This window comes from Leptinotarsa decemlineata, unplaced genomic scaffold (assembly GCF_025532065.1).
Source record: "Leptinotarsa decemlineata unplaced genomic scaffold, Ldec_3_MD MMD2_tig00002082_RagTag_RagTag, whole genome shotgun sequence".
NCBI classification, from domain to species: domain Eukaryota; kingdom Metazoa; phylum Arthropoda; class Insecta; order Coleoptera; family Chrysomelidae; genus Leptinotarsa; species Leptinotarsa decemlineata.
Window position 1 is genome coordinate 5,493,694 of NW_027412573.1, and position 216,579 is coordinate 5,710,272.

At 35.4% G+C, this 216,579-nt stretch overlaps 2 protein-coding genes, 1 long non-coding RNA gene and 1 pseudogene across 6 annotated transcripts; 2 read left to right on the plus strand and 2 right to left on the minus strand.

Annotated features, from left to right (window-relative positions):
• The first annotated feature begins 5,447 nt into the window (after positions 1-5,447).
• LOC111515825 (uncharacterized) lies at positions 5,448-198,295 on the plus strand. 4 transcript variants are annotated; one of them, XM_074176891.1, is made up of 11 exons: positions 5,448-5,829; positions 135,811-135,938; positions 144,269-144,410; positions 153,960-154,027; positions 156,473-156,724; positions 160,281-160,523; positions 168,971-169,190; positions 174,043-174,188; positions 180,762-181,076; positions 188,044-188,253; positions 193,746-198,295. In XM_074176891.1, the coding sequence occupies exons 2-11, from the start codon at positions 135,854-135,856 to the stop codon at positions 193,853-193,855; spliced, it is 1,791 nt and encodes a 596-aa protein (XP_074032992.1). In that variant the 5' UTR covers positions 5,448-5,829; positions 135,811-135,853; the 3' UTR covers positions 193,856-198,295. The 4 variants fall into 4 exon arrangements, with proteins under 4 accessions (XP_074032992.1, XP_074032994.1, XP_074032993.1 ...); XM_074176893.1 differs by lacking the exon at positions 5,448-5,829 and adding an exon at positions 18,856-19,026; XM_074176892.1 differs by lacking the exon at positions 5,448-5,829 and adding an exon at positions 75,527-75,704.
• On the minus strand, positions 89,117-94,342 carry LOC141482852 (uncharacterized). The gene is made up of 3 exons (XM_074176715.1): positions 94,323-94,342; positions 90,233-90,471; positions 89,117-89,715 (listed from the first exon to the last, which is right to left on the minus strand). Exons 1-3 carry the CDS (start codon positions 94,340-94,342, stop codon positions 89,117-89,119), a joined length of 858 nt encoding a protein of 285 aa, XP_074032816.1.
• Positions 138,376-142,453, plus strand: LOC141482904 (ubiquitin carboxyl-terminal hydrolase 2 pseudogene; annotated as a pseudogene).
• A 12,521-nt stretch (positions 198,296-210,816) lies between the features above and the next one.
• LOC141482907 (uncharacterized) lies at positions 210,817-212,405 on the minus strand. The gene is made up of 2 exons (XR_012465798.1): positions 211,497-212,405; positions 210,817-211,290 (listed from the first exon to the last, which is right to left on the minus strand). It is a non-coding gene; the product is annotated as an uncharacterized lncRNA (long non-coding RNA).
• Between the last annotated feature and the right edge of the window lie 4,174 nt (positions 212,406-216,579).

A 216,579-nucleotide genomic window follows, 5' to 3' on the forward strand; every position in this document is an offset into this window, starting at 1 on the left:
ATCTCCGAATGATTATTTTACTGAACTTTAAATGGTGGTCAAAGTGCAGATGATTTTATTAACGACGCGATGATTGGAAACATGAACACAATCGTTTGTTTGAAGGTGATTGACAATGTTTCATGATGAATTTCACTAGTTCAGACTTCCATTGTCTACTATATAAAATGATTTGAAATTCCTGAAACAACTAAAAAAGAAGAATCAAAAATGAATAGCTGAAAATGAGAATTATATTAACCAAAATAAACCTGAAACGGAATAATAGTGAAATGAAATACAAGTAAAAATAGAACAATTGAACAAATAAAAATAAAGAAAAGAAAAAAGAAAATGAAAATAAAAAGTGGAGAGATTCCAAGTCACGTTAGTTCATGACGTTTCGATTGTTAGTATCTACAATCGTCTTCGGTTGATGACTGGACTGATTCCTCCGAGAGATGACTATAGGTCGTTCGAGTACTTTCACTTATCCCCGCTTCCATTTTTCCGCTTCACTGGTTCCGTGGGAGATGACCGTTTTGGCGGGAGTTGGCCATTTTTCGCTTGATGATGGGTTTCCGTATGTTGCGTATTTCTACGCTAGCTTGCCTGAATACGTTGTTGGACAACATGTATGCGGCTTCCTTGAATTTTCTCCTAAGCCAATGTTCCTCTCTGTGCAAGATCTCAGCTTGGGACCACTCGATGTTGTGTTGATGGGTCCAAACATGGTCTGCTATTCCTGATTTGCTGGTTTCCCCTCGCTGTGTGTGTTTCTTGTGTTCGGCAATGCGAACATTCAATGGCCTCTTAGTTTCACCAATATAGGATTTTCCGCACAATTTATGGAAATTGGTATGACACTCACGACACAGTTAAGAAAAGGCGAACTGATGGTTCGAGAATGTGTACGCCTAACATGCCTGCAAACAAAGGATCGCGACTAATCATTGTGCATTGCGGGGGAAGTAAAGGATGGGTTTCGAATTCTTTGAAATTATGTGGAAAAAACTTGAGGACTGCAATGTTGACTATCATAAGAACATGGAAGCGAATATTTTCGAGGAATGGTTTCAAAACACATTGATCCCAAATTTGTATGCGAATAGTGTGATAGTTCTTGACAACGCTTCCTATCTTTCGCGACAGCTCATCAAAATACCGAATAAAAACTCGAGGAAAGATGAAACACAAAGTTTTTTAATGGATAACAATTTGTATTTTGAAGATTACTATACCAAAAATCAACTACTTGAAGTTTTACAGACCAAAAACATTTGAAAAAGTGTATGCCCTTGAGAGTATTGCTGAAAAGTATGGATACACCATACTATTTTAGTGTTTTGAATCCCATCGAGTTGATTTGGGGAAAATTGAAACAAAGCATCACGCGTAAAAATAATTTTCCAGCTATCTCGTTCAACTTCATTTTTCGGTACTTCCCGGACGGTTGCCGAAAAAGTGATTTTGTCTTCATTGTTGATATTTTCAATTGTTTCTGACGCTATATTGATCGAAAAAGGGATTTTCTGAAATGAATTATTTTTGGTATATGAATTGCAGAATAATTCTTATACTCATTATTACATTACATGATACTTATTTAATACAATATTATTTGTGGATGATGTATTGTGGACAATCTTGTCGGACCTCGAAGAAAATGGCCAAACTGTACATCTGAAAAGTAAAGTATCATAATTCAATATGCATCATTTATTGCAACTGGAACAGTGTATTGTTGCTGCACACACTCCAACTAGAATTAATTAGAGAATTGAATTGTATCTCATAATGAAAAATAATGAACATTATTTGCATTTCGAATAATATTCAATTACAGTTGCCAACCGCTTTTTTCCTAAATGTCACTAGTATATAACCATAAAATGTTACCAGAAAACGAATCCATTACTAAATTGAGTTTTTTACCGAAAAAATTTCGATTATCAAACTGAATTGTGTCAAAAAAGGTGAAAAAATATGTGAAGGCAATGTTCCATATTTTTTTATGGTACTTTATCGAATGCCTTTTCTAGGTCTAGGTCTATTATCTTTCTCTTAAAGATGATCACTTGGTGATTGAAACACATGTCGAGGTGTTAAAAATAACGGTTCAGTGTTGAGATTAAGCCTCACTAGTGACTTCTTAGCAGCTACTAGCAATCGTATCCTATCAAGGCAGTGCTGTTTGGTGGTCAGCAGCACGCCTTGGCTTAAAGTGTGATGGATACGTCGTAGATTGGCGGCTATTCGCCGCACTGCGGGCGTGAAAGGCCTATTAAATAAATAAAATAAATAAAATATTTATTAATCCTTTCAACTATTGTTAACAATAGATAGGATAAGTCAAAAACAGTTTCATTAAGTTTTAATTGACAAACAGGACGAAACAAGCACAATGATGACTAACATAGACTATGTAAAATACACTTCGATATCATCTCAAAATTGAAAAGTATAATTCAAATTCCTCAACAGTATAGAAACATTCTCTGATAAGGAGTTCCCTAAGTCTATACTTAAAAACCGCCGGGGATCCCGCGTATTTAATTTCGTTCGGAAGACAGTTAAAAAAAACGGCAGCCTGCATTGATGGGAGATTTTTTGTAATAGGAGTGTTTGGGCTTGTTCAATTTGATATCATTTTTATTTCTGGTGTTGTAAGAATGTGAATCACTATTAATGGGAAATGAATGTTTGTTATTGAAAATATATGTTAATAGTTTCATTAAATAAATTGATGTAACCGTGAGGATCCGTTTAGTTTTGAAAACCTGTCTGCATGATTGGCGACTACTAATGTTAAAGATAAGCCTTATGATTATTTTCTGAGCAACAAAAATTCTTGTTATGTCTGATGCCTGATCCCATACTATAATATTGTAGGAAATTGTGGAATACACAAATGCATAGTACACCTGTAATAATGAATCTGTGTTCAAAATATTTCTTAGTGTTGCCAAAATATAAAAGCTTTTGTTGATTTTTTTACATACTATTTGTATTTGATCCTCCCATGTTAGGTTACAATCTATGAGCGTTCCTAAGAATTTAGATGAAGTGGAGGTTTCAACACTTCTAATTTCACCTTCGAAGGTGAAATTAGAAGGTATTCCATGTTTTGTGTGAAACTCAATTATTACTGTCTTACTTTGATTCATTATTACTGTATTCTGCATACAGTAATCCGCAAAATCTTTCAAAACTGAGTCAGTTTTTTGCTGTAGTCTTTGGCGATTAGTGTCTACCGTCCTTTATGTTATGAGGCAAGTCATTGACATAGGTAAGGAAGATCAAGGGACCCATGACACTTCCCTGCGGTGTTCCAAGATCTAAATCGTATTCCTTTGATTTGGTTTCACCGATTCTCACGATGATCTTCCGATCTTCAAGAAAGGACGTTATCCAGTCGTTCACTGGGCCACGTAGGCCACGTAGGTTGTTGATTTTTTTGGAGACGAAATTACGATTAACTGTGTCGAATGCCCGCGTTAGGTCAAACGATATGACAACTACATACTCATTTCTGTCCATCAGATCATTAATGTGTTGGACAAGTTCTGTTATGGCTATTTCGGTAGATAGGCCAGGGCGGAAACAATGCTGGCAATCAGTAAGTATTTTAAGCTTTGTGAAGAAATCTGTAATTCTTTTGCAAATGATTTTTTTAATGATTTTGGAGAATATGCTCAGGAGAGCAATTGAGCGGTAGTTCTCTATGTTGCTCGTATCACCTTTTTTGAATATGAGAATGATGGCAGCCGATTTCAGAACACTAGGAAAAGTGCCTGAATTCACTGATAGGTTTATAATGTCAGCAAGGTATTGTGATATAATACAAGCACACTTTTTTATTATATCAACCGGGATTTCATCTAATCCAGTGGATTTTTTATTAGGTAAGTTAGCGATAACTTCTTCAACTTCCCCTTTAGTGGCCGATATGAATACAAGAGAATTACTTATGCTGTTGGAGGTTGTGCACAACTTCGATATATTATTTCCGAAATGGCCGCCCTGTAATCCATCACACATTGGATACGAGACGCGTGTTGTCTCGCTGACGTGATCTTAGCCTCCATCTTGTGTACACGCCGTTCAATCTTCCGAACCGCAAGGCCTGGATTTTGTCCTTCCGATTCGGAAAGCGATTGAATGACGTTTATTATCATTATTATTATTTTTTTTTCACCGTAGTGTGCGCTGGTCAGGCCCTATCCCCCGAAGCCCCGATACATTCGGGAGGGCGCGCCAGCATTATCAACCAATGACCACTTCCCTCACCGTGGAGTAAGTGATCATTGGGTCCGAGAATCATGTGCTCTGAGCAAGCGCAGTGAGCTAAGAATGACAGCCTTCTGCATCTGTGCGGCTAAGATTTCTGCCTTAGTGCGGCAAGCCGGTATAATCTTAAGATTCGAGAGTATAGAGGACATCATTTCACCAAGGACTCCAATAATCAGAACAACCATCTTGACAGAGTGATCTGGATAGAGTCTGCAGAGTTCGGAGAGAAAATTTCGATATTTTATCCGTTTTTCCTCCTCTTTTCTGACGATATTCGTCTCGCCAGGAGCTGAAAACTCCACGACAAATATCGTTTTCCTCTGGTGGTCGAGAAACACCACATCAGGCTTATCAGCTTGTATGAGCCTGAGGGTGGGGAACGAATAGTTCCAATAAATTCGGCACTTCTCGTTCCTCACAACACCAGTGTCTCGTCAATACCGTAAGAGTGCAGTAGATGGTAGTATAGCACTCTTAGGGCAGCGTTATGTCGATGGATATAGGCCGAGATCGCATATGCTGGACATGCTGATAGCAAGTGCATTAGGGTCTCATGCGCCTCGCGGCAGGCCCTGCACCTTGTGTCAGGAACACATTATTATTATTATTATTATTATTATTATTATTATTATTATTATAATGAACCGGATACCAAGGTTTGCTTGGAAAAATGAACAGTCCCCACAAAAAAATCTTTTGAGCAATATATAATGTTTCAAAATATAATAGCCTTTAAAAATTTGAAACCAATTTCTAGAATCATCGTTTGCCGTATGTCTAAAGTGAAGGAAAACGAAAAAGTACAGACCTGGAATCTTAATTGAGTCTAATAACCGAAGTCAGCAATGAACCCCAACCCCCTGGCATATCCACCAACTTTTCACCCATCCACCTGCTCATTCCCTTTGTATTTTTCACCGAACGTTTACCTGGCTTTGCTTTCATAGATTGAGATATTAAAATTAAAACAGCCAGTATGTGATGATCAACCCCCGGGAAGGAAATACTTTAGGGTCGGCCCTGAGCGGAGAGAGACCATTCAGGGGTGAACGTTAGCAAAGAAGGGATGAACATAAGCCATACCGACAGAGTAACGACATGCGTAAGGGGCTCTTTTCGATTTTTCGCCGTGGTCCGCGTAGCAGAGCTTGATCAGAGTTATTCCCGACTGAATCGGATGTGTATGTTTCTGCCCGGGCCTCGAAAGTCCACATTCGCTGTCAAATTCTCAGCTTTTAGGCGATTTTATATTCTTGTTGTAATAATATTTGGTTTAGAAATGCGGGATTGAAATGCGGAGTTGATGAACATCTTGGTGAATCATTTTATTCGAAGGGTGACTGAGTGACAGGGCGATTCGTTCTTTCAGTGAATCAAACAGATCGGGGTTGCCTTGTAACTCAATTTTTCTGGAAGATTATTTGTTGCTTTGTGCGGCTTGGACTGTAGTTTTCTGAGTGCAACGAATCCAGACAGATTTTTTGGTTGTTATGGATAGAAGTCAGCCTATACTGAACAATGACATTTCCACTATTCTGTTGAAAGCAGGTTAACCAGGTGAGAAACAATATATTTTCATTTGAGAGGCATCAGCACAATGTTATTGTTCAGATGCAGAATGTTTATTGCATCTAAGTACGAGATTTTACGTAACACAGTAAATTTTCATTGTTTGTTAGATATATTTGACAGAACAAACAATGGTTCTAGATTTTTTTCCTCCCAAAGTGTAGATTGTGGAGAAAAAAAAAACATTATATAGATTTATTGACACATTTATTAAAAGCAGCATGTCAAGGCGGTACAAAAGTGAATTGATCTTCTTCTATCAGAAATTATTTCTACTTTGAAATCATTCTGTAATCATATGTTTTGTTTCAAGTCTTGATCTAAAACATATATTAACCGAAATTATAGTGCAAAGCATTTTTATATGCCTATTCCATACTAATGGTTGACAACTTCATAACCCTAAAAATATACCTAAAGAATACAAAAAACATCACTTTTTATTGATGATTGAAACATGGAGGAATCACAATAGCAACTTCATACTGAATCTATACTTTTACTGTTGTTCATCAGTGTAAATAGAAATAATAATGGAATCTGCTTTTCCCGGGATAGCGTAAACATAGGAGTTCCTCAAGGTTCAATGTTGAGTCCATTGCTTTTCCTGCTGTATAACAACAATATACCAAGGAATATTCCTCAAGCCCCAACAGCAATATTTGCAGATGGCATTAATATCGTTGAGTCAATAGACAAGTTAAACTAAAGCTTATTCTATGTAGTTTCCCAAAAACTCATTGTAATCTTGATTCCATGTCCTTTAATATTTGAGAATGGCAGTAAATGCATCAGCATTATTTTAGATTCCCAGCTGGAATAAAGGCCATATATTTCTCAGAATTGACTAGTTTTTGCTCCTGAAACTCCTAAAGCACAGGACTTAACCGAACCGATTTCAATTTTGTTTCTTGTAAAAGCTGGGACTTGTATAGGGATTTCAGTTTGAAGAAGCATATTTGGTAAAAGTGTTTTCGATATAAACATCTAGATTTTCTGATTTTTTCCATAGGTCAGATCGTAAGCATAGATCTAGTATTTTATTCGGATTCATTTCAAGCCCATGATTCTTGGAAAACTAAAGTGTATTTTCCAAATCCAATTTCATGTTGGTGATACCTTAATAGATTCTATCAAATTGACATTACCGATATAACAGAAAATCTTTGGCAAATAAATTCACGTCGTTACACTGGGATAACACTGCTGAAAAGTTGAGACTGAAATGAGAGAGAATTAATGTGTTAGAATCCTACCCTGTGGTACGCCAGAAGAAGGTTACCTTTCCTCAAACTCAATGTATTTCAGTTTATTCAGCAATAACGTGAGGTTCAGGCTAAGGACCACTGTAGCCGATTCTGATGACACAAAAAAAAATAACTTGAGATTTACTAAATCAAATGCTTCACTTTCATCAAGCATAACCAAAAATGAGACCATTGATTTTTCCCTAGAACTAACGATATCTTTGAAGTATTGTTGTGTCACTATTTTTTCAAAAATTTCTGAGAATGCTAATAAAATATTTATTGGACGTGTTATTGAAACATGGAGTCATTGGATTTTGGATTTGGTATTTGTTCTTCAAAAAACTCTTCCTGCTACGTAGGAATCAATTAATGTGCATCATGGTATTCCCTAAGGTTCTATATTAGGTCCGACAGTTTATGAAGGATTGCACCAAATTCTTTATATGTTCCATTACTTTGTTAAAGTCACGAATAACCAATAGTCGATACAAGTGTGAAATTTATACAAATATGAAAATTTTTCGTCAGTGACATCATTCCGCGTAATGACGACTATTGCTAACTATTTCATTCGCAAATATATTCATATATTCCTATTGTATCTGATATATGTTCGCATTCTGGTAATTTCTTATCATAATGAGGTTATTCAGTGTATTTCAATGTTTTATTCATACAGGGCAGTTACTTAAAAAAAATAAATATTTGTAAATGGAATCTCGAAACATAACACAGCAGTGGTATTAGACAGGGAAGTAGTTGTTTTCCGGCAGCTTTTACCAGAATTTATTGTGTAGGTAAGTTGGAAGAGGTGCATATTTCGGAACTGTCACTTTTTCATTGGATTAGAAGAATCAACCACAAAGGAACTTCATAAAACTTCAATGTTTAGCTTTTACAAACAGTACTTTTTAATAATGTTTTCGATTTACAGTGCATTTCTTCAATGTCCCCCTCTTTCATTTTTTGAATGGGTCAACTAAAAAAATTGAAATTTGGGATAGGTGAAATTGACAGATGAAATTTTCAAGATGGCGACTGGGCGCCATCTGGAAAAAAAAATAAAAGGAAAGGGGGGTCTTGTGATACTTCAAAACCCTAGAATATGAAGTCAAATTTTCCACCTGCTATAAAATTGCGAAACATTACGTAATTTCCTGAAGACAACACATATTAATATCGATATTTTTAGAAATATTCCTTTTTATCTATCATATGGCAATTCCAACAATTCGATAAGGTTTGTTATAAAAACGACAAAAAATGTCAGTACGACAATGAACATCATTGTTTAGTTAGAATTTTCTCATTTAGTTTTCGGTTTTACTAGTAGAAAGGTATCAACAATCTCTGAAATGGTCAATTCTCGTCCATTGGAATAAAAAATTCAAGCAATTTTTATTTACCGTGCGACGCGTAACTTGCACGAGACCGAAAGGATTTTCAATGAACGTTTTCCGAATCGTCCCTATCTGAAGAAAATATTTGAGGGAACTTATATACAAATTCACGACTACCGGTAGTGTACATAACAAAAAGCCCCCAGGTCATCCGTTCATTCTGGAAGAACATCAAGTGCAAATAATTGGTGAGATGGTAGTAAATCCTGAACAGTCTACTTATTCCGTCGCGAATGTTTGTGAGGTGACTCCTTCTACTGTGTGGAGACTTTTGAAGAGGAATACGTATCATCCATACAAAATTAAAATGGTACACCAATTAACTGAAGATGACCCTACCTATCCTACCTATCTCCACAATATTTGTTTTAGTGACGAATGTACATTCTTTTCAAACGGCAATGTTCACAGACAAAGTTGCCGTTATTGGAGTGTCACCAACCCTTACGTTTTCCGGAAAACACATACCTAATATCCAGAAAAAATTAACGTTTGGGCAGGAATATTGGAAAACCGCATTGTAGAACCTCTATTAATGATCAAAATTCAACACGGGACCTTCATTTGAATATGCTGGAAACTACTGTTGACCCTCTCATCACTGAAATCGTCGAAGCGGATCCTAATGAATTTAATATGGATATTGTATTCCAACAAGATGGAGCACCACCATATTACTCCAGACAAGTAAGAAACTATTTAGATACTACTTTTCCAGGTCTTTGGATTGGCCGTCGAGGTCCTACAGAATGGCCAGCCCGCTCGCCAGTTTTGACACCTTTGGATTTTTTTATGGGGCCATTTGAAGCAAAAGGTGTACGAAACTGAACCTGCTTCAATACTGGATATACGACAGAAAATAGTAAATATTTGTAGAGATATTGATGTTACTGTGTTCGAAAATGTTCGGCGTGAAATATCGGATAGGCTGTTGATATGTCAAGAAGTTCAACGCAACCATTTCGAGAATCTTTTGAACTGACCTCAAGCTTATTACCTGATATTATGTAGTTAAATGTCAATGTATTCAGGCAATTATTAAAAGTTCCGCCATTTTGTAATAGTTGAAGATATTGACATTATATTCTAGGGTTATGAAGCATTTGTCCCCCCCTTTCCATTTGAGTTTTTTTCCTTAGTCGCCATCTTGAAAGTTTCATCTGTCACTTTCACTTCAAAATAAAGTATTCATGCATTAATTTCATTATTCCTAATTTCAATTTTTTGAGTTGACCCGTTCAAAAAATAAAAGGGGGGGGGGCATTAAAGAAAAGCACTGTAGATAAAGTAAAATGAGACATTAAACAAATAATTGTATGTAAATTGATGACAAATTTGAATTCACGACTTTTTTCCTGAAAACTAATCAAATTTTGTCGTTGGTTGGTAAAAATGGGGAGGTTCAAAGCCAGAATATGATTTTCCACTTTCATTATACCGCGAGAAGGGCCAAGCTGCAATTTTTCCAAACAAGCACGCCAACGATCACAAGGATCGGAGATCAAAAACCTTCCGTTTTTTTTCCTAGGGTGATTAAGCTGACGAACTATTCAATATTTTTCCATAAATCACGTCCATAAAAAACTAACTAGCGCTTGACAGCGTTCATAAAATCGCCTGTCAGTTACTTGTCGCCGTAATATTCATAAAATAAAAATTAATCATTCACTTTGGATCCCGTTATATCGGACAGGGAGTTGCCGAGAATTATGCGAATTTCAGAAACTTCATTTAATCAAAATGAAGTCTCTGAAAAGCTACAATTCGATTAGACGTAATAGAGTGGAGTTGTGGCTGGAGTTTCTGAAACAATTCCAATATGAAAAAATAGGATAAAGAGGATGCGAACATTGTGAAAAATTCAGGAATGAACGGTTAAATTGAAAAGTCTTGATTTGGTGGGAGAGCTCTCCATTTCAATATCGCAGCTGAGTTAATTGAGATTATCGCGATGGCCATTTGGTATACCGGGTAGCAACAAAATCATCGTACACGACGTCATTCAAGTGTTTCTGGGATATGTCAAACTTGGAATTAGAGTAGACGTTATTGAAGTCGACATTTATATCGGTACTCACTACAGGCCAAATGAAAATATTATATTATGCGCTGATCGAGAGCCATCTCAGTTATGAAATCATTGCTTTGGGTACAGTCAACAAAAATTTTATCAACAACCTGGAAAAAAGGGAAGAAATGATTCTTGAAGTCTCTCTCTCTCTCTCTCTCTATTTTAGATGGTCGTTGCTTCCTATCTTCAGGCGCATATGACCAATGCTGCGGTGGGCGCAGCGGTCTTGCACAAAGCAATGCTGCCACCCATTTTTTTCTAACTTTTTATAATAAAAAACACTAGTTTTTTTAACATAAAAACAATTTGATTTTTTGAAGTCGCCTCCTACTTGGGAGACCTTATGGTGATTTTTCACATATATAGCCGTGGTTATCCGAACCACCCCGGCCTGGATACCGGCGTGAATAAAGGGGGCCACTTATTCATCACTTTTTAGACACTTCACATTTCAATTTTAATACAACACAACACAAAACGGAGCCCCACGATAGCACATGGCATCCGCGTACCTTCTTTGTGTACGGACGTTATCAGCACGTCCGTTCACTACCACGGCCGCCACGGAACTCCCGATTCTTGAAGTCATTTTTGTCAAACCATTTACTCACTCAACTGAACAACTGTTTAGAGAATAAAAAATCTTAGATATCGGAAATAATTTTTTGTGAGCACTGTAGCCTGCCAACATAAATACAAAGCAAATCTAGAAGGCACTGAGTCATCCGTATCTAACACGGCAAGAACACAAAAAAAATTGCATTGAAGTTATTTATTTATTTATTTATTATTATTCATTTATTTATTTATTATTTCATACACTATTCTACAGAATGATTACAGAATAGGAAGAAACAGTGACATTTACAAATGTGAACTCACATAATATAATTTGTGAATCTATATAAAAAAAATGGAAAACAGAACTTCGGTTAGCTAAGAAATGTCTTTTGATTTGTATAATCTGGCAGTTGAATATATTTAGGGCACGACTAACAGAATTAGAGGTATCGCACATTGTATTAATTGGAGATTTTTTCATTTTATTTGTTCGCGGAGTGTTTAGATAAGAGGAGACACTATTTCTAGATGACCGTCTAGGAACCCAAAAATTCCTCATATTATGTAACAATTGAGAGCAGGTAATGATATTGGTTATGACCTTGAATGAAAAAAAAATAAATAACATTTACGCCTTACCTCTATACTACAGAAATTTTGAGTTTCAAGCAATTAATAATAGGGTATTCCTACAGTAGGATACGTTCCTTCAAGTTTGAAAGACATATATTTTAGGAAGCGCCTCTGTAGGGATTCTAGTTGATGTATATGAACATGATAGTAGGGACTCCAGCCTAGATCGAACAAAGGTGAATTGAAGTAATTTCAATGTTGAAGCTTTTTCGAAGTCTTTTGTATTTCTAACTAAGAATCCATACATGCGATAAGCAGCTGTCAGAGTAGTGTCAATATTCTTATTGAAAGAGAGGAATGAATCAAAAGTAACACCTAGATCAGTGAGTGTGTCAGGACGCTTCAGAACTTGATTGTTTATAACGTAGTTGTGTAACATTTTGGATATGTTGAGAGATAGATTATTCTTCCGACACCATGTAGCAACACGATTTAAATTTAGGGCGAGACGTTCGCAATCATTAGAACACGTTATATTATGATAGAGTTTCAAGTCAAATGCGTATAAAAGGAAATTGACATCAATCTCAGCTCCGATATCATTGATGAACCTATTGAACAGTAGGGGTCCTAGGTTTGACCCTTGTGGTACACCAGATGTGGCTACATATTCGACAGTCTTTAGACCATCGAGTTGAACATCGAGTTGAACATGCTACTTACGGTTGTGAAAATACGATTTGAAGAGAGTAATAAGGTCATTGGATAACCCAAAAGTCGAAATCTTGTTGAGCAGGATACTATGGCCAAGTCTGTCGAATGCTTTTGAGATATCAGTGTGGATGATATAAGTCTTTGACTGACAATCAATACCCTCCGCAATACATTGAGTGATTGTGAAAAGATTGGTGATAGTTGAACGTCATTTCATGAAACCGTGTTGATTGTGGCTATAATGTTGCTAACATCAATAGATTGTCTTTTCCAGAAGCATCTCAAACACTCTACAAAAGTTGCATATGAGAGAAATTGGTCTGTAATTGTTTATCTCACTTTTATCCGCTTATTTGAAAATTGGGCAGACTTTCGACATTTTCCATATTGATGGTACTGTTGATGTTTTCAGGCATATATTGATTAGAGTTGTTAGTGGTTCAACCAGAGCTGAGGCACAATCTTTGATGATGAATGCTGGAATATGATCATGTCCCGCAGTAAATTAAGGCTTAAATTTTTTAGGGTATTATAAACATCTTCAATACTAAAGTTTTTGATTACTAGGCTGGAAATATCACTAGTGTTGTTCGCATGGTCATTTGATGCTGACACTATATAAGAACCACTGAAGAAATCTGCAAAACCATCAAGAATATCTGAGGGATTATCGAGTAGCTTGCCTTCATGTAACATTTTATCTCCATTTTTTTTTTAAATTAGGTCCAAAAATATGATAGAAATGACCTAAACTTGATGAAAATTCCTTATAATGTATTAAAAAAACACACTATAATGTGAGATTTTCACTTCAAAGTTTACAAATCGCGACACGTGTTCCGCTACACACGTGTTTTCATCTTCGGGTGTCACAAAATGCCAATGTAGAGCGAAACACGTGTAGCGTGTAGAATTTCAAGTAGAAATCTCACATTGAAGTGTGTTTTTTGAATACGTTAGGTCCAAAACTTCATAATATTTTACCAAACAATTTGAAAAATATTCAGAATTTGAATCTTTCGAAACGAAAAACCAATTTGTGGTTTCTCCAAATCTCCTGCCTCCAAATATATCAATATGTTGATGTGAGAAACATTTATTTGCCCTTAAAAAAATCTTTACTCAGCATTACTTTCTTTACAAAATTTTATATGATGGAATCATGGACACGCCCGAGGAAACCATTGTATGGCGAAACACGTGTTGCGTTTTTGTAAAACTATCTAGTGAAAATCACACAATAAAGTGTTTTTAGAATACGTTACAAAAATTCATTTTATTATTCAATAAAGTGGACTTCCAGGGCAATACTATGATTATAGCGATCATACAATTTTTTATACCATTTTAAAATAGTACTTTATAGTATTTAGCCTCAAAATGGGCCTCAGTTTCGACGATTATCTTATCATCGGCGCTAAACTTATCACCAGCGGGCATTCTGTTGGAGTTTGAAAGCAGGAAAAAGTCGCTGGGTGTTAGATCTGGAAAATACGGTGGATGCGGCAGCAATTTGAAGCCAAATTCATGCCATCGTTTTCACTTATTTGTGACGCGGTGCATTTCTTTCACTTCAAATTGAGCCGTTTTTTCATTTTCTTGAAATTAATAAAAGTTGTTTCACTCAAAATGTTCTATCCCACAAACTGATATTCCGAGAGCTGTGAAATTTGTACACGTGTCTTTTAAAGGTTATGTTTAGCTGAAAATCATATGGATTTAATACTAGTAGCGTCTTTAAATGAACTTTTGCATTTAGTATAGCTTGAAGTTAAGCATGTCAAGCTCAAGGTTCACCTTTTGTGAGTTACCTTAATTTATTTGCAGCACATTACTTTTCATAACATTGTTGTGTCAATAAATTCCTAAAAAAAACAATTGAAAATGTTTAACCAGAAAAAAACTCAAGCTAAGAATTTTGACTTTAACGTTTATATTTTTGAACCGTTTGACAGAATATGAAATTCTCATTTCAACGGCGTAACACAAGTGGCCATTTGTATTGAAAAAGGCGGATTAGGTGTCAATATGACGTCGTCTACAGAAATATTGTCAAAGACTTGATGTATTTGAAAATAAAAGACGATGTTCGATTTGTGGAAACATTCGGGAATTGAAATTTTCCACCAATTCACGTACATTCTATTCACGAATAAATGGATGCCTCTTTGATGTTGAAGTTCACCTTCTATTTCCCACAAAAAATTGTTTTCTATTACCAAAGTATGGTGTACAAACTGAACAAAAAAAGCGATATTCGTGAGATTCATCATTCACAATTGAAAGTAGTTGCTTAGGATGAATATTTGAAAAAAAACTTCTTTGAAAATCATCCACCCTGTATTATCAGTGAAGAAGTAAAAACTCAAAAAAAATGTAAATGGTTGATTCAATTGACAGAACTTCATTTCAATGCAATGAATAAAAATTTTTTGTTCTGTGATTCAATGATTGCTGGATTAAAAACTGTATTTGCTAAAGATATATAGTTATTTCATTTGATTTATCAATTGGAAAATGTTTGTAGGAAGTCACAATACATTAATATACACAATGAAATGGTACAAGAGTGAATCACAATGTTGATGAGGGAAAAAATCAAGGCAATTGCAAATATCAAACATACTGATGATAATCGTTCAAGAAATAAAAATGTATCCGCTACATTTATTTGAAATGATTTTAGCAATTTATTCGCAACTCACCAAAATTGAATTGGATGACTTTGACCACCGGCTCGACCTGGAAAATCTGAATTTCAAATAGTAATACACTCAAATTGGATTACAGAGTGTGTTTTTCCTCAGTGTGAGTTATAGCTGTTCATACCAGTTCAATAGTAATGAAAATGGTGGCTAATGGTTTTCCAAAAATGAAACAGACCATCACAACTATTTATTGCTCAAGAGCAAAAAACTTGATAACACAATTAGTATTCTATTTATATACAAAGAAATTATATGGGGCATATTTTCTAACAGGGACCATAGGCAAAATTGTTAATGAAAAATTGGAAGAGGTTTACTAAGATTAACAACAGATGACTGAAAAAACTCAATTATTGTCATTGAAAATCATTTTAATATATTATAAGGAAAGTTCGCTCATTGATATTACAATAATAATTTTCATAAATGCGTGAAAAAGATGAATAAGTTGAAGGCTTGATAGAGTTTTAAGACCTATGAAACGGAATAACTTTGGAACATAATAGTTCAGAGATATTTCCTGGAATTCAAATTTTGAATCTTTGTTTATGAGATAATTTTTCTGGAACAAAGTGCGTGCAATTCCACAATTTTTGAATTTTGCGTTCAAGCAAACACCAGAATCTTCTAATTTACGATCTAAAAATTTTATTAAATTACTGTACTATCATCATATCTAATAAATAGAGACTAATAAGTAGTTTATGTTCAAAATGCACTTCCTCCAGATTTCCAGTTATATTTTGATTTAGGTACATTTTAACTGCGTAAAAATGGTTGACGCTTTCGCGGCCGAGGTTTTCAGTGTCACTATATTTTAGGTATGAAGACCGTCGATTTTTGAAATTTCTTAAACAAGTTTATACAGAATAATTAATGAAGTGCTGATGAATATTATGAAATTAATCAAAAATCATAACAATGCGTATTTCATAGTGAGGTTACTGGAATACCCAATATACCGAATTTTCTTTTACGGGCAAAAATTATCAGAATCGAATTGGCATTTTTTCAAAGTTCATAAATAGATGGGTAGCGAATTTTTATTAAGAAAAATTCCTACCTCTGATTGACCTATCAACTTACTTCTTTATTTGCATTTTTTGCTAACTGTGAGAATATGTTGGTGTCAAATTGCAGTCTTGAAAATTCGTAAAGTTATGTTCAAAAATACATTTTCCTCGTTATTTGCGAACATTCGCAATATTACGCAAAACATTATTTTGTTTATAAAAACATTTCTTTCGTAAGTAAAGTGGGATTGGAAAACATTCCAGCCAAATTTCAACCTAATGGTGCGATCATTGCGAAATGAAAATTATGTCCAACTTGAAAAGTTTTACAAACTCTGGGAATTTCGTAAAGGTTATCTATTACTATCTTAAAGAAAATAACGCCGTCCGCCACTGGTCGCCATAAACCAATTGTGACGTGGTTAAGAGCGCGCCCAGTTCGTCAGACGCTTTGCGAATGTTTGATGTTCGCTGCCGTTCTAGATATGACGAAAATAACGCTACCGGCTTCGATGATTTCAGAGAAATTTTCTACGGCCTTCGATTGCCAAATATAAAGACGATCAATTCGCATATCGAGACAGTTAAGTGGAAGTGACAGTGCGGTACGCGGAGCGATCTAGTAAGACGATAGAATATTAGTTGAAGTTGTAGTTAAAACGAAAAACGGACGTAAAACTGAAATAACTAGTGGAAATTTGAAGTATTTTCATTCATTTAATTGAAGTTTCAGACACAAACTGCAAGAAAAAGCCCTTTTGAAACAACTACTTTCATATAAATATTGGATTATACGAAAGAAAAAATAATTTAAACACAACTACTTTTATATGAGCATATTCATTTTGGAATTGAATCGAATATCATTCAGAGAATTGCTACACAATATAGTATATGAAAGAGGTAACATTTCACTCACATTCTTTCGACACCGTCGACCCAAAATACTAAATCTTCTGAACGATATGGTAATTAGAGGTATAGCGAATAATCTTTTGAAAAGTTATCTTCACAACAGAGAGCAAAGGGTTAAAGTGGGCAATCATATAAGAGGAGAGGAAATTATTACATGTGGTGTGCCCCAGGGGACGGTATTAGGACCAATCCTATTCAATATTTACTTGAATAACCTTTTCCTACAAGACATCAACTCCAACATTCCGAGTGTAGCCGATGATACTGTGCTGTTTTGCGAAGACGAAAACTGGTTTAATTTGAAACAGAAATTAAAACATGACCTTCATCAAATCAATTTGTGGTTCGACCACAGGCTCTTATTTATTAACTTTGAGAAAACCTATTACATACCATTCAGTAGTTATGACAACTCTCTACCAGAATATGACATCAAAATCTCCAATACGGAAGTCATCAAACCCAATAAGAAAATAAAATGTCTTGCAATAATTTTAGACATAAATCTCAGATGGAACCAGCACATAGACATATTTAAAAAATTACATTGCATACTTTAAAAATTCAAACGGATAGCAAACATACTCAATCAAAAACAGAAATTTATGTTATTTGTTAGTAATATATTAGTAGAGCCCCAGTAGAATAGAGATATGGTATAATTGGTTGGGGCGGAGTGTCGAAAACTCAGCTACATTCCCTTGAGGTTATGCAGAAGAGATTTATCAGATGAATCCTACGGAAAGGTTACGACTACCCTAGCGATCTACTTTATTCAAAATCTGGAATATTTGATCCCAGACAGCTGATTTTTATAAATATTACTGCTGTACAGCATAAAAACAAAAAAGAATTAACTACTTATCACCATAAATATGCTACACGTCGGAATCATAGTATCGTCATACCATTAATGCTCAAATCAGTTGGGCAGAAATCCTTCCGGTATTTAGGACCAAATCTCAAAAAATTTATGACTAAGATTGAATTATTTGTCAAGAATATACCACGAGCAGAGATACAATGACAAATATAAATTCAAATTTTTACTTCCACGATTGTGTATATATTGATCAATATATATATATATATATATATATATATATATATATATATATATATATAATATATATATATATATATGTATATATATATATATATATATATATATATATATATATAATATATATATATATATATATATATATATATATATATATATATATATATATATATATATATATATATATATATATATATATATATTGTGTATTGATTTGTTTGTAGTCTGGAACCCTTATGATTAAAATCTCTATATCCATTGATTGTTTAATTTATTTATATTATGTCCAAATGTGTCCAGTTCAAAGTTATGTTTTTATCCATACTTAGTACCCATTCAATACATTAGTTTATTTTGATTCTTCATATTCTGTTCAAATATGTCCAGTTCAAACTGTATCTAGTACTTATTTCAATAGATTGATTGGTTTTATTTATTTATATATATATATATATATATATATATATATATATATATATATATATATATATATATCTTTCTCAAGCGTAAATTGAGAAAGCTATTGTATAAAACACCGTAGAGCAGTCTGAGTCGATAGATAGCGATGGCTCTGAAGTTTTGACATTTTGTGTTTGAATAAAAGAAAATGAAAAGCGAGGCTTGCTTCTCTCTTATTGAGGGGACTATGGAATCCAAAGTAGGCATTGGATATTTGGCTAAAAGACAACAGTAGCGCATTTGTAACGCTGATTATATTAATAGCGACACGACGTCGAGCGTGGCGTCGCGACGCCAAGAAATCCTGAATGATCGCCGATAAAAAAGGCACAGACTTACCACTAAAAAAGATATCGCACCGAAAGTGGTAAAAAAAAACAAATGCGTCGGTTTAGGAATTGGGGCCGTCGCTTGACGTCGATTCGCCAGTAGAAGATTTTGCGGTATTTTTATAGTGGGTGAGTTATTGAAGAGTTTGGGGTGCTCTCGTAAAATTAAGCATGCCATAAGATATATTCTTACTATCATTGGACGTTTTTGGATGTTTCGTTTCTGTGGGAGATGGCAAATAAAATATTTTATTATCGTCACAGAGTATAAAAGTCATTTTTGTTAATGTAAGGTTTTTTAACAGAAGCAAAGACCCTGTTGTCGTTAGATTTATAAGGAAATTCATGTTGTTTTATCTGTAAAATCACTTTCGCAAACATCATGGAATAACGTGTTGGAGTGTACCGATGTCAATAGCGCTGTTAACCAGTTAGAAAGGAACTTGTTTAGTATTTTTGAAACATCTGTCCCTCATAAAATATTCAATTCATGTAGGTACCCACCATGGTTTACAAATGATACGATAAAGCAAATACAATGCAAAAAAAGTTGCTCGTAAAAACTACAGAAAACATAAAACAAGTTTTTATCAATCTCATCGAAAAAGTCAAGGGATATTTTTAAAAATGGCAATAATTTTTTTTTAGATATTTTAAGGGAAAAAAAGTGATTATTAAACGAATGTAACTTACAACAAAATTTATTAAATGTTCAAAAATACTGAGTGCGCATATAAGCAAAACTAAAAAAAATATGTCTCTTCTTTGGTACCCCGAAAAAAAATAATACAAAAAAAATTGGAATCAGTACAAAGTATGGCCTCCACGCTGGTTTATTACGGCCCTACATCTATCGTGCATCGACAAAATGAGATTGTTAATGTCTTGTTGAGGTACATTTGCCCATTCAGCGATTAAAAGCTCTCTCAATTGAAACGTTGTGTGAATGTTACCCATATGCGGAGTAATTCTTCATTGAAGCATGTCCCACACATGCTCGATGGGATTCAGGTCCGGTGACTGTGTTGGCCATGGCAATACATCAACTCCTTCGTTGGTGAGTCAGTCAGTCACTAGACGCGCGACATGTGGACGAGCATTATCGTGCATTAGGTGGAAGTTTTCACCAACAGCATCAGCAAACGGACGGACGATAGTTAGAAGAATGGTGTCGAGGTACTGTCGAGCTGTGAGGGAGCGATTTGGAAAAACGAGATCGGTTCTGCCGCCGATCATGATTCCGCCCCATAGCATTACTGTATCACCTCTGTATGTGTGGACTTCCTGGACGTGTCTCAAACGTTCATTATTTCCAGGTCATCTCCACAGTCTTACTCGACGAGAATCTGGATGAAATCCAAATCTGGATTCGTCTGTAAACAAAACTGTGGCCCATCCCAGTTTTGATGTTCTTGACACCACTCTAATCTTCTACCGCGATTGCCTCTCGACAAAGGTGGACATCTAAGTGGCCTTCTATTGTGGAGATCTGCTTCATGCAGTCGATTTCTGACAGTATCACGACCAATGGTTACCTGGTGCGTCTGCTGCAACACGTTAACCAACTCAGGTGCTGTGATTGTCGGTTGTCTTCTTGCGGTTAAGACCAAAAATCGGTCTTGAACTGCAGTTGTAGCGCGTCCTCGCCCTAGATGTTGTTCGGCTGGACTGCCAGTTTCACGGAAACGCCGCCACAATCGACTGATAACACTTTGGGAGACCCCCAAATGAAGAGCTACATCATTTTGTCGCATGCCACCTTGAAGAAGCCCTACAGCTCTATTCATCTCAGCCAATGGTAAGTGATGGCATTCCATGTTAAAGCACAATATTTCCAGTTTAATTGCTGAGCAAGAACTGCATAGAATGTAGATATCTAAAGACTATCGTCAATTTATCTCAGAGGCTGAAAATAATATAAGTAACGATCCGAATCAGTTTTGGAATTTTATACGTAATAGAAAGGAAATCAGCAGAATCCCTGGCGTAATGAAGGATGATGACTGTATACCAACAGACACGCAAGATGTTGTAGACGCTTTTGGGAAATATTTCTTCAGTGTATATAGTTTGCCTGATTCCGATTTAGTTGATCGTTTACCAGAAAAATATGCCAATTTGCTCACCATCAGTTTCAATAGCATTACAGAAAATCATGTTATTCAGTCATCCAAACAGCTCAAGAATAAATTGATCGCGGGTCCAGATCAAATACCGAGATTCCTAGTTAAGGATTGTATTATCCCATTATCACAACCTTTGGTATATATTTTCAATTTGATGATCGAAACAAACACATTTCCTAACACGTGGAAAATTGCAAGGATTTCACCATTACTCAAAAAAGGCGATTCGACACAAATTAAAAATTATAGACCAATTTCTGTGTTATGTAATTTTGCGAAACTTTTCGAAATTATTCTCTACAAAAACATATACAATGCAACAAAGGGTATGTTATCTATTGAACAACACGGTTTTGTTAATAAAAAGTCCTGTGTGACAAACCTCTCTTGTATAAATCAATATATCTGCGAAATTTCGGACCAGAGAGGTCAAGTAGATGTTGTTTATATGGATATACAAAAAGCCTTCGATAGAATTGACCTGAAAATTTTACTGCGAAACCTAGGTTTATTAGGATTCTCTTCTAAACTATTGTCTTTATGTGAATCATATCTCTTCGATAGGCGGCAATATGTCAAATTCCAAGAATATCGCTCTTTCATAATAACACCAACTTCCGGAGTACCACAGGGTTCTAATCTTGGGCCTCTTCTATTCCTCCTGTTCATTAATGACCTCACACTGGATCTTCAGTGCTCCACTCTATTATATGCTGATGACTCGAAAATGTATCAAAGTATCTTCACAACTCAAGATTGCATTTCATTACAGCATGATATCAACACAGTACAGGTATGGTGTGCTACAAATCACCTTGAGTTAAATATTAACAAATGTTTAACTGTTACCTTCTCGAAGAAAAAAATGCATTGATGTTTCCATACAATATCAATAATACAATCCTGAATCGTTTGACTCAAATGCGCGACTTAGGCATATTATTTGACCAAAAGATGTCATTCAATCCTCATATTCAAAGTACTGTGTCTTCAGCTAATAAAATGTTAGGCTTCATATTAAAGAATGGTAGGGAATTTGCAGGTCCAGCAACTCTGACATTATTATTCAACTGTTATGTGCGCAGCAAATTAGAATATGGGGTATTAATATGGTATCCCCATCATGTAACCCAAATAAGTTCCAGAGAACGTGTTCAAAGGAAATTTTTAAAATATTTATATTTGAAAAAAATGTGTATTTACCCAGACCGGAACATTGGTTACTCTATACTTCTCATTGAAAGCAATTTCATCTCACGGAATACTAGACGTATCATTCTAACAATAACGTTCCTTTATAATTTACTACATAATAACATAAGCTGTGAATTCCTGCTAGCAAAAATTCCGTTTACTGTACCTCGACTAAATAATAGGTACGCAAAGGTATTTTACTGTGATCGTGCTAGAACAGACATATTAAAGAGATCGTCTGTTTCAATCATTTGCAATAATTTCAATCTGATATGTGGTTCATGTGACATTAATATATCTCCATTACCTATTATAATAAATTGTATTATGACATTTACTTACAATATGTAACTTTTTTTTCTCTTTTGTAGTATCTAATCCTGCTAACACACACATGTGAATGTACATTTCTATCACATTTAAAACATTTTTTGTTTAAATTTACATTTATCCAGTTTATACATTTCCTGTTATTGGGTGTACGTATACCTGTTGGAAATAAAGAACTATCTATCTATCTATATCTATCTATCTATGTATGGTGTTTCTATGTAATATACCCATATTCACGAACCTGAGGAAGCAGAATAAAGTTAGTAATTGGAATTTCGAATATTCATTAATTTGGTGCTAAATCTATGATTTCAATTCTATTTTAAAATTTTATACAGTTTTTAGTTTTTTCGAAAGAAATTCATTATCAACTAAATAAATATTATTACTGAAATTTCCCAAAACAGATCTACTTTTGATTTTTAATAATTCAATTTTTCTGAAAGAATTAATTTACATACATTGATTTACCTTCCAAAAATTATATCATGACCGGTTTTTGAAGTAATCTCTTGGGGAATACGTAAAACAGGCAATCTTTAGGAATCTTTCAAGTTTCTTTTCTTTAGTTATTTGAAATCAAGAACCTTTCAAAGCGAGGATAGAAATATTCATATTTATCAACTAATATCTACCAAAGAACTACTTTAATATAGTAAGGATCGGCTCAGAATAATTACAGGGTTACTAACCGGTCATTGTCCGCTTAGAGGACACCTGAATAAAATGGGGCTGTACAACGGATACCTCAGCTGTAGATTATGCAACGAAGGGATAGAAACAGCTCTACACATCTAATGCGAATGTGAGGCACTGAATTACAGGAGGCAGGCAATATATGGACGTACAAAATTACGTCCAGAAGAATATGACGAACATCCAACACGGAACCTGTACAAACTAGTACAGGGAACGAGACTGATGGAATGGGTGTCATGAGAAGATGGGAGAATAAACGCAATAAGCCCAAGAGGCTGCAGTGTTTTCTGGAAACTTGGGCTAAATGGACAAGTCAGACAGCTCCCAAGGGACCAATAAAAAAAATCTACATATCCAATGCTTTACAGGGTGTGGAAGCCAAATGGAATACATTCATTATTTCGGTTACGGTACACATTTTAACAAAATTCCGATACACGTCAAATATAAATTATAATCTGGCATACTTCAACGGAAAAATGCTACCTCCACCTTCAACCCCGTTGAATGACAGGTACAACCCCCAATTTTTTAAATGGGAAGTATGGGCTTGTGATATATCTTCAGAAAGATCTCTTCATTCTCTTTTTTGATTGTATGTAGTTCTTTCTGCCAAGCCCATTCTTCAATGTTATTTTGCTGAATTCCCTGCCAGAGTTAATGAACTGAGTTGTATGGTATTTTCAGAAATATACAAAATAAAGGAACAAAAACTAGTTATTGTGCCTTTTTTACAGATAAATAATATGGGTCTTCGCTTGAAAATGGTAACAATAATGCATTTCAACTAGTTTTATCATTCAGAATGAAATTGTCAATTCAGTATATCTCTAAAAACACTATTCGCCTCTGTTTCTTGAAGCTAATGCTATGAAACTTTTTTTTAAGGGCAAAACACAAGCACTACAGAAAATCTTTAAGGCGTTCTCAGAGCGGTTATTGAAATTTTTGACAGTTGTGTACATCACATTATGAAAATACAATTGATAAAATCATTAAGAAGTACTGTTCCACGTTGTCTTCTAACCATTGAAGTGTAATCATGAAAGTTTCTACTAAAAATAATTTCATGTGATAATCTGTTGTAATATTAAGATATTTCATTAACATGTTTTGTTAGGCAATACTTTTGACTGAAAAATATTTCTATCATCACTTTCTGCTTCCAATCAATCGATATTATTTTCGACGAAATTTTACAGAAGACACCTATTTTTGGGAAAGAAAGTTTTTGGCTTTCTACTACTCCATCTTGATACAAAAAAAAGGGATGAGGGAATGTTCCAAAGAAAGGAAGGAAGTAATTAATTTGAAAATAAGTAACTCTATACATGGATGTGTAGATCATGCAAAGAAGCAACTTTCAGACACAAACTGAAAGAAAGCCCTCCTGAAACAGCTACTTTCATATAAACATTGAATTACACGAAAGAAAAAAATTCTTCGAAACAAATACTTCTATATGAACACTGAATTATACTGAAGATACTTTTCTCTACTCAGTTTGTATCAAACATTCGTTGTGGAATAAAAATCAGATATAATTAACATGAGTTCTACTTTGAATGAATGGTAATGAATTGCACTTACATGGAACACTGTCACCCTCACTGGTATACACCGATGTTTCGCCTTAAGACACTTGCCCCAAGGCTCTTCAGTACCAAATTTGATAACATTATAGAAAATACACACAATTCATTCATGAATTACGATTTTTCAATGTCACGGAACAAGCTTGATCTGCTTATGTCATCGATGACATCGTAATGACATTCATTCACCTATTAATTCCAGCCAAGAGGAATCTTATTTGAATTGAAGAGGTTACATAAAAAATATAAAAATATAACCCCTTCAATTCAAACACCTATTTTTATTCTTGTTGTTTCCTAAAATACTCCTTCAGTTGAATTTAGAAGCATGTATTTTTCAAATGAATATTCGATTGGGAGTATGAATTATATCTATGAATTATCCCAGAAGCTTTGATTCGATCATTATTATATTCATCAAAAATAAATTGAAAGTTGGTAGCACAGTTTCTACAAAAATATCAAATGGACTTTTGTTATAGTAAAATTATTATTACAAAGAAATTAAATAAAAAAATTATTATTTTCAGATTCAAAAGTTTTCTGATTTCAAAAGATAAAATAAAATAAAAAAAATTAATCGAAATCGGAGATATTTTTGAGAAGCTCCAAGGAAAAGACCATTTTGTTCTAAATAATTTTAAAGACTCAATGAGGAAGTTATGAAAAAACTCTAATGGACAGAGATCAGGTGATTCAGCGAGCCATTCAACTGTTTTCATCCTTCTGATCCACCCATCTGTGAAGATTCTATCGAAATAACATTTGACGCTATTATTTATTGACTATATTGACAATCAATTCATGATTTGAATTGGTGCTCTGTAGGTGAGGTTCACGCGAATGTAAGAGACAACTTTGAGACAAGGCTGTATCTGTGCATGGAAATAAATGTAAAGTGGGAATGTGTTTCAGTTCATTGAAACCACATCCCTCCTTCAATGATTTTTGCATCGGTTTCCACAGCCATAACATCGTTTTTGGAAAGTTCTAGGCAACTCAGCTCGCCATCTATACATATGATATGTCTGAGCATTTTTCATAATTCTACTCCTTTTGGAAATGTTCAAAGTTCAGATGGTGGCCAGTTGATTAATGTGATTGGTTCTTCACACTCGCTGATTCAACCGCTATTGTGAATGTTGGTTTTATCAAAACTCTGGGAAACACCCATTCTTATTTCATCTCAAATGATATTTAACGACTCCATTTTTTACATTTGGATTCATCTAAATTTTCACAATAATATTTCACTTGAGACCTTTCAAATGATGAAAAATGTAACGTTTCCATCTGAAAAAGTGCTAAACCAGAGCACTTCTGCCATTGCCTCATCGCCTTCGATAATATCTACCGCAGTCGTAGACGAAACATAAAATCATTTAGACCACAGCCGCCAACAAACCCAGTATAAAGGTATATTTCTGAGGATATATTTTCAGTTTCATTCCACTATATTTTCAGAAAAATCGTATGAGCTTTTTTCAATTTCGAGAAAGGTGATTTTGATGCAAATATTGTGATTATTCGATATCAAACCATTCTGTGTTTCAACATTGGCCGGTTTTAACGCGCTAATTAACACTGTCGCCGACTTGTTAGCATATTTTTGTATAATTGAACGTTTACCCATAACAAACAGCATAACAGTGGACTGATGAGGTGAGCTGAATAGTTTATTTGTAGAGAAACCCGAGAACGAAATTATACAACACGACGGGAAAATGTTTCTGTATCTCGATTGTTGGTCAACAAGAGCTATTAGAATAGTCTAACAATGATAAATTATTATTCGAACATACTGAGTTCAGATAATGAATGAATGAAACGAATAATATTGGCATGAAAAGTGTATCAAAATATTATTGATTGTTGGAAAAAATAATTTGATACATGGACTTGAATACTCGTTTTTACAGTAACACTATCAAAAACTGGAAAGATTTTTTCAGTCTGTCAAACTTCTAGACCATTTCATTAAGTAGACTACTTCATTTCCTGAAGACACCAACTCGGTTGGTGAAAAACGCGTCGAAAATAGTGTTGCACTTTTGGTGTTCGAGAGCAGTGCTTTTTTTTAAGATATTCCTTCTCTTCGTTGCTCAATCCTCAAATAATAAAAGATACATTCGATTTTCTTATTTTGTTTCTTCTGAATATTAATCAATTATTCACGATCTTTCTCTCTGCCTCTTTCCAATTTTTCCTGAACATTTTGTAGTAATTCACGGGTTACATTTCGGCGTAATCGTTCTTTCTCCCTCCTTCGTTCATTTTCCTTTCTTCCGCGATTCTCATTCCCCGCTTGGCCGGTTTGCTAAGCCTCGAACACTTTAATAAGCTCTTCCATCCCGTCGTAATCGACACCAAAAAACACAATATTTTCAATCAATTATCCCACTTCTAACACCAGATGTTACGTTTTTCCTATGGTTTTGACGATACACTGTACAATTAAACCCAACTTTATACCACTGCTACACTGACAATATAACACAAACACAATAACAGAAATTCCAAACTAATACTCAAATGTCTACGCCTTATTAGATCACTTCGTACCGCACATTCAATTAGACTTCCTAATCTGCCTGTTGGTAGTGTTTATATATCATAATGAAAATCTCTGGGAGCTGATAGGGAAGTATCTGGAATCAGTTATTTGATAACTGTTCCATTTCCGATAACAGTCGTATATTTATACAGTTTAAGGATTGCCGAAAGTCAGTCAACATTACTTAACAAAAATGTAGGAAACATCCAAAGAAAAGAAGGAAGGAAACAACTACAAACTTCACAAAGATGTGTAGAATATGTACAGAAATTTCTTTTAGATACAAACTGGAAGAAAAAGCCTTTTGCAACAAGTACTTTCATATAAACTCTGGATTACACGAAATCCTTTGGAAATAAGAACTTACATATGAACATTAAATCACTCAGTATGGTGTACCCCAGGGTTCTATACTGGGTCCAACATTATTTGTATTATACATAAATGATTGATCAAATAAGCGAATGCATGTCATTACGTACTGTCATCGATGACATGAGTAAATTGAACTCTTTCCGTAATTTTATGAATGAAATAAATGCTATTTCTCATAATGTTATCTAGATTTGGTACTGTAGAGCTGATTAGGCAAGTGTCTCACGGCGAAACATATGATGTCTACCAGTAAGGATGAGAATGTTCCATGTAAGTGAAATTTTACCTCTTTCATTCAGTATATTGTGTAGGAATCCTGTGAATGATATCCGATTCAATTCCACGAACGTTTGGAATACAAACTGAGCAGAGAAAAGTGTTTTTGTAGTGTTCATAGTAAATTAATCTCTAAACTTTTCTCTTTTTTCCATCATCAGAAAACGATAATTATATAGCAATTTCACACACTAACACACTCTGGTATAGACAAAATTGAAGTCGAGACTGGAGAAGATGTACAGTCTAATTTAAGATCTGTCAGGCAAACATCGAACACACACATCAGTTAGGCCCTTTTACGTCGCAGCCCTACATTAGTGGAGCTCAATAAGTTGTGCATTATTTAGTCTGTTCAACAACTTTCCATCAAAGTTAACGAGCCACGAAATTCGGCGAATCTCTGGGCAATGTCGAACGAAGATGTTGATACATTGTTCAAATAAAAAGAGTCGGGACAAGAAATGAGATAGGATTTTAGTTAGATAGGAGTTAGAGTTAGATAGGATAGGGATTTTTCCGAAACTTTGAATTGTGTACCTACTGTGGAAAGTTTGTAATGATTATTTCTTTCGAAGCGATAATTTGATGAAAAAAATTAAAGCTAGGCCACCAAAATAGAGTTTTACGGGTGTCATTATTCATCTAAGTGTCATTATTATTGAATTATACGTGAGTCTCGGGGCCTAATTATGCATTATTCTCACAATTGCAATTACTGGCAATGTCCTTATCAAACTGAACCAATAGCATCATTGAATTCAAATATGATTGTGACTGAATATTATAACTTTGGATAAATGCTTCAATAGAAATTCACAGGTTTGATTTTATGATTATGACAGTGACTATACACTAACTGTAAGAGACAACTCAAATAAATATGTGAATCAAATAAAATTCACCAATATCTGTTCTGTTTAATCTGTTTGAAATCTGTTTTTTCGTCAATCAGCTGTCGCCCCCATACAAACGACAACTCTCAGAAGTTGAGAAACTTGTGCGAGCTAAGGACTAACGAGGTCTTACCTTTTAACGTGTGATTCCTAATACAACAGATACAAGAGACCGAAATGATACACGAAAATAAAACAACAATTTCTTCGACTCAAACTCTACCTTGAATAGCAACAATTGATATACGGTATAAGGAATTCTCAATATCATAATAGAAACTTACTGGTAAGATGAGTAGAGAGGATTGGATTCTCCGGGAGAACGAAATTTTAAGAGCAGATAGTTGTTGGTTCACAATGGATCAAAAACACCTTCGGGCTCTGGTGCAGATGTTTTCAGTTGCAGACCCAGGACAGAGATATTAACCTGCCTAGAGACCTATGTGACTGTATTTTAAGCGGAAATATATGCTATTGAATTGTGTGCGGAGAGATTGGTATATTCCAAACTCACACACAAGTCGCACACACCCGATTTAAAATTTTTTTCAGATAGACATCCATTTTTTTAAATTCGAACTTTGTTATTTTTGAGCAATACTAATCGGCAAACGTCAAACGATAATTCGTTTGTTTTAGAGCAGGCAAGTACATAAATCGAGTGGTTGTCAAGAATGCTGTATCCAAGGTACCACAAAAAAATTGCAGAATCTTTTGAGACTCCAAATGCCAAGCACAGGGCACAGTTTCCTACCAACTTCAGAAACTTTGTCTTTGTCGTTGAACGGTAGTTCAGATATTTTAGCTCTAACATGACACGGCGGTTGGAAATCAACTTATATCGTAGAAGGCAATGTAGAACAACTTATCAAATTCACTTGTTTTCTTACGTAAATATGACATAAAATTAACGGAACATGTTTGTGTAATACACTACGTCAATACTCCATTACATTTCTAAGATGCTTTGACCCCATATTTACATAAATAGTTCATGTAAATACGTCGTAGCTATCACGTAAAAAGTTACGTCAATATGGTATATTATGTTTCACTTAACGTTTGTTTGAAGGTGGTTGACAATGTTTCGTGGTGTATTTCATCAGTTCGGACATCCATTGTCTAATATAATATGAATTGATTTGAAATTCCTGAAAAAATATTAAAAAGATTAACCGAAAATAACAATTTTATTTGAACAAAAAAAATGAAATAACAGACAAACAACATAAAAACAAACAACAAACAACCAAAAAATAAAATAAAAATTGAAATATTAATAAAAGCTAAAAATTAAAAATTATTATTAACAAAAAATGAAAAATTAAAAGTAAAAGATTACAAACCTAATTATGTCACAACGTTTCGATTGTTAGTATCCACAATCGTCTTCGGGTGATAACTGGACTTATTCCTCCGAGATCCGACTAATTATAGGCCATTCGAGTGCTTTCATCTATCCCCTCTTCTCTGTCTCCGCTTCATTGGTTTTAGCGGGAGATGACCGTTTGGCGGGAGTTGGTCGTTTTTCGTTTGATTAGAGGTTTCCATATGTTACGTATCTCTACGCTAGCTTGACTAAATGCGTTTTAGGACAACATATACGCGGCTTCTTTGAATTTTCTCCTAAACCAGTGTTCCTCTTTGTGGATGATTTCAGCTTGAGCCCACGTGATATAATGTTGATGAGCCCAAACATGCTCCGCTATTTCGGATTTGCTGGTTTCTCCTCGCTGTGTGTGTTTTTTGTGCTCAGCAATACGAACTTTCAATGGCCTCTTAGTTTCAACTATGTAGCAGGGTATCCGGTAAATGCAATTCTTAGAATCGCAGTCCGCGTTTGGTGGCCTGCTTTTCGTGAGGCTGCTACGGATAGTAGCGCGATACGTTGGGATTTGTATTTTTGTTGATGAGTATTATTTACAAAAAAAACTGTGGAGGCCGAGTTTGGTCAGGAAGTTTCGGTTTGAAGGATGTTTTTCCAGTTAATGATTCCAAATTTTTCGAAATGTTAACGAAATGTGCATATACGTGTGAAGTGAGTTGGTGTGTTAAAGAAGTCATTTGTGATTATCATAGCATTTTCAAATATATTCAAAATAGTCTCATCAGTTTCATGTCAAAATGAGGTTATATTCATGCTTGATATTTCTACTTAATAGGGATATAAGTTTAGAGAATGTTATGTAATATTAATGTCAGTTTGTTATATTTGTTTATATTTACCCACAAAAATTATATAAAATATATGTAAAATAAAGACATTATTGTTACGTAAAAATCAGGTTGTATTTGTGGCGGACATTTTGTCATAACAGGGATGTGAGTTTTACATAACATAGTTACATGAAACATATTATCAGTTATGTAACATTCATGTCAATTTTCATAATTGTGTTTGCTGTAAATCTAATGCAGAAAAAGAAAACATTCTGATCAAATTATGTGGAATAATTTAGAACCCGAACTTGATCATAATCAGCAAGCACATTTAGAAGTTACCAATCGAAAATATTTCAAATGCCGAGGCTTATATTCAAACAATATCATATAAATGCTGCTCAAACCTGCACATTCAATAATAATACGCCCCCCTTTTTGGAGTGTGCACACTCCAAAAAGGGGGGCGAACCGCGGACACGTGTTTCTGGCTATTGGCCTAATCAGCGCGGTGCAGCCAAGTGTAAAGATGGGCAACACTTGTTTGCCGAAGGCAGGAAACAACACAAACGCACGGAGTCAACAACAGGAGCCAACCGCACTTTCGTGGTTCCAGTTAGAAGACCTAGAATTCCCATGCTACATCTAACATGACCACGTAGGCAGTTATAGCTTCTTGCGTGACATCCGGGTCCAGGATATAAATACAAATAGAGATTTTATCGAGTGTGCATGATACAAATTAAAAATGAAACAATTCGTGGACACAACACTCCAAAAAGGGGGGCAAACCGCGGACACGTGTTTCTGGCTTTTGGCCTCATCAGCGCGGTGCAGCCAAGGGTAAAGATGGGCAACACTTGTTTGCCGAAAGCAGGAAACAACACAAACGCACGATGTCAGCAACAGGAGCCAACCTCACATTTGTGGTTCCTACGTGGTCATGTTAGATGTAGCCTGAGAATTCTAGGTCTTCTAACTGGTCTTATTTCCAAAGGATCTTTTTCTTTCGTGTAATTCAGAGTTCATATATAAACACAGATTTGCACGAAACATTCCTATAGTCGGAGAATCATGGACTGAAAATCAATCCAAATGAAACTTGGCCTTATGCATAGGGTCTCAAAGACAACTAGTAGAAACTCAGTGTAACTTTAGGCTCACTGTCGATAGCGCAGATGTTGACTGGGTAGACAGTGCTAAAAATCTTGGCGTAACCATAGATAGCTCTTTGTCTTTCCATGAACATGTGACAAACATTTTCAAAGTATCAATCCTCAAACTCAAATCGCTATATAAATTCAAGTATCAGTTATCAGAAGAAATAAAACTCAGGTTAGTTAAAACTCTTATTTACCCTCATATCGAGTATTGTTGTTCGGTGTATTACAATTTTTTGCCGCAATATAACAAGCAAAAGTTACAACGTATACAAAATGCTTGCATGCGATTCGTATGCTGTATACCATATGGTAAACATGTCACACCAGTTTTGTTAAAAATGAAGGAGCTGAATGTGAGGTACAGAGTCCAATATTTGATAAAAAATGTTTTGTTTAAGTTGCTTCAATCTAAAACACCTAGTTATTTATATAGTTTATTAGGCAGACATTCCGACATAGATATGGTCAATTTGAGAATTAACTCATTCAACATACCTAGGCACCGTACTTCCAAATTTTAAGAATATTTTTCTCATACAGCCCCTTCTTATTGAGTGATAAATAAATATTTTTTCAAAAAAATAAAAATTCACTGTATTTTTTTCATTAGACATGATATGGATGTTTGCTGCCCAACGCTTCCCATCGGATAGTAAACTACATCCTGCGGGAGGAAAAGTGGAACTTTCCTTCATTGTAATACAAATAGCTATTACCGCGTCATGTATTGATGAGTCATGCAAAATGATCTGCTGTTCCAAATGTAGTTGTTTTAAAAAAAAATTATACTTTATTTTTTTCCGACATGGGCCGGTACACTGACAATTTGTATACAGTATGCTAAGGCCTGTCCTGCTACCCGCGACTTCAGCTCAACCCGAAAAGTGTCCACACTCATTAAAGTAATTCCCGGTATCTGATTATTAATATGTTAAGCTCTTTAAAAATAGATTACAATTCCACTCCGACAAGACGTGGGTGGCTGGCGCATTAGTATTGTCTCCTATGTTGCTTTTGGCAGGAGTCCAGGACTTTTCTTTCTGCGGTTACAGCCACGACGGTTATAAATGGCCGGATCGTAAATTTTCCGCAGAAATAGGATGAGAATGCACTGCACTTGGTTATTATCGAAGGTAATGAGGACACGCAACGAAACGTTTGATAGAAATATGTACATAAATACCAGGGTACATAACTCCACTGCATTTCCTATTGGCAGGACTACAAGAAGAAGTTTTTCATTTTTATTCTGAAGTGCGGTCGTAAAGAGTCTCCTTTTGAATTCTTCAAGGACTAGATACATTTCCTATGGAAATGAATCTATCAATCACCAATTTTTCTGAAAGCATGGCCTTTTCTGGGATGGCTGTTGAAGCATGCTTTTCGAAAATGTGTATTTCTGGATGAATGAGTACGTGAACAAACAAAATTGTCGAATTTGGGACGGTACCAATCCACATGACATCCAACAGCGTCCAATGCATCCTAAAAAAGTCACTGTTTGGTGTGGATTTTGGGCTGAGGACGTCATAGGTCCATATTTCTTTGAGAACGACGTTGGTGAGACCATCACTATCAACGGCGAACCCTGTAGGTCGATGATAACCAACTTCTTTCGGCGTGAATTGGCTTGTTTCATGCTATTGAAAGGAAGTTACTTTCAATGGGGGGGAAACTTCCATGAGCAACTAGATGGCGTTGCGATGGGCAGTTCACTTAGCCCAGTGATAGCAAATTATTTCGTGAAACGGTTTGAAGAAAAAGCGATAGACACTTTTGAATTGAAGCCGACCTTGTGGCTACGTTACGTGGATGACACCTTCGTCATCTGGAAACATGGAAGAGACGCCCTGAACCGTTTCCTAAACCACTTGAACGCCCAACATCCCAGCATAAAATTCACCATGGAGATTGAGCAGAACCAACGGATAGTTTTCCTAGATGTAGTAGTAGAACGATGTGGCTCACCCACAAAGTGTATCGAAAACCCACACATACAGATAGATACTTCGCACTATCGAACCACCATCCTAGCCAAAAGAGAGGAGTCATCTCCACTCTAACGGAACGGGCTCGGAGAATATGTGAACCAGAACATCTGGAGAGGGAACTGTAGTACCTTGAAGTGACCTTGAGATCGAATAGATACAGTACCTCCGAGATCAGGAAAGCCATGAAACTGAAGAGCATCACGGTTCAAAAAGCGAAAAAGGATCAGATGGTTGCACGCGCATGTCTACCGTTTATCCCTAGGGTCACGGACAGAATTGGAAAACTATTGGATAAACACGACATCGAAACAGTCTTAAAACTCACGAGGAAGATACAACAAAGCCTCAGGTCGGCTAAAGACTAAAGAGACTTTTTATCGCATACCGTGCACTTGTGGGAAGGTATATATTGGAACCACCAAACGATCCATGGGAACAAGACTGAAAGAGCACAGAAGAAACTGCAGACTAGGCCAAGAGGACAAGTCAGCTGTGGCAGAACATGCGCTTAGTGAAGGAGACCACATAATTTTGTTTGAAAACACAACCAGGGATACTATAGCCGACTGCTACGGGAGGCAATAGAGATCCACAAACACACGGAGAATTTCAACAGAAAAGAAGAAGCGGTGAACCTCAATCGAATATGGAACCCCATTTTAAGGAATTCGAGAATAACGAACAGAATGACAACAGGCAGCAAGGTTATTAACGTTCCAGATTCAAGTACAGGTACAAGAGCAGGTACAAGTGCAGGTACAAGTACAGGTACAAATCAGGTACTAATACAACTGATTACCTGTCAAGGCATAAATACGCTTCACGAAGCCTAAAAGTTAGTCATCGGACAGCAAGCTATGATGGTTAAACCTCTGAAGAAGCTAGCCACTCGAGCCAGGAAAAAATTCCAAAAATCCACGGCTTTCAAACTCGAAAAACATTGACACTGATACTGGTTTGGTTATAGACTGATCGAGTTAGGGGTATATCATACTTATCAAGCCCAATCGGTCCCAAGATGTATTTATATTTGCAGAAGAAAGAACAATTCGAGAAGCAAGAGTTTAAATTAGCCGCGTGTCTGTTGACCAATAAAATTGATCGTGTCTACAGCGGTGTTGCCAAGAGTATAAGTTTGTAATATCCAATCACAGAACTAAATTATAGCGATCCAATTCGACAGTCGCAATTTTTGTTGTTATTGTTTCAACTCGGTGTGAATACAACCGTTACAATCCGATTTGTTTGTTACAATTTTCTAATTAAAAAACATTTTCATTTGTAAAAGGTAGGTCTCGGCCGGTGTCTACTTCGCTGCATATTCCGTGCCATTACTTTACATTTCGAAAAATATTCATTCAGGTTATTTATCTATTTCATTTATTTATTTTTATTGAATTTTACCATTAGTACCACCAAAATTGTTGAAATATGTTTTATACCTAGTTGTAGAAACAGATAATCCATACCAGACAAAAAGTTTTTCAGTGTTCCAAAAACAAAATTTTAGGAGATCTATGGTTTTGAATTTAGGAGCAATTTTAGGAAGAGGTATGTATGTAGGATGCATGCATGTGTGTGTGCGTGAGTGAGTGAAGACGAGCGCATTGTGCATAAGAGTAATAAATGTTATATCAAATATTGGCAAACAATGAAGTTATTATACCGGGGCCGACATTTGTGTTGGCCAATAAGATATAGTTTTTTTGATAATGAATTGCAGTTGAAAAGATTTAAAATTGTAGAATGAATTGAATAAAATTTGAAATTAATCTTCTTTCTTTTGTATAAACTCATATACTAACTATAAATTTGTAATGAAATCTTTAATCTAGTTTGCCACATTTTTTGATTTTCATAACTGTATATTATTAGGTAATGTATAAAATCATAGTTCAGGTGAATATTTTGTGATCTTTCAGTTTTGTATACTGATTTTAGATACAGAAGTTATTTCCAACCATGGTTTTCGTGTAAATTTTATTTCATGTGGAGAATTTTTTCATTAATTCAAACGTTATCAAAATTTCTGTGATATCAACATGAAAATGTCTATACTGCCTGATATATTTTAAAAATAATATTTTTATTGCTTGTACCATTTGGATCCCATGAATGATTAATTTTCCGTTCCAATGCATTTCTTGCACTTGGTTCTTAGATTTAGTTGTCGAAAGTGACCGTGATTTTACTTTGAATCACGAATGAATCAGAAACTGTTTATACGCTCTGTGAATTATACGATTTGGCAATGTTGATTATTTGCAATGTTCGTATTGGTCAATCGAACAAGAAACATGACTAGGCCGGTGACGTCACGGGCCTAGAAAATTCGATTTTCAATAATTAATTACGGGAAAACAACGGTATTCAGAGGGTTGAAACAAAGTGCACCGTTTTGCAATTTGAAATTACTATCAAATGAACTGTAAGCCAAAAATCATGAAACAAGCCCATTGGATGTTCTGGACACCAACGACATGTCGTTTCAACAGGACAGCGCTACATGCTACACAGCTCATGTCATATTCTGCGTAAGCGATTTGAAGGTATGGTCATCTCAAGTGGAGGTGATGTGAACTGGCTACCGAAGTCCTGCGATTTGACATTGTTACACTTTATCTTGTGGGGTTTTCTCAAGTTGCAGGTGTATGCGAATGAGCCATAAAACCATAGCGGTCCTCAAAGCCAACATAACCCCTGTCATCTGTCGAATTCAGCCTGATTTATGCGCCAAAGTCATGGAAAGTTGGACGTTTCGGATGTGCTGCACCTAGAGAAGCCGTGGCAGATATTTGAACGATGTTATGACATCAATAGATCTTTCAAACGAATACAAAATGTTGACGATATCCCACACACACTTTGTTTCATTCAAATTAATTTAAAAATAGGAAGCGCCTAATGAAAGACCCTGTAGAATGTAAGATGCACCATCATAACTGGAAGATCCAACTCTGAGATCGAACCTTTAGTAAAGCCTACGTTACAAACATAACATTATTCACGAATATCTGAAGTCAAATATAAAATTCCTTCCGTGATTGGTATCCATGTTTATAACGTTAGGAACAGAATTAATTTGGTTTTACATATTGCACGTACAAATAATGTCTTGAATAATTTCTTGAGCAGAGTTCTGCACCTTCTAAATTCTCTTCCCGTTGGTCTCAAATCAAATCAAATCAAATCCTTTATTTTCCTGTTCGACAATTTCATAAGTAATTGTATTAGGAATAGTCAGTAAAGCTAAAATTATAAACTACTACACTAAAACTAGAAGCACACACGAAAACGCATGCACACACCACACATACACTTACGTTAAATAATCATCAACACTGTAATACGCATTCAGAACTAAAAAATTTTTAATCTTTGTTTTGAACATCTCTAATGTTTTGCTTTCTTTTATTTCAGTTGGTAAAATACATTAATAATGAAAATAAATGTTTGTTCGAAGGTGATTGACAATGTTTCATGATTAATTTCATTAGTTCGGACTTCCATTGTCTGATATTATATAAAATGATCCGAAATCCCTGAAATAAACTGATTAAAAAAAAGAATTGAAAAAAATCTGTTTGAAAATCTGTTTTTCCGTTAATCAGCTGCCGCCTCCATACGAACGACAACTCTCAGAAGTTGAGAAACTTGTGCGAGCTAAGTACTAACGAGGTCTTACCTTTCAACGTGTGATTTCTAACAAGTAATTGAAAGAGAATAGCTGAAAATAACAATTATATTAAGCGAAACAACCTGAAATGAAATAATGGTGAAATGAAATACAAGTAAAAATAGAACAATTGAACAAAAGGAACCAGAGAAGAAACTAGACATCATCAAACTATAATGGCTACTCCAAAGCTACTCCTCGCAAGGAAGAGAAGCCGTTACAACCAGTGCTTGCACTTCCCTATATCAGTGAATTATCAGAAAAGATAAGAAGAATTGGGTCCAAGTATAACATCAGAACCTGCTTCAGGTCCGGAAACACTATTCATAGCAGGCCCACGAAACCCAAGCCACCAAACGTGGAGTGCGATTCCAATAATTGCATTTACCTGATACCCTGTGAGTGCAGAAAATCCTGTATCGGTGAAACTAAGGCCATTGAATGTTCGCATTGCCGAGCACAAGAAACACACACCGCGAAGGAAAACCAGCAAATCAGGAATAGCAGAGCATGTTTGGACCCATCAATATAACATCGACTGGTCCCAAGCTGATATCATACACTGGGAGAGATATTGGTTCAGGAGGAAATTCCAAGAAGCTGCATACATGTTGTCCAACAATGTATTCAGGCAAGCTAGCGTAGAGATACGCAACATATGGAAAGCCACAATCAAGTGAAGAATGGCCAACTCCCGCCAAACTGTCATCTCCCACTACACCGGTGAATCGGAAAAAGGAAAGCGAAGATAAGGGAAAGTACTCGAATGACCTATGAGCAGTCATCTCTCGGAGGAATTAGTCTAGTCATCACCCGAAGATGACTGTGGATACTAACAATCGAAACGTCGTGAAGTAATTTGGCTTGGAATCTCTCAACTTTTTAATTTTTTGTTCAATTTTTACATTTTTACTTGTATTTTATTGCACTATTATTTCATTTCAGGTTTTTTTACTTGATATAATTCTTGTTTTCAGCTATTCTTTTTTAATTCTTTTTTTATTAGTTCTTTCAGAGATTTCAAATCATTTTATATAATATCAGACAATGTAAGTCCGAACTAATGAAATTCACAATTGAAATAAATGTATAGAGCAATTATTCAGATTCTTATACAACGATTGAAGTTATAGTTTGTTTTTATATAGATATTAGATGAAATATTATAAGTGAGATCACATTTTGGAACTCCATCTGTGGCGTAGGAGTTGACTTTATTGCAGAATTACTGTACTATAATGATTGTTACATTTTTATGTAAATTTCTGAATGAGTTGACCTAAAAGTTTTGTTGAAAGTATTTTCCTTATTCTCAAGAGACCATCAAAGTTAATTACAGATAACAAAATATACAAGTTCATCATCCGAAAAAACCCGGGCATATACAAAAGATACGTTCGAAGGAAACGAGGCCAAGCTTTCATATAAATCTCCGCGATTGCATCTATGAATTGGCAAACGTATTGGGCATCGGAAGTGACAAAATCTACAACAATAAATTGTTTTGTCGAGGCGGGCTTTACTTCCTACCCGAAGAATGGGATCAATGAGATGAGCTTCCTATTTCGGAATTAAAAAGTTATTGCAATTGATTCCAAGAGGCTGTAACAATGGAATGTGATGCCAGTCTAGAATTTTCGAATCGGTGGTAGTCCCATTGCCAAGATAACTGAGGTCAGTGTGAATATACTTTTAAAAACATTGTGAAGCGTTGTAAATGCATTTCATATAAACATTTGCACATATCCTCACTTCTAGAATCTAGTCTTGAATAAATTGACTGATGTTTTCCTGTAGAGGATGATCACCACCAGATATTTCAACTCGCTATGTTTATGGAGGGGAGTAGTCGAAGCACAATCCACAGTCCACAATGGTGAAGTACTAACTGGAGATTTTCTCGTCCGAAATGAGTGTTTTAAGTTGATTCTCCAGGAAATCGACGAGTTTGTTCAGAAATGCTTATTTTATTTTGATGTTTTGTGATTTGATATTATTGAATATTCAATTCTTGTTACAATACTGTATAATTTTGGGTAATTTTCGGTGTTACCAAAAAATAAAAATAACTTTGCACCAAAAACTTTCACTTTATAAAACAATTGACCGGGGTTAACACTATAGTTGTGTAATTTGTAATATTACAGGCTTTTAAAATGAACCGTCATATACAGGACGTAGTCCCCATTCGAAAGAAAATGGGTAAAAAAATAAAACTTCACTTATATGGCCATAACTTCAAATCTAGAAGTATTTTTCAATGCTGAACAATTTTTTTAAATATTTCCTGAGATTTTTCAAAATAAGAGTACTGTACTCTTGTCACAAAATCAAATATTTGAAGGATCCTCGTACAAGAACAACAGCAACTACTGCTACTCTATGAGATTGCGTTATAGTACAAGAGGAAAGTCAATTTATGAAAGTTATTATACATAATACAATATCCAACCATTTGATTACTTTTTGTGAATTACGGAAATGTTCTAAAGTTGAACAAAATAAAATGGTAACTTATAGAAACTTTAAACAATTTGATGAGGCTGCATTTCACTACGACCTTCTCAATACTCATTTTTTTTATTTATGACCAAGAAAACATTGATGAGAAATTATCTTATTCGGTTAATTGTTTAAATGAATTATTTGATAGACATGCCCCCATCAAAATATCTAGAGTAACGAAAGCTAAAGATCCTTGGTTGACGTTTCCTATTGCACAAATGATGAAAGAGAGAAATAAAGCATTGAAAAAATACAGGAAAACAAAATCTGATATTAATTTGCGAGCATATAGAGAACTTCGCAACTTCACAAGTCAATCTATAAAAAGGGAGAAAAGAGCGTACTTTCTTTATCAATTTAATAATGTCACCTCCAAAGGTATGTGGAAAACACTGAGAGCCAACAAATTCTTGCCTGAAAAAAATTGTAGCATTCCAAATCATCTCAGGGAACCAAGTGAAATTAATGAGTTTTTCATTGAATCCATTTCACTAAGCCAACCCCATCATGCCGTCATGAATTTTTACGCATCACAGACTCTGAATATTCCCACATTTCAATTTGAAGAGGTTAATGACTTCTTTGTTTACAAAATAATTTCTGAGATCAAAACTAATGCCAAGGGATGTGATGGACTCAATGTGGAACTTGAACTGTGCTGTCCTCATATAGTACCATATGTTACTCATATAGTGAATTTCTGTTTAACTGAAAATATTGAAGTTTTACCTAAGCAGACAAAACCAAATGAATTTAAAGATTTAAGAGCAATAAATATATTGCCAACTTCATCGAAAGTTCTAGAGAAAGCTATTGAAACACAAATCAAGTCTCATCTAAGTAGTCACTCTTTATTACCATATTTCAATCCGGTTTCCGTAGGGGTTATGGCTGTACGACAGCACTTCTCCACATCACTGATGATATTTCGAGAGCTACTGATCAAGGTCAGTGCACACTACTAGTTTCAGTCGATTTTAGTCGTGTTTTCGACACAATTAATTACGATTTGTTAGTAAACATGTTAGATTATATAGGTTTTTCAGAAAATTCACGAGTGCTAATAGGCAATTATCTCAAGAATAGGCAGCAAAAAGTGGTTCTCGAAGGTAAGAGCTCTGAATATTTGAAACGCAAGTCAGGTGTCCCGCAAGGATCTATACTGGGGCCTCTTCTGTTCACTATATACTCCTCTAATCTGGTGACTGGAATAATAGCCTGCAATATTCATTTATATGCTGATGATACCCAACTTTACTATAGTTTCCTTCCACATATGGTGGATGATGCATGCAATCTTGGGGCCTTCGCAAAAGCTGCCAAAGACCATTGCCTACTTATTAATCCTGAAAAGTTATGTTGTTTGGAAGTGGACTTCAGCGTAAAAAAGTAGAGGACTCTATTAATATCACGGTAAATAATAAGAAACTGGAAACGGGTAAGGAAAAAATAAAACTAGGAGTAATTATGGACCTGACTTGAGATTTGGAAAACATATAAATGGACAATTACAACAGGCGTACTGTAATCTGAAAATGATATATAATAATAGATATTTGTTACCCATTAAAGTTGAAAAATCATTATGTGAAACGCTAGTTTTATCAGTTTTAAATTATGCTGACTCTCTCTACAACAACACTCTATAAGAAAAAGATAAAGAAACTGCAAAACTCATGTCTGAGATTAATCTACAGTATTAGAAAACGACAAAGAGTTTCTCATAAATTGAAAGAAATTGGGTGGTTGAATATGGATAAAAGGAGAAAACATCATGCTGTTGTTCTCTACTATAAAATAATTAGAAAACAAGTTCCCTCTTACTTACATAGGAAAATAACTTACCGTACAGATGTACATAATCTGAATATTCGAAATACCTCCCTTTAGAACGGAATATTTTAGACGGTCATTTGGCTACCAAATCTATTCTCTGTGCAATCCGGTTCTGAATACTATAAGAACAGAAAATGCTCACAAATTCAGACAATTTCACAAAGAACATCTTCTCGAATCTCAAATTTTATAAAACTATTTTTTTTCTCTATCAGTTTTTAGCGTAATATGTTTTTTTTTCTTGTATCATTACACAGGTTTGTTAGGGTCAAGTGGAAGAATATTCTCTCTCGTGTTTACACAACAGAAAATAAACTTCGCCCTTTATTTCCATATATGAACCTTAATTTCTAATATTGATTGTATTCTTTTGAATGTGGAAATAATAAAGACGATTATTATTATTAATATTATTATTATTATTATTATAATTATTCTTTTTTCACCGTAGTGTGCGCTGGTCAGGCCCTATCCCCCGAAGCCCCGATACATTCGGGAGGGCGCGCCTGCATTATTAACCAATGACCACTTCCCACACCGTGGGGTAAGTGATCATTGGGTCCGAGAATCATGTGCCCTGAGCAAGCGCAGTGAGCCAAGAATGACAGCCTCCTGCATCTGTACGGCTACGATGTCTGCCTTAGTGCGGCAAGCCGGTATGATTTTAAGATTCGAGAGTAGAGAGGACATCATTCCACCAAGGACTCCAATAATCAGAACAACCATCTTGACAGAGTGATCTAGATAGAGTCTGCAGAGTTCAAAGAGAAAATCTCGATATTTCATCCGTTTTTCCTTATCTTTTCTGACGATATTCGTCTCGCCAGGAGCTGAAAACTCCACGACAAATATCGTTTTGCTCTGGTGGTCGAGAAGGACCACATCAGGCTTATTAGCTTGTATGAGCCTGAGGGTGAGGAACGAATAGTTCCAAAAAATTCGGCACCTCTCATTTCCCACAACGGATTTAATATCCCCGGAGGGTAGGGCAACACCGGTGTCTCGTCAATACCGTAAGATCGCCGTAGATGGTAATATAGCACTCTTAAGGCCGCGTTATGTCAATGGATATATGCCAAGACCGCATATGCTGAACATGCTGATAGCAAGTGCATTAGGGTCTCGAGTGCCTCGCGGCAGGCCCTGCACCTTGTTTCAGGAACCTCTTTTATACCCATCACGCGACTGCGGTAGACTAAGGTGTTAAAGACACCATCCTGGCAAACCATGATGAACCCCTCAGTTTCCGACTTCTGCCCACTCGACATGAGAAAAGCGAAGGTCAGGCGCTTTGATAAGTCAAGTTCTCCAATGTTATTGAAGAAGACCCCATGCAGTGGCGTATCCTTGTGTTTCCGCAGAAGCAAGGTGTTCTCTGGGGCTTTTATCTGAGCTTAGGAATTCTTAGGAATCGACAAATCTCCGTTTTTGGGGATAAGAACGGCCCGCCTCTCGACAAACCAATCCGGAATCGGCTGCCGTCCAGCTATGAGTTGAAAACTCTGGCCAGATGGCGGTGGGTGCTTGGTATCGCGGAACCTAAGGTTTTCCGCGATACCTCTCGCTCGTCTCACTAGTGACTTCTTAGCAGCCACTAGCATTCGTATCCTATCAAGGCAGTGCTATTTGGTGGTCAGCAGCACGCCTTGACTCAAACTGCGGGCGTGAAAGGCTTGTTGGCCGCCCTGTAATCCATCACACATTGGATACGAAACGTGTGTTGTCTCGCCGACTTGATCTTAGCCTCCATCTTGTGTACACGCCGTTCAATCTTCCGAACCGCAAGGCCGGAATTTCGTCCTTCCGATTCAGAAAGCGATTGGACGGCGCTATACACGGCGGTGCTGATTTGCCAGATGTCAGCCTTTTCTGTTAGTTTTAGGGGATGCACAAACTTTTATCAAGAATAACATTTTGTCAAAAAAACCTTAATAAATAAATTTCCCATATGGTGCATACTTTGGGGATGACACTGTATGACATTATTGTGAAATTTTCCATTTTTGAAGGGATTTTCAAAGAACGTGATAACTTTTGAAACCTTCTTAACCCATGAAACTGAAACGCACTGAACTAATATCATAAATAGGTATTTTGTGAGCCACGAAAAGCATAACTATTCCACCCCGAAGGGGCATCTACTATCGAAACCCCCATTCACCCCAGCAATATTTGTCCACCTAAGCCTTTGAAATATATAGGGCAGGTTTAAAGCCAGCCACCACATGGCATCAGGCGACCAAATCTGTATGCATTCGCATTCCAATTCCACAACATCTGCGATTTTCCGAACCAATCTAGTAACCGCTTCTTGTTTGCGGAATGATAAGATTATTTGTGGATTCCGTGGATATCTGCAACGCAAAAACTACTTTTATCTAATATCTATTAGTTATAGTACCCTATTGATCGTATCGGCGGGTGTCGTTATTGAAAGTTCGAGGGAAACTATAGGAGGGTTAGATATTCAGCGATTATACGGAAGGTTTTCTGTGGCTTTGTAGTTGTTGCATTACTATACAGGGCGTCTCAACAATGTGTATTTGCTTGAGTAAGTTTGTCAGTTATATTAAGATGGACTTGCGATGCTTGCGACGAGTTTCGTTTTCAAAAACAGAAACAATAAAATTGTTTTAGTTTCAAAAACAAGCTCGAATTCCATCAAACAAACGAAAATTAATCTGGGTCGCATGTTTTGTTGTGAAATGCTTTCTATCGTTTTCACTAGACGAACAGCTTTTATTATGCCTTCTCTAGACGATATGCCTAGAGACGATTTTTTCATAATCGAATATACAAGGTGTAATACAAGTACACGTATTCCTGAGACATTAAAAAAAAGTCTTCATAAACTTGTGTCCGGAAATTAGGACGTCTAAACGCGTCAAATGAGTCAGGTGACACAGGTGCCGGTACTGCGGTATCATGTCATGGTACGATAGTTTTTAACAATGAAATACTATTAATATAAAAACGAATTTAGTCATTCACGTACTCTGTTCATATATTCGAACATGGTGTCTCTGATTATTTTATTTTCGAACAAATATTCAGACAATTGATATGTTGTTTTTTACTGACGCATTTCCTTTAAAATGTTTATCAAAAAGTGATTCGTTTTCGAGAAAGAGAATATTAAAATTTTTCAACACATGGTTAGTTTTTGTCATGAGTTTTTTTCAAATTTTAGATATTTGTATCTCGAAAACGAATAATTTTTCGGTAAACATTTTTTATGAAATTGAAGGAACAATGGCATTTACTTTGATTTGGTTTTGTACTCATAGCATAGCAGTTTGTTAAGTGTAAATATTCACTAATGCATGAGTCTACTTATGAAAAAAAACACATACATGTCACTACACACGACTAAGATGCAACTGAGAACCATCTTGTCAATTCAACATCTTCTCTCAACTATAGTTCCACCAGATTCAATATCACTTGTGAGAAGAGTAACTCCACTTCTTGCCTGCTATGATTGCGTCTATATTTTGAGTTCAAACCTTAATATACTTTTCAAAAACTCGGGAATACAAATTTCTATTCAAGAAACAAATTACGGAAAGTTTCAAAATATGGAACCTTTCGCTCACTGGAAATCAGTAGAAGTTTCCCAAGCGACACTGGTTTCTCTTAGTGATAGTGTTTCAACTCGCTCGAGCTAGACTACTTGTTGTTTTGTTAAAATACGTATCGTAACAACACCCCAATCGAGACTTCACCAACTAATTATTTACAACCGCAGGAAAACTTGAGATAGAATGCACTCAACATGACATTATAAATCGAAACCTGTGGAAGCACTACTAATGAATTTTGCCTTCCAATCGATTCAATCAATTCCTGAAAGGGGTATTGTTTGCTGGGAAAGCTACTCTCGAACAGCTTCACGTTCCCATTAATTTGTTTGTAACTGCTGGGAAATAAATTGCAAAAAAAACTTATAAAATGCTTTATCGTGACATTCCAATTTTCTTTATCTTCCAAATGAATCTCCATCGATCAGAGCGAGCACTGGATTGTACATTTTGGGGTCGTTGGAATTTGATAGATTTTAAAACGGTAACGAGTCGAAGGGACGTTATAATATCCACGCCAGTGAGAACATTTTTGATGGAGGTACGGTTTCGAGTAGAATTTTTGTCTACCAAAGATTATTTCTCTAGGGAAAGTTCCTCCACTATTCCTAAATATAGAGAAGATTACCACTCATGAGATTTGCAATTTATTTCAAGAGCAAACTCTACAGGGGCAAATGAGTATTCCAGCTAACTGAAGTGGTATACAGATTGTCGAAACACTATTACAGAAGAACCTGGAGATTACTAATGAATACCAGAAAGCATTTGAAAATTTCGTTTACTCCAACGATTTTTTAAATTTGTAAAAGTTGGTAGGAGCCTGTAGATTCCTTCTTCGTTTTTATTTCTCCAGAGGCAGTTTCCAGCGATCAATGCAACGTAAGATGTCGACCTATCCATTGATAAAGGTCTAGACTCCCATCTGCTCTTCAATCGAAGCTTGAATCAATACGTTTCCTTCTCCTGGTTCTATGCATCGATGGCCAATAAAAACTGTTCATTTCTAGTCGAAAGCTTCATTGTGCTCACTTTGTCGCTGTTGGTAAAAAATGTTCTTAACGAAATATGTGTACTTTTCCAAACTGGGGTTTTTTGTTGACTATGTGGGTTTACTATAATTGGTCCTTTGGCTTGTTAACCTATCAGTCTGATTTTTTGTTCGTTCGTTGATATTGATCACCATACACCTGAACCCCCATCACTGTTTCTTCTTCTGTACTATTGCTTATTCCGTTGTTGTCACAATATCAACATAAACGAAGCTTCCGCCCTGGTGCATATTTGAAATGGACCTGACCTATAAACTGGCATTCTTGTATGATGTTCAGAGTTTTTAACTAGTTCTACTGTGAAGTAATTGTTTGTTCCTCCTAACAGACTACTTGAGTTCAGTCAATACTAAAAGGGGTGTAAGTATACATAGGATTTTAGTGTAGGAGAGCGTCATCTAATCGTACATTAAGGATAATAGTATTTTCGTTTGCAGAAAAGGAACATTCGCCAATTCGTTTTTTTGGAGAGAAAAGTGAAGAATTTACTAACAACAGCACTGATTGAGACGCAAGGGCTTCATCGATAATTAATATTCTACAGGTAATAAAAAACCTAATTGAAGAACTATAAGATTGGATAGAACCAAGACGTCATCCTTTTTCCAGCAAAAATTGAATCTTAGATGTTTGTTTGAAGGTGGTTGACAATGTTTTGGGGTGCATATCATCAATTCGGACTTACATTATCTAATATGATATAAATTGATTTGAAATTTCTTAGACCCTACTGCATCAATTGAAAGGGAGTTGTACCACACTTTGAGAAAACACCAAGTATATTTTTCGGAAAAAGAGAGATTGCTAACACCGCACCACAGTAAGCCCCCTCACTTGTATGGACTACCCAAAATCCACAAGAAGGATATTCCGCTCAGACCGATCATTAGCTCCAGAGATTCAGTCACTCAGAACTTGTCCAGATTTTCATTGTAAATAATTAAATCACCGCAAGGAAAAACATCATCTAGAGAGGAATCATCAAGACTCTACTAGACCGTGCTTTCGGGCTCTGTAATACAAAGTAAGTTCTCGAGAAGGAACTAGACATCATCAAAAATGACCTTCAACGGAATGGTTACTCCAAAGTGATGGTGGAACAGGCTTCAGCTAGAAGAAAGCAAGAGCTTCACAAAGAAGAGAAGCCGCTACAACCAGTACTTGTACTTCCTTACCTCAGAGGATTGTCGGAAAGGATTAAAAGAATTGGGTCCAAGTATAATATCAGAACCTGCTTCAGATCTGGGAACACTATCCGTAGCAGCCTCACGAAAACCAGGCCACCAAACGCGGACTGCGATACCAAGAATTGCTTTTACCGGATACCCTGGGAGTGGGAAGAATCATACATCGGTGAAACTAAGAGGCCATTGAAAGTTCGCATTGCCGACCACAACAAACACACACAGCGTGAAGAAACTAGCAAATCCGTAATAGCAGGGAATGTTTGGACTTGTCAACATAATATCAAGTGGGCTCAAGCTGAAACCATCCACAACACTGATTTAGCAGGAAGCAAAGAAGCCTCGTATGTTGTCCAACAACGCATTTAGTCAAGCTAACGTAGAGATACGTAACATATGGAAACCTCTAATCTAGCGGAACACGACCAACTCCCACCAAACGATCAGCCGCCAAACGGTCAGCCGCCAAACGGTCAGCCGCCAGTCAGCCGCCAAACGGTCAGATCCCGCTAATCGTTTGGCGGGAGTTGGTCGTGTTCCGCTTGATTTCCGCGAGGTTTCCATATGTTACATATATCTTCGTTACGTAAGATACGTAACATATTTTTTTGGTTGTTGCTTGTATGTTATTTCATTGTTATTTTCCAGCTAATCTTTTAAATTTTTCACAGATTCTTTAAGGGATTTCAAATCAATTCATATCATATTAGACAATAAAAGTCCGAACTGATGAAATATATCTCAGATGTGCCTCATTCAATCAGGTAAGCTGTGTATGTATGTGATACATCTTTCATTTTTTAACCGCCTCAATGGAACAGCTACATTGAAATTATTCATTACTTTGCAGCTTGAGGAAATAGACTATAGCTCTATGTCACTACGGCAATTAGCCATTTTCTGTTTTTTGAAACATATAACGCCTTGATTTTCTTCTCCGTTTCCACTCAGTCCCACATCAAATAAGTTATTTCCAAATCGTCGGAAGGAGCATCTCATTTTAAAGTATCAATAAACCATAAACCTCATCCACCGTTTCAGAAGTTATGGGTTGTCAATTCCGAATTGATGTGTACTCAATATTATGGAATGTCTGGGGCCGCACATCCAAGACGTGATACTCAAGTGATTGATTTATTTAGGGCAGCGCCATTTACCATTCACAAATCGCATAACCCCAGATGCACCATCACCGCAATGATGATATGGAAGTGTACCATTCGGAGGGGAATATTCCCATATGTTGCTTGTACATTTTTGATGAGAAAATAACCCTCATGAATATTTCTGTGTTATTTCTAAAAAGATTGCATATGGCTGGCCCTTTCAGAAATATTCAGTTCGTGAACTAGTTTTGCTTTTATTAGCGTATCAAAGATTGAAAATTCTATCGAACTCTAATTTCGAAATTGCATGAAAGTCATAGTCATAGTCATTTATGCAGTCCATCAATCATTACAAATATACTGTATTGTCTCAAAAATATTTTTTTTCTACGGATACTATACAATGTGCCACTTCTCTCATCGCTTTCATACGTTCAAAACGAAAGATTTCTCACGAAGTGAGAAATATCCGCCATTACAGTGAGAAATAATTTCTCACTGTTATCACGATAACTCAAGTCAGTCATGAATTGTTATATGTCAGATTGATATGACACGCTCTCCATGTTGACAACGCTACGCCGACGATTCGCGTGCAATATCCAAGTAGCCCATTGTTGGCGTTTCTATAACAACAAAACCGAAGCACTGCATAATTATTGATGTCAACTAATCCAACGAAAATAGTTTTATTGTTGATTGTTATAGTATAAACAGTTCAGATTTATTAAATATTGAATATAATGGAATACGAACATTTAGAGTTGGAAAATACACCTCCAGAAATTGTTCATAAGTTTTTTCTCAAATTTCAGATATTTGTATATCGAAAACGAATAATTTTTCGGTAAACATTTTATATGAAAAAGTTTTTTATTTTGACAGATCCACCATATAAATACTTAGTTTTTGTAATGTACTCAACGACTTCACTTAGCGCTCTAGGTGCTATCGATATAAAAAATTGTAAATATGTAGAAATTGATTACCTCCAGCGTTGTTGAGGAAGTGTATATTTTTTACTTGGAAAAGGTGTGAAAACTAGATTTTTTCATGAAAAGTATCAAAAGTTTACTCTCAAACAAGTTAGGGAAATTTGAAATAAATAATGGCAGCGTACGCAGCGCCCTCTAGATGAAAATCAATACGAAATTATGATTACCCACGTCATAAAACCCCCGATACCAAATTTTGTGCAAATAACTTCAATTTCAACACCCTGTATATCCGAAACGAATCATTTCCGGACACAAGTTTATAAAGACTTTTTTTCATAAAATTATCACAAGAATACGACACTTGAATATTTCAACGTATTCATGTTACACCCTGTATTGAATGGAAGGAGCGCAAGCGAAAGCAAACTAGATAAGGTAATTGTTAAGAAGACGAATAGATTATGGAATGGATAAAATTATGGCAGATTTGATAAATGATGACAGGAATATCCAATCACGATTTTGAGAACTTGTTGAGTGTACTGGGAACAAACAGATTACCAATATGTTACGCTAGTTGCACACACACCGATTTTGGACGGCCGACTTTGTACCGGTCGTCCAAATTCCAATAGTGAACCACATGTGGGAACGGGACTTTGCACACACGCCGACCGGTGATCGTTGCCGGTAAAATACCGGTGTGCAGCCGTCCACTGCCACTGTATCGCCGGCAGTACCGGGAAGTAGTGGCGTACATGACTGAATACACTCTTGCATACTCACCGGTTTTTTACCGACCATTTCAGTCTCGAATTCTTGGTGAAATTGTAGTTACTACGCATTAACTTCGTTTTGGTAGTGCGTGCTAATTACGACAACAAAGCAACTGATTGTTCTACCGATAAAAATCCGGTGAGTGTGCAAGCACCCGCTACCAATAAAATATCGGCCGATTTTATACTGGTCGTCCAAAATCGATGTGTGTGCAACTAGCGTTACATCTGAATAGTTACTTGTTGTTGTCGCCGGCCGTTTTCACATAGCGAACTCTGTTTACAAAAACACGGACAAAAAACCGAAATCTTTTGAATGATGAATTTGGTTAAAATTAACCAATGGATGGACCTAAACGCAGTGTACAGCATACAATGCTCGGACTGCAATAAATTCTACATCGGCCAAACCAAGAAAAAAGTGATACAAAGGTACGACGACCACTAAAAAGCTTACATAAACCCAAATACATATAAATCAAATCTTGCAACACATGCCATACAAATTAAACATAAATTTCCTCCCACCAGAAAACATCAAACTCATAAAACAAGTCAATAAAGGAAACCTTATGGACATCTGGGAAAACATAAACATCTTTAAATTCAAAAGTCACAATTCATTTCATCGAGGAACAAATAAAGACCTAACATTCAATATACTGTCCAATACAATACACATTCCTAGAGAAACAATGTATCTAGAGCAGTGGTCGCCAATCTCTTCAATGTGTTGAGCTACTTTGTTAATTTTGGAATAAACAGCGAACTACCCACACGTAACGCAACGTAAATGAAATAATCCACAGTAAATTTGTAGATGTTTGTAGATGTTTGTAGATGGTGTTGAAAGAGGGCAGAGGAGGTTTGTTTTGTTCTTATCGAGTTTTTGTGCTCCTGGGTTCTGGCAGATATACGTCTGTTGGTCTGACCGATATATTGTTGTCCACAGTCCTCGCATGTGATGCATTCAAAAGGCCATCGACAGACAAAGAACAACCAACAAAACATCCACTAGATCGACAGAAGACTCTCCACACGACAGACAATCTGTGACACTACCTTATATCAAAGGTGTGACCGACAAAATCGGGAGAATACTAAGACGTAAAAACATTCGGACAACCTACAAACCACACAAAACGATATCCAGTTGGCTGCTCAAACGAAAGAGAGAATTTCCCTAGAAAACCAAGGAGTATATAGCATCACATATATATATATATATATATATATATATATATATATATATATATATATATATATATATATATATCCCATTGATGGCGTTCATGTGAGGAAAGGTGTCATCGCCACATATATTCACCGATAATTAGAGTCGTATCGTTTTATTGTGGACAATTAAATTACAACTTGACCCGTTTCATAATTGTATGTAGTTATTGCAATTTACGGTTTTAGGAAAAATTCAAAAGATGATATGATATATTCGTATTACACTAGTATAAGTATTTTTGAAAAAATCACTGTGTACATAGATCTGCAATCACTTCAAATACAAGTCTACAGGACCCGGAAGAGTTCCTTGCGTAACACCAGCATGTACTGACCGTATACTTCGTTAAAACGCTGTATTTCCTCAAATCGGATTCCAGTACTTCAACATTATGAGTGTTTCCAATCCGCTGACTCATAAACTTTTCCGCTGGATCCTTCCATCACCCATTACGCAATCCGACGAAGATTTGTTCTTCCATCAGTAATCCCATTTGCAAACAATCACCAAAGCTTTTATAGTAGTCGCGTTTGCGGCGTGAACCCTTGCTTACATTTAGTCGATGTTTCATCAGCGGCAGGGTTAAAACATCCCATCCGGGCCGATATTTTCCCAATCAGGTTCGGAACTCTACACAGATGGAATCGGGCCTTTGAAGTTATTCCTTTCATCACTATCTGGGATCATAATACGTAATGGAATGTTTTATCCCCTTCCAGGCCAGTCGAAATGAACTACGGATTTGGAAATTGAAACAGTCTTTGATTCATCATAATATCAACTGAAGGGGAATGCCTCCAGCTCAGTATGTATTCTTCTTTTCAAATAATTATTTCAACAATAATGCAGGTGAAGAAGAAATCGCCCGAGAGGAACGCCGTGTTCGGCGTTGCCACGTCTCATGTTTTGCAGTAGATCACTTGTTTTCAATTGACCTAATCCACCATAACTTGTGTACTTTCTGAATGAGGTAACGTTAAAAAATCAAATTTTTTTGTCTCCTCCATCTTTTACTTCATCTTGATGAATATGCCTGAAGAAATATTCGAAAATAATTAATAACTGACACAAATCGGATCTAGGAAAAGTTTGAAAATCCAATCCATAGAGTTCAAGTGATGAAGTAATAATAATCACCTAATATACAGCACGTTTTTTATAACTGAACCCACTATTGCTATTTCGGAAATGGTAATATTTACAATGTTGGTTAAATTGAAAAAATAAAATGTTTCATATTTTGGAGAACTAGAATAATCTCTTTCCAGATCGAGAATTTCAATGATTGTTTTTGAAATATATATATATATATATATATATATATATATATATATATATATATATATATATATAATAAATATTTCGTGAGTGTGAGGTGAGCGTGAGGTGAGTGGGAAAGTAGGGATTCAAATAACAGGGTGATAATTGAAAATACTTCTGAAATCAATAATGAATTCATTAATATGGAAGTGTCCAATCTCCATATAGTCTTTTTCAACTAAAATTACTTTTTTGATACTGTTCTGCCAGACTTCTTCGGTACTACTTGATACTTCTTCTTCAATTAGCTCCATTACCTTCTTATCAAATTTTTGAAAATTATTTTTATGCCTGATGCTTTGTTTCAATTTTCCCCAAATCAATTCGATGGGATTGAAAACACAAAAATAGAGGGGAAATTTCAGTACGGTGTGTCCATACTTTTCAGCAATACTCTTAAGGACATTTTTATTTCTGATTGATTCGGCTGTTTCTTGATGAAGACCCATAGTGAGGTGTAGTTTTTGAAAAATCGTCTTCGGGTGATAACCAGTTATCACCCGAAGACGATTGTGCATATTAACAATCGAAACGTTGTGTCATAATTTGGTTTGAAATCTTTTAATTTTTATTTTTTCATTTTTTGTTAATATTTTAAATTTTTTCACTTTTTTCAGATTTTATTAATATTTCAATTTTTATTTGTTTGGTTGTTGTATGTTATTTCTTTGTAATTTCAGATTTTGTTTGATGAAATTGTTATTTTCGGTCAATCTTTTTGATTTTTTTCAGGGATTTCAAATCAATTCATATTATATTAGACAATGGAAGTCCGAACTGATGAAATACACATACACTTCATATCAGTTCTCTATTATTAATTCATCCCTGTGTTATTTTCTGTATTTTCGTTTTGTCCATTTCTTTAACAAATGATAGAAGTTGGTTTTTGAATTGTTTTGAAGAAGTTTTATCGATTATTGTTTGTGGTAGTTGTCTGAATAATTTAGGTGCCAAGTGGGAGTAACTTCTTTGACCTATTGTTTTTGAAGTTGTGGGTATACAATATTGATTCTTTGATCTTGTCGTGTATCTATGGCCGATATAAGGAATGCGTGAATCTTATGATCCGTGGATGGATTTTGTCAAGGAATGTATTGCATCATTAGTAGATTTTTTCTCAAAGGCCATATTGGGAAATCGATAGCAGATTATTATTTGACAGACATGGGGTAAATCTTGTGCATATAATTTTTTCTTCAAAATACCTTGATGATAGGAATGAAATAGGTCTATAATTTGAAACTATTTTTGACAATTGGAGTTAAAAGTGACTTTTTCAAAACCGACGGAAATGTGTCTAATTCGAAGCATTATTTAGGTATAATTTTTGTCAAAGGTTCCCGAATTAATTTTGCAATTACCTTTAGAGTTTCGGCTTTGATTCCATCAAGCCTGGAAGTTCCTTCATTTTTAAAATTATTAATTGAATTTTCAACCTCAGTAGTATTTGTTGGTGTGAGTAAATCTCTATTTATAATATATTTTTCACTTCTGTAGCTGGAATTTTGTCTAATGTTCTTTGCCAAATTTTCTACTGTTTCAAATTGTTATAATCTGATATAAACCTATTCGCAATGCAACGTTTCGTTCATCAGATTCCATAATTGACTTATTTTTATTAAATAGGTGCCTGTATTTAATATCACACACAAGCTTCAGTGATTTATCATGTTTATTTTCTGTTCTATTTCTATCTACTATTTCGATACCCGTTGTAAATTGTTGGAAAATAAACATTATCATTATTGTTATTGTGATACATAGCTGAATTTGTTATAGAAGCTATAAAAATCGATGAAAAAACTGGACGTCCGTATTTACAAAAAAATAAGATGATAATTGAACAAAACATCACATTGCGAATTACTTTATACAAGATTATAACAAATATGACACAGTATTGAAAGTTCCTCTGATTTTATTATATCATTCGAAATGGTGGTGGCACATTGACCCATTGTACATCCTCCCAGGCCATCGTCCATCCTGTCCTTTCCAGGAAGGTTGACAGGTCACTGAGAAACATCTCCTCTATATTGGCAGGTGTAGGCCAAGACTCGCTGAACACACACTCTCTTTGGCAACCTTGTCTCACGGTGGCCTCAGCGAAGGTTTTGGATGATGCAGCGACATTTCTGTCGTTGCGCGGCTTCTTCAACCTTCTTGGAGTTTCCTCCGTGGAGGTGCACAAGTGAGTGAGCTTTCCTGCAGGGGCAGCCGGTTCCTTGCCTTTATTCAAGGCGGAGCTCTTGGCGCGCGCCGCAGGAAGTGCCATTGCTGTTGTTGGTGGAGTGTGGGAGGAGGAGGGTGTACTTATAGTTGCTGCCACTCCTGCCTTCTCCGCTCTCTTTCTCCTTTTGGTCTCGGCGTCGCAAATGCGCTTACGTCTTGGCCTTTGTATTACATCACGAGGTTATCTGCTATGTCCAGCCTCATTCCAAGCGGTATATTGGGGTGGACATTTCTGTTCATCCCCAGCCACCGTCTCAGATTGGGGTGAGCCCTTCTGTCCAGCCTCGGGATCAGTTTTTGTTGTTTCTATTTTTGTGTTTGTTTCATAAATGTGTGTTCCCACGAGTAGCAAGGGAAGAATTGGTCACCTCTGGCAGAGCCTCGCAGAGGCTGATTACGATGAGGTTTCTCCCAGTTCCCCAAGGGGATCATTCGTAACCGCATATCACCCTGCGGCCATTCAGCTGTCGGCACGGTTCCTTACACCTCAGCTTGGGTAGGCTGGTCCACGGTGGCAAGTTTTGCAAAGGTTTTTGGGGGGTTTCAGTTCCCCTCACCTCACTTATTTCTGTCACTGACCAGGAGTCCAGCGACCCCGTCCGTAAGGCCACATTGGCTTCCCGGGCAGGGCCTCCAGCCCCCTGGCCGTTCCCCTATCCGCCACCTGAGGGTGTGCCCGATAGATAGCCCAACCCACGGGGCCCCCACGCATTATTTTCCGTTCCCAAATTCGAAAAAATGGCATAGTGGTCAAATATTTTCCAACGATAAATAAGTGATGTCTGCAGTTGATGGCTATTTTGAGGAGAAGGCAGTTCTTATTATAAAAACTGTATTGAATTTATTGAACGTCGCGTCGCTGGGAAAAGTGTAAAGGGATGCAAAAAGATTACGTTGAAAAATAAATGTTTCCAAAATGTTTGTGTTTTCTTTGTTGAACCAGGTACGTCTGCAACTACCTCGTATAAAAAAGTCATAAAATCGTATTATACCATTTATAACTCAAGAACGGCTTTTCCAATTTTCATTTTTGATTTGTTGGATTAGTCTTTGTCCATTAGGGAAAAATACAAACTTGAACAAATTGACTTTTGGTTTGTTAGGTTATGACATTTGTCAAGTTGAGCCCAACGGCAATTGAGTTTATGATATTTATGATTGTGCGCGCATGAATAATGGATGAAGTCAGCAAGCATAATCCATTAAAGTGTTATTTACAAATAAACGAATGAATATCATTACGTACTGTCATTTGTGACATGAAATCGTAATTTCATGAATGGATTGAGTATAATGTTATCCAGACCGGTGCTGAACGGGCAATAAAGCAAGTGTCTTATTCTGAAATATAGAATGTCCGCCACTGAGGATGACAGTGTACCATGTAAGTGAAATGTTTCCTCTTTCATTTACTATATTATATAGGAATTCTATGAATGATATCTGATCTGTAGAGTAGGGAGGGTGAGTGTAAGCTCACAGCACTTAGGTCACATATGACCCATTGTACATCCTCCCGAGGAGTTGTCCTCCTAGGTTATCGTCCATCCTGTCCTTTCCAAGAAGGTGGACAGGTCACTTGGAGACATCTCATTTATATCGGCAGGTGTAGGCCAAGACTCGCCGAACACACACTCTCTTATTGCCGATAACTCCGGGCAATCGCATAGGACATGCCTGACAGTTTCATCTTTCTGTTCACACATCCTGCATAGAGGTGTGTCCACTAGCCCCATATTATAGAGGTGTTTCCTTAGTTGACAGTGGTCAGTCAGATATCCTACTGTTAAGCGTAGATTTTTCCTGGTCATCGCCAGATATTTTTTCAGCGCCAGCTTCCCAGGTTCACCCAGGGTGATCCTGGCAAGATTGCATCTTTTGATTCCGTCCCATCTCTTTAGGGATTTAGCGTGGGTGTAACATTTGGCTAGGTCCGCAATTGTCGAAGTCATCAGGCCGTAGGTGCCACTGGGTCCTAAAATTCTTAGTCCAGCCGCTTCCTTGGCTGAAGAGTCGGCCATGCGATTACCTTCACTCCTGTCGTGCCCTTTAACCCACCTCAAGATAATGTTATTATCTACCGAGGCTTTGGCTGAATCTTGGTGGTATTCTAGTACTAGCCCTGAGGTAATAGGGCTTGTCTGCTGTCAGTGCAGATTGTTATATTTTTGCCAGGAATTCCTTTCCTGGTTATTTCTTTTGTGGCGATTGAGATACCAGCCAGTTCTGTTTGAACCACGTTGGTATTTTTTCTCATTCCCCACTTAATCCTTAGGCTCAGTACACTCCACATCCTGAGCCTTCTTTGGTTTTAGAGCCGTCTGTATATATGCGTATTGCATTTGTAGTATCTGACTCTGTGTTCTGTTCCATTTATATTTTGTAGGGCTAACTGAACACAAACCTGGGTCCAGAGGAGTCAGACCTGTAATATCTGACATGATTCCATAACAAATGTTTGGAGTACAAATTGAAAAGTAAAAAGTGTTTTTTGTTCATATGAAAGTATTCGTTTCGAAAATATTTTTTTTATGTAATTCAATGTATAAATGAAAATAGCTCTTTCAAAAGGGGTTTTTCTTCCAATTTGTGTCTAAAAGTTACTTCTTTGCATGATCTACACATCTTTGAAAAGAGTTAATTTTTTAAATTGATTGATTACTTCATTTCTTTGGAAAATTCTCACATTTTAGTTTTGAAGGTGGAGAAGTGGAAAACCAAAACCTTCCTTTACACTGAAAAAAATTGCACGAGATTCATATTCTAACTCTATGAGCACTAACAATATTTTATCAAAATGAACAGTCTACAATGTTTGGTCTCGTAAGATAATAAGCTATTATAAAACCTTCAAAATAGAAACTGTCAATATTCGAACTACTGCACACTTAATATCTACTTTCTCGTCTTCAAAAAACCTCTGGGAATTGGCATGTATAATTAAAAAAAATTGTGATGAATTCACCAGCTATTAGTAGTCTATTAGGTAAAATCGCAGTATAAAAACTTAGAAAAACTAGTTTGTGTTATAAAAAGACTCATTAATTCATTCGCTAATATCAGTTGCAGTAGTCCAATTTTGTTCAACTATTGACCGAAATGAATCAGATGGTGAAATTAATAGAAAAGTCATTCACGAAAAGTTGAAAAAAATACTCATAGAAAAAGGTCCTTGGTTCACTAATTGCTGTAGATATAATGGATTTAATCTCCAGCGATTCAAATCCAATGTGAATCTCTACTTTCGCACAGGCACCGCTCTGAGAGCGCCTTCAGGATTTTCCTGTAGTGCTTGTGTTTTGTCCTTAAAAAAGAATTCCAAGAATGCCAACATGCCGGTACATCAAAGAAACCAACATAGTCCTGTCAAGCAATTGGCCCTGCAATTCATCCACAAAGTCACTAAGATATTTCTACCCGCTATGCCGCTATGAGGACGCTGCTAAGGAAAAAAAAAATTCAAAAGAGGCCGCCGACGCTATTTATCATATTGCGTTAAATATAGTATTAATAAGCGTCGGGCTGAAGATATTAATACAAATTTTCCTATGATATATTCTGTATGTTTCAAAAACAATTGAAATATGGTGAACACTAATTTTGTTTAAATATTTTATTTCGAGAAGGACAATTTATATTTGAAATAGTTTTTTTTTGGGATTGTTACCTTCTACAGATCTATAAAATAATCAGAATAATAAATTCAAAAATAAATAAAAATGTAAAAAGGGCAAAAAATTACTGCATTTGATAAATTAGCTTTTTGAAAAAAAATCTAATTTATAAAATTTTACATATTAAAATAAATATGTACCATCTGGTTTGAAGACCACCCATTTTTTTAATCCCACCTATTTAAATCAAAACGATTATTTTATTTGAACTTAAAAAAAAATAATAATTGCACAAAGAAACTTTTCCTCAGTTATCTCAAAGGTGCGATTTTGTTCCACCCTCACAAGCGATTTTGGTGAAATTGGTGAAACGTGTGAATCGTTGTATTTGTGCCACGTGCCAGTATACGGGTGTCTGCTTCCCTTCTTTAACCACTCTTTCAATGGTTCTTATTGAAATACCTAATACAAAATAAAGATTTGTGTTGAAATAGTTATTTTTTAAATTTATTTAATGTTACCTGACACGTATCTGACACACATTTCACACTTAAGTATATTGGAAATAAGTTTGTACTCATTGTATTGGCTTATCAACTGCAATAAACTACCTGGTTCAATTCCATTATGCAGTGTTACCTTACCTTTATTTGATTCGGGTATCACAATTTGAGGGTCTAATTGGTATTATCATAATTGTTTAGCCAATACTTGATACCGTGAAACCTACTATACCCACATCGTCACAGGTAAACAAAATTCAGTTAGGGACCGTCTGTTATTACCTACAGTGGTGTATAAATGTATGAGAGTTAAAATTGTTTATTATTTCAATTTATTGTATTCTTTTGGAAATGTCACTATACGACGAAAGTTCACTAACGTTAGTTACAAGCGATAAAAATCATAGAAAGTTCCATTTTCATTTTTTATGATGATCCCCTACCACGGTTATATAATAATAATGAAAATAATGTTTATTCAAGGAAATAATTCATGAAGAAAAAATTGTAACATTAACTATGGAAGAAATAAATCGAAACAATACGTTGTATTGTTTCGATACTATTTTTGTGAAATAGCTGTTAATATTATTAAATCTCTTCCGAACATATCCAATGACAAGCTCCTTAGTTTCAAGAACTTTCCTGCACCGTGCAGTTCTTTCTATTTGCACCCTGTTACTCATTTTGATGTCTCTTCAACCATAAAGTCTTTCAAAAATGCTGTCTTGATATTCATGAACTAAATAGTCGAATCTTGAAGGAAACCAATTTATTTGCTGTAAAACGTTCCACTGAGTTCATAAATATTATGTTTAATACTGGTATATACCGTAACATTTTTAATTTATCCAAAGTATTACAACTTTTTAAAAAAGGTGATATCTTGGTTATCGAAAATTATCGCCCCATCAGTATTATTTCGATATTCAGTAATGTCATTGAAAAATTAATCAAAAAACAATTGTATGAATATTTTTATTCAAACGGATTCTTTGATAACTCTCAATTTGGCTTCAGAAACTCCCGCTCAGCAGTACAGGCAGTTTTTAATGTTGTCGGTGACGTTGTAGATCTTTCGAAAGCTTTTGACTGTGTGTCACATGACATTCTCTTGGAAAAACTAAACTATTATGGTGTTAGAGGAATTCCCTTAAAACTCATTAGTTCTTATTTTTCCACTAGAAAACAATGCATTTCAGTGAACAGTAAAACATCAATTCAGATTGTTAGTCATAGAGTAACCCAAGGTTCTGTTTTGGGCCACCTCCTTTTTATCATTTATATTAATGACCTCAGCTGCTTTATGTCACCTTATAGGTAAGTTCTCTTTGCAGACGACTCAAAGTTTATTATTTCTGAGAAAGACAACGTAAACTTGGATGCTTCACTGGATTGCGCTACTAACAAGGCAAATGAATGGTTTGCAGCAAACAAATTAAAATTAAATAATAATAAAACACAAATAATGTAAATATCAGCAAATAACCAATCAACTGTTAATCAAGAAACAAAAAGCGTAAAACTGCTTGGATTAGTGCTGGACCACAGACTAAACTGGGAGACACATTGATCAATTAGGTAAAAAATTATCTAGTTTCTTATTTATTATACGACAATTGAAAGCAATAAATAATTTTGCAACTTATAAAACCACGTATTTTTAACTGTTTCACTCTCACATTAGCTATGGCATTACTCTCTGGGGTTATTCCTCCCATGTGATAACAATTTTTAAAATGCAGAAGAAGGCAATAAGAGTACTTGCCGAAGTTGGTTTTAGAGATCACTATCAAGAGTTTTATAAAAAAATAAAAATTATGCCTTTACCATGTTTGTTTTTATTTCACACTTTAATTGAAATTCTTAGAAGTCAGTCGGTGTGGCCGAGAAATTCGAATGTACGCAGCTACAACACTCGCAATGCTCACCTTATCCGAAGCAGCCGTTTTCGATTGTTTGAAGGTGGTTGACAATGTTTCGTGGTGTATTTCATCAGTGCGGACCCTGAAAAACAATTAAAAAACTAATAAGATTAACCGAAAATTACAATTTTATTAAACAAAAAACTGAAATTACAAATAAATAACATACAAGCAACAACCAAACAAAAAAAAATTGAAATATCAATAAAAAAATAAAAATTAAAAATTATTTTTAACAAAAAATGAAAAATAAAAAATTTAAAAATTTCAAACCAAGTTATGTCACGAAGTTTCGATTGTTAGTATCCACAACCGTCTTCGGGTGATAACTGGACTTATTCCTCCGAGATCTGACTATTTATAGGTCGCTCGAGTGCTTTCACCTATCCCCTCTTTACGCGGACTGCGATTCCAAGAATTACATCTACCGGATACCCTGCTAGTGTGGAGAATCATACATCGGTGAAACTAAGAGGCCATTGAAAGTTCGCATTGCTGAGCACAAGAAACACACACAGCGAGGAGAAACCAGCAAATCCGGAATAGCAGAGCATGTTTGGACTCATCAACATAACATCAAGTGGGCTCAAGCTGAAATCATCCACAAAGAGGAACACTGGTTTAGGAGAAAATTCAAAGAAGCCGCGTATATTTTGTCCAACAACGCATTTAGTCAAGCTAGCGTAGAGATACGTAACATATGGAAACCTCTAATCAAGGGAAAGACGACCAATTCCCGCCAAACGGTCATCTCGGTCATATAACCAGCAGAGCCATTCAACAACTGAATAGATTTGTTCCCTCCGTCAACCGGTCGCACCTCTATGAGCAACCTTCAGAAGTCTCATCCATCAATTCATTCGTTTTATTACCTAAAACGAACTTTTTCCCACAGTCATAATGTTTTTTTTTTGGCAAAAAGTTCGTTTTAGGTGAAAGGAAAATTGCCCAGCAGTTCGATATCTTCTGATGTTTTTTCAGACGGGTAAATGTCTGCGGGGGGGTAAAAGGGTACATTTTCAGGGTTGTTTCGTCCAATGGATTTCTATCTTCAGAATTCGTGTCGAGAAATCTTTATATTGAATCTATTCCGAGGCACATTTCTGTTCTCAGCTCCATGGGAATTTTCCCGAAGTTCAATGTCTGTTTTGACTGGATTACTCTCGTCGGCGTTAGGGTCTAATCGGGATATCGAGCCTTCATATGCAACATCGAATATAGGCTCAGGAAGGGACCAAAGCGAAATATCGTGTTCGCCAGAGGTCAAGAGAATTCGGGCGATGCGCCTGCGGTAATTTGCGGTTTTAAAATGGAAATTTTGCTTAACAAGCGTCTGGGGAGCGTCGTCCGCTTTTTTCCATTTCGGTTATGTGATACACTCTCGTCGTGTCATGTAAATGTGCTTCAGAAATTCAATGCGAAAAATGAATGTAATAAAACAGTTGACACAGAAACGAGAGTTGGTTTTTGAGGGTCGCCGTTATGTCTTCTCGGCGGTTCTGCTAGTGGAATATAAACTACTCGCATTACGCTATTGAAAAGTGTTCGCCGCGGAAAATGTATGAAAACGAATAAGAAATGGAGTATCGTGCGGATTTTACACACCCTACTTGGGAATCTGAATTGGTGACGGTTGTGGATAAGGCATGTTGATGTTCTTCATCAAAAACTTCAGCATTACGGAATTAGAGGAGTTGCCCTTGAATGGTGTAATTCCTACCTACCAGGTCGATGCCATATAGTAAAACCAACAATACTCTCTGAAAAAGCATACAGTGTGTCTCATTTTTTATGGAAGCACCCTCGTAACTTCCGTAATTATCAAGGTAGAATGATGAAACTCGCTGGGTTGATGAAAATGCTGAAAACGTAAAGCATGATTTTTCTGAAAATTTCACCTCTCACATTTCCTTAGCTGTTCTACCGATCTAAAATATTTTCAGCAATGCGGCGTTGCCACTTCCATCAAAAAGTCCTAGCAACTTTATTTTTTTAAAATGGAACACCTCGTATATTAATACATTTTTAGAATTGTTCTGGTATTTTAATACTTTTTTGTTAACAGTGTACTATACCTATCTCTATCTGTTTTCGAGATAAAAAATAAATTGTGCTAAATATGGTCCAAAACATAGCCTTAATTGAAATTAAGTACATCAGTACTCTCAATTCATGAAAAGTTGATATTTTGATGATAGTTTGGACAAACTCGAAATATTCAAATAACACCAAAAAATTGACTCCATATCATACAGGGCGTGCAAAAATTACTATTATTTCCATTGTGCATAAAAGTAGTCAAAAGCTCATTTTTTCAAATGAAACCCCCTGTATATTACTCGGTAAATTGAAAGATGGTAAAAAATGCTTCAAGATAATATATCATGTCCCTATACCTAAATCGTCAAGTTTTCTCAATAAAGTCGCTTCTTCTAGAAACATTATTTTTTTTTTAGAATTTGTATTTAGGTAGCAGTGGAATTATCAAGCTTATAGCAGTTCGGTTACCTTCATAAGTAATTGATAAATTGTTATTGACGGTGTTTCAAAAAATCGCCAAAAATGAATGCAAATATTGATTATTCAAACGAAGTTCTTATGAAATTATTTATTATACACGGACAGTGTGATCAAATCATTGCCAGAACTTGTAGAAAATTCAACCAAATGTATCCTGAATCAACACCAATGAACGAGAGGAAGTTTGTAAGATTACAAAATAATTTCCTTAACTATGGCTCCATGTTAAAGGCGCCTTCAACATTACCAAAACCTGTTACTTCAAATGAGGACAATACTGTTAACGTTTTGGCATATTTTTATGAATATCCAGAAGCTTCCATTCGCAGTGCATAAAAAGATTTAGGTGTATCACATGCTTCAGTACCACGAATTTTGAAAAATTCCGGAATGCATCCGTATAAATTTACCAAAGTTCAAGCTCTAAAAGCAGAAGACTTCGAACTTAGAATGCATTTTTGTGAATCCCTTTTGTTTCATACACAGGAAGATCGGGAATTTTTGTCAAAAATAATTTGGAACGACGAATCAAAATTCACGAGGGATGGTATTTTCAATAGAATGAATAAATATTTTTGGGCTGATCATTATCCTCATGTTACAAAAGAAATGGGTTCTCAAGAAAAATTCGACCTGAATGTTTTCTGTATTCTGAAGAACAATAAAATTATCTTTTTTATTCATGTAGACACACTGAATGCAGAGAGATATCTCCAAATATTAAGGATGACTGTAACCGATTTTCTTGAAAATTTGCCTTTAGAGGAATATAATATAGGAATTCGTGGTTTCAACTGGACGGAGTGCCAGCTCATTCCACCCAGGAAGTTTCCAGGAAACTTGACGAACTCTTCGACGATCGTTGGTTTAGGCGTTTAGGGCCGTGAGATTGGCCACCGGATCTCACGCACTTGACTTTTTTTTATGGGGTGTTTTAAAAGAAAGGATATACAGTACTCCAGTGCCTACCAAAGAAGAATTGCGACGGCGAATAGTGCGGAGTATTGTAGATCTGGATCCCCAGGAAATTGAGAAAGCAGCCACAAGTCGCGTACAAAAAAACATTTTAAAGTGTTTAGAATGTAATGGACAACATTTTCAGCATTTATTGTAAAAATGTGATATTTTGTTTACAATTCTGTTATTTTGAATCATCCTATTCTGTTATTGTCTGTACTTTCACATGTTTTAGCCCACAAAATCTTACTTTCTACCTAGAAATAGCTGATTTTTGGTACAGTTGTTCCATACTTAAGGAAATTATTTTGTAACCTTACAAACTTCCTCTCGTTCATTGGTGATAATTCAGGATACATTTGGTTGAATTTTTTATACGTTCTGACAATGATCACTTTGTTCATGTGTATAATAAATAATTTCATAAGAACTTCGTTTTGAATAATCGATATTTGCATTCATTTTGGAAGATTATTCGAAACACCGTCGATAACTCTTTGTAAATCACTTATAAAAGTAACCGAACTGCTATAAGCTTGATTATTCCACTGCTACCTAAATCCAAATTCTAAAAAAAAATAATGTTATAGAAGAAGCGACTTTATTGAGAAAACTTGACGATTTAGGTATAGGGACATGATATATCATCTTGAAGCATTTTTCACCATCTTTCAAGTTACCGAGTAATATACAGGGGGTTTCTTTTGAAAATATGAACTTTTGACTACTTTTATGCACAATGGAAATAATAGTAATTTTAGCACGCCCTGGTGTTATTTGAATATTACGAGTGCGTCCAAACTATCATCAAAATATCAACTTTTCATGTATTGAGAGTACTGATGTACTTTATTTCAATTACGGCTATGTTTTGGACCATATTTATCACAATTTATTTTTTATCTCGAAAACAGATAGAGATAGGTATAAGACATCATTAACAAAAAAAGTATCAAACTACCAGAGCGATTCCAAAAATGTATTAATATACGGGGTGTTCCATTCAAAAAAATAAAGTTGCCAGGACTCTTTGATGGAAGTGGCAACGCCGTAATGCTGAACATATTTTAGATCGATAGAACAGATAAGGAGATGTGAGAGGTGAAATTTTCAGAAAAATCATGCTTCGCGTTTTCCAGAAACGTCTAACCTACCATCGACCGTGAGTCACGCTGTATACATCGACCTTTTCAATGAAACATTTGAACTTCTTTTTGAAGATGATCATTTGGTGGTCGAAACACGTGTCGAGGTGTTGAAAATAACGGTTCGATGTTGGGATGTAGTAATATTCATTACTACATCAAAGGTTACAAACAGTGCATCACAGTCTACAGGTTATAGGTACATCATCAGCTTCAATAGTTGTTATATGTTTTTAATTATTTTCGTGTCAAAAATATAATGTGAAATCCCCGGAGTGGAGTGTCGGAAAGTAACATTTGATTTGTTTAGGGAAAAACTTACTATCGACCATGCCCCAACTCCGAAACCAACCCCGGGCCAACTATTAAAACTATAATTCTTGACTTGCTACAAATGTACGACTTGATTTACGATGTTAATAAAACAATCTCATCTTATCTTCTGTACTATTTCGCATATATGTAAATGGTTGTTCATTTCGTGTCACGGGCACTGGAAATATTGTCGCAAACTGAGATTACACCGAGCGGCAGTTCAGAACAATTTCATTACGAAAAAGCCCTCATTTCTCACCACAATGCAGATTAATTATTTTCAATTCATTTTCTGTATGATAAGTAAGGGTAATTTTCATTTTTCAGGTTTTTCGCTAGTTAAGTTATCAGTTTCCCCTGACATATTCTAACTTTAACAATTTAAGTCTAGAAAATAATAGTATTTGGAAAATAATGTAATAGTACCCATTAATGTAAGGAACAAATGTAATGTTTGAAAGGGTGAAACTTGTTTAATTATTTTTTTCTACTTCAGGGTTCTTCTATTAGTGGCAATAATTAACATTCGATTCTAATTAACTAGACTAAACAATAATCCAACTTAAATTTATTCCACTTTAAATACAACAAACACTTCAACTATTATTCGAATGTCTATCGCCTTCCTAGATCGCTTCACGTACCTCACTGTAACTTCCACTTTGACTGTGTTGATCTGCTCGTAGCAGTTTATATATCGCAATCGAATGCGGTAGAAAATTCACCGGAATTCCATCGATATCGCTACCATTTTTCTGGCTACATCTAGAGCGCTACATCGTACATTGGCGCGCTCTTAGCTACGTCACAATTGGTTTATGGCTACCAGTGGCGGCCGGCGTTATTTTTTTAACGGCAAGATTCACAACAGTACCGACCCACTCAATAACGACACAATACAAAAAAATGACCTCAACTTTCAAATTGATTCAGCGTACAACAGGCCGCTTGAATTTATTAACTCGCGCGTAACTTTCAATTCCGCGATAACTCCTATGATAATAATAAGAATTGTATGGTGTAAATATAAATATAATCTGTATGAAATGAGATAATCAAAATATTCATTTGACATCAGATACGTCCAATAGTTTAGGGCGTTCACTACCAGACATATCTGAAGAAGATTATACAGTGGAACACGTGTCGCACTTTTGTAAACAGTTGAATAAAAATCTCGAAATAATGTGTCATTTGAATGATGTAATAGATTTTCATGAAGTATCGGTTAGTTACATGACATTTAGAATCAGTACTGTGATCAAAATAAAATATACCGAAGGAATGCCGAAAGTATTGATAGTTTCAAAAAACATTTCGAGTTTCTCTAACACTTCCTTTCCAAAATTCCATCAATCGACGAATGAACAGTGGCATTCGGAAAAAGACCTCAAAGATGACCGGAATATGCAGCTAGTCTCAAGCGGGAATGACCGCACTTGAGAAAAGTTTCTTGTATCAAAAGACGTGTCACGGTTTTCATAAAATTCCTTATCGGAATCGCACCGTATATACATAGCCCTTAAGCTATACCTTAGTATAGCTTCTGTATAGCAAAATACGTGTCGAAATTTTTATAAAATCTTTATCGAAATCAACGTTGAAAACGTAGTTAGCCCTAAAGGAGAATAACTTCTCCCAAGATAGCTATTGTAAAGCAAAACACGTGTTGTAGTTTTCGTAAAACACTTTATCGAAATCGTACTGTAAATACGCTGCTAGCTTTTTAGGAGAATAACCTCGCTTGATTTAAATGGATAGCTAGCCCTAAACGATAGAAACCTTGCTTGAGGCAGCTGTTGCATAGCAAATCACATGTCACGGTTTTTAGAACACCCTTCATCAGAATCATACCCTAAATACGTAGCTAGCTTTGAGCGAGAATAACCTTACGGAAGCCTTTGGTCAAAATTATCGTAATTACGTTGTTAGCCCTAAGGTGGAATAATCTCGTTCAAGGCAGCTATTGTATAACAATAGATGTGTCGCGATTCTTATAAAACATTTTATCAGAATCAACGTGAATAGGTAGCACGACCTAAATGAGAATAACCTCGCTTGAGGAAACTATTGTATAGCAATACACGTGTCGAGGTTTTATAAAGCCCTTCATCATCGTAAATACGTAGCTAGCCCTAAGCGAGAATAACTCCGCTGGAGGCCGCTATTGTATAACAAAACAGGTCTCACGGTTTTCATAAAACCCTTTATCAGAATCAACGTAAATACGTAGCTAGCCCTAAACGATAATAACCTCTCTTGATGCTATAGCAAAACAGTGTCGCTGTTTTTGTAATATGCACCTAGCCTGGAGTAAGAATAACGTTACCAAAGAAAGTTATTGTAAAGAAAAACACGTGTCGCAGTTTTTATAAAACTCTTTGTCAGAATCAACGTAAGTAGGTAGCTAGCCCTAAACGATAATAACCTCGCTTGAGGCCGCTATTGTATAATGAAACACGTGTAGGAGTTTTCATAAAAATCCTTCATCAGAATCAACATAAATACGTAGCTAGAAATAAGCTGGCTTGAAGAAACTATTGTGAAGAAAAACAAGTGTCGCAGTTTTTATAAAACCTTTTATCAGAATCAACGTGGATAGGTATAACCTCGCTGGAGGCCGCAATTGTATATCAAAACACGTGTCGCTGCTTTTGTAGAACCTTTTATCAGAATCGTAGCGTAAATACGAAGCTAACATTGAGCGAGATAATCTCTCTGGAGGAGGCTATTGTATAACGAAACACGTGTCGCGGTTTTCATAAAAACCCTTTATTAGAATCAATGTAAATACGTAGCGAGAAGTGAGAAAGAGCTCGCTTGAGAAAGCTATTGTAAAGAAAAACACGTGTTGAAGTTTTTATAAAACCCTTTATCAAAATCAACGTAAATACGCAGCTAGACCTAAACGATAATAACCTCGCTTGGGGTCGCTATTGTATAGCAAAACACGTGTCGTGGTTGTAAAATCCTTTATAGTGAAAATGTAAATGTAGAGTAAATTGTATAAGTCAGAATAAATCGTCAGATTTGTGGCAGTTCGTTCTGAAGCTTCTCGAGTTCCCTTCGGAAGATATTCTTGTCATTATTAATAGCTCAAAACAGCCCAGAATCATCCGACTTGTGAATGGAATTCAACTGTTTCCCACCTAATGCGCACTGTTTCTGGAACTCCTGACCGAAGGTCATTAATACATGACACCCCGAGCCCAGAAGTGTCCGTCCAGACGAATTTTCCTCGACATGAGTATTTCCCAATGGTTCAGACGTCATGCAAAAACTAATTTGGAAGTTTAACACTTGAACACTGCGAGCCGTCCGAGTTGAGAGCTTTTATTGATATAGAAGAAGCTTCAACAAGACGACTTTTGTATAAATATTGAAACAACACTCATCGAATATGGCGTCAGTCCAACAACTCGGAAAGGATGAGTAAGTCGAAACTGAAAAGCAGGATTATTGAGGCGAATAAACATCATGAAAGGAGAGTCGACGAGGGGTTGTTGCAGGGTAGATGAACGCGTAGGAGGGGAGAAAGGTCAAGAGAAGTTTGTTCAGAGAAAATGGAATTTAATTCAGGGTATAAGTAAAACAAACTTCTCAGTAATACTTCATTTCGTGAACAGAAATTTTAGAAGTAACTCCGCTCAATTTTTTGGATTTGGAATAATTAGCTGATCAGGTGGTAGTTCCGAAAAATTAATCTACAATAAAAATAAACTGCTTCGTTTCGTCTACAAGAGACAAATTATTATTGTTGAAAAGTGTAACTGCTGCGAAAATAATGTTAAGGCTCATATTCAGAAATTGTGAAGATTTCAAAAGCGTGGAAAGTTTTATCACTCTCTTCAACTCATTTCTATGATGCCATTCAGAATAAGGCTGTCTTATCTGGTCACCTATACAGGGTGTCCCATATAAAACTCCGCGGGCAAATATCTAAAAATATTCTCTCTCATTTTTCAGATGTTTGCCCGTGGAGTTTTATATGGGACACCCTGTATATACCACATATATTCAATCGCTTGAATCTGTCCAACGATGGTTTATCAAATATGTCATCTTCAAACTAGATAATGTCTACCCCAGACAGGGAATAGATAATATAATGCGTTCCAATGAAAACTTAACCCCCCCTCTAAGCCAGAAATGGACGTTTAATCGAAAATTTCAGAGAACACGTCAATTTTTATTTCTAGGGAGACTAATTCTGATATGGAAATCATACCCAAAACACAACTACGGTCAGCAACTACCGTCCTATTTTTTCATTGGCAGGGGTTCGAGTGATACATCGCTTGAAAGGTCCTCTAATACTTCTGTGATTTTTCTCGAAAATTGTTCATTCTTTATTGAGAAATTAGATGTTGAACGTTTTATTTGAGAAAAAAACAGAAAATTCACTCTCGCTCTTTATTTTATTGAGGAAATCAACAAAATTAATATCAATGGCAACACAAACAACGGATGAAGTGTTCAAAATAACCTCCATCTAGTTCCATACAATAATACAGTTTACTTTCGAAAGCGTTCTATATTTCCCGGAACGACGAACTTGGCGGAAGTTCCAAAAATACCCTCACAATACGACTGGCAATCTGGTAGTGTAGTAATTGATGAGGACAAGATGAGATGGGCCATAGCGGGCGTTCCCCCCCAAGTCACCAGGACCTGACGGTATAAGACCAGCCCTACTTCAATGGGGATTGGATATTCTTATGCCGCACCTGGTTGGAATATTCAGAGCCTCTCTAGCTCTGAGGTATATTTCCAGTAAGTGGAGAAATGTACGAGTGGTATAAATACCCAAATCAGGTAGGATGGACTTTACCTCACCAAAAGCATTTCGACCAATTAGTCTCACATAGTTTATTTTAAAAACTATGGAGAAGCTATGTGAGCGGTACATAAGAGATAAAGTACTAGTTAACAACCCACGTCATCCAAATCAGCATGCATATACTCTGGGAAGGTGTACTGATTGGTCCCTTCATCATGTGTTTGGCAGAATTGAAAGATCATTGGACAACAAAGAATCCACCCTGGGTATATCGAGGGAGCATTTGATAAAACAACCTTTCCAACAATTACCCAGCAACTACACTCCAGGAATGTACCTCTGGTAGTAGGAGAATGGATACTCAATATGCTCTCTAGTAGAGCAATAAGTATGTATGACAACGGTCATCCAAAAATTATATCAAATACGGTGATTGGCTTGTTTAAACATCACAGGAGCCATGATAACAACACCAATCGCGGCAATGGAATTAATTACTGGTTTGACCCCTCTGGGGGTCTGGGGGGTAGCTGAAATTTGATTATTTTAAATGAAATACCCTGTATATTATTGAAAATTCGGAAAGCTGCTGAAATTTGCTTTCTTTCTATGTATATCATACCTATACCTAACTAGTCAAGTTTCGGACTTATGAACATTTATTTGTGAAAATGTCCCTTCAGAATGGTATTTCCATTCGGTATTTGGTAAGCAGGCCATGATTACTATTTGACAGTAGCGTTGTGACATTCTCCTAATAATATCGACATTTTCGTCACTTCAGAAGTTGCAAATACCTTCAAAACGATGGAACAAAACTATTCAAACGAAGTTCTTATGAATTTGTTTATTATTTTTGGACAGTGTGACAAAAAAGTTGCAAATACCTTCAAAACGATGGAACAAAACTATTCAAACGAAGTTCATATGAATTTGTTTATTATTTTTGGACAGTGTGACAAAATTATCAGCAGAACATGTAGAAAGTTCAATGAAATGTATCCGAATCTACCGCCAATGAACCTCAAGAAATTTATACGAATTCAGAACAATTTCAATGCATTTGGATCAACTTTAAAAGCACCAAGAAACTTGCCTCGACCCGTAACTTTCGAAGACAACCAGATTAATGTCTTAGCATATTTTCACGCATTTCCCGAGTCATCGATAAGAAGTGCTGAAGAAGATTTGGGTATAAAATATTCATCGGTTCAAAGAATCTTGCGAAGACATAAAATGCATGATTATAAATTCACCAAAATTCAAGCAATGAAGCCTCAAGATCCTCAACAGAGAGTAGAATTTTGTGAAATGTTGTTGACACGCATTCAAGAAGATCCACATTTTTTAAATAAAATTATTTGGACTGATTAATCGAAATTTTCGAGAGAAGGGATTTTCAATAGAAAAAATCGTCATTATTGGTCCAGTGAAAATCCTCACGTCACAAAAGAAGCCGGATTTCAAGAAAAATTTAGTTTTAATGTCTTCTGCATGTTGATGGACAACAAATTGAGGTACGTGATATACGAGGAGTCATTAACATCCAGAAGCTACCTGAATATTTTGGAGAATACTGTAGACAGTTTCGTGGATAATCTGCCACTCGAAGATTATCGAAACTGTTGGTACCAACTAGACGGAGCTCCTGCACATTGCACAAGAGAAGTGAGCGCAGAACTGGATAGACTATTTGACGATCGGTGGATGAGGCGCTTGGGACCATGGAATTGGCCAGCGAGATCACCCGATCTTAATCCATTAGATTTTTATTTGTGGGGAATGTTTAAAGAAAAAGTTTACAAAATACCCGTGCGTTCGAGAGATGAATTGTTAGAAAGGATTGCCCAAACATTTGAAGATTTGCATCCCAATGAAATCAGATCTGCCACCACGAAAGCAGTCAACACCCGCATTTTAAAGTGCTTGGAAGTGAACGGCCAGCGATTCGAACATATTTTGAAATATTCCACATGATTGTTTTACTTTTTTATAATTATTCATATCAATATTTCCAATTTCAAGTTTCTTGGTGCTTTTTTGAAGTTTATCCAAACATATTGAAATTGTTCTGAATTCGTATAAATTTCTTGAGGTTCATTGGCGGTAGATTCGGATACATTTCATTGAACTTTCTACATGTTCTGCTGATAATTTTGTCACACTGTCCAAAAATAATAAACAAATTCATATGAACTTCGTTTGAATAGTTTTGTTCCATCGTTTTGAAGGTATTTGCAACTTCTGAAGTGACGGAAATGTCGATATTATTAGGAGAATGTCACAACGCTACTGTCAAATAGTAATCATGGCCTGCTTACCAAATACCGAATGAAAATACCATTCTGAAGGGACATTTTCACAAATAAATGTTCATAAGTCCGAAACTTGACTAGTTGGGTATAGGTATGATATACATAGAAAGAAAGTAAATTTCAGCAGCTTTCCGAATTTTCAATAATATACAGGGTGTTCCATTTAAAATAATCAAATTTCAGCTACTTTTTCAAGCAAACGAAAAAACTGTATTTTTTTACCACCCTGTATTGAAGTAACGGAGATTAGGCTGACGTGTAGAAAGTGTCCAAGTATCACCTAACTCCAAACCAAATTTCGATATCATAGTACTTCTTAACTAAAAGATATCGGCATTTTTAGAAGTCATGATTTTCGAAGAAAAAAATTGAAATTAATTTTTATTTCGAAAACGGTAACAGATAGGTATAGGGAAATATCAAGAAAAGTTGTCGGGCAATTGTTGGAGATTCCAAAAATTATATTATATACAGAGTGTTCTATTTGAAAAATCAAAGTTGCTACTGCTTTCTAATAGAAGCGGCAACACCGCATTGTCGAAAATATTTTAGTTGGCTAGAGAATGTCCGAATATGCCCTCCATTAAATTTTCAAAGTGTCTGGTTCACCAGAAACGTCTAATGTGCCATCCACCGTGAATCAGCCTGTATACAGACGGTTCTAAAACCAAAGAAGGCTCATGATGTGGAATGTACTCCATATCACTGAGCCTAAGGATTGAGCGGGGAATGGGAAAAACAGAAGTTGCTGGTATCTCAATCGCCACAAAAGAAATAACCAGAATGTCAGGATTACCCTGAACGACCCTGGGAATTTGGCGCCGAAGAAATATCTGGCGATGACTGTCAACTGAGGAAACACCTCCATAATATGGGGCTAGTGGACACACTCCTATGCAGGATGTGTGAACAAGAAGATGAAACTGTCAGGCATGTCCTATGCGAGTGTCCGGAGTTACCGTCAATAAGAGAGTGTGTGTTCGGCTTGTCTTGACCTACACCTCCCGATATAAAGGAGATGTCTCCTAGTGACCTGTCCACCTTCCTGGAAAGGACAGGAGGATAACTCTTTGGTATAACCGGTAGAACCTCCGTCAATCAGGACCAGACAATAACGGCCTTCGTCGACTTCAGCGTATCCTGAGCACCCATCTATTTTGTTGACGGAATAAGTCGGCATTGGCAAAAGTGCACTGAGATATTGGAAATAGACTTATAAAAACTGAAAAAAAATTACAATAACCTGATAAAACTTTATGAAAAAATATGTTAATTTTCGAAATGATTTTTGAGGCGATTCAAACCAAAATTATAAACAATGTGGTTCCAAGAATAGAGATCCGAAACTTTTTCATTGTAAACTGCATTCTTTAAATTTTTCAGGTATTGATAGTTTTTGAGATATTAAAAAAAAAACTAAATGCCTTCCAAAGTTGCTGTCCTTCATATTTTTAGGGAGGGGATTTATGCCCATTGAATACGAATTCGAGTTTATTTCCCACCCTATCATCGCCTGGAAGTCAAGCTGCAAAAAAGGCGTGTTAATCAAGAAGTTTTGATTTTGTTCCAGAATATACCATCGCTTTTGTTTTTCTGACTCGACGCGAATATCAACGCCTCCTTTATCAAGATAATCTGGAATCATTTCGAAGCGGCTTGTCAGTTTCCGTAAATAGCAGGAAACTGATATGCGGCAGCATCCCGTCTCACGTGAATAACTATTTACTCTGGAAGTCTGGTTAATTCGTGTCGCGTTTTGGGGATATTCGATCCTGGGCTCGTGATACAAACGTTGGCGTCGTCTTCCCGCCCTTGTTGTTCTTGCGGTACGTGAACGATATGTCCAATTACCGGAAGATACCTTTCATTGTGAGGTTGGCCTGGCCGTAACAGTATCTCTGGGCGAGAATTAAAACTAAAAGTAGGTAAGTACATTTTCCGGGATAGCTTGTATTAACTTTCCGGAGACAAACTAATTTCCAACAACAATAAACCCGTTTTACCTGACCAATATCTGGGTGTCGCCACATCAACTTCAAGGGATGTTCAACCGCAACTTCGGAAGTTTTTTTTTTTGAGCAAGGATATTTTTCTCAGCTCTGAAAGTTTTCATTTTATTGTTACCAGTTTGAAATTCCTGTGCAAGGTGGCCGAAACTCACCGCAACAGGGCCGTTGCCATGGGGGGGATGGGGAAAGCCCCCCCTGCTTTTTCGACTTGGGAAAAAGTTGTGAAATTTCGGGCCGTGAAGATAGAAAAATATAATAGTAAAAAAATGAATAAAAATTGAAAAAATTAAAATGAGAGAAAAGAAAGGAAGAGGTAATAAGAAAAGAGAAAGAACCAGGACAAGGTTGGGATTTCCCAACATGCATAACTTGGAGATCCCATACTTTGAAATTCTGAGTTGTTTGAAAACTTCAAAAAAGTTTAATTTCTCCCAAGTAAGAGAACAGTCCTGAACAGTCCACAAATTTTGAAGTGATAATTTTACAAAATTCCCAACTTTTCGCTGTTTATTCGACTTGGAAAAGTTGGGAAATTTCGGGCCGTGAAGATAGAAAAAATAATAAAAGAAAACAATCAGCACAATATTATTTAAGTGTTGTTTCCTTTCATTTGTATTGATTATTCCTATACATGGTGGATATGGTGGGACACAAAAGACCTTGGTCCAAAGTAGAATAATTCCCATAATTATTTTTATAATTACCAACATTTTTTTTTTGTTTGTGCATACCCTAACGGGCATAAGCAGTCAGCCAATCTTTGGATACTTAAGTAAGAAAATTAATACGTTACACTAGTAACTAATCCCTCGGCTTTCATTTTTTCGAAAGTTGGGGAATTTTGCTGGTGGGGTTGGGAAAATTTGGATTCCCTCCACCCTTAGTTTTTCTTTCCGCTACGGCCCTGCCCCGCAAAAGTGTTTATGAGGAGGTGTTTCTGGAGTATTTATAATCTATCACCCATCTACTTAATTATCTACTGGAGATTGAATCTATTTGGAAAAACGCTCAAAGGAAGTTTATCCCACATAAACGCAGTTCTACAAATGAAAGAGTTCTCAAATACTAAAGTTCGAGGTGTACTGAGTTGAACCTCAAAACGATGGGCAGTCACAGTCCGTCGCGTATTCCTGATATGTACCGCTCTTTGTGGAACCAAATGTGCCTGGTCACTTGAACATTTCCTTCGGAGGTATCTATAAAAGAAGGACAATTCTCCAACTTTTCTTCGATGTTCCAGGATATCAAGGTTGCAAGTGATGTTCGCGTCTCCAATCAGGCGGATTGCTCTTTTCTGGATGGAATCCAGCAGCTTTAGACCATGCTTAGGGGCAGAGCTCCTTACATGGGAACAATACTCCAAAAAAGTTTAATCCAAGCTTCAAAAAGCATCAAAAGTTGTTGAGGTGTGTACACTTTTTGATTCGGAACAGTGTTCCAAGCTTTTGGGAAGCAGCCTTTGCAATTTCAGCGACATGATTGTGCCAAGACATATTGGTATCCATTTTAACCCCCAACAAATTAATCGAAGCAGAAAGCGAAATTGTTTGTCCTGACATTATTATTTCCTGTTTGGAGACATTTATCTTCTTGGAGAAAACCGATGCCTGGGTTTTTGTAGCACTGAATCGAACCTGGTTACTTTCACCCCAATTTGAAATCACTTCTAGATCCTCATCAAGATATGCAACCTCCTGCTGCCTGTGAGATGTGCATTCGCGTCCTGGAATCCAAATGAAATGACGAGACAAATGTGCTGTCGTCAGTAAAACAATTCAGTGGATTATTCGTTTTCTCCAATAAGTCGTTGATATACAATAAAAAAAGGGTTAGAGATAATATGGATCCCTGGGGAACACCAGCGTTGATGGTAAAAGTATATGAGAGATATCCATCGACGGCCACTTCAGGAAGCTGAAGAGCCATACACCAAAATGATCCGACCAGTCGTAGCATTGAATTTTGGCCAACAAACCCTCATGCTACACATGATTTGCATCGAAAACGCTATCTAATCTCTTCTAGAAATAACAACAATATTCAGTAGTGTCCTTGTTTTTCAAGTTTGAAAGCCAAGGGTTTTTGGAATGTCTTCCTGCCGTTTTGCGGGCTCGAGTGGCTAGCTTCTTCAGGGGTTTAACCATCATGGCTTGCTGTCCGCCTCAAAGTTAGTCATCGTTCACGATGAGCGTTCGTTAGGAATATATGAAGAACGATTCAAAATAAGAAATTGAAATTTTGTGGCAGTGGGTTTTACTAAATGGCCTTCTCAATTAAAATATTTCCAACTTCCGGTCTTTTTCCGTTATACCGGAAGTTGAGGTCAACTTCCTTATTTCAAATAGAACACCGTGTAATTTATTAAGGAAGTTGAGGGCAACTTCCTTATTTCAACTAGAACACCCTATAATTTATTACATTTTTGAATTTCTCAGCATATTTCAGGACCACTTCGTATAACAATGCCTATTTTTTTCTGAAAAATTTGACAGATACAGCACCACTTCGAAAAAATCATAACTCATAGACAGTAACAGTTGAAAATGTGAAATTTCATAGAATCATACTTTAAGCATCAAGTCATAAACAGGTCCATGAATTTTAGAAAAAAAATTACAGGGTGGTCGAAATTTCCACCTAAAACATAACATCGAGAAAACTGATGAAACACGATTTTTTCAAATGGAAACCATACAATATTCTATTATCTTTGGCTGATACGACAAAAATGATATCAAATTCATGAGGAATGTCCTATACCTAAAATACACCCCTGGCAAGATATATCCGAATTTGGGAAATATTTGAAATGTAAATCATGCGAAACAATACCAAACCAAGAAAGCTTTGAAAACAAATGAACTAATATTAACTCTGTCGTTGGTAAAAGGTAACTCAACATGAAAGTGGATGAATTGAAATAAAATACTATCAGAGAGATAAATTATATCTTTGTTTATTGATATCGAATACAGTAATTTTACTTTGTTTATATTTTTTGAGGTTAAATTATACTTTGATTTTAGAATTTAACTCAATTTCTTGAAATTCAGCTAATATTGTGGTTCATTTCAACAGATGTTCAAAGACATTGCCGTTTTGTTCTAAACAAGAATATATTCTTTATTGCATACCACTATTTGTAGCTTTCTGTATGGAGTCAGGAATCAAATTATTGAAAGCTCTCAGAACCCTTCGTTTCATGTTTTCTTTATCATTCACAGGATCCAAACATCCTCTTTGATATATCCCCAGATGAAGAAGTCCACTGGCGTCAGGTCTGGAGAGCGAGGAGGAAATTTAAATAGCCCACTTATGTTTGATTAAAATCCGGTTTATTGACGAACATGAAATTCTAAGTGACTTTTCTGTATCTTTCAACGAATTTTCTGGATAGGCTGTGAAGTAGGCCAATACTACAATTTCGATGTCCTCATTGTTTACGAGTGGTTTTTTTTTGTTGATGACAGACGAAAAAGATCCGAAATCACAGAAGTTTCTTAGAAGTCTTCTCAGAATATTTTTATTGGGTATGTGTAGATTTGGAAATCTTTTTGCAAAAACACGACAAGTTCTGTCCATTATCTTATTGCATTCACCATGAATGATTATTAAATTCAGGAAATCTTCATTAGCATACTTCAAACGAGACATTTTGCACACAAATAGAGAACTGCTAAATACACGTTAATTATATCGCATCAAATTTTGACATACTTGTTGTAACTTCATTTGTTTTCAAAGCTTTCTTGGTTTGGTATTGCTTCGAATGATTTTCATTTCAAATATTTCCTAAAATCGGATATATCTTGCCAGGGGTGTATTTCAGGTATAGGACATTCTTCATGAATTTGATATCTTCATTTCGTAGTATCCAAAAATAATAGAATAGTGTATGGTTTCCATTTGAAGAAATCGTGTTTCATCAGTTTTCTCGATGTTATGTTTTAGGTGGAAATTTCTACCACCCTGTAAATTATTTTCGAAAATTCGATGGACCTGTTCATGACTTGATGCTTATGGTGTGATACTGTGAAATTTCACATTTTCAACTATTACTGTCTATGAGTTATGATTTTTTCGGAGTGGTACTGTAACTGTAAAATTTTTCAGAAAAAAAATAATATCTCGAAAATTAACAAGTTTGGGTATAGGCATTGTCATACAAAATGGGCCTAAAATGTACTGAGAAATTCAAAAATGTATTGAAAACAGGGTGTTCCATTTGAAATAAGGGAAGTTGCCCTCAAGAGACCGGAAGTTGAAAATATTTCAGTTGAGAAGGCTATTTTGTAAAACCCACTACCACAAAATATCAAGTTGAAAATGAAAACTTGAAAAATAGTTAATTCACCACAGAATCTAAAATGATTTTTATGCGACCGTACCATCATGCCGTAGCTGTCTAACGGATGTCATTCAACACTTCCTTCCATACTTCTTTGATCTTCCAAATCTCCCCTTCTCAAACAGTTTCGAGATTCCTTATCGATTCGAATTGGTTTGTATCATTCATCACTTCCAAGATTCATCGCCAGAACAAATCTTGTGTACTTGCTTTAACGAACCTACTATAAATTCTGTAGGAAGTTTACCATCAATAACAACCTAGAAGAGGAACTAATCCGTTGAACGAATGAATAAGAACGGATTTTTTTAATAGATTCTGAACGATTTGATATGTTTTGAGGCGATTTGTTTCATTCAAATTTGTGGAGTTTATTTTTAAGGACAAAACACAAGCACTACAGGAAAATCCTTAGGGCGCTCCAGAGCGGTGCAAAGTAGCGATTCACATTGAATTTGAATCGCTGGAGATTAAATCCATTTGGAAAAACGTTCTCAGGAAGTTTTTTCCACATAAACGCAATTCTCCAGATGAAAGAGTTCTCAAATCTCATTTTGGAAACAACCTATCTGAAATGTGTACAACTTCCAAGCGCCTAGTAAGCAACTCATTTGTATTTCAATCATTCTCCTCAACCGAAATAGAAGAGATTAAAGCTGCAATGAAAAATAAAAAATCCAACAGGCATAGATGAGGTGCCGGTATCCCTTCTGAAAAAGTGATCCGCTGATATTGCCTCCTTGTTGGCTGAGATACTAAATATATCATTCGAATTAGGTCATTTTCCTTCTAGACTGAAACTGTCTGTAGTCTCACCTATACATAAGAAAAACGACCGGCTCTCAATGCTCAACTACAGATCCATCGTCTTACTCAGTATATTCTCAAAAGTATTGGAGGAGGGTATTTGCAAAAGAATCAATAGTTTTCTTATAAAATACAATATACTGAATCAAAACCAACACGGATTCAGGGAAAACTACTCAACCGAAACGGCAACAACTTCTTTTGTACAACTGATTAATAACAGGATGGATAAAAATGAGTTTATTCTCGGACTGTTTTTTGACCTTCGATAGCCTCAATTTTGATTTTATATTGTCAAAATTATCAGCAGTAGGATTACGAGGTAATATACTCGATTGGATTCAGTCATTCCTACAAGGGCGAAGACTCATTGTGAGGGTGAATGATGAAATTTCAGACGAATACCTGGTTAATTCGGAAATACCTCAAGGAAGTGTGCTCGGTCCTCTGATTTTTCTATAATTCATCAATGATCTACCTGACTACATAAGTTACGGTGAAATCTTTATATATGCAGACGACACATCTATAATCGTATCTAGCATAAACGAAGATGAAGTGGTATTTAAAACATAAAAGGTCCTTCAAGAATTCGATGAATGGTGTCACAAAAATCGCCTAATGATGAACCACTCAAAGACAACACTACTAAAATTCCACAGACCCTGTGTAGATCCCATAATCGCCCAAAATATTCAATTCCAAATGCAATTTTTTAGGCACAGTTCTAGATGAAACTCTCAGCTGGGACGAATACATAAACAGCATTTGCTCTAAACTAGATAAACAATACTTTGCCATAAATAACCTGAAAAGCTGCCTGAACGAAGAAGGGCTAATCGCTGTCTACTATGCCCTATTCTACTCGACCATTAGTTACAACATCTCAGTCTATGGGCTAGCAACTTCCAGTAACAGAGTTTTTCTGGCACAAAAAAGAATAATATGAAATTCACAAGAATAAAAATAACTTTGAACTTAATAGCGACATTCATGGCTACTAAACACGACAAAAAAATCAATTCAGATTGCAAAAGGTGAAATACTCTAGTTATAAAAAATCACCAGATTACGCTGGTATGCAGTACTTCAATATTTTACCAAACGATTTGAAAACTATAACAAGCCTGGCCAGATTCAAACATAGTCTTAAGTCGTTTTTGTTCTCGAATACATTTTATAACATTCAGGAATTTTCCTCTCTCTGCAACTGAGGTGAGCTGATGAACCCTTTTTATTCTGTCAAAATTCATGCACTTCAAACATTTACTATTTATTATAATGCTAACCTGCACTTCTATGTTGTCCTATATGACATATTATTACTGTTGCAATGTTATTTTCCAATTGTATTTTTAAGTTTTATGCCTGTCAACCCGATGTAAATTGGAGATTTTATGATCAATAATAATGTCTGTCTGTCTATCTGTCAAACAGCGTAGTCCGAGGTGTACTGAGTTGAACCTCAAAACGATGAGCTGCCACAGTTCGTCGTGTATTACTGATATGTACAGCTCTTGGTGAAATCAAATGTGCCAAGTCACTTGAACGCCTCCCGTGAAAGTATCTATAAAAGAGAGACAAATTTCCAACCTTTCTTCGATGTTCCAGGCTATCAAGGTTGCACGTGTATTTCGCGTCTCCAATTAGGCGGATGGCTCTTGTTTGTGTAGGTATATATCAGCTCAGAAATGGGTTTCGAAAAATGAACTGTTGGAAAATGTTGGGGTGATATCCGTTATCATTGGTAAGGCATTGGTTATCATTGGTTAGCATTGGTAAGGTACCTTTCTGAGGAGTGGATTCGGGAAGCTCCGTTGAAGGAAATCTTCAATGACGATTACTTCAACATGAGCACCGGAGTTCATTCCGTTGCATACTTAAAGTCGATATATCGGACAAATATGTTTTTTGGTGATACGCTGTTTTTTTTGCCTTTCAGAAGGTCATGAACGTCTCTTTTGGGTGGTACGTTGCTTTAGCCCCTTAATGCTCGATACAGCGCGAAATATTACCAATTGAGCTTTCCCAAACAGCTCTTTTCTGGATGGAATCCAGCAACTTCAGGGCATGTTTGGGGGCAGAGCTCCATGCACGAGAACAATATTCCAAAGAACGTCTGATATGAGTTTTACAAAGCATCAAAAGTTGCTGAGGTGTGTATAGTTTTCTGATTTGAAACAGTGTTCCAAGCTTTTGGGAAGCAGCCTTTGCAATTCCAGCGACATGATTGTGCCAAGACATATTGGTGTTTATTTCAACCCCCAACAAACTTAAAGAGACACATTTCCAACCTTTCTTCGATGTTCCAGGCTATCAAGGTTGCACGTGTAGTTCACGTCTCCAATCAGGCGAATGGCTCTTGTTTGTGTATATATCAGCTCATAAATTGGTTTCGAAAAATGAACTATTGGAAAATATTCTGAGTTGGGGTGATATCCGTTATTCCCAAAAATAATGGCGAAAGAGAAAACGATAGTTAAAATTAGGTCAAAAACGAGAACATTAAGGGATTTACTTTGATTCCTCGTGGTCATCTGCGTGAAGAATATCATTGGAAAGGTACCTCTTTCTTCGCTCTTGATAATGACATTCACAAAACAAAAACACTTTTGATGTCTACGAATATATTTTCAATGACGATTACTTCGACATGAGCACCGGAGTTCATTCCGTTGTATACTTAAAGTCAATATATCGGACAAATATGTTTTTTGGTAATACGTTGTTTTTTTTGCCTTTCAGAAGGTCATGAACGTCTCTTGTGGGTGGAACGTTGCTTTAGCCCTTTAATTCCCCTTTTTCCAATGATTCGTTGATATACAATAATCCCTGGGAAATACCAGCGTTGATGGTGAAAGTATTCAAAAGATATCCATAGACGGCCACTTGCAGGAAACGTACTTCCAGGAAGCTGGAGAGCCATACACAGAAATAATCCGATAAGCCACAGCATAGTTTGGCCAACAAACAAAGGCTTCAGAAATATCAAGCGTAACAGCTCTTTATTCTCCATGTTTCTCTATTGCGTTATTCGAAATATGGGTGACATACGATCTTTTGTTGATCTTTGTTTCCGAAAACCATATTGATGATAGCTCAATATGTTGAAGCCTTCTAAATATTTGAGTGCATGATTGTAAATACGGATCTCAAACTCGAATGATCCTAATTTCGAACCGGTAAAAATTTTTAGGAAAAAAGACTTCCAATCATTAATTTGGGGGTGACTTTCCGATCTAACCCGGTTATGTAGTGTTTACCTCTCTTATTAGTAATCAATTTGCTTGCGAAATCTCATTTGAGAGAATGAGATTGTGTTTTACAAATTTAAATCAACAGTATGTCACATATGCTGAAGAGGGTTTCGGACAAAAAGTCATTTGATATTCCACTCTTGTAATCCGGTCGTATTTCAGAAAATTGGATTATTTTCGTGGTTCATTTTGAATTGGAAATGTAATGAGGTTTGTATAACATACAACTTTGATTATAGAAATAAATATAGCTTACTGAAATTACAGATTCCTTTAAATATCACGTCGTATGAACCATAGAGGTGTAGAAAAATTGACAAATGCAATTAAGAAATAACAAAAAATGTGGCTGTTTCTGTTACATGTACATGAAAAGTACAATATTCATGGGAGAAACATATTTTGGCTTTTTACTTTTCCATCTCCATATAAAAAACTGTGAAAATCTTTTAAGGAATTTATTGTTTTGGTCCTTTCTCTGGAAGATTCCCACATAGTTTTTGTATGAAGATAGAGAAGTAGAAAGTCAAAACCTTTCTTTCAAAAAAAATAGTCCCCCCTAAAAATATACCCCTTTCCATTTATGCAATATTCAATAATAAAAATGGGCAGATTACCTTTATATAAAAAATATAAATTTGAAAGAGTCTTTTTGCAATTCTTTCAGTCTGAATATCCTCAATAGTTGATTGTCTCGTGTATTGATACTGAGATGATTGACAGTATACTCCAGGTGGCTTTTGTTTTGGAGAGTTCCAAATAATACTTCAATATGTAGCATCTGGAGAGTACTGACTTCTGCTGAAGTGTTACTTGAATATAAATATTCACAGTGGATCTCTTTGATAATATGTCGTTTTCTATGAACCAGTGTTCCGTTTTCTCGTGAGCTGAAATTACTCCAACATGTAATTTGCACTTATTCCTACGGGATATAGTAAGAGATGTATCGAGAATAAGAGAAGGCCCACTACGGACCCCTGAGGAACTCCGTATTCTCAACTATGCCAAAATCTGATACATCGTCTGCACTATATATCAAGCACTCTTTTCGCTTTGCCAGATAGAAATCGAAATGATATCGTGAAATAATAATAATAGTATTGAGTATTTGAGTGGTATATTATGCGAAAACAATCCAATCCTTTTGAGGTCGCATAAAGCGACCACACAGTACTTTTCTTCAATTATTTTTTAAAAAAATTACACAAATTTGAAGGGAAGCGGTTCCCAAGTTCAAGGATTGCAATTTCAAATTCTTGTTCTGAGATTGGTTCAAATAAAGAATCAGCCCAAAATTTAACGTTTAGCAACAGCATGATTGACATTTATGAAGGATTGCTTTTCCGTTCTTAAAGCAAAACAAATGCAATGCGCCATGTTGAGATTAGTTCTACTGATGGTATCAAGTGCTAGATTGGTTCATTATTTTATCAAACTAGTTTTTCGTCGAACAAATGATATATCTATCCATGATAATAGTTATATAATTTTCACAATAAATTTTATTTAAGATACGTTTCGCATCTTAAATAAAACTTAGAATTTAGAAGTTGGAAGTTAAACTTCGTCAAATAATGGTTCAGAGTATTTATAAATGATACTCGTATATCGCTGTATTTTTTTTTCAAAATATAAGGAGTTTTTATATGGATTTGTTAAAGGTTTCATTATACTAATGGAAAAATACTTTAGTTTTTCAATTTGAGATTTTAGATTTAGTGATAATTGCGTTAGTTATTGAAAATATTTCATTTTTATTGTGGCTGTCCTTCTCAACAAAAAAGGCTCACTAATATTTTCACCATTTGGCCATATTTCCAAGACCATAGTTTTCCTAAAGTCTCCTCTAAAACTTGTAAGATTTCAATAGTTGGTTAGAAGGTGATTGACCATGTTTCATAATGCATTTCATTAGTTCACACTTCCATTCTATGATATTATATAAAATTATTTCAAATCCCTGAAAAAATTAATAAAAAGAAACCTGGTTGAGATACGTTAACGACACCTTCATAATATGGAACCATGGGAATACTGAACTAGACGCCTTCCTGAAACACATCAACATCGTAAGACCAATGGAGAACGAAGTCCACAACGAATTGCCATTCTTGGACGTATTGGTGAAGAGTACCGACACTAAGTGGGAAACATCTGTATGCCGAAAACCCACTCACATGGGAAAATATCTCAACCACGAATCCAACCACCATCAATCGACTGAAAGAGGATTCATCAAGACTCTATTAGACCGTGCTTTCGGGCTCTGTAATATGAAGGAAGGTCTAGAGAAGGAACTAGACATCATCAAAAATGATCTTCAATGGAATGGCTACTCCAAAGCGATAGTGGAACAGACTTTGGCTGAAAGACGGCAGGAGCCTCGCAAGGAAGAGAAGCCGTAAACACCAGTCCTTGCACTGGTTGTGACGGCACTACATCAGAGGATTATCGGAAAGGATAAGAAGAATTGGGTCCAAATACAACATCAGAACCTGCTTCAGATGTGGGAGCACTATCCTTAGTAGCCTCACGAAAACCAGGCCACCAAACGCGGACTGCGATTTCAAGAATTACATTTACCGGATACCCTGTGAGTGCGGAAAATTCTATATCGGTAAAACTAAAAGGTCATTGAAAGTTCGCATTGCCGAGCACAAGAAACACACAGCGATAGGAAAACAAGCAAATCAGGAATAGCAGAGCATGTTTGGACCCATCAACATAACATCGAGTGGTCCCAAGCTGAGATTATACACAAGGACAAACATTGGGTTAGGAGGAAATTCAAAGAAGCTGCATACTTGTTGTCCAACAATATATACAGCCAAGCTAGCGTAGAGATACGCAACATATGGAAACCCATAATCAAGCGAAAAGTGGCCAACTGCCGCCAAATGGTCATCCCCTGCGGAAGAGGAAAGAGGAGATAAGTGGAAGTACACGAATGACCCATAAATAGTCATCTCTCGGAGGAATCAGTCCAGTCATCACCCGAAGACGATTGTGTATACTAACATTCGAAACGTCGTGAAGTGACTTGGCTTGGAATTTCCTAATTTTTCATTCTTTGTTTAATTGTTTTATTTCACTGTTATTTCATTTCAGGGTTTTTTTGCTTAATATAATTGTTATTTTCAGCTATTCTTTCTCAATTCTTTTTTCTTATTAGTTCTTTCAGGGATTTCGAATCATTTTTTATAATATCAGACAATGGAAGTCCGGACTAATGAAATTCCGATAGTTGTTTAGTAGTTTGAATTGAATTAGTACTTGATTGTTCTCTACTATATCGATCGCTATACTGGTATTCGTTAAAAAAAAAAGCGATTTATTTTCAACAGGAGAGTACACAGTTACTGAAAATGTATATATGAAATAAATAATAAAAATAATGGAATATAGAAATGTATAAAACTAAATGCTAGAACAAAGTGTTTATAAAATATTCGTTTAGAAGAATTTCAAAGAAGGGATGAAAAATTGAGTACATAACACAAAAAGTTACAAATCATGCAATGTAGCAGTACTAACACTAATGTTATTTATAGTATTATTAAAAGTGATTGTGGATACAAAATACCAAGGCTTTCAGAGAGTCGAAATATAGTGAGACTATATTCAAACAAGACTCAACCTCTAACGGAAGCAAGAAACTATTTGGAAGGTTCGAAATAGATGAACATTTCAACCTAGCAGACCACTGTTATAATATTCATACAGTCATTGTTCACTGTGGTTCTGGCGTTGAATGTGGTCATTATTACGCCTTGGTCAAAGAAGAAACGGACTGGTTTAAGTTTGACGATAGTCGTGTCATGAAGTGTTCTGGCGATGCATTGAATTTATTGGAACCTCTGGAGACACCCTACATTTTGTTTTATGAGAGAGAGGACATTGTTAGATCAAGATCTTCAGATGATGTGGTGCTGCAGGTTTTTCCGGGTTTTCCTGCAGCTGAAGAAGCAAATGCGCCACTGGAATCAATGAAGTCGCCCCGGAGCGCCAATTAATTTTTATTGTTGTATTTATTTTATTTTTATCGTTGTTTTAACACATTGTAATAATTATTATATTAATAAATGAGACTCTTAGAAACTGCAGAATTCAACGAAAATTATCGGAACTATAGTGAGAGAGATTATGATGCTTCACAATGATTCAGCTCGCAATCTTTTACAAAACAAATTATTCATAATCAACGGCTCATTATAGATTGTCTATTCCAAATCATCAATTGTGTCTGGTAAAGAGAAAATCAAAGTTTTTTCCCACTATGGACAATATACATACTCCAATATAAAATCAAGTAGGTTCGTGCTAATTGATTTTCACCTAAAAAATTTAAAAAAATTTGAAGGTTGAGTGACGAAAGATCGTGAACACGTTTGGTTGCCTTAATTAACCTTCTTGATGTATGGATATATTCTGGTAGTACAATCTGAAGAAAAGAAATTTGTATTCATGGAGCTGGAAAACTCCCATTCAAGTATACTCGTCGTAAAACAACCCTCTATTTGTTCGGTGCTTTCACGAACGCCTTCGAAATCAAATGGACTATGAATATTAATTATTTTAATGCCACCTTCGAGAATAAAACCTCAGAGATTCGAAGGGTTTCCTAGGGTCATCAGGAAAAACAATAACTATAACAGTTTATTCAAATGCGAAAGCTACGCAATTGGATAGTTAAATACACATAATCTCACCCACAAAATTGGTGTGGATACACATTATAATTTCATTATGATCAGGGCAAACAGATGAGTTGGGTTGAATAATTTGATAATGAAAAGATTAGACATTCTTATAGCCCAAAATCATAGCCATTGATCATAACAATTTAGAATACACGAAACAACTGAAGTACAAATTGAAAAAAAATCAACATAGTGCAACATAATAACCAACATTCATACAATCAAAGACGCTACGATTTGTTTTTTCAACTCTAAATTGTCTTTGTTGCCTTGAATGTCCCTTTCGATGAAGACTGAATCTTTTGTACTGTCAGGAACATAATTTTCAATTGCTATGTATTTGAGGGCATAAAGGCAACCTTCCAAATTCCAGGTAACTTTGGCCTTCTTATCTTCACTCTTAATCAACCCCAAATTCACCAAAATAGCGTTAATCACCAAAGAAATTTTTTCAGTTTTCTGTGCCCATGAAAACAGACCTTTGTATAACGATTCCGAACACTTCAAAGCAGAATCTGCCACTTCGGGTTTCATATTATTACTCAAAGCAGGTACTTTCATGACAATCTTCACAAAATCATCCATGCAAATGTCTTCATTTTTCGTCGCTTCTTTGGTTATCATTTCTATTCTATCATTGCCTAAAGCAATGAAATTATTGGCACTGGGAGATTCCAAGAATTCCGCCACATCAACTTTCTTCGGATTGGTTGTTACAACTTTTATTGATTCGTTTTCTTTTTCGCTTTCCTCATCTTCATCTTCGGCATCACTTTCATCATTTTCTTCATGTGTATCATCAGTTTCGCTGTCTTCAGATTCGTGTGTGTGTATGTGTGAATATGTATGTATGAAATTTTTCCTGGATGCGATTCCCAAATGTTCTGCCAGTTTGACCAATATATACCTTTGCCCCCAAAATATGTAGCATCAATATTTATACTTTCAATCGAACGGTGAAAATATTGTAGTCTGGAAATTCCAAAAACCATTTTTAATCCGGTTCAGAACAAATAATCTGTCCATTATATTTCGAAGATTTATGAGAGTTTTATGGTAGAAAAATTTTCCAGAAATAATGTCACCCAGGCCGTCAAATTACCCCGTTTTAATACTTATTTTTGTTTACCAGAAACATTTTATGAGAAATGAATATCAGTTCGTGTATTGGTCAACAGTCCACTAAAAATCAGAAACAAATTTGTCATTTCATCGAAAAAAAAAATACTGGGAATATTAACAAAATCTAGGAAAAGGATATGAATTCCAAACTGCCCAATATATGAAGTTTGCCTATTTCCTTCAACTTTCTCTTGATCTCCTCCTTACCATCTTCCCCAAACTGATTCCCCTCAAGTATCAAACTTTTCAATTTATTTTTGTTGGCCGTAGATTCTACAATCCTTAAAGCTCCTTGTCTCCTAATTTTGTTAAAACCAAGTGTTAACTCCTCCAAAACTTTCAGTGCCAATAGTTTGCCATATTTTTTGCTGCAGTTGTAACAGTCCGTTAATGCAGAAGCCAATAATTTTCCCCCGGTTATTCCAAGTCCATTATTATTCAATAACCTATATTATAAAAATATTCAACCAAAGAACAATTTGACAAAAAAAATGATAAGAAAAGACGATTTTCATTCAAAAAGTCTGTTTGAAATATTAATTGATGGATGTAGCCGTTACTACGTGGTAGGAAATCATAACGAAGAAAAGATAATTTGAAACTGCAGTAACGTTACAAATAAAAGTGGTAAAAAACATGGAGTTTCAATTCTCTTTTCTGCATTGTTTAAAATATGTTTTTGTAGTAACCTGTTATCACCTTAAGAATGACAGCCATCAGGAGTCTAAACTCGAGTGAGCTGAAGGATAATGAGGTTTTACCCTTAAATATGCGATTCCGTTCATGGGTTAACCGATATGCAGTGGCCTCTGACTTTCGAACGAGCTTAAATCACCGTACCACAAAGCGGTCGACTGAATGAGGATAACGAACCATTCTCTCCCTATCTCTATCATTCATTACCCATAAATATTTCCTTCCTTTATTATTTTCGTAAAATTCAAGTACTTGTATGTTTGTATCTTACTTTTGAAAACAGATCCAGAACAAGCATTTTATTCAATCACCAGAACTTCAATACTCTTCAGTTTTCTTCGCCTTTTCTTAATTTGGTTTCATTACATGCTTTGTTAACAAGATTATTGCTTCAGAAAATAGAGACTATTTATTATTTTTATTACTAATAACTAGTTATCTTTCAGTTACGACTCTAACTGACCTACCTGTAAATTTAGATCAGGAGCGAGAGCTTCTCAACTCTCCAACTCCTGATCCAATAACTGAACCTAAAAAAAAAGGTTTGGTGGTGCAGCTTGGAAACGACTGAGTCGTCTTCTCATGAGCGGAGTACCTTATGAAACCGCCTTGCAAATTCTTGAGCGGCGTACGCAGAATCTGTCTCAGGTGGAGAAACAAACCCCCAAAAGCAGGTTAGCAAACGTTTGCGCTCAAATCATTCACCGAAACCAAACGCGAAAAAGCCCTGCACGGTTGAATTTAAGGCATCGTCAGGTGTAGCTGACGTCCAAAAACCCTCGCGGGTATCAAGGTGGGAATCTTGCACCTTGACTATCCGACTACCCCATTAACGATGAAACAGCAGAGCATATACTTCGTACCTTTAAATATCAGGGAGTGTTTTCAGGCCGAGGTAGTATCCTTGATTTTTTGACATTTTGATCCATATCTTGGACAAGAAAGAGGAAGCTGACAAGCGGTCATACAAATTTTCTATTATCATTTTCATAGTAGGTACTATTTGTTTTTAGCTTCAAAATAGGTATCAGTTTCTATGATGACCTCTTCATCGTAGATTTTTTAAACAGAGAGAGAGAGAGATCGTAGTTAATTTTTTTTCCAGCGAGCATTCTCCTGAAGTCTGAAAACAGAAAAAAGTCGCTGGGGTCAGTTCTGGAGAATACAGTGGATAAGAAAGCGATTCGAAGCCCAATTCATTCAATTTTTCCATCGTTTTCATCGATTACATCGTCTTCACTTAGGCCGTTTTTCCGTGATTTTGTCATTTAAATGCTCCTCTTTCAAAATAGTCGATGAATATTAGATCATGCACATCCCAAAATACTGATACCATAACCTTATCAGCCAACTGTTCGTGTTTACACGTTTTGGAGTCGGTTCATCATGAGCAGTCCACTCAAATGACGATCGTTTTGATTCTGGTGTGTAATGATGAAGCCATGTTTCATCTATTGTCATATATCAGCTTTAAACACTGCTCAGAATCATCAATTCGTTGTTGTTTTCGCATACCCATACACCATACACGTTCTTTTGATATCTTGAGGTTCTCAGCTATCTCGATCAACTTCACTTTGCGGTCAACCAATTATTTTGTGGACATTTGTCTTTTTTAAGACACATACTTATTTTTTATCCATTTTCTTCAAACTAACAAAAGGTGCTTCACTCAAAATGTTCTGTCCCACAAACTGATAGTCCGATAGCTGTTAAAGTTGTACACGTATCTTTTGAAGGTTAGGGTTAACTAAAAATCATATAGATTCAATACCAGTAGCGACATCTGTGTGTTAGCCTAAGAATTTTTCAACCAATCCTACACACTTTGAACATTTCAAAGGATCTGTGGAACACCTAGAAATAAGAGTCTGAACAGAACCATTGGATTTATTTGATGAATGTCAGACCAAATGTATGGATCACTCGTTTGGTGTACAGATACAAACTTGCCTGGTTATCAAAGGTGTCATCAGTACCTACCACACCGTCAGGCCATTAAATCCTTTTTACACCTATCTACTCTCTAAATATTTCTGGATTGAGAGAGTAGATGAGCAGCATACACAATTATGTACAACACTCTAGAAATGACTGCTGAGTCAGTTGAAACATTGTTTAGATAGGTTTGGTTTACTGAATGTTTACTTTGCGAATGCATACTCCCACATTAGTTTCAACATAATGGCTTGGGGATGTGCAAAGGAATTTTCTAGAGTTTTCATCTCTCAAAAACGACTGATAAGATTGATATTCAACCTGGGGTACCAAGAAAGTTGTAGACCCGTTTTCAAAAGAGAACGCTTGTTGACTGCACCCGCAATTTATATAATGAAATGTGTCATTTTTGTGCACCGGAACCTTGACTTGTATATAACGAACTTGAGCATTCACGGTCGTGATACTCGATATGCTACTGCTCTGAGGGTCCCTTCACATAAGAGTGATCATTTCAAAAAATCTCCATTATATAATGCCATAAATTTTTATAACAGACTACCACTTTCTATAAAGAGATTGAATTCTTCAACTTTGTTCAGTAAGAAAGTTAAAAACTTATTACTGGACAAATGTTACTACAGTCATAAGGAATATTTAGAGGATTCTTTCACAGAAGGATAATAAGATATATAATCGTGCTGAATTTTCACTTGCTGTTTTGCTTTAGTTTCAGTGTTCTGACTGGCGATTTTATCGTTTTTTTTTTTAAATATGTGTGTACATGTTTGTAAATATATGTATATATGTAAATATATACATATGTATATTTATTCGACTACGGCAAGGAAAATTGCCACATTTTTTTATTCATTTTTTAATTAGCATTTTATATATCTATATGTACCTATACCTTTGTATATGCAAATATTAATTTTTATTCAAGCTTTGATCCCATAATTTTATTCATAAGTGACATACTGTTTTTTTGTAAATAATCATTGACCTACCATATATACGCTATGTATCACAAATGGTGAATAAATATTATTATTATTATTAGTCGGCCTTTGTTCTTTCGCAGAGGAGTTGCGAGTCGAAAAATTCGTGAGGCGAGAGTGATTTGTATGGTTTCCAATGAAGAACTTCGCATATAGGTTTGGAGATGCTAACGCAGAACGTATGGTTTCAAAAACTGACGCCTTCTGAGGAAGTTTTTACTAAAACTGAGTCGCCGGCCAGAGAGAACGATTCCTCACAGTTTGGAAAAAACTAATCTGGCGTGTATTTACATGTTTACAAGTACCTAATATGGGTTGCAAAGACTCACACTCTATATCGATACAACATCTTTCCTACTGAAAATTTTTCAAAGGATATTGGCGGAAAGTATTTAGCAGGTCGCCTTATGTGTTTCTTCCCTGAACAACCATCAGTAAACCCTAGAATCACTCAACAATAAATAACTAGAAGGAGTATTCTACAATACACATCCTAAATTCCTGAATAAGCTTTAACTTCAAAAGGAATGGAATCGACCACCAGAATCGTCTACACCAGACTTATGAACAGAATAATTGGTACGACTTTTCGAGATGAGGCCATTGTGTACAAAGTCACTAGGGCTTAGGCGAAGCTCTCTAGTGTACAGAGAAAAACTTGCCTGGTTACCAAAGGTGCCATCACTACCACATCTTCAACACCTTCCTACTCTTCACAGCTTTCAAAATCGAGATGATGAACAACAATCACGCACAGCAGTGTAGAAATGACTTCTAACTCAATGTTTTCAACAGACAACTATCGCTAACCTACGTTTCTTATCCCTAGTAGAAAGAACTGGATCCTTTGGGAGCGAAAAATACTGAAAGCAGAAATCTGTTCATTTGCTGATGGCTCAGTATCACCTGCCTTCACCAAGCAATGTCCAAGCTGGGAGTGAATTGCATTAAAAGATTAGCCTCTATATAAAGAGGTAACAAACTGTTTCTAACGTCTCCTTTCCTGAAACAATAGCTGAAAGCATTAGTTTTCAATATTTAATTTTCAAATGTTATCAATCAACTACTCGTTCCCAGGTGATTTCACACAAACCTTGCAAATCACTTCCGAAACAGAACTCTGAGAAGAAACTCTCAATATTAATTATCCTAATGCCACCTTTGAGAAATGAACTATCCAGGCCGAGCACCCTCGGTTTCCTTTCAGGGACTCAAAGGATTTCGCAGGGTAGGGCTATTAGCAAATCTACTGTAACCGAAAGACCATAATTTGTTTGCATTAGCAGAGCTACACAACCGAAATCAATGAATATATTCGGGGCTAAAGCTATTAGTGTTTGATATTAGTGGGTGTACATTCATTTAGCGCGTTAACTCGCTTGGTAGTTTCACGAGAATTAACAGACGTGAAAAACCAGCCAACAAAGGGTAAATGGTTTCATCCTATTAGGCCGAGCTGAACTCGTAATGTGGATGCCACGGTATTCGTACAGATTATTTTGTTACTTCATTATGAGGGATCACTCAAGGTGTAAGGGAGAGATGAAATGCAGAGTGGGTTATCAAAGTCTTATAGCGAGGCAGGATTGCCTGGGGAAAAAATGACTGACTGACTCCAACAGATCTTCAGTTTTTTCAGTACTTCATTTTGAGGTACTCAAATTGAGAGCAACTTTCCAAATAATAAGGTAGAACTGCCAGAGAAGAATTTTTTAGAAAAAACAAAAATACGTGAATGTCTTGGTTTAAGGAGTGCAAATTTTGGCTCAAAAACCAATGCAAGATATTGAGAAGGATTTTCGATCCCTCCTCTATTTCTGCAAGAAACAAAAAGTTACTTGAAAAAGTTGTGTCTACTTTTTGTTAAATTCAGATATGCACTTTTTAATTTTTTTCGAAAAAAAAATTGAATTTGACAAACACTGAACGTCAGTGGGTCGCAGTTGGCCGCATTATTCTAAGTTAAATTTAAAGCAAAAACAAGTGCCGAAGTTGAACTTTATTGAAACTTTTCTAAAAAAAGTTTCCCATATGCACTTTAATGGTGCATGTCTCCAGTACAAGTATCATGATCGTGAAATTCTCTATTATTGATAAATTCATAATGAGGTGAATATATTGATGAAGTCAATAAATAAAATAGGTACAGTCAATATGCTATATTTTTCTGAATTTCGCACTCTTACGCAAAATCGCAACCATTTTTAGTGGGGTGGAAATAGAGCCCAGTAGTGATCGTCATTTTGTTCTTCTCTTTTGTGACAGAATCTTAGCGCATGCGCTTCTTATTTCTACTGGCCACAGACAGTACATCCGTAATAAATGTATTACTTATGAAAGGTAAAATTGAAAATTATGACGAAGAATAAACTCTCCAAGGTGGTCAGCTGCAAAGCCAAGTTTCTACATCGACCACCGATGAGATTTCACCGCAGCTTCCATTGCAAGACAGCTAGTTGTGAACGCGATACCAAATACATTGCCTCATTTATCTCTGATATTCGCATCGTGTCACTATTCAATCAAAACAATGGCAAAATTACATGAATTGAACTTCAAATTGATCCCACGTCCTCCTTATTCGCCTGATTTGGTGCCCAGCGACTACTGGCTGTTTGCAGACCTCAAAATAATGCTCATCGGTAAGAATTTTCGCTCGAATAAAGAGGTTATTGCTGAAAATGAATCCTATTTTGAGGCAAAAGGTGAATCCTTTTACAAAAGTGGTACTGAAATATTAGAGTAGGGCTGGAATGATTGTATGGCTCTTGAGAGAGATTACCTTGATAAATAAAGCCAATTTTGAACGTTTTATTTCTCAGGTCTGGGAAATTTCAGCCCATACGTTATGCTTTAGGCGCATACGAAAAACTGCTCCAGCTAATATTTCTATTTTGGAAATATTGCGGACTCTAAGGATGCTAATGAATGCTCCATGGATAGTGCGAAATGAGATCCACAGAGAGTTGAAGCTGTTGACCAAACAGCAGTCAATCCAGTTGTGGAATATGAAAGTTTTCGAGTCTGCGGAAACTCATAAAAACACATCAGTTGGGGGAGCTTAGCTAAGTACAGGTCCAACCACGTCCGTAAAAACTAGTTTGTTCATCAAACATTCCAGTCAGGAAGGGGTGCACGGGAACGAGGTGGCATAGAGGTGGTGTATGTATCTTCCAACTACGTTTTCTAATGAAACATTTGTCCTCCTGAGGAGAAACCGGCCTTGGAAGCTCTTGGCTCCTACCAAGCAACGTCTAAATTGGTAGCAAATTGCCAAAAACGACTCTCCTCGATAGAAAGATTTAACAGATTGTCTCTGGTCTGGACTCCTGGCCATACTGGCCTGGAAGAAAATGAGGCTGCTGACTCTCTTGCAAAGAAGGGTTCTGCAAGTAGCTTCATCGGACCAGAACCTGTCATTGGCATCGCTTTAGGATCTGCAAGAAGATTTATGAAATTCTGGCAGAACCTTCCAGGATTGGCTCACTCCAAGGCATTTATTCACTTTTCGAAGCTTGATACCAAACAGTTGGGCTGAACTACGGTGTCTAACAGGCCTTCTTAGAGGACTGAATCAGGTTTTTAGAGTTCGGCACAGCCGTACTCTTTCCATCTGATCTGAAAGACCACTCACCATTCAATATAATCGGCTTTGTTAAGAATCTCTTTCTATTTCGTCTACTGTGAATAGGTGTGAGGCACAATAAACTCTTGCGGGTTGCGGTGGAGGGTCAAATGAACTAACATACTTTGGGTGGAATGGGTAAGTAAGCTAGCCTCCAACCTGGTTAACACGAAGATGACTGAATGGCGAAACAGTGATGTCTGGTATTTTGTAGTTCAAAATGCTTTTTTGTCTGAAGATTCATATTTTATTGACAAAGCTTGGTTAAAATAATAAAAAAACAAACAAACAAACAAACTGAACATGCTTGAAGATACAATTGATCCTCTCATAACAGAAATAATTGAAAATGACCAAAATCATAATGATGATCGGCTTTATTTCCAGCAAGATAGAGCACCTCCTCACTATGTTGCTCCGGTAAGAGAGTTTTTAGATGACCGGTTTCCTGGACGGTGGATTGGAAGGAGAGGTCCCATCGAATGGCCTGCCAGGTCACCTGATTTATTGCCTTTAGACTTTTTCCTTTGGGAACACTTGAAAAATAAATGTTTTGGCTATGCAGCCCGAGTCCATAGAAGATCTTCGCCAACGAATTACAGTAGAGTGCAGAAGTATAACACCTGATATGCTACAGAATGTTAGGAATAGATTTGAACAAAATCTGTATTATTGTATGGAAGCAAATGGGTCACATTTTCAGCATTTGCTGAAGTAGGATCCTACTAAGTCAATTACACATTTCAAAGTACTGGGTTGTAGTTATTTTTCTTCATAATACCTACATGTTTGAGTGAAATACAACAAATTAGGTATCATTGGAAAGATAATTTTGTGCCCTTTCAAATGATATATCACTCGACCTCACTTTCCATTTAAAATTTTAGGGTTGTTACTCACCCTCGCTAGGGGGTTGAAGGCACAGGTAGAAAAATACATCTCCCCCTCAAAAACAAAATTGACCTGTCCGAGCATTTTTGCGTTAAGTTACAAAAAAAGGAGAAAAGCAAGGTGCATACTTTTCGTTGGACCACTCTGTATGTAACAAAATAGGACAGAAAATGATAACAGAAACAGTTTGTATTTACTTAACACAATACAACACTTTAGGAAAATAGCCAGTAATAATGTATTTTAAAAAATTCCCATATTGATCACATGAACTGTATTGAGAGTCAGACACAAGTCAATCAATCAGCCATACTTTATTGCCAAGAAATCCTTATTGACAAAACTAGTGAAACTTTATGAAGTCAACAATGTTGAAGTTTAAAAAAAAAATAAAATTATGATGTACAGTGAACAATCATTATAGGGTTAAAAAATTTACATATACGAATAGACATAAATAAAACAATATATAAACCATTACAGATATCAAATAAATAAATAATTACAGATATGTAAGCATCTGAAATGCTAAGAGTTAAAATACAACATCGTAATATTCCTTTAAGTCATAGTAGGTTTTTTGCAGAAGTACTTCTTTAACTAATTTTCTGAAATTTGCTATTGGTCTATAGCACATTGGAAGGTGGTTGGTTGTATATCTTCTCGCTCTCATATATCAAAGGAAATTTTGTAATTGCTGATTTCGGAATTGGCAAGGGTAAATTCCGACTTCCTCTCGTGTGGTAACATCTGTCATTGTTTACTGCTGAGTTGGAGTATTTTTTGTGAATTAGGCAAACGGTTTCTGAAAGGAATAAACAGGGTATAGTAAGAATTTTCTGACTGATGAAAAGTGGTTTGCAGTGGTCTTTTGATTTTGCCCTACATATATATATATATATATATATATATATATATATATATATATATATGACAGCTCTTTTTTGTAGAACGAATACTGAATTTAGTAGTTGCTCATTACAAAAGCCCCAAAAGGCAATTCCATATCTCAATAAGTAAGTCGTCAAAATTGAATTTGAAGCCAACTATGTTTGTTTTATTTTTGTTGAAACATAAGGAGTTTGAATCGCACCACTGTTTAACCTTATAGAGATCCAGAGTTATGATGTCTCTGAGATTATCTTGATTTGTCCCACGCCAAATGATCGTGGTGTCATCTTCAAAAAGTATGAACTTTCCTTTAATGTCAATGGTTACCAGATCATTCAGATAAAACAGAAAAAGAATAGGACCTAGAACCGAACCTGATGAGTGGTAGTAGTTTTTATGTTCGATATTTATTCTTACTTCTATGCAGATTTATAAGTGACTCTACGTCAATTTCCTTTTATGGTAGACCGGATAACTTTAATATTGGAGACTTTCAAGTCATAAATCATATATATAATCATAAATCATATAATCATAAATCATAAATGCGTTGTATTTGGACCTTAGTTGACAAAAATATCTCGGTACAAATGAGATCCATAATTCTTCAGAAATGTCTCATACAAATGTTACTTCAAGAAATAGATATCAAGTTTTTCGCTCTATCTCAGTACGTCTTTTATTTATTCAATAAATTTCACTAAAAGCCGTCTTAGCATGCCAGTTGCGTGCCAGCCTTCAATCCAGCACAAATCAAAATATCATCGGTTGCCAGCTTGTTCGCATGACGACGCTTATGCAACCAAAATCAATGAATACATCAACGAAATCCGAAAATAAAGTCATTAAGCGCCACACGGAGCCAGAAGAGTTACGCACCGCGCGTTTCCCGCGAATACGTTAAAATCAAATTTCTTAAAAGCCAACCGAGAGCGATTATTAATATTAATCATTTTAATGAGGCAATAAAGCGACCTTTGAAAATATTCCGGCGAACTCCAGCATTATCGACCGCCGGGATGTATATGGGAGGGAGAAAACTACCCTCCTTCTCCACTCAACCGAAAGTCTGACACCTTCGGGAAGTCACGCAGCGTCGAAACAACTCTGCTCTCCCCTTCAAGAATTAAAGATTGTCACTTGTTTCCAGCTGGCAGGATTGCATAATTATTATTGTTGGCGATGGAGTCGGCCTTTGTTTGTTCTTTCGCGGAGGAAGTGCGAGTCGAAAAGTTCGCGAAGCGAGAATGATTTGTACGTTTTCCAATAGAGAACTTCGGATAAGGGTTTGGGGATGCCGACGCAAAACGTATGGTTCTGAAATACTGACGCCTTCTATGGCAGTTTTCACTATTACTGAGTCGGCCAAAGAAAATGATTTCTCACAGTTTGGAAAGAAAAATAGCGCTGTCTGGCGCGGAATTACATGTTTGATGGCTGGTGGGTTGTAAAGACTCGCATCCTAAATCGGTACCACAGAAAGATCTTGAAAGTAATTCAGGGGGAATATTGCACAGGTCGCCCTGAAAAACCATCAGTATACCCTGTTTTCAGGCCGGGGTACTATCCATTATTCTTTAGTCACCCTTCATGGACATTTTTCTCAATATCTTGGACAGAAAAGAGGTAGATATGTGTGCTGCAAAATTTCAAGTAGTTGGTTTTTGGTATAGTGATCTTTAAAATACAAATTGTTATCCATTAAAAAAAATTGTATTTAATCCTTCCTCGAATTTTTATTCGGTACTTTTATGAGCTGTCGCGAATAATAGAAAGCGTTGTCAAGAACTATTACACTAATTTTTTTAATCGCTTCTAAGTCTCAACATACAACCAACATACTCATCTGATTACCGTTAATATGCTATATCATGTTGTTCTTTCATGTTTTTAATGTTAATCTTTATGTTGCTCTACTTTTTATCTTAAATTAAATTAAATTATATTATACTCATCCGATCCGAAATTACTTTTGCTGTGCGTAAGCATATGTATCAAATTTGTCATGTATAAAGTGTAATGTGGTTAAATAAACTTCTATTTTATTTTATTCTATTCTATTCTATTCTATTTGAGATCAATGTATGTTCAAACCATTCCTAGAAAATATTATCTTCCATGTTGTTATGATAGTCAACATTGCAGTACTCAAGTTTTTTCTATATACTTTCAAAGAATTCGAGACCCATCCTTTACTTCTTCCGCAATGTAATGATGATTAGTCGCGATCCTTTGTTTGCAAGCATGTTACGCGTACACATTCTCGAACCATCAGTCCACCCTTTCCTAACTGTGTCGTAAGCGTCATACCAAGTTTCGTCCAAATAGAAAATTTGCCGTTGTTCTTATCTATATTTAGTTATTTATTCCAAGTATTTGTCACGCAATTCCACTATTCTTCTGTTTTTCATAAGTGCTTGACGTTTGTCAATCATCTAAATCCCAGTTTCTTTATCCAATTCTGAAGAGTTTTGTCACAGCAGCTCACGTTATGGTCGGAAGTATTCAATTTCTTCCTAATGATTTAGGAATCTCAGTGCTTTTGCTATAGTCGTATATTGTTTTTTTCAATGATTTTAATAGATGGAGACCTAAAGGTTTTCGTATTACTGTAGCACATTGCGTCTTGCGTTCATAACCAAACTTGAGATGTAGATTCTTATATACATTGAAACATACTCTCTTTGTTTCAATATTCAAATGCATCCGAATCTTATTTACTAGTATATCTTTTTCGCATTGTTCACCATCGCTATTCGAATCACTACCTTGGAAAAAGTCTGCGCTGTTATCACACTCGTTAGTACTATTAGTACTTGTCCAAGGACGCCACATTTTAAACAGATAATAAAAATTTCAAGTAATTATAATTGCACGTTGCAAAATATCAAATTTCAACACTCAAATCGCGGTCAGTTCCTGAACACGACAGCGATAACCATCCCCGCATCCCTGATTTTTATTTGTTACCGTAACATGACTTCAAATTCAATTTTATGACTTTTCAGCTTATAAGAGTGTCGCAAACTTTAAAAGTGCACAATATCGTTTACTTCGACTATACTTTCGGGGAGTGTACGGTCATCACGGCTCATTTGAGAAGCACAGTTAAAGTTATTACCAAGTTGCCGGAAAATCCAGACATTTAGTAAACAAAAACCTCTCCGTACCTTCTCTTATCAAAGTCGTGGGGTGAATTCTCGTGGGATAGTTATAGTATATACACTTCTGTCAACCAATTAGTAAAACTCACTTGCAGCCATCACAACTGTAATGATCATTATGCGAATGTGCTGTTGAATTTGTACCATGAGCTCAGCATATTCTCATACTTCTTGCGGGCTCTTGGGAATCGGGTCGGAGTCGGGAAATGGAGATGTAGTTTTGTTAGTTGATGAATTGAACTGGAAGTGGTATAGTCAAGGGAGATTAATGGTAATTTGTGAATGATTATAGGGTTGATTACTGGTCAGTTGTATCCTTCCTGTACTTATCATCAGTGTTTTAGTATGCAAGAAACCCCAGGGTACTCGGAAGAATCCAACCAGGTGAAAAACAATCTTAATACAGTATGAGGTAGTCTGAGAAGTTTCCGACCCCAACATGAAGATAGCAGCACTTTTAAATGAAAGCTAGTGAATTTCGTTGTTCATCTGTTGACAGTTACTCACCAAAGTTCCAGGCATTTTGGACGTGCAGTTGTTATATAACAGTAGTCTGAGTGAGTTGATGGCGAAAATCCACAAACTACGGTTTGAACTGCTTGGCCATCCGCCTCACTCATCAGATCTAGCCCCAAGCGACTTCTTTTTCCTATATTGGAAATGCCACTGTTTTGCAGACTGAATAACGGCAAACGTGCTAGCAGGACAGTATTTTCTCAAAGTATTCTGCCACCTTAACAGTTAATTCTACTGAATCTCTCTGTTGTGACAATCTGTTATGCTCGGAAATACTCAATTAATTCACTTTTTGCACCCTTGTGGACCATACACCATACAGAAAGATCACCCATTCATTTATTATCGTTGATTTTGAACTTCATGTCTGTCTCTGAGAAAACGTATAAAGGTAGTGAAAAAGTACAAGCAAGCTATCGGTATAGATTTCGGTGACAAATGCACAGCTATCCATCTCAGAAAAGGATGATGCGAGAAACACAGAAAATGTAGATAGTTAATAGACGAAATTACACTACATCTGGATGCCGGAACAACAAAAACAAAAAACCTGCAGATCTACTCATCGGAACAAGTGTGGTTGTGCTTCGATCCCACTCTTTTCTTTTGAAATTGTTAAATAGACTCGAGAGGAGCAATACATTGGACGTGAAATTCCGAGAAAGATGCATCTTCCTACAAGTCTACCCTAAATCGCCTGTCCTATGACTTCTGTATCTCTGTATCAGTAGAATAGGGAGAGTAAGTGTGGGCCCACAGCACTTAGGCCATTGTAAATCCTCCCAAGGAGTTGTTCTCCAAGGTCATCATCCATCTTGTCTTTTCCAGGAGGGTGGACAGGTCTCTGGGAGACATCTCCTTCATAATAGCAGGTGTAGGCCAAGACTCGCCGAACACACACTCTCTTATTGACGATAACTCCGCACACTCGCATAGGACATGCCTGACAGTTTCATCTTCCTGTTCACACATCCTGCATAGAGGTGTGTCCTAAGTTGACAGTGGCCAGTCATAAATCCTACTGTTAAGCGTAGGTTTTTCCTGGTCATCGCCAGATATTTTTTCGGCGCCAGCTTACCAGGGTCGCCCAGGGTGATCCTGGTAAGACTACATCCTTTGATTCCATTCTATCTCCTGATTGAGTATTGGTGTGACGTTTGGCTGGTTCCACAATTGTCGAAGTCATCAGGCCGTATGTGTCACTGTGTCCTAAAATCCTTAGTTTAGCTGCTTGTCCTAAGACTTATCTAGAGCCATGAAGGAAACAAGGATTGAAACATATATAAGGTATATGTCCAAGCGGCAGATGAACTTGGCTTAGTTTTCGTCACTGAACCAGGTGACTCTGTCATTGTTTTGGGCTCTGTAACACGCAGCCTTCTTCAAGAAAATGGAGGCGATTGGTTTATTCAGGAAGCTCACCTTTGTCTCAATTATGTCAAGTAAGGAAGATAGATTAGTCATGGCTTCTGAGAAGAGTGACGTCAATGCATGGAGTATAGAGATTTGTAATATTGGATGCAGAACTTACAAAGGCTCCTGAGAACCTTGCATTTGCTGTTCGTTGTCTAGCTTTCAATGTGGAAATGGTCACCTGATTTACGTGAGTTTCCTGAACAGTTAATTAAGAATTGCATTCACAGTTTAGCTAAAGTAGTGCACTGGTTTCTCAATGTATCTCTCGGAATGGAGATGTGAGGAAGTAAGACTTCCCCATTCTAAAATGAAGGGAAAATTCAGTCTGAGTTGCCAAATATGTTAGGCTGCTTGATTACTTGAAAGCTATTGTGGGGTTTTGAGAATGTTGAAACCAGTGAATAATGCCTACATTTCTTGTCGAAAAAAGTATTTTCTCACGAATCTGTTATAGTCTAGTTCACATGTACTTTTTTTGTAACATTTTTCAGCCCTGTCCAAAAATTACGACCAAGATGTCATTCGATTCGTATTTTTGCTAAAGAAGTTTAAGGAGAGGTCCGAAAACGCGCCGATAAAAATTACGAAAGTTATAAACAATTAAGTGAAAATTTTCAAAATTTTGGAAATTTGAAAAAAGATTTGAAAAGATCAATGAATTTGCGTAATAAAAGTCCCGACTCCCGAAACTCTATCTCGATTATTTATAATTTTTACAGAGCCCTGACAATAGAGCCTAAAGCGGGTAGTCTGGCTTCCGCGCGCCTTTCGTCACTCTGACATAAAAACAAAAAAAAATTATTCAAACGTATTAAATGTTAATATCAAGGAATGAAAAAATTCATGTAATGTTGGGATACATCAATAAACAATAATCCGCAGTCAAAAAATTTTTATCCCAATTTTAACGTTGATTATAAATTTGTTAATTGATAACTTTTTCTGAATTGAAAGTCAATATAAAAATCCCTATAATTATTAAACTAAAATCCTGGCATTTTTTTTCCTTTGGTGAAGTTATCCTTAATAGGCAAAAAAATAGATTAGCGTTGCCAAAATAAAAAAATTGTTTTTTATAAATTTTTTATTGTTTCAATGTCTCATGGCTACAAAGTAATATATAATATATTTTTTTATTTTTTACAGCTATTGTTAATAAACAAATACATTGTTTATGATCAATTCGAATTTTTTTTGCATTATGTTAATGTAAAAAAAATCATGATTTTTAGAAAAAAATGGTTTCTTAAAAAAATTTCTTTGTTGCTAAAAAATGCGTTTGTTGATTAACAATCGTTTTTTGCAACTAAATATTAAAATTAGGGAACCGTTTTTTTTCAAATCATAAATTCTATTGTTCTTTAAGATTTTGGAAAAAAATTGTTATAAACAATTTTTTTTCAATACTTTGTTCTATAAAAAAGTAACTATGTGTTTTTTTATTCATTCTATTTTTTATAAAACTTTTAATATTATGATATTGATTTATTTAATTTTTTATAAAACTCCTAATATTGTGATAATAAAATAAACACATAGTTACTTTTATTATAGAACAAAGTATTGAAAAAAAGTAAAATGAAAAAAAATTATTTGTTCATAACAATTTTTTTTTAATAAACATTTAAAAAAAAAGGATAAAAAAAAGTTTTTCCAGAACCTTGAAGAACAATAGAATTTATGAATTAAAATTAAAATTAATTTTAATATTTAATTGCAAAAAACGATTGTTAATTAACAAACGCATTTTTTAAAACAAAGAAATTTTTTAAGAAACCATTTTTTTTCTAAAAATCATGATTTTTTCCATTATCATAATGCAAAAAAAATAATTTCGAATTGCTTATAAACAATGTATTTGTTTATTAACAATAGCTCTAAAAAATAAAAAAAATACATTAATGACTTTTTAGCCATGAGACATTGAAACAATAAAAAATTTATAAAAAATTTTTGTAATGTATTTTTTATAAAATTATAATTTTCAGTTGTTAATAAAAAATTGAAAATAACATTTTTTTTATTTTGGCACCGGTAATCTATTTTTTTGCCTATTAAGGATAACTTCACGAAAGGAAAAAAATGCCAGGGTTTTAGTTTAATAATTATAGAGATTTTCATATTAACTTTCAATTCAGAAAAACTTATTAATTAACAAATTTATAATTAACGTGAAAATTGGGATAAAAATTTTTTGACTGCGAATTATTGTTTATTGATGTATCCCAACATTACATGAATTTTTTCATTCCTTAATATTTACATTTAATATGTTTAAATATTTTTTTTTGTTTTTATGTCAGAGTGACGAAAGGCGCGCGGAAGCCAGACTACCCGCTTTTGGTTCTATTTTCAGAGCTCTGTAAAAATTATAAATAATCGAGATAATCGGGAGTCGAGATTTTTTTTACGCAAATTTATTGATCTTTTCAAGTCTTTTTTCAAATTTCCTAAATTTTGAAAATTTTTCGAGATATTAAGAAAAAACTAAAGCCCCATTTTTTTTCACTTAATTGTTTATAACTTTTGTAATTTTTATCGGCGCGTTTTCGGACCTTTCCTTAAACTCCCTAGGCAAAAATACGAATCGAATGACACCTTGGTCGTAATTTTTGGACAGGCCTGAAAAATGTCACCAAAAAGAGCTAAATCGGGTACATGTGAACCAGACTATTACTTCATAAATATCACATCATAAATGCTATTGATTATGGATTTTTTAGGTCCTTGGATAGAGTCAACTGCAATTCATCAGTTACAAAGCTTGAAGCATTGGAAATATGGAAAAATATTTCATTATGTCGGAAGAATCGAATATAAGTCACTCAAAGTAGCATCAGTTGTACCTCAAGGACTTTATAGGGGTCCCATAGTATCAACTCCCTTTATGCGTAATAATTAATTCTTGTTGTTCGCAAAGTCCGATTTGATAATTTTTAATAATAGTGTGATATCAACTTGCTGAAACCGTATCTTTATAGGTGTTATTATACAATACTCCTACGTCATCTCGTCCGTAATAAAACAACTCGTCACATATCGGACGTAATAACGTAAAATACTGTTAGTCAATAATTAAAATTATTGTCAGCAATGCTTGCTGGGAAAAATGATTTCCTTTATCACAGGAATAAGATGTCTCGTGAATACTATTTTACGCCAGTTTGCAAACAAAAGTACGTATTTCAGAGTAATGAGGTTAATTCTGTCATTTCCAAATTATTTCTCCATTTTACAAAAGAAGCATACCCATCAACTGATTGTCCGTTCAGAGAATGTCTTTCTAAAAAACAATACTTTCCAATTAACGTTGAATTGTTATTATTCAGGTACCCGAACATAAAGAAATTGGGTATTTGCCAAGTTCCTTTGACTCATAATTAAAAAACCTTTCGATAAAAAGTCTTGAATGTTTCCAACCGATATTCGTTTCCTCCACTCGGAAAGATGAGACTTCTAATGGAAAACAATCCAAATTGGCAAACGCACAATTCATTCACGCTCCGTCAGATTTTCACTCACAATGGAAGAACAAATAAAGGCGGACTTCATCGCCAACAATAATAATTATGCAATGCCATCAGCTGGAAACAAGTGACAATTATTTATTTCTGTTGGGGGAGCTAGATTCGTTTCGGTGCAAACAATTCATTGATTATATGCGACGGTTCATTTAGTCTCACTTTCATTTATATAAAAGCGATACTGGCTAATTTCCAAATTAGTTTTGGAAATGTATTATTTGAAAAAATTCCTTACATGAAGAATTATGAATGCACTGACCCATTACTTGATGAAAATTGATAATACTCGTAGTATTTGAAAAATTTTCACAAACTTTTTTTCTGAACTGGCCTGCAATTCTCATACAGGGCGTTTCAACGAAAACTTGACCTCCCCTGTAAGTCAAAAACGGACATGTTATCGAAAAATTTCTAGGGGGACTATAATAATAATAATAATACTTTTATTCCAGTCAGATCACAATTCAAATGATATTGGAACAGTCAAAAAAAGAGAACACAGCACATGTATATATTAAATCTTGAATAATAGTAAAAATTATAAAGTAATATTCTGATAATTATCACCGGTCATATACCTAAGAGTATAAAATACATAGTCACCATACAGGCATCATAGTCACTCAATAAAAAACTCATCTTCTTTATAGTAACATTTACTGATTGGAAGCTTTCTCAATAGCAGGGGAGCCAACGATGCAAAACGGGGATTTACTCGAGCGTCATAGAGACATATTAGGTTGCAAAGCTTAGATGATAAGGAGAAAAAAATGTTATATAATATATACCTTTTCATCGGTGGGGAAGCAGCTATAGATTTTTAAATATGTAAAAAAATACTGTTGCATGGACATAATCGAGCGCGTCAGATATTGATAGCATCAATGTCCTACGTATTTTTTATAATGTTGGTATGCTAATCTGATCGTTTGCATGATGTGGGTGGTTGTACGTAAGGGTTAAAAGCGAAAAAAAAAATTTAATCGAGCGCGTCAGATTTTCTGAGGGGGTGTTAAGTGCAACAAAAAAAAGCTCTCATTCAATAATCTGACGATTTCGATCTGACGCAAACTCGCGGCCATTATTATAATGTGCCAAAAAAATTCGCCATTTTGAAATACTCAAGCGCGTCAGATTAAGATATATATGGTTCATCTTTATGTTGTTTTAGACGTGCTGTCTCATAATCTGACGATTATCTAGAGGAATTCGCTTAATCTGACAAAAACAATATTTTTTTTAATTTTTTTAAATTTTTTGAACCTAATTGATTGAAAAGCTCAGGAAATAGCATGCAAATAAATAAGTGTATGTTTTTTAAGTAAAATACTTGTATTTGTAAGAAAATAATTTTAAGAAAATTCATCCGATGATTGTGTTGCCATTGAAATTACTTTTGTTGCTTTCCTCCATAAAATGAGCGACAGCGAATTTTCTGTTTTTTCTCAAATGAAACGTTCAACATTTAATGTTATCGTCCGTTTTTGAAATTGAAAGTCGACCTAGGCATGGATATTCTTCGATGTGTTCACGCCCTTTTTTTAAACGTTCATACAAGTTGAAACCATGTGTACTTGCCTGTACACTTGTAGACGAGAATAGGTCTCTTACCACAGCTGAGCTAACTAGTATCGTCCAACCGATTGAAATAAAAAGGGAGGAAGTCAGGCGACTCGACAATATGGCACTCTACATTCATGAATATTTTCCCTAGGGAACTGAAAAAAATCAACAATGTTCTTTTAAAAACAAATGTGTAATTCTTATCAGCTGAAAATTCATTTTATTTTCCTGAAGGAATGCAATGTTGCCCGACAATTTTAACCGTGGCGAGTAAAATTGTGCGTACAAAATTGCAGTGTGTGGCGTAGTACTGACAATCTTATTCGGCAATTTGAATTACGGTCGCCACCATAATTTTACACGTACGTGTCAACAGGTTCGTGCAAGTCGACGTGTGTGTGGGCATAGCAATCTTTACCGTCATTCATCGACAGCAAAAATTCGTTTAAAAAGGGTGTGTTTCTTGCAAAAATAATTCAAATATGGATACAAGAACTTGGAGCAAAGATTTTGTAATAGAGTTTATTGAGTTATATAGAAGTCACCCTTGTTTGTGGAATGTAAACTGCAAAGAATATAGCAACAAAATAATGAAAAACAAAGCGTACCAGGAATTAGTGACGAAAGTACAGCAGGTAGACCTTGATGCGACGAAGGAGACTGTTAAAAAAATAGATTCCATGAGAGGATCAGTAAGAAAAGAAAGGAAAAAAGTAATAGATATAAAAAAATCCGGCGTAGGAAGTGACGCAGTATATGAGCCACATTTGTGGTATTTTATACATTTCCAGTTTTTAGAGGACCAAGAAGTTCCGCGTCAGAGCCAATCCAATATTGAAAGTGATCAGCAACTAGCAGAACAGGAACATTCACAACAGGTGATAATAAAAATATATGGGGTATTTTCTATGTTTATGTAAGGAATTGTTCACTTTTTTGGAAAGAAACCAAATATTCATTTGTCAATTGTAATACCAACAAATTGAACAGTTATTTGGGTTTTCACAGTTTGAACATGTTAGAGATAAAAAAAATATATTAATATTTATGTTATAAAAGTACACTCAGAAGAAGTTAACTGTGTTAACTTCTTTTTTCAGATTTTCAACCCGTACTCGGTGAAATTGTTGCACATTTGAAATGGTTAAACTGAAAATAAGGTGATTTTAAAGAAGTATAATGACAAAATTGTTTTTATAGACAAAGAGCGAAGCTAAACAATGTGGTAACGTTGAAACTGATATTGTTTGAAGGTGCTTGGCAATGTTTCTGTATAAGAAGAAATGTTCTGGACTTTCATTGTCTAAAACGGAAAGGCATGAATTCTATGCTAGAACAGATGAAATTAAATTACTGTGAAATTATGAAGTGCTGAAAATGAAAACTGCTGAAATAATTAAACGACATGTTGAAAGTAGAATAACTAAAGTACGTCTTTTTGTAACTTCAATAAAGTTAACAAATTAATATGTGAAAATTGCTGCCTTTTTAGCAGCCAATCTTTGGACCACCTGCGACGTTTTTTACTATTTTGCCGTTTTATCACTAATGCCGCTGCCTCTGCCAGTTTGTATGCTCGTTTCATCGTGTCGCTGTCCAAATTACCTGCGAACTGGCTTTGTGACCTGACAATATATGAACGCTTCGTCCCTACAATTTTGCACGCACAATTTTACTCGCCACGGTTAAAATTGTCGGGTAACATTGCAGTGCATGGCGGCCTTAATAAATAGGTCACAACCGTGCTTCTTTTTATCACGAAATTTGTGTGAATTATTGAACATAAAAAACTTCCTTTTATGGAAATATGCACCATATCATTTTCACTCAAATGGTAATTCAATGCAAATTATTGTAAATACCGTTTCATACATTTTGCACGGTTTCATTAACGACCGTACAAAATTCAAAGTCGACCCGCTCGAGCGTTTTTATAAAAATGCTCCGGGATATTTTTCTTACGCGTGCATTGTGCAAGTATCGATTTTAGCTCGGCGAACAGCCGTCTAGATGTGAATGAACGGTCTTTTCTTTCGGTTATCCGCAGTAGATTTGCTAATAGTCCTACGAAATCCTTTGATCCCTGAAAGAAGGACGAAAGGGCTTTCGGTTCGTTTAATCCTCGAAAGTTACATTAAAATAATTGGTATTGATATAGTCTACGCTGTATCCTTTCGAATGAATTTGTTGCTCGCCTTGAATAACATTTTCTGAACCACCACAAAACCTCATGTTTTTCGCCATCGGATGAAATCAGGTTTTTTTTAAGGACAGAACACATTCACGATGGATTTGAATCGCTAGAGATTAAATTCATTTGAATGAACGTTTTGACATACGCGCGCTATTTGTGTTGTTTACAGTAACTTAAAAGATTCATCTTAGCCCAAAATGGAATTAAATCGTGAACATTTTCGTGCGATTATTTTTTACAACTTTCGACGTGAATCAACTCAGTAACAGTGCATGGATGAACTTTATTCGATTTATGACGATGGAGCTCCATCAAGGACCAGTGTTTATCGATGGTATGGTGAATTCAATCGTAATCGTGGTTCTCTCCAAGACGAATTTCGTGAAGGTCGTCCAAAATCAGTTGTTGTTCCGAAAACCATTGATGCTGTGCGCGAAATGATATTGCAAGATCGTCATGTGACCTGTCGTGAGATTGAGACAACCTTAGACATTAGTGGGACGAGCATACATTTAATATTGCATAAACATTTGACTGTCAAAAAAATTTGTTCGCGTTGGATCCCACACAATTTGTCAATCGCTCAAAAAAAAAGCTCGTGTCGATTGGTCGAAAAATACGATCGCGGTGCTTCGAAACACGTCTATGACATCGTGACAGGTGAATCGTGGATTTACACGTATGAGGCCGAAAGTAAACAGCAGTCGACTGTATGAGTGTTTCAAGAAGAGCCAAATCCAACGAAAGTTTTTCGCGCACGAAGCACTTACATAATACATTTATTTTTCCCAAAGATGATAAAACATATAGGAATAGTCACTTATAATCTAAAGATCTAAAAAATAAAAAATTCACCCAATGTATAAAAAGCATTGTCGAGTAAATATTTCCTCAAGCGAGTTTTAAAAATAGAAATATTGGCGCAACTATTTCTTTAGGCAGTTTATTAAAAACCCTCAGACTCAAATATTCAGAAGATTTCGAAGATACAACATATTTACCGTAGGGAAGGTGGAAATCAAGAAAATGGTCGCCTGTTTTTTCGGAAAAACTGGACATGTCGCAACCGTACCACTAGAACAACGCAGAACAGTCAATTCTGAGTGGTACACAACCATTTTTTTGCCAGTTGTCTTCCAAGAAATCAGGAAAACCAACCGCCGAAGACGGATCACTCTTCACCACGACAATGCGAGCTCTCACACATCGGCTCAAACAACTGCATTTTTGAGCACCCAAAACATCGATTTTATGAGTCATCTGCCGTATAGTACTGACTTGGCACCGAATGACTTCTTTTTTTCCCGCACGTAAAAAACAAACTGAGAGGTCAACGTTTTTCGACACCTGAAGAAGCGGTTGCTGCATTCAGAATGCATGTTTTGGAGATACGTCAATTATAGTGACAAAAGTGCTTCGACAATTGATTTAAACGCATGCAAAAGTGTATAGATCTTCATGGGGAATATTTTGAAAAACAATAAAGTGATTTTCGATTATTAATATTTGTTTTTGTTCTCTAATCCCAAAATATAAAAATCAACCCTCGATTGGATTTTAGTTTTTTTCAATAAGTCGTTGATATACAATAAAAAGAGGATTGGAGACAATATGGATCCCTGGGGAACACCAGCGTTGATGGTGGAAGTATTCGAGAGATATCCATCGACGGCCACTTGCAGGGAACAATTTTTCAGGATGCTGGAGACGCAAACACAGAAATGATCCAACAAGCCATAGCAAGCCATAATCATACATCACGATGAAATGCAATTCAAATTGAGAGACCTGATGGATTAATCATTTTGAATGAACAAGCGGTGATTAGAATAAATGATAAGACAGAGGATAATGGAAAAATAAACATATACAAATGGTAAAAATAACAATGAAACTCAAAAGAACAACCTTGACTGGAAAGTCTCCACTATTGAAGTTATCTGGTCTACGATGAAAAAAAATCTACGTAGAGTCACCTATAAATCTGCATAGAAGTAAGAATAAATATCGAACATAAACACTGCTACCACTCATCAGAACTACAGAAATCATGTAGAAGCACGTTTCACCAAGTTAACGTCATCAGGAGGTAAACTAATCGAGACTCATAACTCTCGTCTTTTCGCATGGCTCTCATATCGCACCAGCAGAAACCTAGGGGCAAGTAATTTCAAACAATGCTCATCATTTTGTGGCTATCTACCACAGCGTTGAGTGACACTGGACTTTTCTAATCCCCGAAATCACTTGAACACCGTGTTCTTTGAAAAAAGTTTCAAGAGATCGTTTAGTCTGCCCAACATAATCTGTGTTATAGTCCTAATGGCTCATTTCAGAAATCCCGGACTTCAGTCGTGCCTTTGCCTTTAGGGCAAAGGGAAGTTTATGTTCAATTAAAAATTCGATCCAACCGACTAGTGTATTTTGGTTTATATGAGACAATAATAAACTCGGGCCCAGTGTATTGCTGACAAGTCTATGACAAAGACACTCACTCACAAAAAAAAGAAGAAAGTGATCAACGTTGTCTGAAATCTTTCGAGTCACGATGAAGAAGAGATTGATCTTTTGAAGACGAACTCTTGATCTTTTGAGTTAGTTAGTATTGGAAGTACAATTAAATAATAACTTGAGACAGTCGAAAAGTTGAAAAAATCAAATTTTTCCTGTACTATATGAGGATGAGCACATGCAAAATGTTTTCTTTAACAACACTGAAGACCTTGGCTCACCTAACATTCTGACCTTTGCTTTTCTTAGATCATGTGAGCTGAAGGCGAATACTGAGGTATTCATTTATGATCTGACAGTATAATGTCTTCAACACCGTGGTCTACCATAGTGATGGGTACAAACTTTCCTGGCACCGGTTGAAGTTACATATGCAGACTCAGTCTACCTATGTAACGGAATAACGGTGCACTCCTACGGTAATGACGAGACAAAAATGTTACCATACGTTTTTGGGTATAGTAAAGCCATTGTGGAGAATAATTTATTGGAACTACTCAGGCCAGAATTGGTCATTTGGAAGCCTATTAATGAAACAGCCGCTATTGTGAATGTGGACTTGCACTAGTACGAATTATTTCATCCTTAGCCTTAGCTAGAAGACAGCAAGAACTCCACAAGGAAGAGAAACCGCCAAAACCAGTTCTTGTACTTCCCTACATCAGAGGATTATCGGAAAAGATAAGACGAATTGGGTTCAAGTATAACATCAGGACCTGCTTCAGATCTGAGAACACCATCCTTAGATGCCTCACGAAAACCAAGCCACCAAACGCGGAATGAGATTCCAAGAATTGCATTTACCGGATACCCTGCGAGTGCGGAGAATCATACATCGGTGAAACTGAGAGACCATTGAAAGTTCACATTGCTGAGCACAAGAAACGCACACAGCGAGGAGAAACCAGCAAATCTGGAATAGCAGAGCATGTTTGGACTCATCAACATAATATCAAGTGGGCTCAAGCTGAAATCATCCACAAAGAGGAACAATGGTTCAGGAGACAATTCAAAGAAGCCGTATATTTCGTACAACAACGCATTCAGTCAAGCTAGCGTAGAGATACGTAACATATGGAAACCTCTAATCAAGCAAAAAACGAACAAATCTCGCCAAACGGTCATCTCCTACCAAAACCAATGAAGCGGAAAGAGGGAAGAGGGGATAGATGAAAGCACTCGAATGACCTATAAATAGTCAGATCTTGGAGGAATAAGTCCAGTTATCACCCGAAGACGATTGTGGATACTAACAATCGAAACGTTGTGAGATAACTTGGTTTGAAATCTTTTAATTTTAATTTTTTTATTTTTTGTTAATATTATTTTTGATTTTTCAATTTTGTCAGCTCTTATTGATATCAATTTTTATTTGTTTGGTTTCTGTATGTTATTTATTTCTTTAATAAAATTGTTATTTTCGGTTAATCTTTTTGATTTTTTTCAGGGTTATCAAATCAATTTATAATATTTTAGATAATGAAATACACCACGAAACATTGTCAACCACCTTCAAACAAACGTAGTACAAATTATTCAAAATATTATGAACAGAAAACTAGATCATCCACTTTCTTTTGTGTTGTGTTTTCTTTGCCGTTACTTCACTCCACTCAGTAACCTGAATATGGCATGAAAATTTATTCCGACAATCTGGAATCATGAATTTTTTACATTTCAAAGTACAATGTATATTTCAGAATTTCATTTCAGTTTTCCCCCCACAAATAACTCTTAGCACATTTGATGAAACCGCTTTTCAGACACGTCAATGCACACAAATAACAGTATTCTGTGAATAATGACTGTTTAATGTTATTTTAATGAATGTAACGCGTACCTCAGATTTTCATGAATACAGTGGACGATTTTTGGAACGCATTTCCATAATCGTTAGTAGATTGGCTGATATAGCTGTTTCAACGCTGGAAAATATAGATTGAATTGAAGGAATAATTTGTGGAAAAATGATTTCCACTTGTAAAACAACTTGTCAAATCTGGATAATATCTGCCAGTATATGAAAGATAATTTATAATCTAGTATGTTTCGGTAACTTGAAACCATATAGAAATCGTTTTAATTATGGATTTTTAGAAAAAGTTGTTCTTCAGAAAAAGTTCTGTAAATACTGAAACCTAATATGCGACCATCGGTTATCGAATTCATTCATTCGTATACGAGGTTTGTCAAAAAATATGAATTTCATTCTGGAGTCAAGTACCTTTATTTTCGACATTATCGAAAATTGTTATCTTAAAAAATTGTTCTTGATCAAAATTAAAAAAAAATCAGGTTTTGTTATTTTTTATATTTTTTCTTTATAAATCACTATTATTTTATGACTCCACTATAATGATTGAATTGAAATCTTATGAAATTGATTTATTATTTTCTAACTGTATATATAATAATTACGGTCAAATTGTCATTACTATTGTAAGGATAAGTTTCGAGAAAAATATGTAAATCGATGCAATTGCATATTCCAACTTGATTTTTATTTCCGATCAATTAACTCCAACAAGTTTTCATTTTTCAAAAATGAAAATAAGTACGTGGCTCTCAAACAAAATTCATATTTTTTGTCAAAAATCGTAAATAATAAAATAATTTTCCATATGGTTCCATTTCACTGAGTGTCATATGGTGTCATCATTTTTAGTGAAATGATCGAATAATTATTCAGTTTAATGAAAATATATGCCAGATATTTCTCCTTCATTGTACAGACGTGCGGTAACTGGTTGGGTTGCCGTGAGTGGTTTGTTTTACTCCTTCGATCGACCGCATTGTGGAACGTGCCTCTATTCAACATAGCGACTCACTCAATCCACTCAACTTACATTGCCATCTATTGGATACTTACTAGATCCAGTCAACGTATACCGCCATCTGTCAGAACCTTATGGAACTAACAGATAATTATGACTCTTCAGATAATGAACAAATAATTTCTGATGAAATAATATTGCCATCATAAATTGATACATAAACTATCCCATCTTTCAAGTTGGATGAAACTGCATACAGTATGCAAAATTTTATTGACATCAGTTCAGTAGTTCAGGAGTCCATAGCGGACAAACAACGTGACATGTAATTTATACATTGAGATTATTCGGTATTCAGGTATAGTATATTCAGTTGCTGTAAAGAAAATTATTGAACCATTAGTTTTTTTGCTTAACCAGTCCTTTTATGGGGGTTTTTTCCCAGATGAATTGAAGAGGACTCTTGTATTTCCGCTGCACAAAAAAGGTCGGATAACAGAAATTGACAATTATAGGCAGATTTCGTTGATTTCATCCTTTTCAAAACTCTTTGAGAAAATAATAGGTAATAGAATTTAGATGTATATTGAACAAAATAACCTATTCTGCAATAATCAACATGGTTTTAGGAAGAGTAAATCAATTGAATCTGCATCTTATCAACTATTGAACTATATTTATGCACAAGTGGATAATAACCTGGTTTTTCAACTTTTTTTAGATCTATCAAAAGCATTCGATACTGTTTCTTCCAAATTTCTATTGAAAAAATTACTAGTAATGGGCTTTCCCAATAATGTGTCGTGTTGGATAGAATCGTACATGGAAAACCGAAGTTTGGTGCTTAAATGTAATGGAATTACATCAGTTCCTTATGATATGAAACTATGTGTTCCACAAGGGTCTGTTCTGGGTCCATTGTTATTCTTGACTTTTATCAATGACTTGCCTGAATTCATATCAGATTGTCACATAACTATGTACGCTGACGATACTACAATCACTGTTTCTGGAAAAAATGAGAATGAATTATCGATGAAAATTAATTTAGTTATTGACAAATTCAGTAGTTGGTGTCAACGTAACAAACTGATTTTAAATAAACCTCAGTCAGTGCTGATGAAAACATTTGTTATGAGGGATTTCTGTTGTAATGTAGTCACTTTGAATGACATAAAAATATCAAAAGAAGTTGATTTTCTTGGAACTATTTTAGATGAGAATCTCACCTGGAGAAGTCACATACAAAAAGTGTGCAGTGTGAAACATAATGGCTTGGGGATGTGCAAAGGAATTTTCTAGAGTTTTCTTCTCTCAAAAACGACTGATAAGATTGATATTCAACCTGGGGTACCAAGAAAGTTGTAGACCCGTTTTCGAAAGAGAACGCTTGTTGACCGCACCCGCAATTTATATAATGAAATGTGTCATTTTTGTGCACTGGAACCTTGACTTGTATATAACGAACTTGAGCATTCACGGTCGTGATACTCGCCATGCTACTGCTCTGAGGGTCCCTTCACATAAGAGTGATCATTTCAAAAAATCACCATTATATAATGCCATAAATTTTTATAACAGACTGCCACTTTCTATAAAGAGGTTGAATTCTTCAACTTTGTTCAGTAAGAAAGTTAAAAACTTATTACAGGACAAATGTTACTACAGTCATAAGGAATATTTAGAGGATTCTTTCACAGAAGAATAATAAGATATATAATCGTTCTAAATTTTCACTTGGTGTTTTGCTTTAGTTTCAGTATTCTGACTGGCGATTTTATCGTTTTTTTTTAAATATGGGTGTACATGTTTGTAAATATATGTATATATGTAAATATATACATATGTATATTTATTTGACTACGGCAAGCAAAAATTGCTACATTTTTTATTCATTTTTTAATTAGCATTTTATATATATCTATATGTACCTATACCCTTGTATATGCAAATATTAATTTTTATTCAAGCTTTTATTCCATAATTTTATTCATAAGTGACGTAATGTTTTTTGTCATTGACCTACCATATATACGCTATGTATCACAAATGGTGAATAAATATTATTATAAACTATATTGTGCACTCTTAAAGTTGACGGCACTCTCAAAGGCAAAAAAAACAATACATAGAAATGAACCGGCAGCGAACTAGTCCACGTGGACTATAGACTTGGCGGTTCGTATTGCATAATTTTTACTAACCGTCTTTTATAATTGGCTGAAGAATCATAAAATTGAATTTGAAGTCATGTTACGGTAACGAATAGAAATCGGGAATGCGGGGATGGTTATCGCTGTCGTGTTCAGTTCAAGAACTGATTGCAATTTGAGTACTGAAATTCGATATTGGTACAGTTATAATTAATTGAAATTTTTGTTATCTGTTTGAAATGTGGCATCCTTGGACAAGCACTAATAGTAATAACGAGTGTGATAATAACGCAGACTTTTTCCAGTGTAATGATTCCAACGGCGATGGTGAACAATACGAAAAACAAATACCAGTGAATAAGATTCGGATGCATTTGAATATTGAAACACAGAGAGTATGTTTCAATGTATATAGGAGTCTACATCACAAGTTTGGTTTCGAGGGAAACAAACTATTACAAGCAACATCAGATTTGACCGAAATTTCTTTCTTCTCAACTGTACGTAAAATAGTTAAAAACAAACCTTATGAACGCAAGACGCGATGTGATACAGGATTAACAAAACCTTTAGATGGGTTCATTTAATAAAATCATTGAAAAAAACAATATACGACTGTTACAGAAGCAATGAGATTCCTACAACTAAAATCCTAAGGAAGAAATTGAATACTTCCGGCCATAACGTGAGCTGCTGTGACAAAACTCTTCAGAATTGGATAAAAAAACTAAGGTTTATATTTACAATAATAAACAAACGTCAAGCAGTTATGTAGAGTAAAAGAATAGTGGAATTGCTTAACAAATACTCAGAACAAATAACTGAATATAGACAAGAACAACGGCAAATTTTTTATTTGGAAGAAACTTGGTATGACACTCACTACACAGTTACGAAAGGGTGGACTGATGGTTCGAGAATGTGTACGCCTATACGCCTAACATGCCTGCAAAACAAAGGATCGCAACTAATCATTGTGCATTGCGTAGGAAGTAAAGGATGGGTTCTGAATTCTTTGAAATTATGTAGAAAAAACTTGAGGACTGAAATGTTGACTTTCATAAGAACATGGAAGTTAATATTTTCAAGAAATGGTTCGAAAACACATTGATCCTAAATTTGGATGCGAATAGTGTAATAGTTTTCGACAACGCTTCCTATCATTCGCGACAGCTTATCAAAGTACCGAATAAAAATTCGAGAAAAGATGAAATTTAAAGTTTTTTAATGGATAACAATTCGTATTTTGAAGATTACTATACCAAAAACCAACTACTTGAAGTTTCACAGACAAAACCATTTGAAAAATTTTATGCCCTTGAGTATAGACATGAGTATGAAAAGTATGGACACACCATACTGGGACTGTCCCCCAATTTTTGTGTTTTCAATCCCATCGAGTTGATTTGGGGAAAATTGAAACAAAGCATCAGGCGTAAAAATAATTTTCCAAAATTTTATAAGAAGAAAAGGATTGAAAAAGTAATTTTAGTTGAAAAAGACTATATGGAGATTAGACAGTTCCATATTATTGGTGGAAATAAATTCATTATTGATTTAAATGACGACAGTGATAGTGAAACAGAGAATATGGAAGAGGACTTATCACAAGCTTTCGAAGAAAGTTAGTGAAGTGTTTTTGAAGCGATCGATTTATGAATGAACGAGAGCCATTGATGAATCTGTTGTAAAGCAAAGCTGAATATTGAATTCAAACGAACTGCTGACAACCCCAAGAGGCCAATATAAACCGATCTTAGCATATTCCCGATCCAAATTCCATTCTGCGACTTGTTACCGACACAAATCGACTGGGTTCGATACAGAATTCTTCCAGTTCCAAAAGCCGGTAGCTTTCACGTACTAATGAACCGAAATATGAGCCTAATTCGAAGAGTGTGTGCGCTCAATCGAGAAAATCGGCTTTGGCGAGGGAAAGAACATCTTTGCGCCGCGGCGAAAGCCAAGAAATATGCAATTGAAATCAATGAATATATTCATGAAAATACGTATGGAGCAGAATCCTTTGTTGACATAATATAATAAAACCAAATCCAGAACTCATTTCAAGAGTTTATGAATCCACTCGGGTATTATAGTCGCGTCAATGTTTACGTTAAACACACAATCTTCAGGAGTTCTCAGAAAAGTTTAGTACAATATTCATCATTAAACACTTTTGAGAACATGTACCTATTATTGTGTTCTTATGTCATGAAATAGTACTTAAAAATATTATGCACAATCACTCACAAGTTTTGTTAATGTAATAATAATAATAATGGTCTTTATTGGGTGAAATACAATATACATCCAAAAGGCGAAATTCTAAACTGCAGTATAGAACACTACAGGTTTGTTCTTCCACATAACCTCAACAGCCAGTTACGAGAACTGGCAACAAAAAAAATAAAACAAATACAAACAAAAAGCAAAAAAATAGAAAAAGTAATACATTATACATCTGATATCAATCAGCATTCCAATAACAACAACAAAAATATACATATCGATAAACTATTGAGTATTCAAGTTTGTTTACCTAGTAGTTCAATTTTTGCCTAAAAATACCTATTTTGAAATGTTTTAAATGAGGGGGAAGTTCATTGTAAACGTTGCATATCTGATACGTAAATTGCATAATACATAAGTGTGTATCGGAGGAGTTAACCCCTCATGCCTCACATTCAAGTTGTGTACGTCATTCCGAAAAGTAAAAAAGAAACACGCTGAGTGTAACGACCTTCGGTTTTCCATATTGAGCCAACAAGTTTCTGACAGCTTTGATGAGATTCTGTTCTTTCTACGCACCCCATGAATAAGGCGAAGGTAGTAGTTTTGAATCTTTTGGAGTCTTTTCTTGTTCCTAATTGTGAAGCTTGGTCCATAGAGTACATCTGCATAGTTCAAAGATGTCACATAGAGTAATTTTTGTGTTTTTAGGGAGGAATTTTTAATAATGGCATACGATCGATATGAAAAGAACAAAAAATTGCTTTAGCGGAGCAGGTATTAGCTCAGGACTCGTCACCTTGTCCATTAAAGAAATATGGCTGTATATAGTGAGTCTATTCGACCCTCCACCACAAGCCGCAAGGATTTATTGCAGCACCCTCCTTTGCAGCACCCTCCTTTGCAAGGGAGTCAGCAGCCTCATGGCAAGTAATCCAGACCAGAGACAATCTGTTAAGTCTTCCTACTGGCAATTTGCTACCAGTTTAGACGTTGCTTGCTAGAAGCCAAGAGCTTTCAACGCCGCTTGACTGTCCGAGAATATTTTTATTGACTTGTGTATGAGGTTGGATTCTTCCAATCTCTTTGGGCGCAATTCAATAGCGTGAATTTCCGCTTGAAACATAGTCGCATAGTTTCCTAGACGAGTTGATATCTCTTTCCTGAGCCTGGGACTGAAAACACCTGCACCAGAACCTGAAGGTTTTTTGGATTCATCTGTGAACCAACAACCATCTGCTCTTAATATTTTCTTCTCCCGGAGGATCCAGTCATCTCTACTTGCGAACAGTACTTTATAAGGCAGTTCGTAGTTGACAGTTGGAGGCATAAAGTCTGTTGCACTCTGCATTAAATTGTGCAATTAGCAATGTGCACAAGTGTATATGCAGTCCATCTAGCCTCTCTCTCTCTCTAGAAAAATGTGGAGAGGAGGTAGATCTAGAAGGATCTCCATGGCCGCAAACAGTGTGGTACTGATGGCACCACTGATAGCCAGACCTGTCTCTGTGAGCTAGAGAGCTTCGCATGAGCCGTTTTCTGTAAAGCCTTCGGCCATCAGGCAATTGCACAATAAGTGATCATTGGTCTGATAATCATCACATAAATCCAATGGATTCATTTAAGACCTGTCCCCAGTCTGTCCACCAGTCTGGGGATTTCCAAGTGAGTGTTCCAGGTGAGTTTTTTATCGAAGAAAATGCCAAGATATTTCACCTACGTTCCAAATGGAATGACCTCACCTTTGAGGGAAAGTGGCACTAAATCTTCCAATTTTCTTCTTCTGGTGCTGGGGTTGACTGGCATCTATCTGCTTCCTCAGGAAGCAGATAGATGTCAACGTCCATCGTGCTTTGGAGGATATTGTAAGCTACCCTTCCCAACGTGGATAAGGTCATCTGCATAAGTTTGCAAATCTACTTATCTTCTGTCGAGGGCATCAAGCAGATTATCCATGGCTGTATAACTGAGACCTTACATGCAGACGTTTAAAAAAATATATCGTCATGTCTCATGTGTCTCATGTCTCAAGCATCCGATACAGGATCCATACAAACTAGTACAGGGTACAAGATTATTGTCTCACGGGTATCATAAGGAACGCAGTAAGCCTATGAGGCTGCAAACTTTCACAGGTAAACATGAAATATCAAGGAAGTTGCATAAATAATATTTATATTCATACTGTCGAATTTGCTCTTCCAGCAGTGTCATCAGCATAACACGTTAAATAACTGTCAAACTAATTTATTTGGTATATATATATATATATATATATATATATATATATATATATATATATATATATATATATAGAAGAAGGATAAGACCAAGTACTGTTCCCTGTACTAATGAAAGACAGTTTGGATGTCTTCCGATAGAAATAGATAGAAGAAGTATTTTCTGTTTCATTGATAGTGGCTATAACAAAGTTTAGATGTTTGCGCAAGTTATGTTGATTTACGGACAGCTGGCTATATGCTCTGTTGGAGACTTGGTCAGTTCATATATGACCTGTGCTGCATCGGGTATCGTGTCTTCAGGTATTTGTGAGAGAATGAAAGTTTGATTGTTGGCCATGAATATTGTTTTTATGTCGTACGTCTTCAGAATTTAGTTTAAATTGTTAAAATTGAATATTCCAAAGAAAAGGATTTGGATTGTCAGTCTGGCCATCGTATTATGCGTTCGTTGGAGTTTGAAGAATTTTAGGATTTGGGAGTCTGTATATTCAATGTAGTGAAGAGCAGATTTGAGTTCGTCTAGTTCCTTGGATTTATTATGATAGTGAGTGAGTCTGATAGATCTGGGTGTGACAGAATTCAGTTGAGCAGGATGATGATGCCTCCGGAACTAGTGAAGTAAATGATGAATAAACCAGCCTTGGAGATGAAGTCCAAAATGGTTGGAATGGATTATTTCAGGTAAACAGTTTCATGAATTACAGTGTAGATTTTCACAGATGACGGAATATCCAAATAAACACTCGGAAAAACAAACCCGCATATATTGAAAGTGCAGTTAGCTTTCATTGTATTGTTTCCTGTAACGAAGTGTCATCTTTGCATATATACTGATGACGCCTAGAAAACAAAAAACACGTGTCTACGGTTTGAATTTTTGAGTGATCTCTCCATGAATTTCCTTCCATTCGATTATCAAAATCTGAGCTATTTCTGAAGACTTTCAAAAAAGTCTTCATTGACGCGACTATTGCGGCTTCCCAAGCCATCGCCGAGGAAGGTCCTTTATCATGATCAAAGTAAAAAATACAGGGCGCGTAACGACGGCGCTCGTCGACGTCTCGGGCAGAGCAATAGCGTACGGATGTTGCCAAATTTGCGGCGGGAGGATTTTTATTTAATTGAAATTATTCGAGTTTCTCCGTATTGTTGTTTGGTTTGGGTTTATTGCGGGTGTGCCGGGATGATAACGGAAAAGCTGATTCGAAGAATGATTTTTCAGCCCTTCTTTGGATACGAATATACAAATTGTAATAATAAAAAATGAGATACGAAAGTAAGAAAACACTCTGTTTTATCTCAGTCTCCAAAGAACTTCCCGGTAAATACTGTATTTGCAGAATATATGTCAGATGATCAAAGACCAAAATAATTCCAAACAATTGTGTTCGTTATGAGATGATCACAAAAAAGATTCATAAATGATGTATTCAAAATCGTCATCTTGATGACGTTTGTTATGCTACATTATATATACATTTTTATCGTTATCAACATATTTGGTAAATCATTGAACATAATAAGTATGTTCCATATTAGATTACTTTTTTAAGGCAATGGAAATACGCATTGTTTCAATCAATGAGAATCCGTGCTGATGAATCAAAAACGGTAGAAAAATAATTTTTTTTCGCATTATCATAAACAGAGAATAAACAAATATTTGAAGATGGAAAAAATCAGTAGTCCAAAATGATGTTATTTTAAATATATATTCAAGAATGTAAAAATATAAACTATTTAGACTCTCTATGAAACGACTCATAAGTTATGTATTTATGACCGTCATATGAAAGATGTTTGTTTCGGGATCTGTTTTACCGTTAACAAGCTATCGCCCCTCCATGAACGAGAACCCTCGGAAGTCGAAACTTATGTGAGGCTGAGGATTAACAAGGTTTTACTTTTTAACGTGCTAGGAAAAGCATGTTATATATATATATATATATATATATATATATATATATATATATATATATATATATATATATATATATATATATATATATATATATATATATATATATATATATTATATGACATATAACAAAGAGTTTTCTTTGTAACAACCCAGCTATTGACTGGGTCGAAAAATCAAAAATCAAAACTCTGCTTTACTTTAAAAGCAAATATTTGAATTTCTAGTCCATCTGAAATGGCTTGTATTATGTTTGTTTATGATTGTCATCGGAAAACGCCATGTACAGATCTCAACAATTTCAGACAGTTTTCTTTTCTACCCTCCATATATATAGGTACATCATGTTCATGCTTCAAATTTTCAGTTATACATATTGCATCACAAACACATCTTATATGAGACCATCTCGTGTGAGTTGAAAAAATATATATTTGACAACATTTCAAGAATAACTCACACACTATACAGTGTGTATTCTGTTGTGTGTGTGCCTTCAAACTTACGTTTTGTTAAATATTCTTAGGAACAGCGCAGTAAAAACCTGGATATCAAGATGTGTAATGATTCCCGTATAGAATGCAAGTTGTGCGAATTGCAGATACAATTAGCAATCAAAAATAAATAGAATGTGGAGTCCCACAAGGTACAGTACTGGGTTCTCTGCTTTTCAATTTATATCTAAATAAATTGATCAATTTGGACAGCGTTGGGAAAATAATTGGATTTGCAGGCGATACTGCAATATTCTATGAGGCAGACACTGGGCTTGATTTGAAAAACAACGCAGAAATAGATTTCCACTTGCTCAAGAAATGGTTTGCCCGAAGGCTCCTGACAGTGAGTCTGAAAAAAACTTAACTTCCTCTTAGCTGCAATATATTCAGTGATCGTCCATTTGAAACTCTTGATGTCGGCAAACAAGAAAAAACACTAAAAATAGATTCCCTGAGAGAAATCAAGTACTTGGGCATTTACATAGATAGAAACTCAAGGTGGGACTCTCATATAAAATATATAATGAAAAAACTGCAAACAATGCTTCACAACTTCCGTTCCTCGATAAATTACTTTTCTCACAAAGAACAATTATATATTTCCCTAGTGGAGAGCCATTTAAGATATGGTATAACAGCATGGGGATCAGCTCTGAGTGAACACCTCAATCCCTTAGAGGTATTACAAAGGAGATTCGTAAGGTTAATCATGTCTAGAAATTCGCGTTTCTCGTCAGATCTGCTGTATGAAGAGTGAGAAATTATGGATATGAGACAATTATATTACTATTGTACAAACGTGAAGTATCATTTCAGCAAAAATAAAGCATCATCACGAAACCACGACTATAACACACAACATCGCGACCAACTGACCTATTCTATCCTAGTCAATTTCACAAAGGGCCTATTCTTTCATGGCAATTAAATTATATAACACTGTACCTGAAAAAATGAAAAATTCCTATTCCAATTTCAAATAATATATTCAAAAAACAAAAAGGGAAACATATTTTCGAAAAAGATAGACATTTTTTAAAAATATGTTAGAGTCTTAGTCAAATTTATACCAAAGTTATGTCATACTGTATTGTATCTTATCCATATTGACTTAGATTTTACCTATTTTTACATTATTATTTTATTCTTATAGACCGTGTAATATCTATTCTATACGTGTTTTATCTATTTTTCTTATTGTTTGTCTAGTATTTAGTCGACCTATTTTACCCCAAGTTGAAATATAATTTGTTCAACTACAACATCAAATTCACAAAATTTAATAAAACGTTTTGTAGTTTCTGCTCCATGAACGTCATGCTTACTTTTTTAGAAATATTTATATACTTACATATCCTTTATAACTTCTTGCGAAACAAGAGCTCTGCTCTTGTGAATGAAGTTATCAATATTTTTTTTCCGAAGTATGTAGTTTTCAGGCCCTATCCCCCGAAGCCCCGATACATTCGGTAGGGCGCGCCAGCTTTATCAACCAACGACCACTCCCTACACCGTGGGGTAAGAGATCATTGGGTCAGGCGCTTTGATAAGCCAAGGTCTCCAATGTTATTGAAGAAGACCCTATGCATTGGCTTATCCTTGTGTTTCCGCAGAAGTGAGGTTATATCTGCTGCTTTTATCTGAGCTTTTTGTTGAACGGGTTCCAACTAGATGACAGAATTGTGGTCACCTCGTTCAATGTCGAAAACTATACCGAGTTCACCAGCTGTTCGGGCAGCTGCCCTAAAGAGAAATTCTCCAATTCCTGCTCTCTCATGGTCGCGGACCATGCAGAGAAGGGGCTCCGAACTCCTGACAGGCTGTATCCAGTACCATTTCGTTATGTAGATACTCCAAACTCAAAAGTCCACGGTCTCCCTGTTGTCGGGGGAAGTACAACCGTGAAACGGACGATTTGAGATGCAAACTCCTATAGAGATCCATCATTTTTCGGGCATTTACATCGAGTTGATACAGCTCCTCCCGAGTCCACTTCACTACATCAAAGGAGTAGAGAGAGTAAGACTGGGACGGCAAGCATATTGGTTGCAGCAACTTTGTTCGGATGATCAGATCTGTCGGAATTTGTGCTGATACTTGCCGTAGAGACAATTCTTCACTGGTGTAACCACTTGTGGGTGGCGTTGTTCCACCCTGAGCTGAGTATAACGTCTCTACGGCATCCAGGATGCTTCCATCTACGAGATGCACATCCTCTCTGTAGTCCCAGCATCGTCCTTTTTTGAGATGGATCATTGCACATTTGTTTATCCCGAATTTCATACCGATAGCATGCGTGTACTCTTTCACCAGCCTCAAGGACTGGTGGATGTCCTTCTTTCCAGAGGCATAAAGTTCAAAATCATCCATTATTATTATTATTTTTTCAATCATAGTGTGCGCTGGTCAGGCCCTATCCCTTGAGGCCCCGATACATTCGGGAGGCCGCGCCAGCATTATCAACCAATGACCACTCCCCCACACCGTGGGGTAAGTGATCATTGGGTCCGAGAATTATGTGCCCTGAGCAAGCGCAGTGAGCCATTGGATGACAGCCTTCTGCATCTGTGCGGCTAAGATTTCTGCCTTAGTGCGGCAAGTCGGTATGATTTTAAGATTCGAGAGTAGAGAGGGCATTATTTCACCAAGGACTCCAACAATCACAACAACCATCTTGACAGAGTGGTCTGGATAGAAGTGGTCGAAGAGAAAATCTCGATATTTCATCCGTTTTTCCTTCTATTTTCGGAGGATATTCGTCTCGCCAAGAGCTGAAAACTCCATGACAAATATCGTTTTGGTCTGGTGGTCGAGAACGACTACATCAGGCTTATTAGCTCGTATGAGCCTGAGTTATTATTATTATCATTATTTCAATTTGGAATCAACCAGTAATACTCTTAAGGGAAATAATTCAAGGGTAAGCAATAAATTTATGTTTGTCGCTATTGATATGCCATTAAAAGTCATTAAAATTATCCGCTACACAAAGACAAGGGACAGACTCACTGTCCCAATATAAACTCATGTAGGGGCGAAAATTGATTCGGTATTACACTATTTCCACACGAAAAACTAACTTATTCACGGAGGGGAGCCCAAGAAACGATTCACCCTCAATCATCGAGAAACCAGCGAAGTTGTCAAAGGCGGTTAGCCCCAGGTTGCATGCTAACTAGAGGGACACTCTGCACGCATAATTAAATTTTCGTGTAACTCATCCCCTCAAACGCAACAACCCTCATTCTAATCTCGAATTGCTTATAATCTTTAGCATACATATATTTCCAATTAGTTTTTGGATGTGGTGTTAAATTTCATCGGCCTCATTTCGTGTCTGCGACGGAAAGTAGTGGGGGATGGTGGTGTGAGATGATATGAGTTCGTAAAAAAATTGAGAAAATATAATAAGGCGTCGATAATAGTGGTAATTCATCCGAGTAACATTTTATTGTGAGATTTTCACTGATGAGTTTAAAAATATGATACATATAGGTATATACATATAATTATTTGTTTGGCTTAGATTATGTAAAAAAAATAACTATAAATAAATGAAAGTCAATTTTATCACATAGTTGTGATATTTTGTCATTAAAATATAAAAAAACAGTTCAAAATTCGTCAAGTTTGTAGCAATTTTTTTCAATAAGTGCCTTTTTCAGTCTTGATTTAAAAATGTTAAGATTTGGTGATACTTTAATTGATTCTTCTAATTTATTGAACATTTTTGGTCCAAGATAAAGAAAACTTTTCTGATAAAGAGTTGTTCTATGAATATTGGGTATCAGTTTGTCTCTAGAACGAGTTGGATAATTATGTTGCTGGAAAGGTGTATTATGCTTGTTTCTATAAACGTATATACACAATTCATAAATATAGAGACCAGCAACAGTTAGTATCTTGAGATTTTTATAAGCATCTCTACATGATTCTCTCCAACCAATACCGGCAATGATTCTTACTGCATTTTTTTGCAAAATAAATATTCTTTCAGCAGCAGATCCGGTACCCCAATTCAAAATTCCATATCTCAAGTGGCAGTTTATGGTCGCATAGTATAAGCTCAGTAAAATCTCTTTACTACAAAAATTAGCCATGAATCTCAGAGCATAGCAGTTTTTTCTCAATTTAATACAGAGAGTCTCAATATGAAGAGTCCATGTGAGTTTGTAGTCCAAGGTGATGCCTAACATTTCTTTAGAAGTACAAGATTCAATTGGCAGATCCCCATTTTCATGGATAACAAAATGTTCGGGCCACTTACTAATTGTGAACTTCATCATCACAGTTTTAGATGTATTGAGTGTTAAGTGATTTTTTTCTGCCCCTATGTTTACTTGTTTATGTACATCCTGGGTTCTTTTCTGTAGGGTCGTTACATCAATTTCCTTCACTATGAAATTCGTGTCATCTGCATACCTCTACTGTGTGAATAGTTGACAATCCTTGAAAATATTTCATCAGGTCATTTGCATATATCAAAAATAGTATAGGTCCAAGGATTGATCCCTGTGGGACACCCTGCCTAATGGTTGCCAACTGACTGATAGTGTTTCCAACATTGATACGTTGCCCTCTATTTTCCAGGTAGGATTTCATTAAATCTAGGGCAACTCCTCTTACACCATATCTTTCCAATTTCCCTAATAGCAGGTCATGATTAACGCAATCGAAAGCTCTAGAGAAGTCTATGAACAATCCGCAAATATGGAATTTACCATCGAGTGCATTAACCACATGCTCATTGAACTCATAAAGTGCTGTTTCTGTACTTTTGCTCTTTGTGAAACCGTGTTGGTTTTCTGAAAAAAGGTTATTTGTTGTGAAGAAAGACATTAATTGATTTTTTAAATTTAGTTCAAAAATCTTGGAAATACTTGAGAGTAAGCCAATTCCCCTTTAGTTTTCATAGAGGTTTCTGTCCCCTTTTTTATAAATTGGTGTTACTTTTGCTAGTTTTAGACTATCCGGAAAAATTCCATTTTCAGTAGTTTATGATATACGTCATTGGGCTGCAAAGTTCATAAGAACATTTTTTCAATAATCTGTTTGATATCTCATTGTTACCACTTGCGTTTGAATGCTTTAAGCTCTTTATCAATTCTATAATTTCGGGTTCCGTTAGTGGACGCAAAAACATTGATTTTTCGCATATTGAGATATTGCTCTTCATGTAATCGAAGTCTACATTTCGCGGCTGTATGAAATTGGAGAACTCATTATTGAAGTTGTTGGCCATGTCTGTGTTTGATACTTCAATACCATCTTGTTGAATTTTTATTTCATTTACCACGTATTCTTTTTTTTTGAATAGTATGTAACATATGCCACATTGATTTGACTTTGTTGCTGGAAATAGACATTTTGTCATTTACGCACTGCTTATAACTGGCTTTTAGTTTTTCCCTATACGTTTGGGTCACTCTCTTATATATCTCCGTATAATTATTATCAACTTTAGCACATTCTGAATAGAGGTTTACTTGGTGTTTCAGCTCGTGAAGTTCCGGAGTGAAAATGTCAAAATTATGCTTTTTTGTCTGCTTTCGGAAGCGTTTTACCGGGAAAATCAATTCAATATAATATTGAAGAATATTGTTGAAACTTTCATAAGCTTTGTTTGGGCATATTTCTTTATAGACGTCATCCCACGACTCCTTCTGTAGGTAATTACCTACCTAATATAATTCAATATTCTTCAGCGGCAAAATTCAAAGAAAGAATATGATAAATACATCTCAATTTGCAGAAAAGTAAAGGAAAACACTACACTATAATACATTACTCCATGCTGGTCAACAAAGTTGATTTCAAATGATGTTTCACTTCATATAAAGATGAATTCAGGAGAGGAATTATCCTGTTCAAAAAAAATGGTGCCAGATAGGAAATGCATCCTTTGTATTTAGATGTGACATGGTTTGGAATGTTGAAATCATTGAACCTGGTGTTGATGCTACGGATATTAGAACAACGTGCTATAAGCTCTAATAAATACAGAGGTATTTTGTTTTTGATGAGTTTAAAAAGAAATATTGTGATCAGATATTCCATTCTACACTTTATGTTTAATTCTCTCAATCCTATCAGAAAAGCAGTAATGTGCTCTCTATAAGGTACACAGCAAACAAAACGCGTTGCATCTTTTGTCGATTATATTCCGGTAGAAAATTATAATACACTGGAGCGCAGTATTCTATGTGTGGATAGATCAGGGATTTGACTAGTTTAAGTTTCATTTCGGTTGATAGTTGATATTTAAATTTTTGAAGTGATTTCAGTTTGAAGAATGCTATTTTAAATAGATTTTGGACATGGTCAATGAAGTTCAAGTTTTGATCGATAATCAATCCGAGATTTTTCGTTGAGTCAACCCATTCAATGTCCGTTTGATTCATTCTGAGAATATGTTGTTTGATCTGATAAATCTGTCTCTGAGGGCCTAAGCAGATTGCAACAGTTTTGTTTGAGTTGATACGAAAGCATGTTTTTCAGAATAAACTTGAGTGTTTTGGAGATCTTCGTTAATAATGCTCACATGGTTTTCTATATCAGTCATATCGCAAGGTGAATAAAACTGAAAATCGTCGGCATATAGGTGAACTTGACAAAAGTTTAAACATGATGGAAAATCAAAAATGAAAATTACAAATAATAAGGGCCCAAGAATACTACCTTGGGGTACTCCAGAAATAGTTTCTTCAAGGGTTGAGCATAGCAGGTTATTATCAAGCGTTACTCTTTGTGATCGACCTCGGATATAGCTATTCATTAATTCCAAAGCTCTTTCTTGAAACCCTATGAATTTTAATTTCGCAAGAAGCTGAAAATTGACAAGATCGAAGGCTTTGCTTTGATCCAGGAGAACTAGGATCGACGGTATAGATTTATCACCATAAGTACATATATCATTTATGACTTTCAATAGAGCCGTATGTGTACCATGTTTCGAACGAAAGCCAGATTGTACTTCTATTGAAATCCAGGTATTGTCTGATCTGTAGAGAAAGTATTTTTTCAAAAAGTTTGGAAAATGTAGGTAAGATGCATATGGGACGAATATCATCAAAACTTTTAGGTGTGGATATTTTAGGTATCGGAATGATATTGGCAATTTTCCACAATTCAGGAAATGTACCTGTTCTCAAGGATTCATTGAAAATGTGTTTTACTTCCTCTATGCAGAAAGGCAACACAATTGTTATCATTTTCAGACTAATATTATCCAAACCCAATGCCTGCGATTTCAGAGATTTCAGAGCATCCCAGACATGATCACTAGTTATTTCAGTAAATGAGAATTTCAAGTTACTTCCCAGAAGGTTATTATTATAGAATGATAGTAGTTCCGCATTTATGGAGAGATCTGTTGAAAAAATAAAGTGAATTTTAATTTTTTTCGAAAAATATTTATTAATTCATCAGTTTCTATTTTGTCCCCTTATACTATTCCCTGTAAAGTAAAGGTCAAGTTTTTGAACGTTTCAGGCTGATAAAAACTTAGATACGGAGGGAGCCAGAAAGCACCTTGAGTTCATAACAAACAGGCGTAATATGCTGGTCGTGGTTTTCCTAAAAGATATACAGAATCACAAGGAAATGAAAAATTAACATGTGATCTGATACAAAGCTTGTCTGCTTTTCATCGTAAGCTGAATATCTCTGAAAAAGATATTGCAAAACAAGAATTTATTAATTTTCCGACAATTCTTGAATCTGTCTGAAGAAGACATTGCAGTGTTTATAAAATTTCTGGCCGATCTTAGGAAGGAATTTGCTACAAGATTCCAAGACTTTGCAGAGATGAGCAAACTATCCCCGTTTCTTTAATCGCCATTTGAAGTTGATGTAGCAGCAGAATGGATAAATGTGTCTGCCAAGTTGTTTAATCTATCAAAGGCATCACTTCAAATAGGAATAATTGATTTTGATTGGCAAGAACATGTGTCTTTGCAAATGTATAAAACGGTATCCACTGAAACCAAACATGTCCCAGGAAAATATGAAAATTGCAAGAAACTAGCTATAAATGACCATTATGTTTGGCTGGACATACGTATGTGAAACATATTTCTCAAAAATGAGTTTTTTGAAAAATAAATATCGTTCGAGATTAACAGACGCTCACCTAGAAGACACACTTCGAATTTGCTGTTCCCCTCGAGAACCAAACTATAAAAAACTGGCTCAAGACCGTCGGTGTAATTTCTCACATTAATTAGGTCTTGTGTTTTATAATTCAGAATTTGATTTGAAACCAAAATAATACATAGGTAGCCCTTAATTTTTATCAGTTGTTTTTTTTGTGGACCTTGTCAAAATGTTCCCACAGTCTCCGGACCCTACCTAAAACTACTTCTGGACCCCTGCTGTAGACCATTATTTATCAGCAAGGGCATTTTAACCCCCACCTGCATAATACAGTTGATACCCCAAAATCAAGCAGTCAACTGAAATATGTTTTACAAGGCAAATATCGGAAAATAAAATACCACTTCCCATTCCGAAATCTACTTTGACAAAATACTCTCTGATTTATGAGAGCAAAAAAAATATATGAGCACGTACCCTCCAAAATCAGAAATGAGAAAATTTATTAAAAATCCAGAAAACAATGAAAGAAGCTATACTCAAAGAAGCATTCCATAATCTCGAGGAATTTTACAGTGAAATTATATTATGATTTTATTATAGATATGATTTCATTCTCAGTATGTATTATTTATACTTTTTTCAAGTTGATTTTTATGTGAAAAATAAAATAAATTTGAATTCCAAACAAAACTAAAATAAATTTGTTTTATAGATCCTTTCAACCATCGATAATAATATATAAGACGATTACGAGGCGCGTGCATTCAGACACCTGCCGATTCCAGTGTAACACGTAAATTTACATAAAAAAGAATCATATTACACATATATCATGAAAAGTGCAATGTAAAATGGAAATTCACATAATTACCTAAACTAATATTCAGAATAAAACCAGAAATATACCTACGCTGTAAGTTGAATGGACTGACGCATATCAGAAAACAACTAATCCACTGGCTAATACCACGAACGGTGTTGGATTATATCCGACAGGCGTCAGTGCAGGATACTTCACAGAAAATTTCCTGCATATGCAATTGGCAATTCAACTGAAAGAGTCTACCTTCAATTTTGGAACGGGCACACTTGCAGACTGATTTCGGGCTCCTTAGCCACTCGTCAGTGCAAGATAGTGACCATCATTGACCTGAAGTCAGAGTATTTCATTCCTCGTCTTGAGTTGGAGCGAACATCAAAAATGTCACGCGGTACTAACCAACTGCATATCCGAAATTTGCCCGATTCCTCTGAATAAGAAAGAAAAACTTTCTTTTTAGTCAATGGTCTATGCTTGAAGACAAATCTATACACATGTATACACATAATTTTTATGCTCGTAATGAAGTACATCAAGTATTAGTGACTATAACATTATGAAATATGTCATTGGTGTATAATTTCAAACCAATTTTTTTCAATGTAGGTTAATGTTCGGGGATGGATTCCATCGTGTTTCAGAAAGGTCGTAAAATGGGTCGTTTGGAGCATGGAGGAGGCACGTAATTTTTTGAATTTTGATCATAGAATAATTTTCAATGACTGACTTAAGTTGTTATGGAAATGTTATAATATTAAGTCGCTCAGATCATTAATATCTGTAAAATGTATGTGACTCAACCACTATGAAAATGATAATTAGACAAGATTCAACCGTGATCAACACAAAAACTCTTTTATCAACCTTGCATTCATTATGAAATTTGATCAGCACCTTGATGTCTTCAAAACGCCACAGTTTCACCCAATTTCATCAAAAGCCAATTTCCAAAAGGATTCTTGACGGGAACTTTTACTTGAATCAATTCATAGAATTTCGAGCGGAAAACATTCAATGACTGGACTATTGACTGGGTTAGATAAATCGTGTTTGACTCAACAGATAAGAATGTTGTCATTATTTATCACAGAATTTGACCTATGATTTTCTTTTGATTGCAGACAACAATCCCGAAGATGTGATCGGCTGCAGCAACGGTTCAATATGGACGTTCCATGGACTTCCTTCATCATTCATCTTACTTTTTTTCTAATCGTCTTAGAATTCACGTCTACATTCAAGCAGCCAGGTGAGTTCAAGCATATTAATTGATGTGTTAATTTCAATACAACAATTAAATAACGAACGCATGCCATAAGTGAACCTGAATTCGAAGTTAGAATAATACAGGGTGAATCAACGAAAACAAGGTTGCGAATCAATGAATTTTTTTATTTTTGAAAAACAATGTTATTTCAATAATGTTCACGATGTGTACAGGGTGAGCGAATCAAAACGGAACAAGGCTGGTTTGTCATTGGTAGCGTTCAGGAATAAATTGCTCGGACCAGTCGTATTTCATCACGGAGAAAAAATCTCTTTTAGCAAATTTACAATTTCACTCCCATTCCTTGGGTCTGCAGCTTTCATGCATGACGTTTTGTCTACTACTGCGGTAGACAGTCCGCGCTAGGTGGCCTGTTTTCGTGAGGGTGCTACATATAGTGTTTCCGGATCTGAAGCAGGTACTGATGTTGTACTTCGACCCAATTCTTTTTATCTTTTCAGTTTCGGCGTGGAAAGCCTTTAAAAGTAAAACTTTCAGGTAATCAACATTTTCGAATCGAAATTTCATCGTCAATATATCAGTATTATCTGTCAGAAAGGTAAATCAAACATTTCTGACGAGTGAATTAGACCTCGGTAATGGTTAATTCAATAGATCCAAAACACACATAATGATCATTACATGCTGATATCCATTAGTTTTTATGTACGAGTACACTGGTTGGGTTTTTATCGTTCATCGGAATATCTAATTGAGCAATTAGAAGGAGATTTTTTGAACAACAACATATTGGAATATACCGACAGTCTGTATGCCCAATAATCACTATAAAAACCAATTGCCGAGAGTCTAGCGATAGAGTGACAATGACGTAATAATTAGAGGCACTGAGAAACAATCGAATCGTATTCAGTGTATGTAGTGATTGCGGAATAATCAGGACAAAATGGAGGCAACATCAGATGTCATTGAAATTTTGAAAACGATGTATGTAAAACATGCCGGGTAATTTAGTAGTACGCGGTACAAATCTGAATTGAACTGAATCCTACTTGACAGGAAGATCACAGTCTATCAAAACTTGAATCAAGAATTTCTTGCTCTAAAACTCGTTATACCAAATCCCATTCCAATATACAGGGTGTTGATTAAGTATGTACCATAAACTCAACAGACGATTCTTTAGGTAATTTTAAGACGAATGGTTCATATAAATATGGGTCCGCAGATCCTTCGTTCCCAAGATACAGGGTCTTAAAATAAAAAAATAAAAATAAAAAAAGTTATTCGTAAATATCCTAAATATCCTTCACCTAATTCTGTTGTAATTTGGCAATTATATTCATAACATTAAGCAGCTAATTTAGCCCGAACGTGATTCAATTTATCAAGTCCAGTGGCGTCTCGAGCGGGATTTGAACGAATATTTTTGACTTGAAAATGTACGCCACTGACTTTTGTGCAATTTCTATTATTTCTTTGGATTGAGCAATTAGAAGTACAACTTTTTTGTCATCTGAATTTTTTTCGTATCTTGCTTAGTTTTTAAGAAAAAAAGTCGACCTAATTGCATATCCCTGGACCTCACAAGGAATAATATGGGGAATTAAATGTTTCTGTTGGAAATTATTATTTTTACAATTTTTCATTAGTAATTATGTAACAATAACAACAAATATTGAATAACATTAACATCTAGACTAACGAATTGCACTAAATTAAGTGTTGGAAATGGCTTCCTTCGGCTTCAATACAACAGTCTAGCCGCTTCATCATTGAATTTTGCACTCCAAAAGAAACATTCAATTCCCCATATTATTCCTTGTGAGGTCCAGGGATATGCAATTAGGTCGACTTTTTTTCTTAAAAACTAAGCAAGATACGAAAAAAATTCAAGAGACAAAAATCCCGCTAGAGACGCCACTGAACTTAATAAATTGAATCAAGTTTGAGCTAAATTAGCTTCTTAATGTTATAAATGTAATTGCCAAATTACAACAAAATTAGGTAAAGGATATTTAAGATATTTAGGAATAACTTATTTTTATTTTAACACCCTGTTTCTTGAGAACGAAGGATTTGCGGACCCATGTTTATATGAATATTTCATTTTAAAATTACCTTAAGAATCGTCTGTTGAATTTATGGTACATACTTAATTAACAACCTGTATATACATGCAAAAAACTTATCGGACTAGTCACATGAACTAGTCTATGCACATTTTGAATTGTGTACCTTTCAATTTTGATTTCTGACACCTACGTTGAATCATAGTGATAAATTTCAAAATGAAGACCAAAAAATCATTGTATCTGGCCACGCACTTGAAAAATTTTTAATCTTTCAGGTCCAAATGAACAATTACGTCAAAAGGACTACATGTCTTGTTAATTAAGTTATATGACAGGTTACCTCTTGATATTAAAAAATCAAATGTGAATGATTCATTGTATGGAACAACATTTCACTCTTCAGATGAAACTTTCTCATCAAATTGGAATCATAGATATTATCGATTTTATATTAGCTGTTCTACTCATCTCACACCTATTTTTACTCATATTTAATCTCATTTGTATAACCTATAGTGATATTTTCAACTGTGTCTTTTCATATTGTGTTTATCTCTATACTTTTATTTAGGTCTCAGGGAAAAAATGATAATATTATTTGTATAGAAATGTAGGCTTTAACGGCTGGCGTCAATGTTTTGTTTGGTTTTCAAACGTTTCAACTGCAACAGCGCAGTCTCTTGACGTATCAACTGAAACTGAAAAGTTTCAGTTTCAACTGTTTCAGTATCAACTGAAACTGAAAAGTTTTAGTTGATATGCATTAGATAATATGCATTATCATTATCATTGTGCAAGAAAACGAAAAGAGAAACGAAAAAAGATAAGAAAGAGGAAAAAATGAAGAGAAAGAGAGGAACGAAAAGACAGAAATTCAAAATAAGACCACAAGATATTACTACAACAACTGCAACAACGAAAAATGATGAAAAAAGAAGAATTGAGAAAGACTTTGTAAAATGAATTCGGCAAATCTAGAATAGTGGAGTATGTTTGGATCCACCAAAATAACATCAAATAATCTGAAACTGAAATCATGCACATGGAGAAACACTGGCAAAAAAAATTAATAAAAGTATGACCTATGAAAACCCACTATCAATCGGGAAAACTGATTTCGAAGCATAAAACCGGTAAAACAATAAACTGAAAGAAGAGATTGGGGCTGAAAAAGTTACTCAAAGATATCTATAAATGCAGCAGAGTAGCTTGTCGGGAAATATTTTTCCTCGTTACACACTAAGTGACAAAGAAAGGTAAATACCTACCCATTCATGTTGAAAATACTTTATTAATTTTTTACTTACATACTTGACAGATAATAACAAACAAACGAGTGAGTTTTCAGAGAAATTGGATGATTGTGAAACCAGTGAAGTTCAGTTAGTCTAAGATCCAGCTGCAGAATCACTACGTCCATAACGTAGTTAACAAAACTCATATTTTTACATACATTTGTGAATGAGGGAATACATTTATGAGAGGGTACCAGGGTGGCCGCAAATATTTTTAATTATTAAAAAAAATAAAGTATAAGAAATCTGAAAACATAATAATTGAGCTGCCGTTTTAGCGCTGGTCGTTTATCTCGCCACTATGCAATTAATGATCTAATCAAAAGGGCTTTAACTTCAGCAAAAATTCCTGAGATTTTAGAACCCATAGGCACAAGTCGAGACGACGGAAAACGGCCGGATGGTATGACACTTGTTCCATGGAAAAATGGTAAATCTATTGTTTGGGACTTTACTTGTGTAGATACATTAGCAACTTGCCATCTTCCTGCTGCTTCTGCGAAAGCCGGTGCTGCTGCTTCTTTAGGAGAAAGTTCCAAACTACGGAAATATCAGAATTTGGGAAATAATTATATCTTTCGCCCAATAGCTATTGAAACGTTTGGTGTTTTTGGCCCTGAAGCCTTATCTTTCATCAATGAAATTGGAAAAAAGGTAACCGATGAAACCCACGAATCAAGAGCCACATCTTTTCTCATTCAGAAAATTAGTATTGCCATCCAAAGAGGAAATGCAGCTTCGTTTTTCGGTACTCTCCCTGATTCCAAAAAACTTGATGAAATTTACTTGATTCCTGAAAACCAATTTTATATAGAAAAGAGAGGTAATAAGAAACCACTTAATGAAATTAAAATAAAAGCAAATGAAAAAAATACTTTATCTCAGCAAAATTCTCAAATGGGTTTCAAAGATATTTCGGATTGTTCAGTGATAAATTCTTCAGTCAAAACCTTTGGGTTAAATGGTTTAAAAAATATTGGTAACACCTGTTTCATGAACAGCGTAATTCAATGTTTATCAAATACGAGATGGTTATTGGAATATTTGAAAAAGGATGAATTCATGAAAGATATCAATACTAGTATTTCTAGTATGAAGGGTGCTTTAATAAAATCGTTTGCAGAAGTCATCAAGGAGTTGTGGTCAGAAGATTCTTTTGATAAAGTAGTAAATACAGCCTCCTTAAAAAATCAGATTCAAAGTTTTGCTCCTCGATTCATGGGTAATTCCCATCAAGATGCCCAGGAGTTTCTCCGTTTTCTTTTACAAGGATTACATGAAGAGGTTAATATAATTAATGAGAAACCTAAACCAATCTTGACGGAGATTGACGAAAAATTGAGCGACAGCGGAAATGCACAAGAGTCATGGCTCACATATTTGAGGATGCATAACTCTAAGATTGTAGATAATTTCGTTGGCCAATTGAAATCCACAATGAAATGCACACACTGTGGATACTCTTCAGTAACATTTGATCCTTTCTGGGATTTGTCTCTCTCCATACCACAAAGAACCGACCAATTGAGTTTGTGGCAATGCTTAGATTATTTTACAAGAGAAGAAACTTTGGATGGAATTGAAAAACCTACGTGTTTGAAATGCAAGGAAAGGAGAAAATGCATAAAGTCCCTATCAATCCACAAGTTCCCCTATATTTTAGTAATACATTTAAAAAGATTCTCTCCAACGGAAAATAGAGGCAAATTGAATGATGTCATCGAATTTCCTCTAGAAGGATTGGATATGGACAATTTTGCAGGAGAAAATGTGGCTACTTGTTATAATTTATATGCACTTTTAAATCACAGTGGGACTACTAACAGAGGACATTATACAGCATACTGCAGACACCCGTATACTAGCGCGTGGCACAAATACAACGATTCACACGTGTCACCAATTTCACCAAAGTCGCTTGTGAGTGGAGAAGCATACGTCCTCTTTTATGTAAAGGATGGAACAAAATCGCGCCTTCAAGATAACCGAGGGAAAGTTTAACTTTTAGTTTCTTCAATTTTGTAATTTTTTTCAACATCTCATTTTTGTAAATAAAACTCATTTATTATTGAAAAAAAAAAATTGAGAAAATATGAAATAAAAAAAATCGAATTAACGGAGAATTATCTTCAAAATCGGGTTTTCATTATCAAACATAACTGAAAAATTTCAGAATTTGTTTTTTTTATTTCATTATTTTAACCAAGCTCTGTCAATAATATATGAATCTTCACACCATAAAGCATATTTTGACTTTGACTTTAACTAGTGTTTCCTAAATTATCCAATCCAATTTTTTTCGCAAGATTTTCAGGACAACTATCTACTGATGAATTAGGGAGAACATGTTTCACTGAATCTGCTTCAGAACCATTTCTCAAGCTGCAATCGATCCTTCCAAATGATGAAGGGTTTCGTAGAGGGATTAACCCGGCTCTTACTCCGTGAAGTATTTCAGTAGCTTGATTTTTCAAATAAAAATATTGGCGGACACTTTTTGACTGTCAACCTGTCATAAATGTATTTTCCTATTCATAAATGTATGTAAAAATTTCAGTTTGATTAACTACGCTATAAACGTAGTGATTTTGCGGCGGGATCTTGTACTAAGTAGTGCGTTGCCGATCCTCGATGTCTTGTACACTCTTGGATACGTCTAAGTGCTGCCAAAGTCTGTGGGGAAATTCAGCAGTCTGCGAACAAAAATATCCCACACATGTTCGATCGGTGAAAGATCGGGCGATCTGGGTGGCCATGGTAAGCGGCTACTGTCATGCTGATCCATGAAGACTAGAGTTACTCTAGCCACATGCGGTCTAGCGTTGTCTTGTTGAAATATGGGGTTCTCGATGGCCTCAAGTCATGGAAGGACATAGGCTCTACTACTTTGTGAATGTAACGAAGAGCTTTCATGGTGCCTCTGATAAAGACTAAAGGTGTCCTGCTACCATAGGCAATGGCGCCCCATACCATCAAACATCAAACTGGGGATCTCGTCTTTCACCACGACGCCTTCTTACTCTTGCTCGTCCATCGTACATACCCAAACTGAGGCGAGATTCACCGCTGAAGACGACGCGGTTCCACTGTTGATCCCAATTTATTCTGTCTCTGCACCAGTGCAATCGGTTGCGTCAATGCTCGAGAGTCAGTGGCAATATTCAATAGGGATATACTTAGCGAATTTCAACGACCCTTTCGTGTTCTTCAATCTACTGATTCGCAATTGCTCTAGTAGAAATGAACCGATCTCTATAAGCCAAATTTACTGATCGCGAAAGAATGGCACTTAAAGGCTGACTTTCGACCAAAAGAGGTCAGTTGTCAGTCTTTCTGAAGTGCCCATCAGTAAGTTGAGGACCGCTCGGAGAGCGGGGGTGGATGGAGTGGGGTAGTAGGTTCTCTTCGCTAAATAGCTGGGGGCACTCAACCCGGGAGGGGGCATGGGGGAGGGGGGGGGAAGCCAATAGTCTTAATCGGCGATCATGCGACGACCGGTGCCCCTAGCTCTGTGTTCTTGGCCTTCTTGGGTCCATGCCTGATAACATCTTAGATTAGTACGCAAATATCGATTGGTTCTACATGAAGTTTCTCTAACTGAAAAACCTGCCTCACGTAAGCCAACAATTCGTCCCCTCTCAAAATCACTAAGTTGAGGAATACGACGAAGTCTTCGCCTTCGAGGAATAGTGTTAACAATACGAAACAGTTTACAATAAACTCTTTAACAGTTAAAGCACAAATAAAAATAAAAATTGGAGAAATGGTAAATGCTCACACAAAAAAAAACAGTTGAAAAACTGGTCAGGACAGCTTCCGATACGGCTGAAATTTTACTGACTTTTTACTGACCTCAACATAAATACACATGCAGAACATTATTGAAATATTTTCAATATAAATGGGTGTGTATTTTTTTTGTCGCTTAGTATATTTTTCAATTTTTTTGGCATCATCGTATATTGTTGACATTTTTTTAAAGCATGGAGAGTTGATTCCTCTCCGGTTCATATCCTGCTTTGACTTTGCTTTGATTCGGGAAGAGCTTGGGACATCTGTGATAATACAATATCTGAAACATTTCCAAAATAGTTGACATTTCAGTTTTTTACTCCATGTTCTGTTAAAAAATACATAGAAATTTCTTGATGTTTTTTATTTGTTATTCCTAACTTTTTTGTTTTTATTTATATTTTATTATTTTTTTTCTGCTTACTAATATAAAATGCTTCAAAACAAAACAAAAACACCCCAGGATAGAACACGAATTCAACACTCGAACAAAACAACTTAACTTCAAAATGCCGTTTATGAACAAAGTTGTAGAACAAAAAAGCTACAGCTACCTCAGCCTCAAATTTTTCAATTCGCTACCCAATCAAATAAAAAGTTCAAAAAACCAAAATGAATTTAAAAAACGATTAAATGACTACATTACCAGTTTGCCACGTACAGATACATAAAATAGTGTATTGATAATATTTCTGTGTCTATACATATATAGTTATTAACCTCAAATTGTGTTCCGTTATTATATAAATATATCTTTAAATCGAAAAACAAACTGATCATATGTATGTGTATATGTGTGTATGTGTGTATAGATATATATATATATATATATATATATATATATATATATATATATATATATATATATATGTATATATATATATATATATGTATGTATATATGTATATATATATATATATATATATATATATATATATATATATATATATATATATATTTTAGCTAATGTAAGTGTGAATAAGGATATATCTAGGGTTGAATATGAATGTTGTATTTTTATTATTTTATTAGTTTTCTTCAAGTGATTTTAACTTTGATTGTAATTTTCACAGTCACACACAAACTGGAAACAGTTTATGTGACTTCTTAGTTTATTAACTTAACTTGTTTTTACTATGTCTATATTCTATATTTTATATTGTACTTGCGAATTTTCACACTTTTACAGGAACATGCTTCTTTCCTGAACGATGGGAAGGCACATGGTTTCAGTCAGGAGTTCGACAGCCTATTCTAATAGAAGGTCCAAGATTGAGCAACAAAGGAAGATGTTTGAATTCCGATGGGGACAAATTTCTACTAGTTGATGAGTAAGTTTTTTTTATTATTAATTAGGCAATTAGACACCTGCAAATCATGGCTGAAAAACCTAAAAACAAAAAATAATTTGGTTCATTGATTATATTTTTGAAGTTTCATTGAACATTTTGATAGTGGCACGTAAATTTGAGTGATCTCGAAATTATCTAAACTGCATTCAAGAAACATTATATCCAATAAAAAATACACAAAATAAACAAGTCGTCAATCAAAGAAAGCATAATTATGTGATATAGACTCATCATTTAAAAGTTCTAATTAATATTTATCACGAAGTGTTCTGGCGATGCATTGAATTTATTGGAGTCTCTGGAGACACCCTACATTTTGTTTTATGAGAGAGAGGACATTGTTAGATCAAGATATTCAGATGATGTGGTGCTGCAGGTTTTTCCGGGTTTTCCTGCAGCTGAAAAAGCAAATGCGCCACTGGAATCAATGAAGTCGCCCCGGAGCGCCAATTAATTTTTATTGTTGTATTTATTTTATTTTTAATGTCATAAATTATAAACTAATTATTTGTAATATTCAATATTTTTTTACAATTAGTGTTTTAACGAATATTTTTTTATACAACTGTCATTAAAAGTGACATTTTTAATTGTGGTCAAGAGTATTAAAACATGATGTTTACAAAGTGACGTGTCAAAAATATTTTTAACGCAAGTTTTAAAACTATTTTTACGCGATTTTTTTCGACCAATAGCAATTAACGAAACATAATTATTCAATTTTCAAGGAAGTTTTATTATGAACAATAGATATATACGGCGAAACATCGATGTATACCAGTGAGGATGACAGTGTTCAATGTAAGTGCAATTCCTTTAAAGTAGAACTCATGTGAATGATATCTGATTTTATTCCACAACGAATGTTTGAAATACAAACTGAGTAGAGAAAATTATCTTCTGTATAATTCCGTGTTCATATAGAAGTATTTGTTTCGAAAGATTTTTTTCTTTCGTGTAATTCAATGTTTAAATGAAAGTAGCTGTTTCAGGAAGACTTTCTTTCAGTTTGTGTCTGAAAGTTACTTCTTTGCATGATCTACACATCCATGTATAGAGTTACTTATTTTCAAATTGATTACTTCCTTCCTTTCTTTGGAAGAATCCCTCATCTTTTATTATATCAAGATGGAGTAGCAGAAAGCAAAAAACTTTCTTTCCCAAAAATTGATCACTCCTTAAAATATAACCCCTTCAATTCAAATAATATTCCTCTCGGCTGGGATTAAATCAAATAGATGAATGAATGTCATTACGATGTCATCGGTGACATAAGCAGATCAAGCTTATTCCTTGACATTAAAAATCGTAATTCATGAATGGATTGTGTGTATTTTCTATAATGTTATCCAATTTGGTACTGAAGAGCCTTAGGGCAAGTGTCTTACGGCGAAACCTCGATGTATACCAGTGAGGATGACAGTGATATAATTGAATTATGTTGCAAATGTGTTATATACATTAGTTACATTATTATTATTATTTATGAACATTCATATGAAAATTACAATCAGAACAAGTGCTGATATAAAATACCTTGCGATGTTGAAGAGCCTTGTAATATATTTGAACTATCTGAATTGACAATTTCATGGGCATTAACATTTAATTCTTGAAGTGAAGAGCAATAGCCTTTCTATCAGAAATAGATTGATCGATGTTACCCTCAGCTACTGTTGTAGACTTTTATCCTCCGTGCTTCTTAATATCCGTTATATTTGCTCCTGATTCTGCTAGCAAAGAAGCAGAAGACCTTCTGAAACAGTGACCTGTATATTCCTTTTGTTCTGGGAGGTTCAGAAACCCAGCAATGGTAGAGGGCATTTTCCCAAACGTGCTTATACCAACTGGGTTGGCATTGCATTAATAATTTGAGTATTTCAGAAAAAAAACGTTGATGATTGATAACAGAAGGGCGTAATGCAACGTATTTATTAAAATGGTCAATGTTTTTCCAACAATGCAAAAAGAACGACCTATTTTCGTTTTTGTATTTGGAATTTGAACAGTCAATGATTTATCCATTATATAATGTGTTCTATCAACAAATAACACAGTTCTTCACGCCGGCAGGCTCCATATATTCCGAAAATAGTAGCAACTTTTGTCATCAAATATTTTTCATCTGGCGCCTCATTTATAAACCTCTGGACTTGTTCAAAAGTAAGAGTTTTTGATAGGTTTCTTTTTTCCGCTTAAGAATGCTTCAAGAACGAGCACACTCGACTTTATCATTGAAAACTTGTCCACAAAGTTGACGAGTTCTATTTTTTTTATTTCTCTTCTAAATAGGCTAAGAAGACGGTTTCGCTGAAACCGGTTTCGCTGAAAATTAGACGTTTTTAAGTCTACACTAGCTAAGAAAATTAGAATATACGATGTAGTACTGCTGAGCCAATTTTTTTGGTAACAATTCAATTGAAGCTCTATTTACAGCCTCTTCAATATCGTCAGGAACACAAAATTCCTCACTATTTTTCTGCATTATGCACGACATTGAACACCAGCAAGAACTCCAAATGTGACTTACAACAAACAATACTTTTTGTTGGTAACCAGGTGATTTGGCGTCACCTAACACGGCCACTTTACAGCAAATGCGATAACATGAAAATAGTTAACTGATAAGAGATGTCAAAATGTGTTTTTATAGAAATATTAAATTTATCTATTTCATTATGAAAACAGGGCAGTTGTACTAGAAACTTTGTGTGATATTTGTGTTGAAAGTAAGTTTTATTTTGTTCGTGAAATTGTTCAACTCGCTACGCTTGTTTCGCAAACTTTTTCACTCACAAAATAAAACCTTACTTTTAACACTTATATCGTAAATAGTTATTACAAGGTTCCACAAACTACAGTTGTCACAAAAATAATATACTATACAATAAGATGATATGTGGAGTTTCGCTAAAAATACAAATAATATTCCAGAAGTTTTGAATAAGAATCCTCCATACACTCCAAAACGTTCATTTTCAGAACTTTTGCCTACAAGATATTGTTGAATGAACAGGATGAATCTCTGTATCAGTTTGGCAATCCTTCCACGTTGTTTAAAAATAATCTCCCCTGGGTCACCCAAGCTCCCATAATAATCATGTAATAAAAGTAATTAAGAGTCTTGCAGGAATCACACTCCAAATAAAGCATATCAAATATAACTTCATATTGAAAAATGCATTTTTAAACCTACTAAAAAGTGTGTAACGGGACTTTATATTTCTTGAAATACCCAGTACGTACTTAAATGAATATACTACCTACGAACATACCTGGACGAACCCAGAACGTACTAAAATGTACGTAGTAAGAACTGGGATGTACGTAGTACGTATTAAGTACGTCCCTGATTGGTCTATGGACGTAAAGATCTGAAATGGACTTAATACGTACATCCCCACCTTTGTCTTTGCCACGTCTTAGTATAATTTTTTTCATCATCAAATATCATAGCAGCTTTCAATTGTATTGTGTAATAATTAGTTCAATATCGAAAGAAATTTGGGATAGAAAACCAGAGGCTTATGAAAAACTGATCTAGATAGTGATATACACCAACTTTATTAGCAAAATATCCAGAAGGACCGTATCAAAAATACTTTTTCCACGCTAGAACAAAATTACTGTCTCTCTACGCGCGTTTCGCCACCCAAGTTAGCATCATCAGGAGATGACTAAGATCTTAGTCATCTCGTAATGATGCTTACTTGGTAAGTGTTTTCAAAAAATTCATTTCACGCCAGATGTTTCACAAGACAATAAACTCAGCCAAAAATTGCTTTGAAGTGAAACTGATTTTTTTATTTTTAAACTTCCCTCTTGGCTTCTATTCCTTCAGTTTATGAAATGAAATCTTTGTCGGGTTTAAGGATCTCAACGAGATCCTCAAACTCGAATTTGAATAGTCCTGTACAAATTCCTAAAAATCACTATTGATTCCACTAGATCCTCACACGTAAAAACTTTCTAAAGCAGAAAGGGTTGGTTGAAAAGCTGCAAGAAGGTATTGCGTATGTATGCTGTATGCCTTCGCTAAAAAATATCCTCTCTGATCTTTTGTGAGTCGAGAAAGAGCCAGCCAGAGTGTTAAATGAGGCAGCACTTCGCAAAGAATTCCAAGAGTTCTTTTCACGTCCATGAAACCGGCATTTCACTAAGCTCAGCTCATAAACTGATGGAAATAAATATATTACGCTTCTATAACGTTCACTTTTACTATGAGCCGAATGGAAATAACTCCATGAGTGGTTTGCAGCACAGGAGCGGTTCCAGCACTTTTGCTAGAGACAAAGATACTCGTGAATGATGAATCAGTTGAATATTTCTATGAGACACAATAAACAAATACGTAAGAGAGACTTAGGGTAGAATGGGGGAATGGCGGTCAGTGGGAAATGCCGGTCAGTTTAAGATATCCATCTTCCCGAAACATCTCATTAAAAATACCAGTGCTTCCATCTAGTATACCTGCAAGTAACCTTATAGTAACCCTATATGGCGCAATCGTGCTGGCGCACCTATAGTGAGCGTGCCAGCCATTACTGTGTGTAGAGGTGTATTCTTGTTATAATTCGAAATTTTTAACCAAAGGTAAGTCATTTAATATATTATTCGAATAAAACAGCGTTAACCACCAACTATTGCATGCGTATTTATTAACACAATATCTCGGTTTTGATTTTGAAAGCGTATTTTTTCATTTGTATTGTCAACTGAAACAAACTTTTGTAGTTTTGGGGTTATGCCAATCATTCGAAGCGGGTAATGGCGGTCAGTGACCGGTATTACCCTATACGAAAATATAAGACAAGTTTTTGACAAACTTTCATATATCTTTATCGCATATAATAATGTAAAAATAGTATCTCATAATTGCTTTTTGTGCGCAGATGCCCAGGAAGAGACCTAGAACAACAACAAAGGCGTCGTGGAGTAAAGCGATCTTAGAAAAAGCTATCGAAGCAGTAGGTGGTGGATTTTCTATTAGAAAAGCTTCCAAAACCTACAACATACCGTTCAGTACCTTGCAAGAACGGATCAAGAAGAATCTTCCTGCTACTGAACCACGTTTAGGAAGACATTCCACTTTCTCACTAGAGGTAAAAAAATCTATGGCTGAGAATATAAAAATTCTAGCTAAACTATTTTACGGTTTGACTCCATGCCAAGTTCGTCGTGCAGCCTACGTTTATGCTGAGACAAATAATATAAAGCACCGGTTCAATAGAGCGGCAGGACTTGCTGGAAAAGATTGGCTCTATGGATTTTTAAAAAGAAATCCTTCGATATCTATCCGCCAACCTGAAGCAACCAGCATAAATCGCGTGACAGCATTCAACAAGAAAGAGGTTAGCTTATTCTTTAAAAATTTGGAAGATATTATGGAAAAATATCACTTTTCTGCTTCCAAAATATATAACATGGATGAAACCGGGGTCACTACCGTGCAAGACCCTGGCACAGTTATTGCGGAAAAAGGACAGAAGAGAGTAGGGTCTGTCACAAGTTATGAAAGAGGAAAAAATATAACTGTCATTTGTGCAGTGTCCGCTGCAGGGTCCTACATATCACCTATGTTTATTTACCCAAGACAGCGAATGTCACCACAGCTATCGAAAGATGGTCCAATTGAAGCTATTTATCACTGCTCCAAAAATGGTTGGACAAACCAAGAGTTGTTTGTGACATGGCTAATACACTTTGCCAAGTTTGCAAAGCCATCTGCAGACGAGCCAATCCTTATCATTTTGGATAACCATTATAGCCACGTGACTTTAGAAGCATACAAATTTTGCCGAGAAAACAATATCGTCATTCTTTCTATTCCGCCCCACACATCTCATAGAATGCAACCGTTAGATGTTGCATTTTATGGCCCTCTAAAAGCTGCTTTTCGGAAGGGATGTGATTTGTTTATGAAAAGCAATGCATTACAGAAAATTACCCCGTATGATGTGGCGTCTCTATTCAACAAAGCCTACTGTGACACAGCTACGATTAAGAAAGGGGTTTCTGGTTTCAAAGCATCAGGAATAGTGCCAATTAACCCTTCAATTTTTGGAGAAGAAGACTTTTTCGCTTCATACTATTTATTAGCTAACAACACCGATCTTGTCATCAATGATTCCATACCTAACACCTCTAATCAAAATCGAGAAACAGGTGAAGATACTTCTGAACCAGAAACCAGCAACCAACTGCAGAATACCATACCTCCGCCTGAAATGGATAATTCCCTTCCAGGTCCTAGTAATATTTTGACGCCAAGTAAAATTATACTATTTCCCTTGCCACTTCTAACAGCAACAAAAGCTACAAAACGTGTGAAAACCAAACAACACTCCGCCATATTGACAGCAACACCTGTGAAAGAAGAATTAGAAATAAAGGGAAAAAAACGACAAGAAAAAGTAATGAAGGAGAATAAGAGAACTGGCTATAAATCTGGTCAGAAGAAAACAAAGGTTACAAAAAAAACACTAAAGAACAAGCCAAGAATGTCAAGACAAGACAATCCAAGAATATCAAGGCATCAAAAATCAGTTCAGAATTTTCTTCTTCGGATGAGGAACTTTTGGCTTAAAAAAAGAAAAGGCGTTTTGAAAATGTTTGTTACGACAATAACAATATTTATAACGATATTTCTTCAGGAAATGAAGAAGAGATATGTTGCATCTGTAAAGAGTTCGGAAAGAATGAGGTTTGGTATAGATGCCGAAGTTGTGGGCTCACAAAAATTGTTCCGGTTGTGATTCCCCTGATAAATATGCATGTGATTATTGTGATGAAAAATGGAAGGTTATCAAGCGTCTTGATTTGTAATTTCTTATAATATGAACTGTAATAACTTAAATTAGTTTTGCAAACTTTGAATTGCCTACTTACTTTATAATACATTAGTACTCAATATTTTATTGTTTTATTTTAATTTAAAAGCAAACCTTAGAATAAACCTTATATTTTTGGCTGACTGGCATTACCCCCCCTGCTGACCGCCATTACCCGAAAGTCCGGGTAATGGCGGTCAATGAAAGCTTTACTAAAAGGCATAAAAATATAAAAAACTATACAAAGCTTTGTATTTGTATTTTATATACAGAAAGTGAAGTGAATTAGCTATTCAGTAAGTAAATCACTTTGGCCTTTGCTCATATAAGAAATGAGTTATTTCGATTCCTGCTTAAGTGACCGCCATTCCCCCATTCTACCCTATACACAAATACATGCATTCACTATATTTTGTTATGAACCTGTGATGATCCTGCTCAACCATTTCTAGCGAGTAACACTATATTTTGCATTTTGTATTATTTCGAAATGAAAAACAACATGCAGCAGTTACTGAGTCTGACTAAACTTAATGATTTTTTATCAGGGAATTCTGTCACTGAACAGAAATGCTTTTCAATTAGTACTGCTAAATGCAGCAACACTGACATTTATATAGGTGATCAGGTTAGGTCAATAGTGAGTTGGACTGTTCTATCCTCAATCGTAACCCGCAAGGGTTGCTCTCGACCAAATAAACCCAGCTTCTTAACGAAGCCGATTAGTTTGTATGGTGAGTGGTCTTTCAGGTTAGATGGTAAGAGTACGGCTCTGCCGTACTCTAAAAACCTGATTTGGTCCCCAGCAGGACAGATTTTGCTCTACTGTTTCATAATTTTCCAAACAGAGACGACACACACTGTCTTCTGACAATCCGAGTCTCTACATATGATGATTCAGATGATGATTCCAGGCCTGTAGGGCCAGAAATCCAGACCATTGATAATTTGTTGAGTCTCCCTATCGAACATACTATACATACAATAAAACATTCAACCCGTAGTAACAGAACCTCACATTCAGATTATTGCCACCTTTTATTGAAAAAAAACTTATTGACAGTTCTGAAAAGTTCGCAAACGTATCGAATGGAAAGCTGCCCCATCGAAGGTGGGTAAATTGACAGCTGGAAATGTGGAGTTGAATTTATTTCAGTGCTTCAAAAGTTTTCATGTAAATAGATTCGAATGCCTTTCACTTATCAAATTGATATCACTACTCAATCCCCCTGTGGGAAAAAACTGGACGCTCATGAACTCCAAATAGAATAACGGGTCTTGAACAGACAGCTGAGATAGATAATATGGCATATTTGTCATGAAATATCTGCGTTTTCGATCGATATACTCTTTTTCTGAAAGAAATAAGAGATTAATGACTCTTTCGGAGTAGTTATACGAGTTATACCGAAGTAGGCAAGGAAATGAAGCGGAAGATCTATCGAATACGAAAACTGCTCGAGATCGTTGGAATATTTTTCATATTCTTCTGGGTCGAGAAAATATATTTACAGTTTTTCAGTTCTGTACACAGCGAATTTCTTTAGTATAGGGGCTAGATTTGCATATTGTTTTTATTGGGTGGGTTGCGCATTAATAATATTCAGATGTACCCGTGTTAAGGATCACACGTTAAAAGGTAAGACCTCGTTAGTCCTTAGCTCGCACAAGTTTCTCAACTTCTGAGAGTTGTCGTTCGTATGGGGGCGACAGCTGATTAACAGAAAAGCAGATTTCAAACAGATTTTGTTAAACAGAAACCCAATCTTTGCCATTATTATGTAAGCTGATTTTTTCCATTCACAAAGTAAAACTTGTAGCAAATTTATAGACTTCTGGCAGAATCTTCCAGGATTGGCTCACTCCAAGGCGTTTATTCACCCTTCGAAGCATGATACAAACGATGTCTAACAGACTTTCTTACAGGTAACTGTCATTTGAATCACCAAATGCAGAGACTCGGACTGTCGAAAGACAGTTTGTGTCGCCGCTGAAAATGATGAAACATCAGAGCACATATTTTGTTCCTGCTCCGCTGGGAAACGAATCAGGTTTTTGGAGTTGGACAGAGCCGTACTTCCACCATCTGACCTGAAAGACCACTCACCATACAAACTAATCGGCTTCGTTAAGGAGCTGGGTTTATTTGGTCGAGTGTGAATATATGTGAGCTACAATAAACCCTTGCGGGTTGCGGAGGTGGGTCAAATATACCCACTCACTTTGGACCTAACCCAACCTAACCTAAAGCTTATAGCATATTCGATATGCAGTACATCAGCCAGCGAAATGGGGCAAGAACTCATTAACATCGAGGAACTCGTATAGCGAACATCGTATTAGTACAGGAAGTGGAGAAATTATTCGGTATGATGAACTGTGAGTTACCTTTTCCTTTTCGAAAATGGCTTAGAACAGTAAACTGAAGAAAAAGTTAACAAAGCAGAGAGATTGTAAACAACGTATTAGGATTTATGCAAGCGAAAGTAACGACAGATGGAATACCTATCCAATACCTATCCAGATCAAATGAAACTGCCGTAGATATATACCCATACATAAAAAAGGTGAACAAAATGACATGAATAACTACAGACCTCAGTCAAACTGCAACACATTTTTATTTCAAATAATTCTATTGACTTTCTCTGAGTGTCTGAAATATGCTCACTAATAAACCTCTTTTTTTATTTTCCAGAAAAAGAGCCTGTTACAGATGCGTTGTTATCCATGAAAAGCATATAAATGTTCTACAGTACAAAGAAAGTAAGTAACGATTTGCTTGTTGATTGCAATTTTTTTCTCTATATTCCTCACTCTTAAGTTTGATTCCATGAGAAACTAGTCTGATACGCAGGGACTTTAAAAGTCCCCGCCTTTTGAACCAAAACAGTGTGTCAAAACTATACTCCTAATCTAAATTGTTGACGCTATTTTGTGTTCGGTGAATCCCGAGTTAGAAATGTCATTCTGAGGTTATACCTTCTATCGCCATGATTGCATGTAAGTCCGGCCGTACACGGACCACATATTTGCAGTTGAGGCAACCACAACATTGTGGCCACGTTGACTGCACTTCGCGGTTGACCCAACCACATTTTTGTGGTCGACTTGCGGTCATATAAACCGCACTTGCAGTCGAGGCAACTGACATCAAAAATTGAATGGTATGAGACCAATATGAGAAAAAGTACACGACGGTGTACGCGGTTGGGTACGACTGCAAGTTTGTGGTTAGTGGAGGAGGAGAGGAGGAGATCAGCAGCAAGTTGACTACAGACGCCCGTTTTGACTTTTGTGAACGCCCGTGTACGTGTAGTAGAGTATTTCTTATGGACGGCTTGAGTTCGCTGGAACGCGACTGCAATTGTGTGGTCGATCCGACCGCAAAATGTAGCTCGTGTTCGGGCGCTATATGTCAATCATCTCAAGATATCAACCTGCCTGATTTCAGGGTTGGAATTCGTATTAATTATTCATTAGTTGTTTGTGCTCTTATTTGATAGATGACATCAATGTCATTCGTTCACAAAATATCAAACAATTTGCTGATCCTGTTTTGTAAATTGAAGCAAACTCTGAGTGAAAATGAATTCGAGAAAAGGCTCATTTCAGTTGATTGCTCGTGCTTTTCAATGCTCTCCGCTTTTTTCTAGAACTTCTGCCTGGCCTAATTAGGGAAAACTAGTATGAACGTAGGATTTATATTGAAATTTGGTAGAAATTGGGCAATCATGAATTTTCGTCAAACAACTTTGGAATAAAAAAATTTTTGGTACTTCGAACTTTTTCATTTGCAACCCTGTTCAATATCATTGTCGAATGAAGTTAACATGAAGAGGAATCATTTTTAGTACCGAGAAAAATAATACTGTAACCATTCTCTATCCAAAACTAGTTTATTTTGGGAAATCAGATTTACCATATGAATGAAAAACATAACTTCAATAAAAAGTTTTTCAAAATCCATCTAAGTTTATCCAAATCAATGTTTGAAACGCCATTCCATTCCTTCCTTATTGTATGGAATCACCTCTTAATCTATATCAGTTTTCGAATGGTATACGGTTGTGTAGTGTATAATTTAGAACACACACACACCCAAACATTCTAAGGAAGTCATATCAGGTGATCAGGGAGATACGCCTAAAGGCGCATCCACAACATGCTGCGTTTTGCCGTTGGCAAAGCCAGCGACTGTTAAAACGTCTGCATATGTGTTGGCATTCATTTAGTTTGGTCGCACAATGTTCACTGACGAGAATTTAATAATTCACCCACTCTCAGTTCTCATTGGCTTTCTTTGGAGGTGACTGGTAGTTAAGCGATTTTCATTGGCATTTCATTGGCTTATTGGCATGTACCAGCCATCGCGTCTACATCGATTCGGCTTTGCCGACTGACTTGGCAAAATGGCAAACCTCGCCATAGTGTGGACGCTTCTTAAAGAACCACATCTTATGTACATATCATTGCTGAAGACATCATTGGTTAAGAACTGTGAAGAAGAATAACATCACACTAGGTACTGAAAATTATGCCTCTTTGTGTAAATGTTATCTGACTTTGATATATAGTCCCGTTGAAAAGTAAAGAATGGCACACAATTGTTTTTCACCAAAGGGTACTGAAAATTATACCTTTTTATATGAATTTTATGCGAATTTCATATCAAGTCTTGTTCAAAAGTGAAGAGTGATGTCACTATTGTTTTTTCACCAAAAGCTACTGAAAACTATGCTTTTCTATTTTGATATCAAGTTTCGTTCAAAAGTTAAGAGTAACATCACACTATCATTTTTCACCAAGAAATACTGAAAATCATGCCTTTTTATCCAACTTTAATATCTAGTCTTCTTCAAAAGAGAAGAGTAACGTTACTATTATTTTTTCACCAAAAGGTACTGAAAAGTATGTCTTTTTGAATGAATTTTATACGAATTTGATATCAAGTTTCGTTCAAAAGTGAAGAGTGGCGTCACAGTATTCATTTCCATCTAAAATACTGAAAATCATATCTTCTATATGAATTTTATCACACTTTGATATCAAGCCTTGTTTAAATATAATGAGTGACGTCACTATTATTTTTTCTCCAAAAGGTACTGAAAATTATACCTTTTTATGTAAATTTTATCCGACTTTGATATCTAGTCCCATTCAAAAGGGAGAGAACTTTCCACTTCCGTAATGTAGAATGGTTACTTTCAGCCTATTGCCACAGTAGAGAAACTCTTCCAACTCTCTGCGCTCTCATCACCGGAGACGCTCTCTTGTATTCGATGTTCAGAGAGAATGCCGTCCCCATACCCTGTCCCTTCCGGGGACCCTTCACATTCACCTACAATCGAGGCCATGGCGAATGCAGATCTCCGGTGTCCAGTATCGAGGCTTGCACAGAAGACAGCAAGCTTCTTCTGAGCTACCAAGCGTGTCCGGATGTCCATGGTTCAGAAAGCGCAAGTAAGTAAATATTGATGGTTGAGATGCACTGTTTAGAACCTTTATTGTAGTTAAATGCCAACACCAAACCTTTATTTTCAACACCTCGACACGTGCTTCAATCACCAAGTGATCATCTTCAAGAGGAAGATTAAACGTTTAATCTTTCTCTTGAAGATGATCACTTGGTGATTGAGGCACGTGTCGAGATGTTAAAAATAACAGTTCGGTGTTGGGATCAAACTCCAGTAAAAAGAAAATTGAACAGTTCAATATTCCTCTTGAAGATGATCACTTGGTGATTGAAACACGTGTCGAGGTGTTTAAAATAACTGTTCGGTGTTACAATTAAACTCCAATAAAATTGAATTGGTGATTGAAACACGTGTCGAGGTGTTAAAAATAACTGTTCGGTTATGGAATTGAACTCCAATAAAAAGAAGATTGAACAGTTCAATCTTCCTCTTGAAGATGATCACTTGGTGATTGAAATACGTGTCGAGGTGCTGGGATTAAACTCCAGTAATATACATTGATGGTTGAGAATAAATAAAATGTCATGAAACCGATTACTAAGGTCATTAGCTTCGTGTTCTGAGTAGGTTATATCAATAATTCCCTGAGCCACCAGCCATGTAACTCAGTAGAATCAACCCACCAACAACTAGGTGAATTTTCGGAAAAAAATATAATGATTCCTGCTTTACTAATGTTTTGGAGTCTTTTTATATCAATTTGTTGACCTAGAGGAGTGAATTTGAAGAAAATAAAGTTTGGTCAATGATTTCACTACCCTTACTTGTTTTTATTTCAGTACTTTTGTGTACGCTTCAAGATTCATTGGAATTTCTTAGAGGAGCATTGATACCTGAAAATGTACTTCAGAGAGAAACATATTGCTTACAGATTGTTTCATGGGGTACACACTTCCAACGATTTTTGACATATTAGTTTTCGAGCAACAGTAATATTAATTCTAGTATTTCACAATGACTTCATGAAAAACGTAAAAAAAATTATATTATTGTATTGTCATTCTAGTCAATCAATTATTACATACTTTTTTGCTAGAAGATTTTCATTTAATTTACAAATACATAAAAACAAACATAAACAATAATAAATGAATATTCAAAATAATATATATTAGTATTCATAAAGGTATATATGAAAATATACATTCAGAATGAATATACAGGGTGTTACTGAATAAGTGTAAAACATTCAAGGAGGTGATTCCTCATCGAAAAAAAGGATCTTTCATACAAAGAAACTTCATTGGAGCATTCCTTGTTAAGATACAGCCCCTTAAAGGGGGTACATAAAATTTGTATAACAATTATTTTCACAAGCACTGTAAAAGTTACAATATTGGAATCAATCTGACGTTTTGTACTGCCAAAAAGACACTTACGCGGAAATTTATTTGGTTTAACCCATGGTTGTAAAGGGGTGGAAAACGCAACCCCTAAAATTTATTTCCAATGTAACTTTTTGCTTATTATTTGTTTACCATTTAAAAATTTAATTTATTTCCGATAGCCTGTTTCATTCTAAACAAAAAATGTCTCTTGGGGTTTTTGCCCAAAATAAACCAGTTCGCAGCAAAAAATTATTTTACGAACAACTACAGAGATACATCGTCATAAATGTGAACTGGATTTATTGTTATTTTGTAGTTAGTATCTGCATTAAACGATTAAAGGGTAATAAACAAAACTAATTTATCAATGAAAAAATTCACAACATGTAGAAATCATAGTAAATGTTTAATATGTCTACCTTCAGACATTACGCATGCGTCTAGACGTCGGCGCATTGAGCCGATGATGCGATTTCTTAAGTCCTCTACATCGCGAACAAGAGTACGATAAACCAAATGCTGTAAATGGCCCCAAATAGAGAAATCGAGAGGATTGAGATCCGGGGATCGAGCGGGTCAGTTCTGTAGTCCTCCTCGACCTATCCACTGATTTGCATATGTTTCAGTTAAATGCTGACATGCTACTTGACTAAAATGGGCGGGAGCCCATCATGCATAAAAAACATATCCCTTCTGACGCCCAAAGGAACTTCCTCCAGCAGTACTGGATGCACTTCTCTTAAAAATTGAACGTATGCCTCACCATTTAATCAAAGAGGTAGAAAATGAGGCCCAATGAAATCATCCCAAATAACTCCGAGCCACACGTTAAAAGAAAACTGTTCTTGATGGTTAGTTTCGACAATAGCGTGAGGGTTTTCATCAGCCCATATGTGGTAATTATGAAAATTAATAATCTTGTCCCGAGAAAAACTACATTCGTCTGTGAATTCTATCGTCTTCGGAAAGTCACAATTTCTTCTAATCATTTCCAGCATCCGATTGCAAAATTCAAAACGGTTCGGAAAGTCTCGCGGTAACAGTGCCTGTACTCGTTGCAGATGGTAAGGGTATAAGAGTTGTTCCTTCAAAATTCGAAATACCGTCATATGATCAGCATTCAGCTGGAAAGCAATCTTTCTAGTACTGGTAGTAGGTTGTTCTTCAATCAAATTAAGTACTGCTTTCTCAAGCTGTGGTGTTCGTACTTCTCGATGGCGACCACAATCCTGCGTTCTTTTGTCGAATGAGCCATATTCTCGTAATCGTTGATGAAGTCGATCAAATATTCTATGTGAAGGATGCTGCCGTTGAGGATACATTTCAGCATATCTTCTAGAAGCTTCTAACCCATTCCCCTGCGACAGACCGTAAACGTAATGCATATCAGCCATTTCCTCATTTGTGTATGCCATTCTATTAACAAGTAAATTATCAAAGTAACAAATTAAGAACAGAACAACAACACACAATTAGTAATAATTCAATTTCGAAAATTCACAAACTCATACCAATTTAATTGTCACTATCGCTAATAGGGACCTACTAGATATATTAGTTTCGTATTTTCGCATTTATGACGATGTATCTCTGTAGTTGTTCCTAAAATAATTTTTTGCTGCGAACTGGTTCATTTTGGGCAAAAAACCCAAGAAATATTTTTTGTTCAGAATGAAACAGGCTATCGGAAATAAATTTTCAAATGGTAAATAAATAATAAGACAAAATAATAATAAGACAAATAAATTTCTGGCTAAGTGTCTTTTTGGCAGTATGAAACGTCAGAGTAATTTCAGTATTGTAACTTTTTTAGTGATTGTGATTTGAGGAATCACCTCCTTAAATGTTTTACACTTATTTAGTTACACCCTGTATATTATATAAAAACAACAGAAAGCACAAAATGCTTTCTCCGTCAGAAAGTATTTTACCCTATTTTTTAATTAATGGAATAACTTTTCATATCGGCTAATACCAATGAGGCTTTCATTAAATTAGATATTTGAATGGGTTAGTCTCTGTTTTTTTTTAGTGAAAACTTGTAGAAAAAATCATTTTGAGATGTTGTCATGAATATATCGATGAAAATTACGAAAATGTGTCAAAGGTAGTGAAAGATACTGTGGGCACATGAGTTCTAGAAATTCAATAAAGATTTGAATTAGGTAAAAATTATCACCTGACAAAATGTTGAGAAAATAAATCAATTTGCAGTTGAAGAGCTGCAATGTTTGGCCTCGTGGAAGGAGGGGAGCTCGAGATACCTTGTGGGAAAGCTCCATCATGGACATGCGACTTCCAATGAAGACCGCTACAGGTGTTTTGTATACGAAAAAGCATCCACTTCCTTGGAAGACATGGTAGGTGCGGATTTCAGGGTAGCTCAGAGTGGGGATGCCACGTGTAACGGTCTTTTCAGTGCCACGGAAGGTAGCAAAACATTGACCCTGAAAAAAGGTATGCACATTTACACTTATGATTACTTTGGAATTGATTTTTTATGAAAATCTTCATGGTTCATCAGAAAAAAATGATATGTTCACTAAGAGGACAGAAATCGATTGTTACCTATTCTCCTATTCTGTTTCATTTCGTTTTGTGTTTTCAGGCTGATCCTAAGACTGTTTCCTACATCCTTCCTTTCCCAAGATTTTCATTTTAACCACAGTCAAATTTTTCATACGCAAACCATTCATCAGAAAATTATACATGTTTTTGTGCCTCAGAGTTTCGAATCCCCCACGCTCCTAATCATCTCATAGTTTGCTCCATATTTATCAAGATATCTGCTGTATCAGCGTCAGTATCAACCTTTGCCTGAAACTTGGTCTGAAAGACTGGACAAGATTTGTCTAAGACTTGTTTTGAAGGCCGTAAATTTTTTGAATATCTCTCATCAGAGATTAACTTACGATGAAGAAACCTCTGGAGAAGCTAGCCATCGACAGCCCTCCAATCCAAAAAATAATGAAACTGAAAACTTTAGGCGCGAAAGCACTAACCATTTTGTGAAAACCTCTACGGAAAGGAAATATGGAGACTATACAACTGACTTGGTAAGGGTAGGAAACATAAAGGCACACTTACTGGAAACATTGGCATTTCTATACCGCTGTCGAGACTCCAACATCATATTGGCTTTCTTAAATATGAAACGGTCTTTCAAATCAGCTCAGGCAAATCGAATCTATTCGAGAAGTGAAAAAGCCTTTCTACGAGATACTGAAAACCTTGGTCATTAAAGCCTCAATCATTTTGTCAGACTATCTGATACCGAAAAGAAAATAGGAATATTTTTTGGTAGAATGAAGATCTGGATGTGGGACTAACTGAAGTCTTAAGGAAATCTAAGAGACTCGTAGAGGAGGCTATGTGACTCAACAGACTCAAGTATACCTTAGATCTAAACCCCTGGTAGTAGGAGAATGGATACCCAAGATGATCTCTAGTAGAGCAATAAGTATTAATGTGGAAGACATCACAGTGAAAGGACTGGTCATAAGGGGATGTCCACAGGGAGGGGTCTTATCACCCCATCTCTGGAACATAGTTCTGGACACCCTGATTAATCACCTTAACGTTACAATTGCATACGCAGATGATTTAGTTATCTTCTAGACCGGCGAATTTGTAAACACACTGTGCGACAGAGCGCAGGATGGGCTCAAATTAATAGAAACATGGTGTAAGGAACACTCACTGTCGATCAATCTCAAGAAGACTGAGATGGTCCTTTCCACCAGGAAAAGAAGTTTAACGGGCTCAAAACCTCCCGAAATCTTCAAAAGCAAACTAAACTTCTCTGAAGAGGTAAAATACCTTGGTACTATCCTCGACAGGAAGCTAATATGGAACTCTGATCTACAGAGTAGAGCAAAAAGAGCATATGTGGCTTATGAGCAATGTCGGAGGAGAGTGGGACGCGCATAGGGTCTTTCACCCCGTGTAGTCACCTGGATCTACCCTGTAATAATAAGGCCTATGTTAACGTATGGAGCCATTGCATGTGGACCGAAAGTTCTACAAGCAACAGCCATCCAAAAATTATACCAAATACAGCGACTGGCTTGTTTAAACATCACAGGAGCCATGAGAACAACTCCAACCGCGGCAATGGAATTAATCACGGGTCTGACCCCTCTTAATATGTACTTGATCTTGATCTCTACACATAGATACCTTAGATTTCAACAAATAATCTTAAAGTAACAGGGATGACACCAAAGAAGAAAAAAAATATGAGAGAGCTTTTATGGATTCACTTCCACGATCGAAAATTACTGAAGTATTGCAAAAAAGGGTCAAGATAGGAAAGTGTTGAAAAAATTGGTAGATTCGGAGAATGAAGAATGGGGTAAAATTTTGGGAGGAAAAACTTGTTGCCCAATTGGAAACTGCTCTTTCTAGTAGTTGTTTTAAGCCGATTCCAGAACCTTCCCTCACTACTTGAGCCTTCAAACGACCTTGACCTACCTCGCTCGACATAGGTGATTTTGAGGGGGTGTTTTGGGTTAGACCCTGAATGGCCTCGACCTACGTCCACGGCGCAGACAAGGTGAACTTGAGGTAGTGTTGAACGACCTTGATTGGTTCAGGCCCCATTTTTTCGACAAGCAATGAACTCGAGCCAGTCACGCGACCATCTTGAAGTTCTAAGGCTTCGATCTTTGAGTTGAAGTTTTAAGGTTTCGATCTTCAAGTGCGTGGACGATGTGGGTACTGAATTTTCTGCTTTGACTTTGAATGACTTTTAATAGCATCATATTGTGTCGTGGACATGGTGACTTTGGGATGGTCTTTTGGGTTTGACCTTGATTTACCTGAACTCAATCAATTCTATAATTGTTGAATTGCCGATACCTTTTACCCTTCTTTAATAGTGGGAAATAAAATTAGAAATCGGTCAAAGTGTGGAGCATGTACCTTCTAGTTCAAATTGAAGTCAGTCTTCTGATAAAATTGGCTGAACTTAGATTTTGAACCTTTTACTTTCGAAGTATAGATTTGTAGTTAAGGTTCCAGTATCCCCTGGGTCTTAATTGAGCAATGAATCAGACGAAGTTTATCAAAATATCGGAAATCTTGTCAATTTTTCCAAAGTTGTCATGCACCTCACAATTTTGATTCTTACATACTGAAAAAATCTGAAATCAGGTATCAACTTAAAAATCACAACGTCCCACAAACAGAATAATATAAACTATTTCGAAAACACTCAATTGAATGAATGTTTATACATTTTGGCACACAATACTATAGAATTTATGCCTTCACATTCTGTGGCTTAGGGACTGTAATCTATAAAAACTTCAAGTTTAGTGACATCATTCCAACTGAAATGAGTTTCCATCAACAGATTACTCACAGGAACACTAACCTCGAGTATTTCGGGATTTCAACAATTTTTTATCACTTCCGCTGGAAATATACCATTCTTTCATTCTCTAAAAAAGAACTCCCATATACAACATACCCCCTTCCTCAAGTTAATCCACTTTCCCTAATACCCCAAATATCAAATTCTCCCAGCCGCTTTCAAGGCATTCAATAGCGACTTGCAATCGTCTCACAAATCGCGATATGTTAGTCTGGTCCACGAGGACCATTTTGTATAAAATATGTCGACCAAGGCCGAAAATTACGATTGAGGTGTCATCGAATCGAATCTCGTAAAAAAACTCAAGTTTAAAATGTGTAGTTAAATGATCCAATCAAAAACTTGAACAAAAAATACCAATAAATTAGGTATATGAATAAACAAGAAGCCTACACATTTTTTCAATTAACCATATTTTTCTTGACTAATTTATCATTGTTAACGTATTTGGAAAACACTTTATCATAGATTTTCATTCAGTCAGCCAATTGCAACCAAAGTTGATTGCAAGTTGATATGAAAACCCAGATAATTTTTGAACGAAAAACCTAGGACTTTTTCACTTCTGGGAGATATTGTGTAAGAACATAAAAAATATCATAATAAAAAAATTGATAAAAAATTCACTATTCATTACCAATCTAAGGCAATACAAAATTCAAAATGTGAATAAAGATACCAATTTGTTTTGTATTTCCAATTACTAACAAATACGTTTCGAACATTTTTTTGAAAATTTTTGATTTCTATTGTTTTAAAAATTGTTATAGGAATTGTCCAATATTCCCGGTTTCATTAGCCATGGTCTATAGGTTTTCATACCTGGTCTTATACCCAGGTATGAAAACTCGTTCTCATACCCAGGTATGGGTATTAGAGTAGGTATGGGTATAAAAAGTTTCCAGTTTTATTAGACGTGGTCTGAAGGTTTTTATATCGGGATATAAGAACAGGTTTCTATAACTGGGTATGAGAACAGGTAGGGTATAAGATGTTTCCAGTTTCATCAGCTGTGGTCTGCAGGTTCTTTTACCTGGGTATAAGAATACGTTTTTATACCTGATTATAAAAACAGGTTTTTATACCTGAGTATAAAAACAGGTTTTTATAATTGGGTATAAGAACAGGTATAAAAACCTGCTGACCATGGCTAATGAACCCGAAAACATCGGACAATTTGTTAGACCTAAGTCTGGGTATAAGAACTGATATAGGTGTAAGATGTTTTCAGTTTTATAAGCCGTGGTCTGCAGGTTCTTATACCTGGATATAAGAACAAGTTTTACCGGAGTATCAGAACAAGTTTTATATCAGGATATAAGAACAGGTTTTTATACCTGGGTATAAGAATAGGTATAAAACCTTGCGATCATGGCTGAAAAACCCGGAAACATCGAGCAATTTGTTAGACACCTGCCTTGAAAGCCTACACACCATCGGACATACAATTCTGATTGAAATATAATATCTTTAAGAAATAAATGAATCCTGAAAAAAAGAACTTTTATTGAAAATGTAAGTATTGACGTTGAATTATTATTTGTAGTATTTTTCATGAACAAATTTCAGTAATTATTTTATTGAATAAATTTTTTTTCATAAACAAATGAGTTATTGAGCTAGATTTTTCAAACACTGAAAAATATGTTGATAACGAACATGTATGTATTGTTTTTCATAGACATTAATAAAAATTCATATGCCTACTTGAAAACTTTGAAAAATTTCAAAAATCTTTTTGATGACGTATTCATTTGTAATATTTTTTTGAACAGTTGAGGAAAAAAAATCAGCAAAAATTCTCTATAACAGCTTTCAGCAATAAAAAAACTTACTTTAATCACATTTTCAATTTTGTGATCCTCTCGATCGTTAATAAAATTGTAAAAAACCTTTTCAATTTTTCCCACAGGGATGTCTATAAATAATAACTTCGCGGTGAAAAAAACCCAGGTTCCTAGTTCATGAGTTGTCTGTTTTGCAAGTAGCAAAAATTAACTAATCAACAAAAGCAAAATTAACAGTAAAATTGTACTAGGAATTGATATGTTAGTTTTTTATTGTTTTGATAATACGTAATGTTTTTCTTAATCAATTAATTTTTGTCTACTGTTTGATTTGGTGAGGGCGCATAGAGGCGCCATTATCTATTTTAAGCTCAACTTTTTCCTCGAAATCAAAATCAGAAATACTGTCGGAGGTAAGAGTGTAAAATTTCAAATATCTCAAATAGTTTTTGAGATCAGTGTCACTGTTTTTCAGATTTGAAGGCCGTGCATTTTTGGAATTTCTACGTTTCGCTGATGCGAGTTACCAGCTTCTTCAGAGGTTTATACATCCTATGGTAATCTCCGATGACTGGGTATTACGGCTGCACGACAATGATTTATGCTGACTCAAGTAGTTGGGTGTACCCGTCCCAATAACGTTCGTCGACCCTTTTCTACCTGTTGTCGTTCTGTTTGCTGTTTGGTAATTCTGGTAATTCAGAATGGTATTCCATATTCGGCTGAGGTTCAGAGCTTCTGCTTTTCTGTTGAAATCATCCACGTGTTTGTGAATCTTTATTGCCTCCCGTCCAGTCGGCTGTGGTATCCCTGGTTGGGAGCAATGAGTTCCGTATTTTCAAACAGAATCCTGTATTTCATTTAACAGACTGCGTGTTCTGTTGAGCCTAGTTTGTAGTTTCTTTCATCTCCTCCAGTCTTGTTTCCATGGATCGTTTTGCGGTTCCGATGTATATTTTTCCAATAGTGTACAGCCGAGGATTTGTTATATTTTCTTGGTGGGTTTGAGAACCGTTTTTATGTTTTTTTCCCAAGAATTTTCCAATTCTGTCTGTTACCTTGGAATATATGTTGGGTAAGCACGTACTAGCATCTGAGACTTCTCGTTTTGAACCGTAGAACTCTTCAAATCAAAATATGTACATGAATATAGAGTAAATGTAAATATAAAATGCTACGTAATGAACATTGATAGCCATTTTGTGTTGATTTCAATAACTTGTTTACATAAAGCTACATGCCAATTACTCGATAGAGCCTTGGTAGAATTCGTTCACACTATAATAGGGCCTTTCAATAAGGAATTCTTTATTAATTTATTTTCATTACATATTCGCCTTGAATTAATGGGAAGGTGATTAAATAACTTCTTGCTATTGAAAATAATAGAATTTTGTGTAAGGGCTAGAGTAGGTGTTAGAAGGGAAATGGAATACGACTGACGTGTACTATAAGTTGAAGTGGTATTAAATAGATTTTTATATTTTTTGTGGATAAGACACACTGTCTCCAAAATAAAAAGTCATACTAAGGTCAGAATTTTTTGCTTCACAAATAATGGGCGGCATGAATCCCTGTAGCTAGCCTTGCATAAATATATGATGGATCTTTTTTGTAGAGAAAATACCATATTGAAATGAAATTGTGCGCAATTTCCCCAGAAACAAATTCCATAACGTAAATAGGATTCAATTTGTGCAAAATAAACTGATCTTGTGATAGTAGTGTCTCTCTAGCAACAACTCTCACTGCATGACATCCTGCTGCTAGTCTTTTACATAAGTCACTGAGGATACACTACATTTTCAAAACTAACTGATTACATTTAAATCTGAGTAATTTATACCTATGTTGCTTATTCTATCATAAATGATTTGATATACCTGATACCCGGTACCTGTGTTTCATATACCTGTAAAATCCATGAACAAAACAAAGCTTTCAATATAATGTAGGTTTTGGAATCTGGATTATAGGTTCAGGAGAGGACTATTATTTAAATCAAGTTGTTCGTTGAGGACAATAGAATTGGGATTTTTCTTTGACCTGTTTATTTCCATAGATTCGTGTTCGTGGTACCTTGTATCAAAATTTCTCCCAGTTTGGCCTGTATATATGGCGGGGCAATCACCACATTCTATTCGATATATACCAGATCTCTTCCCTTTCTCTAATTTAGGTTTGGCATTAAATACGAACACGTCATTTCGGATAAAAAATCATTAATGTACGAACATCTTCAAAATTCGAAACATAAAATAGATAAGATCCTACACACATGCGAAAAAGGGAAAATGATGAATCTGTTGGAATCTATGGAAATAAACAGGTCAAAGAAAAATCCCAATTCTATTGTCCTCAACGAACAACTTGATTTAAATAACAGTCCTCTCCTGAACCTATAATCCAGATCCCAAAACCTACATTATATTGAAAGCTTTGTTTTGTTCCTGGATTTTACAGGTATATGAAACGCAGGTACCTGGTATCAGGTATATCAAATCATTTATGATAGAATAAGCAACATAGGTATAAATTACTCAGATTTAAATGTAATCAGTTAGTTTTGAAAATGGTGTGTGATGGTGCCGAAACCGGTCAACAATAAAGAAATATAGTGGAAAATAGACAAAAGTGTGTTTTTGTAGTGTATCCTCAGTGAACATGAATTTCCACAAAATAAACAAGTCGTCAATCGAAGAAGTTTCACATAAGTAGTCGACATAAGAATCAAATTTTGGATTTTCATCAATGAAGAGCCCGAAAAATTTGATTTTCTCTAAATTTTCGATGTTTACATTTTCCAAGTGTACTTCCTCTATGTTACATCTAAAGGTGACCACATTTGTTTTGTCGATGTCTTATGTCAACGATGATTTGATCAAGTAAATTTGAGGCGGTATTGCTCTGCCAGAGGATAGTGTTGTCGTCAGCGAAACATGTGAATTCACCACTTACGTCAACATGGACTAAGTCATCGACATAAATGAGAAACAACATCGGTCCCAAAACGGAATCTTGTGGGACCCCACTGCCAATGAAACGTTCCTTTGATGAGATTCCATCTAATAGAACCAAAGTAATGCAGATCCTCTAAATCCGTAAACTTCTAGCTTGCGAAGAAGTAGCATGTAGTCTACACAATTTCATTGCTTTATTAATCTCGGGTATACAATACCCATTCGATCTCAAGGTCACTTGGAGATGTTTCAGTTCTTCCTCTTCCCAATGCTGCTGATAGTTGGTCTCTTGTCTTTAGGGGTGGGACTTTGTTGTATCGTGTTGGTGGGTTTGGCTACCTGTGTCAACATAAACACGCTATACGGAAATTACCTAATTCAGGTACAGGTAGTAGCACAGCAAACTACCTAAGTCAGCATAAATAATTGTTATGCAGCCGTATACCCAGTCATCCGAGATTATTTCGATATGTATGAACCTCTGAAGAAGCTATATGCTAGCTACTCGCATCAGCGAAACGTCTGGAAAATAATTACAATAATCCACAGCCTTCGAACCCGAAAAATAGTGACACTAACAACCTTGGCGAGAGCGCTAATGTGTTCGATTGTTTATAACCTTACCAGTTTTCGCCGGTCCCTCCTCGAAACATTTATGAAGTTTCCAGATGTCATTTTGAATCGAATAACACCTGGATCATAATTTTCGCTTTCGGAAGTTACATTTTCGATAAAAAGGCATTCGCTAACCAGACTAATTTTCTACTCCAATCATTCCAGCTCCCCCAGCGAACAAGTGCCGCTTTCCATTCTGGATATCTAACTACAACCACTGGCACACTCTGGATTACTCGGCGACTTACAGCTTTCATCACAGAAACTCCACCCTCAGAATAACTAATTCTTCTGGAATGGACATGAAGGTTGTTTGTATTCAACTGAAACAATCGACGAGAGACGAAAACGTCGTCGTTCTTGTGACACATTTCACAATGGGATGGTAAGTTATTGGAGGAAACTTTCTGGAAAATATGTTACTCATCGACGGTGATGTATGAGGGAGGAGAACGGCGCGCGGATTATGGAAATGACGGATTCGGTGATCGATAATTGTCGAACTGGAGTAAATATTTGGAGTTCATTTTGTAAACCAGCCGAATTTGTCATTTGAATAATCTCCGCCGGAGGAGGGGTTCCGGAACGATCGATCAAACTTTGTCGGCTCTTCTGACTGAATTATGAGAAAAAGTTGGTATCTAAGTGTATCTGCAGCTTACAGAGTATTAACAGAGCTGATATTAGTAATTTGTTTTGTTTACAGAAATGTAGGGAGGATTTTTTCGCTTTTATAATTCTATCAAATCGCAAAAGCGATTCGAGACGTTTTTCCTATTGATAAGATAGATAATCGAAATTATAGAGCTTTAACGTATTTTGGACAAACAACAGAAAAAGTGGCTTCATTTTTGAGGAAACAAGATATTGAAATTGCATATAGAAAAAGTAATATGTTGGGAAAGTTAGATAAAAATAATAAAGACAAAACATAAATTAAAGTCTGGAACGTGTCTTAAGGAATATATTGGTCAAACTGGCAGAACATTCCAGAATCGAATCCAGGAACATCATACGAGCTGTGTAAATAAGAAAACAAATTCAACATATTTAAATCATCTTCTAGAAGAAAATCATATCTTTTACGAAGAGTTCGAAATTTTGCACATAGAAAATGAAGGTTTGAAACTGAATCATTTGAAAGCAATGGAAATTAATAAACTTGAAAATTCAAATATTCTAATGAATGTCCAACTGGATTTGAATAGATCACCATTATTGAACTTGTTTTCTTAAAAACCGAGAAAGAATTATTATTGATGTAGATGTGAGGTAATACGCTTCAGGTGATCATAATTGAACAAGTACCTTAGATAGAGGCTTAAGTAATTTTTGAAGGTAGTCTCAATTGTGGTTACCTGTAGTATTTAATGACACATATGGCTTTCACAATACGCCTTCCTAATCGAAACCTCCGAAGTGAAATCGCAACCATTAAACAAATAGCAGTTGATGACAAAATACCTATTACTCTAGTAATGAAAGAACTACTTATATTCAATTTCCACAAGACCAGAACACAAATATGTTAGTATCCATTATCCAGGTAGATTCTCCGAGAATATTAAAATTATCTTTCAAAATTCAATCTACAAACATCCTACACATCCAACGGAAATTAAGGAAACAGATTATTTGATGCCAAACCTGAATTAGACAAAGGGAAGAGATTTGGTATATATCGACTAGAATGTGGTGAATGCCCCGCCATATACAGGGTGATTCAAAAGTACTTTGACAAACTTCAGGAGGTGATTCCTCACAATATTCTAATATGAATTGTCCAAATAAATAAATGTCCGGAAACGCCTCGCTTCCAAGATACAGGATGTTGAAGTTTTATTTTTATTTTCGTTTTTTTCAAATAACTTTTAAAATACTGAACTTAATTAAACGAAACTTGGTAATAGGAGGTTTTTGAGGTGTCGAATTCGAACCTGATGTTCTTATTGCTCTTACTCGTAGGGGGCGCCACCTACACGCCTTTTTCTTTTTTAAAGATTCATATCTTTTTTTTGGCGTACTTCTAGCACATTTTTCAGTAAAAAAAATCGATTCCTCTGTCATATCTACGTAAATAAGCTACCCTTGTTACTAGTCGCTGTAAGCAACCGTTTTCTAAATATTTGGACTTGAAAACTTCAAGTCGATTATTTGATAATCGATGCATGTTGAAGTTATTACGAATATTTTGCTTTTTTCACAAGAATGCTTTGGAAATGAATTTGACGTTTTACTCGTTTGAAGAGGTCATTACTGTTGGGTACGTTCCTTTATGGCATCCTTAAGTGAAATAGTTATTTTTGTATCAAGGATGGATAATCAGTAGTTTTTTTAATACAATTTGCAAGAAATGTCAATATTTTATTTCAGGAAATTTTGAATATGTAGAATAAACTAAAATAAACGAAACTAAATTGTATTCAAATAAATTGTTGGAAGTGTCCACCTTCAGCGAAGATACAGGCAGTCAGTCGTCTAGTCATTGAATCTCGAACTCGCTCAAAAATTATTGGTGTGTTTCTTATTGTTTCACAGGCGTCTACTATTCGGTTTCTTAGATCTTCCTTGTTCACTACTGGAGTCTTATAAACTAGTGACTTCAAATGTCCCCAAAAATGAAAATCTATCGGGTTTAGATCTGGGGACCTTGGTGCCCACGCCTGGTTAGGTTCTTCTACACCCCTACCGATACATCGAATTGGATAGACTGTGTTGAGGAATTCCCTGGCTACAACGCTAAAATGGGCTGGAGCCCCATCATGTATAAACCACATGCGGATACGAATTTCTAATGGTACATACTGAAATAGTCCCGGCAATTCATTTTCTAAAAAGAGTCTGTAAGTTGCGCCATTCAGTTGGAGCGGAAGAAAGAAAGGACCTATCAAGTAATTATCAATTATTGCCGCCCATACATTTACAGGAAATTGATACTGATATGGCCTTTCACTAACTGCGTGCGGATTTTCGAGAGCCCAAACATGATTGTTATGAAAGTTTGTGATAGCATTTCGGGAGAAGTTTGCCTCGTCCGTGAAGATTACATATCTTGAATAATGAGGAGCCAATTTTCTCAAAAACCATTGACACATAGTAATGCGTTTGGGAAAGACTCGTGGCAAAAAAGAGCTTGTACCCTTTGAATATGGTATGGATAAAACTGTTGATCGTGGATAATTCTCCTAATTGTGGACTGAGTAGAATTGACAGCTTCAGCAATTACTCTTGTGCTTGTTTCTGGATTATCCTCGAGAGCGTTCAAAACAGCTTCTTCCAATTCTGGGGTTGGGACTGCTCGTTGTCTTCCAATAATATCAGCTGCCCTCTTAAAGCTACCTGTTTCTGCCAAACGACGGTGGAGACTAGCAAATGTTGGAGCTGAAGGCAGTACTCGATTAGGAAATCGCTCCTGTAAATACGTCTTGCTTCGCGCGCATTGCCATCCGCAAGGCCATAAACGAAATGCATATCGGCTAAATGAGCATTATTGTTTAAATAATTCATTTTTTCAAAATAAGTGTTTTCTACTTCTACTTACCGAAACTTTAACAAAACGTCTAACTGTCACAAAATATGTAATTACCAAAACTACTCACAAACGTCAAATTTATTTCCAGAGCATTCTTGTGAAAAATGCAAAATATTCGTAATAACTTCAACGTGCATCGATTATCAAATAATCGACTTGAAGTTTTCAAGTCCAAATATTTAGAAAGCGGTTGCTTACAGCGACTAGTAACAAGGGTAGCTCATTTACGTAGATATGATAGAGGAATCGATTTTTTTACTGAAAAATGTGCTAGAAGTACGCCCAAAAAAGTTATGAATCTTAAAAAAAAAGACGTGTAGGTGGCGCCCCCTACGAGTAAGAGTAATATGAATATCAGGTTCAAATTCGACACCTCAAAAACCTTCTATTACCAAGTTTTGTTTAATTAAGTTCAGTATTTCAAAAGTTATTTGAAAAAAACGAAAATAAAAATAAAACTTCAACATCCTGTACCTTGGAAACGAAGCGTTTCCGGACATTTATTTATCTGGACAATTCATATTAGAATATTGTGAGGAATCACCTCCTGAAGTTTTTCAAAGTACTTCTGAATCACCCTGTATACTTTCCAAACTGGTAGAAATTTTGATATAAGGTACCACGAACATGTCATTTCGGATAAAAAATCATTAATGTACGAACATCAAAATTCGAAACATAAAAACAAGCCAAAGAAAAATCCCAATTCAATAGAATTGGGATAGAATTGGAATAGGCGTTAATGGGATAATAATCCTCAACGAACAACTTGATTTAAACAATAGGTCTCTCTTGAACCTATAACTTAGTTCCCAAAACCTACATTTTATCAATTTTTTCATGTTCATCGATATACTGCTATTAATTGAGGTTATTCCCGGTATAGACAATATAGGTATAAATTACTCAGATTTGAATGTAATCTAGTTAGTTTTGAAATTGGTGTAATGACCGAAACAAATATAAAACGATCGTGTAAAATAGACAAAAGTATGTTTTTATAGTTTTTATAGTGTATCCTCAGTGGAGTTTTTTACCTTTCACAAACTAAACTGTTATGGAGCTTGGAGATAGGTCTCTCTTTTATAGATACTTCCACGGGAGGTATTCAAGTGGCTTGGCACATTTGATTCCACCAAGAGCGGTACATATTAGGAATACGCGACGGACTGTGGCTGCTCATCGTTTTTAGATTCAACTCAGTACGCTTCGAACTTCACTGCTTAAGAACTCTTTCATTCAGAGAACTGCGTGTAGGTGGAATAAACTTCCTGAGAACATTTTTCCAAATGAATATAGTCTCCAGCGATTCAAACCCAATGTCACCGCTCTTAGAGCCCCTAAGGATTTTCCTTTAGTGCTTGTGCTCTGTCTTTAAAAAAATAAGTTTTCGAAATTGTCCAGAGATAACTATAAGTTATAATTCTCAATAAACCGATATGAATTTAGTCTTTTCTATTATCGATTTTTCATAAACACCTGGTGTATTTTTGTGTAGTCGATATCAATATAGCTATTTCAGTCATAGAAAAAGTATAGTATGAAACTCGTCTGAAAAGCAATTTTCACCCTGTTGTGACTTATGCTACGAGCTGCAGGTTATGGTTCTTATGGTTATAAGTTTGAAACGTATTCAACGTTTTCATCATAATCACTATTCTTCATTCTCTAATTTATTTTTCAACCTCCATTTGTATTGTTCCAGTCAAAACGGATACATCTGCATGTCACTCTATCGAAGAGATTCTCACATAATGGAGGTTCAAATGGGCTCACAGACTAACCGCAAGGAAGATGCTTGTTCCGAACAATTTTTCAACAAGAACTCTTTACCGTACTTCACTTTAGTCAGTAAGTATTTTTTCGTCAATAGGAAATGAAACTCATTGAACTGTAAAGCATACAAAATGGTCATCATTGCAAAATCATTAAACTTCAGAGCTAAATAGTTTTTAAGTAAAAAATCTCATTTGGAAAAATGCATTTGACTGGCAAATTTTTAGTAAAAATGAGTTCTAATAAGCAACATCCCTATACACTCTATATTCGATTTCAACTCCCTTTAAATATTGGTCAAATGTAGGGTGAAACGATAAATTGGCTAAATAATTTTATATATTTCATTCTACACTTGGGAAAACATATTGAGTATGAATTCTTCTAGATGTGAAATACTACATACAATAATAATAAATATGCTTTATTGTCCAAAGGGAAAGTCTTATTGACAAAGCTTTGGTGAACACTGTTTTTTTTGAGAAAGAAAAAACATAGTCAAGTGCATGAAATCAGAGTATAAGCTAGTAGATTGATGAAAATATCTAGAGTTCTACCATGAAAATAAAAAATAAAAAATTTTGATTGTCACATTTTCTGAAAAACGTTGGTTATATACAATATATATGCAAAATAAACAAAATAACATACCTACACGAATATATAAACATATAATATAAACATACACACACACATATACACATACAAACACAAAAATAATTTTTAAAATACCAAAATAATGTATAAAAACACAAATATGTGTATAAAACATGATTGAAAGGTATCGTCATAAAATTCTTGCAAACTATAATAGGGCCTTTCGAAAAAAAACTCCTTTTCACATATAGTCAGTGGGTATACTTGAAGACTGGCTATAAATCAAATCATCTAAAAAAACAATTCGTTCAGGCCAGTCTCAACTCCCTACACAGTAGGTTAATGAACTGACACCTATCAGAAAACAACTACTCCCCTGGCTAATACCACGAAGGGCGTTACATTAAATTCGACGATGTCAGTGCAGGATTCTTCACAGAAGTTATTCCTGCATATGCTGTTGGCGATACTACTGTCGCAATAGATTTTCAATTATTGGAACACTCTTGCAGACCGGTTTTGGACTGTTTGGCCACTCGTCAGTGCATGGTAGTGTATATCATCAACATAAAGTCGATGATTTCCGATAATTGAAAATCAAATTCCTTCAGAGTATCAATCCTCGAACAAAGCTGAAGCATACAACAAACAACAGGTTTGTCGTCGCCCCATCTGCCTGTGAACGAGGTAACCAACTGCATATCCAAATTCCTCTTATAAGGAATGAAAACTTTTCACATATAGTCTTTGGGCATACTTGAAGACTGGCTGTAAATCAAATCATCTAAAAGAACAATTCGTTCAGGCCAGTCTCAACTCCCTTCACAGTAGTTTAATGGACTGACACCTATCAGAAAACAACTACTCCCCTGGCTAATACCACGAAGGGCGTTGAATTATAGCCGGGAGAAGGAAATATTAAGAGCAGATAATTGTTGGTTCACAGATGGATCAAAAACACCTTCCGATTCTGGTGCAGGTTTTTTTAGTCGCAGATCCAGGACAGAGTTATCTACCTGCCTAGGAACTTATGCGACTGTATTTCAAGCGAAAATTTACGCTATTGAATTGTGTGCGGGGAGATTGGATAAATCCAACCTCACTCACAAGTCAAACGGCATTGGAAGCTCTTGGCTCCTACTGAGCAACGTCTAAATTGGTAGCAAACTGCCAAAAGCGACTCTCCTCGATAGGAATACTAAACAGATTGTCTCTGGTCTGGATTCCAAGCCATACCGGCCTGGTATGCTGCTGACTTTCTTGCAAAGGAGGGTGCGGCAAGCCACTTCATCGGACCAGAACCTGTCATTGGCATCGCTTTGGGCTTTGCCAAACAAACACTGAACACCTGGATGGCAAGACGATTCATGGACTTCTGGCAGAATCTTCCACGATTGGCTCTCTCCAAGGCGTTCATTCACCCTTTGAAGTTTGGTACCAAACAGTTGTTGAACTACAGTAGGAATGAACTACGATGTCTAACAGGCCTTCTTACAGGTCACTGTCATTTGAAGCATCATATGCAGAGACTTGGACTGTCGGAAGACAGTGTGTGTCGCCTCTGTCTGGAAAATGATGAAACAGCGGAGCATATACTTTGTGCCTGCCCCGGTGGGGACCGAATCAGGTTCTTAGAGTTCGGCAGATCCGTACTCTCACTATCTGACCTGAAAGACCACTCACCATACAAACTGATCGGCTTCGTTAAGAAGCTGGGTTTATTTGGCCGAGTGTGAGCTACAATAAACCCTTGCGGTGGAGGTTCGAATAGATCCACTCACTTCAGACCTATCTACCTACCTACCTACCTGTCCTCAAAGGTACACAAACAAGGTGAGGTAGGAGAGAGGGAAACCAAGCCACGCCCACAAGTAATAACATGAAACCAGAGTCAATTACTAGCATCGTAGTGAATGCGTTCGGAACAACGGGAACAACAACTTGAACATTAACTCGGGCACTGCGACCGTTACAACATCGCTTTTGATAATGTATACCGCAGGAGGAGACGAAACGTCAGGCATAAAAACCTGCAGACTACGGCCAAGAAAACCGGAAAATAGCTTTCACACAGTTATCTTCGTCCGTGAAAGTTAACAAGCAGTTTATTCTCCAAGAAATACGTGTTGCGTGTTGAAATACGTTCCCCTATACAAGATAGTCAAATTGAAACCATATGCTCGGATAGAAGAGAAATCGAAATGGGCGTTCCACAGGGATCGATCTTGAGTCCGATTCTATTCATCTTGCATGTGAACCATCTTGATGCGATCATTGATACTGCTGACTGTACTGCGTATGCAGACGACTCTTCATTGTTTCTGTCCTCTACGGATAATGAATACCTACGAACGAAATGTTTTGAAACAATTCATGCAGTTTCATATTTTTTCAATAGCGGGAACCTATTTTCAACATTAAAAAAACTCGGATGTTAAGATTTCACAGTCGCCAAAAAAACATTGATGATATTGAAGTTAAAATTGATGAAATTACTGTGGGGAATACACATGCAGAGGTTAGGTTAGGTTTTTCGGAGTATCTCTTGGAAATTCCAATGTCAACAATTATATTCCAAACTAAATTCTTTGCAATTTCTCTTTATCTAAAAGTGAAACAGATGGTGAATATCCAACGAAAGTCATTTTTTGTGGAGGAAAATCAGTTTTTCATCGAATTTTTTTGGGTACTTTTTACCTTCCACAATCTGAAAAATATAAAAATTATAATGGAGAACTTTATACAAGTGTAGGAAAGGCAAACTTCTCAGTTTACCCGAATAAGTTACTGCGTAAAATCAAAGTATTTTTGAGAAATAAAAATGTTCTATTCATCAGTAACTTGTCGTATTCAACAATTTTGCGTATCCAAAAATTGCTAAGAAATAATACAATATTTATCTTCACGTTTCGGAGGCCAAAATCTGCCTCAGTCTTCAGAAATAAACAAAAAAATTCTAAGATATTTGCAGTTATTCCTTTTGATTATTTATTTCTCAACTTCTTCAACAGATGTCAAAGGAGTTTCGAAATATGAAATTATGTCAATGTTGTTGATTGACAACTTAAACATTCGATGTTCTCTCCGATATCAGTCTGTTGCCATTTCGCCACTATCTAAATTTATCTTCATGATGGGTAGCCAAGTACGGTCTATTTCTAAGGAGTTGTTCGAAATACAGTTCTCTCCAGGTATGACAATTTACGCTGATTCTTTTAGCCTACGTCTCTTAGACTGAGGCTCATTGGTAATCATTCTTGTCTTGTTCCATTCCACTCGATGTTCACCGTCAGATTTTAAAATGTGTTTTGACAATTTAGATCCTGTCGTCAATTTTTTATGTAATCTCATGTTCATTCTCACGCACTTTCAATGGTCTCGATATTTCACCAATATAACTTTTACCACAAGAACAAGGTATCTCATAAATACAATTTTTTGTTTTTTCTTCAGTGTTGTTGGGTTTTGTATGTATGAGTAGAGATCTCAGTGTATTTTTTGTTTTGAAAGTAGTATACCTATTTCCAATTCGTTTAATTTTTTCAGATAGTCCAGGAATGTAAGGTATAACGTTAGTTGTGAAAGGTGTTGGTGGATGTTGAGTCGGTAATTGTTGAGTTGGATGTTGTTGAATTTATGAAGCTGTTTGTATGTTTGGTTTTTAATTGACTCTTTATTTTCTGTTTCATTTATCATTGGATTTATGAACGAATGTGAATAAGCGTTATCTTTCAGAACAGATTTGATTAATGATATTTCTCTATTGAAATTTTCAGTTGAATTGCATATCGTTTCAGTTCTGTTGTGAAGGCAATTTATCATACCATTTTTAACACTCGCATGATGATTCGATGTAAAGTGAAGATCTATTTGTATGTGTTTCCTTCCGATATACATTTGTATCAAATTCATCTGATGACTTCTCCAACATCACATCAGGAAAGGGAGTCGACCAATCTGTTCAATCTCTATTGTGAACTTTATTGTCAGTTCCCGCTCGTTGGTCGGTGGTTCAAGCCCTGGGCTGAACGATGGATTTTCACTTGCTATCGTCCAACCCGTGTTAGGAATCACACTTTAAAAGGTTAGACCTCATTAGTCCTTAGCTCGCACAAGTTGCGACTCCTGAGGGTTGTCGTTCGTAGGGGTGCAACAGCTGGTTAACGGAAAAACAGATTTTAAACAGATTTCCAACTTTTGTTTTAATGTAAATGTTCATTTTATTTTAATGTACTACTTTTTCTACCAATTGACAATTACAATACATGCAATCCATGTCAAGAAATGGAAAAAAATATGGATTGAATGATTGTATAATGTCCAGTCGTATAAATACGTCTGTGGAGGCTTTTGAAAAGTGAAACACGTGTTGAGGTTTTGTAAATTACCCAGTGAAAGTCTCACAATGGAGTGTCACTTCAATATAAAAAGTTTCATTCAATGAAAATGTATGAAATATTGATAATAATGTAATAGTTTATAACATGAGTTTTCAAGTTAGTTTTAGATTGTTGTTTAATGTCATTTTGCCAACATTTTTCAAAGAATTTAATAATAATAATAATTGGTTTTATTGATAAGTTCATACAAGTAATCAGTACACACATAGCTCTTATCAAATGGCAGGATTCATTTTTCGCCCATCTTGACAAACATGACAAAGAAAACTTGCTCTCCTATCCATTTCTATTTACAATTTAATTTCAAAAATAATAATTATGAATAAATACAGATGAAGATTATAATTATTGAGTGAGAATACATAAATAAATAACAATTTATAACTGTACTCTTTGATCATTCCCATATTGATTTCAATTCAAGAGCCACCGGTATACAGCTGTTTCAGCCTATTAGGCATCGTCAGTACCGGGCAGGCCGTCCTCGATTGAAGACAAAATGAGAAAAAAACCAAGAAAGTACTTGATAAAAATAGCTGCGTAAACGCAAGCGAAACATAAGTGGAACCACCTATTGGTGTGACACCCAAGTCAACTTGCTAAGTTTTTATGTCAGTGTTGTTGGTTTGACCAATCAACCGACAACCAGCAGCTTCACTGCATTAAACTTTCTAGATTATATATATATATATATATATATATATATATATATATATATATATATATATATATATATATATATATATATATATATATATATATATATATATATATATATGTTAACTCGAAGATTCTCACGGATAAAGTATGATGAGCTGTTTTCTCGGGTTTCGCTCCGTGTTCTGTGTATTTTCTCCCCATAAGGATTATTTTCACAACGTTTCGGCAAAGTCTCATTCTGGTGATATCTGGTCTAGTTGAAAAAACCAGATATCACCAGAAGATGGCAAATGAGACTTTGCCGAAACGTTGTGAAAATAATCCTTATGGGGAGAAAATACACAGAACACGGAGCGAAACCCGAGAAAACAGCTCATCATATATATATATATATATATATATATATATATATATATATATATATATATATATATATATATATTGAACGATATGATGCAACAAATTTTCCTTTATTTTCAGTATTTCAATATTAAATTTTACAAAAAGTATTTGAAGCCTTATATCTTCTATTAATTATCTGCGAGCGCTTTCGACAGTTAGTAGTACTGTCATCTTCTAGGCACTCCTCAAACAGTTTGAGGAGTGCCTTGAGTAGAAAAAATGAAAAAGAGCCTCTGAATTGAAAGGTTTTATGTTTTGGTGTGGTAAGCTGATTCCGGATTCGAAGATCGAGGTTGTGTACGTCCGTCCTGTAACTGATTTTTCTATAAAGATAACTTGGTTTCTTGTAATTGATTAGTTTATGAAACAAGCAGTAGAATGTAGAATGCGTCGCGACTCCATATTAAGCCATCCGATATCTTTCAAATGGTGTGATATATGGTCGCGTCTTTTTGTTCCAATTATCAGCCTCACACATGAATTCTGTAACTTTTTTAATATATTCTTGTCAGCTTGAAGAAGATTGGGACCATATACTATTTTCACATTATTAAATAAAGATTTCAATTTTCCTTTCTCTCAATTTCAGCGACTACTCCAGAGACCCGTACGTGTCCATACCTGGGCAAATTCGAGGTGCAGAACCTGATCCAGAGCAAGCAGGACCCTCACACCAACAGACTAGCCCAGGTTCCCGACACCAGGTACTTCGATTCGGACTTCTACCTCCGCAACTCCATGAAATCAGCCTTCGTCGGAGATTCGAGCCGTTCAAAAAGAGTGAAGCGCGTCGACGAAAATTTTGACTGTGATAGTAACGGTTTCACAAATCTCGTCATCGGCTGTATCAGTTACGATACCATGGAGTTCAGGACGGACTGCTCGGTGCCTGATTTGATAACAAGTGAGTCGTTGTGTGTTTTAGCTTCAGACTTTGTGTTCATAGTAATTGAAAAGTTATTTATACTCGTATCCCACGCAAGTGTAGAAGGGCCACATATTTGTTTTTTTTTTGTTTCTCAGAAATCTCGACTTTGATCTCGAAACTTCGACTTCAATCCCGAAATATTGAGTGGACAGTCGAAATTTCAAAATCAAAGTCAAATTTCGAATTTGAAGTGGTAATTTTGAGAATAAAGTCAATATTTCAAGATGCAAGTCGAAATTTCGCGCTCAAAGTCGAAATTCCGAATTAAAAGTTTGAATTTCGAGTTTAAAGTCGAAATTTCGAGTTCAAAGTCGAAATTCCGAGTTCAAAGTCGAAATTTCGAGATTACATTCTGAATTTCTAGTTCAAAGTCGAAATTCCGAGTTCAAAGTCGAAATTCAGAGTTCAAAGTCGAAATTCAGAGTTCAAAGTCACATTTTCGAGATCAAAGACGTTATTTCGAAATTAATGTCAATATTTCAAGTTTGAAGTCGAAATTTCGAGTCCAAAGTCGAAAATCCGAGTTCAGAGTCTAAATTTCGAGTGTAAAGTCTAATTTTCGAGTATAAAGTCTGAATTTCGAGTTTGAAGTCGAAATTTCGAGTTCAAAGTTGAAATTCCGAGTTCAAAGTCGAAATTTCGAGTTTGAAGACATTAATTTGAGATTATTGTCAATATTTCAAGTCAAAATTCCGAATTCAAAGTCTATATTTTGAGTTTAGAGTCTAAATTGCGAATTTGAAGTCGAAACTCCAAGTTCAAGGTCGAAATTTCGAGTTCATAGTCAAAACTTCGAGAATAAAGTCTAAATTTCGAGTTTCAAGTCGAAATTCCGAGTTCAAATTTGAAATTTCAAGTTCAATGACGTAATTTCGAGATGAATGTCAAAATTAAAGTCGAAATTTCGAGTTTGAAATCAAAACTTTGGATTGAAGTCAAAATTTCGAGTTAAAAGTGGTAATTTCAAGATTAAATTCAATATTTCGAGATTGAAGTTGAAATTCCGAGTTCAAAGTCAAAATTTCAAGTTTGAAGTCGAACTTCCGAGTTCAAAGTAGAAATTCACATTTCAAAGTCGAAAATCAGAGTTCAAAGTCGAAAATTCGAGTTCAACGACGTAATTTCGAGAATATTGTTCATATTTCAGGATTGAAGTCGAAATTCCGAGTCTAAATTTCGAGATTGAAATCGAAATTTCGAGTTCGAAGTCACAATTTCCAGTTTTAAGTCGAAATTCCAAGTTCAAAGTGGAAATTCACAGTTCAAAGTCGAAATTCAGAGTTTGTTTTTCATTTGATTCTCAAAAATTTCGACTTTAATCTTGAGATTACGACTTTTATCTCAAAATTTCGATTTCAATTGGATTAAGAGTGAATTTATATGTTTTTTCGTATTGTACCCATATCATAGGGGCAATTTTTCCGAGGAATACACTTCCCATTGATTTTAAGAATCACTTAAAAAGCTGAAATATTGCAGTTTCGTCGCAAGATAATTGTGATTAATAATATAAAACGACTTTGAAAAATCAAAAAAAAACATCACCGTTATATTTCTCTCAATTAATTCAGTAAATACATCATCTAAATCAATGAATCTACCATAGTAAATAACATTGGATCGTCAAAAGCTACGTCGAACTGTCTACCGTTAAGAAATTTGTGAATCAGCTGAATAGTAAATCATCATATTTCAGAAGTTTAAATTGGTGCATGTCGACTTCAATGTAGCCATGGCTGCTTCATTTAATATCGCAGATGCGGAGTTTTTACTACTGGAAATGTCGATTGAAAAATTCGCGAAACTCCATCTCATTTCAATAAGCCAACAATATGAAAGTTTTGAAGGCGGCGTCATCGATATTAAATTGCTAACTCGCTGCGGTTTCGATTTTATTCCGCTCCATACATTCCGCTTTTTCCTTTGCATAGTTTGTAAGTACGTGAAGGTTGGAATAAATTATTTTCTGCCAAACTCATCTTATTGATGAAAAATCCTCGGATAGGTATATTCAATTTGTGTTGTTATCGAAATTGATTCACTATACAGCAGTGACGGCTCGTGCATTGGAGAACAGAGGAAGCTTAAGTCATATAGACTATATACACACAGAAAAGCCCACCGGAGGCGCGAAAATTTTTATGTTGTTGCACGCTTTGCTTAATACTAAAGTTGGGCATGGGCATGACAATGCGTAAAAAGTGCATGAGGAGCTATGGACTTTATTTTAGTTTGTAAACAGGAATATCGCCGGTTTTTTGAAGAAAGAAGGCGTAAACGTGGCTTACAGAACGAATAATAATCTAAGTAAATTTATTAAAAACAATAAAAACAAAACTTCGTTGTTGGATAGATCAGGAGTATATAAGCTGACTTGGGGCTCTGGTCCAAAACTGTATATTGGCCAAACTAGAAGAACATTTTCCCAAAGAATTACAGAGCATAGAAGCAGTTTTATAAATAGAAAGACCAATTCCACATTTGCAAACCACCTATTAGCAGAAGGACATGAGTTCAATCAGGAATACGATATGTTACATTTAGAAGAGAAGAGTTTGAAACTCAATCTTCTAGAATGTTTAGAAATCAATAGATTCAGGAATTCGGGTAATTTACTGAAAAATCAATTAGAATTAAATAACTCTCTGTTACTGAATATTTTTTCAAATGTGGAAAATGGAACATAAGCTCAGGTAATTAAATTCATTACAAACTTAGGTAAAAAAACAGGTACTTGAAATACAGGTACTTGAAATTCAGGTACTTGAAATTCAGGTACTTGAAATTCGGGTACCTCAAATTGTAGAATAAGGTATATATAGCATTTAATGTGTAGAATTAGTTATTAAGACACGCCCGAGGAAGCCATTGTATGGCGAAACACGTGTTGCGTTTTTGTAAGTGTTTGTAAGTGTTTTTAGAATACGTTAGTTAGTAAACCATTTAAATGGCCGGCCATGACCGCAGCCCCATCATAGGTTTGCGCAATTGACTTTTGCCTAAAATTATAGGTGTCATACGTAGGAATTAAAAAATTGAACAAATCGTCAGCTGTGCGCCCAGATGAAACATCATGAAAACCCAAAAAACGTTCTACTAACTACATTAACTACATTGACATATCTAAAAACGATTGAAAGTTGTGATGTACAGGTAATATCGGTAGTTTCATCAATTTCCCATGCAAAAAAAGAAACACTTTACATCTCCTTGCTTATATTTTCCTTAATAAAGTATGCCACACTGTCTATAATAAGATGATTTTTGAGGTGTCCGAAAAAACGCTACCGTTTAAAACAGTGCAAAATTGTGAATCATATTTGCCCCATAACACGAGGTAATTTTTTTAAATCGGAGTATCCTATTTTAGACCGTGTTTGGTATTCGGTTTGTACGGAAAATAAAACACAGAGCCAACAAAAAAGTTTTTCTCGTTTAATGGAGCCGGTTAACCAATCGCATTTATCGTACCAACTAATATTGAATCCACGATTTTGTCGATTATCTGACGATTTAATTGAAATCAAATTTGGTTGAGGCCTTCCCAGAGTTTTAATAATGTGAAATTTATTATCATAAGATAAAGACTTAAAATTATTCGTCAGCAACCAATCGACTATATCGTCAGATTTTTTAATTTCGTCCAACTTATCCATAATAAATGAAAAAACAACTTACCGAAAAGTGAAAACCTGAAAATACCTCGAAATTGAAGGAAAACACTTTAAAAACACATTGAAAATATTACCAAAAAGCACTGCTATAATATAATACTGCTTGTTTTATACATAAATAACAAATATTATCAAGAAACACGATTTACCGAGATATTTTTTAGTCCCGGTCCGTCACGGTATCCCTTCCGAATAATTAAATAGAAAACAAACGCATTCATACACTAACGGTGACCAACTGGAGGCAAGCCTCTTCTGACTCTCTGACGCTATAATTTCTGCAACTGAAATTGCAAATACGTATGTCGCTGGTTGGATCGGTCTCGAGGAGCCTGTGTTTTTTAAAGCGGTCGGAGGCTTGGCTCCCTTGCAACGTATGGCATTTATTATTTCGGGTTGATAGTTTATTCGTTATGCGTTCATGGGCGGTGCGTTTGAATTTTGTTGATGCAGGATACAGTGTGATACGTACTACGTAGTGAGTGATAGTGTTTTTTCGGGCATATTATGTATTTATATTAAAAATTAATGGTAAAGTAATGATATCCAAGCATTTTTAGAAAAAAATAATCATAATTATTTGTCAATATCTTTTAAGCAGAGGAGGCAAGCCTCCCTGGCCTCCTCTGACGAGCTGCCGCTGCTATACAGGGTGATATACAGTGCATTTCTTTAATGTCCCACCTCCTTTTATGTTTTGAACGGGTCAACTCAAAAAATTGAAATTCGGAATAATGAAATTAATGCATGGTTACTTCATTCTAAAGGAAAATTGACAGATAAAAATTTTAAGATGGCGACTGGGCGCCATTTGGGAAAAAAATTTAATAGAAAGGGGTGTCTTGTGACACATCTTTTTGAAGCTCCTGATAAATGCTTCATAACCCTAGAATATAATATTAATATCTTCCATTACTAAAAAATGGCGGAACTTTTAGTAATTGCCTGAATACATTGACATTTAACTACATAATATAAGGTAATAAGCTTGAGGTCAGTTCAGAAGATGCTCGAAATGGTTGCCTTGAACTTCTTGACACATGAACACCCTATCCGATATTTCACGCCGAACATTTTCGAACACAGTAACGTCAATATCTCTACAAATATTTATTATTCTCTGCCGTATATCCAATATTGAAGTAGGTTCAGTTTCGTAAACCTTTTGCTTCATATAGCCCCATAAAAAAAGTCCAAAGGTGTCAAATCTGGCGAGCGGGCAGGCCAATCTGTAGGACCTCGACGGCCAACCCAATGACCGGGAAAAGTAGTATCCAAATAGTTTCTCACTTATCAGGAGTAATGTGGTGGTGCTTCATCTTGTTGGAATACAATATCCATATCGAATTCATTAGGATTCGCTTCGACGATTTCAATGATGAGAGAGTCAACAGCAGTTTCCAACATATTCAAATACAGTTCCTCTGTTAAATTTTTATCAATAAATAGAGGTCCTACAATATGGTTTCCCAATATTCCTGCCCAAACGTTAATTTCTTCTGGATATTGGGTATGTATTTCCCGGAAAACGTGAGGGTTGGTGTCACTCCAATAACGGCTGTCGTACTGACATTTTTTGTCGCTTTTATAGACAAAAAATAACTTAACAAACCTTAGCGGGTTGTTGGCAAAGTTGTTTGAAATCTTCCGAAACACCTATATTTAGAATATTGTCAAAATCAGGTACAGAATGTGTCGCTTGAACTTTGACTAACCCTGTAACTTTTTCGTTAAAGTTTTTTTCATCGTGTGAAGCTTCCTTCGAAAGACGTATTATACTCTCGAACACAGCATGGCGTAGGTTTGACTTCAATGAAAAATTCACTATTTTAAAAAAATATTGAGAATGTTTTCCAAAAAAGTCGTTTCAAATCAATCTCATCTATATTTTGAATGTTATACTAATCAAAAATCGTCTCGAATTTTCATTATTCAATTATTGAAAAGAGATGCAGTTGTTCATAGGCAATACTTCTTCGTAAACTATACGAGGTTTGTTCAAAAAATAAAGTGAATTTTCATTTTTCCAAAAAATAATTATTTATTCATCAATTTCTATTTTGTCCCTTCAAAGTATTCCCCTTCAGATATAGTACACTTGTGTCAACGGTTTTTTCAATCCTCAAAGCAATTCGGATATGTCTTTGAGCTTTCAGCGATTCGGCTTTTATCTCCTTAATCGTCACAAACGCCGTGTTTTCATGGGTCTCTTCAATTTTAGAAACAGAAAAAATCCCAGGGGGAGAAATCTGGTGAATACGGTGGCTGAGGCATGATAACGGTATTATCTTGAAGTAATGCGCCGCTTGCGAGAAGCAATACAAAGACAACGTCCAGTATTGTGGAAACACAAATAATGGTTTTTGCTTTTGCTCACTCGTCATTACTTGATTGTAATGTTCTCGCTGAAAACAAGACCGTGATCATGCTACAGCCACCGTATTCACCCTCTCGACTTCTTCTTATTCTCAAGATAGAATAGACCCATGAAAGAAAGCAGTTTTGCGATAACTGAAGACATGAAAATCGAATCGCTGAAAGAGCTCAAGGACATATGAAAGAGTGCATATCAGATCTGCTTTGAAGATTGGAAAAAATGCTGGCTCACATGTTTTATATCTAAGGGGGGCTACTTTGAAGGAGGCACAATAAAAATTGATGAATAAATACAAACAGCGAATTTTTCAAGTCGAAGAACCTTCAATAGAACATGATCTCAATATTGAGGTTTCAACTACTCTGGTCAATAAGTTACATATGAGCCTCCATTTTCCAATATTGATTCTCATAAGCCCAATATCGTCATTTTACCCATTCAAACATAAGATTTCATCGGGGAAATCTAGTCGGTTCGCAAAGAATTATTTTGCCACGTTCCTTTATTATCTCACAGGGTCGAAATCGTCTTCATTGAATCGTGAACTAAATATTTGTAATAGGACGATGAAATAACCACGAGTACAACTGGAAATCCCGCGAATAATAGATATTAAAACATTGACAAATATGAATTAGGTCAAGTAGTTAGTGTGTATCTTGACCAAATATAAGTAATGTTGATATTCTTCCAAGTCCTTAGAATTATATTAAGGTACACGACATATAAAATCAATTAACAACCTAAACCCAGAGTTTGGACGATTTAATTCAATCGTATTCAATAACTATATGACCCCTCAAAAATTCAGTATGGCTGGCAATCTATAATAACTTTGTCAGGCCGTATTCAGCGTTTTATCGTATAAATATACTTATCGAATTGTTTTCAGCTTATTCGTGTCACGGTAGATGGGAAGAGAATGGAACAAATTTCCTGATAACCACGCCAGTGAGCAGATCTTCACACGGAGCAAGGAGGTATTGTTTCATTTACAAAGAGTCGATATCTGGAGTGATGTTTTCCACATCGGCAGATAACTGTAATCGACTGGTGAAGCCAGGAGTTACTGGAGAACTCATTTTCAATATCAGCAGTACAGGTCAGTATCAATGATCCATTGCAAGGATATTTGAAAATAAACTTCTTGATTATTAGATTCTTTATTTCGATTTGGTGTATTCGAATTTAATTTAAGAAATTCTAAGAATTATTCTAAGGTATCATCAACCAAGAGGCAATGAATTATCCGATACCAAGCAACCACTCATCACAATATTTATTCAATAAGTACGTTTTCTGTTTAAAAATGAGGTCAATTAATTTTCCTCAAAAAATATTTATTCATTCATCGATTTCCACTTTGTCCCCTTCAAAGAATTTCGCTTCAGATATAATACACTTGTGCCAGCATCTGAAATTCAGTAACAATTTTTATGTTGTTGCAAATTTTGATCCATTATTGACTGGCGGACTCACTGACCTAGCTGATTGACTCGCTGACAGACTTACTCACCGACTGAGTCACTGATTGACTCACTAACTGACTGACATACTGACTGACTGACAGACTGACTGACTGACAGACTGACAGACTGACTGACAGACTGACTGACAGACTGACAGACTGATCAACTGACTAGCTCACTCACTGACTCACTGACTGACTCACACACTGACTGATAGACTGACCTACTGACCTTCAAAATGACTCACTGACAGAGTCAGTAACCACTGACTGACTGAGGCACTGACCACTGACTAAACAACTGACTGACTCACCAACTGACTGACTGACTCACTGAGTAACTTACTGACTTACAGGCTCACTGACTCGCTCACTGATTCACCGACTGACTCACTAGCTGACTCACCGGTAGACTCACTGACAGGTTGACTGGCTAATGTATATACTGACTGACTCACTGAGTATCTCACTTGAGTCACAGGCAGACTGACTCACTGACTGACTGAGTTACATATTTACTGATTGAATGACTGTATGACTCGCTGACTAACTCACTGAGTAACTCACAGACTGATTCACTGACTCACGGATTGACAGACTGACTGACTGATCGACAGACTTGACTCGCTGACTATCTGACATATTTGCAGTGTGAAGCTCTGTCTGTCAGACTCACTGACTGGATGACTAACAGGCTAAATCGCTGACTGGCTGACATACTGACTCACTTACTGACTGATTGACCCACTGACTGGCAGACTGACTAACTGACAGACTGAATCACTGACTTACTGACTGTCAGACTCATCAACTGACTCATTGGCTGACACACTAACTCACTGACTGACAGATTGACTGACAGACTGACTCGCTCACTGACTGACTTACGGACTCTCTAACTGACTCTCTCACTGACTCACTAACTGACTGACAGATGGAGTCGTTAATTGACTGACTGATTTGTTCATTGACGGATTCGCCTTAACTCACTAACGTTCTCACTCACTGACTGACAGTCTGACTCACCGACTGACACACCGACTGACTCTCTGGCTCACTGACTGACTTACTCACTGATTGATTATTGTACGTAATGAAGGAATCAAAATATTTTGGTAATAAATTTCTGGTTATTTTATAAATAAATATCACACTTGAGTAATACATAGACTGTATTACAAAAAATCTTTAATTTTTTTCTCGATAACGGTCGCAGAAACGAAAAGAGTTTCTAAACAAAAAAGTTTCCAAATAAAACGGAAAATTCATTCTGTATTTTAGAATCTACCAGCGGCGTACAGTAAAAAAGTTCAGGGGGAGAAAATGGAACATGACTCCTGAAAAAATATCACCTTGTAGAATCAACAACCATCTGACAAAACCCACTAATGTATGCCCTATAACGCAATCTAGATTCCAAATTTGAGCTCAATATCTCGAGCAGGAGCTCCAAAGAAATAACAAGAAAAACATTGAAATTTCAACACCCTGTAAATCGGTAACGAAGCGTTTGCGGACCTATGTTTATATGAACTTGTAGTTATGAAATAAGCCAAAGAATTACCCCCTTTCGTATGTGCACGATGTTTAGGAACACCCTGTATTGCTTCGTTAACTTTGTACAACAAAAGTTAGTCCATTTTCAGCTAATGCAAACTCAGATATAAACTGAGCCGGTTCTTATTTGTTATTGTTTCCTATTCAAAACACATGGTTATTTCATATCAATACCTTCTCGAAAGGTATATCCATCTAGTCCCACATAGCAAAGTAGTAGTCTCTATCTCAGAATATGGCGATGTAACGTCAATGAATATCTCAATTGAGATGGAAATAAAAGCTACTCTATTGTTTCAATTTCACCATCCATGTATCTTCCATCAGTTTTGTCTCTGATATCAACGAATAGGGTAAAATGCTCGAATGCGTTCTACATGGCTGGCAATTGGCCATTATCCAGCTACATGTTAGGGGTTGCGACAGAAATATCGGCACTCTCACAACTAATTTATGGCTGTGACCGTGTTTCCACGATTTCAAAAAGAATTTTTAAATGTCAGTAACTCACTACACAATATTCATTGTACCATTGTTCGGAGTGTGAGTGATGACAAAGGTTCATTCGCGCATCCCTATTCGGTTCTTTGTTGTTGGGTAACGAGATAGATCAGATAATTTCAGAGAGTGTATAGGAATGGAGTTATTGAAGTTCGTTCGGTTCGTTTCCAAACTCAATGTCATACCAATCGTTTGAATCAGGGTGGATACTCTATCGTTAATATATGTCAACGAATATTCGTAGCAGTCATCAGTTTTTCATAGAAGCGTCATTGTTTCTTGGTGTTATAAGAACCTCAACCCTGAATAATTTGATAAATTCATAAATCTAAATCAAAAGTTGATCCCGAGAAGTTACTACGTAATTTATGCCTCTGAATAGTCAGAAACTTGCTAAATTTATAAATTTTGCCTGTCAAATAAGAAAATTCAATGGAAGAGACAATTGATATACTCAACTTTCCTTTAGAAAGGGCTAACGTTTCATAAATCAGTCTGTTTCCATTCTTGAAATACAAAATTTTTTGTAAAAATACCTCGACTGGAAATTCGTCACCGTCTTTGCCCAGATCACTTCAGGAAAATCCTTAAGGCGCTCTTAGAGCGGTGCCTGTGCGAAATAAGTGATTTACATTGAATTCGAGTCGCTGAAGATTGAATCCATTTGGAAAAATGTTTATGTTCCACATAAACGAAGTTCTCTAAATGAAAGAGTTCTTAAACAGTGAAGTTTGAGGTGTACTGAGTTGATCCTGAAAACGATGAGCAGTCACAGTTCGTCGCGTATTTCTGATATGTACCGCTCTTATTGGAATCAAATATGCCAACTCACTTCCCGTGAAAGTATTTATAGAAGAGAGACAAATCTACAACCTTTCTTCGATGTTCTAGCTAGACTATCAAGGTTGCAAGTGATGTTCGCGTCTCCAATTAGACGTATGGCTCTTTTCTGTTTGGAATCCAGCAGCTTCAAAGTATGTTTGGGGCTGAGCTCCATATATGAGAACAATACTCCAAAGGTCTCATCTGAGCATTATGAGGCATCAAAAGCTGCTGAGGTATGTACAGTTTTCTGGTTTGAAACAGTGTTCCAAGCTTTTGAGAAGCAGCCTTTGCAATTCCAGCGACATGTCAAGACATATTGGTGTCCATTTTAACCCTCAACAAACCTATCGAAGCAGAAAGCGGAATTGTCTGACCTGACATTATTATATCCGGTTCAGAGACATTCATCTTCTTGGAGAAAACGGATGCCTGGGTTTTTGTGGCATTGAATTAAACCTGGTTACTTTCACCCCAAATAGAAATAACTTGTAGATCCTCATTAAGATATGCAACCTCCTGCTGCCGGTGAAGATGTGCCTCCGTAGCCGATGTCCTGAATTCCAAATGAAATGACGAGACAAGTGTGCTGTCGTCAGCAAAGCAATATATTGGATTCTTGTTTTTTTCCAATAAGTCGTTGATGAACAATAGAAAGAGGGTTGGAGACAATATGAATCCCTGGGGAACACCAGCATTGATGGTAAAAGTATTCGAGAGATATCCATCGACGGCCACTTGCAAGGAAGGTTTTTTCAGGAAGCTGAAGAGCCATACACAAAAATGATTCGACAAGCCATAGCATCAAAGTTCGGCCAGCAAAGCCACATGCCACACACGGTCAAAGGCCTAAATAATATCAAAAGCAACAGCTCTTGACTTTCCATTTTTCGCGATTGCGTTATTCCAAATATGGGTGACATACGATAGAAGGTCACCTAAATTTGCAGCAGTTGCGAGCATCATTTCAACTGTCAAAATAACAATTATAGAACATACATTTCCTCACTAAGCAATACCCCGATATCAACGTATACGTTAATACTTCAAATTCGAACTCATTTTTTTCTAATGCGTTTGTCTGGTTGATTTTCTATCGTTTCGAAAAACAATTTGCTCATACAATGAATACGAATATTTTTGGCACCCATTTCATTCAAAATCAAGTGTCATAACATGATCGTTTGAAAAGTAGTCGGTGCATTATTGAAGCCAAATGGCATGATTATAGTCTGAAATGGGAAAGAAGGGTTTTGGCTAGAGGTAGATAGTAGGTTTGATAGATTAATCGGTAGTGTTGATCAAAAACACTCGATACTATCGATAAATTATCGACTATTCCATATGTTTTGAGGAAGTACCATGCGAATTGAATCGGAGAGTTTTTCAGTTGTAGATTTTGGAGAAAAACGATATATTCTCATTTCAAACCGTTTTAAAATACAGTGTAAATCGAAACGACAAATTTTCTCATCTTTTATAATAAAAAATCGTAAATTTTTGAAAACATTTGAGATTATGTTATATTTTGACTTTCAGTCAAATTCAACTGTCAGTTGTCAATGTGAAATTAGAAAGTGACAAGTGTGACAACTAAGTTTACTATTTCACGATAATCAGTGAACTATCGATAGTATCGATAATTGAAATATTTCAGAAACTATCGATAGTTTCTGTGTAGATTATGCAAAGAAGTAACTTAAACATTCAATTACATGGAAAAAAACTCTCGAATGAAATACTCTCATAATATGAATAATGAATTATACAAAAACACTTTTCCCCATTCAGTTTGTATTTCAAACATTCGTAATGGAGTTGAATCAGATATCATTCAAAGGATTACTATGCAATATAGTAATGAATGAGGTAAAATTTCACTTACATGGAACACTGTCATCCTCACTGGTGGACATGCAATGTTTCGGCATAAGATACTTGCTGAACTTATTGCCTCTTCAGCACCAAATCTGGATAACATTATAATATGAAGCACTCAATTCATTCATGAAACTACGACGTTATGTGACGAATAAGTTTGATCTACGCATGTCATAGATGATATTATGTAATGCAATTCATTCGCTTATTTGGTTAAATCCCAGCCATAGGAATCTTGTTTAATTTGAAAGACTCCTACTTTTGAAGGGGACATAAAAATGAAAATTAACCTATATACTATTCAGCCGTTGAATTAGTGATGATTGTGTAATTGATGATGAATGATTCCACACTTTTTTTTTCAGGGAAATGCGTCGAGACAAATTCTTCAATACGTGCACATTCACACAGTGCTTGGCTCATCTGGTCTGTTGTATGCCTCACTGTATCACTCAGAGCGATCTATCCAAGATGATCAACAGATACATGACTTAGGAATAACTTAATTATGAGACTGTAATGGTTAAAACGGTTGTGTATTTGTACTCGAGAAATTTGAAAGTATGATATATTGAATATGGTTCAAACTTGAAAAATACCACTCACCGCTGAACATTTAGTTTCATGTGGCCACAGAATGTTACTTTGTGGTACACACTTAGTTCACAGATTCACTAAAAACCTGACATTGAAAGTTGAATGACTGGTTCTGTATCTGTATCTATAAAGCACTTAGGCCACATGTGACCCATTGTACATCCTTCCGAGGAGGTGTCCTCTTAGGTCATCGTCCAACCTGTCCTTTCCAGGAAGGTGGACAGGTAACTAGAAGACATCTCCTTTATGTCGGCAGGTGTAGGCAAAGACTTGCCGAACATACACTATCTTATTGACGATAACTCCGGACACTCGCATAGGATATGCCTGACAGTTTCATCTTCCTGTTCACACATCCTGCATAGAGCTGTGTCCACTAACCCCATATTATGGAGGTGTTTCCTTAGTTGACAGTGGCCAGTCAGAAATCCTACTGCTAAGAGTAGATTTTTACCTGTCATCGCCAGATATTTCTTATTCGCCAACTTTCCAGGGTCGCCTAGGGTGACCATGGCAAGATTGCATTCTTTGATTTCATCCCATCTCTTTAGGGATTGAGCATGGGTGTAAAGTTTGGCTGGTTCCGCAATTGTCAGTCATCAGGCCGTGGGTGCCACTGGGTCCTAAAATTCTTAGTCCAGCCGCTTCCTTACCTAAAAAGTCGGCAATGTGATTACGTTCACTCCTGTCGTGTCCTTTAATCCACCTCAAGATAATATTATTATCTACCGAGGCTTTGGCTAAATCTTGGTGGCTAAATGACTGATCATATACTTGAATAAGTTTAATTGAAATTTCAAGACTTTCCATTTAGCAAATTTCAACAAATCATAGTTAGAACTGAAAAAATAGATTGATTTTTTCTCTTTAGTTGAAATTCTTGAGATCAGTCAAAAACAGCAGAGTGGTTGTTGTGGTATTATTTTCGCCGAAAAATGATGAGAGAATTAATATTTTGGCTCTTTCGACCAATCGTTGACATTTGAATACTTTCTAATTTCTAAATTGTGTATAAAAAATCGTGCAAGTATAAGTATATACTTTAAACTGTGATTAATACAATATAGTACCGATAGTAGAATAATATCCCATGTGTTTATAATAGAAGTAGGTACCATAAGTAGCTGTAGTGGTTTAACACATTCTGATTACATGAATAATTTGTTTAGTAGTTGATCTTAGTGGTCTCAAGGTCAACATGAACTCGATATTACTGTATTATTGATGATCACGTAGCAATCAATGATTTAAAGCTAAAAAATTTTTGCATATCAGTAAGTTTTAGAAAGTGATCTATTTAAGAACTTTTAATTTACAAGTTTGTTCTTAAAAGGCTGAATGATCACTGAACTTTCTCGTTTGACCAATATACGTTCTCAAAAATCTATTTTTCAACTGATGGATAATTCACAATCTTTTCTCTTCTTTTGTCGATTTCGAAAATGTATTTATATATTTCTCTAAATATTTAAAATGACATCATTCATGATTGTGCACATTGTATAATTGCAATTTAATTTTTGTCTATTTTTTATTTGATATCATCTCACTGCTCTATTTTTTAAGTTGCACTCATTTGATTTCTCTTTAAACATATCAATCAACAGTTTCATGTTGACTTTGTATACAATCAATGTTCAACAATAATTTAACAGATTCGAAATAAATATAGCATTTTATTCAAGAAAAATATAAAATGCTTGCAATAAGATATGTATTTTTGCACAAACATTTGCTTATTTATGATAAGGTGATATTTTTGGTAACCAGAAGCAATACTACAGTTATTTTGTATTATAACGGTGACTTTTATCTAAATTGTTATTACCTGCATTTGATTTTTTCATAAGCAATAATATTTAAGATAGGTGTAGTCGCAATTTTATACATAAGATTATATATAGAATAATTATTTTAATACACAAGAACATGTTTTTATCAATAATGGGTGTGATACTATGTCTACACCAGTGGCTCTGTCTAATTTCAATGTCTAAAACTGAATGACACGTTGCAAATTCAAGTCATTCACTATATTTTAGGTAATAAATCAATCTAAATTCTTCAGTATTTCCATAGTGACGAATGAAACAACAAAATAAGAAATTCCTGTATATTTTCCTGAAGTAAAATCGCCTGAAACAATATTGTTACTATTTTTGACACACCGAATTCTTAGGGAATCAAGAAGCCTGTTGTTGCAGCTACCCATTCTTAAAATAATACATTTTGTCTTGATTTTGATATGATTAGCTTTTACTAGTCGTTCGAGAAAAAGTTGAAAATCTTTTTACCTCAGAATCATCTAGAAACATTCATCAATATCGAAGACGACCAGTACTATCATTTTCATTTTTCATCATGCTAGACCTTTCTAAATAATTTTTGGATTTCATACGCTTTTTATCTTTGCAGGAGCTTTTAATCATTGTCATACATTTCTCAAATTTGCTCAATAGACATGTATTATTTATATAAGCTCAATAATAAATTATAAAACATATAATTCAACTTTTTGACATAGTGTCACACCTTTTTTTGTGTGTTGATGTGAAATTGCAAGGTACGGGTGGAAAAATAGATCAAAATCGCTTTCAAATAGTTCCAAAATGGTTGAGTATTTCCTTTGGTGAAAGATGTTTCAATATTAAATTTGTAACCGGCGTTTTATCCTTGGTCTGTAAGGCTATTTTTTAAGGGACATTTTGAGCAGCTGACCATAAAGTTTTTCCCAAGATCATTTGAAGCAGGGTTTGAAGCTATGGACATTTAAAATATTCTTCAGTGACTATAATAGTGAACTTCATTGGCTTCAATAGTCTGATGAAGGAAACAACGTTATAGAAGAAGAAATAATTTCTATAATGGTTATTATGAGATTAGAAGCAAAAAGCAAGCAATACATTACTAAGAAGCAATCACAGTGTTGAGCATCCTAAAAGAAACGAATGAAAAATCAAGAAATTATTTGTAGAGGCAGGACTATCACCTTCTTGGTAGCGATCAGTAGATGACTTTCTTCTTAAAATTATAAAGCTTTTACCCTTTTTTATCAGATTTCAAGAGAAAAACTGTTGTTTTCCAGTGGCCAGTATGAGTTTCAGAGGAGTAGAAATACAGAAGTGACCTTGGAAAATCATAAAAACCTGCTTTGTATATTTAGATCTTTGCGAAGAAGTTAAAGTTGATCCCAGGGTAAGAGAAGTTTTCGAATGGTTTCACAATTATCCACAGAACAGACAACAATTCATGAAAATTCAGAGCAGTAAAATTCCAAAATGTATAACTTGGGGTGTGCTTCAAGGATTTATATAAAGCCCTTCACTTTGATTTATGTCAACTCAATGTCAAATTTGGAACTGAAGGGTCCAAACAAAGATCACCATTAGATTTTTACACTAAAGTTTCCTGAAAACCTCATTTATAAATGGAAATTTTCACTAATACCTGTATCTTTATGAATGAAAGAAATCATGAATTCTATTGTACCTATACTTCATGAATATTCATGTTGCCCCTATTTCACCTTTTTTTATCATATTTCATAAGAAAAATTGTTTTTCAGTGTTCAGTATGAATTTCGAAAAACTAGGAAAAAAATTAGTGACCTTAGAAAATCATTAAACCCTGCTTAGTATATTTTATTCAAAAGAGTTTTCAAATGGTTTCAAAATTATTCTCAGAGCAAACAATTTATGAAAATTTATACTGTTAAAAGATCCCACTTGTGGTGTGCTCCAAGGATTTATATTAGGCCCATCACTTTTATATATATCAACTCAATGTCAAATTTGAAACTGAATGGTCCAAATGAAGGTCACCATTATATTTTTGCTTTGAAGTTTCCTGAAAATAAATATTTAAAAATGAAATATTCACTAATAGCTGAATCTTTATGAATGAAAATAATCTTTCGCATACTTTATGAATATGTATGTATATTAAGTATTCATAAAAGGTAAGTAGCTGTAAAATAGTAATAACTATGAGGAAATAAGTAAAAATGTTACCTTGCAATTTCACTTCACACCTGAAAATGTTATAGCAAAGGAAAATGCTAAAATTTTTAAACAAGATTTTATACAAACTATATATATCTAGCCGAACATAAACCAATTTACAAAGTTGTGCGATTTGCAATCATTGTAATTGTATAAATATGTACAATTCGTTAAGAATATTAGTAGTGGGTTAGTTTGATAAATGATGTAAAAATTAGATTAAATTGAACTCTCTAGTAATTATTGATAGCATAGTTGGTTTGGTTAAGAAGGCAAAAAATTGCAGAAGCCACTGGAATTCATTTTCATTGTCATTTATATATATATATATATATATATATATATATATATATATATATATATATATATATATATATATATATATATATATATATACTTACGAAAGTGAAATAATGTCATAACTTTAAGGAGTTAAAAACATTTTTGTTGTTAAATTTTCTTTTGCTGATAGATAGGGAAAGATTATAATACACGAATTTTTTGCTGAAAAATTTATGAAAATCATGGGGTTAAATTGGTAGTAGTATTAGTTATGGTTGATGTAATGTAATGATAAAAGTCAATAGGTGAATGAAGACGTTGAAACCTTTAAATGTTCAACAATGTTTTGATTATAATTCTGAAAACTCTTTGACGAGAAGGAAAAATTATTTTCTGTAGGAATCCTAACACATTAAGTTGAAGAGGCTACTTAATACGAATTCAAGTCCATTACCGCATTTTTAGTGACATTCTTGACGAAATTAGTTAAAAATCTCGAAATAGAAAAAGGTTTTGAATATTTCTTGAAACAAAGTTGAAAACAAATGATTGTCCCGTTGAATAATGGCGAAAAGAGGGAATCTGGTTGATATTAGAAATAAATTCTATACCTACTTTGTTCAAATTATTATCTGAAATTCACTTGTTTTTTATGAAAAAATAAACATAGGGAGCAAAATATCTAAAGTGGTCATTCGTTGAATTTGTTTAAAAATCTAGTTTAGTAACATGCCCAAAAGAATAATTTCCACATTGAATGAAATATAGAGTTGATAATTGATAAGAAAAGTATATGCTTTCAGAACATGTCTCTCCTTTTTACAAAAAACAAAGTTTTCGAAAGTCCTGACAAATCAACTGCTGTAGTGAAAAATATTGAAATATTATATGAGAGAAATGACTGCTCCTAATTCTCTTTGAAGCAAAAGAAAAGATAATGAATATCAAGTAATTGGGAAACCAAAATTCCGGTAAGAATAAAACCGTTTTTATAGATCCGAGGTGTTGTGTATTTATCCAAACTATTTTGGAAACTGTTGATCATTCATTGAAAATTATATTTGAAGGAAATGTGATGAAATCCACAAAAATTTAAAAAAATATATTCCCAGGACTTTAATTGTGGAAAATTCAACTTCATTACTGAAAATATGTTTAACTATTCAACTTTAACAAATCGTTATCTCCGTAGAAAATATGTGGAGATAGGTTTAATAACAATCATCTGATAAATCAACCCGTATAATTGTGAGGCTATGAATTAGTTTTTTGATATTCGCTGCTACAAAGAAAAGAAACCTATTCAATAAACACTAAAATGTTAACTATCTAGAAGTTTGTTCCTTTGGACAACTTGATCAAGTGAAATTAATTCAAATTCATTCTAGTTGAACATTTATTTGAACCAACTGGGTTATGATCAAAGATTTTTTTAAAAAAACTTCGAAAAAGACAGTTACTACTATCATAACTTTATAACGACAAATTGAACGAAATGCTTTATATAATTTCAGTGAATTTTGTAAGATACCTACAATATTTTTTTTCACCAAGAAAAATCCTTTCTCAAGACATTTCACTCATCTCCAGGAAATGAAGGAAAGTTTTCGGCCATGACGTCATGAAATAGACATCTGATTGCAGTTGATCCACTGTTCACTTGAGCTTAGCAGATAATATTTATCATACATTGAAGCAAAAATATTGTAGGTAAGTATATCTTGAGTAAAATTGTTAGTTTGATAAAATCCAAAAGTAGATTCGTAGATCCGTATTATTGAGGGATATCTGCCCAAAAGAATTACTATCTTTCAATTTATCTTTTTATAATAATGAATTCCACTGCGTTCTGACAAAAAGGTGCCTTTGATGTTTCGTTGAAATGAATGAAAGGGATGAATGAATCCAATCCGTTGTTGTGACTTCTGTACATTACTTACTCCATATAAAAATTTTAACATACTGTTTTTTTATTTCCTCCACACCCCCATCCGTTCCAACTATATATTTTTATGAAAGCTTCATAAAATGATCAGGCAATAAAAGTGGAGAAGAATTTGAAAATTATTTGTGTCATTACCTGTCGAAAAACGAGCTGAAACAGGTTTACCACTAATGACAGAGCAAGACTCAAAAAATGATGCATCTCCAAATCGTTTTTTCCAAGGTTGTACGGCTCTTCAGGACTTTGACAATTGATAACGGCCATATTGTTGAAGCTACATCTGTCAAATTAGTTCCTGATATTAGATGCAGGGCCAGTCGCGTGGCTTCCGAGGCCCCCATACATTATGGCTATTCGGCATGTCCAGCGTTGGTCTCAGCCTATATTCATCAAGATGAGGTGTTTTATTACCACCTTAGGCACTTTTACGATATCAACGATTATTAACGAAAAATCTTACCCTGATATGTAATTAGAAAATCTTTCAGCGAAATTTCGCGACTATTGCATTGCAGAAATCGTATATCAGCATAACAACTCCAAGACTTCAATATGTTTTGAATTTATATATCACTGAAGCATATTTATGATTTTTTCAAATTGATTACAAGAACAGAAAAATTAATTCAAAAGTGACGCTGAAGAATGGTTCTTAGTTTTGAAAAAATATAGTCATTAGTAGTCATGTACCTACTTAGACTAATTCTACTGTAATTTGATATTCTGACCAATACACTATTCACAAATTTTTCACAACTACAAATTTTGCCACTATATGTCAATAATTTTGTTGAATTATTGGCACAGAATAATTAGAACTTACAGTCTTCAATTTCTAAAACAAATAATGATTTTTAGGAAGAAAAATTGTGAGTTAGCTATTTATTTTTCAACTATTATATTATATATTACATTATATTGAGGAATTATTTTTTTATTCATTGAAACTACTGCTCTACTACTGGTTTGTATTCATTCATTCAATAATTGATCAATTATAAACAAACAAATTCTCACCGTTTCTTTACCCTTTGTAATAATTCATTTTTATTTTTTTTAAATTATATCAATTATGATATTGTGATATGAAAAAAAAATTAAAGGCATGCAAATATTGAGAATTCAATTGGAAATTGAAAAACTTATAAAATGATACATGGTTATTTTTTTGTTTATACTTAAAAATTTATTTGTTTGTAACAAATTGGTGATCAAACAAATAAATCAATATTTATTCAAAATCCATTACACAAAAGAGCAATGGAGAGAATGGTGATCCAAAATGTATTTTGGATCACCAAAATACATTTTTGTGCAATAAAAAAAAATTCAAGAAACTATATATGTAACAATTTTTCAAGCAATGAGAATGAAAAATTTTATGAAATTATATTCAGGAAGTTGTTTTCTTTCAATTTTGAATTTTTCAATATCTTTGTTCGTTCTTAAAACATTGATGATACAGCAGAGATCTTTCCCAAAGCCTTCAAAGGATATCCCCAAAAAAGGGAAAAGTTCTAGGACTCAAATTAAAAAATTATCAAGGCTTTCATTTCAACCTTCAATCTACAAAAAATAATAATTAACAAAAGCGTACTAAAGAGGAAAATTGCGATAAAAATTATTATGTGTTCAACACGTACCTCTTCTCCATAATATTCATATTTGATGCAAACCAAACCATCCGGTTTTATCCTATTTTCGCAGCTGAATTAAAATTTATTTGTTGGTGCTAAAGTTCTGAAAGTTTTGTTTTAAATTTTCCGTTCTTGAAACATTTAAGGAGGTGATTCCTCATCGAAAAGAAGATAGGATCTTTCATATAAAAAAACTTCATTGGAGCATCCCTTGTTGAGATACAGCCCCTTAAAGGGGGTACATAAAATTTGTATAACAATTTTTTTCACAAGCACTGAAAAAGTTACAATATTGAAATCAACCTAACGTTTTGTACTACCAAAAAAAGACACTTAGCCAGAAATTTATTTGGTTTGCCCCATGGTTGTAAGGGGTGGAAAACGCAACCCCAAAATTCATTTCCAATGTAACTTGTTGTCTTATTATTTGTTTACCATTTAAAAATTTATTTCCGATAGCATGTTTTATTCTAAACAAAAAATGTCTCTTGGGTTTTTTGCCCAAAATAAACCAGTTCGCAGCAAAAAATTAGTTTACGAACAACTACAGAGATTCATCGTCATAAAGACGAACTGGATTTATTGTTATTTTGTAGTTAGTACCTGCATTAAACGATTAAAGGGTAATAAACGAAACTAATTTATTAATAACAAAACACACAACATGTAGAAATCATGGTAAATGTTCAATATGTCTACCTTCAAACATTACGCATGCGTCTAGACGTCTGCGCATTGAGTCACGTATTCGCTGAAGTATTCCTGGAGTCTCTCTGATTACCCTGCACGCATCGATGATACGGTTTCTCAAGTCCTGTACATCGCGAACAGGAGTACGATAAACCAAATGCTGTAAATGGCCCCAAATAGAGAAATCGGGAGGATTGAGATCCGGGGATCGAGCGGGCCAGATCTGTGGTCCTCCTCGACCTATCCACTGATTTACATATGTTTCAGTTAAATGCTGACGTGCTACTTGACTAAAATGGGCGGGAGCCCCATCATGCATAAAAAACATATCCCTTCTGACGCCCAAAGAAACTTCCTCCAGCAGTACTGGATGCACTTCTCTTAAAAATTGAACGTATGCCTCACCATTTAATGGAGGAGGTAAAAAATGAGGCCCAATTGAATCATCTCCATCAACTCCGAGCCACACTTTAAGAGAAAACTGTTCTTGATGGTTAGTTTCGACAATAGCGTGAGGGTTTTCATCAGCCCATATGTGGTAATTATGAAAACTAATAATCTTGTCCCGAGAAAAACTACATTCGTCTGTGAATTCTATCGTCTTCAGAAAGTCACAATTTCTTCTAATCATTTCCAGCATCCAATTGCAAAATTCAAGACGGTTCGGAAAGTCTCGCGGTAACAGTGCCTGTACTCATTGCAGATGGTAAGGGTATAAGAGTTGTTCCTTTAAAATTCGAAATACCGTCATATGATCAACATTTATCTTTCTAGTACTAGTAGTAGGTTGTTCTCTAATCAAATTAAGTACTGCTCCCTCAATCTGTGGTGTTCGTACTTCTCGATGGCGACCACAATCCTGCGTTCTTTTGTCGAATGAACCATATTCTCGTAATTGTTGATGAAGTCGAGCAAATATTCTATTTGAAGGATGCTGCCGTTGAAGATACATTTCAGCATATATTCTAGAAGCTTCTAACCCATTCCCCTGCGACGGACCGTAAACGTAATGCATATCAGTCATTTCCTCATTTGTGTATGCCATTTTAATAACAAGTGAATCATTAAAGTAACAAATTAAGAATAGAACAACAACACACAATAAGTATTAATTCAATTTCGAAAATTCACAAACTGACAGCGTCATACCAATTTAATTGTCACTATCGCTAATAGCGACCTACTAGATAGATTAGTTTCGTATTTTCGCATTTATGACGATGTATCTCTGTAAATTGTTATACAATTTTTATGTACCCCTTTTAAGGGGCTGTATCTTAACAAGGGATGCTCTAATGAAATTTCTTTATATGAAAGATCCTATCTTTTTTTCGATGAGGAATCACCTCCTTAAATATTTTACACTTATTCAGTTACACCCTGTATATATTATGATGGTGCAATAACAAATCGATGACAACTCGGTCATAATTTTCCCCAAAAGTTGTCGATTATATTGAATACACCTCTGATATATCTCGGTAAAGAAGTTCTATTTTTGAGAATTTTCACTACAATTATTGGGTGAAAAATAATCATTACTATTCAACCTAATACTCTGTAGAAAATATGAAAATTATATTTTTCGATTGGTAATTCGAATTCACACAAAAATTTCAATTCAATATTTTATTATCAAAAAAGTCATAAACCAGTAGTTTCATTCATGTGTATGTTGAGTAATTCCAGCAGAAGCATATAAATTCATATAAAATTGTGTCGATTATTTTCCGTATACAACATATGGGTAGTGATATGCATAATGGTAGTAGGGGTGGATGGGATAATGTGGATATACTACATAGGCACTAGCTGCTTCTTCCAGGTCTCCGGATTTTCCATCATCAGATCTAAAACAAAAAATTCAAATGTAACAATAATGTTCATAAGTTCAGTAGATAATAAAATTATTGAAAATAAACAACCTCAGACATTCAGAATGAAAGTTTTTATGTTCATTACCAATATGATGATATAATGCCACATACCTAATTATACGTGTCATCAGTTCAGTAGTTTTTGAAATGATTATCGATACATGTAAAAAAACTACAAAAATAGGCATTTAGATAGACATTTATTCAAATCAAAAATGAAGGAATGGATAAGCTCCCAATCACGCCTTTCCATCCATCGATACATTGATATGAAAAACGTATATTGCAGTTTGTTATGATGAAGAAAGAATAAAAAATATTGGAATTGAAAACAACAATTCACATAGAAATTATTGCTCTATAAATTACTATAAATATTATTTCGATAATGTTCCCATAATATATACGTATTTTATATCTTATACATATAAACTACTCAAAATGAATATAGAGACACGTTCTTAAAATCCAATAATTAAAAAAATATGTATTTCATCAGTTCGGACTTCCATTGTCTAATATAATATAAATTGATTTGATAACTCTGAAAAAATCAAAAAGAATAACCGAAAATAAAAATGTTATTAAACAAAATACTGAATTTACAAAGAAATAAGATACAACAGCAACCAAACAAATAAAAATTGAAATATTAATAAAAGCTGAAAAAATTGAAAAATTAAAAATATTATCAACAAAAAATGAAAAAATAATAAAAATTAAAAGATTTCAAACCAAGTTATGTCACAACGTTTCGGGTGATAACTAGACTTATTCCTCCGAGATCTGACTATTTATAGGTCATTCGAGTGCTTTCACCTATCCCCTCTTCCCTCTTTCCGCTTCATTGGTTTTCGCGGGAGATGACCATTTGGCGAGATTTGTTCGTTTTTTGCTTGATTAGAGGTTTCCATATGTTACGTATCTCTACGCTAGCTTGACTGAATGCGTTGTTGTACGAAATATACGGCTTCTTTGAATTGTCTCCTAAACCAGTGTTCCTTTTTGTGGATGATTTCAGCTTGAGCCCACTTGATGTTATGTTGATGAGTCCAAACATGCTCTGCTATTTCGGATTTGCTGGTTTCACCTCGCTGTGTGTGTTTCTTGTGCTCAGCAATGCGAACTTTCAATGGCCTCTTAGTTTCACCGATGTATGATTCTCCGCACACGCAGAGTATACGGTAAATGCAATTCTTGGAATCGCAGTCCCCGTTTGGTGTCAGATCTCGGAGGAATAAGTCCAGTTATCACACGAAGACGATTGTGGATACTAACAATCGAAACGTTGTGACATAACTTGGTTTAAAATCTTTTAATTTTTATTATTTTTTCTTTTTTTGTTAATATTTTTAATTTTTCAATTTTTTCAGCTTTCATTAATATTGTAATTTTTATTTGTTTGGTTGTTGTTTTATGTTATTTCTTTGTAATTTGTAAATTCATGTTATTCAACAATGACGGACGTGTTCGGGTATGGAGAAATCCCTGTGAACGCTATTTGGATGACTGTGTGCAAGAAATTGTTCCATTGGGTGGTGAATCGAAAATGGTATGGGCCAGTATAACTTTGACAGGACACACGGACCTTGTGGTGTTTCGGGAAAAGACTTTAACGGCTCTCCGTTACATAGAGGAGACATTGGAACCTCATGTCATCCCATTTGCCCAAAATATGGGAGCTGGGTTCATTTCACAACAAAATAATGCCAGGTCACAGGTAGCCAGGTTCGTGAGAAATTTCTTACGGGTGCACAATATTGATGTCATGTCATGCCCAGCTGATAGTCCGGATTTAAATCCTATTGAGCAGCTCTGGAATGAACTGGAAAGACCTTTGAAGGATCATCAACACTTCCAAAATCTTAACCAAGTTGCAGATGTATTTTTGACGATTTACGAGCAGTTACCCCAACAAATAATTAAAAATTTGGTGGAAAGCATGCTTCGTCGTTGTGCCGAACTTCTTAGAGCCAGGGGTGGACGTACTCACTATTAATGTACATATTTCTTATTTTTTTTTAAATGAATTTTATTTGTTTTTGACACTCATTTGTATTTCTTTTTAATCGTATTACCAAAAATCATTTTGAAAACAATGTAAGTTAAATTTAATGAAGGCACCTATAAACTATTTTATAGATATACCTAAATGTTTGACAAAATAATACATATTTTTTTACTTATTGCATTTTAAGGACATGTCTCTATATTCATTTTGAGTAGTTTATTTGTAACACTATTTTTTATATTTGAACTACACACATCGGAAAAGTAAAAATGGCAATAATTTTTTTTTAGATCGCTTTAGGGAAAAAAAAGTTGACGGGTGATTATTAAACGAATGTAACTTACAACAAAATTTATTAAATGATCAAAAATACTGAGTGCGCATATAAGCAAAACTAAAAAAAAAATATGGCTCTTCTTTGGCACCCCGAAAAAAAATCATAATCAGTCAGTCACTAAACGCGCGACATGTGGACGAGCATTATCGTGCATTAGGTGGAAGTTTTCACCAACAGCACCAGCAAACGGACGGACGATAGGTAGAAGAATGGTGTCGAGGTACTGTCGAGCTGTGAGGGAGCGATTTGGAAAAACGAGATCGGTTCTGCCGCCGATCATGATTCCGCCCCATAGCATTACTGTACCACCTCTGTATGTGTGGACTTCTTGGACGTGTCTCAAACGTTCATTATTTCCAGGTCGTCTCTACAGTCTTACTCGACGAGAATCTGGATGAAATCCAAATCTGGATTCGTCTGTAAACAAAACTGTGGCCCAATCATTCGCATCCCAGTTTTGATGTTCTTGACACCACTCTAATCTTCTACCGCGATTGCCTCTCGACAAAGGTGGACATCTAAGTGGCCTTCTGTTTTGGAGATCTGCTTCATGCAGTCGATTTCTGATAGTATCACGACCAATGGTTACCTGGTGCGTCTGCTGCAACACGTTAACCAACTCAGGTGCTGTGATTGTCGGTTGTCTTCTTGCGGTTAAGACCAAAAATCGGTCTTGAACTGCAGTTGTAGCGCGTCCTCGCCCTGGATGTTGTTCGGCTGGACTGCCAGTTTAACGGAAACGCCGCCACAATCGACTGATAACACTTTGGGAGACCCCCAAACGAAGAGCTACATCATTTTGTCGCATGCCACCTTGAAAAAGCCCTACAGCTCTATTCATCTCAGCCAATGGTAAGTGATGGCGTTCCATGTTAAAGCACAATATTTCTAGTTTAATTGCTGAGCAAGAACTGCATAGAATGTACAAACTCGACACTTTCAGATTATTCATTTTAGCCGAAAACCTACAGTTTGTAAAAAACTTGATAAAAGATTAGTTACCGTTTTTGCAGGCTTTGTTCAACCCATAGAAATCTACAGGGTGGTCGAGTGTACCAATTTAATCGAAATTAAACGATCTCATGCATTTATTTTTATGATATTTAGTATGTTATAACAATATCCCTAGACTTTTCCGATGTGTGTATTTTATACTCCATATTTTATTTTCATATTCCTTTTAATTTACCTGATATGATATCGAGATTCTATATCTATAAAGACAATTTTCACTGGTCCCCTTTTGATATTTCATCTAATTTGACCAGATCCCCGATTAGCCTAATTATACGCATCGCTTTTGATTTTGTCTGTTCTTATATAAAAATATTTCATAATTCTTCACCATACCATATTTAGTTACAGATTAGTTTTACTACCAAGGCTTGCCTTGTTGGGTTGTATGTACTTATTTACCACTCAATGTCTTATTCTTCCTATTGTATTCTTTTAATGTACATTTGAGATAAATGAAAATTATTATTATTATTTCAGTTGGTCACAGGGATCATAACTTCCTCCTCCAAAATTGTTCGCGTTCAATTGAGAAAGCTTTTAAAAAATAGACAATTCACCATAGTTCAATAGAATATTGAAATTCTGCTAAAATCTAAACAATTCATTAAAAAATAGGTATTCAAAATAATTTTGAAAGAAACAGTAATTTACGGTATGCACGTAGATACGAATCGGCGCAGTAGGTTTGATTGATTGTTTCTTCTAACGTTACGATACTTAACAATAAGTAATTTGCTTTCTAGTGTTTCTTTCAACCAAAACAACATTAGTTAGCATCAATAAAGTGGTAAACTGAAACCTTCGACGTAGATGAAGAAAACTAATCAGTGTTACTTGAATAATTTATGGATTTGCATCAAGTGTCTGCCAATTCAACCACATATATCCATTAAACTCAATATAAGACTCACATTTTGAGTTTCCTTCCTAGAGACTTTTCCTCTGATACAGTTGGAACCAGCAAAGGAACACAGGTAGCAGATACTATCAGAGCAATGAAAATGCTGACGACCTGAAAATATTTCACATGACATAAAAATCAGGTAGTTAAAGTATATCTGCCACATTATGAGATACTAAAGACATGGATATTAAAAAAACTAACTAATAGAAATCTCAATCCAGTGAAAACAGACAGGCAAGTTTACATTTTTGCATAATACAGGTCTTAAATATAAGAAAATAAATATTCCGAAATAAAATCCGCTTCGAAATAAAGCTTCCGCTTGGGGCTTTGTTCGCGAGATGGAACTAGGAACAATCTTCCTCTTAGACGAAGATTTCATACTTGCAGTGGAGCGGCGTTGAAGTAAACCGAGTCCCAAGCACACTGATGTTTGAGTGGGATGTACAGACCAGTTTCGAGGTAATAATTTGATCTGTGGGTTACTTATTTATTTATTTTATTCATTTATTTATTTATGTGTACAAGTAGGTAAGTCACACGAGGAAAAAGAAATATAAAAACACATGATTAGATTTTTTAGGGACAAAACGACAAGCACTACAAGGAAACCCTTAAGGCGCTCTGAGAGCGGTGCTGTGCGAAAGTAGCGATTCACGTTGGATTTGAATCACTACAGATTAAATTCATTTGGAAAAACGTTCTCAGGAAGTTCATTCCACATCTACGCAGTTCTCCAAATGAAAGAGTTCTTAAACAATGAAGATCGAGGTGTACTGAGTTGAACCTCAAAACGATGAGCAGCCAGAGTTCGTCGCGTACTTCTCATATGTATCTCCAACTCTTCTTCGATGTTCCAGAGTTACAAGGTTGCAAGTGATGCTCGTGTCTCCAATCAGGCGGATAGCTCTTTTCTGGATAGAATCCAGAAGCTTCAGTGTATGCTTAAGGGCAAAGCTCCAATCATGAGAACAATACTCCAAAGAAGGTCTGATCTGAGCTTTATAAAGCATCACAAGTTGCTGAGGTGTGTACAGTTTTCATTCATTCATTCAATATTAAGAGAAGATAGTTGTTGGTTCACAGATGGATCAAAAACATCTTCCGGTTCTGGTGCAGGCGTTTTTAGTCGCAGACCCAGGACAGAGATATCTACCTGCCTAGAAACTTATGCGACTGTATTTCAAGGGGAATTTTACGCTATTGAATTGTGTGCGGAGAGATTGGATAAACCTAACCTCACACACGAGTCAATAATAATATTCTCGGACAGTCAAGCGGCGTTGGAAGCTCTTGGCGCCTAACGATCAACGTCTAAATTGGTAGCAAGTTGCCAAAAACGAGTCTCCTCGACAGGAAGACCTAACAGATTGTCTCTGGTCTGGATTCCTGGCCATACTGGCCAGGAAGGTACTGAAGTTGCTGACTCTCTTGCAAAGGAGGGTGCTGCAAGCGGCTTCATCGGACCAGAACCTGCCATTGGCATCGCTTTAGGCTTTGTGCAATAAAGATTAAACACCTGAATGGCAAGAAGATTTATGGAATTCTGGAATAATCTTCCAGGATTGGTTCACTCCAAGGCGTTTATCCACCCTTCGAAGTTCGATACCAACGAGTTGTTGGACTACAGGTAGGGATGAACTACGATGTCTAACAGGCCTTCTTACTGGTCACTGTCATTTGTTAGTCAGTGTGTGCCCACATAGCAATAGATATTCCAGGTATATTTCATGAATATACATTTAAGGATATTGTATTATGCTATGAATATGCCATGGATATATATATCTTCTGGAGAATATTCCCTGGAAGTGCTCCTGGCGAACCTTTGATATATTTTAAGAATATTCCTCGGGAATATTCTTGGAATATCTTATAATATTCTTAGAATATCTAAGGTATATTCTATTAAGAATATTCCAGGAATAGAACCCGAGGAATATTCATAAAATATTCAGGATATTCTTAGTTTATTGTAGGAATATACAATAGAGAAACACCATAGAATATTCTTTAAATATATTTTATGAATATTCTAGGAATATTTGGAATATTCCAAGAATGTGACGAGTAACCGCTATTAGGCATGTATATATTGCATTTTGATACAAGATTCACACAAGTAATAAAACACATAATATTCATAAACAAATATATTTTAAAAACAATATACACTGAAATATTTGGCGTTTCAACCAATATTAAAAATAAAAAATCTAATTCAAAATATTTATTCACTGAATAAAATATTCCTAAATACTGTCATATTACAAATATTAGAAATGTATTCAAATTAGGATGTTCCTACTCTCAAACAAATGTATACTAAAAAATATACTAAAATTAACAACTCTGTGAATTCATCAGCACTAATTAAAAAATAATAAATATATCATTTCATTGAAAAAGAAAAAGTGTATTACATCAAGAAATAGGTTAGGTTAGGTTTCTCACTTAGAAAAATAAACCCACAAATGAAGTATTTAAAATGAGTGGTATGATGGGTTCTTCAATGAATTTCACTTACTTAAAGTTATTCAAACTTTGCTCACCAGAATAGTTTTCCTTATATTTGTCCAACAATGCATCAGCCAGTGTTTCAATAGTAATACCTGGAACAAAATGTACATTAACGTTCATTATCACTATTTGAAAGTGGCACAATAAAACTGGAATAAAAATCAAATAGATATTTTTCGCATAGGTTACTCATGAACATTTACAACATTCTATGACTTGGAGAGCAACTTGCATTGTCTTGTTGAAAAGTAATCATTACGTTTTCAGTTTACTATCGATACTATTGCATTTTACTTACTTTTCTTGAAGACTGAATAGATGCAACTCTCCTGTTTGAAGATCCAAAATCAAACTATTCGCTGTACTGCAAATTGGACAACCCCAAATTATAAATGGTACACTGAACGTGACAGAATTATACTTTGATAATAACACCAACACATCATGCATTACACACGCGAACCTGCCACGTCAACTGCCATGTTGAATCAAATGTCGAATTTAACGCATACGCAAATGTACCATGCATTAAGGGACAGCCGCTTTCACAGAGCTTATTCGACTGTCGCGCGCTACACTTCAATTGACCAATGAGAAACGTTTACTCCAATTATTCACTTCCCCATTTCTCTGTTTCCAGGATTTTTCGCTTTGTAATTAAATAATTTCAAATACAAAAAGACAAATAGGATGAGAATTAACCAATTTATTGATGCAATTGGTTCATTTATTGGCCCATTCAAATTTTTTGTCGTTTCCAACAGTTGCTGTTGGAGCAATTCATCCAGAATCTTTGCGTTGAGTTCAAAAACTGGTTAAAACTATCAGGGTTATATACATTAGGTTATGCATTCGATTAAGATCTTCAAATATTTTTGTTTTTAATAATATTGAATTATTTGAATACGTTATTATAAGATACTTCAAAATTCCATTGTATAGAATATTCCAAAATATACCGTTAGGACATATTCTAAGAATATACCATATGGTATATTCGATCGACAATATTCTTAGAATATTCAAGGGAGAATAATCCATTTATAGACATTCTATGCACATTCTTTCGGGAATAATCCTGCCATATTCATTCAAGCATATTCTATGAATATTCTAAAGGTATGTATATATTCCAAGAATATTCTATGAATATTTGGAATATATACGTTCGTTTTATGATATACAGGGAATATTCCAAGAATATCTAGTGCTGTATGGGTGTCGCCGACCTGAAAGACCACTCACCATTCAAACTAATCGGCTTCGTTAAGAAGCTGGGTTTATTTGGCCGAGTGTGAATAGTTGTGAGCCACAATAAACCCTTGCGGGTTGCGGTGGTGAATCGAATAGACCCACTCACTTTAGACCTAACCTAACCTAATCTAGTATATTGGATAGGAACAGTAGAGAAATCATTGTTTCTAGTTTCGGAATGAGACTTCACGTAATAGATTATTACAATAATTAATGTCACCTTTGATGACTGGCAGTCATCACCCGAAGACAATTGTGGATACTAACAATCGAAACGTCGTGAAGTAACTTGACTTGGCAGTAGGTTACTTTAGACCTAACCTAACCTAGCTTGGAATCTTTCAATTTTTAATTTTCATTTCTTGTTAATAATTTTTAATTTTCATTTCTTGTTAATAGTTCAATTTTCAATAGTTGCTTGTATTTATTTCATTGTTATTTCGGTTTCTTAGCTAATCTTTCTAATTTTTATAGATTCTTTCAGGGATTTCAAATCCCTGAAAGTAAGTCCGAACTAATGAAATTATGATGATCTTGTTAATGTTATCTACCAAATATCGATCTATTCATCTAAATATACTACCGGAAATTGTTTGTTTTCGAATAACCTGAGAGAATGTTCGTTAAGAGGTACTCACAATAAAATTATTTTGTTTAGAAAGTGAAACATTTTTTTGTTTTCAAAAAAATAGATAAGTATATTTTCCAAAATAGTTCGACTCTACTGATACTGTAATTTTAGTGAATAAATCATTCAGTAAAAAGTGTTTTATCGTCATTCATATCCTAAATCGGTTTTCCAAAAAATATCTACAAAAAAAAAGCAGTAGCTATTTTAATATAGTTACAAAATGGTGTCAAAAAATGATAGAAACTTTATATATCCAAATGAATATTGTTGATTCACCTATTTGTTGTAATAGAAACTTACCAGGAAGTTCATGATGGCTAAGAAAAAACTGAAACTTTACACTAGAATGAAGGGACCTTGATAATTGCAATTCTTATATAGAGTCGGAAAAACCGTCACACACATTTATTGAAATTAGATGCGTTATTTACATTTACATTATAGAAATCAATTTTAAATTGTTTCGAAATGCTATTATACAAGCAATCCTTTCACATCTGTCATTGTTCCATAATTCATTATCAAGGATTTGCTGAAATCATCTCAGTGCTCTCATTACCATGGAAATGTATCCTGGTTATTTTCCAGGAAATCAACATTATTTTTAAATCTTCAGAAACGGAATTTTCTGTAATAATTTTCGAAAAATTATTTGAGAGTGCTATTCAAAATGACACGATAGTAACTCGAATACTAATTTTAATGAAATTGGAAAATGAGTATGTATTTGTTTTCGTGGAACCTTTTAAATTTTTTAATTAATTTTTAGTGTTGTTTTTATTTTTATCGTTGTTTTAATAAATGTTCAATTTTCTTTTTTACTTCTTCATCAACCATCGGTTATCAAATTGTTTCAGTAGTATACGAGGTTGCATTTTGCTTATTTTTGACTGAATATATCGGGAATTTTGAAAGAAAAAAAGTTTGTAACATACCATTTTTCCACTTTCCATTTTATATTGTTTGCGAGGCAATCTGAAAACAAACTTTTTGTCAATTTTGAACCGAAGATTGTAACATACCAATTATTTGAAATTTCTATTTTCACAGATCTGGGATTTTTCTGAGTACCCAGTCTACTGCAGTGGTATTAATAATAATAATAATAATAATAATAATAATAATGCATGGTCTGTGAACATAAGAGAACAGGAATTGGAGCATTTCTCTTTAGGGCAGCTGCCCGAGCAGTTGATGAACTCGGTTTAGTTTTCGACACTGAACGAGGTGACCACAACTCTGTCACCGAGTTGGAACCTGTTCAGCAAAAAGCTCAGATAAAAGCCGCAGAGATCACCTCACTTCTGCGGAAACACAAGGATAAGTCAATGCATGGGGCCTTCTTCAATAACATTGAAGAACTTGGCTTATAAAAGCGCCTGACTTTCGCTTTCCTCAGGTCGAGTGGGTTGAAGTCGGAAACTGCAGGGTTCATCATGGCTTGCCAGGATGATGTCTTCAACACCTTAGTTTACCGCAGTCGCGTGATGGGTATAGAGGTTCCTGACACAAAGTGCAGGGCCTGCCGCGAGGCCCTAATGTACTTGCAATCAGCATGTCCAACATATTCGATCTCGGCCTATATCCATCGACATAAGGCGGTTCTAAGAGTGCTATATTACCATCCTCGGCACTCTTACGATATTGACGAGACACCGGTGTTGCCCTACGCTCCGGGGGATATTGAATCCGTTGTGTGTAATAATAATAATATGTTTATTAAGAAACTGGTAGCTACAGTACAATTCAAAAAGAAACCATAAACATAGAAACCTTATATTAACCAAGTTGGTTGATAACTTTTTTTTTCAAATACTGAGTCGAATACAAAACAGTACCTACTACAAATAAATTTGAGAGCGGATTTTATAAAATCATGTTTTCAATTAGTTAATTTTTACTAATCTTAAGCTCATAATGATTTGTTTACAACAGTTTTTTTGTTTATAGTCCTGCCATGCAAAATCATACAATGGCAAAATCATCAGGATCATAAAAATCATCAAAATCATAAGAGCATAAAATAATAAAAAGCAAACAAGTACAAAATATTTAAGAATCAGAACCACTAATAGCATATCATAAACATTAATAAATTGGGCAGAATGAGAAGATCATCTTGGATGTGTGTGACGGCACTATTAAACATACTGCATACATTGTCTATTAGACAATGCTACATTGGCGGTAAAGTCTGGGGGCTAACACACAGATGACGCTAGTCTCATTGCATTCACCCTCAGAGTAACAATTCACCGGTTCACCGCTGTTTCATTTAGTACCAACCTTCAAAAGAAAGTTCAACATCGACCGCCGACTACCATTAGTCAGGGAAGCTATAAATTACGCTGTAGATGACCCCTCCCGATATAGAAGGCCCCGACACTCCGTCGAATGAGGCCCCTATGTCCTCCGTTAACAGATGAATAATGTCTTCATCCATCTCACCCCAGCGGTATGCATGAGGGTTCTCTAGTAATAGATACTTCGTATATCACCTTTCCAATCTTATTATTGATCTTTCCAGGTTTCCAGTCGAACTCATTCTTGCGATGAACCTTACAATAAATGATGTCCCCAACTTTGACCTTGGAATAATGGTTTCCATCATTATTGTGAAAGTATGGTTTTTGTGATGATAGTAAAAGATAAAGGACTGTCCTAACTTTTCTACCCATGAGTGTTTCCTTCTTTAGGTAAATTTCGTAAAGCGTGTTTATGTTGATTCAGGTAGTCCGGTGTGATGACACCTGCACCTGGATGAGGTAAATTGTCAAAAACATCTGTTGACCTTTTTCTACCTGGCGTCATGCTGTTTGCTATTCTTGAATTTCTTAGAATGAGATTCCATATTCGATTGAGGTTCACAGCTTCTTCTTTTCTGTTGAAATTATCCGTATGTTTGTAGATTTCTGTTGCCTTCCGTATCAATCGGCTATGGTATCCCTTGTTAGGGGCAAACGGAATCCAGCAGTTTCCTTCACTAAGTGCGTGTTCTACCACAGCTGACGTGCCCGTTTGGCCTAGTCTTTAGTTTCTTTCACGCTCCTTCAACCTTGTTCCCATGGATCTTTCGGTGGTTCCGATGTATACTTTTCCACAAGTGCACGGTGTGCGATCAACAACTTGTTGCTGAAAATGGGTCCCTTATGTCTTTATCCGACCTGAGGCTTTGTTGTTTCTTCTTGGTGGGTTTAAAAACCGTTTCAACGTTGGGTTTTCCCAAGAATTTTACAATTCTATCCGTGACCCTAAGGAAGATATGCGCGTACAATCATCTGAGCCTTCTCCTCGTTTTGGCTTTAGCTTTGTTGATCTCGGGTACACTGTATCCATTAGATCTCAAGGCCACTTGAAGATTTTCCATCGAGACCAGGTATTAGCACACCAAACTACCTGAGAAGTTAATATAAATACGCGTTACGCAACCGTAATATCCAGTCATCGGAGATATTGACTCAAGATGTATAAACCTATTTTTCTAAAGTTATTCAAT

Coding starts and splice junctions, on each gene's coding strand:
- LOC141482852 (XM_074176715.1), bottom strand. CDS start 94,342: ATGGCACCTTTGGTAACCAG. Junction 90,472..94,322: donor ATGGCACCTTTGGTAACCAG/GCAAGTTTTTCT, acceptor TTTATAATATAG/GTTATTGAATAATAATGGAC. Junction 89,716..90,232: donor GAATCAGTTTGGGGAAGATG/GTAAGGAGGAGA, acceptor ACGAATCTGAAG/ACAGCGAAACTGATGATACA.
- LOC111515825 (XM_074176891.1), top strand. CDS start 135,854: ATGGACGTTCCATGGACTTCCTTCATCATTCATCTTACTTTTTTTCTA. Junction 154,028..156,472: donor TGTTCTACAGTACAAAGAAA/GTAAGTAACGAT, acceptor GGTTACTTTCAG/CCTATTGCCACAGTAGAGAA. Junction 169,191..174,042: donor ACACATTTCACAATGGGATG/GTAAGTTATTGG, acceptor GTATTGTTCCAG/TCAAAACGGATACATCTGCA.